Source organism: Lagopus muta, chromosome 2 (assembly GCF_023343835.1).
Source record: "Lagopus muta isolate bLagMut1 chromosome 2, bLagMut1 primary, whole genome shotgun sequence".
Lineage (NCBI taxonomy): Eukaryota > Metazoa > Chordata > Aves > Galliformes > Phasianidae > Lagopus > Lagopus muta.
In genome coordinates this window covers 103,920,887-104,159,971 of record NC_064434.1, presented here as the reverse complement: position 1 = coordinate 104,159,971, position 239,085 = coordinate 103,920,887, and the positions used below count along the sequence as shown (strand labels likewise).

General features: G+C 41.6%; 3 protein-coding genes across 10 annotated transcripts; 2 read left to right on the top strand and 1 right to left on the bottom strand.

Moving 5' to 3' along the window:
• Positions 1 to 49,964: 49,964 nt before the first annotated feature.
• Positions 49,965 to 188,501, bottom strand: KIF16B (kinesin family member 16B). Of its 8 annotated transcripts, none has more exons than XM_048935474.1 (28): positions 188,332 to 188,497; positions 175,478 to 175,547; positions 174,433 to 174,546; positions 170,165 to 170,281; positions 166,529 to 166,626; positions 165,940 to 166,049; positions 165,172 to 165,314; positions 164,144 to 164,312; positions 163,773 to 163,904; positions 160,846 to 161,021; positions 158,051 to 158,116; positions 156,231 to 156,290; positions 130,578 to 130,697; positions 130,037 to 130,088; positions 128,070 to 128,207; positions 123,567 to 123,649; positions 123,302 to 123,390; positions 118,745 to 118,774; positions 115,426 to 115,458; positions 115,045 to 115,098; positions 112,161 to 113,516; positions 108,888 to 109,046; positions 107,976 to 108,081; positions 107,396 to 107,446; positions 100,153 to 100,275; positions 93,002 to 93,091; positions 71,728 to 71,811; positions 49,965 to 49,988 (listed from the first exon to the last, which is right to left on the bottom strand). In XM_048935474.1, exons 1-28 carry the CDS (start codon positions 188,376 to 188,378, stop codon positions 49,980 to 49,982), a joined length of 3,879 nt encoding a protein of 1,292 aa, XP_048791431.1. In that variant the 5' UTR covers positions 188,379 to 188,497; the 3' UTR covers positions 49,965 to 49,979. The 8 variants fall into 8 exon arrangements, with proteins under 8 accessions (XP_048791431.1, XP_048791428.1, XP_048791429.1 ...); XM_048935471.1 differs by lacking the exon at positions 49,965 to 49,988 and adding an exon at positions 54,587 to 55,961; XM_048935472.1 differs by lacking the exons at positions 49,965 to 49,988; positions 115,426 to 115,458; positions 118,745 to 118,774 and adding an exon at positions 54,589 to 55,961 and having other exon boundaries at positions 188,332 to 188,496.
• Positions 188,502 to 216,959: 28,458 nt separating this feature from the next.
• On the top strand, positions 216,960 to 223,083 carry SNRPB2 (small nuclear ribonucleoprotein polypeptide B2). The gene is made up of 6 exons (XM_048935523.1): positions 216,960 to 217,089; positions 217,533 to 217,705; positions 220,324 to 220,464; positions 221,549 to 221,602; positions 222,137 to 222,225; positions 222,739 to 223,083. Exons 1-6 carry the CDS (start codon positions 217,026 to 217,028, stop codon positions 222,896 to 222,898), a joined length of 681 nt encoding a protein of 226 aa, XP_048791480.1. The 5' UTR covers positions 216,960 to 217,025; the 3' UTR covers positions 222,899 to 223,083.
• A 2,393-nt stretch (positions 223,084 to 225,476) lies between these two features.
• On the top strand, positions 225,477 to 230,631 carry OTOR (otoraplin). Its single transcript, XM_048935525.1, has 4 exons — positions 225,477 to 226,078; positions 226,550 to 226,689; positions 227,294 to 227,404; positions 230,308 to 230,631. The coding sequence occupies exons 1-4, from the start codon at positions 225,955 to 225,957 to the stop codon at positions 230,329 to 230,331; spliced, it is 399 nt and encodes a 132-aa protein (XP_048791482.1). The 5' UTR covers positions 225,477 to 225,954; the 3' UTR covers positions 230,332 to 230,631.
• The last annotated feature ends 8,454 nt before the right edge of the window (positions 230,632 to 239,085 follow it).

The following is a 239,085-nucleotide window of genomic DNA, read 5'->3' as shown; positions in this document are numbered from 1 at the left end:
TTTTCTTTATTTAAAAGTTCATCTTGGTCTTATTAAGTCAATTTTAATAGTGGCACGTTTACTCAAGCCTGCCAACGCACTTTTAAGAGACAACTGAAGTACCACAGAGACATACACATGCAAGAAGCCCTGCAGGGATGCAATGCCAGCTCAATATCCCAGGAAGTTAGCAGGTTATTAAGATAAATGATTATCATGAGATTGGTTTTAAAGTTTGTAATACGTACAGAAATTTAGAGGCCTGTTTAAATTATGGCATCAAGACACTACCTTGTAAGAAAAATTCCACTAAGGTCAAGGAACACGAGATGGAGGATATATAGAAAAAAGTCCATAAATGTCCATAACCTAAAGCTGGGTTTTAAAATCAGTTTTAAGGTTTTACAAGATATTTGAATCCTCAGCTTCTGTTGAATCACAGTGTTTACAGCATTATCCTAGTGCTATCCTGGTTGTATAAGGAACAGAACATGGTAAATCCAAGGTGTACTTGATTGGAAATGAACCTTTAAAAAAGGGTAAAGAAACAGCATTGTTTTTATTTTATAAATAAGCAGTGAACAAGCTCTTTGGTAAAAGGAGGGGACACCTTTTCTGTCCCTGTGGTGCTTTGTGCTGCCATTACAATTTCATAGGCAATTAAATATTTTAAGTTCTGAATTATTTTTCAACGGTCTTGGGAGCCTGAAGAGGTCCCAGTTATGCTAAGTAAGTTTGTGGACAGTTTTAAATCTGGAGGAGCTTTTGACTACCCTGGGGTTTGAAAGGCCTTGCAGAGATCTAGACAAATTAGAGAGCTGAGCAAACACCAACCACATGAAATTTAACAACCAGAAGTGCTGGATTCTGCACCTGGCACAGGACAATCCTGGCTATATGTGCAGACTGGAGGATGAGGGGCTGTAGAGCAGCCCTGCTGAAAGGGATCTATTTGCTCATGGCAAGTTGAACATGAGCCAGCAGTGTGCCCAGGCACTCGAAAGGGAACAGTGGAACTGGAACTGTGATAGAAATTAAATAAAAAAAAGCAACCAAGATGGACATTCAGTCTTATCAAAACAGAGTCAGTGGGCAGGCTGCTCTGGATAAATTCCTGCTGTCACCAAAGTCAGAGAGAGAGTTGTCAGTGCACGTACTAGAGGCTGAGGTGAAACCACGTGAGTGTCAGAAAGCTGTCTTGCCCTATCCGTGAAGTAGGGATGGTGACTCTGCTTTTCTTCCTTGCTGAAGCTCTGCTGTCTATTTACACAGTTCCAGAACATCCTTAGTAGAGCAGGACCTTTTGTTCTTTCACATTCATTGCTTATGTGGGATGTGATGTTTGAGGTCAGTCCAAAAGCCCCTGGGTAAAATGGTTTTGCACTGTTTTCTTCTTAAAAATGATCTTTTAAGACTACTTCCTCTCCTTCATTCTTGCTGGCTCTGTACCTTCCAGTATTGCAAACCCCTCCAGATAATTCATTTCTTGTAGCTCACCCACAGAAGTGGCCTCTACCATTTAGCATGTCTGTGTTTGGAGCAGGTTGTAACAGTGGTTTGCTACCAGCACCTTCAGCACCTTTGCAAAGACAGGCACTGAAGGACATCTCTAGAGATCAGCTATGCACAGTGGGGTGTCCTACAACCCCAGAGTCATCTCAGGAATTGCTCGTCTGTTAGGGAATCAGAGTCATAGAATCGCAGAATGGCCTGGGTTGAAAAGGACCACAGTGCTCATCTAGTTTCAACCCCCTGTTGTGTGCAGAGTCACCAACAACCAGACCAGGCTGCCCAGAGCCACATCCAGCCTGGCTTGAATGCCTCCAGAGATGGGGCATCCACAGCCTCCTCTTTTCTCTCTACCAAAAGGAGAGACAGAAGAGAATTTGATAAAAGTCATGGAGCTCAAGTCCTGTCCTGTGTTTTCAGTTGAAAAGAATAGCTTGAATCAGTATCAGGTGTGATAACAATCAATGTTGGAGAGGGCATTTAGGAATAAGAGAGCATCTCAAAGGCATCCCCACTGGGTAACTGAACAGTTCATGGGCTGTACCTTGCAGAAGGAATATGGTTTATAAGAAAATGTTTCCATGGTACACAGAGTTGGTGTTTGCACTGCAATACTGCCAAAGAAGAAACTGAAATTTAAGTGAGGTTGCAGGAAGCAACAGCAGGCTTTTTATGGTGTAAGAGCTGTTGTTCAAGGTCGGTGATAAATAATTCTTGTGTTTAAGATAACACAAGACATGCAGAACTAGAGATAAAATGAAATTCTGCACTGAAAGTGGACAGACTTGTACATCAAGCCGCCCTACGTGTATTACAAACTGATTGTAACAAGGACTACATCTTTGGTCATCTTCCAGAGGAAAAGATTTGGACAGAAAAGAAAAAAAGCCTCAAGATATCCCTTTGTAGTGGAAGAAGCTCTGTTTCAGATCCTCTGCTGTTAAGAAGATGCTCTTCTTTCTTGAAGAAGACTAAGACTCAGCAAGGAAACATAACTCACATCATTCCCACTTGATTCATCTGCCCAGTGGGTCACTTGCTCTGCTATCTGGTGTGTAAGAGACCATCAGGAGGTTCTTCAGGACTTCAGATGAGAGCAAGATTATCTGAAAACAAGGAGAGGGCTGTCAAGGTGAGCATCACCTCGAACATAGTGAAAGGATGTGAGATATTAGCACATGAAAACAAATGGAGAAAGTTGAAATAACTTTGAAAACAAATGTTTGAAAAAGATTGGGAAGATCAAGCAGAGAAGACAGCATGAAAAATGAAACCGTCAAGGAGATAATGAGGCATAAATGGCTGTCAGAGAATAGGAAGCTCCAGTGGGTGGATCAGATGCATGTGACAGAAAAGTGAAAACAGCCAAAACAAGTGATGAAGTGGGAGCTTAGATCTTCAAAGAATGCCAGGCTATTCACTAGAGGACTAATACACTTTGAAGCAAAGGATACAGTCAGGAAGGTAATTGAAAGGAGGTAGGGAATGGCTGGGAAGAAGACAGCTATTAAGTCAAGGGTCAAAGAGAAGTGGTACAAAGCAGGGTGCTGACAGAGACCAAAGGGAGACGGCTTTTCATGTTCTGTGGGAAGTGCCATTAGAGCAAGGGGCACAGACTGGGCTTGTCCAAGTCCATGGGGAAACAGCAGCTAGTTCAGGCTGACCTTTGACAGTAGGCAGGCATGGACAGAGGGAATGTGGGCTTCAGAATAGCAACAAAATAGACCCGCAGGTGATAAATTAAGGGTGTCAGTGTATGGCTGGGAGGGGGTAAGGAGCGACACCAGAAGCCTTGAATTTAGTATTGACATGCTTTCTGTTCATCTGCTTTCCAAAGTGGTCACGGCGAGGTACCAGGAAAAGCCTGGAGTCATTGCAGGCTTTATGGGCGGTGAAGAAGAAACCGCTGGAGCTTTTAGGTAGCTGTCCTACCATCATTCTGTAATGACACATTTTTACAAGTGTTGATTTTCTGTCCGCTAATTTTATCCAAGTTTAATTAAAAGCAACCAGAGAGAGTAAGAGAGACAGAGAAGGGGGGGGAGATATAGTTACTGGACTTCACATTCCACAGACACAAGCACGATTTGGCAACAAAGTGAAGCTCCTGAGGTTTTCTTCCTATTTTTTTCCTGTTTTTAATGATATGTGCTAAGTTTATATTTATGGAGCCGCAGCTCCCTTGTGCTGTCACTTCTGGCTGGCCTCATTACAGCTCTCGCAGCACATGGCCGTTAATACTAATTCCATAATGACAGTGGAGCACTGAAGTAAAATTTAACAGTTCCTCAGTTAATCATTAAAATTAGCCTATCTCAGTGGATGCTGGATCTTCTAATGTTTGAGAGCAACGCAATTTCAGGTAATAAATGAGATGGTGAAAGAGGGTTTTTAATGTGTTATCACCCCGTGGAGGGCAATATGAGTGCCTTCATCCTGGCTCAGAAAAGTTGGAAGGAGCTGCGCGAGCCAAAGGCTTTCTGTAATGGTTCACCAGGCAAAACCTATTTGGACACAGCCATAAGGCATCAAGAGGTCAAAGAGGCTTAAGCAAATCAAAGATAACCGGAGCACAGCGTGTGAATGACCACGTCGTATTTTCTGATGTACTTTCAGAGGTGTTGCTGGGTAGAAGGAAATGAAAAGGGAGGCACAGTGTTGGTCAGGATGATATGCACTGCAATTAACCCTGCCAGGCACAGATGCCTGGGGCTTTTTCAGGGCTTCAGTCAGATTTCTTTTATTATTATTATTCACTATTTTCTATGTTATTATTCCCAAATTGGATGGTGTTGCCTACAAGATGAAACGCCGTGGCATGACCTTGAGATTGATGCAGCCTCAGAAGCTGGGGGGGACATTAGAAATGGCTCAAGAAAGGGGCAGCTATCCTGTCAGGTTAATGAGGAATTCCTGCCAATGAAGGCTTTTCATCAGACAAAAAAACAAACAAACAAACAAAAAGAACGAAACAAAAAGCATTTTATCACTGGAAAGACAAGATTTGCAACAATAAAAGATAAAAATTTTTACAAGCAGATGACTGGTGGGAAATCATTATTACAGACGCTTCAGAAATAGTCACTGTTGTCTCTTCTCAAACGTTTCTGCTTAAAAGTTGCAGACAAGTTTTCTTAAATAATGGTCTCAAAATCTTTGCCTCATTCCAAGAAGAAAACCACTGAGCTAAATAACTGCTGAGCTAATAAACACTTTAACTTGTGGTCTAGTTGCTCCTTTATGAACTACTGTCTTTAACATTATTGCCTTGAGCATTGTGGCCACACAAATCTGTCTGTGCTCTGTAGGTGGAGGATTTAGGATGTAAGTTGGTGCAAGCAGGGCCACTGAATCCATTTCAATGGGTGCAGTCCATCAGTGTGGTACAGCCAGGCTCTGCAGGGGCAAGGAGCAAAGAGTGTCCTGCATGGTGTGAGTGTGGAGCAGTTTGGGGAAGGGCATAGGGCAGGGACTTGCGCTCATGCCGTGCAGTTGCTCTAGGGCAGGCATGTCCAACCCATCCTGTGGCTGCCCCCTGACCCACACCATCATTGCAGCAGCTCTGCCTCACCAAGAGGCCTAGCTTTATGGCAGTATGCACATCTGTGAACAACTGCTCTCAAAGATGGAGCACACAAAGAGTAAAATGTCATCAAAAATCTCTGCTGAACATCTGAGAGCTCACTGTGAACAGCTACCACTGCCATCAAACCAGCCTGATGTGTTAACATCACAAAAACAAGGTCACACACTCCTCTAGCTTTATGGTTTTGTTGCTCTCTTTTATGTTTTAATAATAAAAAATATATTAAAAAAGAAACTTTGTTACTTACATACATTAACTATTTTCTATATTTTATAGGCAGCCTGAAACACTTCCTCTTCACTCAGTGCAGCCCAACCAAGCCAAAAGGCTGGACACTCATGCTCTAGGGACCTTCCCAGCCCCCAGCACCCACTGGGAGCCTGTAGAAGTTTACAGTGACAGGTCCCTAAACCAAACCAGGGATGCACTGACCAGGGCCATCCCACCGTAACGTATCTTTTTCTGAGCATAATCCTGACCCAAGGGAGAAAGGCAGCAGTGCTGCCAGCCAGCTGTGCTGAATTGCCCCAACATCTGAGATGCATGCTTGCTGATGCCTCACATGTCCCTTTCTTTCTCCTCCTTTCTCCTCCCTCTTTGCCGCCTGCCCAACAACATCCACCAAGCCGGGTTTTTCTCCCTAAGCACTTCTGTGAGTCCATGACCAAAAACAAAGCCTAAATATTTTGAACAGGCAGACACTGGTACAAGTTGGGGGAGGGGGAAGGATAGACCAACTGATGATACCACATACAATGCTTCTCTTCCTTCAGCAATGAAGCTAAAAGGAAACACATCAGTAGAGAGGAATGCTGCATTTTCAGGACTCAGCATTCTCATCTTTCCTTTTCAGTGTCCACACATACTATTTTCAGGAAAATAGGAGCTGCTCTTCATAACAGAAGCACCTGCAAGAGCTCACATAACTTTGCCTCTTCTCCCTCCTGCTCTCCCAGGAGATGCTGAGGCCCTCCCTTCATCTCTAAAGACTTCTGAACCCAGGGTTCATTTTTAACACCATTGACTGCCTATGAGAGATCAAGGCCAACCGTAACTCTTCTTCAAGCACAGAGCAGGGACGTTTTGGCTGGCCTGCCTCTGCCCTGTGTTTTGTGCAAGGTCACTGCTCCAGGCTAGTGAGCCTGTGGCTGTGGGGCAGGTCCATGGCATGGGGAGAGAAGTGGAGCTTGGTGCTGCAAAGCTGCCTGCAGCTGGGATCAGTTGTTTGGTGGCTGGTATGGCTGCAGAAAACACACCCAAAATACTTTTTTCAAAGCAAACCAATACTAACTCATCAGGCATGGCACTAAAATGAAAATTGAACAACGTGTTTAACAAGCAGAGAACAAGATCAGAGGGGACTGTTGCGCTGCAAGGCCTTCTTTAGGTGGCAAGAACAAAACAAAAATATATGGAATAAGGTTAGCTAACTTTGTCCGTCCAAATGAATGTTATAAGGACAGATATTCTGTTCACATGTACCCTTTCAGCAGCGTGTTTAATTTGTTAAGCCCAAGTGGATTCATAAAGTGAGGCCCTTTATCTTCATTAAAACTGATGAGAATGAATTGCAAGACGTGCCATTATTATTCTGGCTTGATTCATTCTGTGCACGAGCCTCCAAAGCGTTCAAGAGCACAAATAGGCTGCAGCATGGCCAGCTTAGGCTTTGCCACTGCTGCACTGACAAACCTGAGCCATCCTTTCCTTCACTCCAGGATATGTAAAAGTAATAGCAGTCCAGCAGCAGCAGTAAAAATAATAATAATAATAAGGAGGAGGAGGAGGAGGAGGAGGAGGAGGACGAGGACGAGGAATTAGAGGAATTGGTTTTCTGTTGTCAAAAAGGGACTGTCACAAAAGCAGCAAGCAGACTGCGGAACAGCTCTAGAGCCTTTGCAACACATTGCTTCCTGTCCCTCAGTATATGATAAAACAGTTATTTAATTTTGGAAACATCTCTTTCCGGGCTTACAAAGATTTTAATTAACACTTTGTTCATTATACAGAGGCAGAGCTGTGTCTCTTCTTGCTCTCAGATTCCCTGTGCTATGCACCTTTCTTTTGCTGTCTCCTCCTTGCACTGACATTGCTTCCAGAGCTTTTCAAAGCTTTCTGAAACAGCCTATTACTTGGGCCATCAGTCAAAATTAGGCCAAGAAGGAGATTCAAGAGTAAGAAAATTATGTAGCCCAACTGCTCCAGCTAGCGCCTGCAGGCTACGCAGAGCAGCCTTGGGCAGGGCATAGCCATAAGTCTTTTGCTAAATGATAAAGGTTGCATAGGAAATGGTAACAGCCTGTAAGCAGGGACGGTATGTATCACAGCTTCAGGAAAAGGCATGTATTGGACCATCCAGAAAGTTGCATTATTGGATGGGAAGGCAAAATGCTACAGCTGAACGACAAAACAGCTTCTAGAAAAACTTTGCTGTCCTGGTGGAGCCCTGCATGAACATAGAAGCCCTTAAACTAAAGTCATTTTTTCAGGATCCCCTTAGGTAACTGAACACATAGGACACAAACTGTCAGCCATCAGAGTTGCCATATCCACAGCTCTGATTTGCTCCAGCAGTGATGTCCCAGCACACACCCAGGCACTTTATGAACCACATAGTGCATGGTTTTAGTCAGAGCTCACCAGCAGTGGGACTGTCTTCCCATGCAAGGATGTAACCCTGTAAGTCATTTTTACCTTCTAGAACATGGTTATTGCCTGGTCACCTGAAGCAGCTTGGAAGAATTTGATCTCCTGTCTCTTCAGGACAACAGCCCTGTTGCTGTTAGTTCATTAACAATATTCCCATCCCTGGCTTTCTTGAGGCAAGCAGATGTACCAGAAATGGTAAGCACTGATTGAAATGCACCTGCAGGGTAAATGAGACCTCCTCCATGGTAGCTTCACTATGCCAAATCCGTACCCTCACGCAGGTGTGAGCAGGAGAATTGCCATTAAAAACAAACAAACACCAAACCAACAACAAAAGCCCTCTTGTCCTTACAAAAAAAGTACATCTCATCCCTCACAGTCTGATACATCAGGAGTCAAACCATGAACCTATAAACAGCACCTCTACACACTCCATGGGAAAGAGTGCAACCTGACTATACAGTTCATTCATTCATCAATCACCTCTTTTTGTTACAGTTGGTGCTTTGAGATCCTCTGGCCAAAAATGAGGAGCCTATGTTGAGTTTTGAGCATGGTGTGTGCACCCAGAGTGCATTCACCAGCAGCACTGTTACTGGGGACTCCTTGGTGCAGTTTAATGGGCTCGTGTCATCGCTCCCACCCTGGATTTGGATCTAGGTGTTGACCCAAATCCTTGGATATCGGGTAAGCCAATGTGGCTTGCTTCATGATTAAATTCAAGAGCCTGCACTTGGATAAGCAGTTGCTGACTGTAAAGCCCTTACCCGATAGACTAGCACTGCTCTGAGGCTTCTCACAGACACTGCACAGGAATGGAAATCACAGTGAGCTTTGGGGCAGCAGGCTGAAGGAAGTGCATCTGTAAGGAAAAGGCAGAAGTGGATGGCCTGGGGACACATCCACGCTCACGTTTCCACAAGGGGCACGTAGATCTGATGATGAGTGCTCCTGAGGGCACACAGCTCTCCGTGAGCAGAAATGAGCCCAGAGCCTCTGGGGCTTCAGCTCATTTTGCTGTTTGAGGACGGGCATCCTCACCAGGTCCCAGCAATCAGATTTGGCCTAGCTCCATGGTGTTTCTTTTTCCTTCTCTCTTGGCTTTGTTAAACTCCAGACAGTTGCTCCTGATCTGCATCGTCTCGCCGGCGCATGCTGCGACATCTGTTTAATGTGCTGTTGAGGAAGGATGGGGAGTGAAATGATACCGGCATATCGGTTATTAGTTTTTGAGGAGCTAACGGCTCTTTCTGGCATTTTGATGACAGCACTGTTCTTTAGAGGGTCTTAAAATACAAATACAGACGTGAGCAGAAGTCCAGGCAGAAGAGGCAGGATGAGACGCTCGGGCTGGGTCTGACCTCAGGACAGGCCCTTACTTGCTTTGCTGGCTGACTTAAGTCATGGGAGGGATGCACGTAACCAGGGGGAGGCTTTTTGTTCATGTGTTTTTTCTTTAACACAGCTGCCAGACACCCAAATTGGTGCTTGGGTACCTCAGGAGGAAAACAGTTCTTTCCGGGAAAACTTGCTTGTGGCTTCTCCACTGGCATCTCTGGGCAAAGCTCAGTGCACCAAATGGTGGGTGAGCCTGAGGGTGCCACGGCTGTCTGCAGAGAGCACAGAGACAGCATGAAGAGCACACACCCGCCGTTCCCCGAGGTCAGAGAGGCACGCGGGTTAACAATTAGCAATGAGTATTTAGCTTGCTGAAAGACCTAAACACAGCAGCAGGAAGCTCGTGCTGGGGAGCTTTAACTAAACTAACCAGCTTGCAGAGTAACACACAGGAGATCTCAAGCTGACAGAGGGGAAAGCTGCTCGCCAGAAGGGATCCCAGCTCGGGGCTGGAAACGTGCAGCATGGCCGTGCCGTGGGGCTGCCAGCCACTGCCAGGCTCGGCACAGCCAGCTTTGCTCTAATTACACAGCCTCTGGCTGCTGGCCAGGCTCCTGGTGTTTCCTTGCCCCCGGCTGTGAGAAAGAAGCCAGAATCATTCTGTCTGGGATTCTGTGCTCGCGTTTGGATCTTGCAAAAATGGATGGGGTTTTTTAGACCCTCTCCTTTCCAGTGGCACAGCTCACCCGGCTCAGCTCTCTCAAGATTGAATGCTTTTGTCCCCAGGCTTCTTCAGGCAAGGTTTTGGCATTTGCTTGGCACCAGCATTTTTGTTGCCCTTCATTTGCCTGTTCACTGAATAGGGATGCTCTCAATTTCATTTGGTTTGGAGCCCCAGGTTGAAAAAATCAGGCGCAGGCTTCACTGTCATTTCATTACGTTTTACTGCCACTGCTGAGCAAGGGACATTAATTTGGACGCTGCCTCCTCTGGTTATATAGAGGGGTAGAACAACAAATCTTACAAATAAAAACTCATTGTATAAAATAAACACGCTCATTCACACGTATTTCCCCTCTGGTATATGATTACTAGAGTCCAGCAGTGAACCGTGTGCTTTGCACTACAGCACTCTGCAGCTCCTGAGTGAGCCTGGATTCCATCATTCTTCATGCGTGGGATGGCACATAGACAAGATGATTTTGAGAAAAGCCTAAAAAATCAATGTGTGAAGTAATGCAAATGGATTTGACCTCTGTTACAAGCAAAAGCCCCACCCAGCCCCGACTGCTGCCAGGATGCTACTACCAGGTAAACACAGTGAGCATTTGAGTGAAGAATGGGTGCAAAATTCACTTCTGAGTTGTTTTCGCCAGCCTTGATCATCACAGAAGGTCAAGTTCATACACAGCTGGGTCGATGCCAGCATGTAAATAATACCACTTTCTCTCTCCTGCCCCACTCCAGGCAGCTGGGTTAACACATTTTGGGGTTGTATTGCTCTACTGTGACCAGTGGGTGTTCAGCAGAACTCTGGTGATGGCATTTCCTGGCCCAGGAAAGGACACACACAAGAGATGCCAGGTATCAAAACCATTTCCTCCATTAGGCATTGCTACACTAGGTCCAAAGGCAGAGAGCCTGAATGATGTTGGTCACACTGCCACAACCCCTTGGTGCTAGGTGCTGTAACATGAGGGGTGAGGACTCTTCCACCTGCATGCAGACACATGACGTGAGGGATGTCAGAGGTCCTTTCTCCACACTGGGGCACATTGGATGCACAGGGGCCATGCTCGATGCCTGCTCCGTTTTCTGCACAGTCTGTGCTCTCAGCAGCACCAGACCATGGCAACTTTTAAATGATGTTTTTGAGGGAGGGATAATTACCAGCTTTTAGCTTGCTTACCAACTTCAACACTATCAAACCTAAATGCACCCTCTCCTTTCTGAGGAATTATCACCCTGTAATGCAATACCTTTGGCTCACATTGATCCAGCCGTGGTGGATTATGCACAGCTGTTGGCAGATAAGATGGAAAATATGAACCAGCCCCTTCTAAGCGCTGGTACCATACAAAGCATTTATTGAATAGCAATCTAAACATTCAGGCTGGTCCTCTCAGATAACCTAATCTATTCCTACGTTAACACCTCCACGCTGAAAGGAATCAATTATGTCTATCAGTCCATATAGATTGGGTGCTGCGTTTCTGGAAGCTTAGTCTTGTCCCTTCATTATTGGGCAATCAATAAATCCTTTCAGTAGGAGCATTTTGCTGTTACATAATGAAAAAAAAAATCATATAAGTTTAGCTTCAGCTGATCCTCTCTGTTGTCCTTTTGGGGCTTGGATTCTTTTTTAATGGGGGGAGGGAAGGTAGATTACAATTATAAATTAAGTCCACAAAGCAGACCTGAAACAGAAACCAAACCTGCACTTTCACAAACAGAGCATTCTTTATGCTGCTTATAAGAAAAGATTAGAATAAAACTAGCAATAACCTTGAATTTTCCTTGAATTAATTACCACTCCTCCTTTATTAATAAGCTGCAGAAGAACTGCCATAGCAACAGTGGCAGCTCATTGAGTGAAACACAGCCCTGAATGTGTGGAAGTGGCTGTGCAGGGGGGACTGGAGCATGGTTCCTAGGGCACCCCATGACAAAAAAAATGGGTCAAAAAGATCAGAAGGTTCTTTAAATCACTGTTGAAGGCAGTGGACATTGCTCTTGTTCCCCTGTTCCTCAGAGAGAGATCTGCCTTTGTCACTGCATCTTCTTCTATGCTTCTGTGAACTTTCTCTGGCACTGAGCTGAAAGAAGGGTGCCAAGGAGAACGAATTGAACAGAAATCCTTGAAAAACTCATACCCCCTTTAAAAAAAAAAAAAAAAATCATTTGAGGGGAAGCTTCTAGATTCCCCAGAGAATTTTCCTTATTTCCCCACGGTTCAGCCAAATAACACTGGAGAACGATATAGGTTTGCTTGGTTTTCAGAAGGATGTTCTGAGTTTATGAAAAAGCTTTGCGTGTCAGGTAAAATTGCACCTCAAGACTGAATAAAAACTTAGTATTCCCCACAGGAAATTTTTTGAAAACAAGTAACTGAGTGGATTTATGGCCTGACTTTTCATAAATGTTTTCTGCAGAAGAAAGTTCTGACCAGCTTTTACATTACGCTCAACAAGGGAACTTGGATTTCACATGGCTTCTGACTTTCAAGATATACTTGTGTGATATTTCCAAGCTTTTCTCAGCAAGCTCAGCAAGAGTACAAACCTGAAAAGTGTAGGAGGCGTGGGTGCTCCTTGTTTGGTGTCCAGAATTGGTTAGTAGCCAGGCTTTTGTGGTTTGAGCTAGCCACTGTTTCCTAGGGGAGTGAAGACATTTCTCTGCCGCGCTTCCTCCTTCTTCAGCCCATTGCCTCTCTCAGAAGAACAGATGCAAAATCTGGGATGTTTTCCAGCCTGATTTTTCACATAAGTGAGATGCTTGGTGATGGCACCATCAGATCCGTGCCCTCAGCCGGCACCGAGGCCATTAGTGGCGCTGCAGCAGCTCTGAGTGCTGGCTGGAGAGGGGCCAGCTCAGAGGCTGTGAAGAGGAGCCACTGCTATTTGTAAAGCTTTCCTCCATTTCTGATAAGCCAAGGGAAATTTGCACACCTGCCAAAAGTAGTCTGCAGGAAGCATCCTATCTAGCTTGAGTTTTACTCCAGTGATCTGTATTCCTTGTTCCTGTATTGAGAATGCCGATAGACCAGAGCCAGTGGAGGCAGAATACTGTCAGCTTCCATTTCACCTGGTTTGGCTGCTTTGGGTTTCCATTTGGTGGCAGGTAGAGCGTGCAATTTGTAAACCTGATGCGTGCCAGCATCTTGCTCATCATTTGTTTGCTCCCAGCTTGTTCATAAAGATTTAAAACAGCATTGAAGTGTATCTGAAAATGCTTTCAGGCTTCACCTTCCGAGAAAAGCCAGTGAACGACTCGATGCACAAAGCCATTGTTCCCAGGCCTTTCCTCAGTCATTGTAAGATCACACTGACTGGGTGCAGATGAACATCAAGGTGTATGGCAGCTATGGGAAAGGATGGTCTTCAGATGAACACATGCAGCCATATAATTACTTGGTACTAAATGTGAGAGAGACTCTGTGAAGTGTTAAAGAAAATAGTTTTTCAAGCTCTACTACGGTGCAGCAAAAACAAAAACAAAAAAAAACCTGCATGTGAGGCCCAGGAGTCAGCAGTGAAGTGACAATTTGTAATTCTCCTGGTAAGTCTGAGAGAACAACTCTGGAAAAGACACCCTGTCCCAGAGCTTTTCAATGGGCAGTGGCAGAATGACCTAAATCCTGCAAACAAGGAACCTCAGGCACTTGTCAGACAAGTCACTAACTGATATTAATAATATATATGCAAGCCACTTGGAAACAGCACAATGTAGCTTGAATTGGGAGACTGGGAAAATGCTGGCAAACAGTGCTTTTTCATAACACCTTCCACTGCAGAGTGTGTGCAGTGGCAAACAGGGCTTGGAACAACAAGCCTGCTGCTGCTCCTGCTTCCCAGGGACTGCCAGGCGATGCTCTTTGGGTATCTACTTTACAGCATGCTACATCATACATTTATGCCTACAGCCTCTCTGCCCCCAGGATCTCCCTCTGCAGGTGAAGGGCGCACTCACATACACCCCAGTGTATGCCCAGTGCTGTCTCCTGAAAGCCTTGCAGATGCCAACACGCAGAAGAAAAGCTCTGACAGAAAGATACATCTCAAATGTGGCTACAAGTTCTGAAGAAGTAATAGAATTCCAAAATATAAATGGAAATATAGAGCACACAGAGTTTGTATCTTCAGCATATCACGTGGCTGTAGAAATTGGTATTGTGAATATTTCAGTGCCCCTAGATAACAGAAGCCACAGGAGAAGCCTCAAGTTACTGCTAGTGTGAGTTTACTTAGTGTTGTTTTCCTGGTTTTCTTCTCTACAGGCTTTCCAGTTCTATGCTTCACATCAACAAAATAAAATTAATGGATATTCTATAATTAGATGGACTGCTCGCAGAGTTCTGACAGACCTTTACCTCTCCGGGAGCAGCTTATCTACCCTGACAAAACACCTCTGAAGCACCACCAACCAGAGGTTTCAGCAGGCCCCGACTGGTCACATATCTTCCAGCAAGGCATCATAGAGCCTTGGAATGGTTTGGGTTGGAAGGGACCTTAAAGCAAACCTGGTTCCACCCCCTTAGGCTGGCTGCCCCCCACCAGCTCAGGCTGCCAGGTCCCGTCCCACCCGGCCTTGGGCACCTCCAGGGATGGAGCATCCACAGCTCTCTGGGCAGCAGTGCTGGGGCTTTACCTCCCTCTGAGTAAAACATCTCCTCCCAATATCTAACCTAAATCCTCTTTTAGCTTAAAGATATTCCCCCTTCTCCTATCACTATCAGACCACATAAAAAGTTGGTCTCCCTCCTGTTTGTAAACTCCCTTCAAGTATTATAAGGCCACAGCGTGCTCTCCCTGGAGCCTTCCCTTCTGCAGGCTGAACAAGCCCACCTCCCTCAGCCTCTCTTCATAGAAGTGCTCCCCCATTTGAAAGGTACAGCAGCAAGACAGGGCCAGTAATGAGAGGTGCAGCATCAGCAGAGAAAAATCTCCCTTGGCATAAAGAAGCAATGCCTTGATTTTTAGGCCATCAAGAGAGAGAAACATAGACTTTAGCCACCTTCTTCAGATTGAACACCTAAATTAGGTTATTCCTCTACAAAACTTCAAAGCACCAAGGTGTGTCTCCAGGACTTCTCCTCAAAGTTTAGATGTCTAAATTAGATCTAGCTTATACCATTCTCCCAAATCAATTCCATTGCATCTATCAACCTACATTTTTTCAACTATTCATGACATAATCACTGCTAAATAGTGAAATATGTAGCTATACAATAGACTAAACAGATAACTGTGGTGTTACAAGTAAACATTATACATCCTGGGAAGAAAGCGATAGGACACTTGGGAGCATCTGTGTACTACAAAGGATGTTCTGAATCCCACAGTGATTCATTAACCAGTGTCCTTCAATCCACAGCAATTTGGCGTTTGTTTCCTGTGCTGGATTATCCTTTGCCCAGTTTGCTTGTGACAGCATAAAACACCAACAAAAGATCAGCTTATGGTAAAGAGGTAACAAATGCACACACACAGTAATTTTTGGCCGCATCTTTGGGAAAAAAAAAATTATACATCTACTGGAAGCACTACCACCTGCAGATTTAAAACTCATAAATCTTTGAGTGTTTACATTTTCTCAAACTCAATCACTCTAATATTCATGGTAAGTTTGTTCCCAAAGACTGGAAACACGTTGGTTGTTCCTTTAAGGTAAAGAGACGCTTTCCATCTGTATTCACCTAATACAGTCCCTGGGAAGAGGTCCATTGCCCCCACACCTTGCCTGCAGTTACACGCACTCCCCTGGGTCTCACCTCTGCAACTCACTCTAAGGCTGTGCATATGCATGAAAGCCCAACAAGGAAAATGAAATAATTAATATGGACCTAATGCATGCAGTTGTTTCTTCAGAGCAGCTTACAAGGCGAGTCTTGAACTTACTACAAAAAATTCAGTAGAGGAGCAGGCTGCACTGCTGCAACATTTGTTCGTTCAGAAAGCCTCAGACACAAACAAGCCTGACCTCAGTGTAGTCTGAAGAATTTCTCAGTGCAGGGAAACTGAGTATCAACTGAGTAACTGTTACAGCTCCAAATGTCACTGGTGTAAACTTGTCAAAGAGGAAAGACTAAATCAAATTATTAAACCAGTCAACAAGCTGAAAATTTACCTTTTCCTCTAGTGCTTCTGGCAATGGCTAAATGAACTACTAAATCAAACACATCATAGCAAATTAGCAAAGTGTGTTACAGCAAAAATGAAGTTTAATGGCACACAGCAATTGCCAAGATTTTTAATCAATTCTTTGCAGCCTGGGTCCTTAAATGTTTAACAATGGAGGCATACTGTAAAGAAGATTAGCTCAGAACACAAAAGGAAATTCCCTGGTGAAGTTAGCAACATGGAAGGGATTTTTTTTCTTCCCCTTCAGGACTGTCTCTACAATGCTACTATATTTTCACACTAATTTCAATTTGAGTTTCAGTACTGCTTAAATTAAATTACTAGAACAAAACATAACTGCAAACACAGACATTTACCCACATCCCCCTACGTTTTTGGAGGTATGAAATGTAAGACAGGAAAATTACTCAGAGATAATCAAATTATGAGCTCCCCTTTCACACCAGCACAGGCTCCTGCCTGGGAGAAAAGCAACATATTGTGAGGTTCTTAAAATTGCTACAGCTGTTTGCAGACTTTTTTTTATGCTTTTTTAATGTCTCCATTGAATATGTAATTTGTTTAAGATGTGTTAAGTTTTCTCAGACAAATGTTGACTTTTCCAAAACATTTTGCTACTCCATTAAAACAAAATCATTCTTGAGTGCCAGCTTGGCGCATCCAGAACTGCTTCTGCCTATCAGCCATGCTTCTTGTAAGTCCCAAGACTTTCTACCCCAAGTTACTGCCCCAAACTGGGCTTCAGTTCATTTGGGCAGAAAGAAGTGAAAGTGGATGTCAAAGCAAGGAACCACCAAACACCAAGGCTGGCCACTTTTCAAGCGTGTCATCCTTTAGATGGCATCCCTCTCTTCTAACTATGCTAACTGCACCACCGAGATTAGTGCCATCAGCAAACTTGCTGAGGGTAAACTCAATCCCACTGTGTCATTGATAAAGATGTTGAAGAGCACCAGCCCCAAGACGGAGCCTTGGGGGATGCCACTCATGACCAGCCACCACGTGCACAGAGAGCTGGTGACTACAGCGCTCAGGGTGCAACCATCCAACCAATTCTTTATCCACCACATAGTCAGCCTTCAAATCCCACTCTCTCCAATTCAGAGATAAGCATGTAATATGGGACCACGTCAAGGGCCTTGTATAAGACCATGTAGATGACATCAGTTGCTCTTCCTTTCTCCATCAATGCAGTTACTCCATTTTAGAAGTCCACTAGATTGGTTGGGCATGATCTGCCCTTGGTGAAGCCATGCTGGCTCCTTCAGATCACTTGCTCTTCTTGCATGTACCTTAACACCTCTTCCAGGAGGATCTGCTCCACGATCTTCCTAGGCACAGAGGTGAGGCTCACCAACCCGTAATTTCCAAGGTATTCCTTTCTCTCTTTATTGAATAACGGAGTGACATTTCCCTCTTTTCAAAATTTTCCAAAATCCTTACAGCCAAAATTTTCCAAATATGATGGAGAGTGGCTTGGCAACCACATCAGCCAGTTCCTTTAGAACCCTGAGATGCATGTCATCTGACCACAAGCTACTAGGCAAATATACATATTAGGAAAACAAGAATGTGAAATAAGCACTGGTTGTTCATTTACATCAGGGTAGCTCCGTCAAGGTCAGGATAATATCAGCAGCATTGGTCACTAACATTGGCATGTGCCAATGACACTAACAGGCACATGCCTATTCCCATCAGGATCAATTTTGGCAGGTTTATGTTCATTTCCACACTGATGTGGCCCTGTGCTTTTAACAGAGGCAAATCAAAGACCTGTGCAGTGCCCAGGGAGCAGAGAGTGGGATGTGGCGGGGAGCTGCCGCTCCTGTGCTTCTGATCAGTGCCAGCTGCACTGGTTCCCCTGCAGCCCAGCTTTGCTTATGCAGTGAGTTGTGCATCTCAGCCAACATCCCAGGCCACAGCACTTCTCCAGACAAGACTGCACCAGCTGGGGCATGAATATTGCATTGGGTTCACTGAAGAGTGCTTAAAAACAGCCAACACACTCTGTGTGTTCCTGCAGGCAGACCAGGCGGAACGAGGCGGCCTGACTTCACCCACAGGAGATAGGAGATGGGGGACCTGCATCTAGTGCAGCAGATCCAACACAGGGGTGAGTTTTTTTCACGTACACAGTGTGGGACATGCCAGGCTGTGGAAAAGCCACAGGCTGACTGGCACAGCTTGCAAATCATAGCACCCCCCTGTCAATGATTTATTTCTCATTGCTTTTCCTGATGGAACCATAAAATGGCAGTGGTGTTTCTCACAGGGATTGCTAATTACTCATTATTTGCTTTATTTGTATTATCTCAGAATCTCTAACCCCTGAGGAGCCGGACTTTGTTATGCAACGCTTCCCTGAATACAAACTGAAGTATTACCCCAGCTCCAAGTAGCTGCTAGTCAATGGGATGAGATGCTGCCAAATGCTTCAGCACATTGGATCAGGGTGAGTTTTGGTATCAGGTGCCCTTCAATAACAAGACCCAATGATTTAATCAGCAAACGCATAACTGAAATGCAAAGAGCGTATAATATGAAACAGGGGAGATTTAGTTTAGATGTTAAGCAGAAATTGCTTACTCAGGGGAAAATCTTTACTCATTGGAACAGTTTGCCCAGAGAAGCTGTGGATGCCCTGGGAGGACAGGTCAGATGGGGCCTTGGGCACTCTCCATCATCCTTTGACAGTCCTGGCAGATTGGACACTGGCAAATGTGATGCTGTATGGGAACTGCTGAGTCACGGCCTGAACCTCTGATTGAGCACCTGAGGTGAGCACTGAGCCAGCCAGAGGAGCACAGGTGAAGGCAATTCACCTGTGATGCCAGAAGGGGTGGAGCCTGGCTGCACCCCTCCTAGACCTATTTAAGAGCTGGCTACCAGTGGGGAAGGAGCTCTTCTAGAGATTAGCTCTGCTGGAGTTTTGTGAGTGAGCCCAGGAAAGGGGTAAGTTTTCTGTCCATTCTCTTTTTATTGTCTTTATCTGCTTTGCCTAACTCTCTTGTTTATTTTGGAATTGTAACATCCTACTATTCATTGATTATACACTTGGCGAGCCAGCCAGGCTAAATACACTAAAATTTGCATTATGTCTTTTCTTTGGAATTTTTATAAATGGGTGAAGGGGGAGAACAATACTCCTCTAGAGAAAATGATTCCAGGGCAGATCCCAGGATTTCTGGGATCTCCCTGTTATGAGCTAGTGGTTGTCATTGAAAAATGGGGTCCCTTATGTGTTATGGTCCCCATATTGCATGGCAGATTACTTTCAGGGACTTAGCAAGGATGTACTGATCCCTAAAGAAAGACAATTGGCTGCTTCCACAGTGGCATGGCTGTCATTAAATGCCTTAAATCATGCTGAAATAAGAAATAGTACTTTAGAGAATGAAAAACAACTTTTGAAAGACTGAAAAATTAGAGCAAGAACTTGGCATACTAACAGGGAAGAAACCAATTCCACATCTTCCCATAGGCCAAGTTCGTAACATCTCAATAAACAATGACCAGACTCCTGAATCAACAGACTTGGTCCATCAGGAAAATAAAAAATCCAAATTAGATCTTGAATATCCAATTTTGACAGATCCACTAGAAGTCTGTCCTGTCACAACTCAAAAAACAAAAAAAGTACAGGACAGACCTGCAGGGGTGCCGCCTGATCAGTGGCCCCCTGCTCAGACTCATTTACATGTAACAGCTCGGCCATACACGGCAACAGAATTGATGGACTTAGTACAGCAATTTCGGCAGAAGCCTAGAGAAAGTGTGCCAGCTTGGTTGTGAAGACTGTGGGATTCTGGGGCAGAAAGTGTTTTGGTGAATGGCCCAGAAATAGCCAAGTTGGCCACCATGACTGTCCATCCTGTTCTCAGACAGAGGTTATATGTGAGTAATCAATATCTTGGTGAAAACCTTTCTAGAATAGAATGGTTAATGGCGGCCTGTCGTATGGTATGGCCGAATAAATCGGATATACCTCTACATACAGGGGTGTGGTCCTCCATGGAGTACCTTCACAATTATACCTGTGAGCTGGGTGTAAGGGAAACATCTATGAAGACACATTTGATGGCCCTGATATGGTCAAATTTTCAGCAGGGATGAGAGACTTGATTCTACAGCAAGCTCCCTCTCATCTGTATGGTAGTCTAGTCTCTATATTAAATCCCCTGGTGGCCTCAGAAGCTGTAGTCCAGCAGGCTGCCCAGTTAGTGGCCAACCTAGGAGAAACAGAATGCCTGTGAACTAGGCACAATATTCAGATGTTGGAGGAAGCAGAGGTCCAGCTGGTAAGTAAAACCAAAATGCCAGCTACTCGAGTTCCTCAATCGGGACCCATAAGGGTCTCCCAAAAACAAATGTTTAATGATTTAATTCGGGCTGGAGTCCAATTTGCTAAGATTGACCACCAGCCCAACCATGTCCTTCTCCAGCTCTGGTGACAACTAAAGGACAATCAAAAATTTCAGAACTACCCTAAGAAATCAAGGGTAAGGGTTATAGAAAGAATACCAACAATGACATGGAACCTAGAAGATTTTGTTTTTCCTCATAGGAAAAAAAAAGCTGCCTCAGGTGTCTCGGGCCACAGTGCCTGAGCCACCAGAAGCAAAAGAATTGGCCTTAGCACAATTCATGGTGTGACAAAGGATGTTAGTCCCCCTAATTCTATGTAGAATTAACGACTTATTGGTCCCAAAAAAATATTCAGAGTTATGGCGTTAGCGGACAGCGGAGCAGAGACATCAATTATCTACAGAGATCCAACCAAATTTGATGGGGACAGAGTGTTGACTGGTGGTTTTGGGGGACAGACTATTCCTGTCACCCAAACATGGTTAAAACTGGCGGTTGGGCGTCTCCCACCCTGGGAGTACAAGGTGTCTATTGCCCCAGACCAAGAATACATCCTGGGCATAGATATTCGATGGGGTCTGGCTCTCCAGACAACTGTGGGAGAGTTCAGACTTTGACAGAGATCTATCAGTATCTGGGAGGTGCAGGATGGGCCTACTTGCCTGTCAAAACCATACCGGATTACTAATGTGAGACGGTATAGACTCCTGGGTGGGCAAAATGAAATATCAAGAATGGAGCAGGAATTAGAAAAAGTGGGCATTATGAGACCTGCACGCAGCTCATATAACTCCCCCATATGGTCAGTGTGAAAGTCAGATGGCACATGGAGAACGACAGTAGATGACAGAGAATTAAATAAGGTCACGCCACCTATTCATGCGGCCGTACCCAATATTGCCTCCCTAATGGACACATTGAGTAGGGAGATAAAAACCTATCATTGTGTCCTAGATCTAGCAAATGCATTCTTCAGTATCCCAATTGCTGAGGAATCACAAGATCAGTTTGCTTTTACATGGGGAGGCAGGCAGTGGACCTTTCAGGTCCTGCCACAGGGGTACGTGCATTCACCAACGTATTGTCACAATCTAGTGGCACGTGACATGGCTGATTGGAGAAAACCTGATGATGTTAATGTATATCATGATACTGATGATCTCCTGCTGACATCCGACTCACTGGAAGCAATAGGACAGGCAGCAGATTCATTAACCACCTATTGACAACAGAGGGGATGGGCTATAAATCCCCAAAAGGTGCAAGGTCCGGGCCTGTCCGTAAAATTCCTGGGGGTGGTTTGGTCAGGAAAGACCAAAGTGCTACCCAGTGCTGTCATAGATAAGGTTCAGGCGTTCCCAGTCCCTACAACATCAAAGCAGCTGTAAGAGTTTCTAGGTATATTGGGTTACTGATGCTCCTTCATACCTTACCTAGTGCAGCTGCTAAGGCCACTATATAGACTCACAAAAAAGGGTCAGCTACGGGACTGGGGGAAAACCAAACAGGATGCTTTCCAACAAGCAAAACTTGCAGTTAAACAAGCCCAGGCATTGGGTATATTTGATCCTACCCTCTCAGCTGAGTTGGACGTTCATGTTACTCAAGATGGCTTTGGTTGGGGCCTGTGGCAATGCAGAATTCTGTTTGGACCCCCATTGGTTTCTGGTCTTGGGTTTGGCACGGAACAGAAGATACAGTATGATTGAAAAGCAGTTATTGGCTGCCTATTCGGCATTACAGGCAATAGAGCCAATAACTCAAACAGTTGAAGTTATGGACAAGACCACTCTGCTGATTCAGGGGTGGGTGAAAGATCTGACCCACCTTCCTAAGACAGGGGTGGCCCAAGCACAAACAGTGGCACGATGGGTCGCCTACCTCAGCCAAAGGAGCAGTCTGTATTCATCCCCCTTGAAAGAAGAACTCCAGAAGATCCTAGGCCCAGTGACGTATCACAGTGATGCACCGAAAGAAATACTGGTCGCTCCACCAGAGAAGCGTCCTGTTCAAGAGGGAAAATATCCTATCCCTGAAGATGCCTGGTACACAGATGGGTCCAGCAAAGGCAACCCGAGCAAGTGGAGAGCAATAGCATACCATCCTTCCACCGAGACAATCTGGTTCGATGAGGGAGATGGTCAGAGCAGCCAATGGGCAGAAGTGCAAGCCGTGTGATGGTTATAACCAAGGAACCCGGTGATGGTATCCTGAACATCTGCACAGACAGTTGGGTTGTGTACTGGGGGCTCACTCTTTGGATTGCACAGTGGGCCACCCAGTAATGGACTATCCATGCCCGACTGATCTGGGGCAAAGACATGTGGTTAGATATACGGAATACAGTCAAACACAGGACTGTACGTGTCTACCATCAGCCCCTACAGTCACTGGGAAACAGTGAAGCCAACATGCTGGCCTGAGTGCAATGGATTGAGAATTCACCACCTGAGAACATCGCCCATTGGTTACATCAGAAGCTACGGCATGCTGGACAAAAGACAATGTGGGCAGCTGCTAAAGCATGGGGACTGCCCATACAACTATCTGATATCATCCAGGCATGCCAGGATTGCGACGCTTGCTCCAAGATGAGACCGAGATCGTTGCCCAAAACAACAGCCAATCTTGCTAGGGGACACAATCCTCTCCAGCAATGGCAGGTTGATTACATTGGGCCCCTTCCTTGCTCCGAGGGGGCAAGATATGCCCTGACCTGTGTCGACACTGCAAGTGGGCTACTGCAGGCCTATCCAGTACTGAGAGCAAACCAGGCATATACCTTCAAGGCACTCATTAAACTGATATCTGCCTACGGGACACCTCAAGTCATCGAGAGCGACCAAGGGACTCATTTTACTGGTGCAATGATACAGCAGTGGGCAGAAGAAAATAACATCGAATGGCGATTCCACCTGCCATATAATCCAACGGGGGCAGGCCTCATCAAACGTTATAACGGTATTCTTAAGGCTGCCCTGAAGACAGACTCCCAGACCCTGCAGGGGTGGACAAAAAGACTGTATGAAACCCTGCTGGACCTGAATGAGAGACCCCGAGATGGCAAACCCAGTGCCCTGAGAATGTTGCAGATGACATGGGCCACCCCAGCTAGGATTACAAATTACAAGCACTGATCATCAGGTAAGACCCCAGATTGGTAATGAAAATAATATTCTGCTCCCTGCCTCTGAGAATTTAGATCCGGGTACCCATAAAATAAAATGGCCCTGGAAGGTGCAGGTAGGACCCAAGTGGTGTGGCCTACTTGCACCTTGGGGGAAGATTGTAGGAGGCGGGAGGCTCAGTAGTCCCTCCAGTAATAGGTACATGGCCTACTGATATTGTGGTCAACACTCTGATATTTACTGCTAAAGGGACCCCCATCATGTCCCTGTGGCAGATCAGGACACCTCCTTTGCCTGATCTCATTATGCAGCTGCAGACATCTGTCCAGAAGGTGTGGTACAGGCAGCCAGGACATGCCCCAGTACAATTGGAAGTGTTGACCCAGGATAGAAATATGGCCTGTATCTTGCTCTGGAGAGCAGACCTTCCCATCCTGGAACCTCTGAAACATCTGTATTACTCCCCGTGAGTCTGAGCCTTCAGGATCATCGGAAGGAACAAAATGCCATCAAGTGTTCCAGTGTTGCTGTCACATCATGTACAACACCTGGTGATGGTCTGCATGGGACTGATGGGACACAGAACGGACCTGCACCTCAGGACCTCATGCCTACAGTCACATCATCGAGCACTGGCCCATAGAAGAATATGGACATCCACTGATCATCACTCGAATTGTACCAACACGTGTCGCGATGAAAATTGTATAAGCATCACGACATAGCGGATCTCTGTATTAGGGAAAGCTTACCTTTTAATTAACCTGATCATTGGTTCATGGTGTGAAGGGGTGGAATGTATGAGAACTACTGAGTTATGGCCTGAACCTCTGATTGATCACCTGAGGTGAGCACTGAGCCAGCCAGAGGAGCACAGGTGAAGGCAATTCACCTGTGATGCCAGAAGGGGTGGAGCCTGGCTGCACCCCTCCTAGACCTAAAGAGCTGGCTGCCAGTGGGGAAGGAGCTCTTCTGGAGATGGGCTCTGCTGGAGTTTTGTGAGTGAGCCCAGGATAGGGATAAGCTTTCTGTCCATTCTCTTTTTATTATCATTATCTGCTTTGCCTAACTCTCTTGTTTATTTTGGAATTGTAACATCCTAATATTCATTGATTATACTGACGCCCATCTTCAAAAAGGGCCAGAAAGATGATTCTGGTAGCTACAGATCAGTCTCACCTTGGTGCCAGGAAAGGCAATCTTGGGAGTCATCATGGATCAATTAAAGATAAACCAAGGGATCCTGTTTGACAAACCTGATTTCTTTCTATGACAAGGTGACCCACTTAGTGGATGAAGGTAAGGCTGTCAGTGGTGTCTACGTGGACTTCAGTAAAGCCTTTGACACTGTCACTGGATAGACTGGATTGATGCACCAAGGTAAACTGTATGAGTTTCAATAGAGCCAAATGTCGGGTCTTGCATTTCAGCCACAACAATACCAGGCAACTCTACAGGTTTGGGGAGGAGTGGCTGGAAAGCTGCCTCAAGGAAAGGGACCTTAGTGTACTGATGGACATTTGACTGAATATGAGCCAGCAGTTTGCCCAGGTGGCTAAGAAGGCCAGTGGCATCCTGGCTTGTATCAGGAACGCTGTAGTGAGCAGTACTAGGGAAGTCATCCTGCCTGTACTCGGCACTGGTGAGGCCTCACCTCAAGTACTGTGTTCAGTTTTGAGCACCTCAGTACAGAAGTGCTGCACCTCAGTACATTGAGGTGCTGGAGCAGGTCCAAAGAAGGGCAACAAGGCTTGTGAAAGGCTTAGAGAATATGCCTTACAAGGAGAGACTGAAGGAACTGGGGCTGTTTAGTATGGGGAAAAGGAGGCTGAGGGGAGACGTATTGCTCTCTCCAAGTACCTGAAAGCTGACTGCAGTGAGGGTAGGACTGGTCTCTTCTCACTGGTGACAGGAGGAGGGAAATGGCCTCAAGTTGTGCCAGAAGAGGTTTTTAGACTGGATATCAGGAAAAGCGTCTTTATCAAAAGGGTGATTGAGCACTGGAATAGGTTCCACAGGGAGGTGGTTAAGTCACCATCCCTGAATGCATTTAAAAACCATTTGGATGTGGTGCTCAGGGACATGATTTAGGAGAGGTTGTTAGAGTTATTGGTAGAATGGCTAAGCTGCGGTTGGACTTGATGATCTTTAAGGTCTTTTCCAACCTGAGCAATTTTATGATTCTGTGATTTAATAACAGAAGACTTTTGTTCTGCTCCTTGTGTGTCACATTTTTCTGCATAATGCTGGCCTTCGTTCTTTGCCACTCCCTGGGTGAGTGGTCCCTGGCCAAGACTGTTGCCGCACAGTGACCTTGGAGCCATCAGTGCTCAGTGGAATGGCTCCAGTCCAGGACTCCAAGCTCATTTTTACAACCGCATCATTTACTTCAATAGCACACACACATGCAGAAAACCATTTCAGTGTTTTCCACTACATCAAGATGCAGAAGTGGTAAGCAAAGCTTAAATGGTGAAGATGTGGCTCATAAAAACAGCCACAAATCAAGACAAGACATCTTCAAAGTCAATCTTTAGCTGCTTTCATCTGCCTCGCTTTTACCTTGCTGTAGTATGGAGAGAAATGGTCTAAAACAGATTATTCACAGTATAAAGCATCCCTATTACAACACGTGCAAACATAATTCAAACTGCAGCACAAGTCCCTTCTATCCTCATCCCCTCTGCAAGCCTGTGACTATCACTTACCACAGACTTCCCCCTACTGTGTCCTCCAGTCAATCCTCCCTGCCTCTAACTCCCTCACAACGCATCACGAGCAGTGTTAATGCAGGCACTAACCTCCTTTTGTGGAGGAGTACGGGAGTGCTTGAAGTACACACAGTGCTTGTGCATCTAAGCTTAGACAAGCTGGCCTTGTAAATCTCCAATCTATGCAATGCTAGACAGCGGTTTGCCTGGATAAACAAAGTTAAGGGCACATTCTTCGGCCTTACAAACTTAACCAAGCTAACCACATTAGATGTGTCACCCTTTGATACTGGGGGCAGCCTTCCTAGCCGGGTAGGAAGCCTCCCCAGCAGTGGGGTGCAGGCCCAATCACTTTCCTGCCTCTTAGGGAGCAGCACTGGGACATGCTTTCTCCATTTCTGCACTTCACCATACATGAGACACTCACTGACGCACGAATTACTGACCAAGGCACTGAAAGGGAGGCAGGGAGGAAGAACACTTGATACTACAAGAAATATTGGAACTGACATCTAGGCAAAGCCCTTCTGCCAACGCCTTGCTGCCCTGATCAACCCAATCCCCAGCAATGGCAGCGTTGGCTCTCCCACCCCACTCAAGTATTTGTCCCCTTGCCCCAGAGACATCCCAGCCATGAGCCCCTCCAGAGCAGACACAGCCTAAGAAGCCATGCAGGCCCAAAGCAGCTAACAAGCAGAGAGCAGAACCACAATCCAGCTGTATCTCTCCAGATGTATGTATTTTTTCCATACCTGCCTCCTCCTGAGATATTTGCACATGCCTCAGGCCCTGGAGTGGGCTTTCACAGAAGCCTGTTGCAGCACGTGGGCCATCCTTCCTCCCGGCAGAGCAGAAACCTTCCCTTTCTTTTCATGCAGCCCACCACTAATAGCTTCTTTTTTATTTAAACAAACCCTCAGCTATGCATTCTAGCTACGTGAGATGATTCACGAGCAACAGATGTTGGCGCCAGTGCTAGCAGAGCAGCGTTGCTTGCTGTGTAGTTTCAGGTGCCAAAATACGAACGTTTATTAACCATCTCCACAGAGGCCTTGGGAGCTTAAAGGTAGAACTAACCAAAAGGGGAAAGGTGAAAAAAGCCAGCGAAGGTAATATCAGCAAGGCATTCCTAAAGATGTGTCAAAGCTTAACGTGCCCCCGGTGCAGAAAATAAGAGAGGAAGGTGGCTTTCTCCATTTTTGCTTTGTTTGGATTGAAAGGTGAGTGTTGGGAGATGCTTTTAAATCGATAACAAATGCTTAGGAGCTTCTTATTTATTTTAAGGCAATTCTCGAGGCATAATGAAAGGTTTTAATCTTATTTCAAAGGTGTAATTAAAAAAATCTCAGCTCCTAAGAAGGTCAATATGGCTTGCTAAACAACATTGATTTTTGGAATATTACTGATGCACGCAGTGATTTTTTTTTTTAAAGATAACTTCCATCCCTTCAAGAACTGTGTCAGATATAATTTGATTGGTAAATACCTACTCTAAATTAAACTGGCACAGTAATTACAGGTGCCTCATCAGAAGTTATTGGAAAATTATTCAAGAAGGTGAAGCAAGTCTGAGGACAGCACAGCACACTTCAAAGCAGAAGTTTGTTTGCAGGTGCTACTGAGGATGCTGATCCCCCAAAAGTCTGAAGTAAAAACGTCATTCAACTGAGCACAGATGAAATTTTACTGCCAGTGAGCACAGAAGATGGATTTGAGCTCTGGTTGTTTGTTGTTTTTGTGGATATTTTTTTTAAAATTTTTTGCTGAAATGGGGCTTTCTTTCCTGCAATTTGGGGTTTTCTCCTCCCTGTGAATCAGCCCCGCATTACAGCCAGAAGCAGCCATTTTCTGGTGGAAAGGCAACCTTGCCAACACAGGAGCCTGCAAACTGCCTCTTGCTCTTAGACCTTTCATTTTATGGCTCATTCAAATTATTCCATATAATTAGGCCACAGGAAATGCAATTGGGGCCATGGCCTTGAGAGGTGGGAGGGTTTAATGCATCGCTGCAGCTGCAGAGAGGGGTTTCTGATGCCAGAGAAGCCTTCTCACAGCAGGGACACCTTGTTAGCAGCTGCCATTGAAGACTGAAAATCAGACTTCCCTTCCATAATCCCTGATGGAAGTGGACTGGAAATGGGTTTTGGAAGCAGACTGAAAACAGATGAATGTGTGGCTGTAGCTCCTCAAACAGAGGTGTTAATGAGCACTGAATAAGACTAAAAAGCTCTTCTTCTAGCTAGGTAAAATAACTAAGGCTCCAGTTAGTGCTCCAGCCCAACACAGCCACATTGTTGGCTTTCAGTGATGCTATGCTGACTTTCATTTTTATAAATATTTTTTTTTAATCTTAAGTATGCAAGAAAAAAGGTCCTGAACATAACAACACACCTGCACAACACACCTGGGCTTTGTCTTGCACGTCTTCCCCCATAGCCTATGTTTGGTGCAGAGAACAATTCTTTGCCCAAAAAAGGTCTCACAGGTGAGAAGGGAGCTCGGGTGGGTGCATGTGGGTCTCTGCTAGGCTCCCCTGGGATGTCCTCGTGATGAAGATACCTGGAGGCAGAGATTGGACTGCGGCTTCCCTACATACGAGCACTCTACAGTAGAGTTACTCCCAGGCAGATAGGGGAGTACTTATCTTCTCACTCATTCAGGTTTGCTTTAGGAACCTCTGCATGACCAAAGGCTGCAGGGTATCACACACAGCTCCTGAGGGATCCCAGGCCACATCATGAGCCACAGCAATGACCCAGCTGCACACCCAGGGAGCACCCACACAGTATGGATTTGCTGTTCCTGCAAGGAACCAGTGACAGCCTTTTCTGACAAGAGCAAACTGAAATCATCGCTCAAGGCATGCAGGAGATCAGACTGTGGCAATCACCCCATCAGGCTCCAGGGCTGCCACAGCCAGCCCCTAGGCATGGCCAGGGGTGGAGCACGAGCATCAGCCAAGCATGGCCTTTCAGAGGCAAAAAGCACTCCCTCTCTACAGCCTGATGCCAGCAAATATTAAAGAGGTGACAGAGGTGCTGCTTTGCTGCTGATGGAAACCCCTAATAGCCAGGTACATACTGAGGTTTGTGCAGTGCATCAGCAAAATGAGAAAATCCTAGTCCATGTCGTCTAACTCCCTGCCATTCCAGCAGTAGATCTAAAATAATTCATATTCCACTCATACATGCATAAACATGCAAAATGTAGCTTGTTATTTGGCATTTCAACCTCTTGTACAAGCACCTGTCAATTTGAATTAGAGAATCTCCACACAGTGCCAGGCAGGCATGTAGGACAAAAATCACCAATATGCGGTTTTAGCTCATAGAGAAGAAAAATATTATTGCAGTATCTAAGATACTCCTTTGTGCTTATAAAAGATAAACATTTTAGCCAGCCTATCTACTGAGTCACAACAGTGACAAGATGGCTGCGGAAGCATGGGTGCATGCATGCATCTGCTCCTCGTGCTCATCTCAGGAAATAAAGGTTATTCCACCTCTCACATATCAGACTGGATTCATCCACGTCAATGGAGAAGAGATGAATTAATTTCTCATTGACTTAAAGAATCAAGGCATAACTTGGGATGTGGCTGCAAGAAGCAGCGCTGCATGAGACATGAGGTTTAACGTTGCTCTGAGATACTGCTCGAGCACCAACCATCCCTCACTGCTGCGTATGCTCAGCAGTAGCCTTCAGCTCCAGTTTCTCCTCAGGGCAGCTAGATGCTGTGAAATGATAACTCACATCACCCTGGCTAACAGGAATTATATAATAGAGATGCCTCAGGAAGCAAAGCACTGTGTGATGGGGTCAGAATTGGTGCCTGCAGCATCTGGCCTGCCTGCACATGGTCCCCTTTTCCTCTCTGGGAAGGGAGGAAAAGAGAATAGGAGCAGTCATGAAACTGCTATCTGTGAAAGCAGTACTTCTATAGGGCAGGCCTAGTCCTAGGCTTATCTGGTAATTACGTCAGTCTTTTATTCTTGCTGTTCATCCATTCATTCATACATACAGAGAAAAAAGATTTCCATCGCAGTTTGCAGCTCTTATTTTTTCTTCTTTTGATAAATGAGTTCAAAGAAAACTTAATCTTTTAAAAGACAGTTAATTCCCTAATTAGACATTCGCCTCCCTCTCTCATCAGTAACACAGAAAACATATCAAGACAAATTACCTGTATGCAGATGCTTGGCAATAGCATCTTTTCTTCCTAAATCCCCTGGACAAATCCAGTTAGCTTCACCACGAAGTCTGAGAGATAACACCTGAGCCCCCTCCCGACTTGCAGCAGGGAACAGACATGCCTCTTTTCTTTGCTAAGTTTCCATCTGCTCCCTTTGATCGTGGAGAGAAGACAGAGAAGTACATGGTGGAGATGAACGGTAATTTACATCCTTGCAGAAGGCTCCACTGGCAATTTAGGAGGGGAAAAGGAGATGGAAAGGACTGCACAGCAGCAGTACGGTGAGCAGATGCCCTGGTGAGATGCAAGGATGCAGTCAGCACAGGTACAGGGATGTATGGAGTTGGAGCAAAGAGCTTGGGTGTTTTGGGCTTCCCAGGGTCTGAGTTGTGGCTCACACTACAAACAGGTTCCTATTATCATGTGTGCAGGTCTGGGGGAATAAATCAGAGATGAGTACTGGCATTTTTGTAAATCACAGGCTGAGAAACTCTATGCCTGTTTCATTGCATTGTTATTTCAAGTAAGCCTTCCACATGCACAGAAACAAGAACCAGGTTTTGAGCTTTGACCTGGCACTGGTGAGGCCACACCTCAAGTGCTTTGTTCAGTATTGGCCCCTCGCTGCAAGAAAGACACCGAGGGCCTGCAGCATGTCCAGAGAAGGGCAGCAGAGCAGTGAGAGGTCTGGAGCACAAGTATGATGGGGAGCAGCTGAGGGAACTGAGGGTGGTCAGTCTGGAGAAGCGGAGGCTCAGGGAAAATCTAATTGCTCTTTACAATGACATGAAAGGAGGTTGTGGTGAGCTGGGGTTTGGCCTCCGCTCTCAGGTAACAATGATAGGAGGAGAGAGGATGGCCTCACATTGCACCAGGGGAGGTTCAGGTTGGGTGTTAGGCTGCCCAGGGAGGTGGTGGGGTCACTGTCCCTGACGATGTGGCACTTTCATGTGGTGACTTAGGGGTCATGGTGTGGATGGACGGCCGGTTGGAAGAGATGTACTTAAAGGTCTTTTCCTATCTTAAAAATTCTGAGACTTTGGGAACTTCATGAAAGACAATTGCAGCTGGGAGCATGACTCTAATCAAGGAAGGTGAAGAGAGAGGCCACTGCTCAGCCAAATCTGGGGCTTGGTATTCCTCCAGCAAGGCTGGCATTTGGCCACATGGAGGCTCTTCCTGCATCCCCTAACCCTCCAGGGGTCTGCAACACCCCTGCTTGCTAATAGCATACCCAAAATCTCACACCATATCAGTGTGCATGTCTCACCATGATGATTCTGAGACCAATGGGGAATGGATCCCAGACTGCTGTGGAAACAAGCTACCATCAGTCTGCAAATCCTCCCAGGCAAAGCTGTTAGTCCCAAGCCCCATTTCTACTTAGCACCAAGAAGATTCTCCTGTCTATCTCTCCCTACTGCAGAAGCCCAGGCTCTGTCAAAGGACCATGAAATGCAGCTAGACGCCAGTGGAAAGAACACGAAGGAGCGTTTGAGCAACATGCTCATCGATGAGCAGTCTCTAATTATGCCAGCAACAGAGACAAAAAGCACACACCAGCTGACACTTCGCTGGATCTCCACTGTGCTAACTGACTGCAATTAATGAGACGGCGGCACTGAAGCTAGAAAGAACCCAAGCCAGAATGAAACCTCACTGATTAATTAAAAATTAAGAGATACCCAGAAGAAAATCTTCCCTGCCTCCTTCCAGTCAGCTGCCAACCTTGTGAAAGCTTGCCGGGGGAGGTTCAGGGCAATTCTGAAAGGAAAGCAAGCCCTGAAATTCAAAGTGATGCTTCAAGACTGGCCAGAGAACTTTCAAGTTGTCCATCAACTCCATGCAAATCATAAAATCCAATGGCAGGTGGCCAGTGATGGCCAGAAAATGAATAGCCAATCACGCTGTTAACACTGTAGGGGACAATTTGCATAGATTTATGTTCTGCTAATGCTTGTAAGGTACAGTAAAACAGAGGGGGTAGAAAAAAGTTCTGATCAGCCAAGAGCTGGAGTGGTACCTGTGCTGAGAGCAGGAAGAATACACAGAGGAGAGGCAGCCCACAGCCAGCACAGCTTCCCAGTGTCACTACAACTCTTGTCCTGTGAGAAGCAAGCCTTTGGCCAGGAGCTGGGATGGAGAGGAGATGAGCAGGTTCAGCTCAGCTCTAGTCCTTTCCTGAATCAAATCCAGACAGGACCATAAACCAGAAAGGATTGTAACATAAATGGGATTGAACTGCTGCACAAATGGTCTCCAAGAATATATCAGGGTTCAATCCAAGGCTCAGCAGACAGTGGTCACCTTTTCTCCATTTTCAAATGGCTCTTGGATCTGATCACTGCATAATATTTCTTGCCAGCATAGAGAGCTATAAAAAAGCCAAGAGAAATCCTTTCATTTTTAACAACAGCAGGACAGTAACACTCACTGACTTCACAGCTGCTGTGGAGACCAGCAGTATTTTCAGTGCATTAAGAGACACAAACAATGCTTTAACCACAAAGCATTATTAGTAAAAACACTCTGGCACCAGAAAGCCTTTTGACTTGTATTATGCTAACCTCATTTAGCTCAAACTTATTATGCTCTGAACTGTTCTGTAGGTCAGATTCAGACTGGAGTCATAAACATGTATATGTGAATATATATACTTATGCATAAAGGTATATATTTTAAAAAGATCTGTAAATTTTCACCAACTAGACAAAGCTCTCTTCTATTAAAAGACAAGGGCTTGATTTCTAAAAGCAAACACAGTTCAATTTGCACTACTAAAAACGCAGTCAGTATTCACCCACCCAAGTGAGCCCTGACTGCATGCTGAGAGTTCCTCCTGGCCTGCCCTGGGATGCTCCTATCACAAAGCCAGGTGATTACATGCCTCTGAGGTCAGGAAGGTGTCCATAAATGGAGAAAAAAAGTGAAAAATAGCTTCCTTCTCCTGTCTCTTTTTCCTCTTTTTTTACTGGCACAGAGGCAGCTGCATCCCATATCAAACTTAGCTTCTGCCACGCACAAGTGTCTATGCTGGTGAGGATGTGTGCTGTGTGTGGTGACTGGTGTGCACCTCAGGCAAAACTAAAGGGCCACAGAGGGAAGCACCAATACACCCAGCAGGATGCCCTGCAAACCTGTGATGGTGGAAGAACACCAGCCCTGAAGGGCAGCACATCTGAACGCAGCACTGATTGCCACCAAAACAGCAGCCACACACATACACCTGGACTAGAAAAAAGCAAAGAGTTCTGATGTAGATATTCATGTTTCCACAAATGAGCCCAAATTCCTCCCCTGGACAGTATGGCTATGCAGTCAGCTTTCGGCTGACTTTACCACTTTAGCTCATCCCATCTGTTTTATTAGCAGAATTAGTATCAAGATATTCACAATCTTTAGGGGGACTTTCTGCTATAAACGTAATTTGCCTTCCATGTCACTCATGGGAAATCAAGGACTGAGACAAGCAATGAAGTTCACAGGACTTCTTCTGCCTCTGTGATTCTGAAAAAGTCCAGAGAGAACAGAGTTTCTGTGCCAGGATGAACTTGGGTGTTAATTCAGGCAAATACATTATTTTCTTCAACTGCGCTAACCCACACAGTCGGCGATAATAACCTTCATGTTAGATTGCTTTGACCCATCACCACTGCTCAGTATTTGGAGAACGATAGATCCCAGTTCTGGCTTTCTGCCACATCAAATAAAGTGGAAAAGCAATTTATACAGCCTCTTGGAGGAAAATGACAGCGCTCAAAGGAAAGGTGCTCAAGATATAATTTAATTTAGGTGTGATGAGCTTCACACATCTCTCCTGGGTAAGCCAGTCAATGAAGTCTCCATCTCATCCATTAGAAGGGTTAGATTTTTATTTTTTTTAACCCTCCCAGAGCAGGCTAGGAGATAAGGTCATAGATATTAATAAAGGTGGTTAAAATAACGTAACACCTAAATAACTGAGAGATACCATCAGCTTGGAATACATCTCTGGGGAACCTGTACCAGAGCTGGGAGATGCAGCTGAAGCAGTGAAGCTGGACTCCTTTAGAACCTCCAGGGTCCCATTTCCCTTCTGCTGACTCAAGCGACGCACTGGAACAGATTGCCCAGAGAAGCTGTGGATGCCCCATCCCTGGAGGCATTCAAGGCCAGGCTGGATGTGGCTCTGGGCAGCCTGGTCTGCTGGTCGGCAACCACTAACTCCAGAGATCCTTTACTCCCCCTACAATTTTGTGATTTCTGCTTTCTCCTGCTGGCCCCCATAGCAGTAGGGCCTTTCCTCAGAGTGAAGTTCAGCATAGATTTGCATCCTCACATTAACCATCAAGGAGAAAAAAAAATCAACCCTGAAAAGCCCACTTGTGACTACTGCTGCCAGAGGAGGTGTATGTGAAATGTTTACCTCCAGCTAATAAATCTTTTCCTGCAACAAAATGGGTCAAAAGCACAGAAGCAAAATGGCAACTTGACCCTGTCAAGATCCTCCACAGCGGCAGGAGACCATAAAACATGAGGTGCTACCTCTTCCATCACCTCTCTCCTCTGCCCACAGGACGCTACAGCCTCCCTGCAACCTTAGGGCGTTGAGCTGAAGCTAAGTTCTCGTGGGGCAGGATGAATAATTAATGGGAAGCGCTTAGTGCAGACATTCAACACAGCTCTTGCACTGGGCATTAATCAGTCAGCTGGCTGACTCTCTAATAGCAACTGTGGCTGGGGTTTTCCCTCTCTGTATAAATGCAAGGCTGACATCACTGTGGGCCCAGCTCACCCACTGTGTTTGTACAACTGGAGCAAAACAAAAACATCACACATAGTACAGACACTGAAGAAGATATAGAGGGGCAGTGAGGCTAGCTAATGTCAGCCACTGCACAAAGGAGAGAAATGAGAAAGTTTGGAAGGAAAAAAAAAAAAAAGTGGATGTTATCAGAAAGAGAGGCAGGAAGAGCAGACAAACTGGGGAAGCCCTTGTAAAAGTTGGGGAAAAGCAGTAACACCAGCTACCAGGGATGACTAGGAAAGCTGCCTCCCCTAGCTAAAAAAACAACTGTGAGAAAGAGCCTGGGAGAATTAGAAAAACAGATAGGGATTGTAAAGTCTCTGCTGCAAACGAATTATTTGGGAAATTTGAACATATGCTACCCAGTGATAAACATCCCTCAGCATGCAGCGAATTAACTGAGGAGCTCGCTGCACCCAGATGCTTAATTAACTATACTGTGAACAACCTACTTTGAGTGGAAAGCAGAGGAGAGCAGCCTAAATGTGGCAGTAACCAGCAAAGCACCTTGCTATGGGATGGGTCCTCGGCTGTCACAGGTCACTGCCAGGCTGTGGGACCCCCATGAGCATTGGTTGCTTTCTGCCCAGGGTGCAGCTTGTAGGAGATAAACTTGCACCTGATTTCAGAAGTGAGAAAGTGAAAAGGGCTTTGGTTGTCCTGTGTGATCGGGGCATGAATGAGGGCTTAGTAAGTCTGCAGCTGACAGGCCAGCACCACTTTGGGATGACAGGCAAAGGCATGAAAGCTCCTTCCCCACCCTCCGATGGCACAAGAAATAGGACGTGAAGACCTAGAGCAAGCAAAAATTTGTCACCCCTGTTTGAATGCCAGGGCCATTATCTGGAAAATAAATTGGCAGTGTAGTTCACCTGATTTCTTCATACGTAAAATAAGAAAAAATGAATGCTGTTAGTATCCCTGGGCTTCACAAGACTCGAAGTATCAGCCTGTTTTCTAGCCCACAGGCTGGCACCCAGTGCCCCACAAACACTGCTGTTCTTGCGCTCCACAGAAGTGCTATGTTCCCACAAACACGATTTTCTCCTATTTGGATTCTTAGGCACAACATAAAATTACAAAAAGCTGATTTGCCATATGTCCAGAGAGACAGCAAGCTCCTGCCTAGAGGTTTACAGCATTCCTCAAAGACTCTGCTAATTTCCCAGGAGACAGCGACTAAAATTCGGCCTTTCATCTGCAGCCTCCAGTTAAATCCCCTTCAACATGTTAATTTGGGAAATCAGCTTTTAGTCTTATTTTCCGGGATTTTCCATACCAGACTCATCTATGCAGTGGAGCATAGCTCTACTTCAGAGATACCTGTCCTAATCCAAACACTGGGATTCAAATCCTCCATTTTTCTGCAGTGGAGGGGATTCTGATCAGTGGTTGTTTTTGGGGTTTTTTTGGAGTTGGGTCTTCATCCTGTGAGATGTGTCTTCAGCTTCCTGGCTTTCCTGCACTTAACACTGCAACCTCTTTAAGGTGCACCAGCGGTAAAATTTGGGTCAAACCCTTAAGCTCTTGAATGACTTTGCAGCTCATGACAAACTCCTGGAGCAGATCTCTAATGCTGCAAGAATTACAAAGAGAAACCTCACAGGCTAATTAAGCCTCCCCTTCTGAGCAATCCCACTTCTGATTTTTATCAGCCCCCACGCTGGATTCCTTGCTGTGTGTGTTAATGGCCTTCTTGTCAAAGTGCAGTTAATCCTCTAGATGCTAATTCCAAAGCATTATTTCTAAGTTAAATGTACAGAGAGTAACAATGAGACGATGCCAGAAATTAAAAAGTAAAAAATCCAAGGAAAGTCTAGCGATAAAAGAGGATAGGGAAAAACATAAGCATCTCCTTGGTTTCAGACCTCGGTAGTGTGAACACTGCTGCAGTGATTTACAGTCTCGTTATATGGATCCAGGACACAGTTACATCCCTGGAGGTTAGCACTACCAACAGCAAAACCATGAAAAATCTTGGCTTCTGTTCGCAGGGCAAAGAACTGACTCAGAAGGTCTCAAACTCAAGTCAGGCTTCTCTACCAGCCATTAGGAAATATTAAATGGCATATGTTTGCCTTCCTCCACACATCTCTAGGTTTCAGGGGTGGCACGACAAGCTGGCCGCTGACTGCAGAGGTTTGCAGGACAACAAAGCCTTTTACCACTCTCACAGTTAATAGCACTGATTTGGTGCTCACACTGCCTACAAAGACAGGTCCCTTTCCCCTTGCTCATCTCAAAATAATTTGCATGGGCTTCCCAAGCATCAGCATGGCTTATTTTCCATACCCTTCTAATGTTGCTGTTTAGGTGGCTGCTCTGTCAATCACACTTTCATTCACAGGGTCCCACTGAGGAAAACCTGCTGCACTGTAAGAGGTTTGGGTAAACCTTCCAAATTCTGAGGATTTCATCAACTTCTGTGCTTCGTCTGCTCACTGATCTCATGCTTTCATCTCATCCCATTCACTCTCTAGGAGAATAACACCAGCCTTGAAAACTATCTTGCTCCTGTCTTTTCTGCAGCTGCGCCGCTTCCTGTGCTGTTTAATCTGATCCCCAGTCAGTGATACTGTTCATGTCTGATGCGTGGTCAAATCATGGCTTAATCTAAGCAGATAAAGGAAGGGCTGCCCAGCTCTGCCTCACACTTTTATCCAGGAGGAGATTTGCAGAGCAGCACAGAGCAGTCAGCAGAGCGCTCTCCTGAGTTGATTTTGCAGACAATCTGCTTTAATTACACTCATATATGAATTAAATATCGTCCTTCCCTCACAAACACATTCTGGATGGTTTGCCAGGCGGACATGGGATACAGCCAATTAAAGATAGGACTCTATTTGGTTGCAGAGTGGACTGCTGTGCAGTCCTGGAAAACCTCTGCACACAACTTTTTTGCAGGCATGATTATTAACAGCCATGCTTGCATACAGACACAGATGTAAATCAATTGCTGGCAAGGTAAGTACTCTATTTAAACATATGACCATTATGTTTTGTGTTTTATTATACTTTTTAAGTTAAAGTTCTCAATATTCAGGTTTTTTTTAAGAGTTCTGAAGTGAGTTTTATTCTAAGCATAGTCCAAAACCTGACAAAAGAATTTCATGTTTCTCAAATATATGCTTGGAGCATCACTGTATAAATACCTCAGCATTTGGGACACCTGAGGGACAGCTGGAGGCAACAAGGTTTGCTGAGCAGAGATGGTACCTGAAGAGAAGCAAGATACACACTGCAGATCAGAGACTTCATGAATACAGTGAAGGATCATTGCATTGAATGGGAAAAGCTAGAAAAACTTAAGGAGCTGGGAAAAATTGAAGTGGAATGAAGCTCAGTACTGCAAGAAGCAGGTCATGAATTTGGGGTTTACTGAAACATTTACTTTGCACAGGGGTTGGTAACAGTGCTGGAAAGCAAGAGTTGGTCAATGCCCAACGAACCAGACTTGGCAAGGGGTGCAAAGTAGTATAAGAAAAGCTTCTACACACATCAATCACAAAAGTTAAGTCCAAGGAGGCATTTTCCCCCCTTAGAGAACAACACAGGTAGGCTGGTAACAACAGGCAAGGATAAGGTTGAGGTACTCAGCTCTCATTCTTGATGACATTTGAAAAGTCATGGCAGTCAGGTGAAGTCCCTGGTGACTGGAAAAAAAGGCAGCAATCAGTATCTAAAGGGGGGCTGTAAGAAGGAAGGGGACAGACTCTTCAGCAAGGTGCGTGCAACAGAACAAGGGGAAATGGTTTCAAACTAGAACAGGGGAGATTTAGATTAAACATAAGGTTTTTAGGTTTGGGTTTTTTTTTAAAAAACATAAGGTGATGAGGCAGTGGCACAGGAGTTCCAGGTAGGTGGTGGGGCCCCATTCCCATGACATTTGAGGTCAGGCTGGACAGAGCTCTGAACACTGATGGAACTATAGGTGTCCCCGTTCAGTGCAGGGAAGTTGAACTAGATGGCCTTTAAGGGTCCCTTCCAACTGAAATGATTAGATGATTCTGTAACTCTATGAAAAGATTTCATTTACACAGTGCGAGTGTCTGAACTACCACCACACCATGCCTGTGCAGGGGGGGCATTTCCTTTCAAATTGTAGTAGGAAAAATATTTATAGCAGAGCCAGAGATGTAGATTGCTGCTTGAGCAATTGGTGCTGCATTTACCATAGTACAGTGGGATTTTAGGGGTGTATTGCTTAGCTCTTACTGCTGCTGTGAGCCTGCCTGATAAGTTATCTCCCCGTGGAAAATTATGCATGCTACTTCTGAGCAAGTGGGGAAAGGAGGGTTGTGTGATGGAACACTACAAGAGCCTGGCTGTAGGATTAGCTGCAAGGTTGGGTTTGCTCACTTGTGAGTTCTCCTGGGCCAGCTAGCTTGTGCTTACCAGCCCAGCCTTGAGTAGAGGGTGTTATTAAAGCATAAAGGCACACATGAAGGCCTCTCCAGAGTTTACATAGAAACACATGCTAGCGTGTGCAATTTCATTAAATCCAGACTACTCTTAGCTCTGAGTGTTTTCAATCCTGATGCTGCAGTGCAAGAAAGAAGCTGCAAACTGTTGTTAACAAATCAGCTCAAGAAACGTGGAAGCTTTCATCAAAACTGGTTGGTTTTGCAGGCACTGATCCTTTGATAGTTTTCCAATTGTGGAGCTTGCTGCTTGCCTCCATGCACAAAGAAGGAACACAAGGATGCTGCTGTGCCCTATGTCACCCTCTGCTATCTACCACCAGAATTTCCCAAAGTTTGTCATACATATAATATATTCCTAAATGCTTGCACCTCAGAGCAGCTTGAAATTAGTCAAAAGATTTTTCTCAGGAGCTAGCAGAGGAAAGATGGGTGTTTTGCTTGTAAGCTGGGTATGTTCTCCAAGACTTGTAAGCTAATTCATCCAGGGAATATGTGGAGCTGCTCTGCTTTTCTGCAGCAACACCGCTGCCTATGGGGATTTCCTTCCTCGCTTATCTTAATATCACCTCTCAGTTGTCAGTTCTTCTCTGTATGCACACCCTGCCCCAGATTAACTTCCAGGCAGGTGAATTCCCCAGCCAGATAATTTTGTGGTGAAATCACTGGATTTTGCAGGCTTCTACAGATTCCAGAGAGAGCAACACATACGTACAGCCAATCACTCACAGAACAGTCAGGCAGAATTAAGAAAAATCGCCATAGAAAAATGAGAGCGAATTAGCTGAAATTCACAGTAACAATCTATCACAGGTATATCGCAAGGGACAGAGTTCCACATCTGAAAGGGCTTTTCAATCCACATCTGAAGGGTAGTATATAAACGCTACAGGTTATTTAAGTCGGCCTTTCAAGTAGTATAAATTGGCAAGTCAGCTCCAATATTAATCACGAGACAAATTTCCAGTCAACTTGAGTTCTTTTGGTTGGGTTTCTGAGCCTGCAGGGTCACATTTTGTGACCATTTTTCTACAGTCACGAGGACTAAAGAAAAGCAAATGCTTTTCTGATGAAAGCCAATATTCCCACGAAACTGGAGAATCCCCAGGGCTGAGGGGTTTTGTAACCCCCCCCCCCAAAACCACAAGACACACAGCAGGAGCTCGCACTGCTACAAACCTGCATGGCCGCACCACCATTTACAGGCAACGCCTCTCACTTTGAACTGCTCCTTCCCCAAAAGCTCTCCTGAAAGATATCGCATCTTTCTCTTTGAATGTTCTCTATTCAATCTTCGGCTTGTGTGGCATACCATGATAACCAAATATATCAACTGTCTTTTCCCTCCCCAGTGGGATGAAACTACTTTATTAACAAGAACACAGTGAATTATTTACAAGATATAAGAAATCAAATTCATTCTCAGAGCTGTATTCAAACATACAGAAAAGGAATCCTTTGAGCTCTGTGAGGGTTGGTATGAATCACCCTTCTTTCCAGTCATTTAATTACTCCAGGATTAAGAGTGCATAAGCTATGGTCTGCACTGCTATTAATGAAAACAGCCATCGTTATTCCTTTACGTGGAGCACCTGGAGGCCTTCTGCAGCTGAGCCCCCCCTTGCCTGGCTTAGGAGAAACACTCCCTTGGTCACAACAGGTTCAACTTCTTGTGATCCCAGTCTAATCATAAAGCAGTTTTGAAATACTATATATATAAGGAAAAAAATTAATAATACAAGGCAAGTCCTGCAGGAAACTAGCCTTGGGCATGTTTCAGAGATAAGGGGTGAACATGGCTTGCTGAGAAGCAGCACTTCAAGTTTGCTCCCAATTGGATTACAAAGGATTAAGAGAACAAATGGGTTGAGCCAAGTCAAACACACAGGTGAGCCCACAGCACTCATCATCTCTAGAGCACACTGGCTATGCAAGCCTATAACCAACTGCAGAAAACACCCAAAAAGCTCACACAGGCTTTCTTTGGGTTAGGAGATGCACCAGGTCTGGGCAAGAAGACCATACATGAAGACTCAGGGCAGCCTTATGGGTGCTACACGTACATATCAGGACATCTATCCCCAAGCACTTGCTTAAAGGAAGGAAGGTTAGCACATACCCTTTCCCTCTCCATCAACACCAAAACAAGCTCTTGCAGACTGCCCTCCATAACCATAGCATCCAAATTCCACCTAGACTTCACAGCACATAAAAGCAACTTTTTTCCATATGGGAAATCAGTATCACAGCAAGTAGTACTCTACTAGCACCAGTCATTGCTCACCTTTGCTGTCCCCACACCTCCTCTACACAATAGGACTTGCATCCGTGTGGTTGGCCTGCAGAAGACACAAAGCCTGTATGGGAAACCATCTCAGAGGAGCTCTTGAACTCACTCGAGGCCCACAGAAACTATGGAGGCAAGCTTGCGGGTCCCTCATTTAACTGCTCTGGTTAATTAGCTCCTCCCCTAACACAGCTGTCACCAATGTGATCATCAAAAGTGCCTCCTCTTTCCAGGTGGTTCATTACACACAGCTGCCTTAGGACCTGCAACGATGATGGTGCAAGGCCAGGAATGTTTCTTGGCTTCTCCTTCCACCCTTCACACAAAGGGCAAAGCCATGGCAGATTCCCTTCAGGTTAACCAGGGGACGGATTTCTGCTCAGGAAAACCTCTTTGAGTTACACAGCCCCTGATGAGGCAATTTATGCAGCACCCTAGATAGGTAACTGATTACTCAGAAACACTGCTCAGACGTGTGGGCTTTTCCTTTTTAAAATCAAGGGAACTGCAGTGAAAGGTAAACAGATCAGAACTGTGGAGAGAAACAGAAAATGGTGCCTGTTGACCCCTTCTGAGCTGCATGGATGACAGCCAGGAGCTAAGAGATCCCCAGGTCACCTGTGAGAAAAGCACAGACGAACCAAAAGCAAAGATATTTGAGTCCAAGTGGAATTAGATGTAAACGACAGGCACTCCAATCTGCAAAACATCCCTTAAGAAGGGACACCAGTGGCTAACTCCTCTATTTTCAATTTGACATCCAAACTTCCAGGGGACAACATGTCCAGTAAAACATAACCCTGAGCTTACAGCGACTGAGAGGCAGCAGCCACAGAAGCCCACAGCATCCATTTTTCAGCTCTGGACATTACTGTGAGACTGCGAGCAGCGGCAGGGGAGGTATAAGGAGATGGCATTATGCTTGTTTGCAGAACTTTTATTGCTAATTGACATTTTTGCAGAGCTCCCCAGGCGGCCGCGGGCAGCGCTGGTTGGCCGGGCCATGGAAAGCAGCCCAGCATCACATCCTGCACAGTGCCCAAGTGGGGACTGTATTTCTGACACAGACTCTGGAAAAGGAGTCAGGGATATAAACTTGCCTAAATGCGGTAAATCTGAGCAGGAGCACTTGTAGCCAGTCTTTGTTCAAACAATACGATTGTCTTACAAATTGCATACTACCCTTAATTTCCACATTGATTGTGAGATGAGCTAAACCCCTCAGGGGCCATCAAAGCAGCTCACTGAAGAAATACCGACGTGTACAAAGGAAAGCTTTCCTTTCAACCAGCAAGAACAGCTCTGGCGGCTCGCGAAGGGCTTTCTTAGTTGTGTTTTTTTTCCCCTCTGCGTTTAGCTCATCCATCTATGGAAGTAACAAGGTGTGAAGACAAACTTTGCCATCACAGAGGAATATTGCTAATGATTTCCCTTTCAACTGCTTGCTCAGCTTTACCTTTGCTAGAACGGATTACCCAGTGCTGACAAAAGGTGTCATCTCTGCTCAGATTAATTGTGCTCACATTAATTACAAGTGCAGACCGAGGCTGACTGTGTGTGACATTATTTCAGTGCATTAACACAAGCTGCAAATAGTTTGCTCTAATGGGACTGCACAAGGTTCTTGCAGTCAGATACAGAATGGCCGACCCTGTTGCTCACAACAAAATAAACCTTTTAGGGTGTCTCAAACCATGATGGTGTGGTTTTCAAACCTCTTCTCTCTCATTACTTCTTCTCCCTTTATGTCTGCTTTTCTCCCCTTCCATCACGGTACATCATTGTGGCATCTTGCCCCGAGCTTTATTAGGTGGCTCGTGGCAGCACATTTCCCAGCTAAGAGCCCTGCAGGAGCACTGCTCTTCTCTGCTGAAATTGCATCCCCTAAAATACGCTGCTTTCAGGATTATATTTCCCCACAGTGAGTGCCTCAGACTCTATAAAACACAGCAGCACCGCCAGCTTCAGCTGAACCCAGAAGCATTTGTGGACTGAGGATGTGATCCAGCCCCAGTGGCACTGGTGAAGGCATTCATGATACTAGCAGACAACCAACTGGTCCAGCTCCTGGAGTGAACTGGGCTATGTTGGGCTGGCTGCAGCCTTTGGATGATGTGCTTAAGCTCTAGGGAAGATGAGCTGCAACAAACCGAACAGCAGGTGACCACAGTTTGGTCTCAGTTTCCTAATGGAGTCAGGGCTAGCTGTAACTGTGCATCAGTACGTGTTCACTTGGTCCAGCACCTCCTTAATTAGCTATGTAAAAACATGACAAGCAGGAAAAAGAAATCTCAGAGAACCTGTTCCTTAAGCATTTTGCTCTATTAGTAACCCAACCATCACTGCAACTATGCTATATCCCCAGAGAGAGAGTGTTGAGCTAGAGCCCTGCAGAGACACTCCTTTTCCCAGCCAGCACCAGCCCGGAGATCAGAGGAGCTGAAGAGCACTTCTCCTTCCCCGTCTGCAGCTGCACCCTGCTTTGAGAGGCACAGCAGCAGAGGCTGGCCAAAGCTCTTTAGAGGCTCAAGAGCAGTCCTGAGCATAAAAGCAATGCTCACAAGGGAGTTATAGGACTTAGTGCATTAGAGGCGAGCTTAAGGCTGTGTAGGACAGGGCCGAGAGCTGACTTCAGGGCAAGCAGAACATCTTGCCAACAGAGAGCTGGTAAAATTAAGTAATTTCTCATATAAGACACAGGGCAAGATGTGAGAATTGGACCAAAGAGCTTGGCATTTTCCCATCTTTCCCTATCATAATGATGCATTAGCTCACGGTGCCAGAAGCACAGCCAGCGTCTGCCCAGCACTCTGCAGGGCTGTGGCTCTGCCTGCATGGGGACCAGAGCAGGACGTGCAGCACAGTGCGGCTGCTCTGCACAGCCACCGACTGCTGAGGAGGTGACACTCCAGTAGTGAACAAACCAACCTGCAGGCACTGCTGGGAGCAGCACTGGAACTAGATCTTAGCCAAGCCTGCTGTCCTTACACATCCATGGCCATACGGCCCTGTTGCAAAGGGTTTTGTCAATACACCGGTGAGAAGCAGGGAGGTTAAATCAGTTCAGTTCATGCATATTTAAGCACCATGACCTGCATTATCAAACTCAGGCTCAAAATATTTGTAATGGCTCAATTAGCCTCAGGCACATTATCTCACTGGTATCAGCAACTGTATGTATTTATTTACAAATGGCACAGGGGGGAATTAAATGTTGCTGTTGCTGTTGTCAGGGAAACAATCTACTTCTAAATTTTTAATTTTTTAATTTAAAATGTTGTATTCTAAGCAGGAATGGTCATTAAAATTGCATGAGGAAAAGGGGGAAAAAAAACTGGTGTATCTACCTATGATGGAATTGATGTACACTGTAATTACAGCAGGTTACAGAAAAAAAATGTATCTTTCATGTGAGACCATGGTTATGAATGTTTCTGCACATTACTTGTGATTACTGTTGCTTAAGAATGAGAAATTATTTATTCTCCGTGTGCAAATCCTCAGCCAAAATTGCAGGTTGGAATACATAATTTACTTTGTGCACTGCAATTTTTATGTAAATACTAGGATCATCACCATAAAAGCGGGCACTCAGTAAAGATAGATTTATAATGATATAAATGGTAACTTGCATAGCAGAATTTAATAACTAATATCCTAATTTAGTATTTTCACAGAATTGGTGTTACTGGGCACGCACCTTCCTTGAGCAAACACGGCCTAAAGCTGCTGCAATGGGGACTGCCTATCAGTCTGTCTGGAGGTCTGCTGCAGCATCTCGCCAGGACATTTCTGTAGAAGTAAAACCAGGTTATGCTAAGAGGGAAACAGCACATTTTGAATAAACACAGAATGGAAGTGCTGGTCTCCAGCTCACAGAGCGTACAATTGCTTGCAATCAGAATCATAGAATCATAAATGGCCTGGGTTGAAATGCTCATCCAGTTTCAACCCCCTGCTATGTGCAGGGTCGCCAACCAGCAGACCAGGCTGCCCAGAGCCACATCCAGCCTGGCCTTGAATGCCTCCAGGGATGGGGCACTTCACCAAGAAAGAGCACAACACATGTAAATCCTTCTTGAGTCCAGTCCTCCAAAAACCCAAATGCCCAAAGAGTTGCCAGGCTCTGCAAACCCACATTCCCAAGCACACCCCGTTACTTACACTCCCTTGCTCATCTACCCGCATTCACCAAGCAAAAGCTTTTTAAACTATCTCCTGTGTGCTCAGACAAAGATGCTGCAAGCGCTGTTTGTACCCATGCAGTGCCATGGGGAGCTGGGCAACAGTGCTTGTCCCATACACCTGGGTCCTCCCCACCACCTGCCCACAGCTTCCCTCTCCCACCCCATGTACTGCAGGAAGGAGCATGCAGTGGTGGAGTCATCTGGAAAGATCTTGCTCCCTGGCTATTGGTGCTACATGAGCTGAGAGGTGGAGGAGAAGGGCTCTCTGGGATATCCCACGTGCCTGCAGAAAGCCTGGCTTTAGTTTCTCAAACATGAGAACCATCTGTCTACACCGCCATTGTGGGGAACGGACAGCGGGGTGCCTTCGGGCCTCTTCCAGAGCATCCACACATCCCTGCTGAGAGCAGCAGCTGTGCTGGTCCCAGCAGGCTCACACACACTGTGTGTCAGGGCATGACAGCACCCCAGCACCAGCACAGGGAGAGCACAGACAGATACGCAAAGGGAAAAGCCCCGTAGGTTGCAGCGCTCTGCTCCCCTCCCACCTCACCCACAGGGCCATCACCAAGTGCCTGTTTCCCAGCTGACCCCTCTCTCCCAGCCCCTGAGCATCACAAGATCCTTGTGTCTCCTTGCAGAAATCTGTTTGGTGCCATGGTCCCAGTGGCGAGCATTCCCTTAAAGCAGCACGATGCCATCCCCGGCAATGCTCCGAGAAGGGAAAGGTGGAGGCGGAGGGAACAGCGCAGCAAGCAGCTGAGGATAAACACATCCTGAGGGTATTTTTCCCCTTACATTTCTTGTAATTAAGAGTTGTTCTTACCCTAAGGACCATTAGCATGAGACATATTTTATTTTTTTTCTTTTTTAATTACATCTGCTTTCCACTTTCAGGCCCTTTATTTGTTTTCACTTACAGCTCTTACAGTGACTCTGTTTGGTTTTCTCCCAAGTCCATGCCAAACAGAAGACCTAATAATATGAGTTCTGGGACATGTTTGCAGTGGGGTTAGGAAGTCACAGCACTATTTGTGAGTCTGTAGATTAAAGCTGGGGACATTAAATCGTGGCTAATGGGTTAACCCCTTGGTGTCAATAGGTTGCTGGCTTCACTAACTTCCATTTGATAGAGTTAGAAAGTCCTTGACATTCTGCACCAAAGGGTTAATTTGAAAAGGGATGAGAATTCAGTTTCAGTTACAAGCATAGCTTTAATAATAAAGAAATGAAAAATTTAGGTTTCCTGGAGACCAACTGGAGTGTAAAATTATCCTTGAAGGTGCAATTCTATGTGAAGGTGAATACAGGGGGTTTTGAACAGCATAATGTTGGAACAAGGAGGAAATACGAAAGCAAGTGGGTACTTCCGCTATTTTTCCCCATCATTTGGTAACATGTAACAGGATAGTAAACAAATTACACTGAGGGAGTGAAAAGGGACCAGCACAACACATACATTTAATCTCCAAAACTATTGGAACTAAAACATCATTTACTCTTAAAAAGAGATTGAGCAAAGAAACTAGAATCATCGAATGGCTTAGGTTGGAGGAAACCTTAAAGATTGTATATTTCCAACCCGCCTGCCATGGGCAGGGCTGCCAACCACAGAGTAATAGAATGTACTTGCAAACCCACAGAGAAACACTGGAGCAGCTCCTCTGCCCTGATTTGAGTTCAAGTGGTAGGAAGTGAGCTTCAGCAGGATGAAGCCACAGCAAAGTGAAAGCAGCAGCTCAAGTGAACAGACCCCAGCAGGAGAACCTGGGGAAGCAGCACCAGTCTTAGCTCTTGAGGTGCCCAAGTGGCACCAGCTGAACTCTTTGTCCCTTCTGCCTTGGATCTGCCTCCCTGCTGCTGCTGATTTCCAGCATTTTCAGTGGGCTCCAAGAACAGGAAGGAAAGCTTCCCCCTGAACAGGAAATATCAGCCGAAGCACAGACAAACCACAGGCTCACAGAATAAACTATTCTGAGTTCTGCATATCATCATCACAACCTTTTCAGCAGAGAGCTCTCGGAAGCCTAAACAACCACAGCCCATCCCCTCCTATCTGGATAACTAATCATTCAACACGAGATGCTGCTCTCACTCATCACCAAAGCGCTATGATTTAACAGTTTTGTCAAGTTCTTGCTGGAAAGATATTGCAACAGCCTTCCTAATGGCAAAGTGACAATTGCTACAAGTCCTGCAAAGTGTGGGATGCCAGGCAGGCATTACTGAAGCAGCAAGACTTGTCCTGTAAATCTTACCCCAAATGAAGATAGCAAATTACTCAGAAGGATTTGCAATGCTACTCTTGATTTATCTCACACAGAGTGAAATGCATGCAGCCAGAGTACCCTAACGGAGTTCCAGTTTGGACTGGGAAGCCCTTGGCACTCCTCACTGATACCCTTTGCTTTATTGTATTGCACCATCAAAACAGAATAGAGTTAAGTGAAACTCTTTTGCATATGAAATGCCCTGTGCTGAAGGATGCTCTCACTGGCTGGTGTGCTTGCTACATTGGAGCAATTCTGGCTCCACTCAGTAAAGCAGATAACACTATGCAAATGTTATTGTTACCACAGGTTAAAAATTTCTAATATATATATATAGGCTTAGAACAAGCACATTGGGCTTCTTCTTGTTGTTACATTCCTAATTTTCTTGCAATGTTTTTGCATACGTAAATTCCTCAGTGCTTTTCCTAACAACACCCACTGCTACTAACAACAGCCAAAGTCAAAGTCTGGAACGTAATTAAGATGTTAGGAGATTGCTTCATCTGGACACACAAACCTGAGCACCTGCTTATGGTGGCAGGTGCCAGAATCAATACACTCAGGCAGTCTGAGGGGCTGATTTCACACCCAGCCAAACAACCTTGTCATGTTAGAGCACTGAGGGCATCAGCCGTGCCTCCTGGAAGTGCTTGCTTCCCACAACTGGCCATTTCTTTTATCCACGCTGTGCTGCCAAATGCTACTCAGCTCAAAATAACGGGTCAGATCTGATACCAGACAATTGTAGATAGATAGCTAGTCCCTCCTACAGCAGCATGCCAACTTTCTACACTACAATCAGAGCGGCATTACCTTGGCATTGTCAGGCACTCTTCCCTTGTTGCTCAAAGTAAAAAAGATGAGAAACAGAGAAGGTTATGGGCAGAAATGTGCCATGGCTTATTTTTTCAATAGTTAATTAACTTCTCTCCTGTTAAACTGGATGGGAACAACAGGTGTTTTGATGCTTGGATAGTTTCAGTTTCCACAGAACAATCCTTCAAGCTCTCATTATTATTATAGTCATTTGCACCACAAAAAGGACTTATTTCCAACTCACGCACCACCTAGTTATCTGTGTGCAGGAATAAAAGACAGCTGTGATGCAGAAGTCCTGAAAACACACTGACATTTCCCAAATCACACAATCTTTTCTCCATTTGTTTTTCCCTCCACTTTTTTTGAGATTCTGATTTCAGATATAAACCGAAAATACCAACAAGCATAAACATTGATTATTTGCAGATCACAACTAAAGCCTCATCTCAGTCGGTGATCTCTGATCCTTCCTGAGGAAAACAAATTGCCACAGAGGAAATGCTTGTCTCAAGGCGACATTAAAACAGGTTAACGTGGAGGAAACAACACTGTTTGCAAAGATGGTAACAAAAGACAGAGTCACCGAAAGACCTTCTGACCTAAACAAAGATGTAGCGTTAGGCTAAAAGGTTCCCTCTTCTCAAACAGGTTTTTTGAAGAAAGGCTCATGTCAGAAGTTAATTATAATGGAAAAGAATACAGGAATGATCATAAAAAACTACAATGATGCCCCAAAAGCTGTCGCCGTACCTCCGGAGGCTCAACGGTTCCAAATAGAGAAAAAGATCAAAGAACTCATGTTCCACATCAGAAGATGATGAGATAACTACCTCTTTTCAAAAAATGAAGGGTTTTCTTTTTCTTCGAATCTTCCCCACACATTCTTCTAAACTGTCTGTAAAGCAGGAAAACAGAAAGGAAATAATTGAAAATTTACAAAGAATGAGAACAAGCCATTTGGACAAAATTGTTACGTGAAGAAAGAAGGAGCTATGAAAAGAAACAACCAAGGATTTTGACAACGTCTGCAGAGACTGAAAAATTGAAGAAACAGGACGATTTTGTAACAGCAACAACAAGAACGCCACTGAAACTGCATGAGCACACGAGCAGTGCTCCAGAAAGCTGACACTTCAGCTGTCAGCATGACACTGGAGAAGAACAGCAATTATAAAGCAAATTAAACTACAAAGAAAATGGAAAAGACAACAACAACAAAAGCAATATGGCTTTCCATACTGCCTGCATTTTTTGCTGCTAAAGCTTTTTATGCAGGTGAGATGCAAAGCTAAATGCGCTACTCCAAGCCCTTCTCTCCATTTCATCAAATATTAATGCCATCACTTTACAAGTCCTTCTCCCTCATACAAGCTTTAAAACCACTTTAAAAAGCTCTTTAGAAGCAAAAGACCAATTTCTCTCATGATCTGGTATTTTTGTCCAGTTGTACAAGATCTTTTACTGATTTAATCACAAGTATGCAGGATAGAATGGAAGCTTCTATGTTTACAAAAATCATTTGTAGGCCACAGCTCCATTAGCCTGTTGTTTGTATTCTTCATCAACTTTCATAGACAGGACAAGGGGGAATGGTTTTAAACTAAGTCAGGGGAGGTTTAGGTTAGACATGAGGAGGAAGTTTTTCACTCAGAGGGTGGTGAGGCACTGGCACAGGCTGCCCAAGGAGGCTGTGGATGCCCCATCCCTGCAGGCATTCAAGGCCAGGCTGGATGTGGCTCTGGGCAGCCTGGGCTGCTGGTTGGCGACCTGCACACAGCAGGGGGTTGGAGCTGGATGAGCATTGTGGTCCTTTGCAACCCAGGCTGTTCTGTGATTCTATGATCTGAAGTTGGAAGGGATCCACAAGGATCACTGAGCAGCCCCACACAGCAGCCCCAACCCCAGTGTCTGAGAGAGATGTCCCCAGCATCAGGGACCTCAACAGAGTCAACAGGCACACCCCACGTAGTGTCATCCACGAACTTACTCAGTCTGCATTGAAATAACTTATAATAACTGAAATAACTCATTTACAAAAAAAATGAGTATTTTTTCCCCACAACAATGTCAACAAAACGTGTTCACAGCAGCATTCTGCTCTGCAACCAACCGTTTAAAAAAACAACCACAACATGAAACAAAACATGGCTGCACGCAGTATATAAGAAATTTACTTCATAGGTCTGCCAAGGAAATATTTGAGGCCTGCAGCCCTTCAGCCAGAGCTTAGGGCCTGCTGTGCTCCACAGATGTTAGCTGGTCACAAAGACCGCTCTGTGAACAAGCATCTACATCCTATGAGCTTGGAAGCCAACAAGCTCCTGCTCTTCAACTTAGCAGAAGTTATCTACTTTTTCCCCAGGCTCTACGGAAATAGAGAAAAAAAAAACCAAACCCAGGGTTGGATATAAGAATCTTGCTAAGTTGAAGAAATTTATTTCTTAGGGCTTTAGAGCTCCAGTGGAAAGATAAAGCAGCAAGCTGGCACATTACAAAACTGCAAGCTTTTCTCAGCCCAGTACACGTTTCTCATTTTCGTATACAGGATGCTTCACGTGGGCAACAAATAGGAGGTTTTGCAATAGTTTTTAAAAGCTTACTGATTAAACTGAGGAAATTTTGTCTGGATGTCTGCAGCAACACATCCATCGTCCTAAACAGTTGTTTTTTCGTTTGTTTTTACTTAGTTCAGTTCCTCACCTTATCTGCAACAGCTGCAAAAAGCCTGAAGCAATCAACCAAGTTCTACACAGTTGGGGTTTTTTTTCCTCATACAGCAGCTTTAGGACTTAACTCACGGGCTCTTGCAGAGCCAGGAGAATGCCAGGAGCTATGTAGCAGCAGCAGGGCTTTAGGGCTGCCTTTCCTACACGCAGCAGCACATCCAGAGGAAAAGCATTGCTTTTGAAAGGAACAGGGCAGGTGTACGGCCGACCTGTGGGCAGCAAGCCGCCCGTCCTGCAGCCGCCCCCCTTCCCGCCATCATGGCGGCAGCTGTGCCTCGCTAAACGGCCCTGCCCGGCCCTCAGCAACCGCCCCGCGCTCCCCACAGCCACGCGTCGGTGTGCGATGGGCACCGGCTGGGCTGAAACCAGGGCGCGGGGAGGGCACAGCGCAGTGCTGACTCGAGTTAGGGCAAATATGAAGCGCACAAAGAGTAAAATGGCATCAGAAATTTGTCGAACGCCTGAGAGCTCACTGAGAATTGCAGCCGCCGCCATCGAAGCAGCCTGATGTGGGACACAAAGACAGGGTCACACATCGCACTGGTTGTACGCTTTTGTTACTCCCTTTGTTTTTTTATGTTTAAATAAAAATATTAAACATTAAATGAAGTTTTGTTACGTATATACACAATATTTTTTTGATGCTTGACTACTGATGAAAAATTGTTATGGGGTCAAGCAAGGATAGGAGCCAAATGGGCTGCTGACTCAAACAGAGGCATAGCTTTAGGGAGGAGAGCAAGAACAATGGCCCCAGTTCAGCAAAGTACAAATAACCATTGCCTTTAACATATAAATAGTCCCAAAACAAAAGTTAAGCTTTGGCTTAAGGACTTTGCTGACATGAAGCCCGCAAGCACAAATACACAGGAACGCTGCAAAACGACCAACCCCGGAGATCACTCTTCCACAAGAGTCAATATTTTGAAAGTAAAATTAATGGAAAATTCTATAGCCTGAGGAAAACTTTACAGGGATGCAGTTTGGACATCTTGAAAATGACCAATAATTTCAACATGCTCCTCAGCGTCTACTGAAAGCTTCTGAATAGACATAGCCTGACTTAAAGGTCATAGGTGATATTATTAAAAGATGCCTCTTAGTCTCACCTTCGGTCATGATCATTTATTACACTCCGGATCACACTGAAGAATATATAAGAAGGTGGGAAAAGCTGGTGGGGCCTGGGGCTGCAGTCCTAATTGCATGCTTACACTTGCATTTCTCTATCTTTTAACTTGGTGACATTTTAAATTGAGTGATTAATCAGCCTTTACTTTGTTATTTGCAATCTACACATTAAATGCTACAGGCCAGATAAACTAGCCAACACAAATTAGCCACCTTATTGGCAGATTTATACCACCAGAGCATCTGGTCCTCCCTGAATTAATTTGTACTGTAGACAGGAACCAAGCACAAGTCTTCTTTTAAATCCTTGTGAAAAATAGAAATATTCATACTTTTCACTCTGTCCAACTGTGATTTTCTCCAAATCCAAACTGACACCAGGCACGTGACTTGTCTCTGGGAGTCCTGCACACTCAGCCCTTCTTGTAAATGAGCATTTGCATCGTGGCATGACAGTTTCACTTGTCAGGTGCTGCACTGGCTGCTGAGGGAAAATGCTTGGCAACACCAATGGTTTTTCAGGTAGAAAATCTGCAGAAAGTGCTTTTGCACAGCAGATAAAGCAGCCTGCTATTTCTTGCTCTGCCAAGTTGGTCCCTTCACAGCAGTGGGACTCAGGAAATGATCTACAAACAACTATGGAAAATTCATTTAAAAAACTACTTAGCACTAATTCTTTATCATATGGCAATGCAGTGAGGGAGAAGTAGACCAGGACAGGAGAGACTGAAAAGACTTTCTGGTACTGAAGTGTGATTTAGGGTCAAAGTTCCCCTGCCAGAATGAAATAGCAATGTGACGCCCAATTTCTACCCCTTTGAAGCACTCATACATGCCACCAGGGTAAATACAGACAAGTGAAAATAGCAGTCTTCCATTAATGTTTGCAGCAACATCAAACAACAGTCATTCCACTTGCATAGGAGCCCAGCAAGCTCCCAGACTTGTCCTTCTCCTTCAGGACACGTCAGCAAAGCTGAATGAAAGAAGCAAGCTATGGAGTGGAAATGAAAACATGGCTTCCTATACATACACAGAATTCAATACATACACAGAAAGGTCCTGAGAGAGAAGGGAGGGCAGAAGAAGTAGGGGGCATGGGAAGGATGACAAGGCCACGTCTCTGTTAGTGATGGTGCACAGTTGAAAAGACTGTTCCAGTGTGGACGTGCACAAGGAAGACTGGGAACAGCTGGGATAAGGGATGTAAAAACCAGCTTGGGAATCAACAGGTTTGACTGAATGTTTTGCTTTTAAAAACCTGGCTCCTAATTCAAGGTGCCAAGAGACAGGTATTTTAACAGCATTTGGGTAGAGTTACACGTATCGAAAGACATTCAAGCCTACCATATTATCGCTTTGACAAGAGGCGGCCTTGAGACTTTACCTTCACATCTGTTTTCACTGAAGAAAAACAAAATAATCATAATACTTTCAAATTTTAAGTGGCCCATTTTAGTCAGTTTCTTCCTATTTTCCTTTTTTCCTAAATTTGAAATGCTTACCGTAGCAGGATGGTCTTAGTAGTGGAAAACGGTCTTTATTTATCATCCTAAAGATAAAGCATTACTGTTTTTGTGATTTAGGTCCTGAAATGAAAGTGTTACCGGTGTTGTCGCTTCAGGTTTTAATAATCATTGTCCACAACAAGAAATATTTGATTACCAGGACCTACCAATGCTCAATGATGGCAACTCGCAAATAATGCTTCATACTCCTAAACTTACATTCCAGGATGCATTTTAATAATAAACAAAAGCGATTAATTCTGCTTTTTTACAACCAATTATACATTGACATGTACATATACCCAGTTCCAGTCACAGTGTATACATATTTTTGGATCTGCAGCAATATGAGTTCTAAGTGTATATACATGTGCAAGTTTGAATATGTCCTGAGTAATTTTGAAGTACTATTAGTAAAATCTCGTAAATTTTAACTGATGCAAATAAAGTTCAGGTTTTACAGTGCGATGTTATTATGAAGAAGCTGTTTTCCAAATAAGAAATAAATATAGCACTCTGAGTTAGCTTTATGCATAGCTCTGAGCTCTGTACACTGCACAGTACCCACTTATGGTCTAGGTAATTAGGAAACGTGAAAAGATGCCGACTGCATTCTTCAGTAACTATTGCTTCCTTTACTGCTTAATTAACAGCAAATGATTCGTTCTGCTTCAAAACACCCAAGTGTGGAAGACTTTTAAAGGTTTTAAATTATATTCTTTCTGCTGTATATGTTTTGTAAACATTCAAGTCACTCAGGCTCTTTAAATCTTCTGAGAAAAACTAAATCACGCAGACAAACACTTAAAATATACGTTCTGGGAGAAAAAAAAAGAAACAACAGTGGAGTATAAGCATTACCTTAAATACCACAATATGCTGTAAGAAATCAAAACAGGGAATGTTCCTTGAGGAGCAGCTTGGGCAGAAACTGAAAGGCTGCTCAGAAACTACTCTCTGTCAGTATGACACACCAACACAGCGAACACGAGATGATCTCACAAGACCATAACAAATTGTCTGAGCAAACACGACGAAGTGCTCCCACTGAGGAGTGGATCCAAACCCAGCATGAGTGTCAGAGCTTTCGTACGGTATTAACAGCGCAACTCACGAGCAATGTCTGTGTACTTCATGCCAGGAAAACACAGGCACTAGTATGAGAAGTGGGAAAGAACTAAAGCTAGCATCAGGGCGTAGCAGTCTTTAGCTAGAGTTGGTTTGATGCAGCTTTTTAGGCATGAAAGATGATATGCTTTCTTCCTCTCCTTCATTTCTCTCACACCACAGAAGTGAAGGCACCACTGACTGTGCTCCTCTGACACGAGGGCCCTGGCACAGAAGTTAGCTGGTCCCATGACTGCTATAGTCAAAAACTCCTTTCCTGAAGAACGGTGAGAACTCACAGATGGTGTGTTTTGACAGAGTCGACCCCACTTTATCAATGTGCAGCGGAGATGATGGAGATTGCAGCATTGCAGTGAAAAAGCTCCTGAGGTATGTCTGTGGAACAAAATGCAAGATGTTGTAAGGCTTTCTTCATCCAGTCACACTGATTACAAATGCTTGGAAGAATTAAACAAACAGCAGTACCAAAAAAACCCACACAATAACATCTCCGTGGACTGAGTTCTTTTAGTAACCATTAGCATTTAAATCAATCATAGAACACATCTCCTGAAATGTCCGTGTTAAGATGAGGAAAAGTAGAAAATAAATATTTCCCATTTTCTTTCCCTGCCAAGCTTGTTAACTGCTTGATTCTGCACTAGTGTAATGCTTCTGCTAATCATGACATGCTAATACTGCTGTCTAGCATTACAAAACACTGCAGCAGGTGCAAATGTCAAATCTATTCTGCAGGAATTTCACTACATATGGACACAAAAGGACTTCAGAAATCTTCCTCATCAAGGCTTTTGAACCTCGCGTGGAAAAGGATTTGTTTTGATCACATCCATCTGCAACACTGTATGACTTCCATAGCATCTCAGAACATAAGAGTATCTTTTCATTGAGTTGCCCTCTCACCACTTTTTATTTTTAAAGAAGTCTGACACGTAAGAAGCATTCCCCTTCCCAAAAGTTAATATTCACCAACTGCTGCGTGACTTGCATCCATTTATATCCACAGAAATTGTGACAGATGTATATTAATACAAAGTTAGCTTTCAGAAACCTGATGGGGTTTCCTTCGCATATGGGTTGAATTATTACAATCATTTAGCATAGTTTAATAAGCCATAGTTATAAATTCTGAACGGTCACAGTAGGTAAGATGTTGATCAGGCGGGTGATAAAACATCACCAAATGTCACCCAAATAGCTGCAAGGGAAATCTCTCATCTTGAACACCTTTGCTCTGTACAGACTGACCACAGAAAAAGGTAATTTGAGAAGTTATTTGCTAATCTGGGATGCAGTGGGAAATACATCTACAAGACAGAATGGCACAATAGCCTACAAAAAACACAAAGTTTAGTCGTCTGAATGCAGCAACTTCTGGGTTATGAAAGAGGACCGTTCAGCAAGCACTCCCAGTTATTTACTTCTCAAGGAGAATTTCTCCATAATGTAACAGCCTGTTATATATTTAAAGTACCTTGGAAACCAGCTATATTAATATCACAGAATGCAGGGTAACAACAACAAAAAGTAGCAGCTGGCACGTAAGGTATTCTCTTGGCAGGACTGGTGGATTTTCTTTTTTATTCAGATCTCCCACAGGTTGTATTAGAGCTCATGAAAAATATTCATTACAAAAAATACCTTCAAGATGAATTCCAACAGCCTAAGAGGTAATTTAAAGTGAGCAACAGATGTCATATCAGCATTTGTCATAATTAGTTCCCAAAGTAGGGCCCTTTAAAGCAGTCCCAGTCCAGTAATGCCTGAAGGATGAGTATGGTGGAAAATCAAATGTAAAACATAGCATACCATTAGAGTTTTAGCACTGTGCTGAAAAGTTACTGCAGTAATTTCAGTTTATGGCTACTGAAGGCTCAAAGGTACCAGAATTTCTCGCTGGAGACATTATAAGACCTATTGCCTTCACCTCGGTATGTATGGCCAGATAATTGAGTGTCATGCCTTTGCTGTAGAGCCATTATTCATTGTTTTGGCACAACAGCTCTAACGGAAGAGCCATAAATAAATAAATAACATCCCTCTGCTATAAGCCTAACATTTCTCTGACAGGGAAACACTAGGAACAGCAGGTATACTTATTTCCCCAGATCTGCATGCAGGAGTTGCTCTGTGAATATCACAGATTCTTTGAACATGAAGAAGATACTTGGGAAAATGACAACAAGCAGACTATACCAGATTAGGATGGAATTCATTTTCTGTGAAGGTTTCCAGCCATATGGCTTGGCATTATGTGCTCTTCAACAACCATTTCTGAACAAATTAGCCCTCTTTTAAATCCCATATCTGCATTTGCCCTTGTTTGCAATGCTGATATGTTAGCACAGCACAGAGCTGATGTGCCCTTGACACAAAGAAGCTGTTGCTTCAGTGCAATTAAGGCTGCTCTGCCCAGATACGCTGATTAGGAGTTAATTCCCGTGGATGGAAAACAGAGCTCACACAATTAGTGCGTATGCCCCTAATTAAAGGGCTGTGGAGAGGCAGCGAGGGGGAAGGTTGCTCTGTCCTGTCTGCTGCAGTGTGGACAAAGTTGAAGAATGTGGTAGGAGAAAATAAAGAGAGCTCCTTATCGGTGTATGGAAACAAGCTTCCCTAATTCAGATAGAATAGGCAGAGAATGAAGGTGACAGCAGGCAGGGAGAGCAGCAGGACCACATCAACAAGGAGCAGGGAGAGAAAACATTGCTGGAGGTGTGGAAGGGACACGACGTGGAGTTTGTGGCAGCCCAGGAGGCCACTGGAAGCTGCTGGAGTGGCATCAAGGCTAGATGAGATTACCTCCTCTGCTGGGACCCAGTGAGCAGGGGGAGAGTTGTTTTCAGAGCTTTCATATTAAATTCACTTCCAGCAGCAGGTATGATTTTCATCTGTTTACAGAGCAATGCTGTTGTTTGTGCTGAGTTAGAACTGGGTGAGAAGCACACTGGTATCTTTTGATGTGCTCCCTTCAAAAAATAAGAAGTCTTTGATGCTGGCAAGCTCATGGTGCCAACGTAGGAACACGTACAGATTTTATATAAATTAATGCTGTGACATCCTACCAGCACTTCACGGATAGCATCTAAATCATTTTTGCTTGTATAAAAAGCTCTATTTTATAGCAACTTCACTTTTCTGAGGCTTGCATGATTAACTTTTAAAGAAAAAGCTACATAAATGCTGCAAATACACTAAATGTGGTGTCTCACTCATTTTTGCCTGTTAGCCTTTCAGGCCTACAGTCATTTGTTGACGTTTAGTCTGGTAATCAGTATTCTTCAAAATGTGCTTAGGAGTTTCACTTCACCTGCTATGTTGTTGGATTACCAGAAAACACCCTAATTGCAAATCTGTAAATGTCTCAATGCGGGGTTACAGCACCCCAGCAGTGTAGCAGGAGCATAAAATGGATAACCTGTAAACAGTCCACACTGCTTACTCAGCCTAAACACACATCCAGGAACAGCAGTTTACAGAATGGAAAGACTCTTGGTGAGATTTGTAAAGACAGAAAGCCAGGTTTAAAAAAAAACAAAAAAAAAGTCAAAATAGGAAGAGCAGCATTTTTCCTCTCTTGGCATGCATTATAATCTTAGCAGACTTTATCTTAAAATTTGTGCTACCACACTTGCAAGCTTTCATCTTGGATTCCAAGCATTAGAAAGTGATGCAAGACAGGAGAAAGTCAGGAGAGGCCCAAAGTTTTCTTTTCCTTTACTGGTCTGAGTAGCTTTCCCTCCAGTTTAATTATGCTAAAGGCAAAGTGGTAACCATTTTGAAAGCTTACTAAAAATTATTATTTTAATAAGGTTCACTTCTTTATCAGAAGACCAGCGTTCATCTCAGGCTTGATCCATCAGCACAGCAAAGTCATTCTAATGATTTCTGCACTTCGTTGTGATGTAGGGACCTCATAATTTTATATATTTTAACATAAATCCATAACTTAATTTAAAGTTATTAAAGTTATTATAATCAAAAAGCTTCCTTGCAAGTCAAAGTGTTCTTATCATCCTTTCGGTTGTGTCATATTAAAAGAGAATTCAGTTCAATGACATTGTTCTCATAATCCATTACAAACAGCGACAGCCTCAGAGACCAATAGCAGAGCTTAGGAAGAATTGGATTTTTCATTAAACTTTGGTCTGTTTCAAATCTCATCAACTCCAGCACTTCCAGAAAGTGAAAGGAATTTGGAACACCCTCCCCTGCTGCTGTTTCTAGCAATTTCCTCCCAAAAGAACCCCCCAAAAAAGCAGTTTTAAATTCTTTCAATATAATACTTTGCAATTAGCATACTAAATACCGCCCACTGATATCTGACAGAGCTGAAAGCATCACAAATTTTCATTAGATAAGACTCACCAAGCTTTGGGGATTTCTGAAACAATAGCTCCTTTTTCCCCCCTTTCTTTTGACACCCACACATCCACCTGACAGTGAAAAATCTCTGCCCCAAGGTCACAGGAGGTCATCAGAGGCAGAGGCAGCAATAATTAACTTGCTCATCTAACTTTTAGCATCAGCTCTTCTCTCCCTTTAAAATAGATGCTAGCTTCCCTCGGCATCAATCACATAATTATTCTGTTGACTAGTGTTAAGTGCTGCAAGCTTTAAATCAAATCTTGATTTGAATTATTCATAGAGCAAAGCACATGCAGGTATCAGCAGCTGTTTTCTATAGGAAAGATATCTGATTATTAAAAAAAAAGGAGTCTGAAGCATATCCCTGACTGGAAATCTGCATTATGCTACAATTATCGCACCTATTTCAGAGAGAACGTTCACAAAGTCAGCTATTCCTGAGGAAGAATCTGTCCCAGAACAAGGAACATGCTTAGCTGCCAATCTGCCAGCACAAAAGTAAGGATCCGCTCAGAAGGCAAAGCCTGCTGCAGGAGCCCCTCGTTACTGCAGAAATCAGCCATCTCCTGCCTTTGTCTCCTAGAAAGAAACTGTCAGCCATATGCAAAGGAAAATGAACATTTCCGGGCCCTCTCCCAAATTAAGCAACTTTCTATTTTAGACCATTCACTGGTGTCTGGATGAGGAGAGAAACAAAGACTTCAGGGGAGGTTTTTCAAATACGAAGAGCTAGAGAAATGCCAGCCATCATTGCTAACAACAACCTCTACTGACAGAAAAAAAGCCTGGCTTAAATGCCGCTGACAGGAGATGGTGTCTCGTGGCAACTTCAGGTTGGCAGAGGGCCCCGTCTGGGGTGATGCTATATACAGAATCCAAAGAGATCTTATGTCTGCCCAACAAAAATAGGATTCAAACTCCTAATTGGATCTGCTTCTTCTGTGCCTTGTTGGTTTTTTGTTGGTTTTGTTGTTGTTGTTGTTGTTGTTTTTTCTTGCTGGCAAAAGTCAGAGGGAATCAGCAGGCTGCCAGGAGAGGAAAGCTGTGGTTGCAACCAGCTTATGTGTGGAACAAAAGCCCTTAGCAAGAGTGTGGCAAGCTAAGCTGGCTCTGCCTCCTGCAAGACACAGAGATCACATTTTAAACACCAACAGGACTGGGTTACCTGGGTCAGGAGCAGATGACAGGGACAGGAAGATTTGATGTGAACTAAGTTTCAAGGGACCAGGTTCTCCAAATTCTGCCAAATATCCCAACTTTATACAGCGAGGGGTGTTTGAGCTGCCCAAACGGAGGCATTCCATCCAGCCAGCAGTTCCAGCAGGCTTCTCTGCAAGGATAGCTCAGTCCTTGATGAACAACTCAGTTCATCACAGCAAAGCTTCTGCCCTGTGTTTGCCACTAAAGCAATCTCCCCTTCCCTGAGGGACCTGTTGAGGCTAACCGGCTAATTAGGTGTGAGTAATTGCCAGCATAATGCTCTGATTGCTCTCTAAAAGTACTTTCAGATCCATTTCTGGATTTGTTAAATATGAACGAGCAGGGAAAGAACTGGCAGGCAGCAAGAATATAAAATAAAGGTGGCATTGCTCTGCAGTAAACCAGCATGGAAGTATGGGGTACCGTACACAGACTATGATTAATATCATCACCTCCAGCCATTCTCCACCCGGCAGATAGAACTGCTCATGAGTGTTTGGGCCTTCTGTGATTTTGCTTGCTTTGTTGTTGCTGTTGTTGTTTTTAAAAAGAGGAAAATATGCGGCTTCGCTTCTTTTTCCCAGCAGTTTGACGTATATTATAAGATATCATAAAGCAGATCTCGGTAAAATATGTGAGCAGGACAGCAGGTAATATCAATACCTCAGGTTGTATTTCAAGCCCTTCAGGATATATCTAATGTCACCTCGGTATCTGTACACATTCATCTCCTGCACACACCCCTAGGTCATTATGTGCCGTTGTGATTTCATAACAGAGAGAAAAGACTTAGTGCCTGGGAGACTACCCTGTGCCTAAAGGATCTTAGTCCTGTGAAATATATGGAATGAAAGCTTCTAGAATTACAGCATGATCACCAGGGCCGGTGTCTGTTGCATAAAGACCAGGCAGGCTGGCTGAATTCTCCTAACAAAAACGATAGTGTGAGACACTATCAAAGTTCTGCAGAGCTTCCTTGGGACGTCAGAGGTAATAAATGCCTCCAGAATTTATCTGTCCCATGGGTATCGCAGGCCTTGCTCTGGTCTCACATGGCTTGTGCAAGCACAAGGAGATTTTTCAGGGGAATGAAGACAGATTCAAAATTGTTTAAAAATGACAAATCACAACTGCTAGCCAGAATATTCAGCAGAGGGCTGTCTCCTTCAGACTGGCAGACATTAATTAGGCTCAGGACTGGATTAACTGGCTTCACATTATACAAGCAAAGAATAAAGGACTGACTTGTTTTAATCAAATCCTTCCTGTTCACTTTGATTAGGCCTAATCAGAGGCGAGACTGTTTACAGATAATAATACCTAGCAGTTAGGCAGAAATGAAGGCCTTCCCAAGCAAGTATTGCCTCATCCTACCCCATAATTGTATGCCTCATACCTATACAGACAACTCCACACAGCAAAAATTTGCCCCCAAAATGGAAGCTACCCATGTTAAAACTTCCAGATGCCTCCTCAAGAGTCTTTGCTCTCATGTCCTCTTTCCAATGGCAAAAAGAAAACCTGGAAGCACAGGAGCAAGTGCTGCTGGGGAAGAAGCAGACAGACAGCTGTGTGGGGAGCAGAACGTTTGTTGCAGTGCAGGCAGCAGAAATCAGCTGCTGTGTGGTAGCCTGGCTGTGTTTCCTAAGAAACCCCTATTTAGGAGTTTCCCTTAACAGAAATAATGTATTTTTCTTTAATAAGGTAGCAAATGTCTTGCCAATTAGACTGTGATACACACAGGCAAGCTCTTAGCTTCTTAGAGCAAACTTGTTTGTTAAGGAACTACATAGGAGGAGATATGATTGAAAAACCCCATCAAACAACGTAATGTAGCTCATTTGTTAGGGAGCACATTTACTTATGCTGGATCTACAAAAATAGGGTACTGCTTTCACAGCCAGGAACTTAGCTTTTGCTTTTGTTGGAGCTACCAAATGGACCTATGGAGCCTAGTGCACATGGCTGCTGTAAGGCACTGCATTGCCACCAATGTGGCAGCAATCTGTGCTGCTGGTAGACCTAACCCAGGGCTAAGAGAGAAGCAGCAGGTTCTATCCACACCTTCCCTCTGGGCACATTTAGAGGTACCTAAATGACTTTGGAACCAAGCTAGAAAGAACTGAGATCTTCAAATATCTAAATTCCATTAATAAAAGAAAACAGAACTTGCATTTCAGCCCCTTGGGAAATTCTGCCTCTGTTTTTAAGCCCAGCGCGTTGCAGATTCCTTGAATCAGGATTACAGTTTCCTCCATAGCATCTCCAGAGTGTTTGAGTGCCACTAAAATTTAATTTTACCCAGGGTGGCACTGGAATTTACTTGAATGCATACACCTTTTTGAATTTTTGTAACGTACAAGCATTCTGAGAGATGCCAGTTATGATTCAAGGTGAAATTGCTCTCCTAGGTTTTCAAAATCCAAACTATTCATTATACCTATTTAGAGCATTTTTCTGTGCAAGTCTAATGGCATGAGCACATTATGTTGAATTACTATTATGCTGCATCGAATTAACTGCTGAAATCAGTCTACTTCCCAAATTACAATCTTATTCTACCTGAAATTCATTTAATTCTACAGGACTTAATATTTCTCACAACGTCTGCATGCTAAAAGCTCCTATTCATTGGCTTTAAGTAACTCCAATGAAAAATGGAAGAAAAAAAAAAAAAAAAAAAAAGATGAGGAAAAGATAAAGCCAGTAAGGACTATGATTTACAGGTGGCCCATCAGTGTGATACTGCTTTGGGAAGTAAAAGGCTATAAAAAAAGATCAAAAAGACCCAGCTAGTGAAGGAAACCAATCTTTTCTCTGGAGCACGAGTCAAAACAAGTCCTGTCAAAATCTATTCAGAAAGAATAACAACAGAATTGATTTTATCACACATCTCTGGGTGAGCAGCGACGACGTGTCATCTGCTGGAGTGGCCTTGGCAAACAGCTACCAAAGCACTTGACATGCATCACCCTCTGCTTCCTTTGGTGAAATCGTATGCTGGAAAATGACTGATACTCTTGCTTTGAAAAGGTACAGCAATGAGTTCAAGCCAGTGTCCTTGGTCTAGCACTCCCGTTATTCATCTACCCACACCTGACTGTGGAGTGCCATTATTGGAGACCGATCGAGGTGCACAACTACAGCACTTGATTTGCAGGAAGATACTGAGAGATTTATTCAGAACTGACAGCAAAACTCATTATGATGCAGAGCTAAACTAGACTTCATACCGTTGTCACGTGTTCAGGACTTCCTAAATCACAATAAACGTACCTTATTTTTTGATACTCTAAAAAAAAAAAAAAAAAAAAAATAGGCCCAGAGTTATACGTTCTGTTTAATTCTTTGTTTGAAACAGAGATGAATGTTTTATCACAAAAGATCTTTTTTTTTTTTTTTTGGAGGTAGGACCTGAAATTGTACACCTGAAAAGAGAAAGTTACTGTAAAGGAGAATGCATTCTGTATGGAAGCTACCTCTAGCGAGCTCTGTGAAACAGGGTTTCAGACCTGATCTTGAATGAGCCACTGAGTTGGAGCAAATGAGACCAAGAGGTTGCTTGCATTTACTGTTCTTTCTGCATCTAGCAGCACGTTGCAATGAAGCTTGATCGGATTCATAAAACATTCATAAAACAACCCCAGGCTTTTATTTCACTTCTTCCAAACTATAATCTTCCTCTTCTGCTGCTATTATAAGACTAGCACCATTTGATGTAGGCCTGGCTGAGATTCATGGCTTTTAATCAAAGTAAGATTTTGTTGGTTTGGAATCAACTGTTGATGCACACAACATCCTAAGTTCCACTTATTTGTATCTAGCGGATCTAATCCATCAGTAAAATGAAATGCACTTCCTTTTTGAAGCCAATGTGACCTCACACAAGAAGCAGTGACACCCAAAACCGATGACATGCTTTACTGCTGAGAGCTCCTACAGCTTCCTTGTGAGGGCTGCCACTTCAAAGAAGAGGAGCCAGGTGCCCTGATGATGTGCTGAAGGCCTTAAACCTGACACAGGAAATGATTCTCCAGTGGTTAACTGCAAATGTTTGTTGTCTGTAGGCATGGCAAGACTTCAGTGTTGTTGCCAGAAAGCAGTTAGCTTTCTTTCAGAATATTTTTAAATAGTTATTAGAGGTTATGAAAGGCTCTTGGAGCAGACTGACTACACCTAATCCAGAAACTTGTGCTTGACGTGGATTTCACATTACTGATATTCACCATTTGGTCTCCCTTCCCAAACACAAATGCCGTTTTTCTCTGTGGATGCATCTATACTTTCTTCCTGTGCTTTTATTACATTCCTGTTCCTCTACTGGGAAATTAAAATCATCACTCTAAAATGTAGTTCAGACTATGGATATGAAACAATCTTCTTGAGGATTATCAAACACTGCCATTTGCAGCAGTTTGCTTTGCAGCAGTGGTTGTATGGTATGCAGTCACGTCTATAACAAAAGGAAAGGCTTCCTTTCATCTTTCAATGATTATCAAATACATTCTGTGTGCTTTCTGAAGTCCATCTCACTGAAATGTTTCTAAGAACAGTATTTACAAGTGTGCAAGCATTCAATCTGCAAGTGCCAGGCTGGTGAGCAGTCGGCTTTAAAGCCCTTCTTAAAAAGCTCTGGTATTAGGGATGTTGTTGTAAGCTGATACCAGAGCCTAATAATTTCCTTTGAATGGTCTCTTTGAACTGACACCTATTTAATAGCTTTGAAAGGTCTTTGTGACTGGTGCCTGTGTTAAGAAGAACAGAAATGAGCAACTGGCCACACCTGACAGGGATTTTGCAATACCAACATCAGTTCACCTGTAACTAGCATGAAGCTGGTTGTCTCAGCTAAAAAGATTAAGGATGCACTATGAAAAAAGACTGGTAGGATGTGCTCACATTCTCTGTCTCCTCTCTCATACTGAATATTCAGACGATGAATCACCTAAAATTTCATTACAGTGTTTCTGCCCTCACAACTTCAAGGCAAACCTCAAGAAATCAGGTCTTAAAAGTGGCTTGAACACACTCAGTTTGCTCAATTTTGTGGACACATATTCTGCCATGTTTTCTCAGGTATCTCTTGCTATTATATCTCTTGAGGTGTGAACTCAAACCAGTAATTCATTTAAATAACAATAACAAATTAATATTTGATGAAAGGTGTTCATTCCAGTATTTTGTGCTGTGCTTAAGAACCAGATTCTTGCAGTCACACAAAAAGAGCAGAAACCCATTTCAAAGAGAAAAGTTGGAGGGGCTACAGCTTCAGAGCTGTGTACCAAAGAGTTACCGCCTTCAAAGGAAGGCAAGTCAGAATACAAGTTAAGAACAAAAGAAAACATTTGGCCTCTAAGATAAAGAATCTTACTCTGAAAGCTTAATTCTGACACAGGAACAGCAGTATTTCTGTTTAGTGCCTGCTTTGCTTTCACCAGCCAATTCTCTCTCAGGACTGGACAGAATAATTGAATAATGCAGTTCATACAAGATTTACTTCTAACTCTGCTTTCACACCTATCATTGAAAAACTCCTCATCAGACACCAGGAAGTTAGGAGGTTAAGGACAATTGCATTATTAATTTTAAATAAATTGAGCGTGTCTATCTCTTAAGGAGATTCAGAGTACAAAGGAAAAAAAAAAAGGACAGAGAATGACAGAAAGATGTATGTGCTCCTTCAAAACTCAAAGTGGATTTGCTTTACTCTGCTGGTACAGGTTGACTTACTTTTGTTCCCTGAGCTCTGCAAGGAGCAGCAGAAGGAAATGCATGATTCCTACCAACTGTTGTGCTGTCTGTTGGCGCACCCCCAGTCAGGCCTTTTGTCTGTTGTCCCTTGCTGTCCACAAAGAAACCTGAGGAAATGCAGCAGCGGGGATAGGGAAAGTGAAACAATTAACAGAGAGGAGACAGGCTGAGGTTTGAAGGAAAAGAAACAAAAAAAGCCCCTCAAGTAACAACCCGCTGGGATTTTGTCAGCTTAGCAATTGTGCTTTTCTGAGTACACTGGTGACAGCAGGAGTAGAAGAGAAAGGCAGTGGGTCCATGGCTACAAGGCTTCTGAGCAAGGAGTCAAAAAACACAACTGTCTACTGTGTTGGTGCAGGCATTTACTTGTGCACTTCTCCTGGCTGTGCAATGGTTAAACAGGGCTAATATTGACCTGCCTTACTAGAACAAAGGATGTGTCCATGAGAAGAAGAAAATTAAGCAGGGAAGGATGAAAATCAGTTCCCTGCAAAAATGCAATATCCAGGGCAGCTGGGATTTTGGGAAAACCTTTTACTGTCATCCACAGATCTAGCAGCTCCCCCAGTAATAAAAGGTACTGGGCAGATAAAACCGAAACAGATACACTCACTGAGCAGCATACCTCCTGTGACGTGTGCTTCCTTTAAAAAGTTTTTGCTTATGAACTGAAAAAGGATGTATACATCTTCTGATTTCATCAGGGAAAAAAAGGGATCCTACATCTTTATTTACTGGTTTCTAATTGCATGAAAGGATAGATACACACTAACTTCTACTCATTAACTTTAATCAAAAGAATTCTTGGCTGTTTCATTTAAGGCGGATTTAATCAAGCAAGGTTGGCTCTGAAGTGAAATTACAGCCTTCAGACTGCGGAACAATTAATTTAGAGTTTTGCCCTGCAACAGGTCCCTGATGAAATACTAAATTAATAGATTGCAACAGGGCACTTAGGACAGGTAATTTTAAACACAAGTTAGGTGCTTATTCTCATGATGTACAGGTGAGACCCCTGTGCCAATTTGCAGGTTATTTTTCAAAACCTCCATGGAAATGTATGACATTGGTCAAACGATCACATTGTACCAACAAGCATCACAGTACAAGTGTACCCTGCAAATACGTATCTTGTATATCAAAGACTTCTCTCCAGGTTCATCTCATAGTAAAAGATCACACCTAATGTGCACTTTCTTTCCTACACTGTATTGTGAAGCTTTTGATTATTAAGCACTTGCAATAGATATGAAAAAAAAAAAGAAGAGAGAGAAATAAAGAACCCAATGTTTAAGATAAACTGAATTCATTGTGATTTTAAATCAAAATCCTCATAATTTGGGGGCTCCCTGGAGTCTTTTGCTCCAAGTAACATCACCTAAAATAATATGCCCGCTTCTTAACTGAAGGTGAAACAAGGTAATACTACATGGCAATCTTAAAAACAAAACAGCCCTCCCAAAAGATCCTCGCCAGCATTTCAGCTGCACTGAACACAGCCACAAAAGCCCTCCTGCTATTTTCAGTACTTCTGCTCCTGTTGTGGTTAGAACCTGAAAGGTGCAGTGTAGGAAATAAACAAACTCTTCCTAAACAGCTATGGGTCCCACTAAGGATATTTTGGCCAAATGGTTTTGTAATTAGGCACAAGGAAAAATTTCCCTGACTGCAGCCAAAGGGAGGCAATTAAAACAGATGCTGAGATATATGCAATAGAAGCAGCTCTCTGCTGTACATTTAGCTAATTCTGAAGTTGAGGAGTAGTTTTGCTCCTACAAGAACTCCCAGTCTGCCTAATTTCCCAGATCAGATCGAGTTGCAATTTAGCTTTGACATAAAGAAAAGAGCCTATGAGGCCATTTCAGTAACCCACTGCTAATTCCAGCAAGTACTTTAGAAAGGTGTTTGACTGAAATGAGAGCTTCAGTTGTTTTATCTTTTACACAGGTGTGCACTGGATTTTGAATTTTCTTTTGTGCGCATACTTGGAAAAAAATGTGAATTAAATGAGAAACTGCTTCTCCTCACAGATGCTGCTCAAGAATGCCCTGGGCTAGCCAGAGCTCTACTGTTCCACTCCAAAATTAATCCAAGAAGTCCAGGAAAAACAACACAAAGCCTATTCAAAACATATAAATATCTCGTGTAAAAGCTGAAAGAGAAGAGTTATTCCTTCGTTATCCACCACAGGGATGACAGCTCTGCTAATGACCTTACAACACGGAATATTTGTTCAGAACAGACTGATATTTGTCAGGCTGTCAGACACTATCAGTCGATCAAATCAGCTTGGACTTTGGATAAGAATATACATTTTTGTTGGCCTAGAAGTTGAGCTTTCATGTAAAAATGCTGTATTAACTCATTAGCTCTTGCCTAATCATGTGAAACAATCAAATAAGCTTTCAAATGATATTATTACTGGAATAACATCACCTGTGAGGCTTGCAAGAGATTTTTCAGCAAATCAGGCTATGCTATGAGGTATGAAAGCCAAGTGAATAAACACTAGCCATCTCTCTGCTCGTTACCAAGGTCTGACTTCTCCACCTTCTATTTGACTGCATCCCACATGAGAAACATGCCCCGTTCAAAAGCCAAACTCCCTTACAGAGGCAATCCATCCACTTTCTGCTTTCAGGTTAGCCCACTTACATATGCTCATGGCTCATCGTGAGAAAGTAAAAGCAAGCATTTTAAATAGAAGCAGTTGCCTGTGCCATGATGCATTATCACACACTCTTTGTCTGCCAAATAGTTTCCCAGTATAATTCAAGATGTGCTTTGAGTCTGCAAAGATTCATGTGACTACGGAAACAACGGCAATGTAGGTGGTTTATTCCACTGCTTTGCCAAGGAAGCTGCATTATCTGAAGCTCATCAGCATTTGGTCTAAAGTGCAAAGCCAGAGCAGAGCACTGCAAAAAACCACAGGGGATAAAATTAAATGCTAGGAACAGAGATCCAAAGTTAAGGCATTTTTGCCATCTTCATGAACTGGTGACAAGCTTATGGCATCAAATTCCTCATGGCAAGGATGGTAATGCTTGGTTCCCTGTTCTCTTTCTATACCTTTCTCTTGATCATTGGAGATCTTATGTTTCTCTAATGCAGAAAGACTTGCCAGGATTACTGAATGGCATGGCCTAGTGCATTTCTGCCTAGCATATGGCAAAACGTATTCACGTGAATTAGAATATTTACAGAATATATTGGTAATAAAGTTTTAATGACATAATTTGGCTAAAATAGATACAACTTAAAGCTAAAAACTAGCCATATTGAGAGCTACAATTACTACATGATTATGATCAAAGCATCACTATACACAGGAGTTTTAAGATTCAGAAACACTACAGTAAAGTTGGTTAGCAAATCAATAGAAGGTCGGAAGGATTAAGGGATTAAATTTCTTACTGGTACAAAAATATGCAAATTGAGTACTAGACTGGAATGTGGCCATGCCTTTATGCCCTCTATGGAGGACATGAAACAAAAAAAAGATTACATTTTGTGCTATATGTAAGACAACCTCACATCAAAAGACAGTGGGGGGATGTTTTGTTTGTGGATCAAAGAGAAGGTGAAATACATGGGGAAAAAAAAATCAAGACATGCAAGAAAAGATTCCAGTTGGAAGCAATGTACTTTTATATTAAATTTTCTAAAGCTCTACTTAATACTATTTCTGCTCTACAAAGAAAGTAATTCTTTATGACTTGCATGATTAATTTATAACTTGATCACCTAACCCTAACCCTAATCCTCATGTGGATACAAAATAGTTGTAGACTGTATGCTTTAGTCTTTGTTTCCTCCTCTTCTTTCCCCAGACTCCATCACCTGCTCTCAGGCTGCAACAAAGTGTACATTAGAATCACAGGATCATAGAACGGCCTGGGTTGAAAAGGACCACAGTGCTGGTCCAGTTCCAACCCCCTGCACTGTGCAGGGTCACCAACCAGCAGCCCAGGCTGCCCAGAGCCACATCCAGCCTGGCCTTGAATGCCTGCAGGGATGGGGCATCCACAGCCTCCTTGGGCAACCTGTGCCAGTGCATCACCACCCTCTGTGTGAAACACTTCCTCCTCATATCTAACCTAAACCTGCCATCTCAGTTGAAAACCATCTCCCCTTGTCCTATCACTATCAACCCATGTAACCAGTTGCTCTCCCTCCTGTTTTAAACGCTCCCTCCAAGTACTGGAAGGGAGTATAGAAATATAAAGACCTGAACTTTTACAGGAGTCAAGACTGTGCCGTCTGCACAGCGCTGCAGAACAAACCAATAAAAACCAAACCCCACCCTCTGTCAATCTTGTCCTCCATAAAATTAAGCTTTCAAATGAATTCAAAGAAAAATACGCTCCAAACTGGGTTATAAAATAAAGCTCAGAGATGCCTATATATTGCTTTCCTTCTGTCATGAGCTATTTGGTTATAGTAACCACGATAAAATAGTAAATCTTCAGATAACAAACTGCATTTCAAGTAGCAAGTTGGTTTTTTTTTAATCTCGTCTTGCATAGAGACCATCTGTCTACAGAGAACACTTACCTCATCTCCAACCTTTCCCCCCTAAATAAACACACCTCTAAAGAGATATCCTTTTCTTTTTTTTTCAGACTAGGATTTTTTAAAGGTGTGCTTCGTTACTTTGCAATCTACTGCTGCCATCTCCTGTGTTAAATGAAGCAGCAAGTAACTCCGTACTTACAGGTAGGCTATTTAAGTGTGATCATACGGGAACAGTTTCTGTTGGTCAAGCAGACAGTGCTCCACCTAAATACACTTCAAAAGGCCCTGAGAAAGATGCCATTACCTCTAAGTGACTCCGTCGCTCTGCAATCACTCGTTCATCCTTGTTTCCAAAGAGCTTCTTCGGAGGGAATTCCAAAGTAGCGACCTAGAAGATATTAAAGGATGAATGGGCATTATAAATGACAAGCTAAAATGAGAAAATTCTCTTTAAACTACAAGGCGTCAGGAAAGAGGAAAAAGCCAAATAGTCATGAGCTACAGTATATGCTGTTAGCAAATATCCCATTAAGCATTTCTACTGACATTATGATCTGGTCCACAGCACTGCTAAAATAACGACGTATTTGGTCACACAAGAGAGACGGGAAGCAAATTTAGGAATTAGATGTCACATTTATAACCATTTTTTTTTGCTACAGCAAATTGGATCTAATGTTACAACATCTATTAAGAAGTCAGAAAGATCTCTTCGGGAATGCTGCTTTTGTAAGACTGCACTCAGTCTCTTAAAAACTGTGGTCTCCAACCATGTTGTCATTTAACCTGTTCCTCTTCTCTCTTAGATCATAAACGTAACATTCTTGCACCTAAAAAGTCATCATGACGTTATGCTCTGGAAAACAGCAATACTAGATTGCCAGCTGATTCCTGAGCAGGACCTGAGGTATCTCCATCTAGCCTTAAACTACCACAGTTATCTTCACAACAGCAGGAGAGAAAGAGCATGGAAATGGCAGCCATAATGATGACAAGAGGCACCTCCAGAGCCACAACTCAACTGAGTTTGAAGGCATGCAAATGTATGTCCATAAAGGAAGGCGATAACTTTAATTTCTGAAGAGAGTCCACATAAACATGCAAAATTCTATTTACTACATTAAAAATGGAAACAAAGAAGGAACAGAACACGTAAAAATGGCTGTTCAGATCTGTCCTTCTAGGAGTTCAATACGAAGCTATTCGAAGCTGTGTTTTTTCATTTCTTTTTCATCCTGTAGGAACTGCAGCAAGCCACTCTAGTAAAGGACACAGCGAGAGAAGCGTATTCCTTTCTTGTACGTCAGCAAACATAACACTTCAACAAATTCCAGACAGCTATTATGGGAAAACACACTCACAACTCAAGAGGTGGTAACAAGCACCAATAAAGTTACTCTGCCAAACCATGGGAATGATGCACAAGTCCTCTCCAGTTTGTGTTTGCATTTTAAGGCAGCTCAATACAATTGCTTTCTAGCTCTCACTGCAGATAGAAATATGCAACCTCACATCACTATCACTAGAGTTGTTTTGCAGGCAGAACCCAAGGGTAAAAAATGCCTGGTGCCTGAATTCCCCGGGCTATAGGATAATTCTGGAATAATAAACAAGATGCATCATCTCCGGTATATATGAGGCTGTAAGAATTTATCCGGTTACTGGGAGCTGTAGTACACTGAATTAAATGAGGAACCTCATTATTGACATTGAACGTAGCTATTCTTAAAATGCAGAGGAATTCTGCAATACACATAATTTATCCCTACTCTCTGGTTGAACTTTGACATGGATAATTTTAACAAAGTGTCTTCACATGAGCAGCATCAACTGACGTGGAGCATCTGAGGAGGCAGAAGAGATGTCTGTTTCACATCGGATTTGTCGACTGGACCCAATTATATTCCTCAGGTTTCTCCAACCATGTGTGCCCGCTTCTTCATGTTGCCAGGACAAGCAGCATATGGTCAAATAGAACCCTGTAATTATGTCCTTGGGACTTGTTTTCCCTGCATTGCTCTCACCTTAACCTACACAGAAATGTAAGTGCTAATGTTTTCAAGGGCTTCCCAATCCCCCCCCTGCAGAAATTAAATTAATTATTAAATTGTACTGAATCGTGTAACTGCTAGAAACAGGTAAGATAAAACAGCTTCCACCTGCATCCCCTCCTGGCCCTAGACAGACTGCTTGTCAATTTATTTCCTAATAAATGTTTATTTATAGAATTTCAAGATGGTGTCAGTTAAGTAGAGGCAGATTTGCCCAAGCGAAAAGCATTACTATTAGCACTTCCTTAGACAAACCCTGTATAGTCAAAGCAAAGTATCACATCTTAAATGAAGAATGATTAATGAAGTTTGATTTTAACAGATTTTGAGAGACTCATTCAACAAAACTTTGGGACGAGCAATGATCTCCAAGGTGTTTTCAAAAGCTGTTAGCTTTTTGAATACATCTTAGGAGAAAAACACTCACTTGCATTTTCTAATAACAGCAAACCTTGATAAACTCATTCTAACCAAAGTAGCTGATCTCATACTTTTAATATTCCACAATTCCCACGTCTTTGGGATCCACAAAACTCTGAAACCAAAACAACTGAAGTTCATTATTGCAGTCATTAATTTAATACGCAAAGAAGCATCTCAGCCAACCTTGCTCTGAAGCATTGCAGCTTACAATGTGGACCTAAAAGAAAATCTTAACTTCACTGCTGATCAACACCTGGACCGGAATATTTCAGGCTTGGAGAAAGATATTTAACAAAAACCTACATCCAGACCAGAATGCCACTGTGCCAGACATATTAGGTACACATATTTCTTGTGTTTGCAATACACATGTTTACAGAGCACACCTATCTGTGTACCTGGATCTGGACCTTGCACTCCACAGAGGATACGCTGCAAAAAAACTATCCATAGCAGTCACCACCTGTACGGGGCTGGATGCAGAAGGCGAATAGCCTTGGGTCTTCTGGAATAACTGTGTCCCTGCTTTGCCACTTTCTCAAGGGTCCTCTGGCTCCTCTCAGCCAAACATTTGGCAGGTGTCCATCACAACAAAACAGGAGAGCATCCTGCATTGTTTGTCCATCACAAACGAAATGGAAAGCGTTTCTGTCGCACGACAGATGACCTCCCAGCCACACGGCAGTAGAACCTCCATCTGTGGGCTTCATCATCATTTCAGCAACCCTGGAAGCCCTAAACTATTCCCATACCTCCTACTCCACTTCATCTCAAATATCCCATGAGATACAAAAGCAAACATGTTATCTACAATACACTGCTAACTTAATTTTCCTTGTTTGCCATTACAGCAGAAGCACTGTCAGACTGCAGAGTCGAATACACATCAAAACAAAAAGGAGACATCCAAAACTCTGCAGGCTCGAGTTTCAGGCTGTCCAAATGCTTAAAAAGATACCATAACACCAATTCCCACCCAGTTCACAGCCTGAAAATTACCTTTGCAACACGAGAACCAAAACTATTTATGCGGCAACATGAATTATTTAGTCCTTTATGTGACTGTAATTTTATTGCTGGAGGAAACTGATCCATTGTAGGATATTTATACAAAAATACAATATTAATATATTTACCTGAGGTAAATACATACATAAATACATACACACCATTTCTTTCTGCAACTAACTTACAAATGTAGTATTTCATCGTGGAGGAAAAACACTTTCCTTCATGAGTTCCAGAAATAAGAGAAGTGATTATAAAAATGTTATCATCTTGTCATAATTCCTGTATATAATTCCATAATTCCCTAAAAAATGCAGTAGTATTACAGTTAGTAGTGTTACAAAGACTTTAAGGACCAGCACAGCAGCTCCAGATGAAATTACCATTGCTACAGGTTAATACACACATTGCAGTATGTCACTGAGCCACGTTTGTTCTTATCACTTAAATACGTAAGATATTTGCAGGTGTAGATTTTGCACAGAGCTGTTTGCCTCAGCTCAAACATTAAAAAAAGAATTTCACACTCACCAGATTCAGGAGTATAAATTATTCTTTTACAATTAAATGACTGTGTACCCTCTGCCTCAAAGGTACTCCGGAAGGGTCACATCTTGACTGAGAGATGAAGGGTTTGCAGTAATATAAAGCATAACAGGGGGACACTACAGGTAGCAAGGTACATTATTCTGCTTTCCTGAAATTTCTACAGCATGCCCCTCCTCCTCTTCCAGTCCCCCTCCTCCTACAGCAGTGAAAATGAAAGCGTTTGGCAGTAGGGCTTCTTTTGGTTTGGACATTTTGTCATTTTCTAGGTGATGAGGTGATGTGTTTTCTGTCATGGGAAATTAACAGGCATATTCCCCAGCTTGACAGGAACAGTGAGCTAGAATGATTTCCTGAGAAGCTCCTGCATGCAGTGTACAAGATTTCTAATTTTTATTTTGGCTGCAGAATCATTTTCCTACCGTACTCAAGTATAGCACCATGATAAAGCAAAATCCATCATACAGAAAGTAGTGTGCACGTGCATTTGTACATATACCATGGGCAAGACTGGGACTGCCCTTAGACCCCAAATACAGAAAAAGATAATCCTTTAAAATAGCACAGAGTCATCTCAAGACTGCCTATCAGCACTCCTAATGTCTTTTTAGACACTGAACTTCTTACAGTTAATGATGTTTATCCTATCTAGCAATCGTTGCTAGGCAGTAGCAGGCTCAGGGAGAGGCAAACAGTCATTTGCAATTTATTCCCTAATTTCTTCACAATAAATAAGGGCCGTGCTTTATTTCTGGTCTCACATTACTTGGGGTACATTACTTGCCTGTGTTTCAGCAGCCTCATCTCTAACTAATGATACCTATCTACCTGCCACGACAGAATATGTGTGAGATTAATATGATCCAATCCTCTAGTGAAAGGGGCTCCAGACCAACCATGTATTATCCTAGCAAACTGTAAACAGCTTATAGGATTCCTGTATTCCAATCACAAGATTGGTTTTAGCTAGCTTATCGGCAGGCGTTTAATACTGGAAAGAGCAGCTGGTAGAACAGCAAGAGCCCTTTCTTTATCTTACAGCTCCTTGACCTTCAGATTCACCCAATTCTGGCAAAACTTAGACAAAAGCACACCCTTTTAGCAAAACCATGCATCTTCATAGCCTTCAACTACTGAGCCACAGAAAGAGATGCAAATCTGGGGACTGGCGTTTTGGAAACCAAGAGCATAACCCAAGGGCCCCGATACCTTGATAGAGTTTGCCTGGGACAGGGAGCACTCTCATTTCGTGTTTTTTGGGATACAAGTCTCATTTGAAGGGTATCCTCTAATTTCTATATCCAGCTGGGACACTTCACTCAAACCAATGGAAGTTTTCTAGGGACCTGCCGGATACAATTCGGTTTTGGGTTTTTGCAGTGGAACGTAACATGTTAATATAAGTCTTGCAAAGTACCTTGCAGATGATATTTCAATATGGAGTGGTCCAAGGTAAAACACCACATAATGCAGCCATGTAGGCTTGTCACTTCTGAAGCGTGAAATTGTTCAAAGTGTTATGCTGCCTAAACATTAAAAAAAAAAAAAGTGCCATTTTCCTACATCAAGCAAAAATCTACAGGATTTGAAATATCTCATTATTTCTGGTGGCTAAAATCTATGTTTTAGTGCCTACAATATGGTAAAAGATTTTTTTTAAGAAGAAAAACAGGGCAGACATTGATGGAGGCTGAGTCATCTTTAATCTTTCATCCCAAATTCTCTTTGTACTTCAGTGTTTTGATATATTTAAATGGGGGGGAAAAGGGGAAAAAAGAAAATTAGAGAAATGCTAACTATTAAATTAAAAAGTCAGTCTTCTTTAACTCTCATGTTACTTTCACAACTCTGAATTTTCTCGTTTTTCAAAGGACATGTCTGACTTTTGATCCTTTGTACCAGAATTCTCTGTCATAGATGAGAAAAATCAAAGAGAAGAATGTGGCTTGGGTTTGCAGCCGGTGTGGTGGCTGCACCTGACTTGATTTTGCAGCAAGTAATGAAAGAAAAAACTGTCCTAGTTTCACTTTTTGAAGTTTAAACAAAGTAACTTCAGCCTCAACTTCTCAAGATGTACCAAGATTTCCACAATCTGAAGAAATTGCAGTCCTGACCAGGAGCTTGGGCTAAATATTTAGAGATTTGACAATAAAGTTGATGTCTGGTTTGCTTTTTTAAGTATATCTTCCTTATTTTTATAGTAATTCTGTCTGAAGTAAACCACCTATTCTATACAATTTCATAAGAAAGCCTTAAGCAAAGGGAGAGCTAACGTTTAATGAACGGATTACTTTCTATATGGGTGTACCCATGGGATTATTTTCTGGATATTCAGTTTGTTATTTGTTTTCCTTTTCCATTTCTCGTTTTCTCTCTTCTTTTTAGGTCTCTCTCAGTGTGTCTTTCTCCCCTTTGTAGCACATCTCTATTTTATTGGTATCTTTTTCTCTGTGCCTTGCCTCATTCTTTCTCTTACTCCTGTGTTCATTTGCTACATCCAATTTTCTGTTCCCAAAGCTTGCTCTCTGCTCTCCACTAGAAGGGATGAGAGTTGTGAACACCTCAGAGAAGGATATCAGAGCAACTACAGGTCAGCCACAGCTCTGAGGCTGCTCCAAGTCAGCATTCTGACACATCAAACTCCCCAGGGAAGACTGAGTATCTTTTAAACGGCAACAGACGCTCAAACAAACCAAGTGTAACGGATCTCCTAAACCAAAAAACCCTCAAGTCATCAGGGAACAGAATGGGGAAAAGCTTTTACAGCACTGTCTTTCTACCCAGAGGTCCCTGCAGAGGAGGCCCCACAGGAGGTCCCCAGCACCAGCCAAACACAGTTAGTTCTTCACCAGCTCTGCTCCAACCCCTCTGCTCCCCAGGTCCTTGCAGTGTTTCTGAGACACAAGGAGCTGCTCTAGGCTCATCCCTGCTGTCTCTCAGCAAATCTGTTGGAGCTGCAGGCTTCCAGTTTTCTGTTCTCACCTACCCTTGCTGCTACAGCCTGCAGTGTCTGGATCCCACTCAACCATGCACAGAGGAATGAATTCCTTCCTCCTCCCTTGAGGAAATTCACCCTGAAATAACTCCCTCCTGACGGGCTGTGTTGCAGAGCAGCACACTGGAGATCCTATTTTCCTGTCTTTCCTAAATATGTTTTATGTTCCAACACAGCTTCCCACCCTTTTACAGCACATCCTTGTCACAAAGAGAAAGCTGTTTTGCCCACATGCATGAGAGCACTGCCTTCTCTCTGCTCTACATCCCTTCTGCTCTGTGCCAAAGATTTACTTGCCCACAGAGCTGGCTTATCCAGCATTGTATTTCTGGCTGGCTACAGCAAGACTCCTACTTTCCATGTTGCTTCCATCACTTGCTTTTTGCCTGGCCTCCCGGAGACCCAGGTCTACCTTTTCTCTTCAGAAAATGCCTCACTGAAGCCCAGGCATACAGGAGGCCCTGCTAGAGTTAACCTGCTGAAAGGCAATCCCACATCTGACTTTCCCTGCTGTGCTCAAAAGGGCTACAATTCCTTGCCTTTTTCCTACTTACTTCTCTGGAACATCACCAATAAAGTGAGTAGCTCCTCTACATCACTCCCCTGCAATACTGCCATCTCCTCCACATTCATATGAGTGTCTTCACAGGATGTACAAGCTCCCACAACTCTGGCATCTCTAATTCTGGGTAACCTTCTTGGCAATTTGCACTCTTTGAAGTTCTAAGATCTTCCTGGCATCCTTTCCAGTCACTATCCTCAAAGACAGTCGTCTCCAAAGAGCATTTCAGCTTCATCTGTCATTGAACAGAAATAAGTACACACACACACACAAAATTCAAGTCCCTGTGAACCTCCCTGCAAACTCCATCTGACAATGCAAAATTGCCAAGCAACCCCAGAAGTTCCTTCTTTTTGCATTTTGCTGACTGGGGTTCACTGTTTTTAAATCATACCTGCCTCCCTATCAAACACTCATCTGTAATTATCAAAACTATTAAAAGAGTTTGCTTATCCAAATTCCTGCTTTAAACAAAGCAGGTAGACCTAAATTCAATATGCTTTTTTGGAACTGAGATGTGGAGGCCACTATTTATTTCATTATTTTAACTCTATTTAGTCTGCCACCTGCTATTGAGAAAATCAAATTAAGTGCGGCCAATGAAGTTACCTGGAATTACAGGGCTGCTTTTACTTTCCTTAAAGCAATTTTTAGACTAGTCAGAATAATAACACACCAAAATTGAGCCATAAATGATACAGAATATAATATTTGACAAATTACTTCTTCGTTTTGTTCATTATAAGCAGTACGATAGCATTTAAATACAAAGCACCTATAAAACTATAAAAATGACTGATGGCATATATATCAAAGTTCATGCAAACCTTTCACAGTTCTATAAAACTCTGCAGTTTTCTCAAATTTTAATCTCGTAAGAAAACTGGAAAGCAATATAGCCAGGGCATCTTTGTAAATACAAACTGCTACCTGCATCGCAGAGAATTATTAACCAATGAAAGAGGGACAAAAATTGGCCCAGACGCCAAGGAAAGCACATTAAGTTCTCTACACAGGCTGTAGGGAGGCAGAGTAAGAAGGCGCAGAGATAGAATATACCAACCCAAAGGATACAGTTAAGTCACATGTAAACCAGTCCAAGTCAAATTAGAAATAATTAAATATGCTTCTTAGGTAAAATAGGAAAATATCTCTTAGATTATAAAGTTAAACATACAAAAAATGCAACATGCTCTTGCAACCTTGGTTTTGCACCTATTTCATCTGCTCCTTGCTCCCAGACAGAAACCTTTTGGGGGTAATTTCCTGTTGCCATGTGGCAGACCATGCTCTAACACAACGGTACTCACTGACCTAGAGAGTCCGTGGGCAAGTTTAAAACACACTCTCAACTTTTTTTTTGTCTCTGATCTTGCAAACTAAACATTTATTTGTGTTGTTTCAAGTCACAGTGCCTGTTTTACTTTTTTAAAGAAATGGCAACAACTGCTGGGTTTGCAAGGTCACGTCTTCCAAGCTCAGAGCATCGATCAGTCTTCATAAACCCATAGCACAAGTGTCACTTCTCCAAAAGAAGAAAAAAAAGGAATTTTATAGTGCACTATATAGGGTTTACTTACCTTTCAAAAATAATTTGGGATTTGATTCATTATCTTCCCATTGGGATTTCTAGGAGATTACAGGAGTGCCCTGGCACAGCAGACATCATCTCTGCAGCACCCACGTGCAGCCTTGCCCACCCTGCACCACGTTCCTGCTGCTGTTGCATTGGCTCTTTGGACACTTGGGCTGCACACAGAGAAGTCCCAGTGCTATTATACAGTCCAGGTAGGAGAAGTTGCTGAAGCAGCTTTAACAGCTCTTCCTGAAATGATTCCTTTGGTGCATACAAGCTCATCTCGGTGACATCTGGCAGCGTTTATGAAACATCCCCGTCTCGTGTGACCAGCTGATGCCATAAATTTCAGTTGCCCTTGCCTTTGAGAAATGCTAATAATGAAAACTCATCAAAGAACAGCAATAATTTCTACTGCTGACTAGATGGATGCATTCCTGACTACTCAAAATTAATGGCAGATCTCAGGGTCTTAAAGAACAGCTGTCACAGAGAAATATATCTGCAAACAAATACGTAGTATGCCTCTAAGTTTGATTTGTTATAGGTATAAAGCAGCAACTCTCACAACAAACAGGACTGATTACAAGGAGAAGTTAGCTAGTCTTCTGTGTCATTTAAAATGATAGAAAACACAGAAGGAGTCATCTAAGTAGGCAAATGGGAAGTTTAAAAGAAACTACTGGCTGCCCCTCCAACAGTAAGAGTGGTTTATAGCCACATAGATTATACATACATTTTCACTTATGTCTAGTCTTACAGATACTATAAAACTAGCTTCTTTATCACAGAATTAAAAACTAGCTGCAAGCCTCACACAAATTAAGGATTTTCCCCCACTATCAATGCTGTCACTAGGTACAGCTTAAAATGACAAACTAACATAACTAACTGCAATCAACCTAACAGATACGTCTTTAGGAACTTGTTTGGCAAAGCACTTTGAAAAAGCAGCTATGGGGAACCAAAAAGACCACTGCTGCCATCAGTTTCACAAGCATTACCCTCCCAAGATCCTCGTGTCATGGAACTGGGTGAGAATGTCTGTTTCCAACTGAAAAACAATTTATTCATCATGCACCCGAAAATACACGCTTAGAAAGCAAAACCTTTCTATATTCCACATATGCAAAAGCTCAACAACACACTTGACTAAATGTCATGAAACCGAAGTCAACACCATTACTTGTGGGGGCTGGAAAACAGGGATATGTTTAACTTTTGTGTGCATTTGGTGATACCCAATTACTGCCTGTAAGCTGATTTCTAGGAGAATGTAACAATTCTGCCCCCAAAAGGCACCACATCATTGAGGCAGTACCGATGAGGCAGCTCCACCTACATGAGCTTCAGTAACCCAAGGGAATGGGGGCAAGATTTATGACCAGAGGGATTTTTTTCCATTTTTTTGCATTCCTACAATGAGTTGCAGCACATGAGAGCCCTCAAGCACAATCAGAATGAAAATTGTGCTGCTCCAAAAATGAAAAAGCAGCCCTGAAATACAGCAGTTTGCAATTACCTTAACAATTTTGAAAATAGTTAAAAGCCGGGCTAACCTTAAGGGCATCACAACGGACTCTGATTCAAAAGTAGTTAAAAAAAAAGGAGTTAGAATTTAAAATGCAGTGAGTAATTTAATTATTTAAAATACTGCTACATTGCTACCGTTTTTTTTTCCAACAAACACATCAGAGCAGGACATGGGGTGTGCAGATGAAGTCTGAAATAAATTTAAAGTATTTCACAGAGAATACAGAGTGTGCATTCAAACAACCTCAGTGCTGCATTGCCAGCAGCACTGAACAACCACGCAGTCAATAAAATATCATTAGCACCCAGTAGTTAGAACTAAGTGTGATAGAAAATAATGGATTGCATTCAGAAACAAACAAACAAAAAAAACTGGCCTGAACCTTGGCTTTGGTTGTTTTTATCATTCACGGCTTCATAATCATTTACAAATAATTATAAATTAATTGAACGTTTTAGCAGTGGTTCCCTAAGCGCTGCACCCAAGGAAAGGTGTGCTTTTCCATCTCACTGGCACTTGTATTACGGACATGCCATCATACATTTTGTCTTTTAAAGGAGTTTCCATAGCTTCTCCTCCACACTAATATTTCTGGCTGGTTCTGAAATATGCCCTACAGTAAACCAGACTGCAGCCTCTACATTCAGTTTTCTCCTCCTTGACATTTTCAATTTGTATCGGCAGCTCAGTATTTTTCTTGAGCCACTGCTTCTTTAGGTATATTTTCATATTAAACCACAAGAGATTGTATTTTATTGATTTTTGTCATGCAGAGATGTCTAATAAATTTTACTGCTTGGGTTTTCTTGCTTTGGGCTCTTTAATGGCATAGAAAATACTCTTGTAAGATGGAGCCTTCTGCATGCTCTGTGCTGCAGACACAGATGGTAAAAAGATCCGATTTTTTATTATTATTATTTACTAACTTTACAACAGTCAAGAAATTGTTCCAAGACCCTTAAAGGAAGATCCCATTGTGAACACACAACCAAAGGTGGCTCATTTAGAAACAACGTGCGTTATCGCCTGCACCGGTTCTAGAAATTTGTTTTCTTCCTCGCTTCTAAAGCCAAGTCATTTTTAATTAAGAAACAGAACATTATTTTCACCACAGCAAGTCTGAAACCTCATTACCAGAACAAGATAAACAAATATTTATAACAGACCCTTAGGTAAAAAGTGCCTCTTAATGGTTAGCATCGTTATTATATTCACGTTGTGTTTCGTAGCTTTGTAGGTTTTTTGTTTCATTTTAAAAAGGAGAAATTCACCCTTTAAGCTTCCTAGTGAAAGCATCATATATCAAAAGCTACGGAATATTCACAACACATCATCACCCTGATATTTCATTAGTCATTGATCCACCCTGGCAGGGCCCTGGACTTGGTCTGTTTGCTCGCCTTGCTGGGAGATCACTGACCCTGCCTCAGGTACACTGGGCTGTGCTCCACCACTGAGGTCCCTGCTACCCATGCTGCAGCCACCCCCAGCTCCTAGGATGTCCTTCCTGGTCATCAGCCCTGACCCTGCTGCTCCCCAGCAGGTGTGTAGGATACCCCAGAAGGAAGGTCAGGGCAGAGGACTTGCAGTAGATGCTCTCAAGGGCTGCATGAAGGCCCTTCTCTCTCTGTAGGAAAGGCAAATGGGGTCCATGGAAGTAAGAAACCGTGCTTCATTGTAATCTTTACATACCATAAGTATAAATGACAACGCAATCCTTCATAAAGTAATATAATAAATACTACATAATGCAATAAGTATTATAAACATAATAAAATACACCTCTACTTCAACTCTTTAAGAGTTCCTGGATAAACTGCAAGCCATGTTTATACTGGGACATGCAACATCTGTTGTCAAATACAGAGGGGAAAATGGTTTTTCAAGAGCTTTTCAGTCCTTCAGAATACTTCAGCACTTCCACCAATTAAGTCATACGAATGGCACCTCCATCAATTAAGTCACCTGTATCTCAATCCCAGTTAGGCAATAAGTCATTTCCTCAATACATCAAAATCAAAATAAACATCTAAATACTTGTTGTTCTTCACAAAATTATTAGAAGATAGTGAGACCGTCAATAACAGCTAATGATTAACAGAGCACAAGTCTTAAAAGTCTTCTAAAGCAAGGCAATTATTTAATTAAAAAAAAAAAAGAAAAAGAAAGGAGCAGCAAAAACTGCAGTCCTCCTTTCTGCCTTTCACTAAGCATGAAGAAAAAACAAAGACAGGGTTGCAGCCTAAGGCATTCCCAATGCCTACGGATACTCAGGAGCAGCTAAGAAACGCCTGAATCTCAGTGAGCAAACAACACCCACGTTAAATTGTCTGAGAACTCTTCCTCTCAGAGGCATTCCTCTCTCACAGACAGCTGTTCTCCATCTATTTTACTGATTAAAAGAAAAAAAAAAAAAGAATATTTTGATATCATGCAAATTCACCAGATAATTGAGCAGAACTTTGAAAATCAGATTATAAAATAATCAAAGCAATTATGCTGTCAAATGCTTTGTGAATTATGAAGCGAAGAACTTATCCCTTTCAAGGGCTTCTATTTTTAATTTATGCACTGTAAATCTTATAGATTTGCTATGGCACGATCAGTAAGACCTGGCTTTCTATTTCTGCCTGTAGGTTAACTGTCTCATACTGAATTTATCTATCTGGAGATCTCTAAAACCAATGGTATTTTCATACAGAACTGTTGGATACTCAAAGGTTCCATTATTTGCTGAGGAGGGACATAAAAGTAGGTCTCATCATTGACCAAACCATAGGAAGAGGAAAAGAGAAGGGGGAGAGTCTGCAAAATTGCATCTACCAACCCAAGAAAACGTTGCTGCACAATCCTAGCATACAAAACAACAACAGTCACAAATTAATCCCAAAGCCAGGTTTTCACAAGGCTCTTAAGACGTTCGCATTCAGATATTCAGACATTGAAATCATTTTCACACTAGAAATTGAATAACTGCATACCATGCTGGAAACAAACCAGTGGTTTTGCTATGCCACAGATGCTCCTGTCCTGGTTAGCAAGTATAAATTCAGAGATGCCACATGGAATAAATACACTCCCCCATAATCAGACTTGCACAGACTACATGATGATGCAGTTAGCAGGGATATTTTTTGCAGTTTATTACAGGAAAAGATTCTCCTGTTCGTATGCATTTATAGACTGATGCACTGAGCAAAGTGCTAAAAGTTCTTTTAAAAGCAGCAGCAAAGTTTCGAGCTGCAAAAAGAAAGGCCAGATTAAGCACTTAGGGATCTACTCACATTACCTCTGTAGCTAATAGCAAACCGAGGCTGACATGGAAGCACTATGCATATAAAGCTACAGGCTTCCACAGTTCTCTGAACAAAACATAATTAGGAATGTGAGCTGGAAAAATGTATATGACAAAATATGCTTCCTGTGTTTGTACTTCCTGGCTGATACCAGTGACAAGAACATAAACGTTAAAATCTAAAATTACCCATACCATAATTACTGTAATTTGCACTGAATAAAGGTGAAGGCTATAATCACATGCTTGTATAATAGAATTGTAAGGTTTACACATATTTAAGGATTCTAAAGATTACTACTCTATTTTTCCTTCAATATTTATGGAAAGATGGATTAGTAAGGCTAGCAAAGTGCCCAGCAAGCGAGCAAGAATTAAGAATGCCTTTATGATCTGTACTTCAAGAACTATTTCTATGCCCTTTTCTGTATGCTTATGATCCTACTAGATGTATTCTTTTAATAGACATCTAATATAGAACATGGCATTTGCTATTTACAAGCACACTAGTGTTGTAAACAATCTTCATTTTAATCTGTGGCCAAATGCCCAATACTTTTGGGGGGAGGAGAGTGGTAGAATGCGCAAAGAAACAAAAAACCCACAGTTTTTAGATGATTTATGCATGTTTGCTAATTGTCCTAAGATTTTCTTGGAGATTTGGTACTCCATTACATTTCTCTACTGTCTGAAACAAAACTACAGTATACACTCTTGATTACTTCAAAAATAATTTCAAGCTTGATAGCATTCAGAAGCATCGTTCCAGTCAAGTCAAAAACCATCAAGAAGTTCATTGCTTTCCTGGTTCAGCTTTTCAAATGCAAAATAAAGCTTGAAATGTTGTTATATAATGCTCTCCCTAAGGGACACAGAGTTCCTAGAAGCTGAAAGAACCTGAATTAAGAATACAGACAAAATCAGACTTTCTAAAATAATAAAGTAACACAGCAAGCCCTGTACCACTGTGATCACTGCTATTTGCTACACCTTGCTCTCTCTGGCACTTGTAACCTTTGATTTTCAATTGTCATTTGGTTAGGAGTTTCTCAACATCAGCCTCAGCAATCACTGTAGCTGTGAAAGATTGGATTTCAGACACAGAAGGTTTCAGAATGAACTCATTTTAAACAGCGTCTTAGAAGTTTGCAGTTATTTACAGCTATAGTGCTTTACATTTCCTATGACCAAACACTAGAAACATTCAGATGTCCAGAATTATGCATTCAATGTAAATGTATTATCTAAATCTCATCTCTTAATGAAATTTGCAGTTATGGACACCAGTAAATGACAAATCTGATGGTAAAAGCAGCAGAGCTTCTGACAGACCAGCTCTGCTGCAACAAGCTTTTGCTTCCAAAGCAGCTCTTGTGCTCCAAAGCTCACCAGTTACACGGCAGCTGGCTCAGCAGCCCTGTAAGCCAAGCACCTCAAAGTTATTGCTTCCCCATCCTTTTGCCTCTTGAAGTAATCCCAGGAGATTAACATGAGTTTTACATTTAATGAAATGCTGCAGCTGCACAGTTACAAGTCAGAAAGCCGAAGCAGTCAGAAAGGTACACTCCCAGCTGAGAAGCTGCAGCTGCCCTAAGTGCTCTGCACAAGGAATGCTGACTTACAGCTCCCTCTTTGTTTAACCCATCTGGCTGTATTCTTTCTTGTGAGGGAGACTTAAAAAAAAATAATTACATGAATGCACAAAGGTTGATCAATTACCTTTATAATTATCTGGACAAAATAATGAACAACAACAAAAAAATCACTAGCCACATCTTGAAAGTTAGCAAGAAGTTGCCCTTATCTGCCCGTGACCCTGGAAATAACCTCTCTCCAAATCCAGGGATGCTCTCCTAAAATCAACAGCTTCACCTCATATTCATTCCCTCACCATTAACTGTGCTGGCATTTTGTGCTGAAGATTTCTTCCACTTATTACTTATCAAAAGCAAGACATGTACAGGCCATTTAAAAAGAAAATGTGGATCCCTCCCTTCCCTGGCTGTCACCCAGAAGGGGAGGATGGAGGCGAAAGGAAAGGACCGTGAGATCAAACCCTGATAGCTGAATCAACAATTCATGCCTCTTCTCATTACTGCATGGCAGAATTAATCCTAGGTAATAAGTGGGACGAGAGAAGAGTTTCCAAAGAACTTCAGAAGGGATTAGAACACTGATGTCCTACATTAACAGCAGGCATTTACATAAAGGTGTGTGGTTGCAGGCAGTATGGTTGGATGAAACACAACGTGAACTCACTGTGATACAGGAAGTTTCTTGCAGCTCATCCCTAAAAGAGAAAACATTTTAAAAGAGAAGGGACAAACTACTCTGAATGTTAGAGGGGAGATTTAGATGGGATATAAGGAAGAAGCTTGTTATGATCACAGTGCTGAGGCAGTGGCACAGGCTGCCCAGAGAGGTGGTGGTTCCCCATCCCTGCAGACAGCCAAGGTCAGGATGGACGGGGCTGTGAGCACTGCTGGAGCTGTGGGTGTCTCTGTGCACTGCAGGGTTGGACTGGATGGCCTTTTAAGGTTCCTATGAATTCAAACGAATCTACTTTGAATTTTCAAAGCTCTGAAATACTTAAAATATTTAAAAAATAAGCTTACAACAAATAATTGGAATTCATTCTATTCAAAAACATTCATATATTATTTCCGACAAGCTTGAGAAATATTTTCTGCTCTTTGAGTTTCATGCAATTCTTATGCAAAGCAAGAAAGCAGGAACCTTGAGTTCACTCCAAAAGAACTACATTCTGTCAAATAAATCACTGATTAATAGCGGATGTTGTTTTCAGATGTAAAATGGAGTAATATGACTCCCACTGACACTACCAACAAGAGTCTTTCCTCCTTAGAAATCTAGACTAAAAAATTGAAACCAGACAGACAGCATTTTTTCCTAATTATTATAATTGTTATAAAATACAACCTTTGCTGTCCAATATTTAAGTATATGAAAAACTCTACCATCCAAGCAAACGCTCCCACTGTCTGCAGCATGCAGGCATCCTAACTTCCAAGATACATGACATGAGATGTGTAACTACAATGTATCTCACTCATTTCCCCAGTGTACAGCACACAGGGTAGAAGCAGAGCACATGGGAACTCTGGATCGAAGGCTCAATCTTCTGTATAACATTTCCTGCTGCTTCAGTTATGGATATTACACATCCTTTTGGTCCCATAAGATGACATGAACCAGACCAGTGGAAGGGGAAGCTGGATCAATTTACGAGGCTTGAAATTCTTCAAAAATAATAACCAGTATTCTTGTGCTTTAGACAGCAAAAGATATAAATATTACTTTATACACAGACCACCATACATCATATATGGATACAGAAATTATTAGATTCTGTTAAACAGGCTACAAGCCAATAGCTCTAGCACTTCTTTCAAAATCTTGCCTGCATACACATCCTTATCTTCATGAATTGATCTATAAATGCAAGTATGCATTTTAACTGCTCTCTGACAAGCTCTGCATGGATTTACAAATATTTTAAGACAGCGGTTGACTATTAGGACTAAAAATGCCTTAATGCTACGTGCTTCCCTTTACACCATTTTTTTTGTATACACGAAGGAGGTTTCTAGAGAAGTGACAGTGAATGCTGTAAGCAAAGCTGACAATGAAAGCCTGCAAGACCTGGACAGAAAATGGCAAGTATGGAATCCCAAAATGCATGAAGGTCTTTACAGACCCTGGATTCAGGTAAGGAATGATAAATGGTCAACTGTTCCTCTGTTTTCCCTTGATAGAAGGAAGAGACAAGAAAGCTTTAAGAAGGGGGGAGCAGTGGCCAAATTCACAACACTCAAACTTGCTGAACTAACAGAGATAGGAGACAGCATTCCTCTCAACAAGGCAGGCAGAAAAGTTTTTTGCAGAAACCAGCACTCCAGTACTATTCCAAAACTGTTTATCTATAAGAAAAGAAGGAGGAAAAGTTCTTATGTCTCAATTAAAGAGCCTATTTGTTCCTGTTTCTGTCCAGTGGTGAACAAAAAGTGTATTTCATTACATAGGCCACTGCTGATGAAAGCCAAGGTATGATCTTCAATAAAATCCCAGAAACAAGAGTGTCATTTACAAATACGTAGCATAAGAAAGCTGAAGATAAGCAAACAACAATTGTGTAGATCTGCAAACAACATCATCAGAAAACCCAACCCAACCAGCCAACGAAAAAACCACAACAACAAACCAGCAGGGACTTACAATGCTGGTGTTTGCCTGCCTTTGGCACAGCCTCATCCTGCAGCAACTCCTCCAGTCTTCCTCAGTTTGCAAGTGACACTTCTCTTAGACAAGCAGCCATCACCATCCAGCCATTTACATAACAAGGAACGTGAAGGTGCACAAAATATAACACATACTGAGAATGTAAGACATTAAGAGAGTTCCTGCTCCTGGAAAGACAGACTTTTTAAAAACTCTTCCCAATAAATCAGTTTTCCAATGCATTCCTTTGGGAATTCAGTGGCAGCAACATGAAATGCAAGATCAGCAAGTTATTAAAATACTGATGTAGTAATTCAGAACCGAGCAGCTAATGAGCTGCAAAGTTCACTTCTAAAAAGCAGGACACTCATATGTTAAACACATTCCCAGTATTTTCTCTGTCCATTATAAATGTTAATTTAGAGTTGGAAGGTAAGTGATACAAAATAAAATCCAACTTTGATGGGTTCTGATGACATTTAAGGATGAAATTTCTTTGCAACAAAACGTAGGAACTATGGAGCCAACTTTGCCAAAATTGTTATTAAATGTACTTTAGTGTCATAATGAATGCCAAATTAGGTCACTGGAAAATGTAAGGAGACAGATGACTTTCAGTTTGCCAAACAAACCAAGCTCATTTACTTTGCAAAATTAATCCCAAATTTCCATAAATTAAGGCTATTTAAAAACAAATAGGCTAAAATATAGGAAAGCACTGCTCACTTACATACATCACACTGATAGTGAAACTCCTTCTAAGAAAACAAACTCCAAATCTTTACTGCAGTGAACAATATGAAAAGTTTCACTCATCACAAGGGCACCGTTTGTGGAAATGCCAACAAGCAGAAGAAACCAGCTGCATACTGGCTAGGTTTCTTTAGCCCATAGGCTTGCTATTTATTTCTGGTGCTCTAAGTCTCAAAGTACTGAACACAACACAACAACCTGCACTACACAGAAGAAAGCAGGCAGCATCACTGCTGAAGGGAACAGTGCTTCCAGAGTAGATTCTCACTGACAGGAGAAAACTACCAGAGATGCAGTGGATGACTCGATCAAACACCCACCTTTCTTCTCCTGTGCTTTACAGTGCTTTGTACTTAGAGAAGATGCATACTGAATCTGACCAATAATGCATTTGAGGTTGCTTTGAAGAGGAGTCTAGACAAAAGGTGGAAGAAGATTGTAACAAAGCTATAGATCTGCTGTTTCAGACAGTAACATGGTTAACCATTTCTTCCAAGCACACTGGAAGCCAAAACACATTAACATGCTTCTTCAAAAAGTACCTCACTTTAGGGAAAGGCGTATGACAAACTTGTGCGACTTGGCATTTGCCCTGACTTACACAGAGACTGCTGAGGAAAGAGCAGATGACTCAATAAAACATCCTGTGATGCCTCTCCTACATGGAAATTAGAAATTTAATCACCTGTATAGTTAAGCCAATAATTCTGTTAATGTACTAGACGTCAATCTCAATAAATTGACCTAAGACCAAATATATGGCAGCACGGAAGTGTCAATAAGAAACAAATGAGCACATTAACATATAAAATATATTGAGCTTGTCAGCATGGCTGCAGATAGTGAAGGAGCATAAGGAATGAAAATTGCTTATTTGAAGCATGTATTCTCCTCATTTGAGGAAGATAATTATTGACCTGTAATTGTTCTCAGGAGATGCATGGAGATAACATAACATCAGAACCCTTGCACCTCTTGCTAAAAGCTACGAAGAAAATCTGCAGGAGGTGCTACTGCTTTGCTTTTCTGACCTACTAATATCACTCCTAAGCCCTTCTGATTCTTAAGAAAAAAATCCTCCCCCTGTAACACCAAAAAGCCTGCATTTGTCAGCCTGCGAGTCACATACGCTCACTTCAAAAAGTTGACAATAACATGCTGCAGCACAAGGGACAATTTAATGGAGGCTTTAAGAACATCAGATTCCTTCTGAATTTGATTACTACAAACCACTATGAAGTTGATCTCCTGAAATAATTGTAAATGTCATATTCATTGTTCCTCAATGTACTGTCAGGACTGATAACAGGCTCTGAGCAAGTCTGCTTGAACACGTTTTCCTAAAAGGGGGAGATCAGTGTCTGCAGAGGGATTCAGGCAACCCTTTTCTATTTCAAACAGGTGACAGTCTAGCCATTTTTTCATAGGAGTTAGATGCAATTAGGATATTAATGTCTACATATCGTATCTCCGCAGCAATTTATTTGAATAAAAAATATCACAGTGATGTTCGCTCAAAATAATATTTTTAAAAGCACTTGTGAAAAGAGAATGTTTCAATTTTCTACTCAAAATTCGTTTTGATCTTTTAGAACTTCCTGACAATCAGAAAAGATGACTGTAATTTTCTTCTTAGGCTTACTCTTCTTTAGATAGTGTGTAGTTTCAGTTTCTGGGTTTCATACTCTTTTGGAAGGGGAATGGAATTCAGTTCCAGAATCTCCACAAGACACAGACTCTTGGTATTCTACTCTTTAAAACCTCAATGTCTTCCCATGCTCAATACATTTTCAGCTTAAAGAATAGATAAGAAAAAATAAAGAATAAACCCTTTGCATGCTATTGCATCACACTCTCTCAGACATTAATGCCTTTTAGTATACAGCCCGTGAAAATACACGGTCTGTGCTTCCTTACTTGAGACAACTCTCAAATTAGGATAACTTCAATTGCTTGAATGATTTATTTCTGCTAATATCCACCAGAACAAGGAGAAAGAAAGCAAAACATTAATAGTTAAAAGCTAGATGTGGAAACCAAGAACTGTAATTCTACAAACACTCGCTCCCATGAACTAAAGTGTTGTCAGGCACAGCTCCTCACATCCTGAATGCTCAAAGTCTCAGAGGTGGTCAGAAAGATCAATTTTCCATTTTGCAGAAACCTGGAAACCACTATCACAAAAGGGTATCTGTGGAACAACGCACTCCTTTCAAAAGAGGAGTTGTCAGGATGACGTGGTCTGACTGCAAGTATTTTGCAATGAACAAAGCAGCAACCTCCAGGGAATGACTCCAGCTGGCAGCACAGGGAATTAATGGCTAGAGGCAGCACATTTAGTCATGGTTTCACTGTAGTAACAGCATGCAACAATCCATCCTGGTTCTAGCAGCCTTGGAGCTTCAAACTGCCAAAGGGCTTGCCATTTTTACTAAGAATCAGACTGGTTTAGCGTAAGCTTCTCTTTCCCCCTTCTCCCAAAAAAGGCAAAAGAAACTCAAAAAAAAAAAACCCAAACAAACCAGCAACAACAAACCCACAAAGTTATTTTCAAGGCTCCGCTCTTTCCTTCAAGACAGATTTTCCCAAAACTTACCTCTGGGTACTTCAATTTTAAAGTTCGATGCATTTCCCGAAAACGACTGTATCGCCTGAATACTGTCCATGTCTCATCCAGGACTGTTATCTGTATCAGATGATAGAAAAAGAAGAAACAGAAGTAAAAGCACATAGCACACCACACTAAGAACTATGCAATACAGAGAGTTATGTGATTAACATGGATAACAGTAATTTCCTTAAATTCTTTAATTTTTGGTTACTCAACTTTTCTGTTATCACACAAGCAAGTTTTTTGTGGTTTTTTTTGTGTTTGTTTTTAAATAAGGATCACTGCAAATGAAAAAACTGAACACATGTATTCCATATTCCAGAGTAGACTGACAAGCCTGTAAATACCTGAAAATATCCCAATCACTTGTCAGTGCAGCTATGCAGCTCACAGCAATACAATTAGTGGCTGTTCCACTAATGAACAGCACCCAGCACAAGTGTAGTGTAGCCTCTCTGTATGTTGATGTAAATGCATCTATACTCATATAAAATTATGCATATATGTATATAGAAATACACATGAAAACATTAAACATACTTTTCCTGTAAACAGTTTGTTATCGTATAGAATGTGGTTCCAATCTGTACAGTAAAGAACAACATATATTGCCTTTCAGTGGAAGATATTCCTTTAAAGCACTCTAGGCCTGTGCCATCAGTATGTTGATGAGCATCCCGTTTATACAGGAAGTTTCATTAAAATCAACAGAAGTGCTCCTGTGAAAAAAACAGATAGCAAAGGGAGCCAAGAGGAGGGCAATTCAGCTATCTAACTTTGCCATCAGTTATACTCCAAACCCTCATTGGAACTGAGAAACCGGCATAAAAATTTCAGTGAACGAAAAATTTTTCACCACCTAAAATTAGGTGAGATGAAAGAAATTCCTAAGTGGGTCATAAAAGTGATATGAAGAGCCTTTGATTTCACAGCAAAGCCCTTCTACTGCTCTGATGATCTAATGCTATCGAGTGATGCTGCAGCGAGAGGAGGGCATTCTGCTACGCCAACTAGCACAGCTGAAGAAAACCAACTAGCAATAGCTGAACAGGAAAGCTTGCTGCTTTTTTAACCTAATAGGCCTAATATATGATATAACTTCTGTCCAGCAATGAATTTGTACACAAAAATCAACAATATGCATTTTGCAAAATGCATTTTACAAAGATATGGGTTTGGGTTTTAATCCAAAAGTGACTCTTAAAATGCACAAGCAACTCCCATACTACAAAGCATATGATAGTCACAGGACAATGGAAAATGGGAATGGAGAAGGATAACCGAGTAAGAGAAAAGGAAACTGGGACGAAAAAGCCAGCATCCTGGTTTGACAAGAGCCAGCAGTGTGCTCCTGCAGCCTGGAAGGCCAACTATACCGTGAGCTGCATCAACAGAGGGGCAATGGGTAGCAGAAAGGCAAGAGATGCGATTGTTCCCAACTGCTCTGCCCTTGTGAGGCCCTATCTCCATCACTGTGTCCAGGCCTGGGGCCCCCAACACAAGAAGGATGCAGAGCTGTTGGAGTGAATCCAGAGAAGGACCACAAAAATGTTCAGAGGGCTGGAGCACCTCTCCTGTGAAGAAAGGTTGAGGGATGTGGGTTCGTTCAGCCTGCAGAACAGAAGGCTCTGGTAAGATCTCACTGAAGCCATCCAGTACTTGAAGGGAGATTATAAGCAAGAGGGGGAGTGACTTTTTACATGGTCTGATAGTGGTAAGACAAGAGGGAATGAATGTCTTTAAGAGAGGAGATTTAGGTTAAACATTGAGAGATGTTTCACTCAGAGGTTGGTGAGGCCCTGGCTGCCCAGAGAGCTGTGGGCGCCCCATCCCTGGAGGTGCCCAAGGCCAAGCAGCATTTCTAAGAGTTGCCAACTCAGCCTTTTCCCAAAGCAATCTCTGACCCATGCTTCCCCATCCCATCTGCCTTTACAGGGGTAAACTAAAAACACTGATACTGGCAGAAGTGCTTTGGAAACCAAAAAAATGATAACAGGAATTAGGCTTTCTTTTATTGATTGATTTTTAGTTTAAAGATATACATAAACAAAACTGGACTTCTAAAATCTAACAGTGCTTTTCACAGCTATTTACTTTTCACAAATTGCAGCTGGACTAGATGTTCAGTTGGAAGACACCTCCACAGGTCTATTCTGTTCTAAAACAAACATTTTTCTAACATATCTCCTCAATGCAAAATCATTATTTCTGATATAATTCATCTTTCCTGTCACCAACATGCTTGACTGCTGCTAGGATGTCTGCATGATGGACTGCATTTCCTTACAAATAAATTCACACAGTTGCCCTCCCTCAATGTAATGTTAACAATCTCTCAAGCCCTACAGAGGAGGTGATTGGATACAACCTGCACGGGCAGGTTTAACTACAATAAATGAGGGATTCAGGAATATGCATGCTGCACCAACCTTAATTAACCCATTATCCATTTTGCTCTCAATAATCACCTTAAAGTAAAGCACTCTGTGACTTCAATGTTGTTTCTAGTTTGTTATTGCTTTAATTCTGCATTGTAATATTGCCAATTGAACTGTGGACTTTTACTGTGATCAATTTCATTTGCACATGATATTTATGCAAAAACGACCTCTTTTTTTTTCCCCAGAGCTTTCACACTGGCAATGCCTTTCAGGAAGCAATCTAGCCTGAAGCATCTAGGACTCTCCCAGTTACACAGCCTGGGGAAGAGCAGGTATGTCAGCTTGCCATCGATGCTGTTGTCTGAGCATCTGGCAGCTGTCTAAGTGACAGGGCAGTGCTGAATGTACCCAACTGCCTGCAGCCAATTTTATTACACTTCTTAAAAGGATCTAATGAATACAACTGTGTTAACCACTCCAGAAATACTTGATAGAACTACATTGGAAAGCAAAGCCACGGATCTGTGCTGCTGAGTACCTTATGATGACCTTAGCCTTGACTTACAGTTGTGTTACTTTTTTCACTCCAGTGAAAGTGCCGTATTTCCTACATAAAACCCAGACATTTGGAAGGAAGTAGTGCAGTCCTGTTTCCTTAACTTTCACTCTGCACAATGGCAGACAATCACTTCACCGACATTTTCAACCGATTTCACTCTAAGTCACTCAAAAGATTTGTTCTCCCACCCACTCCCATACAAATAAGTAAACCCACAAAAATAGGTGGATATTACACCTACTTCTGAATCCGTCAGAAAAAAAAGAATTCCCATCTTACATGTCTGATCTGAAACAGACACTGTGAAAATTGACTTTGTTGAAATTACTCCTCCCACTGTCAATGAATACAGCCTATGAAAATTTAGAACCTGCAGGACACTAAGAGACTCATCATGGCCTTTTTATGGATTTTTTTTAATTTATCTTTAAGGGTGTTAATACTGCTGAGGACTATTTTTTAACTGTGTTCCCCATGGGGCATGCAATGCTTCATGTATTAATGAGCACTGCTTGATGAGCACTGCTTTTGCTTTATTCCAATTCTGCATTAACTCTCAGAGCACAGGAGAAAATGCTGATGAAACCCATCAATGTTTTTAGCAAACCCACCACAGCAGTTGGTGAACACAAAAAAACCCAACCAACCAACCAAAAAAAAACCCCAACCCACTGCTTTGGGATGCATCTGCCTTGATCTTCTACAGAGAACCCATCAAAGATGACTGGAAGGCTTTGAAACACAAGAAAAAGCAAGTTTTGATAAAATATCTAAGAGGATGAATAAAATGAAAGAAGTCGTAACAACTGAGGAAAGCTGAACAAAATGAGAAGGCATGTATGTGTACATTTATATATGTGTATATATATGTATATATAAGCACACACCCCCCTTTTGCTCTTGTCAAAGGATCCCAGCAGGGCTATGCCTGATTTCTGGTTTAGTTTCCCACCTCCTGCTCTTGTGAGACCCGCTCGTGTCTTTGAACTGGAGGTTCCCCCTTCCCTGCAACCTCACTGCTCCTCCTGCTTCCCACAGATGCTGTCTAGTAATTTCAGGTACTCTCTGTAACAAATGCCAACAATGCAAAAAATCTTCCCACATGCTGTTTCTACTGTGGCTTTGTCTGAATATTTTGTGTATTACAGCAACACAAAAGGAAGCAGAGAACACACGATAATCTTCAGGTATTCTAATTCAGCTCTAAGGTAACTGAGTTTAGACCTGATTAAGTTACCGCTGCTTCATCGTGTCTTTAAATACTGCATATAAAACTGTCACCCAAAAGGAAATTTATTTGGAAAGTTACCTATTAGTATCAAATATTTAATAGCAGAGCCACAGAAATAACTCCATGATTTTTCTTGCAGCAAAAGAAGGTGCTAACTCTAATAATTAAAGTGTTTCTTGGTTTCTATTTTGCATTCTCCCCAAAAGGATCTTGTGGGCCTTGCTTGACATCAGAAAGCGTGACCTGTATTGAGTGACAGAAGGTGAGCAGGTCAGAACACCTTTCCAGAGATCATGTCCATCTAGATGGACGAGATGCTGAACTTGCACTAGAAGAAAATACTGTTGGATGGTATAGAAGGATTGAAAGACTTACGAACTAACACAAGAAGTGTGGAACTTGTTCTCTTTCTCTGGGCATACAAACAAAGTAGTTTTTACTATTTCATTTTACAAGAAGAAATTTATACAAAATATTTCTCAGATTTGTTCCTCCATGTAGCAATATAATATACAAGGATTTCACTGCAAAAACAATCATTAGAATCATCTGCTGATGAAAAAACTTCTGAGATACTTAGGATTCAAAGGCTTTGAGTCTCTTTTACAGTTCAACTCAATCACCTTGACTGTGACAGATTTTTAAGTGCTGCTGCACACATATAGGTCAGCCACCCATTTTCCCAACAAGAACAACAACCTTGGTGAAGAAAGCCCATTTGGGCAGCAACAAAGGACATGAGACAAGCACAAGGGCCCCCTTCCAAGATTGATGTACTTTCTAATGCACCATCACCTGGAAATTAACTAAAGAAAAGTGGGGCTATAATAAAGAATTATTTCTACAACTGACATTGTATCCTCACCCATCAGGAAAGGATAAAACATGTTCACATTCTCTCCTTCTTGCCTGCAGAAAGACAATTCTACTTTCCTAGCTTTTAGGGGAAAAAAATAAATCACTATATCACATATTCTGATATCTTACAGAATATGAGTAGGAACAGCTGAAGGATACTAAAGATCGAAGCAGAGATGGGAGCTCTGCAGGGAAAAGATTTAAAACAGAAAAGTTTGTGGAAACTCTGCAGACTGTAGCTTGGAGCAAAATCCTGACCATAGCAAAAGCAGTCTGGTGTGGCACAGAGATCTGTAGGCAAAGGGGAAAAAAAAAGTGTACACTGATGATTGATTCGCGTAAGGGAGCAACTAAGATATCTCACAGAGTGTCTAACTAAGGTTCACAGGAGTTATAATAAAAATATTTATTGCTCTAAGGAAGTCGGAAACAATGGAACACAATTACTGAAGTGATAGCCCATTCCCTACTCTGTACCATCATTTACTTGCTTTGAACTTGATCAAAGATATTTAAGCAGCAGTTTCTCTAAGAGGCAGCCTAGAGTTGGTACAGGAGAGAGAAAAAATGATGGTACTGACAAGCACAACAGAAGAGAACAGCCACACCATACACAAAGCTCTTGGTCAGAGGACTGCATCAGGTCATTCCATGCCACTGGAGAGGCCAGACTGTGAGTCTTGCAGAAACAAAATACAAGCAACAGAACTGCTGAAGCCTAATTTCATGTGTTCTTGTATTTTTTGTTTGGATATTATCCTGTTCTTTCCTCATCAAAAACCCCACCTTTCATTCATATCTCTCCCCCCAGAATAACATCACCTTCTGCATCAAGTGTAAACCTTCCTCCTATACTCTTTAACTACCTCTTTATGCCAGGTCCCCCCTCTATGCTTCCATGGGTTTTACGGATGAAGAAAGAGTACCTGGAGAAGAAATCTACTGATTGTGACTAAAAGGACATAACACTTCTTACTTTATCTACCTTTACTATCATTATCCAGTTTAGTAAATCCCACCTGAAGAAAACAGCTGGCAAATAGAGCAGTCCTTGGGGAGGGCTCATGTGCACTTACTCCTTTCTCAGCCTCTCTGATAGGTGCTGGGCTTTCACTGACCCCAGCAAATTCAACATCCAAACAGCAAAAAGGAGCATTCCATTCACAGACAGTACAATATGTTTCAAGATGACAATTTAATTAGCAATAAAAGAGCTAAGACTGACTGTCTCAATGAAAGACTCTGCAAAAGAGACCATGAACATAGCTCAAAAACAGACCTGCACACTGTGAAGGCAGGTCACTCCTCCAGCTATCACCACCTGATGAAGCATCTGGCAATAGATTCAGTGTAGGTGGCTGCCAACTGAGTCTCTGATGCCATGTACATCAGTTATGCTACATGTCCACATGCACTGAAAGCACATTTCCAATTAGATTTCACATCTTGCTTTGAAATAACTGGCTTAGTACCAGAGGAAACATAATGAATATGCATTTTTTCCAGCACTTCTGCAGAGTATTGACTGGGAGAGACACTAGAATGGAGGGGAAATAGCTTGGAAAAGAGAGACCTTGTAAACGCAAGGTGGGAAGAAACAAAACAAAAGAGCCAGAAATGAAACAAGCTTTTGTTGCAGAATACTTAATTAGGTAAACATTTCAAATCCAAACATTTCTGTACCTTACACTTGCATCTTAGTAAGACCTGGAATTGTCTTTCCCAAAGGTCTGACAACCAATCATTTGGAAAATACTATCTTTATAGTGTCCTGTACTGCGCATGCTTCTCAAAACCCCTTGTGTTCAGTAGTACAGAGGGCACTTGCACAGAAGGACAAGAACTGCACTCACTGGAACAAAGACTACGTAGCACTGGAATTAGCAAGGTGATTTCTGTAGTTTGGAGCTTCTCAGGTGTGCTTTCTATTGCTGTGTCCGCTGCTACTAACTATGATGTGGCTACAGTGAACACCTATGATTAGACAGAGATAACTAGGAACTAGATGTTTTTAAAGAAAAGGCATTTTCCTATTGTTATTATTACTACCATGATGCTATTTCTATGCTTGTAAAACATCAAGGAGAAGCAAGAGAAAAGCACTTACCTTTATTTCAAACTCATAGTGTTCATCCTTTCCCTGCCCACACAGGACATAGCGTGGAATACTAATTTTAATTGGGTCCTTTAGGTCATCTGGATTTGCTCCCAAAGAACGACAGACCATCCGCTTTCACGTGCATACCAAATAGGGAGAACAAAGGAAAACCAAAATCACTAAGTAAGGAAAAAGAAAAAAAAAACCTTCACTAAAACTGAGAAAGTATTCTCAGCCAGAAGAGCTGAGAGAGAAAGAGTGGCAGTGGCAGAAATTAATTTGAAAGTGAAGAAATTACTTGCAAACAAAGTAGATATGCTTTTATAAGCAAGTCCTAGCATTTCACTGTGCATAATAAACATGAGGTGAATTTACTGCAGAATACTGTTTCTTCTGTGAAAGGAAATTTTCAGCTTAGATATCAAAAATAAGGGAGAAGACTTATTAACACTGCTTGAAAAAATAAACATATATATGATGAGTTCGTTCTCATACATATTTATATAACAAATCTGTTTACAATAACATGTAAAGCTGTAGGAGGTCCAGGTAATTCAGAAAGCTCTTAAAGCTTGGATTTAAATCCAAGTCATTTTACAGTCAAAGAAGGTATAGGTAACATAGGAATCCATTGTCAAGAGTTTCCTATTATTTTCTTAAAATTCTAACAGAAATCTCAACAATGATAAGCATATAAGGGTGTGGACAAAGCCATAAAGTGTTATTTACAGCGAGAGCACACTGTGCTAACAGTCAGATGGAATTTGTAATTGTTAAGTTATGTCAATAATAAAACAGCTCTGCAGCTGAAAAGATGGATGTTTCATAGAGATCCTGTCCAAAAGGTAGCATAAGCATTTGTAGTGCATGAAAACAGAAACTGCTTTTTAGGAAGTCATCTACTGACTCAACTGAGAGCTTTTGCTCTGAAGATACACTTGAAGAAGCAACTGCAGCACAACAAATATAAGTCAAAAATAACAGAAAAATAAGTTGAGAAACTATCACTTCAAATTTATGGCCACCCCGCATACTTGTAGTTAGAGATGCTATCCATCACTTCATCTGTAGCTGTATTCTCAACATTTACTCTCAGTGCTTCAATAGCCTTCATGAAGCATGATGCATGGTCAAAATCCTTTAGTCTTGACCAACACTACCCAAAAATCTGAATGTGGTTCACATTCCATTCACATGCCCAGTGAATTGGATCCCACTGTAACAACTTTGGTTGTACACCACATATGATGATACTACCAGAAGTGGCAGCAGCAGAAGAGTTTGAAATAGTCACAAATGCCCCTCTGAAGGCTGTTACATATAGCTTTCTCATATTCACATCTGGTTATTGAGAAGACAGGTTGTTATCTCACTATTTCATTAGCAGTCACTTATAAATGCCAATATAACCTTCCTTAATGCTAGCATTAATAGTAAAGGAAAAGAAAACACAAAAAGAAAGATTGTGTTTGAATAGATTAAAAAAAAAATTATCTTCATTTACCAAACAAAAATTTTCTCCCCTCCGTATTGTTCTTCTTTCACTTTCCCCCCCAGTTATCAGCTTTTCAACTATATAACAGCTTTCTGAAGTACAGAAATGTAAGCAGTTCTATCCTTGGAGAAAAGAGGAGTTCACTGCCTTGATGACAGTACGATCCATTTTAAAACAATAAGAAAACCATAAAGTCACTCTTAAAGCCACCTCTGTCAAGACGTAATTTATTGGCAGTCATTTTTGGGAAATTATTACAAACAGCTAATAGCCAGAAGAATAATCTCAAACACAATGTACTGTGAAGAACTTGCCCTAATACATTAAATAACTCTTTGATAGTGACGAACATCCATCATTATGCTTAATTTACAGTGGAATAAAAGATTCCATAGTGAAATCTTTTTTTTTTTTCATAAATGTGAATTATATTCAGCAAGTTAGATTTGAAAACAAAGAAGAAAACCACATTATCTGGAACACAACATGTGCAAACATCTTTAAACTGCAGAGTGTAATCTAAAAAGAGATTTGTTTCAGTAATTGCTGTCATTTAACAGCCTTGACTTAAGACAGTCCTCACAGAAAGCACCACTTCACATTAACTTTCAGCAAGACTAAAGAAATAACTTAATGATGTGAATAAGGGAGTTGCTCTCCAACCAGGCTGATACAATGTCATACTCCAACACAACCATTCTATGCTCCGTGCTCTGTGAAATACTTGTATACACTTTTTTGGTTAAAAACAAAAACTATCCTTCAAATTAAACCAACGCGCTTTGCTCTTGTCTTTGGAATTTGTTAGGGCAGTATAAAGTTGTGTTATGATAGGAGAATCACAACTTACTATCCAAGTTACCCTTCATCCTTTCAGTCACAGCTTCCTCACCCAAAGTAAGTTGCACCTTTTTAAATCTCAAGTGAATTACATTACCGTGTCTTAACGTAAGGTAAGAACCAATGGGAAACATTTGTATAGCAGTAGAGAGACTGAAGTCTAACTGTCTGGTAGAAGATTGCACCTCTCCTGGCAATATGCTTACACAATTTAGAATTTCAGATTAGATACCACCATTTTTCCTGCCAAGGACCATCTTCCACAAACAAGGCAGATGGCACATTCACACTCTGTTCCCGTTGCAGGGGAAGAAACAAAAGATGGCTTAGTTTTAATTTTTGAAGATTGGACAGGAATACAGGTAAAGAGAATCCTTTTACTAAGCTCAAGGCAAGACTTGACTATTGCAAAATGGAAATGGAAATGCTCTGCCTATTCTCAATAGCTCCGTTATTTTTTGGAACGTGGTATTGAAGAGCCTGAAAGCAATGTAATCCCACAGCATAATCAACCCCATTAGTTAACAAGCAGAAAATGAGGAAATTCAGGCCATGCATCTGACACATTACACAAGACAGTTCTAGGGTTAAATTTGCTTCACCCTTCAGGCAGTATCCCCAGCTGCTAACTATCCATTTAACAGTATGAAAAACACGTACACAAATCATAAACCTTAAAGCTTCTGTCTTAACACAGTTGTAGTAGCATTACCAAAGGTCAAATTGCTGAAGCATAACATCTTTTCACACCCTGTAATCTCCTTCATTTTCACATCACATTTTCCGTAAGAACTTGTATCACTGGGAATACAAAGACTTGTGTGGGAGTTCAAGCTGACTGTTTGGACAAAATAGATAGGAATGACTCAAAAAAGCCTTATGCTGTTTCCCTGCAAGAAGAAAGTGGGGCGGTACGGTAGGGGGAATGAAATTGAAAAAGACAGTTGGATGCTCTCTGCATTTCTGTTGTTCTGTTTCACTGCTTCCATGTAGCCCATGCTCTCTTGGGCCTCAGCAAAGGGGGAAGACCCAGAAAAAAAGAGATGGAGTAAATCCATCAATCCCTGGTACCTCAGCCAGCATGACTTAAAATATGTCAAACACAACTCCTTTTGCACCTGTGAGAAACTTTCATCCAAGAGGGTGTTAATCCTTCATGCAAAACTCCAAGGCAACCCAGATTTGCCAATGTTATTCTCTCCAAAATTGTAGCAATAAAAACCATCAACATGCTTAGTATTAACAGCGTACAGTGAACTGTAGGCTTAAACACACTTTGCAGTTCAGACAAAGAATACTGCAAATATTTGGAAGCACTGACATCAGCAGCACAAAATAGATGAGAAGCATCAAAAACAAAGATACTCAGGCAGATTAAGAAAAAGGACAATCAAGGAGATGTGGAGAAAATACATTAAGATGGATAGGAGATGGAGGAAGCCAGAAACAACGCTCAAAAAGGAAATCAGAAGATACAGCTGCAATTGTAGTTTTGATCCATCTACTACTTAAAATAGAACCATTTAATTTCCTCCTCTTCCAAGGAAATTTATGTACAGCACAAAAGTAAGCTATCAAGTAATAGTGATTTTTGCTAAGATGTGTTCACCCATCCTAAGGTATTCTCTTAAGAGCCCAAAGGACTCTTTTTTTCTCTTTTCTTTTAAAATAAAATCAATAGACAACAGAGTATTTTATCAATATTCATTAGCCTTCCTATTTTGAATGTATCTAAATGTATTTCGATTTCAACACCTAGTCAGATGCATAATTAGCCAAATGGCTTCTTCACTTGAACTGAATGTTAATTTCCAGATTTCCGATGGGATATGCAAACTGCTTTGAGGAATTGATGGGACGACTGTCATTTGAGTATTTATTTCTTTTCCACAGTATTTTGAAAAACCAATTCCTGAATCAGATCCAACCTTGCTCCTTCTAGAAAACACAAGCTCAATTTTTGTGAAATTCTCTTTGTCTGGCAAAACTACACATCGGATATCATTCAAACTGTACAACTGAAGGCTGTCAAATTGTGATCGCTTGCATGAAGCATCCAAAAAGCTAGGTGCAGGATAAAAGGCACTGTTCTCCCTTAAGAGACCGATATGAGTAGTAGTCAGAACCAGAGATCTATACACAGTCTGGTTAGCACAGTTTGTTTTCACGGTGGTATACAGCAGCACTTGAATGTCAGCTAATGAAGGTTTAATATCTCCCATATTTTCGTGGAGTAAGTAAACCAGATCAGCTAATACAGTTCTGAATTTACATGACAAACGCACTCCTTGTGAAAGGACTATGTCATCTACTTCTGACGTCCAGTCGAGCGAAATCCGCATCAAATCATCTTTCAAGAGCTGGTAATTTAAATAAGCAGCATCCTCCGTTGCAGAAATCAAAATGCTCATTATGTCATGGCAAATTCTTTGAGTGTAGTGTCTGTTATAGGTAAATATTGTGAGTACATCATCTTCAGCAGAACACAGGAGACTCACACTCTGTCCAGCAAAGCCAACATGAATCTCCTGTATTGTGATGATTGGAACCTCATGAAATACTGCCAAGGAACTCTGACCAATCTCTTGTTTGGCTGACGAAACAATAACATATAAAACAGAGCTGAACAGAAGCAAGCAAGCAGGTTCTGGATCGCATTTTTTGCAATTGCCAACAGCAAACCAATATATGCCTTTCAACTCCTCCATACTAACACAAATTTGAGGTAGGGCACAGGTTAAAAAGTCCAGCGTTTTTTCAAGAGAACAGACCTGAAGCTTCACAAAGACATCAGGAAAATGCAGAAAAGTCTGTCTTAACACAAGACTGTTTTCCAGCTCTTCATTCTTACAACAGCACACAAATCCTTCAGCTGGCTTTCTCACACAGGCATCTGACATTCCTGTGTTTCCACACATCGTGACATCTTCTTTCACAGAGGTGTCAGGCAAAACAACATTTTCAGTATCAGCTTTGGTGTCATCAGTACAGTGGGATACATCTTGATTAATACAGGACTTGAAGAACACATCTACTTCCAAGTTCCTTATAAGTGGTAAATGCTTTATTAACGACACCACCTGTGCACATCTCTCACTTTTGTCACACAAACTTGCCAACTTCTTAATTTGTTTAGGAACCACTGTACTGTTGAGCAATTGACTACTAGCATCTCTGTAAAAGCAGGAAAGCTTACTGAAAAGATATCCCAGACCATAGGCATGTTCTGGTCTGACATCAAAATGAGAAGCTATTGATGTACAGGAGGTTAAATCAGAAGCTTTTTCAATTGGAAGCTGAGAACTACTCGACTGGTTTTCTATTGTCTGCTGCATGGTCTGAAATGATCTGCTTTCTTTAACAGTTATTTCAGAATGTATGTTAGACTGAGGAAAGGCAAGGCACGATATGCTGTTAAAACCAGCCTGCTCATTAGCACACATTAAGGATCCTAAAGGAGACAGCTGTTCCAAGTGGGAACAATCACATTTGGTTCTTGAGCTGTCACAATCCTGAGAAGTAATTATTTTATCGTCAAAATGATTGAAATTTTCAAATTTGCAGAGTGAGTAAGCCACATTATTTAAGTCATGACTTTGTAAAGGAGTAGATAAAACATTCTGATGAGGAACATTCTTACTCTTTGAAGTACTAATATTTTCAGAGTGAGTTAAACTACTTTCAGTGTCATAAAGACTAGCAAAGCTCTCCTGTTCTGCATTTCTCCTTCCATTCTCAAATGCCTTTTCTGATGTAAAGGCGGAGGAGATTCTTCCAGGCCTGGAAAATAAGTCCCACATCTCTGTATACTCCTTCAGTCTTTTATGATCTGTTACTCCTGTGTTTTCTCCACACAACTCAGAAGCACATTTGTCATCTTTAGAAATAAATGGAAAGTCACAATGTGGCTGCCACTGTTGACTTTTCTGTTAAAAACGTCAAAAGAAGAAAACAGAAATGTCTTTAAAAAACCTTCTGATTTTAACATTTCTTAAATTCAGGTTTGATTTTGATTGGGTTTGTGCATTCAAACAAAATTTGTACAATCACTGTGTAATCTTGCCCAAATTAGAGAAGGAAAACCCAAAAAAACCGATTGAGATCTGATTCAGGAATGATTCATCCAAAGCTACCATTGCTTTCACTTTGTACAGTATCCATTTCACTTGGTTTATATTTGCTTTATTTAAAAAATAAGAATAAAAATGCAGGAAAGTCAAAAGGGCAATGAAGAAATTTGTAAGACTTTCATTATTTTTCCACACATGTACAAAAATACGATGCTATACTATCCAAGATTGTGAAAAGGCAAGCACAAGATAATGATAAAGTCCAAGACAGCTTAAAATAAACTATGGGGAAGTCCAAATGAAAGATACTGAAGTCCCCCTTCCTCCATAAAAGTTTAAATACAGTACAATACTCACCATGTCAAGTCATCAGCAATGTTTCAAGCAATTGCAAAGGAACTAAGGGGTCTAAGTCTCAGTATGAGGTTATATGTATTAAACCTTCATGACATTCAGGGAAATTTGCCCAATGCTACTGCAAATACTACAAACAATTATACAGTACTGAGCTCACGAGACACAACAGTGCAGTGGCATTCTGAATTCAAACATCCTGTCCTTTTATAACCTAACAATCAGGAAAGGGATACTGTTCCAAATTAAGAATCATGAGAAAACAAGGAAGAAACATTCACAACAACATACCTTTCAATCAAGGAAAAGGCTATGCCCAATCTGAAAACAATCACTTTCATTCCAAGATAGCAAAATAAATTGCTTTCTCTATTAGCCATTAATCTTGCTGTGAACTCAAATTTCTAATTATGCAGCTAAACATTAAGAAATTTAATTACAGGGCATGCCATAATTTAAGACAACCACTTATTTCTGACAAATTATGACCTACCTCATACTTCAACTTGCGCTGAATGGTGCCATTATTAAGCCTCTCATTATCCTAAGAACAAAAAAAGGTACAGGTGATTATTAAATAAAGCATCTTTCTTGTGTTAGTTCATTTTAAATACTTATAAGAAGACATTTTTTAACAGCCCAAAATAACTGTTTTCTTATTTATATTTATTAAACCACTGTCACAGAAGTCAACCAAATCATTCCTCAGAAGAATCAGATTATCAATTTTTAAATCAGCATATGTTTGCAAGTACAAACAGCTCCTGATCTACCAGAAGAAACTTTATCAATGTATTTCAAAGGCATAACATGAACATTTTGATTCAATTCTATCTGCAATCTTCTTACGGCCATTCACACAACCTTCCTTGCAAAAAACTGAAATAAAACAAAATACAGTCACCAGAAAACAAAACCAGCAAGACCTAAAACGAATAGCCCTGATTTATTTATATATCAATGGTATATTAGAGTTGATGCAGGAAAACATGAAAATTATTGACCAAAAATAATTACTTTGTGTGCGCACATGCTGCACTGAAGGTCAGGATTTCTTACCCTTCTTTGCTCACCTTTAAACTTTCTGTAGACCAGAACAGGCTACCATCATTATCCTCAGCTTTATGATGGATCTTTTGGAGCCTTCTCTGCACTTCTTGTTCAATAAAGGCATTTATCCTGCAAGATACAAGTAAGAAAAGAAAAGTAGCATATCCTTAGACAAAACCTGAGACAGGCGCTCTGAAACACTTACAAAGCCAACTGCACAACTCTAAACTGGCAGGCTTAATGTTAGACAAGCTTCATCTCTCCTTAACCAACATAGACTTTTTGAGCAAGTGTTCATTTAACAGCCAATGGTTCACAGTTTTAACAATTAGTTATCACAACTACACAATTCAATGGACCACAGGTTATGTCACCACTTTGCATCTGTCTCTACACACAACTGGCAATGAGGACAAGGGAGATGAAGCAACAGAGGCTGAGGTTGTATCTGTATCACTCAATGGTTTGCTTTTATAGGTAACTCATGCTACGAAATGCGTGTGGTCTTTGAAGAGAAAGAACATTCCAAGAGGTATTAATGACTGTAAGTATAAGAATAAAAAGAATATAAAAAGGAAGGAATAGATTTAAAAATAGTAACAGAGGGCAACTGTCCTGTTAAGAAGGCTTAATGTAATTTCACTTGTTTTGTTGCTTTTAGTGCATATAAAGCAATATCATACAGGCAATAACTGTATGTGCAAAACCAATTTGAGCTTAGAGTTTCACAAACCTGTATTCAAAAAATAAAATGGCATAAGAGCAACAAATAAGTCTGTTGGTTTTTTTTAAAGCACAGCAAATTTATTTCCAGACTCTTCTTTAAGTACAGTTACAGTATTTAATTACAGTCCAATGCTGGCAGGACAATCTTTCAAAGTATTTATTTTCTACTCCATTTATATCAAAACACTGCAGAAATCCAGGTTACCCACCTGTCATCAACCAGTGGAGAAAGGGGTGGCTGTGGCTTTGTTGGGCTTGTTGGGGAGTTGCTATGGGACACTCTCTCTTCTGATGTTCCATGATTTCCTTTCTGACCAGCATCACCCTCGTATATTTTTTGCTTCAGTTGCTGAATTTCCTGGTCCAGGCTACAAAGAAAATCTAAAATGTAATTTGGGTTGTCTGTTTTAAGGTGTCATTGCTGCTCACAGTTCTTGTAATTACACTGCAATCCATGTATGCAAGATCTTAGTTATAAATATTGGTGAAGATATGAGCACACTAATTGTTCTTTAGGCAAATTTAGATAGGAAAGTAGGGATGGCTCAATAACAGATTACCACAGCAAAGCTAAACTAAATAAAACAACACCAAAGTCTTTCAGTGATATCTACCTCAGTGCATTAAATATTAATTCAGGAAGACTAAATCTATCTTAGGGTAATTTGAATAAGCTTTCCCTCATTACAGAACTTTATTGAAGATCTCAGTTATTCACCTTCTAGTGTAAAGTAAATGAATACATGTGGAAATAAGCTGAGGTATCTCAAAATATAGCAGTAATCCCAAAAACAAAGACAACCTAAAACAGCAATGAGGCAGGACACATTTCCTGAGAAAATCTTAATAACTGTATGTTATATACATAAATCTTCTATTTTTTCAGTTATTCCTCCTGTCTGCAGTTGAAAATTTACAAAATAAAGCCTAGAATTGATTTCAAATTGTTTATAAATCATCTTTTGAAACGGAGAACACCTCACTTTCTCTAACCATAGAATAAATATCGTATCAGCCAGATTTATGCACAGAATAGAATATATAAAATCAGACACAGTAGTTTAGACTGAAACTGCCTGAGGCATCTGGTATAAAATAAGAAGGACTTCTTGCAATATTTATCACTTTGTCAAACTATTTTAACAAAGTAATCTGCAGAACATGATTTTCACTTAAAATGTGGCCAACATTAGATTAATAATACAGTAATAAACTTCCCCATTGCCCTTACAGCTTTTGTCTCTGAAATTAATTGTTTTTCTCAGGTTTACTCAAAAATTACAGAGTAAAACAAAAGTTCTTGCAAAAGGAAGGGGAAAAATCCAAAGCAAGGATTCTAGCACCTCAACTGCAGTTGCGTGTATCCAGATTGAAGCATAATGCTACAACTATTTTATCCCTCCCTGAAGGTTAGCACAGAAAACTGAAGAGAGCACAAATGCTAAGGGGCTTGGGCAGGAGTAAAGCAGGCTGAATTGTTACTTCATTTTTTGAGTACTTTATGCAGCACAGCCAGAAACCATCTGTTTCTTATGATTAGCAGGAAAACAATCTTGCGTCCTGCAGGAAAGTGGATGGGAGATGGCTGATGGATATGGGGGAGTGTTTGTATCTATGGAAAATCAATTTAACCACAAAAATCAGAATTATATTAAGGGAACATATCTTATCCCCCAATTTGTAAACATCCTCCTATCAAAAGATATCATTTCCTATAGCTATATGCTTATCCAGCTGTGTGATGCATCTGCCAATGATCTGCTCCTTGCCCCTTCTGAGCGATGCATCCCACTGCCTCAGAGGTTATATAACGCTCATTCTATTGCTCTAAATCCCTGCTAATGAAGACAAAGCTCGCATGAGATATTCCAGCACAAATTCACTTCAAATTATCATTTGAGGGGTTACCCCTGTAGGTGTGTGAGATTCTGAGCTAATATTATTCAAACTGGAAATTTCATCCAGTTAGGACGGACCTAGGTTAATATAGCATTTCAAATGAACACTGGATTTACACATTTTTAGATAGTTAGCACTATCTCTTCTTCCAGAGCACAGCATCACAAAATGCCTCCTGGATTAAAATAAGAAACGCACGCAATTCAAGTGCCCAGGACATCACAATTTACACTGTGCAGTGTAAACTGAGACATTCGTGCATTAGGTTTATATAAGTAGGTTGAAATATTTAATGATTCTCTTAACATTTTCTTTTGCCACATCATTCACAAGAATCCAGCTCTCCCTGTGAGCAGATAAACGACATTCTGCACTAAGTTATTCAGGGCCCTGGGGCACTCACTGAAAGACTACAAAGTTGTATTTAGTTTGTGCAAAAGGATTTTAAAGTAAACAAGGGAAAAAAATAAATCTTTTTACTTCTGAGGAATGCTTTTCCAGCTTCATTCTTCCAGCTGACGATATGGTTTTTTCCACTTACCACACAACCCAGCAATCTCTTGAGGGCTAACTAAGATGCCACCTATTTTTCTGGAACCTCCAGCTGCTTATAGATGGCTTTATTCAAGTGAGATGCTCAGTGCAGAAAGCTAGATTACATGTTCTTCAAGACAATTACAAAACATAAAGGCAAACATCTATGACAGAATGATAACTCAGTATTGAAAACGTCTAACTAAAAGCCATACAATGCAGCTTTAAATGTTGAAAAAGTGCTCTCTATGCAGGGTGTAGAAAGGAACTATTATCTCCTGATAACAGTTTAAAAGAAATGAGATACAGAAGAGCTCATGGATATGGCTACAGATAGGTATTTTTTTCTGATTTTTCTCATTGAGCATCTGCTTTGAAGTGCTTGCAAAAGAAGAATCCCATAATCACTATAAAATTTAAAAATCAAACCACAAATTCTACCTCATGAAAAACAGAATCATTTTTTTCCACCAGTAATGACAGGTTTTCAAGCTGCAGCATTAGCAAATCAGACAACATGTTTTAAAATGCTCATTTTGCCTTTTTCCAGACTGCATGGACCAATCCCAGGGGATTTTTTCTTTGGCCAAAAATTAAATTAAAAATTCTTCCTTTCCTTCTGCAAAGGAAGAACCCTCTTTACCTGAACCACTTTCCTCTGAGCCTTCTACACTTGGCATGAATGCTACAGTACAGCTCCAAATATCATGTGTACGTAAAAGTGTGCAGAAGGGTGCAGACAATGTTTCTGTACCTAAAAGGGTTTGTCATCACATAGGGCTGGATGCAAGCATCTGAATTTTACACAGATATATGGCAGTCTACTTTACTTAGTCCTAAAGCCAGTAACAAAAAATTAAACATCCCACTGGTTTATACTTGGATAAACTGAAAAGCAATATGCAACCTCAGTCGTGAGCAAACTACTTAAAATTAGAAGCTCAAACAGTGAGACACAAAACAAACTGTCCCCTCAAAATCCAAGGCATAAAATGACTCACTTTCAGTGAATTACAAGCTCTAAATATTGATGCTATCCTAACACTTACCGCTCCCGGTCTTGTTCAAGGGCTTTTTGCTCAGCTTCCAGACTCGCCTGCAGGCCAGCCTGCTCACTGCAGCTGTTGTTCAATGTGGCGAGCTTCTGCTTCTGCTCTTCAATTTCAAAGTCTATTGTAGAACGACGTTGCAAAGCAGAATGCCTTCTTTCTAACTTAGCTACAGCTTGTTCCAATGCCTCTCTCTGCTGTTTTTCCCTTGATTCAAGGATTTCTTTTTCCTTCTTCCGAACTTTTTCTTCCTGCCGAGCTACATTGGCTGTGAATTCAAATGTTTCCTGAAGCTGCTGCAACTGATTTGTGCTAGCTCTATATTGTGCAAGCTGCTCTTCTTTATCTTCTATTTCTTTCTCTATTTGATACAGAGTATTATCTAATCCTAACAAGCCTCTATCAAGGACTTCAGAGGCTCTTTGCTTTTCTTCCAGCAGAGCTGGCAAATGATTACTCTTCAGGTACTCAAACTGGCGTACTTTAGATTGAAGCCTGTATTCCGCTGGCTTTATCATGTCAAATTCTTCAGCCTTGAGCACAGCATCCCCGAAGTTTTCATCATCCTTCTTGAGATTTACATGTTCTTCCTCAACAAGTTTTAAATGCTCCAGAGTTTCTCTTTCACGTGCTATTTCCTCCTCTAGGTGATTCAGTTGTTGAACCAAATCTTTTTCCAGTATAGTCAACTGTTCTAGCTGTTTCTTTTTAAACTCTATAAAGCTATGCTGGGCTTTTTCTAACTCTTCACAGTTTTCCTCACCTTCAGATCGGGCTTCTTTGACTTTCAAAAGAGATTCCCTGATATCTTCAAGATCTCTCTTCTCTTCTTCGACTCTTTGTACGTCGCCTCTCTTGAGGAGCTGTATCATGACCTGTTTCTCTCGAAGCTGCTCCTCTAGATGAGCCACAAGCATCATCTGCTCCCTTTCTTGTTCTTCAATTCTCTTTTTTTCTGATTCCAGCTTGATATACTGTTCATCCTTCTCCTTTTTAAGTTTTTCCAGTTCTCGGAAGATCTGCATTTTCTCTGCTTTTTCTTTATGATTAAGTTCCTGTAGGCGCTGCAATTCCTCTTTGACACGGGCAAAAATTTCCTCCTGCTGCTTCTTCTTTTGAAGTTCTATCTCCTGTTGTTCCCTCAATCTCTCTTCTTCGAATTTCTCTTTTTCAGCCAGCAAATCCTTCAACCTGCTCTCAATGTGAACACTTCTGCGTTTCAGACTCTCCTCCTGTTTTCGAATTTGCAGCTGTACTATTTCTGTTTCCTTGCGCTGTGACTCTACTTCTTGTTGCATTCTTACAAGCTCTGCTTTGTCAGATCTCTGTTTTTCCTCCATCTCTTCTATCTGTTTCCTACAAGAAAACATTTATATGAAACATATCTACCTTTTTTTGTTTTGACGAGGGTGGATAGGGATAGGTCAAGGGGGAATGGTTTAAACTGAGACAAGGGAGGTTTAGGTTGGATATGAGGAGGAAGTTTTTCACACAGAGGGTGGTGAGGCACTGGAACAGGTTGCCCAAGGAGGCTGTGGATGCCCCATCCCTGCAGGCATCCAAGGCCAGGCTGGATGTGGCTCTGGGCAGCCTGGGCTGCTGGTTGGTGAGCCTGCACATAGCAGGGGTTAAAACTAGATGAGCACTGTGGTCCTTCTTAACCCAGGCCATTCTGTGATTCCATGACAACAAAACCCTAGGCAGTTAAAAATGTTTAGATAGGGATTTTAGAGTATATATCACTTTTTTTTTTTCTTCTTTTTAAATAATTTTGTTTTGCTACAGGCTAAAATCTTATGCTCCTTGGAAATGAATGAATACTTGAGACAAATAGTACAGATTTCAACATGCAAAGCCATAGATACATGAAACTATAAGAAAACATATTAGATAGCATTTACATGGAATACTATTAGACTGTTAGCTCTATCCTAGCCAGTAAAAATACTGATGGAATACACTGCACAGTGAAGAGTAAGCATATATATTTACACACTTATTTTCATACAGACAACATTTAACCAAAGGACTTTATTTGCTATTTGCCTCACCAAATTGGATTCAGTAGGTGAACAGAAACCGTGCCTTCTCTTTTAGTGAACCCAACAGGATGACTGATAAACAGGAATATAAGCTAAGGAACAGATGCAGTTGGAATAACTTTAAGATAAATCACGTCCCATGCAATACCCATTTAAAGCTTCTAGTGAGTTCCAAGTGAGATTTGAAGAACTGAGACTTCAGAAATTAAAGCACATGCATAAACTGAACTCAAGGCTACCAACATAACTAAGAGGATAAGTATCAGTGATTCTACGTCTCCTAATTGTTCTGAGATTGGGTTTGAGGCTTTTTGGTGTTGACATTTGTTTTGGTTTTTAGCTTAACTTATTCCAACTATCTAAACAGCTCTTTCAAAACCCAGCAAACAATTTAGAAAGTGCCTTTCAGCTTTTGAGTCTAATCAGTGCTGTGATCTCCAACAAGATGAAATCTATTACTTTTAAAAGCCTAGCAGGTATGATGAATCTGATCAACCAGGTCAGTTCTCCAGTTGACAATACTTCCTTTTCTGTTTTAAATCATGTTCTGGTAAGTATTATTAATATGCACATATCATTACTACAGCTGCTTAGTATTTACTTTGCTACAGTGAAGCTTGTCTATCTGGTTATTATCTGGTTATTAATCAGTGAGAATCTACAGTACTCCAACTAAAGTTTTATAAAGGGGAAAAAACAACTAACAAGACACAAATATTTGTAACAGCATCCTCTACTTACCAACACTGTGATTCAAAACTGATGATTTAAATGAGCCCATGATGTATGTGTGCATACATATATACAAACACATAGACACAAAGACCAGAGAATGATGTTACCTTTTGCTTTCTAATTTTTCAAGTTCCTCTCGTTGTTGTCTTTCAAATTCCAGTCTGATTAAAAAATATACATATATATTAGAAAAAGAAAATACAGTGCACTTCACAGTGTTTGCTTAAAAGATTATAACAGTGATGTGAATGAAAAAAGTTTTATGAACTACTTTCTACAATAAAAGAAAATATTTCCTTCATTAGAGTTACAAATTAGATATCATGCTGTCAGACACTTGAGAACAAACAGAAAAATGAATTCCTAAGAGAAAAGAAAAAAATCTATTTAAAAAGTAAAGCCAAAAAAACATAAATGATTAGGATAGCCTCTGTAAGTTAACTACATGCGGACATGGCAATCAATAGATAGGAATTGAATTTCTCTACCTTAAACAGATCGGTCCTTTCACAGGGAAAAGACTGCCATGGGAGGTAGGGGGAAACAGAGCAATCAATTAAGAGAGGAATTGATAGAAAAAAACCACAATAGCAGTATAGAATATTTTAACATCGCCAACAGTTTGTTTTATTAGAGGTTAAGTAGGTTAGATCCGTGGAACAGTCAATTACATCACAATTCAAAGTAAAATTTACATAGTGATTCATTCTGAACATGTTTTACAAGTGCCAATGGCTGTTAATCGATCTGATAATCCTATGGTTTATTAGCTTGGCCTGCTCTGAGAAGTGAAAGAGCTCTGAAATGGTGCTACTGCATGCTTGTAGTTCTGCCTCTTCCTCCCAATAGAAACAACACATCGCTGTGATGCCAGCAGTGAGGCTGAAAAAGCACAATCCTGCAAAGTGAAACACTCCAGCACAGAACACAACACAAACTTCTTTGCCTCAAATATTTTGAGACTTCAGTGTGCTTAGCTTGATACGGTTCTGAGTAATGATGAGGAGGTATTTTCTGTCACTTTTAATATCGGCTGTTATTACAGTAGTACAGAAGTCTCCCTCTTATTTTAATTTCCTCCAACAGATTTATATTCTTTAAGGCAGTCTTCCAAAATAAATATTTTCTGTGCTTTTTTAAAGCGTAAAGAGCCTAAATGTGGGCTGAAATATTCAACTAAACACACAAATCTCCAGTTATTCCAGACCTCTGACAGCTTTAGCAGTTTGCAGGTGAGATGGTTCATTAACACTGAAAAAAATGCAAGATTGCACCATGAGCTAACTTGAATTATTTGTGGAACTGCAATTTAAGACGTCATGACTGCAATTAAATAGGCAGGTGTTTTAGAACTATGGTATATTTAATATTTCTTTCCAAAGTCATGAAATTACCCGTGGCAAAAAGGAACTGCCCTTGGAAACATGCAAAAAAATACACTGCTAACGTAATGTTTAGAAAACAACTCAAGTAAACCATGATTCCACAATGCTCAAAAAGCATCTTTCTGACCATTGGATTAGTGAAGAAATACCAGTTTTAAAAACACCACTTTTTCCCATCTCTCACAAACTTATATTACAAATGCCTTCTGCAATGCCTAAGAGACTAGCAAATATAGATTTCTATACGCAGCTCCAGACATTCAGAGCTTTCTAATCAATGTTTCACCAAGAGCTCTCTTTCACCTTTACACTAAGAGTACATCTGGGATGGACACTTGTAGGCGCTATCTTAATGACAGAGCACAAGAAGAGATGAGAACTGGAGTATTTTTAAATCCATCACAATTCCTGTAGCAGCAATGCAAAATCCACAAAGTTATGCAAAAAAAAAAAAAAAAAAAAAAAGGCAGGACAAGAAGCAATCTCAACAGACCTTCAGAAGGCAAAAGCCCTATCCATTGGTTAATAACTTTCATTTAATATGACAGTTGAAAATCCCTCTGTTTTGCTCCAGTCTGCCTCCAGAATTCATTGCTGCTAGCTCTCACTTCATAGCCAGGGCATGGCCACATTCATCATTATCTCAGTCCAAAATAATACAGATCCTAGGGATCTGGAGCTCAGAAATACAGATGTCCATTAAGCACTGTCAGATGCAAGCCATATTTGCTAAGATAGTCAGCAAAGATGATTTACAAGTATGCCCGTGATTAGTTATGGCACAGAGAAATAAAACATTTCTGATCTGCTAACATAATGCACAAAACCCAAAGCAAAATCTCTTGATGTTGTGACAGCCTTGTAAAACAGAAGATTTGGCAAACATTTGATATATAGACATAAAAAATGGTAAGTGGCTTTTCATTGAGATCTGATAGAAGGAAAACAATATAAAAACAAGTCTGCAGTGAAAACTCTATGATTTTCCCTTTGATGAAGCGTCTCTACCACCTTTGGCAGTGGCAATCAGTCCTACTTTACACCAAAGCAAAGCTCCAGCTGCTGAAAGGGCTCTTTGGGAAAGACAGGAATGAACTATGCAAAAGCAGTTCATTCTCCCGAGTAAATGGCTGCTTCCCAAAGATAAATACAGATCACCACCAACATCCCGACCAACAGCTTCCAAACACCACATCCACCCGTTCTAAAAACCTACATTTAATGCGTTTTGGTAAAGGTAAGGTACAGTCCTATGAACAGAAGGCCTAATGCAGCCCTGTCTATTGCCAGTGCACAGATGCACTCACATCCAAAGAGGCTGGAGCTCCACTGAAGGTTTTCTGCTGCCATGCGGATATTCAGTGTCTCTGTTCTCCATCCCTGGTGCCCACACTGCAGCCTTTATTTCCACGGGGGTAAAAACAACACGTCTTCCTCATCCGGATGCTCCTTTTCTCCACGCATTTAGGAATTCATTACTTTTGATACCACTACCTCTGCAACATTTGCTTCAAACTGGTTATGAGCTCAGAGTTCTTTCAGGACAGGAGAGGATTTGGGGAAGCAGCACAAGCAGTGATCACAGGAACCTTCCCTCTTAAAGAAGTTGCTAAAATAAAGTCTCAGCATCACCAAAAACAGCCCTGGCTGTAAGAAATCACTGCCAATTTGACAAAGTACAGATGCAAGACTAATGTTCTATGGTTTAGTCTATCCTTAATAAAATAGTTTGTCTCATGATCTCTATTCTCTTTATTAATGTGAGCACTACTGTGAATAGAAAAAGTATAGCTTGAAATTTAAAAAAAAAAATAGAGATATTAAAGACTAGAATCTACTCTTTCTTCTTTTGTAGATCTACCATAAAAGAACTTAATCTGATCAATGTAGAATTAAATAGTCACCATTTTCCTGGAAAACATGCTATATCTAGAGATAAGGACAGTGCAGATAAGCTGCAGAGAAAAGGAAGTCAGTTGGACTGGTTCAATGCCACAATAGCCTAATTTACACAGCACAAAAGTGTGATCTGGTACTACATCTATTAGGAAAGACTGAATACTAGCAAGACTACAGAGATGCTACAATGCTGTTCAGTAGCTCAATGCATGAGATTAATTAAAAAAGAAAACCAACACGCTGAAGACAAATGAAGGTTTCTCATGAGTGGTTTCACAGTTACAGTATAATACAGTTTACAAAAGGCCCATAAATGAAATCTTCAACACAAATCTATGAGAAAAACTGTTTTACTCAGAGCTTATTACCTTAAGCAGTGTTGCATGACACTGGATTAGAGAAAAAGATTGGGAATGAGCAGAACAAAGGATTTTGTACAGTAAGACAACATTAACAGGAAATCAACAACCAACTCAGCAAAAAAAACCCCACACAACAGAAGCCACACACACAGACCACCCACCTGAAAATGCACTGAAGGTAACTGATTTTCCTATGAGGAACACGCAAATAAAATGAGCAAAAATCTACGTGTTATCATCTTTAAAGAAAGCAACATTTCAGTACACAGAAGTTGGGAACAACCATAAGCAGCTGAGAGTGGAATGAAGTCTCAAAGAACTCAAGTGGCACTGAGCAGACGTGCTAAGGCAGTGCAGAGACTTTGTTATGCATGATGTCCCAGTGACCACCAATAAATGTTTAGGGACTGAAAAACAAAATTTAAAAATCAACTGCTAATTTGGACATTGTTCTCAGCCTACAGAGCTAATTTGGTGATATGGGTTTTCTTCACAAAGAAAAAAAAAAGAGTGGTTTTAGTTGCATTTACTTGCAAGAACCTGAAGTCTGTTCAAAAGCTGAATCTTTTTCAAAGGAACATAAGCTGTCCCTATTCTCTCATTTTCTTCATTTTAGAATAACAAGCACAATGTACTCTGAAAACAGGGCCGAGAAACTAGCTAATGCCACGTGCTTTAAGAGGTATTACCAATCATTACAAGTTTCTTTGGTTTTGTTTTCTTTTATTGTTCTTTTCAGTAAGCAGTATTTTAAATCAGGAGCTAACACTTTCTCTCAGGCTCTGAAATAAGTCCAGATTGCATACAGCTTCAAAGGAAACAATCTCTTAATGACACATCCAGAAATCCAAAAACTTCAGCCAGCTACATAAGGAGACCTCATAGCCACACACACACACACACACACACACACACAAAGCAGCTGTCATTTATGTTATTTGTTCTGAACTGAAAGGAGTAACCCACAGGCTCTTCCACCACTGACTGGTATGGATTCTGGACGCTACGTAATGCTTACTGCAACCTCCAGAAATTGCTAATTCAGCTACCAGCCTTTAGTTGATCAGAACTGAAACTGGAGGGAGGAAAGGCTGGAAGTACCAAATTAACAACAGGCACAACGCAGGCCACCTACAGACATCCCACAAACAAAGAAAAGAATACCACAACTGGCTTACCACTGAGCCTATCTCAGCCCATTGTCGTCATGGTCCATGTCCTATATTGCAAGCTGACTCTTTATGGATATTGAACCACTTGTCTTGTATATTACTGAGCCCTAAATGCTTGGGAACTGCTTTATTCAAAGCATGTTTTCTAACTTGTAATTACCTCAGCCACCTGTTTCCCTTACAGTGATACTTTCTGTGGAATTACACCTATTTGGACAAGCTCAACACATCATCAGGAAAAAATACAAAACAAAAAAACAGTACTGTCACAATTGAGGAAAAGGAAAGAAAACAGTTTCAGCATCAACATAAATAAAATTGTCACGAAGCCTAAGCTGAAAAGCTGCTATTGCCAAACTGCTGTTCAGAAAGCTGCACTGATTATGGAACAGGCTTTCTTCTACTAATTTACAAGACCAAGCAGTGCAGTGCAGGCTTCAGAGTCTACCTAGCCTACCTTCTTGCTGTAGCAGTCATAAAAGCAGTAAAACCAGCCAGGTTTGAGATATTTTTTTCTTTAGTCAATGATCTATTAGAATGAGAACCACCTCTGCCACACGCGGGCGAAGTGTATCATTAGGTATGGCATATATTGTTTTAAACATTGTTAAAGCATCTAAATGTAGGGATAAGAGTCTAAATAGTGAACTGACAACTACTACAAGCTTCCTCACTCCAAAAAACAAATGTACTTAGCAGTAGCTGAAACAGACAGGTATTATTAATTAAAATCAAGTGACAGACATGCATTCCTCCTGTAATGCGAGCCTTAAGCAAAATGCTTGCTTGTATTTACAAGTCAAGTAAGACAAAATACTGAAAGGCAGTTCAGAAAGATTCACTGACTGCAGAATAGCAGGACAAGATTATTAACCCTCTGCTCATAGTTTACAGTCCAATGAAGCACAGGCATGAAGGAGTTCAAGAATATGAAGAGGGTTTTCACAGAATCACAGAATCACAGAATCACAGAATTGTAGGGGTTGGAAGGGACCTCCAGAGATCATCGAGTCCAACCCCCCTGCCAAAGCAGGTTCCCTACACCAGGTCGCACAGGTAGGCATCCAGGCAGGTCTTGAACATCTCCAGAGAAGGAGACTCCACCACCTCCCTGGGCAGCCTGTTCCAGTGCTCCGTCACCTCACTGTAAAGAAGTTCTTGCGCACATTTGTGCAGAACTTCCTATGCTGCAGTTTCCAGCCGTTTCCCCTTGTCCTGTCTCCACTCACCACTGAAAAGAGTCCGGCCTCGCCATTCTGCCCCCCACACCTTAGATATTTATAGACTTGGATCAGGTCCCCTCTCAGTCTCCTTTTCTCAAGGCTGAACAGACCCAGTTCACTCAGCCTTTCTTCATAGGAGAGATGCTCCAGGCCCTTCACCATCTTCGTGGCCCTCCGCTGGACTCTCTCCAAGAGATCCCTGTCTTTTTTGTACTGGGGAGCCCAGAACTGGACGCAGTACTCCAGATGAGGTCTTACCAGGGCAGAGTAGAGGGGGAGGATCACCTCCTTTGACCTGCTGGCCACGCTCTTTTTAATGCACCCCAGTAAGCCATTGGCCTTTTTGGCCACAAGGGCACACTGCTGGCTCATGGCCAACCTGTCGTCCACCAGGACACCCAGGTCCCTTTCCGCAGAGCTCCCCTCCAGCAGGTCATCCCCCAACCTGTACTGGTTTTCACCTAATCTTCTATTTCACCAGTAATTGCTCACTGTTATTATGCACCAAAAAAGCCAGGAACATACAAGTTATAGAACATAATAAATGGAGAGGGTTTCTAAAAACTGTTGAATACACTGATAATTATATCAGTCACACTGTATGAGCTCCAGAAAATAAGGCAAGCTAGTGGAAAATATGATGAGGAAAAAAGAAATGATATTCCACAAAATGTTGGAAGAATTTAAAAAGAATTTGTGAGAGCTGCTCCATCTCAGGTCAAGCAACTTTTTTTTTTTTTAATTTACTTTTACAAAAGGATCATGGAAAAATTCCTCTCTGCAAGACAGGATGTAGCAGTATGAACTCACTGGTAAGAGAAATTCATTCTGAACCCAACCTTCAAATAGGCCACATCCACGCTGTTATATTTTGCTGTAAATCTGAAAGGCTAAAAGTGAAGCAATTCTGAAACAATCTGTCCTAATTTATGCTCTCTGCAAAGTTAAGGCCAGCACTGTGCAGTAGAATGCAATTATTCCTAACAATATGTGAGAAATTACACAGAGAAAAGCTCGTGGTACCCCAGTGTAGATCAATACCCTGAGTAACAAAGAAAACAGGAAATGTCCACAGCCCTCAGGAAATACAGTGCTAACAGTTGTCATTAGAAGTTTTGATCTAACCATTTGAAAAGATTAAGGCAATAGGAAAAAAATGATACAAATATACCCACACTCTTTTTTAAAAACCTTCTCTTTCTTCTCTGTCTCAGAAAAAAAAGACAATTTATGAACAACTTGCTGCCTTGCTTGTGTTCTTTGTGGATAGTTTAGCAGCAAAAGAACGATAATTACAGCATTTATGCAATGTTATTACACAGGGTCTCTTGTAGGTAGTTAGCAAAAGAGCAACAGTCACATTTAAAGCAATGTTGTTAGATACACTCAGTATTAAAGAGACTGTTTAACTTCAGTTATTATTATCTGTCTGATCTTCCTAAGTTCTAACAGATACAGAACAGCCCCACAGTAGAATTTAGGAATAAATCTGCTCTACCCAAGCCTGTAATTCAATTTACTGACAATTTTTCAGAAGCACATGGGTGGTTAAAGAGTATCATCTCATTCTCAATGTAAAACACAGGCACTAGCTACTGGAAAAAAAAGAAGGAAATAGAACAAAATGTCATAATTCTGCATAAATCACTTAAAGAACACTGGGAAAGACATTAAAATCAGCTTCTCCACAACAAACATTCTATTTCTTCCTAACTGCATAATAAAATGATTTTCCATATCCTAACCAGGCCACCTACTAAGACGTATATAGTGAGAACTTACAGACATCTATTTCAAAGCTTTTTTTAATGTCTTCATTGGGTTTATACAAACTTTAGAAACCTTAAATTTTCTGTTTACAATGCATTTGTCTTATGAAAAATACTTATCTTGTAATTCTGAAGAAAGGATAAAATTTGGGATATCATTACTGTGCTGAACAGCCCTGGTTATATAATGCCAAATCTTTCCTCTAGAACTCCAATACAACCACTTTCTTTGTGCCAGATTTGTTGCTAAGGCTGTTTGCTGGTGCAGTTGCAATTCTTGCATTTCAATAGTGAGATCCCAGCTAAAAGCAAGTTTTAAGCAGGATGGAAAGCTCCTTGGTGTCCTGTCACTCCATTTTCTAGAATGAATGTGAAGTTCTAGCTCAAATAACATTTTGTGAAAGTTCTCACCTCATTCAGAAGCCCATTATTCAGTATGTATGCACTGTTAAATTGAGAACAAAATGGTTTCTAATACTGCCATTTGGAACATTCAAACAACGAAAATGAAGAACAGTTGCAATTTTTACTACAGCATTTTTGAATATACTCACCCTGGATTATAGAGCATAACAGCTGATAGGTTCTCACAAGATTTTGAAAGATCTGTCATAGACAAACTGAAGGAAGACAGCAGTCCACTCTAACAATAGACCATAAAATGTATGTGTTAGACAAAAAACTGATGTCTTGTTTCACTTCATGAAATATTCTATGTGAAGCAAAACAAAACAAATTCTACAATGATCAATGTGTGTCTGCATTAGCAAGAAAGTTGTGAAGGGATTTAAATTCCCCCAGATGCTGATTTAATCTTACCTTTCTTTTTTCCCTTAGTTTAGCAGCTTCTTTGGGATGGTTAAAGCGAAACATATTGGTTCTTCCAAGTAATATCACAGCACCTGATGAGAAAAACACATACCATTTACTGTCAACAGAATGTACCAGGAAATGCCAAATGATTTTTCAGTCATCCAATATGTAAGCAAAGCTTCCCATTAAATCAGAACAAAATGAAAATGCATTTTGACAATTCAAGTGTATAACAACATTTAGTCACAGCTTTGTTAACAGATGTGCATATTTTATTCCTTCTTCTTCCTACTTAAAAGAACACATGTTCACACACACAAAGGTCAACTATACTCATGCAGTTTAGATTAAGGATAGGAAGAGAAAGCAATCATAGCAACTGACCCAATCTGACCTATACACTCTACAACAGTACTACTTTGGAGGCTACCAGCAGGTACCAAACACCATGGGAACATCCATAAATATGACTAAGAACAAACTAATCATCATTCATCCACTACTGATCGAAGTAAAATTCCATTTCACCTCTACTTTTCCTTCATTTGTAGTCCCATTAACCTTTTTCTTCTTTAGGTAGAAGAATGCTGAAGTTTGTCATCACTCAGAACAAGATTATTAGTCCTTTATACTCAGTAGTTATTTTCTCAGGGAAGAACCTTGAATTATTCATACTGCTCACTTCCTATCCATTATGGTATTTAATCAGTTATGGTACAGATCCACATATAATGTGATCCTGGGCAATTCTTGTAACAGTGTAAGTATGGCATGCCTAGATTAATACCTTCCTACTAAAAAGTAAACTGTCTGTGATGTTTCACTACTCTTGTAAAAATGAAGCCTTCCAACTTAATCACAACAAAATCAAGCATTTATCTGTCAGTGTGAGTTACTTTTAGAAGAAAAAGGATCCTATTACACTTACAACCTGGAAAAAAATGCACTTACAACCTCTTCATACAACTTGTTATTGTGTGAGAATGAAATGCTGTCCTTAATGAGGAGCAGTCCTCATAAATTAGCTCAGTTTGGAACATCGACCCCAATGAGGTCATTCGGTCCTGATAAATCAATGACAAAAGGCTCCACAATCACAGTATCACTTCTTGTTGTCTGCACAACAGAGCAAATCTTGGACCAAACAGTTTACCTTGTCAAATCTTAAAGAGTAACGTTTCACTGATCCGTATGCAGACTGTATCGCAAAGGCATTTTGATACCACCTTTGTGATTTATGTGACACTACCAGTTGACCTTTCCTTCATGAAGTGTGCCAGGCACATTTGTTTTTTAATGTAAGCATATTAGAAGGGGTCCCTGGTAGTCATGGTACTGTAGTGGAAGGGGTGTAACAGTTGCTAGTCTTCACATGCTGGCAAAATAGACAAACACCTCTCTATCCCATTCTTGATATCTGCTGGGAAGGCTGTTTTGATGACTTTAGCAGAGGAGACGGTGAGGATGTCAGTAAAATGACCTTGGTTACTTTCAGATGAAGATTAATATAATTGTAAATATTTTTGATTACACTACTAGATAGCAGGTAGGTACTTAAATAAATGAATACAGATATAGATTCGCGTTCCTAACTTCACACATCTAAAAATATAGGAGAAAGGCTTAAAAGCAGCACATGATATTCAAAACCAGATGGCAGCTCATATGAACAACGACTGTGTTTCTCTTCCAGGGAGGACCTGGCTTCAGTTTGAACAGGGGGAAAGAGATGTGTGCATGTCACTTTCTATACTTATGGAAGTATTTAAATTCACAGAATGCTTTGGGTTGGAAGGGACCTTAAAGATCCTGTAATTCCACCCACTTGTGCCGTGAGCAGGGCTGCCAGCCACTGGACCGCTTTGCTCAATTTAGTACACCACGATGGTGAAAGAGCAGATTACATGGAGAAATACAATTCTTCCACTTCTCCTATTACATTCCTCCTTTTTATCCTAGGATGGCATAGGCATTATTATACCATCGTGCCACTTTTTGCATGATGGGACCTCCACATGCTTCTTATTTTTTAATTAAGGAATAAGTACAGTCTTAACTTCCATTTGACAGAACGGAGATATGCAACATGAAAACCTATTAAAGAAAAAAAAGTTTTGATCAAAGCTACACTGTCAAATAACTCCTAAACATCAGGTTAGATTACCTGTTATTATACAATGCAGTTCCCCATCAGAATGCAAATGCACAGTGTTAATGTTGTCATGGAAACATAACTGGATTTGCTATGCTGTTTGCTTTTTATTTGTTTACTCTAAGCAACAATTCTTATTCTCCTTGAAAGTTAAATGGCAAAGAACAAAAGGTTTCATAAATACACTGACAGTATGAAGAACAGCAACAAGAACCATGCAGAACCAGCCTATCATTTACGGACCTTTGATCTGGTAACTTAATGGGTGAACTCCAACACAAAAATGACCAGAGAGCATAGGAAATAAATATGAAGAATGTATATTCAAATATCATCTACACACAGCAGTATTTTGGAACTGCACAAACAAAAGTATCTGTAATTAAGATCTGCCTAACTTCTAACTGACTTTCATTTTGTTTTTAAAACTACTTCTATTAACTATAAAAAGAAACAAACATTGAGAGATTATGTTAACTACAGAAAGGTTGGCAGCTTAGCTTAAAAATGGAAAATGCAGTTTAAACTGAGGACAAATTTAAGGTAAAGGACAAGCTCCAGTGAATATTTGTTCAATTACTTTTAGAAATTCTACCAGATGCTCTTAATAAGGTAAAAATAGTGTAATGAGTTGCATTTACACAGAGGCCACGTTAGCTAGAATTCACAAATGCAGGAATTAATCTGAAGAAGGAAGTGGTAATTAACTACTATGCCTCTTTTTTATTATTATTATTAATAACTGTTCATTTGAAAATGTGTCGAATTTTTAGATTATCATAAACGGAAACACTTAAATATATCAGCAGATAATCAGCAATACCAAATCAGATCCTTAAAGAGGCTGGCACTTCATGCTGTGAGACTAAATGCTAACACGGCTACGAGACACGCGCTGTGCACAAGTTGTTAAATCAGTTGATTTATCAGCTTTGCTAGCCCGATGTCATAGCTGTAACCCTTCCTTCAAACTCAATCTGGTTACACGGTTCACAGGTCAGCCTAGGCAGCTGTTTTGCACAATTTAGTAATTCAAAGCAACCCTTTCCTCTGCCCCCTTGTTTCTGAGTTGCAAATTTGTTTAGACAGAAAGTCAGAAGGCAAAACAACAACAAACCACAGTTTCACCCTTTACAGTCCAAACTTCAAGTCGATACATCACCTAGAAGAGAGAAATAGCATCCAAACTTCAACTTCCTTCTGAGGCCAATCAAACCTGCACTGCCTTTGAATGGCAGCAGGCTAAAGAAAAGATGAGGCACTGCAACTGCAATTCACATTAAGTGTTTCTTGCCAATGTTTCTAACAAGATATCAATAGCATTTACTCAATTTCAAGACAAAAGGGGTCAGGCTTTCTTTCTGACTGCAGAACTCTCATTCTGCATGAATAGACACTTGACAGAATCAGCAACATCCCCTCCTCACACCAAAACTCCTTGCTTTCTGTAAGCAGAATTTTAAAGCATTTGAGTTCAGAAAGACTGAAGTCTTCTCTCACTCAGTGCTATTCTGTCCACTGCGTTCCTCATTTTTTAGCATAAGTTTATTCTGAAAGCTAATTTCTGGGGATGTCAAATGGCACTGCTTTTCAGCAGCTGGGCTGCAACAAAACCTCCCTGCTCAATGGGTTTGCAGATCTTAGCTAAGTGAGAAGATATTCTTGGTTCTCCTGGAAGATCCTCAGAACCATCAGAACCTCTGCTGCAGTGATTATTATTTGATCCTCAGCTTATTTGATGTCATTTCTTTCCATGCCAACAAAACACATCTTTGGTCCAGTTGTCCGAGGAGCTTTTTCCATTTCCAGATTTTAAAGCTTTAATATTAAACCTGTAATTCCCTGAATGTCACCTGTAAGGGTTACTCTCCCTCTATTTGTTATTTCCCTTCAGCTGCAGCTAAAAGATGCTCCAGCTGAACTTCCTGTTGTGCAAGAGGATTTGGCAGCAGTGTATTAAGTGGGACTGGCCTGGACTTCTGAGGAGCTGGAAAAATATGTCTCTAATGCCACTGGTTTCCACATGACTAAAATATTCTTTTTCTTAATATCACAGCAACCTGCTATGGAGTTTCACTTTCCACATAAGCTTTGAATGAAATCAAATGGTAAGTATCAGTTCACACTGAAGATCAAGAAGTGGCTTAAATTAGTAAAGAGTTCTCTTTACACCACATAGCAGTTCTGTGACAGAACAAGAAGTCCATGGCTCTCCTGATCACCTTGGGCTGCAGAAGAAATGGAATTAAAATTAAATGAATTAAACTGTAATCCCTCTATATACACGTAGATTTTTCAGTGGTCTTCCCAGAGAGAAACAAAGACACTATCACAAACTACACAGTGCTGGGTAATACCTTGGTTTAGGTGCGTGGCCTCAGTGATCTGAATTCCGTTCACAGAACACTGTGCTCCATTCAGTGGTATTAGATTCACAGTACCATTAAGATTTTCAAAGATGCAATGCTCACTTTCCAAATCCAGACCATGAAGAACTAAACATACAAAAATAAAATAATTAGTCTTTTAACAACTAATAAGATTTGCATGCTGATATTGATTCATTAAGGATGCACTGAGTTACATATTTCCAAATGTCTTTTCTCATTTTTTTCTGGGTAATATTTGCTCTTTCCTTCATCGCTTCCCACATTCCTTAAACACTGACCCCATTTTTTTTTTGTTATTTTATTGCAAGAGAAGTGCTTTTTTTCTTGATTTATTCTACATAATGGTCTTTTCTCACGTGTTTTGGCACCAGATTAATATGTTCTTATTTTTTTCTGATAAAGAAAACAGGAAAGGAAAATTTATGAATTTGTAGAGACAGACTTTTTTTGCCTAATTTCACTGAGATGACCTCACTGAAAGCAGCCCTGTAAAGAAGCACCCGGGGGTCCTGATGGACGAAAAGCTGCATGTGAACCAGCAGCGTGCTCTTGCAGTCCAGGTGGCCAACAGTATCCTGGGCTGCACCAACAGAGGGGTGGTAGCAGGGAGAGGATTGTCCCCGTCTACTCTGCCTGTGAGGTCCCATCTGCAGTGCTGTGCCCAGGCCTGGGGCCCCCAGCGTAAGAAGGATGTGGAGCTGTTGGAGCGAGTCCAGAGGAGGATCACAAAGATTCTAGGGAGCTGGAGCACCTCTCCTATGTAGAAAGGTTCAGAGATGTGGGCTTGTCTAGCTTGGAGAAGAGAAGGCTCTGGGGAGTCCTCACTGTGGTCTTCCAATACTTAAAGGGAGCTTACAAGCAGGAGGGGGACTGAATTTTCACTTGGGCTGATAGTGATAGGACAAGGGGGAATGGCTTTAAACTAAAAGAGGGGAGATTGAGGTTAGATGCTAGAAGGAAATTTAAACTCAGATTGTTGCAAGGCACTTGAACTGATTGCCTGGAGAGCTGGGGGTGCTCCATCCCCAGAGCTGCCCAAGGCCAGGTAGGATGGGGCCCTGGGCAGCCTGAGCTGGTGGGGGGCAGCCAGCCTACAGCAACGGGTTGGAACTGAATGAACTTTAAGATCCCTTCCAACTGAAGTCATTCTATGATTCTATAGTAACATGCAATTCTAGACTAAAAGGCTGAAAAAAGAGGTTATATATTCCATTACATTCAGGCACTTATCAATCAGGCTACTTTCTGTGCACTATGTGTGATTATTGCTTAATTGCTTATTAAGCACCCATATTGCTTAACATCACACAGTATTTATATAAAAATTTTAATCCATGCATCTTTTAACCACAGGATATATACAAAATTACATTATCTGACTTCTCAACTTTTCATTTGAGAACTTAAGGATGCAGTTTATTGCATGAAACTGCCTCTAAGCAACATATATGACAGGGCAGTTCAGCAGTGGCAATTAATTGTCTTTTTAAAAAGTTAGAAATACAGTACAAGAAGCCTACCTACTTTTCACTTAACTTCCAGAATTTTCTTCCACCCAAATCTAAAGACCTGAGACTGCTTTATAACAATATAAAAATATTCTCATTATACAAAGGTTAAGAGAATGATTGTGCAGCAGTTGTGACAGGTGCTGTATGAAAAAGGATAATATTTTTTTACAGAAGGCTACTTCAAGAGTAGAAAGAAATAAGAAACAAGTATGTGAATATGAATAGATTTGAATCCCACAAGCTATTTTGTAAGTCATGTTCCTTGAAGCACATCCCACGTAATACAGCCTTAAAAATCTTCTAAAAATTACTATATGCGAGAACATATGAACAACTAACTGAAAAAAAAAGGAAAATTATGAAGCTCTGTTAACAGACTGGGATGTTAAAAAGAATGGAAAAAAACAATGCAAAATTCCATACCAATATCCTGTTCCGTCACAGCGTCTTCTCTGCCAACATATGTTTGGCCCTCCTAATTAAGAGAGAAACATACACACGTTCAGTTGAAATCTCCCTTTCTCTCATACAGAGAAATGGTTTATCTTTCTCAGACTACTATGGCCCAGTATATGTTTCAACATACTACATTCTTTCCTTTCTATTTTAAGAAACACTTTATCAGTTGTTAGTAGAAGATATATTAGCAAATACAACTATCATGCATAGGACCATCACTTTAGTTTTGAGACAGTCTAGCTCTGGATTTCAAGTCAAGCTTCACAATGAAATTAATGGGAAGAAAAACCATACGTAGGTAGATATAGTAAGTACCTATTTCTTGTTAACCAGTTAATCTTCAGGATAGACCTGAACTATAGGAGAGAAATGTAAGGAGCTTCTGCCACCATAGCGGAGACATGTAATGAGCACTGTATTTTGACAGCAAATTAATACTACAATTTGTCTAGTGAAAAAAATCACACAGCATACAAAGGTTATGGAAGCAAAGATATTTATTTACCTTCAAGTGATACAAGATGATGCCAGTACTAAGCAGATCATCATCAATGCCAATTAAATGAGGCAGTTCAGAATCTAACACAACACCTATTCCTTCTTTCCTCAGAGCCAAGGTTTGTTCCTGTGAAGGACAAAAGTATAGTTATTGAGATATGCAGGAAATACTCTTCATTCTCTTCTTAAACTATGTTTAAAGTAACTCATTCTCTGTGATACCACAAAAAATTGGCAGGGATTTTTTTCCCTAACATTTCAAATGCAACTTTTATATTTCCAGTGAGTGTTCCAAGCTTACCGTTCAGGAAATCTGTGAAGGTGTTATTTGAAAGAGGCCAGACAAACAGCTGAATTATACCAGATAAGGGAGATCAATCAAGAGAATAACAAAGCAGGTTCTATAAAAGCAAGCTCTGAATCGCCATACGTGATGGTAAGAAGAATTTAAAACTACATAAAATTCAGCATGGCTAAAGAATAGGAAACTGAAAACTTTTTTGGCAGTCCTTTAAATAAAGTGAATCTTATGCAATTAAAAACCCAGACACCTGAAAGCCCAGTAAGCTTAAGCAGGTGGAACATCATCCAACCTAAACAAAGCACTGGCATAACAAAGAAATGCAGGAAATATTTTAATTGTTTGAATTTCCTTTGGCCACACTCTGCAGCATCTGTGGGAGAAAGCATCATTCAGCAGGAATATAAGTGGAAGGCTTTAACATTAGGAGAAACACAGAATCATTTGGGTTAGAAAAGACCTTGAAGTTTATTAAATCCAACCACCTAACACTACCAAGGTTATCAGTAAACCACGTCCCTAAGTTCCACTCCCACACGTACCAAACACTTCCATGGATGATGAGCCCACCAATTCACTAGGCAGCTATTTGCAATGCTTGACCAACCTCTATGTGAAAAAATTCTTCCTAAGATCCAATCTAAGATCTTGACATAACATATGCCTATCATCCATCATCTGACAAAGGAGACTGACACCCACCTTCCTACCACCTTTTAGGCAGTTGTAGAGTGCAATGAAGCCTCCCCTAAGACTCCTCTTCCCCACACCAAGCAGTCCCAGTTCCCTCAGCCACTTCTTGTAAGTCTAGTTTTCAAGTCCCTTCATGGGCTTTATTGCTCTTCTTCAAATGCATTCAGGCAACTCAATAGCCTTCTTGCAGCAAGGGGCCCAAAAATGAATGCCAGCACCAAGTACAGAGGGATAATCACCTCCTGCTCCTGCTGGCTGGCTGCACGAGAGCTGACACAAGCCAGCATGCTATTGGCCTTCTTGGACACCTGGGCACACTGCTGGCTCATGTTCAGCTGGCTGTGGACTAAGACCCCCACGGCCTTTTCTGCAGGGCAGAATTCCTTCCAAATCCTTCTCTCCAGCACTCTCATAAGATCTCTAGGCAATGATTTCTGTGCCTCCAGCTTTGTTCAGATCCCCATGCAGTTATCCAGGACCTATACCCTGAGGTATCCAAGGCTCAGTGGTACACAGGAGGCACTGGAAACAGAGCTCACATTTTGACAGCAGGCCATTCAACCGTGACACTTTTGGCAGTGTAGAGGGAGTTTTCTTACTCTGAGGAGAATTTCCATCCAGGCCTTATAATGACTTGCTTCAGAAGCCCCAAGCCCATGCAGAGTTGTAAAGGTGCTGCCCTTCGAGCCTTCCTGGCACCATTCAGGCTATGTGAAGACAGACAGTCAGCAGCAGAGCCACCCATTGGCTTATGGGCAGCAAAGGCTCCTACATGCCCTCAGCTCTTTGCCACCATCCCCACAGAGCAGGAGGGGCTGGGTAGGACGCAGCAGGTCCCTGTGGCAAGGCTGCAGCCGCAGCCCCTTTGCTCCTGGCCAGGGTAGGGTGCCTTTCCTTGGCCCACCATGCCCCAGCCACCTCCCACCAGAAGGCCAGCTGCAGCCATGCACCCACAGTGCTGCTGATCTGAACTGCTTTACGGTGAGGGTGACGGAGCACTGGAACAGGCGGCCCAGGTGGTTTGTGAAGTCTCCTTCTCTGGAGATATTCAAGTCTCGCCTGGATGTCTACCTGTGTGACCTGGTTTAGGGAACCTGCTTTGGCAGGGGGTTGGTCTCGATGATCTCTAGAGGCCCCTTCCAACCCCTACAATTCTGTGATTCTGTGAGGCTTGTTGAGGACAGATGAAAGCCTTGGAGAGAACGCAATTAGGACAAGTGGGCCAAACTGGCCAAAGGGATCTTCCACACCACGTCCTGCTCTGCAATAAAAACTGAAGGGAGGAGCGTAGATGGAGTTTGCCAGGGCTGCTCTTGTTCAGGGTCTGGCTGGGCACCAGTTGGCTGGAGGGTACTGAAAACATCATGTGACTAGTTCTATGGGTATACACAATATATAAGAGACTAACTACAGCTATGAAATAGGCTGCAGTATTCCTAAAGTTTACTTTGCAAATTGAACTCAAATCCTATTGGCTTCCTACACCTGGAAGGTAACAGCAGTAGACTATGAATGTGCACATGCTGCTTCTCAAACCAGTTTTTCTACCTCAATAACTAAGCCATTACAAGCCAAGGAAGAGTGACAACTTGGGAAGGGGAGGCAGCATCAGCTTCTGTGTATTGTGCAGCACACACTTTTCTCCTGGTGCCAGCAAATACAGAAAACAAGTTTTCTGACAACAGCATGAATACTTCTCCAGTCTTCACTCTTCAGAGCCAACCGAGACATTACAGCAATCTATCTGCTTCCTCTTACAAATGCTATGCGTATTTTCCCATGTTGAGCAACTTGACAAATCTAAGAGAGAAGATCTACTACTCCATTTTTTTTTCTGCACAGCATAAAACATCGTCAATATCAACGCTGCCTAAAATGTTCTCCAGTGACTGTGCAAAAATGGGCAAAATGAGATGGTGACAGCACAAAAAAGACTCCAAAACAAAACCAGGAAATCCCAGACTGGTCACAGGTGCACTAAAAAGTTCTCCAGCCTTCAGTAAGAAGGGAAAAAAAACTGTGATTAATGTTGCCCTGCAGCTCTCTGACATTCAAACTGCATCCAGCTATTCCTTGATATTATAAAAGTATCACCTCATAAAACCAAAAAATACAGTTTAAATCACTGTTCAAGTGAAAAAGTAATTTCAGTCAAAATATCTATCTCATATTAAATATTTATTGAGTGGCACCTACTGTTACACATAATTCATAACCTTCCTAACATGACAAGACTGAAGACTTAGGACAGTGAATATAGGTGGCTGTTCACACAACTGCTGGCACCCCTGGCCCAATGCAACTGATAAAACATTAAGAGCAGAACATTTTTTCCAGCATAAACAAAGCATTTGCTAACATCCCTTACTGAGGAGAAAAAAGGCATCCCAAGACATACTGAATTTTTTGCTGGGAGAGAAAAATCTGCCACAAATAACAAAGATGAAAGTTTAAAAAAAGCTTCCATTTTCAGTCTTTAACACATTTACTGTATACTAAAAAAAATAAAGTGCATAGAATTGTGATTTAAAATCGACGCGCTATTTATTTATATCTAAAATTAAAGAACACAAATTAAGTTCCTAAAACCTTACTTTGTATAAAATTACTATTCACAAATAGAACACACTCTTTTAAGGGAAGCATTAAAATAAATGCAAGGGACTGTAGTGAGATTAAGTAGAGAGATTAAGATATCGATAGATGTTAGGAAGAAACGCTTCACTCAGAGGGTGGTGAGGCCCTGTCACTGCTGCCCAGAGCTGTGGTGCCCCATCCCTGGAGGAGCCCAAGGCCAGGTTGGATGGGCCCTGGGCAGCCTGAGCTGGTGGGGGGCAGCCAGCCCATGGCAGGGGTTGGGCTGCAGGGCCTTTGAGGTCTCTTCCAACCCAAACCATTCTATTATTCCATCATTAGGTTTTTTTTTTACTAAAAATCCTGATGTTTAACTGGGGCTTCTGCTAAACTTTTAATCATTTGGCTGAAAATCTAATTCCAAATTCAAAAGAAAACTGAACTGTGCACTTTTGTCCTACACTGAAATCCATAAACACTTTCAACAATCTGTGTTACGCTGTTCTCCCACATTGAAAGAAAGATAAGAAAATGGCCAGAAAGAAGCAGCAAGATTGCCCCTCTTTCACCCTTGATGGCAATAGGAAGAAAACTTCTAAAGGAGGAAGGAAGGAAGGACCTTTTTTGAAATCAGTTGAAGGACTGTATGCTATTCTAAGTCAGAGAAATTATTAGGTATGTTCTGCAACTTGATTCGCTTTCATTTGTGCAACACCATTTTAGAAAGCAGTGAATCCAAAAGCCAGAATTCCAAGAGCAGGAAAGGTCATCGTCCCCATTAAAAAAATACTAATGCAGAAAATGAATTAAAGCCTCAAGGCAGAACTTAAAATACTTGCATGCACTGCATGCATCTTATCTTGAATTATCCTTGAACAAAAAAAGTGCACATGTACTCCCTCTGTATTTAAGATGCGCTCATAAACTGTGGAAAATAAAGCAAGTCAAGTATTACACACAAAGGAGCACTCCAGTGAATACAAATGCCTGCACTGTGCAAAGAAAAGTTTTCTTCTTTTGGAACCTCTAGATTAAATAGACTCATTTTGTTGAAATTCATTCATAAAATAATTCTGAGTCAGTACATAAGGAAACACCTTCTCGAGTCACAGCGAAGATAAGAGGATTAAATTGTTTGCATAAATGACAGGCTCTTGGAATTCTGCTGCCAGAAACATCCTGATGGGGTAAACTCATGAGCACTTCTTGGGCGCATACAGGAGCTACCATTGAATCCCTTCTATGCTGCTGTACCACGTGTGCTGAATTAACTGCATTAAGGCATCTTCAGGCTTGCAGATTAGAAACGCATTTGCGTAAAGTAACTGTATGAGCCTGTAAGTTGAAAAATAGTGTTGTGTAGCTGAGAATTTGCTCTATCAAACAGTATTACTGTGCTCTTTGTATCAGTTGTGGTTTCATAGAACAGCCTGAGTTGAAAAAAACCACAGTGATCACCTAATTTCAACCCCCTGCTATGTGCAGGGTTGCCAGCCACCAGACCAGGCTGCCCAGAGCCACATCCAGCCTGGCCTTGGATGCCTGCAGGGATGGGGCATTATTTCCATGGAAATAATAGGAGGCATTGCTTTTAGAGCAATCTTTGCACAGTTGCTCATGCTAAGGAACTTTTATGACGCCCAGCATTTCTTTCAGTGCATTTAATACAGATAAATAATACAGACAAAGGCACACAAAAATATTCAAAAGCATACAGAATTAGCACAGTGCCCTTTTAATGAACAGAATTCCTTGGTGAAGTCCAATTTCTTCTATATTTTCCATCATGAAAATTTGAATTCTTTTATTAAAATATACAGTGGTTAACTGCTGGTACACAGTTCTGAGAAAACACCGTGCAGAGGCTTTCAGTAAAGCATAACATTATGCTAGCTAAGTAAACTGTCCAGATGTCTATATTTAAATTATGCAAAAAGGCATAATACCAGATTAAAGAAGTTATGGGTAAAATTGTGCAATTGCAAAACTCTTTGCATTAATATTTAACCTGATTACATACTACAGCAAATTCTTATGCTAACAGGTATTTTGGGTGCATTCGATCTCATTGCAAATCTGCTATTATGTCCTAGGTTCACAAAAATGTCTGAAGACCTTCAGTGGTAAAGCACTAACATTAAGCTCCCTATAAAATATAGATACGTACTTTGTACACAAAGGCAGTTCTTAATTCTTAATTTGTTTCCCTCCAGATAAGTATTCCCGATATTTTGCATTCCCTTTAAATCAGCAGAAAGAAATGCTTCGTACCTCCAGGAAAAGATACTGTGAATCACTCAGAATTCAGAGGCACCTGAGAATGTTTATTTCAAAATCCAGCAGATACACCAAATCAAAGAGGCTATGCACAGGGAGGCCGTAAGAAGCACAGATCAGCTGGTCATCCCTTGAACAAGGTGGGTAACAAACCTGGGACTTCACAGCAATTTTTATCACCCACACTGGTGAAAGATAGGGGACTTACAATTACAGTTCCACAGCAGATGTTTTGGCAAATGTAAGAAGCAAAGTTGCAACAAAAAAAGATACGCATACCGCAGTCAAAGCTAACTTATGCATGTGTCCTGTGTGAGGTCTGCACTGCTTGCATTTCCAGAACTAACCTGCCAAGAAATAAGAAGTGACACATAACTGCAGAAGAGGCACCCTGATGGAAGCATACAAAACCCAAGCAGAACTCCCCAGTGGTCAATGCTCACTGGCTATTATCAGTACTAGGGAGCAGAAAAGAAAACTATTCAGCAGCAGATCAGAAAGGAAAAGCGTTCCCTTGCTAAACTGAAGGATACTGCTGATACAACTTAAATAGGTGCAAGAAAAACTGGACAAATGGCGAGAAAAGAAAAGCAGAGAATGACTATGCAAGGGTATCTATCACCTCTGGTTCCCTAATGCCAAGAACTGCAGACACAAAAAACATGGAAAGATTTCTGGTAGAAGGATTACTGTCTTCTTGTCCTCTTTTATATTGCAGTAGTGGGCACTGTTGCCTAAATTACTTCATCTACAAGCCCATTTAATCTGATCCAATATAATCTTTAACAGCTGCACAATAGATGAGAATGTTTGGAAGTCTGATTTGAAACCAGGTTTACTAGCCTTTTTATAAAGTATTTTACCAGTAAATGCACTTAGAAACATGTGTTACCAACAAAAAAATCTAACTCTCTTTTGTATCCCACTGATTTTTGCCTTTAAAAAAATTTTAGAGCAATGAATTATTTGGCTATTATGCATAAAAATGAACATAAAAAAAACACTTTACATTTGCTGCTTTAATACAATAAATGTTTTTTCCTTCTGTGTTCTGATCTTAAGATGGATCTTAATCCATCTTACTCCTTGAAACACAAATGTGTGATAAGAAAATCTCATAATGATTCATTATGTAGCATCTTCTGCTTTTAAAGAGTTACCTTTCACGAGATAGCTGCAGTGAAATGGCAAACATGACAGAAGCACTTCTGACTGAAGAGAAATGCCTCCTTCCCTGGCTGCCTCCCTGCCTTTGCAATCTGTGCACTCTCCTATGATTCCTAACATTTTGGATGACTTTCTTTACCTAGACCTTTCTTTTTCTTCTTAATTTCTTCAAGTTCTACTTTAATGACCACAATCATGATGCATTTTCATGTACACATATTCGTCCCTTTTAGTAACACAAAGCCTTCTGAGTTTTCACAGAGTACAACAGCAATACTAGCTCTATCCATACTCATAGCTTTATACTTCAAAGCCAAGGTACACTTCATGTCTTATTAACAGAAAAAAAAACAACACAGGAACATTAACTTGCATTAGACAGTAAAAACCTGCGTCAAGCCTCTCACCGAACTCTGACTTACCAGCACAAGGGGTTTTTCATGTTAACTTCATTAACCTGTAAATCCTTTCTGCACTGAGCTGCAGGTTGCCACCCCATCATAAAACTGAGCAAGCTAAACTGGAGATCACCAAGGTTTTAGAGAATAACCCCAGGAATTGTTTTGCTGAATAAATTACTAGAGCTTCCATCACACAATTACAGTACACAAACTAGATTATTCTCCAATTTTCTATATTAATATATACTGCTTTGACATCCTAACTAAATTATCAAATAATCAGGAACTGAAATTAACCGAACAGTATCTTATTATCATATGATCTATGTGTTCCAGAGAACTCTAATTTATCTTTCAAGTTACAAAATCTTCCAGAGTTGACACTGGGATGTGAGATGCTTTTATTATTCCTACACCACCCTCATGTAGCAGCACATTCACGTGTTTAGCTGTGTTAATCAAATACTCTTGTGAAATATGAGTCCTTTCAATGCAAGTGAAAACAGACTGCTTTCCTATTATGTATGCCCTCCCTCCTCAGTTTTCTTCTTATACAAAGAAATACTTTTACCTACTTAGAGAAGACAAACCATCCTCCAGCATGCAATTACCTTCTGCAAGCTTTGAGGTTTTTTGCAAATATATTAATTCCATTAGGTATTGGTAGACAGTAACTATCCTTCATGAAAACATCTAATGGATTTACCTATGATTTACCTTTCATGCAAGCCTCAGTGTCTCATGCAAAATCCACTAAGCACTTCTACTGTGTGTTCTCAGGTGAGCAATCTAACACTTGCGAAACACCAACCAAGTCAAAGTCTGCATCAGAGCTCTGATAAAAGCCAGTCCTGTAAACTCAAGTATGCCACAAGATCACTAACCCAGTGTAAACCAGCTGTGGAGCACGGCCTAGGTCCATCTACACAATTCATTTCCCTTCCAAACACAAACTTCTGAACTTAATTGCCACTCGAAGATTATTTCCACTATTCCAATCTACAGACCTAGAGTGTGGAGAGGTTTTAAATGGATTAAAAATAGCAGTATTTAAGAGGAATACACTGCAAGTAGTCTGGTGTTTCTATTTACAGAAATTGTCTTGACTGCAGATTTCATTCTTCTGAAAGAAACGTGACACATAAACAGATGGACTACTCTGAATTTTCGACTGCTTTGCATGCTAATTATTGTAAAGAATGCATGGCCCACTATTAAAGTTGCAGTCAATATTACGAGATGAGCATACTAAAAAATTAGTGAAATTGCCAGTTATCTCTAGAAACAAGAGAATTCCTTTAATTCTGGAGTTTCGGGAATTTTGCTTCTGCTTTTGATGCTAGCCGTGTTCCTCCAATCTGAGAAAGGAAGAAACAAATGTGACCTCCTGCGTTGCCAGTGCAGTTCCCAAATAGCTTAATAAATCACTTGATGGATTCCAACTCAGGCTCTCATCCACTGCATAACTGAAATTGTTTTCACATATTTAGCCAGAACTTACTAATAGTCAGTTCATACTCCTGAATTTTGAATCACTATCTGCATTCAGCTGAAATAATTATTTTGCTTCTTGTGTATGTATTTATTGATATAATTACTGTCAGTGTTTGCATCCCCCTCTTCTCACTGCTATTTTAGCAGGCTGACCCTGAGCATCAGCTTTCACCCAACCAGCATGGCCACACCACAGCATTTAACGCTTCCTCTCTCTGCAGCTCTCACCTGGACTCATCCTCTTTGACCTAGATCACAGAACATCCCAAGCTGGAAGGGACCCCCAAGCCCAACCCCCGGCCCCACACAGCACCCCAGCCCCAGTGTCAGTGGTGTCCCAGCACTCAATGAGCTCCAGCATCGGGGCCGTGCCCACTGCCCTGGGCAGCCTGTGCCATGCCCACCGCCCTCTGGGGCACAGCCTTTCCCTCACCCCCACCTGCCCTCCCCTGACGCAGCTCCATGCCGTTCCCTCAGCCCTGTCGCTGTACAGACAGCAGAGCTCAGTGCTGCCCTCCTGGGAGAGCTGCAGCTGCCATCAGGCCTCCCCTCAACTCGTCTGCTCTGTGCTCAGGGCCCTCAGCCACTCTTCATCCACACCCTTTTCCATCTTTGCAGCCCTTCTTTGGATGCTCTTTCTAGTTGTATGCCCTTCCTATGCTGCAGCACCCAGACCGCAGGCAGTGCTGACAGTGAGGCCTCGCAGTGCAGAGCAGTGCCCTCACCCACTAGCACACGGCCTGGTTGCATTCCTGCAGAGCTGCTCTCAACCCTCACATCCCCAGGTCTGAGAGATGACTTACATACACTGTTCCCAATGTACTTAGAATTTTGCTTGTGTCAGACATCCCTATTTTCCTCTCACTACTCAAAACATCTGTGTGATCCTCCCAAGCTCTCATCTGTCTTTCGTGCTGCCATACTACCTTATGACAGTGAAGTCTCAACCATCCTCCTCCCCATTCCATGGGGCTTTAAATTTATCAGTCCCCAGGCTTTTGTACTTCAAACTATCTGCCATCAATCTCCTTTCCATTACTCTAATTCTAAGTCATCCTATTCTCTGTGAGATGCTCTGCTTGAGAAATGATGTCTCTCCACTTTATTATCAGTAAACTTCACCAGTTAATGCACCTAAGGAAAAGATTAAAGATGGTCAGGCCCAACAATGAGCTCCTACTACCAGCTTCCTTCCCTCCCAGTATTTCCTCACATCCTCTCTACAACTACTTTTTATTTAGGATCTAATCACCACTCTAATTGAATAGGGGTCCCAGGGTCAGGTGGCTTTACTGACATCAGTAAACTACAGCTGTTTCTGGCATGGATCACTGACGGACCAGAACACAGACAGACTTCAGCACATATCAAGGGGGCAAAGCACTAACGACAAGCTCTGGAACTGAGGGCCGCAGGAACTGGAACCGCAGGACCATAGACAACGCTGGAAGTATTAACTAAAAAGGAAACAATTCTTTCAAAAATGTTATTTTAGAAACAATAGGTTTACAGTTATGCTTGTTCTATCTTTGAAAGACATGTGGCAGAGTTAAGTATTCACTTTTAAAGTCATTTTCATTAAAAAAGGCATTCCTTGAAATCAGTCTCCTCACTAACCTTGCCAATGTAACCCATTTAGGAAGTAACATTAGTCAAGGATTTGAGTCCCTCCACAATTTACTTCAGCATAATGAATGTAGGTCAGAGCAGCAGCTCTGAATTTAACATCTGATTTAGCTCTGAATGCTTAGCTCCAATAGGTAGCACTTTAACAGACTTTTCCTTTCATTCCATTTTGAGAATAGAATTTACAATGACTTTTCTAGTGGTTGATGAAGGTATTATCACCTTACCTTTTTTTCCAGAAATAATATGCTGGTTTTTAGTAGGTCAGTGACAGCAAATACAATTTGACACTTTATGTGCAGTTTTTAATGCAAATTAAAGGACTATTAAAAAGTCAGAAATTGCAAAAGACATATTCCCTTTGATCTCAAGTCAAATGTTTGAGGATGCTACAAAAAGACAGTAAAGTAACCTTTAAAAATTACCAATTTTATACTGTGTACCTTGAGCATAAAATAATTAGTATTTTAAGCTGACAAATGTCATTAATAATTATTTGCACATTATAAAATGACTATGATTGTTGATACTCTTCTTCTGAAAATCTGGTGAAGTCATTTAGGAGAAATAAACTTTTCTTAGCAACTATACTTATCTTTGCTTAATTCAAATTCCAATGAAATAAACCCTACCTAAACGAGGATACACTGAAAGCATTCTAAGACCTGTATATGAACATATAAATATACATAAACTGTATTCATACATATGCCAATGGAACTGATCACACAACTACTGAACACCAGACACAGGAAATGCCTATGCCCATTAATTACGGTTAAAGAAACTGCAGTTTGTTTCAAGATTTTAACAACAGAAAGTATATGAATTACTTATTCCAGCTTGCAATAACCCAATATATTCATGTAACTGCTTTTAAGGGAACAGCATGAGAGGACACCAAATATTTCAAACGTAAATACAGTATAAGGATCTCCATTACTGTCATCTGCCTTGCAGTCTCAGGAAAGCCTCCGTGGGGCCTACTTTTTGCCAGGTAACATGAAATAATAAAGAAGACAGACATGTTCACCAAAGGAGGCATGACATCAGCTACGTTCACATACTGTAATAAAGAGAGCTAGTCTTCCTTCTGCAGTGGCAGAGCTTTCTGTTATTTTTATACCCGTACTGAGATTTCCAAACATCAGTGCACAAATGCTGCATACCATGGCAGCTTTGCTTCTCACATGAATTATCAGTGAATTCTGGCAGACATCAACTGCACCTCAAAAATCGTACATCTACTGGGAGGTAATTCATGCTATGTAAATGAGCTCAAAATAAAAGCTTATGCACTGGTACAGAATGCAGTGCAGCACTTTTCAGTAACTTTAATGACTGGCAAGTAAATCACAGAATGGCCAGGGTTGGAAGGGACCTCGAGGATCATGAATCTCCAACCGCTGCCACACGCAGGGCCACCAACCTCCCCATTTAATACCAGGCTGCCCAGGGCCCCATCCAACCTGGCCTCAAACACCTCCAGGGATGGGGCATCCACAACCTCTCTGGGCAGCTGTTCCAGCACCTCACCACTCATAGTGAAGAACTTCCCCCTGACATCCAACCTAAATCTTCCTTCCCTCAACTTCAAACCGTTTCCCCTTGTCCTGCAGTTATCTACCCTTTCAAAGAGTTGATTCCCCTCCTGTTTGTAGGCTCCCTTCAGGTACTGAAGGCTGCACTGAGGTCACCCCGCAGCCTTCTTTTCTCCAGGCTGAACGAGCCCAGCTCCCTCAGCCTGTCTTCGTAGGGGAGGTGCTGCAGTCCACAAGAAATAGAGGGTAAGTAAGGAAAGAAATACTGGGAAATTTCTGATGTGATAACGTAAAGACTGTGTAAACAGAGGTAGAGGGTGGGGAGAGGTAACTGCAGATTAAACATACACTTTTGAACAGCTGAAATGTGTAACATTATATTTACCACATTATCAGTTGCATCTGGCAATGAAAAAAGCCAATTAAGTAGGTTTATGTAAACAAAAAGGCATATGGATGTGTGCTTTTCCTATAGGAGCATGCTAACAAATAAAAGGAACACCAGAAAACTGGAACCATACTCTCTTCTTTCTTGCTCTTCTTAGTACAGTTAATTCTTTGTTATACAACGATCACTCTGCCTAAGCATACTTTTTTTCCCCCCCAAATATTCTGAGCATCCCTGCAGCACATAGTCAGTCAATTAATTAACTCTGCAGAAGAATTGCCATATCAGTATTCCAAACCCCAGTTTTCTCAGAGTTCCCATTAAAGAGCTGCCACCACAGCAGCTGCAGAAGCACAAGTGACAGGTAGATCCCACTGGGAAAAAAAAAAGCAACTAAGGACATGTCATCCCTTCATGCAAAACATAATCCACAATTAGATATCCTGATATTTTTTTTTAAAGCTTCAGGACAGCTTACCTTACTCGTTAGAGCAATCAAGCTTCCAATCATGGCTAAGATATGAAAGTTTGAATTGTTACCCTGAATCCATTCATCTTCAAAATAAACATCCCAACATCCAACTGAAAAACAGCAAAGACCAATCACTGCTTTTTCCAAGATGACATCTTCTTGAGCTGTGTCAGCATCCTTCTTTGCCTAACATTACCTTATCAGAACAAAATAACTGTACAAACTTTAATAACTAACAATTTAAAGATCTGCTCATATGGATACATTCTTTTCAGCAAAAATGTGCTGATGGAAAAAGCAAAGCTGGAGTAAAAAATATCAGAATAGATCCTTCAGCAACAGTTTGCCCAGATGCTGCAAACCAGATTTCTCAAGAAGTTAAATATTTACATTTAATAGGAAGCTCTACAGAAGTTGGTATTTTTAAAACAGATTGAGCTCTTAAGTGGCTTGTTGCAGACTGATTACTTTTCTTTATTTCTTTTGAATTTACCTAAGAGTAAAAATTCCAGATGTAGAAGAGCAGTGAGGCACTGGAAATGGCTGCCCAGGGTGGTGGTGGAGCCACTGTCCCTAGAGGTGTTCCAGAAAAGGGTAGGTGTCACCTCGAGTGACAGGGTTTAGTGAGCACTGTGGCAATGGACTGATGGTTGGATTACATGATCTTAGTGGTCTTTTCTAACCCTAATGATTCCATGATCCTACGATGAGAGGAGCAAACAAAAGGAGGGAGAAGAAATGATTTCAAGACACTGTGAAATCTGATTTGGGAGTGCTAGAAGTAATTCCTAAAAGGACAGGAAGAAGCAGACCTGACCATTTCATTTAAGTTTCAGATTGGAACCGTTTACAGACACTCTTCTTGCTCAGCAGTCTGGATCCCTTCCAAAATACTTGCCACAAAGTTCAGCCAATGCAAAACACTATGGGCTAAAAAATAAATAAAAATCTGTTTCAAAAGAACTGAAAGATTTGAGATTCCTAATAAAATGACATCCCACACAATAATTAGGAAAAGATGGGTTTTTTGTATTGTATGAGTGAAATTCATTAGTGGGTGTCTGGTGAGCGACCTTTTTCTTTATTCCACAGAGTTGTATATATAATATCAAATGTCTCTCCTGTGTTTATATTATGTTCAGCATGATGCAGATTCAGCTTCTAGAATAAAAATAAATAAGTACTAGTCCCCTGCCATAAAAGTAGACACTATTTGGAAGGCGAAGGGAAGAGATGAGGAAACACGGACAATACAGTCTTTGATGAGGTATCACTGATGGGGAGGAATCCAAATATGTCTTGCACCATCCTATCACTTCAATAAAATGAAGGAAGGGAAGGGCATATTCCTTCATTTAAAAGCAAGAGATTAGTTATTGATATAATCATGAATTACGAAAGGTAATATTGGCTCCTTCACTCATACCCATAGTAAATAAGGCAGAAATTCTCACCAAACATGGTTGTTCTAGTCAGCATGACAACAAATGTAGCACCATCACACTGGCTACTAGAGTCAGTTACAAACAATTAGTACAATTCAGACACTTCAGTCTTAAAAGAGGAAGAAACTTCTACTACCCGAAACTTCCACTATAAAGAAAACCACAACTAAGAGGAAACTCTCTAATCAGATTTTTGACCATCCTACAGTTTTAGGCCACATCACCCTCGTCAATCAAGAAAAACCTGTAAAAGAGTCTGCAAGAACCGAGATCAGAACATCGGAGTTCTGTTGCAGGCAGCTCACTGTTAAAGCGCAGGTGCTCCAGCAGCAGCCCACACAGGCATCAAGAGCTGTCTAAATAGCAATTAAAAATGCAGATGCAGGATGCAGAACTGCTTAAATGAGCAACTGCTAACACAGGGAAGCTAAAATTAAAGCAATAGCTTCATTAGTTTTCCATAAAGAATAAGAGATTTATAGGGCTGATAACACGAGCAGTTATCGGTCTCCTAAGGCCATCGTACCCTTTCTGCTCTTCATTGATTTTTTCCCCACTCATGTGCTCACCATGGAAATGCAGCTTTCTATTAATACACAGACACCCTATTATTGTAGTAGTGCCCAAAAGCAACACTATGTTTAAATGTGTTGCAAGTATTTCCATTAGAAACCTTGGCAGATTCAACGTAATTTTTCAGGAAACTTGGCCTTCATTCCTGGAACTACAAGGACAAACTTAACAGGTTGAAATCTCTGCTCCCCGACACTTCAAACCTAGTACAGACAGAACTGCTATTGACATGAGAGGAAAAAAGATCTCTGAATAGAATTGCAGGATTTGGCTAATTCTAAGTATAGATGCCTGCTTGGCTGCTTAAGCTTCCTGGACGTTCGTCTGTAAAATCCTGTTTTCCAGTGGCTTATAAAACTTCAACCATCAAAGCTGCCACTTTCTATGCTGGAACATCTGCTGCAGGCTGGTTTGTGCCGTCACCAGCTTGAGTTTAAGGGAAAACTATTCTTCTATTTCATCAAATGAGGCACACGGAGTATTTCGCAGGTGAGCTATGCCTGCAGCGGGGCAGGTTTCACCTCTTCACAACCTTCTATCTGTGACTGCACTAAGCATATATTATTCTCAAAAGAAAAATAAATCTACAACTTTCAACACTGACATTAACAGCAGAGAACAAGGCTTTCTTTTTTGCCATTGGTGATCCTTCCTAGCAGGAGGTATTGTACCTTCCAGCTAAGAGACAGCAACTCTGCCCTCAGTATTCTCTGTGCTGGTATCTGAAAAGGGGAAAGGGCCTGGCTGGAATAGAAAGAAACGGGTGATCTTAATTCATCCTCTTCTCCCATGTGCATTAGGATACAGTCTTTAATTACATGATCATATATTGTCTACAGGATCTGTGAATAATTCATTCTACAGATTGTACTCTGGGAGTGAATCAAGAGAATGCAGGGAACTAGACTTGTATCCACAGGACTCCTAATTCATTTGTTGCTCAAGCTGGATGATGAATGAGTCCTGGAATTGTAAAGGAAAAAAGACTAGTCTCGTAGCAAAATGCACTTATTCCTCTTAAAAACTATTTTATTGTCTGTGTTTCTTGAGAGATGAGAGAATTAATGAAGTGTTACACTTCTCTGGAATTCTGTTTTGTTTATCTACCTACAAGATCATCTTTACTTCCACAGATTACTTTAAATCTGTCAGTACCCTCCCACAGCTGAAACGTCCCACTCTGCTGAAAAAAAACTGCAGAGAAGAGTAGGACTATGCAGAATAATATCCATTAACTACCAAGGATTAAAAACAGACTTCTGGACTAGCAACGCAATGGCAACATCTTTTGCAGAAGCAGCAGCTTGGTTGCCAGAGCATTCTCATCCCACACAACCCAGCCACTGAAGTACAGAATACATGAAACTGAAGAGGTGCGTGGCAGAAAAATGAACCTGTTCCTCCTTTGAGAGGAGGGTCAGACTGCAACAGCAGCAGATTGAGCCACCTTAGTGGATTTCATTAAAATATTGGCTCCATAGTTGTGCAGAACAAAGAATGAACATCACACTAATGGCACTTCAGAACAGTAGGACTGCATGAATCAACACTATGCATGAATCAACACTGTGCTCAGTAGCCAATTAAGACATTAAGCTGGGTGCACAACAGTACAGTGCATTCAAAGCTATCAGAATTGTGTAGTAATAAGCTCCTAAATACAAAAAAATCACTAGCAGAATGAAATGCTTCCTGTATTTCATATCAAACACACATTTCCATACAATTATTTGAAACAGTTCTGTGAAAGTCTCAGACAAACTTGCTTTTTTCTTCTAAGATCATGATGTGAGAATGTTTCTTTAGCCTCCCATAACCAAGCCCAACAAGGACTTCACATTCTATCGTTGCTGCTTGTTAGCTCTTTGCTGATCCTTTAGAAGAAACAGCTTTCAGAGTTTATTTCTTCTTGTCTTTTTTGTACAGGCTAAATCAGGAGCTACCTCTGCTTTCAGTTTAGCTCTCCTTTCAGCCACAGGAAAATTAATAGAAAAGCACCAAATGCCCAGGAGGAATTGTTGAACAAGTGGCATCTGAGCTACAAAAAGAATTTCAAAAGCAACCCTTTCTGTCTGACTCTCTCTATTTGAAAGCTGCCTACAAGCCCTAGGGATGGATTAAAGCTAAATGTGGCCTGGATAATCTACACATGCAGGGCCTCAGTTGTATGGAGAAGGATGGAAGCAAAATACTTGGGAGTATGGTTATTCCTAGAAACCAGAGGGCCTCTATTGGAATGCACAGTCAGGATCAACCAAAGTATTCAATCCTGTCTTAATCCACGGCTGGTGAGCTCAGAATCTACAGCCCCCAGCTGTGCTTCTCTGATGGTCCAGGTGGTTTCAAGTGGGAAGAAATGGCTTAAAACTGAAATAAAAAAAAACCAATCAGTAGTATTAGGCATCCCTTGATTGCATCTTTCTAGTTGAAACTGAAATTTCAAAGTGGTCAGACCACCGCAGAGGCATAGCAAGCAGCTAAAGAGCCTACAAGACAGAAAGGAGGTTTCTCAATAAGATGAACACAGGTGGCAGACACAGACTTGAAATCAGACATCCATTTCTTTTGAAATCTACTTTTGACTGCTGCACTCAGTGTTCCCCAGGTGGCTGGGACATTTTCAATAGTGTTTCTATTAGGAAAAGAGCTACAGTGCATCAGTAGCACCGGTTCCCAATTTAGTATTTTTTCCCCCTTTCTCTTACAACAGCAATTCAATGTTGTTGTGGGCAAAGCACTAAAAACAAAAAAATAAATCACTGGTGAGCAGTATAGCTGTTATCTTAAAGAAAAAGCAATGTTAAAGTTTTTGGTTTTTAGCTTTTATAGGATTTTCTATTTTCTTCTCTCTTTGTTTATACTATGCTGCAATTAAGGAAGGGAGGTGATTAAGTAAAGCAGTAATCATCATTCAATAATGGCATCTGATTAGAAATATAGTATCAAAAACAACGTCTGTTAAAGGCTGGAGCAAAAAAAAAGTTTGGATGATCACTGTCCAAACTGAAATACCAAAGCAGAAATCTGTGTGCTGACTAACAGCATTACGATCCTGGCAGGTAAATATATTCACTTTATCACACTGAGAGAAAATCAGAAGTATGTTTTCTTTCCTGTGTGCTTCTGTGAACCAAGCCCCAGAGAACAAAAAGCTCGGATGACTACAACTACTGCCAGCCACATTTTAGAAATAAGTAAACAAAAACAAAGCACTGGGCTGGGGATCAGGAAACAAACGCTGGTCAAGGTGACAGCTAAACTAGACATCAGATATCATGACTCCAAGAGGAGGAGTTGTGCTTAAATGTCATACAAGGACTGAGAACTATAAGCATTTCCTTGTTATCCAAACAACTTCCTTAAAAAAGCAGAAATTAAATGCCCTGCATCTACGTCTACAGTATATTACCTGGCCAAGTAAGAGACACCATCCCTCCCAGCATCCGCTCTTCAATATCCCTAAAATATCCAAGCTTTCAAGTTGAGAAAATAAATATATTTTTAAGTCTTTAACTGAAGTAATTTGTCAAACATTTTAGATATACAGTAATTTGAAAAAGATACTGACAAATAACTGTGATAATCCTGAATGTGCACAATCACTTTACACATCATCCCACCTGTGAATTGTTGTTCAGAAACGTTTCTGTCAAAACAGTCTCTCAAGTTCTTCAGGACCTGCTCCTAACCCAGTGTTTTGGCATTCTAATAATCTTATTTCAGTATTTCAGCAATGAAAGTCAAGATACTGCAAATCATTTTGCCTTAAAATATCTGAATTAAACCTGAATTAAACGTGAATCACACATCCAGAAGCAGTTGATTTTTGTATCTGTAGTGACATCTAGTGTAAGAAACAGGTACCGCATTTAACAGGCTTCCAGAGGAAAAAATCGATCGTTTACTGCATGATTTCTGACTGAGAAAGACGGATATGAAAAATTAACATCGACTCTTTTGAACCCTTCTTAATATCTTGTCTTCTTCATAGCCCTTCACAGACCAGCTGAAGGGAACCACATCAAGCATAATGGAAGAGGCCATTTAATGCAAATGTGCATTCATACCTTTCCATGCAAAACCAGTTTGAGGTATGTGCATACATTACGTAACTGCTGGGTAGAGAGGATGCTCTGAGCAAACAACCAACCTCAGAATTAGAGCTGGAATCCCACTTGTTCCATCAGCTTATCAAAAACAGAAAGGAAATGCAGGAATAGCATGCCTTAAACTCTTCATAGGCACTCGATCCTGTTTTAATTTTGCAGTGATCCTAAAGCCTCATCTTTAAAATCCACATGCAGGGGACATAGCTTGCAAAAATGAAACAGAAACTGAAAGCACGCTGAGGTGATAAATAGAAGTTATACAGTAACAACTAAAAATTGCTTAACTAAAGTACAGATTTAAGTGTCATTGAAACTATACAGCTATGCTTTAGGCACAGCCAAAATTACACATTCTAACCAAAATGCAACACCAACATGTCTAACTAGCAACAATTTTACAAAAATTATTCACTTACTGCTATGTGAAAAATCCTTAACAAGTGTTATTCCTGCCAAACATACAAATAAACACATATGCCAAAGCTGAAAATGAACAGCTTAAATACTCTATCATGCATACATCGGTTTGTACATAAATACACATCATTCCTGTAACTTTTTTTTTTCATTGGCCTCCAACAGAATCATTTTAGGGCCTGTGTTTGAGAGGCAAACAGCCAAAAAGTCCCAGTCACGTTCACATTCTGAGGGCTGGATTAAATCTTATACTTGTGTCCTTTGTGAAAACTTGTATTATGTGCAATCTCCCAGGACTTACTAGTAAAATAATTGAGGTGATTTGAATGATTACAAATACCTGTTGTTTTTGTCATCATTTTTACATACTCACATGTGTGTGTAATGAATAAATATTCAGTATATATTCAGCTATTCATTAGTTATCTAGGACAACTATATTAAGCATTATGTTCCTAACGTTGGTTTTACTGGTTGCAAAAGTAATTAGTGGGAGAAGTGCTATAACTACTGAAGCACACTATGAGACATGAACTATCATTAACCAATGATGTTAAAAACTTTAGGAAAATAAATAAAAATCTAGAGTTTGTTCTTCAAGAACCCAAAACTTACACATCTCTGCTTTGTAACCATGTGCATTTAGCAGACAGGAGGATGTAATGTGAAAGTTGCAGATATTAATTGAGAGCCCTTTGCACTTGAGAACTGAGCATGTTCAAACAAGGGAGAAGTCCTTCAATCTGTTTTATCCCCGCCTGCTGCCTCTCTCCTTGTAAGAGTCACTGCAGAGAAAGATGGAGCTGAGAAAGATGTCAGTGAGGATAAAGATGAGCAGACGTATTAAGTCAGAACAGACAAGATTTAGGTTAACACGACTAAATTGCTGAAGTGAGTAAAGCACAGAAATAAGCTATGGAGTTATTGGAGGCCAATTCAAGGAAAAAGGAAAGAATGCAGAAAACAAACGCTGAAAGGGCAAAGTGCTGAGGTAGAATACAAAACAAGTGAGAAGAGGAAAAGGACCTCAAACAGTCAAGGTTAATATAAACTAACAAAGTGGCATAAAGCAGGAAATGGTGATGTATGTTTAGCCTTATAGGCAAGAGAATGGAGATAAATGTGCTTAAATATCACCGAGCAGCGTGGGTTAAAAAATATATATTATCTGAATGTGCAAGTAAGTGCCAACTAATGCAGAATTTATATAGAGCACAATGGACTGCTCTTGACAGAGTTTACTTCAGTATGTAAGCCAGCACGGATAGGAAATGATTAAAGTCAAAATCTATTAGCTTCTGCCACCCTAATCCGCACTTTATCCAGAGGAACACAATTTCTTTCAGTTTTGGTTTCCCAGTGTCCTCGCTTGATATAGCTGCAATTCTTAAAAGCCATGTTTAGATGAACATGTCTACCACAGTAAGTGCTTAATGTTAGTCTGTACTCTCTCATCATGGCAATGCAACAGTTCTTCGCCTCCTTCAGAAAGAGGTATGCATAAATATTTTTTCTTTAACTTATATTTTAACTAAGTAAAAACCCACAAACAACAGTAGACGTTAACGCTTGGAAATGGACATTATTAGCAAGTTTCCTTACGTAGGTAGGAAAACCAATTGTTAAAGCCATGAAAATGTACTATTAACTAATACTCAACCAAAGGGTGTGAAAAAGGTCAAATAAGCAGCGTTCAATAACGTACTTACACAATGCAGTCAAGTACTGCAGCAGAATTAGTGCCACTGACAGAAGTGGGGCTGTGCCACTCAGTCCAACTGGACAAAGCCAGAAGTAGCAGCTACTACTTTAAATATTGATCATGAGAATTAGACACACACACACAGAGGAAAGACCTCTGTCCTTTCAGACTCTGGGAAGACAATCTCTGCATTCTCTGACATCAGTTGAGCTCTCCTGTACAGCACTAATGATACCATCAGAACCAAATAACAGCATGATGAACTAAAACACTAAATCCACTGTAACACATACACACAAACATGCAGAAGAGCATTTAAACAACACTAAGTAAGAATAACATGCACCAAAGAAGGAAAAAGCTAACAATACTATACAGTACTACTAAACTACTATAGCAATCTCTCCACAAAAGTAAGAAGAAATTTAAAAGACAGAGGGGAAAGAGCAGGAGAGAGTACATTTAAAAAATTAATACAAAAGCTGCTGAAGGTTACAGAAAGCAATTGGAATATGCACAAATTGGAATGCTAGTAAAACAATGCCAGTAAATGATGGGGTTGGTCTCTTCCCATTGATGACAGGTGATGGGATGAGGGCAAATGGCCTCAAGTTGTGCCTGGGTAAGTTTAGGTTGGATATCAGGAAAAACTTCTTCATAGAAAGGGTTGTTAAGCACTGGAATAGGCTCCTCAGGGAGGTGGTTGGGTCACCACCCTTGGATGTGTTTAAAATCCGTTTGGATGTGGTGCTCAGGGATGTGATTTAGCAGAGGTTGTTACAGTTAGGGTAGTATGGCTAGGTTGTGCTTGGACTTGATGATCTTTAAGGTCTTTTCCAACCTGAGCAATTCTATGATTCTGTGATAACACATATGGTCAGAACAGCCACATCCCTGAAACAGAGGAACAGGAAAGAAAAACACTAACAGAAGGGAAAGAAAAACAAAGAGCAAAGAGATTCAATGAGAGGAAGAAAAGAATCAAAATCGTGGAGTTAAGTGCTGAGGCTGCAAGACACCCGAAGACAGAGAAGTGATGTACAGCAGTGTTGTTTTGTACAGTGCAATTCTTGTGAGAGCTGATGACATTTAGAAAATAGCCCAAAGTTTATGGGCTTTAGATCAACACCATCACTTAGCTTTTCAATGCAGTATTTTAACGAATGCTAAGCATCATTCTCCCTACTTACTACCCACAACAATATCCTCCATTCAATTAAAAAGAGGCATAGAGGACAGAATCTACCAATAGGTTAGAAAGGTTAAAGTGTCATGCTGTACTACAGCGAGGAGGTCAAGAATGAAGATAAACATCACTGTCAAAAACAATGCCTGTCCCTTCAGACACATAACAACTCTGAGCAGCTGCCATGCTACAATGACAGATACTTCATGAGAGTTAGCATAAGTTTAAAACCCCTTTCAAAACCCATTTTAAAAATGCATGCAGCATCTTAATCTTTGCATGATGATAGTGGGAAGATTTTGGCTTTGGATGTGATTTGGCAGTACTTCAGACTCCATATGAACTCAGACAGCCTCCCTACAAAAGAGATCCTTCCAAATGCATGGAAGAAAGAGTACACTATCACCACTACCACCACTGCTCCAGGATGTGTCCAGTCAGGCAGCAGGACATATGGTTCATACACAGCATTCGCAGATGATACAAGCATTTGGCCACACAGATCCAGCACTGTACTCAGAATTGACAACATTTACAGACACAACACTTAAACATCCTCAAACTGGTAATGCACCCTGTGATGGCAACTGTAACTTAGGGTCATGGAGAAAAAATGGCAAAGGGGAATAAGCACGTTAAAAGCTACAAGCAGAAATAAGGAAGAATGCTGGGATGTGCATGTTAGCTGTACCTGTGGCACAGTACTGACTGAAATCATTTAAGCTGCCAAGTATTTTTTAAATCAAAAACTTGCCTTCACACAGTATTCTTTCTTTCTACCTGACAGAATTTTTCATTCTGCTTTATTATTTAGCATTTAGTTGTTGCTGGTAACACATAAAGCAAGGTTCAAAGTAACTCCTAGTGTGAACAAGTTGGAAGAGTTTCAACAATTTCTTCAACTTCTGAACAATAACAAAGAGATTAGAAAAGAATGGATTCAGCATTAGTCTGTCCTACTGTAGTTATGGGGGGGGAGTTAAATACTTGTAAGTTTTAACTGAATGACCACAAACAAGACTCACCTGCTCAAGCTCAGTTCAAAGAATCTTTCAATACATGTATCCCAGATAGAATTACCATTTAACCAAGCTCAAATCACACAGTCAAGGAACAATGCATAGCCAAGAAATTACCAAAATCCTCCATACAGCCAGCACAAATCTCCTGCAAACCACACTTATTTACCCAGGGGGGAGAAGGTAAAGAGAAGCAGCTTTTAAACATGACGTTCTAAGGCCCTTAATGAAGAATGTTCTGAAAGCTACTGGTGAACAACATGGAAAAGTTGCAGCTGTGACTGCAGTGATGCAAGCACAGTATTATTTCTAAAGGGGCACCAAGACCTTCAAGTTTCAGAAGCAATCTGTATGACCTGTACATGCAAGAAGTGGTACCTGCATATATAAAGAAATAAAGCCAGGGAAGGAGTCCTTTACAAGAAATATTGCTTTCTCTGGTTTAAAACCTGCTTTCCCTATGCAGCCTGGCAAGCCTCCATATAGCCCTTTCCCATTCATATGCTGGCAGTGATCTCCAGATTTGTTAAACAAGAAGTGGAATAAAAATACAGATAGCCTCAGTAAAATGTGGCAAACTAAAGCAGTAAAATCAGGAATTCTTTTGCAGGTTTTCAGTTTTTTTCAGGGCCGAGAAAAAACTCCACTGCTTTTAACCCAGAAGTGAAACATGCTAAAATAATATGCTCAAATGGCAACACATACAAGTGCAAAATACAGAAGCTGGATGAATTAAACTAACAAAAGCTCTGTACCAGAAGGGCAGAATTACAGCTTCCCTGTTTTGAAAGCTTTTATGGCTATTTAACAAATAAGGCTCTCCCTTGTTTCTTTGAGTTGTTCAGTCCATAGATCAACACTTCATACAGCCCTGCAATATCTATGGAAGACTCAGTATATTTCCAACATTAAGCTAAGACTTTCCACAGGCCAGCTACATCAAGTTCACTTTGCAGACTAGAATTTACCAATTCTCTACATAGAACTCAACAATCCTCATGTAACTCCCCAGTCCACACCTGAGTAAAAAGAAGAAATACCTGTATATAGAAGTATATCTGTATAGATGCTTCAGAATTACAAAACAGAGGAATAATGTAAAACTGGACCTAAATTATCTGAGGAATATGCAAATGGTAATTCCCAGTTCAGTTTCTGGACAGACATTAAACAGCCCATTCTGTCATGCCATCTGCTAGGCAGTTTCCAGTCCTGCTCTGTTCTCTAAGCTCTTTGTGCTTTATTTTTAAGCACAGAGTCATTTGACTTACTTGCAAGTCAGATAAAAGACACAGAGGTGAACTTAAAATAAAAATTAACACCATTAAAAAGTGATACACAGCAAAAATCAACTGCAAAAACAAGTCTCAGATCAGTGCTAAAGAGAATTTTTTAAAATACTACATGCTTGCTTGAATTCCACTCTGAGTGTCTTCTCAGCATATACTGCAAGTCATGAAAGCTTATGGTTTGTTTCCCAGATTTTTATTTAACAGAATAGTTAAAACATTTGGCAAAAACATCAGTGCATTCCATGTAAACCAAACTGTGGGAATTGCTCTTCTGGGTGCACTCATATGGAATCATGAAGTAGCCCATTAGAACATCACCTAAAAATACCATTTTCAAGAGTTTTCAACCATTTTCAAGAGCCACATGCCAACATAATATCCTACCAGAACAACTGGACAGCAGAGAGGCAAAGATATATGCTGATAAGACAAGTGTATCAGTCTACATCATTCAAAAAACACAGCATGGAAATCACCAAGTTGCTCTCTGGGATCTGCACTCAAACTGCTAAATGCAAGAGAGTACTGTGTGGATTTAACTGCTTCAGTAGTATTCTGGAGTCATATAACAACTGCACTCAAGCCAGCTTACATGAATGAGCTGCAAAAATCCCAGTGCTTGGGGACTCAGCTTAGATCCATCTGTTCTGTTTGATGGAGACCTACTGGAGGATACTCAACTGAAAGCTGTTATTCCAACTTTAAGAACTGCTTCTGACTGAAACAAATCTGAAGGCCAATGCAAAAACCCATGTTCTCTATGCAGCGCATTCACAGAGATATCCAATACAGCATGAAAGGTGGTTATTTGCAGTTATGGATGCAATACAAGCACCAAGGGGATGAGGGAGCCTTTTGCCCTTGCCCCAAGCTCTCTGCCTTTGCAGTAAAATGGAAACATTCAATATGGTAAAGATTTGTAAGAAGGAAAAACTCTAAGATTAATTCAAATGCCACACTGAAAAAAAATGTATTTGTCTTACTTTCAGAATATTTTGGGTTTCATTCCACTTGTTTGTCCATTCTTTGGTCAGTTCTTGTACCTGTAAAAGAGAACAAATGTCTGAAAAATCACATCCCTACCAAAGTCCATAATTAATTCTTAGACAAGTATGAAATACTTGTGCAACTCTTTATGTAAAGTTTAGGACCTGAATGTTTAAAAGAGAGCTACTGCTCCTTCACTAAGAGACTAAACCATCACAGAACACTTCATCTGATCTAGACACATTCTGGTCAAAACAAACTCCAGAAATCACAGAGTAGGGCATGCAGAAGAAGCAGCAGCAGGCAGCCATCATGAGAGAATCAGAGCTAAGTTCGCTGCAACACAGAAATCACTCAGCTGAAATCAGCACTGAAGTCAGGGTCTGCTTGCAAATGCGTTACTAACAGGGGCAGAGCACTGCATATCAATACAGAAGTGTTGTCCTGCCTTTCCTAGTCACTACTCTGCCCATCTCAAAGGGCAACTTATATGCACCAGGCTCTTTTTCATTTCAAATCCCTTCTAGCTTTTTAGAAAGCACTGTATAGAAAGCAATTCAGGCAGACAGACCTAAAAGCTCAGGCTGACTTGGAATCATTGTCACATCACATATAAGTGTGCATGTGCACATACCTATGTACACACACAAGCATACACACACTTCAGTTTTTGATATCAGCAGATTTCTGCACAGGAATTAAATACAGTGACTTAAAAACATACACAATCATTTATTATTTAAACCCACTTCATAGTGCAGAATGGTGAAAATCACTATGGCTACGTCCCTATAAAAATTTGCTGCAAGTGAAAAAAAGGTCTTCACAGTTCCCACAAAGACCTCCTCATTTACAACCAACAGCCTACACCCTAGCTGTCTTTGCATTTGAAATGCAAATGAATCAACAAGAAATAAATGTATTTATCTCATTTCTACCTCTATCTCAAGAATCCAGAGAAAAGTAAATACATTTTTCAGTGCACCATCAGTGTTGGTGGTCAGAATGTTAAAGCAGGAAAATAACCTGAAAAGACTGAAGAGAACTATTAAAAATGCCCATAAGTCTATTCACCACATCACATCTCAAAAGCTGTTCTTACATAAGGACAAAACAACTCATTCATTTACCATGTATGTGTCACACAATTTAAATATGGCAATAAAGTCTTTACATCTGTGTGAGCATTATTATTGCATCCATTCAAGTATTAAAAAAAGCTACAACCTCTGCAATACCTACTTAGATTTTTCAGTAATCATGTCTGCAGGAATTAGGTTAAATAGTAATCAAGTGACCTTCTAATGAGGTTGAGAAAAGATAAAACACTCTCAGTATGCTTTCCATGCAGAGGGCAACACTCTTGAGCAGGACAAGCAGTTATTATTGCCAGAGTACAAATAATGTACTTTAATTAGTGTGTATACAGCAGCTCTTATTGCTCACTACACCTAGATAAAAGCTCTGTTTGTGCACTAAAATCAAATTACATTTCAAATGTTTTAAAAGCCTTGTCTGAATATGAGAAATACATTTACAACTGAAGGTTCGTATCACCGCTTTGCAGGTTCCACTCAAAGTATACAGCACAACACAATAGGGATCCCTGTGTTTACCACAGAGCTGTAAAATGCATTCCTAGCAGAAATGTGGCTGATGGATAAATCCAAAGTGTACCTTGTAGATATGGCTCATACTAATATACCTTGTTTTTTAATGGTTTAATGGTCGTGTTTATAAAAATAAATGGCTCAGTTGCACCAATGCCCCCTTACTTCATTTCTTTGTTTTTAAGTTGATTTATGAAATAACTCACCCTTGCTTCGTTCTGCTGAAGCTTTTCTTCCATACTTAAAGCTGTTGGAGAATCCAGGAGAGCAATCTGTAATTGTAAAAAAATAAATAGCATCAAGTTAGTAAAAGATGAAAAAAAAATACAACTCTGGCAAAATCAGCTGAAAGAAATTACCTGCTCACCTACTTTGATATTTAGTGTGAAATACTTCCCACTCTAACGTATGCCATTTGACCTTAAAATACTGTAAACTCTCCAAGTAATCAAAGTGTTGTCAAAGCAGATACTCTCAATATAAATCATCAGTTTGGGAACATTATTTCATTCCCTCTCAATGCACGTTGTCACAAACATGCCCACACAGAAACTAGACAAAAATATAACACACAATTCCCCAAATTTAACTCCTTATTCCTGGTAAACATGAAAAGTTATTACGCATCAACACTTAACAACTTTGCTGTATGACATATCTGTGTTGCCCATCTGTAATTAAAAACTGTATATAAGATAATAGGCATTAGAAAAGGAAAGTATAGACACAGAAGCAGTACTCATTGTTATATGACCTCCCATACTGAACCCAGCACTGCATTTCAGTAACCAGTATCTTCAGTGATCTACAGAAGCATTTGCAATACACTATTCTAGGAATACAAAGGAAGATCACAGAAGAAATTATGAAGGGATTTATATTCTATTGTGCATACATAACACCACTTGCTGTTTTACCAAGCACCACAAATTCAATTAACTTAAGCAAATTGTCTATTGTCTGCCATACAGCCATCTATCACATCCTACAGCCAAACCACATTTATTTTGTGATACCCACTGTTTTACAAATTGGAATTAGGACAAAGCATTACACCTTCAAAGGGGTCTGTGCTATATCTACCTTGCTAACATATTTAAAAACCAAAAGTGATCAGACAAGCTAGGGAAGAAACATTCATTTTTCTCTGCTTAAGAATACAAAAGAAGTATAAGAATACAAGAATAATTCAGCCCCAAGAGGAGTTTTCTAATTGTTCGTAGCAGAGCAGAGCTCAGCTTCAATCATCCACAATACCTATTACAGCTTCATACTATGGTCCCATTCCCTTTTTCAGCAAATGTTTTATGGCATGAAATCTAGCTGAAGTACTAAACTTACATAAATAAAAGGCCTGTGCTGCACTGACATTTCACACTGCACAGTCTATCTAAAATAAACTTAGGTAGTTCTAGAGATAAATCTAGAGAATCATAGAATCATAGAGTATCCTTTCAGTTGTCTCCCCAAATCATATTTGCTCAGGCATTAAATCCAGCAGCCCCAAGTGGCATTATTTAGAAGAGATGTACAGCTTGAGCAATTGCACATTCCTTATTGTTAGCTCAGTTTTATCATCCTGGAAACAGAGGAGAAATTAAGCTTAACCGAGCCTGTGCAGCAAATGTTTAGAGTAGCCAATACTGAAAAGAGACAGAAAAATAGCACTGAGCAAAAGAGAAATTCTGCAAGTCGATACAGGTGGAGAGGGAGAGGACAACAAAAGGTGTTTGTTTTTTTTTTTAAAGCAACCCAGCATTCTGTATAATTAAAATAAAACACTTCCAAAGAAACTATTCTTCATTCTGTACAGCCCCATAAGTAAATCAAATATACTGAACTATTCTCTCCAGTATGCAGAAGCTTTGCACTGAGCATGGTGCTTCTGGCAATCACTCCTACTGTTATAAAGTCTTCCACTCTCATCAATCCCAGTTCCTTAGTTCTCTGACATTCCAAATCACATAGTTTGGTGACCAGAAGCACAAGCCTAACTAGCACACTTTAGAATGAACCAACAGTTGTTCAGACAATCTAGTTGAGAAACCCTTCTCACAGTAAAAGACACACAAAAGCCATACAGTTTTTAACCACTGGCCTAACTTGGCCATTTTAACCTCCTGTGTCTAACAGCTGTAATTATGGCATATGTGTTCACAATCATCACCACCATAACCATCATCTGTTGCCATAGAAACAGTAAAGTTAAGCAAGCAGTCAGTATCAAACTTTGCAAGTTTTACAAATCCAAATCAGAAAACTGAGAAATATCTAAGATTTGTGCTTTTATTACTTTGGGATTATTGATATATCATTCCCATTTTCTTTGCTTTCTATTATATTTACACATTGGCAGAAGCTGATATTTTCTGGAAGAACAGAATTACCAACTCAAAGAGGCAGGGCCTCTCAGCAGTTCCCCTGCCTGAGACATAAATCTAACTAGGAGAGTTTTCAGGCTGTGCCAGTAAAAAATATGAACCTTTTCTTCCATCACAACTGAAAGTACTTTTGCACGTTCAGCACACAACGTGCTCTCTAACGTACTGTGTAGACCAACACACAAAAAAACCAACAACCATGTTACCCAAACCCACATCAATATAAAAATGCATGGTCATCTTAAGTGCTTCAGGCCTTCTGCTACTTTTCAGAGACCAGCAGGACATCTGCAGTCCGTCGGGCTAGACACAGCAAACATGTTCTGTTCAGTCTCCTTGTGCTGAGTTGAGTACCTGATCCCCAGCAAACTGCAATCAAGGCCTGATTACATTAAGAGAAGGCTAAAAGCTTGAGATTGATAATTTTTCCCCCTCGTGTTAAAAGAAGTAATCTACTGGCCATATGGAAACTGATTCAATCAGTAAAATAATATTCATTCTTAGCCTCGTAGAGCTTGTTTACTCAAATCAATATAATGAAAGATAATTATCTCATTACATTCTAGAAATAGATGTTATAGCTCAAGGAAAATTACACATAAATTTCAAGTAAAGCTAACCTGATTCCCTTGAGCAAGCAGGGCTTTTAATCGGGCTATTTCAGCTCTCAGCTCACGGATCAGTTTGACGTTAGGATCTTCATTAATAGTAGGCTTGTTGATGATGTTTTTGGCTCTATTTGCATAGCGAAGTGTACTTAAAGTTTCTCCATAATTGACATCAGCAGGTGAAATAGCTGAGGAGATGAAATCAGAAACAGTTTATCCAGCACCACGTGTTTTATTTAGTAAAGCTAGTTTATATTTTCAGTCTGATAAAGTTAACGTGGATGAAAAGACAGAAATACATAACCACTACAACAACAATTTGTTGAGTTCTTCACTCTGTTCTACTGCTTTCATGGCACTATAATTGTGTTTAAGTGATTTAAATAATTAGGTCCAGCAATCAAGAGTTGTAAAGCAATCTTTCAGTCAACGTATGTAACATTTACAACTCATTGGTAAGCATAAGTATCCTGTATAAATCCTTCACAGGCTCCTGTGAATTTGCACATGAACAGTGGAAAAAATCACCACCTATTTTACAGAGGATCAATGTAATAATCCAATGGAAAAGTCATTTCAGGTAGAAACACTTTTGCTCCAAGTTTTGAAAGTAACTTAAATATCATTAAAGTAAAAGATAGATATGAAAAACAAACCGAAAGAAGAGCTTCTATCACCCATTTACAAAACTGTCTGCTCTGCTGAGTTGCAGGTGTCTGGCAGCAAGCAGAATATTCCTAATCTGAGGCAGCAAGACAAATAAGTACTGTTTTTTACAGACAATTCAACAAGGAGACGCAATGGATTTTTAATGAAAGTGCTGATGCTATATTTCAGCTAATTTTCCTAACAATTTGCAAGATGTCTAAATTAAAGAGACTATCATTTGGAAACGAGGGACCAGAAGTCTTCTTAATGATGCAAACGAACAAGAAACCCAAAGAACCAGACGATGAAAACTCCTGAAAAAAAATAATTAAGCAACCATAATTTTCTGGCCTTCCTTGTTCTCCCAACAATACTAAATATTCCTTTAATGTTAGAGATTGTCTGAATTAGGGGAGATGCTCTAGGCACCAGTCTATACCTCCTCTAACTCACACTACTTACTTTCCTACTTTATTTACTGCCTCCCTCCCACTACTCAATTATTCTCATTCAGGACAGATGCTACAATATTTTATAGAAACAAGACATATCAGAATCAGATGTATTTTTATAAGAACCTTTCTTAGAGCCTAAGATGATCTTCCTGTTTTTTTTGCATGAGTGTTTAGTTACAGAAAAGGCATGCCAAACACATCTGGACAGCCTGTCAGGCTCTGTTAGGCAATTCAGCCACATTATCAGTAGAGTTACTGCTGGAGAAGAGATCAACCATCAGGGCTGTGCCTAGCAGATGCGTTGTTAATAGATGGAAAAGTAGCTGAAAAAGCAGCTGTGCACTATAACCATTAGTAAAGGCACTGAAAGCTCACTGCGTCTTTAAAGCCTCCTCACCCACCCCACCACAGAATGCATGGAGTTACTCAACCATGTAGCTGTAAGAAAGCATCAAGGAAGATGTTAGCACAGCGCTAGTCGAACAGCCAGAAGAACAAAGCAGCATCTGGCCCATGATCGCCTTTTGATCCCGTGAGCAGTCTTAGGAAAGGAAATGGCACCAATTCCAGAAATATCCCCAAAATCCTGCAGTGTAAGAAGTCAGAAAATCCAACCATAGCAAAGCAACTGAAGAACCAGAATTTGGTTCAATGCATTTTACAATCTCGACTTCCCTGCCCATTTCTCAGAAGAGGAGTCCATCAATTGAACTGCATCACAGTTGAATAGGGGAGAAATAGCTTCACGCTTACACCTCTGACATCCCAAATTCTTCCCTCCTCTCAAATGCTAATTTTTAGTAGTTTAAATAGTTGGTTTTTAATGAGATTCCCATCCCAATCTGTTGAAAAACCCTGCAATAGATGCCATACACAGTTTTTTAAATCAAGTGATCCTTACAGAGCTTCCTATAAGTAAAAAGAAAGCTATAAGAGAAATTGGTTGACTGATCATGAATAATTAAGCCTGTACAAAGTTAAAATGCTGTACTCAAAAAGTAAGTTAACAAAAAATGACATTCTTACCCACTGAATGTCAATGTCAAAAAAGACCAGGCTGTTTCTGCCACTAATTCTAACAACGTTTTGGAAAAGTAAACTGATTCACACCTTAATATTGACTAGATTCACAAAACCCTTCTTTGAAAACAAAACAAAACTGAGGATGAAAGGCTGCAACCTGTGGAGGAAAGGTGTAAATAGAGAGAATTACAAGACTTCATCTAGATCCAGGCTTGTGCATTTATCACAAATATCAGAGCTGTCCTGAACGCAAATGAATCACAAGAACAAACAGGAGATATTATTTGAAGATCAGCTGGTCAGATTAGCTTATCATTACACTGTGTGTGTGTTATAGACTAACACAGCAGCGAGCTCACTGTCAGAGTGAGCTCACTGCACATACATTTGGATGACCCTTACGTATGCATAATGACTGTACATATACAATCTGAAAGCCTTGTTATGTGACCAAACATAATGCATCCAGAAAGAGATCACAGAATCATAGAATCCTTAAAGCCTGAACATAAAAATGAAATTCTCAGGTTCTGGAAACACAACTGCCATTGTTCATGACATTGCTGAACAGATTAGACTGTTCCCATGTACATAATGAGACCACATACAGTTGTACTGCTGCAAGAGATGTTCTGTAAGAGTGCGGGTATAGACAGAGTGTTGCTAGAGAAGTCACAAAGAAAGAAAAAAATTAAAATGTGTAAATAATGCTCTGCCTGAATGAAGCATCTGGAATCTAAATATTTACAGCTAATCCTATTAAGCATGAACAGTTCAGGATGCGAAAAAAAAAAGTCATTTAAAAACACTTACTGGCAATCATTATAGTTTTAGAGTTTCCTCCTAGGCTATCTTTTAACAGCCAAGTCAACACAGAGTCTCTGTAAGGCACAAATACTTGTTTCTTCTTTGAAAGAGGATTTGTTGCATCCTGAGATAAATCAGCTGTGATGTGAGGACAGAAAAAAAATAGCAGTTATACACTTTCATTCATTTTCAAACACAGAATATATTCTAGGTCACCATTTCATAGAATCACAGTCTGGCTTTGGTTGGAAGAGACTTTAAAGATCATCTAGTTCCTAACTCCAGCACTTGTGTAAATAAAAACTGTAAATTACCAAAACGGTATTTAACAATTAACAAACCCACAACAGCATAAAGCACAAAATCTAATAACTTACCTAAGGCAGAGATGACATTTCCCAGAGTAACGAGAGATTTGTTAATATTCCCACCTTCCTTTAATCTAACCCCTGTGGCACCAGTGGCATCTGCTCTCTCACTTCCAGCAAGATCTACCAAGTGAATCTTGCTAACAGTCTCACAAGGCATTTCAGAATCAAATTTAGCCTAAAAATAATTTAAAAAAAAAGGTATTAAGCTACAAAATTCTGAAATCTTACTGAATTCAATTTAATCACCTCATTCGTGCCATTGAATTTTACTCACAGCAGCAGAGCATCGGACGGCAGGTATATTAGGATTGTCAAAGAAAGGCATTTACTGTGACTTTTTTTCTAACTCCCACAGAAGTAGTTACTTTGTGAAATTGTAGCACTTCCAATTCCAAGCCATTTATGCACATGTGCCAACAACTGTGAGTTGGCATTTACCTGCTGTACTGCAAATATGTGCTGCATTCATATCATTAGCCTTCCAACTAACATCTGAACTTACAGCTTCCACACACAGACACCTACACTCACGTTCTCCTCCCATCTCCAAGTTTAAGGAAGTAGCAATTAGGAGTTTATGGCATATTAAAAAAAATAAGAAATTAAAAGATTACTGTGCTCTAAAAAAACAAGTTCAACTTTCCACCAGTATATGAACAAATATAAATAGGTTTCTTAGAGTAAGAAAGGAAAAGTCAGTAACAAAACACTCAGACAACATTTCTACCCCATAATTTGGGCCACAGAGATGTTTTGTTTTGTTTTTAAACTGATTTAGCTCCGATTTCCAGCCTGAATTTCCTCGAAATCTATTAAGAGTCATTTTAAATAATCATATTATACTGTTAATTTTAAGTGATGTGATTACTGATAAAGGTGCTTCCGATTGCCAAAACGCTACTTTTGTACTCCTATCTTTCTTGTCAGAAGACAACATACAGTCACTATTCACCCATACTTGCTGATTTGAGAAGTATGTTTTATTATTACCATATGAGTTATTGAATGCAGATACATTAATATATTATTTTTACCTGAGTGAAATTGATTGTGAAAATGGCATGAGACCTGCTGCTGACATCATTCATTCCAGTTGCAGCCGTAGTTCTGTTTATATTTCCTGCATCCATAAGTTCTTCTACATCACCATAATTTTGCACTAAATGTTTCGACAAATCTAAAGAAAGGTACAGTGATTCAGTATGCCCATACATGCACCTGGTTTATTTTTTTCTCCCAACAAAAGGACTCAAATTACCATCGCTTTGAAGTGATGCTGCAATTACAGTGTTTATTGCTGTGCTTTTTCTATTACTCTTATGGAAAAGAATGAGATCTCCTGTGAATAACTGCAAACTTATATGTTTACAGTAAATCAAGAGAAAATACACATTCTTATTGAAATATTTGGTGCTTAAGCATAATCTCTCAAGAGACAGGAACTTCCAGTGGCAGAAGATGGATTAAGCCAACTGGATTACTTCATTCCATCTGAAACATTATGGATTTATAAATCATATTCAATGAATTCTTAAAACCAATTGCACCTCTTAATATTACTTGAAATTTGTTTCACTTAACAGATAAACTGTATTTAAGTTAGTAATCTTAGAACTGAGAAAGCAAGTAGAACTAGAAAATGAGGCTATTCACATTTAGTGCTTTTATAGCAAATGGAAGTTCTATATCCACCATCATCTTTATTTCAAAGGAAAAAAAAACAACCATGCAATTAGATCTAACACTTTAAAATATACAAAGGTCATAAAATATCCAATGCACAATGTTTGAAGTCTTTCTACCTTCAACATACGGTCCTTCTTTGGGATGTTCTCGGATTCGTAAATTATTCGTTTTTGATGACTTCCTCCTGAGCAGATCTCTCACACGTTCATTATAAATTTCCAAATAGCTGAAAGTAAAGGCCAGAAAAACCACTGACTGAATGAAGATTCAGTAAGAAAATGAAAGGCATGTTCAGACAGTTTGAAAGATGAAATGCCTGGGGAAGCAAAACCAAAGTCGGCTTAAGATAGTAATGACTGCTGCGTCCTTGAGGACAAAAAACAAGAACTCAAAAGGGAGCAGACATTAGCAAGATCAAGAGCACCTAATGTCAGCCTTAAATAAATAGTAAAATAAGAGAGATGCCTTCCAATAGTAAAGGCATTTTCATCATCAGGTAAATAAAGCAAAGTACAGAGTTGTTAGATCAAATTCAGAAGTATTGCACATTTTGACTGTGACTGCCAACAAAAATCAATTATAGGACGGAGGCCAAGCATGGAAAGTTATCTTAAAAACTGGCCTTTCTCAGAGATAAGTGAAACGGGGTTGCAGGAACTGAAACAAGTATGATAAAATAGCAAACTACCAGATGCCAAGACCTACCTGACTTCTGTTCGAAAGGACGCCTCATTCCGTTTTGTTTTTTCACTTATTTTGCTGAACAGCCCTTCACAAATCCGAGGTATTAAGCCAGCATCACCCTGAAACAACAACACTTCTTATTCCCAAGGCTACATATGCATGTGAAATACATTTTGAAAAATAAAATCTTGAATCAATTGTTTCACACCCATAAACAGCAATGGGAGGAATCAAACCTTCTCCTGCCCCTCGTTTTACACTATTCACCTTGCCACTTTAATTCTTATGTATGTAGGAACGTACATCCTAGCTCCAATTCTTTACTGTTGGGCTATGTGTCACCTCTCTCACTAAGTTTCAACGTCCCCAGCTACTTAAGGCAGAACTGCTCCCCAGAGCAACGTAAGAACTGTCTAATTCCTCCATCTACCTCATTACACCATGGACTTGGCAGACATCTGCAGTGAACGTCTTTCCCAGCCAAAGCCAAGGTCTCCCCAGCAGCAGAGGGGTGAATGAGAACCACACAGCCCTGATCCCAGCTGCCATGCTCCCATGGAGAGCTGGTTTTGGCAGGTGCATCAGCACCCACCTATCTGCTGAGCTCCCGACCTCCCTGCCACAAAGGCAGAGGCTAACACTCCTCCAGAGCTGAAATGAGTGAACAAAGGCAGAGGACACGCATACAGATGAGCTTTGGGCTCAGAGCTGCTAAAGCAGAATAGCTTACAAAACAGTCTGTCAGCTACAATTTGCCTCCAGTCCAAAAAAGCACAGACTTGATGCAATGGACTAATTCTAATTCTATGTGCTGCCAAGGCAAGAAATGATGTTCATTAGAGTTAGTAGCCTTGTAATTAGAAAGAAGGCAAATCAGGACAAACTACAACAAACATCCAGCGTGAAAACAGCCCAGGCACTCCAGGCATCCAAGAAAATTTTCCTAGTGGGATTCTAGAGATATCTGACTGCAGAAAACACACCCACAGCAGACTCATCTGCACCAGGCTCTGGCAAGACAGGCACTGCACAGGCAAAGATTTCTCTTCTGTTCTGCTCCCATTCCAAGGTCACTCCAGCCTGCTTCCACACTGCTCCCATCTTTTCTCATTCTTCAGCTTCTCTGTTCTGTCAGCGTTCTCCCAGATGCCATCACAGAGCTCCTCACCTTATTTCCTTGGTGCAGACAGTATTCCTACCTGGTTCTTCACCCACTCTCAATCCTGTTATTTCAGATCACTGCACACCCACATGCTCTCCCCCCCACTTTCCGTTCTTCCTAGCTTCCTTCTCCAAGATTTTAATGACAGCCAGTTTGTCCTTCCTTAGCTGGGCTTCATTCTTCCAAATAATTATCTACTCTCTCCTTCAAGCATATCTAGATCTTCCTCTGACTGCACCTTGGTTTGCAACAACCAAATCAGAATAAAACAGCCTTCAGATAAAGGGAGAAACTTACAAGTGAATAATGCTTACTTTGAGGGCTGCCTTTGTTAACACAAGAGCATCTTTTCCCATTATTTTCCAGAGCCCAGTGTTAGAATTTCCCACCACTTTTTTTTTTTTTTTTTTTAAGAACACAGAGGAAATTAAAAGAACTTTCTTTCATCTCATGCTTGGAAACAACTGAATAGTTTTAATTACAGTTTAAGGAGAAAAAAAAAACCATGAAAGATCCATCATAAGGCTTTAGGCAAGCCATTAGTTACTGACACAATTCAGTAGTTGCAAGGAGAGTCTTAAAATAGAAAATACTACTCTAATTGAATAACGTCAACTCTGGCAGGATAGTGATGAGAAAGTAAGAGCACACACTCCCCAGTACACTTTGTCACTAAAATGTACATCTTACAGAACATAGAATCTTTATTACAAATTAAAATTAAACATTTCCTCCCTTTTCATCCCTTACTGCTCCAAAGTAGGATCAAGTATACCTTATCATCTCTATCTCATTTTTTGGGGGGGGTGGGGGGAGGGCTATAGAATTTCTCACTGTTAAAGTTGATAGAACCAAAATAAACAGTCCACTGCAGAACTTAATTTTCTCATTAAAAGCTTGTTTTCCTTCTGTGTTATCTAACCAGAAACCTCTTCACTGTAATTTAAACATTCTGTTGCTTGTCCATCTACCTAACGGGAAAAAATATAAAAAAATAAATGATTCCCTTCCTTTCTGTAGAAGCCTTTCACATCTTGGAAGACTTTTGTTGCTCCACAGTCTTCCTTTCTCAGCATATGCAGGTCAGACTTTCCTGATAGAACATATTTTTATAGACCTCCAACCACTTCAGTATCCCTGCTCAAGACCGCTCCACAGACTTCTTGAAATAGCTGAGGCACACACTGTTAAGGAAGCAGCCTTCCAAAGCCAAGAACAGCATACATTTAAAGGAAAAGGAGACTAGAATTCATATTTGTTAAGGAGAAGTGGGAAAAAGAAAATTTATTTCCAATTCAAGTTTTCTTACAGCACCGCGGCGTCTCTGACAGGGCCATCAATTTTCAAGCATTTAACTTGGCGGCTGAGTGTATTTTATACACACACTGTACAAAACCAGATTAAAGTATTTATGTATCATGGCAAGAAGATTAGACCTTTATTATCGAATAGTGTCAAACAAACTTCAGCACCTATTCATTTGCAACATGTCTTGATGATTATGGTCATTACATATAGTCAGGCAGTCTCATAAAAATGTCACATATAAATTTCCAAAATAGAAATCCACATCTAGGTCATCAGATCTTTTCTGGTTACAAAAGCCTATTTTGCTTACCATAGTGAAGCCACTTATTCTTTGACAACTGAAAGAAAAAGATTTAAAGCTAATTTACTCTCCTGAACTCAAGGAGGTGCAAGGTGGCATTTCCAAAGAGTGAGCTAATGAAGGACAAGTGGCAATATTCCCTTTTTCAATTCTGCTGGGAGCAAAAGTATTTTTTCCCAAGGATTAAAGGGGAATTAAACTTGTAAAGGCTGCCTTGCAAACAGGGTACGTCAGCTCCTTGTACTGCTCCACTCCCAACAGCTTTGCCAAGGCTTTCTGTCCTTGTCCTTGAGCCATTCTGGAGGTAGCTGCAAGAAACTCCTCTTGCTCCTCACTCACAGATTGCCACGTGCATTTCCTATCACACCTGCCCCCTTTTTCAGGGTCTTCACTGCAGTGCTAAGAAAGCTGCAATCCTTAAACTCAAAGTCAGCATTATCTACCTACTGAAACTTACATTTAGCTACTCTTACCCCGGTTCCTACTCCACACTTGATAGCCTTTTCTGAGCAGGAGTTTCAATCTTCTAACCCTTCAAAAGTAGGCTAATAATGAAACTTCTTCAAAAGAAAATTGATCATTTATGTACTTAAAATGCACCTTCTTTTTTTGCTTCAAGTCTAACATGGAAAATCAGTGGTAACACTTGAAACATTTGGTTCTGTTACACAGTGAAAATGATTGCTTTTTGTTCAGTGTAACAGAGCATCCCTTAAAGACACTTATTGCAGGGGTAAATATTTACCTGGAGATAAGAGCTTCTAAAACCTCTTACTACTACTACAAGTTGTGATGCAAGGGAAAGTTTGTTAGCACTATCAAACACACGCATATCTCCAATGCACTGCTACAGAGCAAAAATGCACATTTGCAAAGTGCTACATACCGCATTTCCCATCATGGTGTAGGACTTCCCAGATCCAGTCTGTCCATATGCAAAAACACAGGCATTATAACCTTCAAAAGCAGATTTAAGCACATCTGTACCAAGATTTTTGAAAACCTAAAAACAAAGAATTTTTTTTGTTGTCAGTCCAGCACAGCAAATATTCAACAATCACAGTAATCACAATCACAGCTACCATGTAATAAGCCGTTGGCATCAACCAACAATATTTACTCCATGACAGAAAAGAAGTACTTCTAATCAAACTGCTACATGTTACTGTTGTGTTTAGTTTACAGCCACGCAGCACTGTATTTCCTACTTCTTTTTCCTCTCAGAGATCTATGTGACTTGCAGAAGTACAAAAAGCTAAACACTCTTCTTTCTGCAGCTCTCTTTGTTTTCAGCTCATCTCAGATGTCTTTCACTTTTCCTTACTGTTAATATCTATTTATTTTTTGCATCTCTGCCAACTCTCTGTGCTCTGCAAATATTGCCTTGGTCTCAAAAAGAGGTGTTTATCAATCCTGTTAGCACTTCTCCACGGTGGGTTTTCTGGCACAATTTAACCAAGTCTATAAAGAAAATGGCCCTGTTATTCTGAAAGTAGCTTTTAAGAATTATTACTTCCTAAGCAAACAGGGCCACGTTTTCTACAATGTTAAGTGATCCTCTTTTCTCTGCTAGCCCCTTCCCTTTTAATACAAACATTTGCCTCAGAAACTGGATGTGGCTCTGGGCAGCCTGGTCTGGTGGTTGGCAGCCCTGCACATAGCAGGGGGTTAAAAATAGATGATCATTGTGGTCCTTTCCAACCCAGGCCGTTCTATGGATTCTATGGTTCTATCACATCACATAATATAGGTGGCCCATTCTCACCTGCTAATTCAGCTCTCACCAAGTGCCTTCAACACCTTTTTCTGTAGCACTGCCTTCAGCTTTCTCCCCCCAGGTACCTGACCACTCATTGACATCACCCTTCACTTCCACCCATACCCTCACTGGCCCAAGTAACACATGGTGCAATTTTTCTCTCAATGAAAACATTAATACAGGTCTCCCAACCCATAAATGAACTTCAGAAAAATCTCACAGATGTTTCCTATGATTTGGCTGTCACTCCTCCATACACATGGTTTGAACTAATCAAAGCGTACAAGTCACTATTAACACTGAATGGCACATGCACATACCTTCACTGTAATCACGCCACTCCTCATGGAGGAGCACTGAGTAATTCCTTAATCATTGATGCTGAGTTGCAAGCCAGCCCATGTAATACTTAACTTGATCTTCCCTTGAGCAAAGAAGCTACAATGTTGTAATCAGTAATGCTTGTCTAATAGGAAGAGTACAAGGATCAGCCAAAGCACAATTTCCCTTTCTCTTGCCATCTGAGAAGCAGCAGCTCAGTACAGTTCTCTCTCCTGTGTACTTGCTACATTGATTTTTCCCTTTCATCCCTTTCTCTATAGCCATTTTTTCCTCACCAGCTGGATTAAGCCTTTACGCATTACTGTTTTGACTACAGCTCTGCTGAAATTCCCACCTGCATTTACATCCTGCAGCCATTTCAGGACTAAGCCATAAGCCCTCCAGGGTGCATAGGCTACCATTAACCATCTTCCTGTGGTCACAAAAGCATAAGATCATTATTCCCACAGAATAGTTCTCCCTATGCATCTTTTACAGCAAAGATTCAAAAGTCTCTTCCTTTCCCCCTTCATGAAGTTTGTGGGCTTTCCTCAACACCAGGCTTCATAAAGAAGTATTGCACTATTCTTATCCATGCCTACCCAGAAAATTAGCACTTGTAAGAAAAAGCTTCCCTTCTGTTTTCTCATCATGCTGAAAGTACAATCATAGAACCACCGTCCATCTACCACCAATGTTCCCCACTAAACCATGTCCCTTAGTGCAACATCTACACATCTCAACTGCTGGTGACTCCACCATCTCACTGGGCAGCCCATTCCAGCACCTGACCATTCTTTCTGAGAAGAATTTATTCCTAACATCTGACCTGAATCTCCCCTGGTCCAGCTTGAGGCCATAACTTGAGTTCTTTCTCCTTTCTCGTCATTCTAGATGGTGTTAAATGGGAGCCACGTGTCTGCTCAGCTTTATGTATTTTCCCTGTTAAGAATCTGTGTATACCTTGCTCAACAATCTGGAGCAGTACACTGGCAGCTAGTTACGGGCAGCATGGTCTGAACACAGACTTAACGCACAGGTTAGAAGGAAATACACTGTTAGGATTTAATTTCTTCAGGACAAATGACTGCAATAGTGTTTTGTCACAAAAGGTCAGTAAGCTCATCAAAGTGCTATTTGTTCCTCCCATGTGAATGTGTGAATACAAACTAAGTGGCTGGATGGCAGATTGCCACTCCTACTCTAATTTTTTAATATGAAAGCATACTTTACATCTACGAGGCATATTAATGGAGCATGTCATATTAGACAGAATTTCTGTATTATTTCTCTGCCGTTCAAATGGAAAAACCCAACAGTCACAAACAAAGCACACTACCAACAGTCAAGATCAATTTTATTCCAGGCAAAACGAACGTGAACGAAAGCGCCCTTCTTCTACACCACTGGTGCAGTAAACTGGAAACTCTGCAGCAACTCGATAAGAGCTTAACTACAGAGCCTTCCAATTAAATGTGGAATGAATCACACAACCAAAATAATAGCTTGTGCAGCTTTTGTTTCAAAAAAACGCACTTCCATTGTTCAAACATCCCTTTTGTTTTCACACATTATAATTACCGTGCTTAATATAGGATGACAACTTCTTTGAGACTGAGTAACAGAAGTTATCCTTGCCAGTACGGACCAAGGAAGCAGAGCCTGGCATCACGGGACACACTGTAACAGCAGAATACTGGACATCTAGGCTGTGTTTAGGATTTATTTTAGCATCCTACTACTATGCACCATAAAGCTCACAGACTGTAAAATAAAATTTTAAGTTGCTCAAGGCTGCTACAATGATCCCTACATAGGTAGATTTTTCCTTAAGTTACTAAATTTCCCACTACAAACTTGAATTCCAGTCATTGCATACAAACGTGTTTCTCAAATGTCCAGCAGCACTAAAGCAATTAAGATACTTTTACATCAATCTCAAGTAAATTCTTCTTGATGTTTCAGAGAATATAGCAAAAACTGTGTTACTTCATAAAGTTTTAAAAAGTGTTCAAATGTCCAGATCATGCACCACTGGGTTTGTAACTTTATGAAATAAAGAGGATTATGGAAATATGATCATCTCCTGCTTATGCTGATGCTTGAAGAGAAATGTCAAGTATAAATTCCTAATCAAGCACTTTAGTCACTGTTCTTTTAAATATTTTAAATTGGCTTCAACTTTTTGTTTCCTCTTCTTAGTTCTATTCTGAGGCTTTTTAGGATTAGCCACACCAATATCCCTGAATTTGGGAATTACAGAATAGATAAGAAACAAATGTAGTCATTTGACTTACAGCATATCCAGCAGCAAACCCTTACATCACCTTATGGGGAAAGAAAGACTCAGATTTTCAGCTCACATTTCCACATTCCACAAATCAAAAGAGAAGATAATAATAACCAAAAACTTGAAATTTACTCAATAAATATATTTGGGAATGTGAAATAGTAAAGATGTCCACTTGAAATGCTAGGTCGGGGTGGGCCAACCTGTTCTAACCTGTGTATCATTCAAAGTTGGATTTTCTATTCTGTATGTGCAGGAAGAAAGGCATTTTTGTACTTTCCTAAGCCGAATACTCAAGGGACGAGAAGGAAGAAACTATGACAAGCAGGTCCTTCAGTGTGTACCAAATATTTTTGTGGAAAAAAAAAAGGGCATTTCAACTAGCGAAGAATGTTTCTGTCTAACTGAATTAAAGATATATGCTTGCTGCTCTACAGTCATTTTTTTCAAAAAGCTTTTCCAAAACAAACCTAATACCTCCTTTCACAAAGCAGCTCAGAGAAGCTGTCCAGCTTGACCTTACAAGACAAACCAGACAAGAGAAGGCATTTAGCCTGCTGTATTAGAAAACACAGCATTTAACCATGTTAAATAAGTTGGAAAAGGAAAAGGACAAGGACAAGGAAAGAGAAAAACATTCAAACTCCCAGGCATTTAGGGAATTTCTAAATTATGAGGGAAGCACTTCCAGTGGAAAGAAGTTTCAATAATGCTTTTACCACAGAGACAGAGTGGGGTGGGGGAGGGAAGAAGAAACCAACTTCTTTTTAACTGGAAATCTTACCGTTTCTTGACAAACAAAGCTGGGACTTTTACTGTCTGCAGAGAAATAGGAAAAATCATAGGTAAAGGTCTTAGTTCTTTCTCTTCCTGTATCGCCAGTACCGCCCTCTGGTATCTATAAAAGAAAAGAAAATGAACTGGTACAATACATGCTGATGACATCATTAAAAACATTTTTTAACAACTGATCTGAATGCAAACGCAACTTGAGGCTACAAAACAAGACATCTGCCATGAAGGCTAGCCTATTATTCTAACAACAGTGAAAGAACGTGCACGGCTCAGAAGTAAGGACTGTCACATTACATGACAGCATAGCAGGAATCCTTTGGATTTTAGCTTACTGCTCACAACAGTATATTCCTGTCACAATTCTTATGCTTAGCCACATTATACTGAGGGATCTTCCTACACTTCTAATTAATAGGAGCCAGAAACCTTTGCACCGTGATCAGCATTTCAGTACAGAGCCCTCATTAAAACAGCACTACATACCTGTTGCTTATGCTATCATTTTCTCAAGACATGACAGTTAGTGAAGCACTTCAGCAATAATCACTGCCACCCAAATCCATCTGCCTGAACAAACTGCACCGAAATTCCTTTTTGCATATTTGTCATTGGAAACTATCTTGCAAAAATCTATTTGGTTTGCATGATTTCTCTTGGCAAGAGAAATGTTAAAATATAAAATCAAAATATTATAGCAAGCAATGGGTACTTTGTGTTTAGTTACATGGGAATTCCAGGAGACTGCTTCTACAGATAAACTGAAGGTTTAATAGCTACTGGGCATGTAATTCTCTTCTACTTTAGGTTCTCATCTTTCAGCTAAGTAACACTCATGGCAATAAACCTAAGAGATACAGCCTGCAGACTGGCTATCAAAAAGCTGCAGTACGTTGTCATACATTGACCCCTAAGGATTACTTCAAAATTCAAAAACTAAGGGCTGTTCTCCATAATGTAGTAAGCACCACTGTTTCATGCAGTCATCTTTTGGCAGTTATTCAGTTAATATTGTCTTCTTTAAATTGTTTACTCACCTTCAAGTTTGTGATTGTCGTTTTATTTTTCTCCATTGAAATAATAAACTTAGCATTGAGATCTTTCTCCCTGAAAATACAAGCAAAGCTTGAGTACATTAAAGAAAACGTATCATGATCATCCACAGTCACATTTTCATTCAATAAGTTACTTGCCACAGTCAATTAATCAAGTGAACTCATTTTTAATTGCTGTGAGAAATGTTTATTTATTGCTGTGGGATATATTTGAAGTACTTGGGCTTGCCTCCAAATCCAGATCCCCTCATCTAGAAGCAGAGAGGCAGCTTGGGGAAAACTGCTTCAGAAGTTTGACTCTGCGAGTCAGCTAAGTGGTGGGATCTTAATTTGAAGATCCAAAGCTCAGTGAAGTCAATTAAGTGGCTCTGAAGAGTTTCAAAATAGAACACTGTACGATGAACCTTAGCTGTAACCACCCCCATATTAGTAGATATCCCATCCATATGGCCTAGGTAACAGGGACTCGGTCTTACACCCACAACACACTCATGGTTTAAGCTCACTTAGCAGTGGGGTACCCAAGGTGTTTTGGGAATGTGATGCTTGGCAGCACAAGTGAGAGACTCTGCTACCAAGTGTTTGCTGCATGAGATTGCTGCCTCTGAGAATACAATGATCCCAGAAAGAAACACAGCCCACTTCCACAGCAGTGTTGTCATGCATGCACACGTGTGTCACAAGTGTTTGTTCTCAAAAGCATCATAAGAAATGTTAGCTCAGCATCTAACACCTGCACATCTACATTTGCTTGCTAGAGATGGGATTTTCTCATACCTAATCAAAGTAGCAGCACAGGCTGCTCTTGAATGATAGTCCTGAGCATATTTCCTGCACACACACACAAAAAGAGCAGGAACAAAAAGTGAAAGACCGCTATGTATCATGTCATGCACAACCTGGCTCTTCAAATGCTAACAGACACTCCAACTCCAGCATCACCTGACAAACCCATAGGGCTGACTGGTACAAAAGGAAGCAAAGGGCTTTAAAGCACTAACGTGAGCTTTACCATACTGCACGGTACCTCAGAAACTACTGCATATACACCTACACCAAATGAAATGGAAATCATAAAATCACAGAATCACAGAACGGCCGGGGTTGCAAAGGAGCACAATGCTCATCCAGTTCAGTCCCCTGCCTTGTGCAGGGTCACCAACCAGCAGCCCAGGCTGCCCAGAGCCACATCCAGCCTGGCCTTGAATGCCTGCAGGGATGGGGCATCCACAGCCTCCTTGGGCAACCTGTGCCAGTGCCTCACCACCCTCTGGGGGAAAAACTTCCTCCTCATGTCTAAACTAAACCTTCTCTGTCTCAGTTTGAAACCATTCCCCCTTGTCCTATCACTGTCCACCCTCATAAACAGCCGTTCCCCCTCCTGTTTATGTGCTCCTTCAAATACTGGAAGGCCATACTGAAGTCTCCCCAGAGCCTTCTCCAAGCTGAACAAGCCCAGTTCCCTCAACCTTTCCTCGCAGGAGAGGTGCTCCAGCCCTCTGATCACCTTAATGGCCCTCTGCACCTGATACAAGAGCTCTGTGCCCTGGACACAGCAGGTCCAGATGAGGCCTCACTAGAGCCAAGTAGAGGAGGACAGTCACCTCCCTGAGCTGAAGCTTTTTGCTGTGACATTTTCCTTGCCACCAGACCACCTGATTCTCCTGCATCCACCAGCTGACTGCAGTCACCCTGTACCCACAAACATCTGTACCCACAAACAGTCTTCCAGCAGAAATTCTTAAGAAAAGCAAAAGCCATTTTCTAAAGCTACATTCATGAATAAATATTAAGTGAATAAAAGTGCTTACTTAAATATCAACACATTAAGTTATTTTCTAAGCTAATAAAATATATAATTGTAATAATTGCAGCTATAATTACACAAGTGAATTTAGATCTACCACAGAAAAACATTAGAGGCATGCCTTTAGTGATGCCTTAGTCATTTCCACGTCAACCTCAGTATCTTTTACTAAGTCTATAGTTAAGAGAATCAGATACCACCATAGGTAATAGGGAAAGGAGCTTCCAATGGTATTTTTAATAGGAAATAGCCGTCTTCATTATGGCAGCAATGCAGCCTGTGCATAGATACTACTCACCCCACTCACTGAACAGCCTCTTCTTGTCACTAATTGCATACAGAAGGTGTAATGAGCAACTTAGCCCAATTAAATGGCCCAGCTTATGAAAATGCTTCAAATAACTTTGTAAGCGTGTTCCTGTAGGAAGTCTGGAAGAACTCCACGTGGGCAGAAGTTTGTGCCTAGAACACTGCTTCCTATCCGAGCTCCTTCATACTTTAGACAAGAGGAAACATTAAATGGGGTTTCTGCTTTCTGTCCTGGACCCAGCCAGCTCTCCACAGTACAAAACCCAATGCTACTCAATAGTGAAAAAGTGGTACCAAGTGTTTAAAGGCTAAAACCCCCCCATGGACAGCCCAACCTTCTGAGAAGCCTCGAATCATCAACACTGATAATACCACTAAATGTTTTTGAAAACTAAGGGTTCCAAAGCAAAGAAAAAAGCATGTCAGAAAGGACCAGACAACAAAAAGAACTTAAAAAGGAAAAACAACATGTTAGGATTTTCATTTTTGTAGGGGAAGGTGAAAAGCAGGAACAATATGAAACAGGAATACTCTGATCAGAATCAATGGGGCAACCTGAAAGACGAAGGAAGAACTGACACAAGAAAGCATTAAAGTCAGATACTAAAGCTTCACTTTCATATCAGATGGATGAGTACAGTTTATTGTACACATAAAGAGCTTGAGAGGATCCCATAAAAAAAACAATTGCTTGCACAAAGGCAGTCACTTCCAGGCAATCATTCTATGCAGTTCACAAGATAACTCTACTCTCTTCAGAAAGTTGTGACTGTTAATTCTACCACCATTAAAGGTTTGCATAGCAAGCAGCTGTATTTCAGTTCTAGAAACCCACCCAAGAGCATCCAGGGCTGGAGGACCCCAACTGCAGCTCAGCTTGGAGATGCCAGCCACAGGAGCAAGAACACAGCCCCAAAAAGTGCATCCTCTCCTTTACCAGGCCACAACAAGGGGCCAGCTGCCAAAATCAGTTCACAATTAATACTTTGACAGTTTAAGAGAATTTGATTCCCCTGAAGCCTGACCTGCTTCAGGGTAGCCTGCAGGCTTTCTTTGCTGTTGTTTCATGCATCACGTGGACTACCAGAATCACAAGGGAATGAAATTTATAACCCATGATCCCTTGGCTCTCAACCAAACCGCAATGTGATCCAGCAGGCAAGCTCCTTGGCATAAATACCAGGAAATTCATCAGCCCAGCGTTACATGAACACTCTGCTACTGCTAACTACCAGTACCAAGATATGCTTAAAAAAACTAGCGTACTTCTCTTATAACAGGATAATCTGACAAACAGTTCATTTGTGTTAAAGAGAAGTTACTAAATGTAGTCCAAGAGGATGCAAATGAGTAAGAACTGCCTCAGCTCAAGGTGATTCTGCAGCAGTTTCATGGAAGAATCACAGAATATCCCAAGTAAGAAGGAACCCACAAAGAACTTAGAGTCCAACTCCTGGCTACAAACAGAACCACCACAAAATATGTCTGAGAGAGATGACCAATTACTTCTTGAAGAGAAAACATAACGTAGGTATCTCCAAGTCAACTTTCTCTCTCCTTCCCTTATATTCCCCACCTACTGTCAGAGCAAAGACATGAGAAGTTTTGCACATGAAGTTTTCCATATGTACCTAATCCAAGTAAAACGTGGGCAGTATCTCCACATTTCAAGGCAACCTCCTTGCTTTACATCATTTATCTCGTCCTCCACAAGGCTTCCTGAAGATCCTCCCATGGAAAGAAAGGAGTGGAATGTGGAAAAGCACTGTTATCTTGTATATAAAAGAAGAATGGAAGTATTACAAAGAAGCAAGACGTGTTTGGTCTTCTTCCAAGTTCATCTCTAAGGTTCTCCAGTTGAAGTTTTTATTAGTCTGGTCTGCACTATTCAGACATCAGAGCATTTATTACAGCTTATCTCATCAGAAAATCATGATACTGATACCACATTAATCTGCTGTGGTTACCATAGCATCTGTCAGAGGTGACTCTGAGGAAAAGAACAGAAAAAAGCAATGCATTTCTGCCATGGGGCAGGAGGGAAAACCAAAAAACATAGAAACAGAAGTGCCAGCAATTTTCGCAAATACAGTGTTTCCAAAGACCACTTCAGCCCACACACAAGTCTGTATGATGCAGGTACTTCCCAAGCTGCTGCTGAGCATCTCTATGACAAAATGAAAAGAGGCCCAAAAGAATACACTCTTGGAAATTCACTGTGGACATCTAATGGACTACCTGTTGGAAAGGGTTTTATTGAAGAGCAGATGTGTGATTTTGTTTTTCAACTACTGAAAAACACAGTCTGAGAACTCGTTAAAGCAACTCAACCACACTCAGTGGCTTTTCTTTCCTTTTTTCCTTCTATTTACACTTTGGGCACAATGCTATGGATTTCCTATTTTATCACTCTGTTCACTATGCAGGTGTATTTCTGGGGTCACAATGTGAAAGCATGAGGGCTGCTTAATGACCAGGAGAATTCAAGGTAGATTTAACTAAAAAAAAAACCAAACACAATGTGTCACAAAAGGAACTTGGCTTCTTGTCACTTGGTAACACTAACTGTACCTCGCTGCCCTCACCTCTCATTGAATCACACAGCCCAAAAGCACTTCCCTTCGTTTGAGTGGCTCCAAAAACAGAAATATTCGATTCAATTCCATGCTTTAAAATGTCAAATCAAAACCCCCACTACATGAGGATGGCTTTGTTACAAATCACAAGAGAAGTAAAGTTGATCATAACAAAAATGCCACAGAATTCCTAATTTTCTTTCTGCTCTCTGGAGTTTTCTGTTATTAACTTCTTCAGTGCTTATTGAAACGTTCCTACAAAGTGCATTTTTTAAAGGCAGTTTATTTTTTTAAACACACACAGGTTCACATTAAAAATAAAGAAAAATATTGCACAGACAAAACACCTTCAGCACTACTTGGGTCAAGGGCACTTTTCCCCAACCATCAATTTAAAAAGTCTCAATGACTTTGTTGAGTATTAAAATCTGAGCAAGTCAGTCAATCGGATTCAATCCCAAGATTTCAGGTAAGAAGAAATAGCCTCCTATGGCATGACTGTGATTGTGACTCAGGAAGAGAACATGGTGCACATACCTGAGGCTTCAAAAGAACAGTTCTATCACAATGCCCATTTGTTGGCTTAAAATGATAGGTTTATTCCCTTCTTTGGTAGCAGTTGATCAGAAGTCAGCAAACTATGCAGATCACTAAATGAGAGTTCTGCCACTCCAAATGTTTCACAAAGCGGGTGAAACCAGAATAATAAACTTAGTGACAGAGAATGTGGAAAGAGGGAAAACACCGTACATCTCCTGAAACAGACCTGGTCCCTTAGTTCACAGACCAGTACACACATTTCACTTGTTATACGAAGGACAATGTAGATTAAATGCTTTTAGTCATAACAATAAATTTCACCAACAATACTGAAATGCAGCAGTTTAATCTCCAGCAGTAAGGCTCTCCTGGAAATGAACACATGGTGTCCTTGTGCTGTCTTATGTCAAATGATAACCAGCTTTTCTTGGAACATTATGCACACTCATGGTAATACAGTCTGGTCACTGCATTAAATCACGTACCTGACCTGCTTTTTAAGTGTGTCTTTTTAACTGTATTACAGGTAGAACTGACCTCCCACCAACTCAGGCCTAGTCAACATCCACACATGCAGACTTTGAATCACTAGTAACAGCTCGTTTAAAAAAGAAAAAAAGCTACCGTTTCCACATATCTGAGGTCAATGATCACATAATAAGCCAAATAATATTAGTAAGCTATCTTGATGGCTATTTGTCTGGTTTGCACAGACAGAGTGCCAGACCAGGCTTGGCAGTGGCCTTACTTTCTTGTGGTCCTCCATAGCTGTGAGCTGTAAGTGCTGCACACAACCTCAGATGCAACCAAGTTCATGTGAATGACATCCTGGAGTTCTGTTGTAATTATTTTGAAAGTTTCTCTAGCACTCTTGGATTTTAGTCTCACTGCATTTTGCTTTCAATATCCTGTTTCTCCTGATTAGTTCTGCTGTTACTCTTGCTATTCCAAGTCAAACAGTATCAACTTAACCTCTTGCATACAGCAAGGCTTGATTCAAAGAAACCAGACTGCTTCCTTTCATTGGCTGCCCTGGGCTTTTGGGGAAAGAGGTCCTCTAAGTAGAAATGTTGCAGTAAAAAATTGTGCCTGACCTCACCCATCTATGAGCCTCTCAGGTAAGCCATAGGGCTGTTCTTTGGTTACTCCTTCCCTTAACTGAGATGCACACAAGCAATCTGGGTTGAACAACAAATGACTTCAGTTATCTAAGCACAAACATCTCTCAAACATAAGCAAACAGAAACATACCGGTACACTCCATGTTTCTATATCTCACTATGCTGCTCCATATTTACTTTTTGGAGAAAAGCATTCATAAATCCAATACTTGAAGTGCCTGAGTGTCCAACAGTAAGACCTTTAGTCCATCAGTAATTAAGACACTATTGCTATGTATGCTCTCCTGTTAGATAACTCTAATAATCCCTCCCTCAACAAATAACCCTGGCTTTGTATCTGCAGCACAAGGAGGACTTTGCTCTTCAATTCAGCCTGCTGTTCACCCCAGCAATACCCACCTTCAACAAAAAGCAGAGCAAGAAAATATTTTATTGTTTGCCATTTTAGTGATATGACACGGATGTAACCTGATAATAATGCATTTGGTAATACTGAAATAAATGAACAAGGAAACGCTATTCTAAAACCAACTTTTGGAGTTGAAAATACCTAAGATCATAAAGATTTGGAGGCTCACGTTGTAAATGAGAGCACTGAACCACATTGCTGCACGTGCCCACGCTGCTGCTGCGCTCCAGCCACATCAGTGCTGGGAGGTTTTTGTCCTTTGGTGCTATGGAAGGCAACAGAAGAAACAGGGAGGTGATTGTGAAAATCCCACATGCTTGGAAAACTTTAAGGCATTTGTATTAAGCATTGAAAAGGTCAGAAAAATGAGCTATCTGTGGGCTTCCAGTTCTCTGGTGGTTCATGCAAGGTAAGGTGCCAGCCCCAGGAATTAACTCTTCACTAACTGGATCACAGCATGGTGCTCAAACATTCAGAGCTCCTTCCGAAGCAGTCAGGTCACCTCCAGTTTTGCCACTCACCAAAGTGAGGATACAGGTCTGCAGGTGGGACTCGTCCTCTCTGAAACATCTTGCTTCAGCCATGAAAATGGCAAGATATCAGAGACCATGTACACAGTTCAGTTTTGGTTCTGCACATAAAGCCATGCAAAAAACTCCACAAAGGAGGCCAGAGGCAGAATGGCAAACACAGGAGCTACTTAAGTCACCTCAGTCTCCTCTCACCTTCCTATTCACATGAGATCACATCCTATAATGACTTTCTTCAAAGGAATTAGCTCTTCCCAGCAGCTTGGGCTTTCATTCCCCATGGGAGACTGGCTCTTCCACCACCTAAACTATCTCATTAGCAGTAATTCCTTAGATACAGTTTAAGCTGATGCATTACTAGCTTAATTCCATTATTCCCAAGACACTAGGAAGGAGCCATAACTAAATATTTAATTCTCCTTTTCAATATTTAAGCCTAGATTTGCATCTCGTAATCTATTCCAGCAGTCATAATGTGAAGTACACATACAGCTCGATATTTTTTGAATTAATGATTCCAATCATTTTGTGGATCTTTCCCAAGCATATTCAGATAATGAGGTTCCAGAAAAAGAGCTTAAGAAGGTACTGACAAGGGGGCTCATCAGGAGAAGCACAGAAGGCAGCTTCTGTTTGTCTGTGTGATGTATTTGCGAGCGGGAGCTGAGCTGTGATCACACCACACTCACAAGCTCAAATTCATCTCCTCTAAGCTGAAAAACTTCAATAATTAACCACAGAGGAAAAAGGTGCAGAAATAAAAGAGAGAAGCAAGGCACAAGCCACTGATGTTCAAAAACTATGTACTTTAATACAGGTGAGAAGTTTTGAAGAAACAACACTGGAGAATGCTGGCAGTCTTTACTGCTTGAACACCAAAGCTTTGGTTTGCTTCTGCACTGCTGACGTTTTCTATTGCAGAAAGGCCTTAAGAGAGCCCAACCAGTTTTTCTAGAATATCTTGACCTGCAGCATCCCAGTTCCCAGCCCAACAATCATCCCTGGTGTTCACTTCTCTCTTTGGCATTCACTTCCTATCTTAGCTAAAGCCATGGACTCATCAGAGCCCACTCCTTCACACAGCCATCCAATACCACACTTTATCACTTCTCTGACACATCACTCAACCATTTGTCATTTAAATCACTGAAAAGAGATCCTCACTTTTAGGCTTGCAAAGTTCTCAGCATACTGTGAAGATAACTTTGGCATTAAAACTTCTCACAATCATGGCCACTGCTTCTTCCATTCCCACCCAGACAGGACTGGACTCCATATTATAGAACCACAGAATGGCTTGGGTTGGCAGGCACCCCAGAGATCATCACGTTCCAACCCTCCCTGCCACAGGCAGGGCCACCAACCTCCAGATCTGGCACTAGACCAAATATCTAATATTTACTTGACTTAAGCAAGAAAACCCTGAAAATACAACCATATCCCATGCTACTACACTGCTCATAAGAATTCTATCCCCTCCTTCTTGTCACTGATAACCTAGACTTCTCTGTCAGCCCATTGTGCTCTACTGTGGTTTCTTCCTCATTTGCTTTAACAGCAAGTCCTCCAGCCCTTCCTCAGTTTTCCCATGGTCTGCTTGCAGCCTTCTGACACATCTTACTGCACCCCTTTCTCAGACCTGACTCCTCTACACGCCATCTGAAAGGGCTCACAAAACGCAGCACCTCTGTTTCCCAGCTCACATGGTTAGCTCAACATTCCAAAACTACAGACCGCAGTAACAGTCCCAAACTACCATCGCTGAGGCCTCTACAATCTTTCATGGCATTCTTACATAATTACAGATGCTTGTGTTCTTCAGCAACTGCTACATAGTGACACCTTCCCACCATGTTAACCTTAGGTAGGAAGCTGGCACACCCACAGGGTATCATCATGTCAACCATAACCATCTGCTAAGTGCATCTTCTCTCTGGTCAGCTAAAGGGTAGTGATTAAGGACAGATGATGTGCACACTGTCATGCTGATGCTCCTTTCCCTCTTTCACTCATTACAATTCAGAAAACTTGAGTGTAACCAAGTTGCAGAATAAAGTTCTTTCTACTGCTCACATCTCTTGATAGAAGAAGGTCGCATCTCTTCTTGAAGAAGAAATAGCAAATAGCAAATAAAAACATCAATTCGCATCCCACACAAGACCAAGACCTGTTATTTTGAAGCTCCATTCCTCTTAGCATGAACTTCACATGATCCAAGAACACAGATCTGAACGCAAATCTTTATGCACTGATCCAATACCAACACTGGAAATAGCACAGTGATGATAACGTACATATACACTGATACATACACACACACATACATCCAGAGCTTATTTTATGGGAGAAAAAGTGCATCTAATGAGACAATATTCCCAAAGGAAAAATCTGCTAAAGGGTCATTAAATGGGTTCAAGGTTTTGGACGTGAAAAATGGCAAAGTTAAAAAGTCACATACAGAACAGTTAGTTCACCTTTCCAAGTCAGCATTCAAGTAGATTTACATTGGATTCAGTCTCTCCCCTTATAAAGAATGAGGTGCGACACAGTACAACCTCCCCGGGCACACCACAGCCTCACCTCCCCTCACAGGTCTTTCAGCTTGTGTCCTTCCTCATTATCACCTCACCTTGTCTCACTCCCCCTATGTTACACTGATAGCATTTATTTTGCAAAAGATGGAACATTTTGACATCTCAACTCAAACAAGCATAGATAGCTAAGAAGTTTCACAGGCCCCATCATGTCCTGTGTGGATCACTTGTAAACATCAAGGAAATGAAGGTTCCAGCTGGCTCTTCACTGTCCCCTTGTTTATTGCGGCTGCAGCTAAAAACACTCCAGTCACAAGTTTCACGTGAAACAAAGCAGCTTATTTTATACCTCTGCCCTTTGCATTGCTAGATTAATTTGAGCTGTTGAAAACTCTGCTACAGATACTAAGGCATGGATTGTGCAAGTAGTTATTTTTAAAAGGCAGCACAATGTTGGTTCTAGATTTCCCAAGGTGCTGATCAAGATTTAAAATATGAAGAGCAATTGATAAGCACATAGGAAGAAGAATTTACTGCAGGGCTAATGCATATTTTGATGCCAGCTGCACCTTCTGCAGGTAAAGACTGCGTATGATCCTCCCCTCGTATATCCAACCAATTACATTCAATAACAAAATGGAATATATTGAATACAAATACAAGAAACAGAAGTAAAAGGTTCAAAATCATAAAGACCTTGTGTTCCTCTATGACTTCCTGAACCAAAACCAAATAGAGTAGAGCTACCAGAGTAGGAAATCAAGGAGGAATAATAATTAGAAGCAAATGGATTCGTGAACTGTGCAGATACAGCACATAACAAGAGCTGGAATTGGGCTCAACTTAACAGGACCCCAAGGCCCAGCCATTAAGCAGGCAGTGAGTAGCCACCAGCTGCCCAGTGAAGGCAGCCTGTATGCCGGCAGCAGCGTGCTTTGAAGACTATCACATCTCTCTGTAATCTCATCATTCTGTCCAGCTACTGGACATTCTGAAAGGATCTTGATGAGAAACTGTGTTCTGAGAGGAAATGTATGGGATCCTCCAGTCAAGCCCTCCAAATTACAAGTCAACAGTTTAACGTTTCTAATGATTGTTTTAGAAAATTAGTGTTTCGATTAACAGTAATCAAAACTAGCGAGAGCCAAAATGCATCAACCACCTAAACTGAGCTCCACGCAAACTTCTACTCTATGAAGAACACCTACTCTTCTGCCAGCTGACAGGCTTTGAGCCATTTTGCAAATATAAGGACAAATGTCATTGCAATTTTGTATTGAATTAGGGAAAGCAAAGAGTAAATAGAGAATTATTACGTAACTGAACCTCCAAGCTCAAGCTCACAACTGATTTCAAAATAGTGACTATAAAGTCATTAGATATCACTTTTATTATGTTATCCAGAGATACAGCCTCTGCACTATAGATTTGGGATGTTAACTTCCAGAAGAATAGTCGAGGGCTTTGACAATAGCACTGAAATGATCAAAATCCTTTCAGATCAAGCCAGTGAAAAAGAACAGCAAAACGAAATCACAGCAGAAGGGAGAGGAAAAAAAGGAACATCAAAATCGAAACCAAAGCCTGTCAACTAAGCAATGGCACAGCATGCAATCTGAAAACAAACCCCTCCCTGTCACACGATTCATTCCAAGGCCCCTGTTCATGACTTATTACACCATTAGCAGTACTATTACACCATACAGTGTAACTGCTCCATAACGCAGGAGTTTCCCAATAACTATTCATTAACACTGTCTTCTCTAATTAAAAATGACTCATGACATAAGTTGCATTGTATGACTAAGCTCAGAACAAACCATAGCACATTTACAGGCACACATGAGATTAAATTTAACTCTCCACAACAGCACGTTAAAAACTTTGGCAACAAGCGCTGCAGAGCGAACACCCAACTGGAAAGTCCCTTTCAGCTCATAAAAAGGCCCTCTGTCTGAAAAATACTGCAGCCCTCACAGCAATGACCCATAAAGATAAGCATGGCTAAGAGAAGACAGACACAAGGGAGACCAGTATAAGGAAAAATAAGACTGCTGGTCCTTACAGTTTGCAATACTTCTGAAGGAAGAACAGGGGGATCCTCAGCTTATAGCAGCACATGATCTAGCTGTAAGTGCCCCACTCACTGCAAGAGAGTTGGTCTAGATGACCTTTAGCTGGGTGACTTCCACCTGTGGCTTATTAGTTGTTTTCACCCCCCTGTCACAGCCACCCTATTTGCTGCCACGCATTCTCCTCTCTTTTTTTTTTTACCTCTGAGCACATCACAGCTTCAGCACAAACCTCTCCACGCTTACCAACACTCTGAAGTCCTACGCTGCCTGTTGTTGGAGGCTGAAATGCATACAGAACCATGGGATCTAGTGAGCATTTAGTGAGTACTACTGGTGACAGGTGGATGATTGGACTAGATGATCTTGAAGGTCTTTTCCAACCTTGGTGATTCTGCGATTCTGTGATCACCAAGGCTGGAAAAGAACTCCAAGCCCATTTAGTCCAAGTGTTCCCCACTAAGCCATGTCCCTCAGCACCACACCTACGTGTTTCTGGAACTGAAACTGTTCATGGACAGTGACCGTGCTCCACGTGCAGCCTGTGCCACTGCCTCACCCGCTCTTCCAGAGAAGGAATTCTTCCTGCTATCCAACCCGAACGTCCCCTGGTGCGACCTGAGCCCAGGGGTAACGTTAGAGATTGATAAGCAGGACGGCGTTAAAGGCAGATCCGAACCACGTTTAACAACGAGGGGTGTCGATGACAAGATCGCACGCGGACCCGCACAGCTCAGCCGCTGGACTCCGGCTGCCCGACACAACGCTCGCCTCTCACGCGATCGGACCCCGCCAAATGGAGCCCCGCGGCGCTCCAGCCCGCCCAGCCGTTTCCCCTCCCGAAGTTGCAGACGTCCGCCGAGAAGCGCCCCAAAGTTCCTCACACCGCCGACCCAGCCCACAGCGCTACCGGCAGCCCCGCGGCGCCCGGCACTCACCGCCGGTTCATGGGCCGCACCCGCACGGCCACCTTCACAGAGGCCATGGCGCGGCGCGGCCCGGCCTCGTCCCGCCGGGGCCGAGCGCAGAGCCCGGCCTAGGCCATGTCGCTATGGAGACCCGCCCCCGCGCCGCCCTGCCCCGGCCGCTATGGGGGCAGCGCAGGGACAAACAACGGCGCGAGGCGCCGCTCCGCCCGGCCCGGCCCAGGCTCTGCCCCGCCTCTGGGTGGCTCCGCTCTGCCGGGTGGCGGCCCCGGGACGGCGGGGCTGTTGGAGGTGGCTGTACACAGCTACGGACATAGGCGCCTGCCTCTCCCTGTCCGCGTACACAGCGGATGCAAACCTGTCCTCTGCGTTATCTATGGCTATCTGTGTTTTATCTAGATAGGTATCTGCAGTATCTGTGTATACAGCATGTTCCGGTGCTGGCGTCGGTGCTGGTATCTGTGGATATCTGTCTCTGTCACACATCCACGGTATCTAGAGGGAGATCTGTATCGATCAGTACTTCATAGAATCATAGAATGGTTTGGTTTGGAAGGGACCTTTAAGACCATTCAGTTCCAACCCCTTGCTGCAGGCAGGGACACCTCCCTGTAGAGCAGGCTGCTCACAGCCCACCCAGCCTGGCACTGAGCACCTCCACGGAGGGGACATCCATGGCCTCGCAACATGTTCCAATGTCTCATCACCCTCAGTGAGGAATTGATTCCTAATATCTAGCCTAATTCCGCCCTCTTCCAGTTTAAAGCCATTTCCCCTCATACTATCACTACTTGCCATTGTAAAAACTTCCCTGCAGGCCCCTTCAGGTACTGGAAGGTTGCTATAAGGTCTCCTCAGAGCCTTCTCTTCTCCAGGCTGAAGAGCACCAGCTCTCTCAGCCTGTCCTTGTAGGGGAGGTGCTCCAGCCCTCTCATCATCTCTGTGGCCCACCTTGGGACCACTCCAACAGCTCCATGTTCTTGTATTGGGGTCCCAGAACTGGACGCAGTACTCAAGATGGGGTCCCACAAGAGCAGAGCAGAGGGGCAGAATCACCTCCCTCGACCTGCTGGACACATTTTTCTTGATGCAGCCCAGGACATTGTTGATTTTCTGGGCTGCAAGCACACATTGCCAATTTATGTTGAATCTTTCATCAACCAACACCCTCCAAATCCTTCTCCTTAGGGCTGCTCTCATGCCATTCTCTGCCCAGCCTGTATTTATGCTTGGGATTGCCCTAACCCAGGTGCAGGACCTTGCACTTGGCCTTGTGGAATTCCATGACGTTGGCATAGGCCCACCTCTCAAGGATGTCCAGGTCTCTCTGGATGGCATCCCTTCCTTCTAGCATGTCAGCTAGATCCACACACCCACACACCTGTATACATTTCTAACTGTACTTTTGCCACTCCTGCTGCCTGCAGAGCTGGACAGGAACAGTCCCTCGTAGGTCACCAGTTCTGTGCTGAGTTACCAAAACCCAGCATGGCTGCACATATCCTTTATCACTTTATCACAGATCCTTCTGTGAAATGGAAATATATTCTGCTTCCTATAAGCAGTTTCCATTACAGATGGAAGTTGGGGAAGCTGATGCACATACATCGTGGCCAGTGTAAAGAAGCAAGATCTATCCAGGCTCTCAGGACTTCTCTGTCCCCCTTTGCTACTTCAGAAATGTATTTCTCCCACCAGGCTGAAGTATGAACACTACCACCAGCCTACTGACAGCAGTGCCAGGTTTGGTTTTGTCAGCAGGACTCATTACACCTTGCATGGGGGCTGTAATTGGCATCAAGAGGCTGGAAGCTACAGAGAAGCATGGAATTGTATTTCAGTATAATACAAATTATAGCCAGCAAAGTAGCAGAAAATGTGGGATAGATTAATCCACTCCATAAAACTAAGCAGAACTCAGTTAAATATTGCTCTGGTTAGAGACGCTCAGCATCTACTTGCCTGGCTTTACCCACCATTCACATGGAGAATAGTTTTGCTCCTTGGACTCATTTCTGTCTGTGGCTTTCTCTCTTCTGATGGCATTGTCCCTTTGTACAGCAATGAGTTAATAATTGACTTGAAGTTAGTATCCTGTCAGTGACACATTCTCACACCGATTTTGTAATGCCTTTTGCAAAGTCACAAAATTAGTTGTATGAGAAGGAACCCAGGAAGAAGCCTGCTTCTTTATGGACATGTCCTGTGATTAAGCAGTTTGGTGGATGTTTGAAGGAGTCTGAGGGCTTAGGAGAGTCAGCCTATTCACAGTCTAGCCAGAATTAAATATTTTTGAGACCTCCATGCATAAGTTACAGTTTGTAGATATCAACAAAGAAAAAGCAAATATAAAGGCACACATGCATATCCACAGAAGTGCATCAACCTCCGTTTCTTAAAAGCCCACTGGAAAAAACAGCTGTCAGTTTCTAAGTACTAAGTATTTTACACTCAGAAACAGGTGGCAAAGTCTGTAAACCAAAGTTGGAACCAAACCCAAAGAACACATTCCAAAATATTTCTCTACTTCCTTAGCAAAAAGTCTTTAGAAGTAAATGCATCACTCAGATCCAGTCAGTGAAACATATTCAATCAGTGCTTTTCCTTGCATTATAACAAAGTCTCTTTGCTACCTTTCACTCTTGGTTTGGAGAACATGTTCCACCTGCTGTAGAAATTAGGCTTGGACACAGAGATGGGATCTTTGGTGTTCCTGTGAGCCTCCAGAGGAGATAAACTGGGCTTCATCTAAGCCTTCATCTATAGCCTTCTGTGCTTCCTTCTTACTCTTGGCCAGTTTAATTAATCAGACAGCCATCTCCAGAAGCCCCACTCAGCTGCGCACTCAGAGCCTGCATGTTTTACTTTGCAGCAGAAAGCTCAGTGCTCACTAGCTAAGTTTCAGGAGTGCCTTCATACTCACTTGGCACAAAACACGTGCCCACACATCTCTGCTTTGAACTCACTCTGATCCCAGTGTAAGCAGAAACAAAACCAAGCAGCACATGTCCTCTGCCAGATTTGCAGTGGGCACATGGTTCCTTCCTGCTTAGGTTTTTCTGCATCTGTGCCCAAGCCAACATCACATTTGGCCACACATGTGGCCAACTTAACAGGCAGTGGCTGCCCCTCTGCTCACACAGAGGATGCAAAAACTTCCTCAGGTCATCCTGATGGAGTATCCAAGTGGAGCCCTCCAATGGCTAAAAAAGAAAGGATTTTGTTATATTAAAAATTAAACCAAGTGTTATACGCATCCACACTAAACAAGTAGAATTATCCAATTTCCAGCAGGACTCAGCAGGCAATTTCAAGTAAATAAGTATCAAGCTGTGAGCTTGAAATTCTTCTTTAGAACTGTGGGTTTTGATGAGTTATTGCCAGTACAGGATTTTGGCATCTTCCTCCTTGCTCCTTCCAGTGGTTGCCTTTGAGTTTTCAATGAAATGCTGGGAGCAAGGACATCAGTCGTTCAGCCAGTCCTTCTGGCATGGTGCTGCTGGTGGCTCAGCTCAGAGCAGTGCATTTGGGACAGCCTGGGATGGTCACACAGAGCTGCAGCAACTCAAGAGAGCAGAGGACAATGGCATCACCTGGTGCCATTGGTGGCTGTGTCCAGGTGGAATCCTGTCCTTGCCACCAACGGGGAACCCTGTACAGCTTTCACTCAGCAGGTCCATTCCTCTCAAGTCTTCATTTACATCCAGCCCTCATGCTGACCTCTGTGTTTGCAATGATAACAGAGCAGAACAGAACTCCTGTCGCACGTAGCAAACCTCCACTAAAAACCTGCTCGTGGCTCACCCAGCAGCTGGATATATGTGGTTAATGCCATCCTCCCTCCCATGTTGTCCCTTCCTGAGAACCCCATGCCCACCACTGGTTTGGGGGCGGCACCAAGATGCATTTGCACTGGGAGTTTGGGTTCTTGGAGCAGAGATCCCTTCCTTTGGTTTCCCACATTGAGCATCAAGAGCAAACCCTCTTCTGGACTGCACAAAAGAAGGAACAATTTGTAGATAACTTTTGAGTTTCGTCATCTGAGGGTATTAATCAAACCTGGATGAAGCACCCATTCAGACTGCTGGATACACAGTGCCATTGTCAAGTGTTGTTAGACTGAGCCAGAGATGAATCCGAAATGCTCCAGCTGAAGCTGAGCTGAACCAAGAAGTTACGGGTCTGCCTCCCTGCTCCTTCGATCTACTGCTAATTGCTTCATTAGTGCTTCTGTGAATTGATTTTCCTGCTGCTGCATTTTCCACCCACCTTTAGTTTCAAAGCCTTCTAAACATACCTCATGTTGGAATAATCAAATAAGGTGAAACAAATGTGCTGCTTATATCCAGATATATTTGATAGGAGACCACTTCAGCCTGCGCAATACAATCATCACCTCAAGTCGTAACCATGAAAACAAAAGCACTTAATTTCTATTTTATAACACAAAGGGGAGATGTTCTAGCACAGCAGGAAAAGTCTGTCCTGCACAGAAACTTTTCTCATTACAAAGAGCACTCATGAGTTTCACAGGGTACATTGCAGCATTTCAAATGCATTGTAGGCTTCTCTGAAATGAGGTTGGTTTTGTCCCCTCTTGTTTCACTTTCAGTTAAGGAGCTTGACAAGAAAAAGTATGGTACATAGAAGCAGAAATGAAGAATAAGTGGTTGTAGTTGACATTTAATTTCTGCACAGTTGGAAAGAGAAATGAGACTGTCTATTGTTCGAACCATTATTTTTCCCAGCCATCCAGCAATTTGTTGTTTCTTTATTAAGTATAATAGGGAGATGTTCTGATAATTTGTCCTTAACAACTTTTTATTATTTACAGCTCATGTACAGTGGCAGCCTCCGAGCTCCTTCCTTTGCTGCATTTTCTGTTATATCACTCAATTAACACAGAGACAATCTGTTATGTCAAAAGGTAACACGACAGCGCTTGATAAGCAAGCAAGCCACAGAAAGCACTAATAACTTCTAATGAATTATCACAATGCTGTGTTCTGAGATGTTCTCTCACTGGCACTCCGGGATTTACACGGCACATTAACACACAAACTGTGTCTGGATGGTGCTGCTGAGATTAGGAGGTGTCACTGCTTGGTGTCAGAAACAGCTGCACACCTCACGGCTTTCCTTATGGAGACCGCAAAAACAACAACTGTGAAATAGCATTTCTTCCATTCTGTGAAATTCTTCCATTTGTCTCCATTTTACCTCGTCAGCAGGAGAGAGATGCTACGAGGGGCACTGTGCTCTGATTGCTGCTCAGTGTCCAGGTTTAGGGCAAGAGAGGGTCCATCATGTCCCAGCCCTGGGGAGCAACAGGCTGCAGATGTGTGGAAGAAACTAAACAGCATGAGAAGCTCTCCTGAAGGCCAGAGGAGGGTTGGCTGATGTCATACAGGAAGTAATAATTAAGCTTTCATTCTATATTTCTGTTGCTATTTCTGTTCCTTCTCATGCAGAAGCTCTCCTTCCCTCTTCCTACAACTGCTTGGGATGTGAATCAGTGAGCAACTTCTACTGTGGGTTGAGGAGAACTGATGATGAATGGCACTCTGCACACAAAGTACAGCTGCATGAATCTCACTCTTCATTGGCTCCCTCATCATTATCAGCTACTGGAATTCCAGTGGAAATTCAAGTTACTATTATTATAGCCAAACAACAACAGCAACAACAGAACCTAGGAAAATATAAATGGATATGAAGCCCGAAGTAAAACTCTAAATCACTGAGCAATCTTGTATTGACTTCAGTACAATTTTAATCAATATCTGCAGGGGCAGACAGACAAATGTATTCTCGGAATAATGTTCCCTGAGAAAACACTTTGAGGATTTGGATAAGCCAACTTTGCTGAGAAACAGATTGCTCTTGTTAGTATAGAGCACATTTATTTCTTAATATGCTATTCTATGTGAAGTCTTGTTGTATTTAGTGTTAAGATTAGGATCAGTGGAAAAATAGACTGAGTCCAGGTCAGCCTTCAGAGGAAGATAAGGCCTTATCTGCAACCCCCAGGGAGAGAGCTGGAGCAGGCCTGAACTGCTGAATATGCTAATATTCATAAGAAAACTATTTCAGGAGGTACTTCAAAGACAACACATACATCTTCAAAGGATCTACAGATTCCGCTCAATTGGAATGAAATATTTAGGCACTCTGGAAAAGCCATTTTCCTGATACTTGCTCATGAAAAATAAACATAACCGGCTTTCTAAGAAGGCTCAGAGCAAGCATTAGCAAGCCAAGTCTGCTGCCCAGCGGGAGAGCAGGAGAGTCACGCTGAGAATTTCAAGGGGCAAAAGGGAAGGCAAAAACATAAATAGCAAACAGAGGCGGGCATGTGATGACAGATTGCTATATGGGGCCGGGAAGGGCAGGCGGTCTCTTTCTGAAGAAAGGAACACATGGGAAGCGCTGGTGCAAGGAGAGCCACGGCCTGATGAATACAAGCTGTGTTCCTGTGAGGGGTGGACAAGGGGGATGGAGCCCACCAGGGGCACATCATAAGCAGCCCATTGCTTGCATCCCGACCTGCAGTTCCTGTCGGGCCCCTGGAGATGTATAGAACTGACTCTGCTTTTTTTTCTCTATAAGATAAAATAAACTTAATCATGCCAATGGCTTCAAAGGCCGGATTTGCCTGAGTAAGAAGGAAGGACTGCAGGACATGGCCTCTTTTGAAGGACAGCCAGATAGGTGGAGTTGCTTCAGCTGCAGACAGATCCCCACAAAGCGCAGGCCTTCATGAAGCTCTGGAGCGTGTCCAGAGAAGGGCAGCAGAGCTGTGAGGGGTCTGGAGCACAAGTGTGATGGGAAGCAGTTGAGGGAACCGGGGCTGTTCAGTCTGGAGAAGAGGAGGCTCAAGGGAGACCTTATGGCTCTCTGCAGCAACCCGAAAGGAGGCTGTGTGAGGTGGGGTCAGCCTCTGCTCCCACGGAATGGCCATAGGATGAGAGGGGATGGCCTCATGTTGTGCCAGGGGAAGTTCAAGCTGGCTGTTAGGAAACACAGGCTGCCCGGGGACTGGTGAGGACACTGTGGAGGTGTTCCAGAGCCATGGGGATGTGACACTGAGGGACGTGGTCAGTGGGCATGGTGGAGTTAGGTTGGGCTTAGGACTACTTAATTCTTAGGGGTCTTTTCCAACCTTAATGATTCTTTGATGTGCCAAGGTGCCAAGCCCGCAATAGCCCTTAGAGATGACTGTCGATGACTCCTCCTCATTCAGCCATGCAAAAGTGATTTCATACACCGTCCATGAGCAGCAATGGAGATCTGCAAACATGTTCATGGAACAGCTCTCCCAGAAAGAACAGATTTAAGAATGGTACATATTTAAAAACACACATACACACACACACACACACACACACACAAAGTGTTTTGAAGAGAATATAGCAAGAAGCTAAATACCAGAACACCAGAAGAAGTTTTTCCTTCCAGGTTGCCGGTGTTATCTGGTCCTAGTTCCCTTTAGAAATAGCCTTTACTAAGAAGGAACTGCTTAGTTATCAAGCAATTCTTCAACTTGCACATGAATTACTTTTTAATAATATCTGCAAAGGACATTAGGTAATGCCTGCCGTAATCTGCACTCAGATCAACTCAAATGAAGTATTCTAATGAAACTGCAGCTTGTAATTTTTACTTCATTGTGTTTCTTCAATGTGATAAAATTAGATTAGGATCACACAAAGCAGAACACGAAAAACAGGCTTTGTGTGTCAGTAATTGCATACAGACGATGTCTTAAACATGAATGAGAAGCACACACATCCAGAACAAATGCATAATCTATTCTCCCTCTAGTGGTCAATGTTTCCCTTCTTAGGGGAAAAAAAAAAAGAAAGCGCAAAGAATGGCTAAAACTGCTCTTAGCGTGCTGATCCTTCTCCTCTGCTTAGTGCCTCACTGACTGATGTACCATCGCTGGTCAATGCCAGTGCACTGACATCCCACATTCTCGTGCATGAGCTCCACCAAGAATCATCCATTTTAAAACCACAGCCAAAATGATGTTGTTGGAGAGAGGCCAGCTGCATTTCAACTCTCTGAACGATGGATCCAGCAAGGAAGCTCAGAAAACATTTCCACTCTGCCATATAATGATTACATTAAAGAGTCACCATTCTTCAATAGAGTTCCAAACAGAAGAAAAGCTTAAAATACAAACTGATTTACTCTAAGTATTTAAATCGCTTTGGTTTCCTATGTTTGATATGAGGGATAAGCAATGCTACCATTATTTAAAGTAATATCACTTTCTTGAGTGACAAAAGTTGTGCATAAACAATAAAACACTACTAGAGTATTTTGGTAATACTTGCCTGTACTAAAAACCACCATGACAGCATTTGTGTTGGCTATGAGAAGTGTCATTGCTGCTACGATGATTAGAAAATTTACATGGGATGTTGCTGTACACATACTTTCAGATGATAAGTATTGCCATCGAGGAATTATGTTTCTCCTGCTCGCCTTGGGATAAATATGGTAATATTATTATGGGCAATAACAATTTTTGCTGCCACATAAAACGTCCGGAGCACCCACTCACACAAGACAGAAAGCCCATTGCGGTAGCGGTGTTGCAGCATAGCTCCTTCTGTGCAAGGAATTCACAGCCCAGGTAGGGGAGGATGGTGAAGGTGCATGGAAAGGAGATACCACAGTAAGAGCAGAGGGCAACAAGCACGTGAGAACAGAAGTTTCACGGACGTGCTTTGTCACGGATTTGACCAGATCAATCTATGTCCGTGACAGGGGCGACAGGCCTCTGCCCTCCCCCCCCCCCCCACCCCAGTCCCACAAAAATGGGAAGGAAGGAAGGGAGGAAAAGAACAGCGGCAACAATCTATGGAGGAAAACTTATTTTACTATAATATTGGAATACAAGATAACACAATAGATACAATTTAATTGCAATTGAGATTAATAAATCAGACAAGATGAGAGAGAGAGTTCCCGGGACCGATTCAAACCTGAAAAGCTTGGAACGGCTAGGAAAGCACCCTCCAGCACCCACTGCAAGGCAGCAAGAGAGCACCCCCCCACACCCGGAAGGGACAGATCCCGTGACTTCTGTAATGTACAGGGATAGGTACTTGGAATTGGGGCAGTGACACTTTAATGCCCCGTATACTACATGATGTTTTGATGTGGAATACTGAAACCCAAAAACAAAAAAATAAAAACAAAAAACATAGAACCATGACATTCCACCCCTTATTCTACATCGTTACATCATGCTTAAAATATATATACATATATACAAACAAACAAAAAATGATTAAAATGCACACATGGCTATATACATATACATAGAATTAGTAACTGCACTCCCCCGGCATCAAGTTTCCTTGTGGTACACACTGGACATCCCCATTCTTCTGCATTACCCACCAAGTGGATCCTGGTCCCTGGGCAAAAACTGTACCACGGAGAGGTTTGCCCTTTCCAGAAGCTGGAAGAACCCAAACTGCCTTTCCTAACATGTTCTTTACATGTACAACAGGGACTTTATCTCCCTCTACAGTATGTAGGGAACTGGATTGATTAGGACCATCACGATTAATAGATCCTCTGGTATTGACTAACCAGGTGGCTTCTGCCAAATGCTTCTCCCAGTGCTTAAATGTTCCGCCACCCAGTGCTTTTAGCATTGTTTTTAACAATCCATTGTATCGTTCAATTTTACCAGAGGCTGGTGCATGATAGGGAATATGGTAAATCCACTCGATGCCATGATCTTTGGCCCAAGTATTTACAAGAGAATTTTTGAAATGAGTCCCATTATCTGATTCAATCCTTTCTGGGGTGCCATGTCGCCACAGGACTTGTTTCTCGAGACCCAGTATGGTGTTTCGGGCGGTAGCATGGGGTACTGCATATGTTTCAAGCCACCCAGTGGTTGCCTCCACCATAGTAAGCACATAATGCTTACCATTGCGAGATCGTGGCAAGGTGATATAATCAACCTGCCATGCCTCCCCATATTTGTACTTTTGCCATCGCCCTTCTTCCCACAGAGGTTTCATCCTCTTGGCTTGTTTGATGATGGCACATGTTTCACAGTTATGAATGACCTGTGCAATGGCATCCATAGTTAAGTCCACCCCTCGGTCTCTAGCCCATTTGTATGTTGCATCTCTCCCTTGATGACCTGAGGTCTCATGGGCCCACCGAGCCAGAAATAATTCACCCTTGTTCTGCCAGTCCAGGTTTATTTGAGCCACCTCAATTCTGGCAGCTCGGTCTACCTGATGGTTATTTTGCTGTTCTTCAGTAGCCCGACTCTTGGGCACATGAGCATCTACATGGCGCACCTTTACAACCATAGTCTTTGTTCGGGCAGCAATGTCTTTCCACAGTTCAGCAGCCCAAATAGGTTTACCCCTTCTTTGCCAGTTATTTTGCTCCCACTGCTGTAACCACCCCCATAAGGCATTTGCTACCATCCACGAGTCAGTGTAAAGATAGAGCATTGGCCACCTCTCCCGTTCAGCGACATCTAAGGCCAGTTGGACAGCCTTTACCTCTGCAAATTGGCTTGATTCGCCTTTCCCTTCAGTGGCCTCTGCAACTTGTCGTGTGGGGCTCCACACAGCAGATTTCCATCTGCGATGTTTTCCCACAATACGACACGATCCATCTGTGAACAGGGCATATTTCTTTTCATTCTCTGGTAGTTCATTGTATGGTGGGGCTTCTTTAGCACGTGATACTTCTTCTGCTGGTGGTGTTCCAAACTTTTTACCTTCAGGCCAGTCCATGATGACTTCTAGGATTCCTGGACGGCTGAGGTTCCCCATCCGTGCTCGTTGTGTAATCAGTGCAATCCACTTACTCCAAGTGGCATCAGTAGCATGATGGGTGGAGGGAACCTTTCCTTTAAACATCCAGTTCAGCACTGGCAGTCGAGGTGCCAGAAGGAGCTGTGTTTCAGTACCGACTACTTCAGAAGCAGCCCGAACCCCTTCATAAGCAGCTAAGATCTCCTTCTCAGTTGGAGTGTAGCGCTCTTCAGACCCTCTGTATGCCCGACTCCAGAATCCCAGGGGTCGGCCTCTGGTCTCTCCTGAGGCTCTTTGCCACAAACTCCAAGTGGGACCGTTCTCTCCAGCAGCAGTGTAGAGGATGTTCTTTATACCCTGCCCCGTTCGTACTGGTCCTAGGGCCACGGCACGGGCTATCTCCTGTTTAATCTGTTCAAAAGCCTGCTGCTGCTCAGGGCCCCATGTAAACTCATTTCTCATTCGCGTCACATAATAAAGGGGGCTTACAATGAGGCTGTAGTTTGGAACATGCATTCTCCAAAAGCCCACTGCACCCAGAAAAGATTGTGTCTCTCTTTTGCTAGTGGGTGGAGACATAGCAGTGATTTTGTCGATCACATCTGTCGGGATGTGACGACGGCCATCTTGCCACTTTATACCTAGGAACTGAATCTCCTGGGCAGGTCCTTTCACTTTGCTTCGCTTAATAGCAAAACCAGCACTCAGAAGAATTTGGATCATTCGCTCTCCTTTTGTAAAGACTTCTTCTGCTGTATCGCCCCACACAATGATGTCATCAATGTACTGCAGGTGCTCAGGAGCGCTGCCCTGTTCCAATACAGTTTGAATCAACCCATGGCAGATGGTCGGGCTGTGTTTCCACCCCTGGGGCAAACGGTTCCAGGTATACTGAATGCCCCTCCATGTGAAAGCAAACTGTGGCTTACATTCTTTGGCCAAAGGGATGGAAAAGAAGGCATTAGCAATGTCAATGGTGGCATACCATTTGGCCGTTTTTGACTCCAGTTCATACTGGAGTTCTAACATGTCCGGCACAGCAGCACTCAGTGGGGGTGTGACTTCATTCAGGCCACGGTAGTCCACCGTCAGCCTCCATTCTCCACTGGCTTTACGCACTGGCCATATGGGGCTGTTAAAAGGCGAGTGAGTTTTGCTGATCACTCCCTGGCTCTCTAGTTGACGAATTAACTTATGAATAGGGAGCAAAGAATCCCTGTTGGTGCGGTACTGACGCCTGTGCACCACTTTTGTAGCAATTGGTACCTGTTGCTCTTTTACTCGCAGCAGCCCCACAACAGATGGATCTTCTGACAGGCCAGGCAAAACAGACAGCTGCTTAATGTTGTCTGTGTCCACAGCAGCTATTCCAAAGGCCCATCGATACCCCTTAGGATCCTTGAAATGCCCCCTTCTGAGATAATCAATACCTAGTATACATGGAGCCCCTGGGCCCGTCACAATAGGATGTTTTTGCCAGTCCTTACCAGTGAGGCTTATCTCGGCCTCCAACACAGTCAATTCTTGAGAGCCCCCGGTCACTCCAGAAATATGGATTGATTCTGTCCCTTCATGACTCGAGGGCATCAGAGTGCACTGTGCACCAGTGTCCACCAGGGCCTTATATTTCAGTGGTTCTGATGTGCCAGGCCATCGAATCCACACAGTCCAATATACTCTATTATCCCTTTCCCCCCCCTGACTGAGGGCAGGGCCCCTCTATTCATTACCTGTGGTAACTGGAGCAACTGCACTGGTGGTAGATCTGCCTTGTAATTCTTTCACCCGGGCTCGTAGTACAGGAGTAGGTTGACCGTGCCACTTCCCCATGTCTTCTCCATGGTCACGTAGGTAATACCATAAGGTAATTCGCGGTGTATTATTCCTTACTTGAGCCGGAGAGCGTCTGCCTCTAACAGCTGAGATTTTTGATCGTGCACGTAAGAAGGAAGGTTCATCGTCTTTAGTTAGGTGGACTCGCCAAAATTTCATCATCTCCTTCACCTCCTTCGCTAGACTCATTTGATTATCCTGATCTTCATCCAGCGTCTCTGATACTGTTACAGGTTTGTCACGGTTAATCAGTTGAGACACTTGCTCCGTCATTCTTGATATTGCAGCAACGGCAGAATGAATTGGGGACAGCAATTGTTCGTAGTTTTGGAGCGTAACAATTAATTCATAAATTAAGGGCGTTCTCTGTTGTTCTTGGTATCTGTCACACGCTGACGTTAGTGTAGCGGCATATTTGTCCGGCGCTGTTGTCACGATTTTCTGCCATATCTCAGGTGTTGTCCTCACTCTTTCAGGGTCGCGGTTTTGTTGTGGGTGGTTAGGAACAAAGTCAGGGTCATACAGCATTTCCACCACGCCTATTTCCCTCAAATACTGGATACCCTTTTCAACTGTATCCCATTTTTTCATTGCAATCTTCAAGCTATTTTTGAAGGGATACTTTTCCTTCACAGCTGTTAACACTCGTTCCCAGAGGGAGGCAGCCTCATCCGAACATCGACTAATTCCTCTATCAATAGCTGGATCTCTGGCAATGGCACCCAGTTGGCGAGCTTCATTACCATCCAGAGACAAGCTATGGGCCCCACTGTCCCAACAGCGAACCAACCAGGAAACAATACTTTCATTCAGGCGCCGTGTGAACTCCTTTCTTGAACCTTGGATTTCAGTCATCTTTAGAGGCCGGCGAGTAGTAATAGAGACTTCCTCTTCATCACTATCTTCTGCATGTCTCTTAGTTTTCGCTTTTGCCTTTCGCGATGGTGGTGGTTCTGAGGAGGGCCCCTCGCCTGGATCTTCCTCCTCCTCCTCCTCTTCTCTTTTTCGTTCAAGACGCGAAGACACTCGTTTCCATTTCTTGCCCTCCACAGGAGCAACCGGTATTGTTACTGGTGTCTCCTTTGATTGATTAGATTTGACTTGGGGATTTTCCCCTTTGGCTTGAACCTCAGCTCGGAAACTCTCTCTCTCCCGAATGGTATTATATAGGGCACGGTAAGCACAAGCCAAACCCCAAATAAGTTGTACCTCCTTAGATTTATGTAAGCCGCATAGTCCCTGATTCAAATACTGGCTTAGTTTCTCAGGATCCCACAGGTGTTCAAGAGTAAAATCCCATGACACTGCGGGTCCCCATGCTTCTAAGACCTTTCCTAAACCTCTCCATATTCCCTGCCAGTCATCATTCTCTGGTTTCGGAAGAGACTCCTTCCTCTTATTATTCACAATTATGAATACAATCAGAGAACTTAATGACATGCACACCAACATGAGTATTAATTCAAGATTCGAAAAACGTTTGACAAACCGAGAAGAAAACCTGGAGACTGGTCTGAACATCGTGTTGTTTGTAAAATTAGCTATTCCATTTGGGATGTAGTTGTTTGTGAAATTAGCCATTCCTTCTGGGATGTAGTTGTTTGAGAAATTAGCCATTCCTTCTGGGATGTAAATGTCAAAATTCAAATCATACCACATTGTAAATAGGTAAAACATAGGTGTCTCCATCAGTGCCCTTAGATAGTTATATACGGATGCAATTCCAAAACACACAAGTGTGAGATGGATTATTGGCCAGTAGGTTGTGACTAACACCATTGCTTTAAATCCTTTACCCAGCACCCCCACGATAACGAGTGGGTTCATCGCTGGTGCTTGCTAAAAAAAAGGGTTAATGAATTGAAGCTAACAAGAGGAGGGGAAAAAAAAAGAAAAAAGGCACTACTCAGACTAAGTAGTGCTCAAAGTTTACAAATATCCCAGAACACTGGCAGTACGCCTAATCTTTCAAGGTCAGGTTTTCCAGCACAGAAACCTGAACTACTGATAATGCTCCCTAACGAAGCTCTCTAAGAGCAGAGAGAAAAAGAGATTCGTTCAAAAAGTTAAAAAGCAGTCGTGCCCCACGTTGGGCGCCAAAAATCTGTCACGGATTTGACCAGATCAATCTATGTCCGTGACAGGGGCGACAGGCCTCTGCCCTCCCCCCCCCCCCCACCCCAGTCCCACAAAAATGGGAAGGAAGGAAGGGAGGAAAAGAACAGCGGCAACAATCTATGGAGGAAAACTTATTTTACTATAATATTGGAATACAAGATAACACAATAGATACAATTTAATTGCAATTGAGATTAATAAATCAGACAAGATGAGAGAGAGAGTTCCCGGGACCGATTCAAACCTGAAAAGCTTGGAACGGCTAGGAAAGCACCCTCCAGCACCCACTGCAAGGCAGCAAGAGAGCACCCCCCCACACCCGGAAGGGACAGATCCCGTGACTTCTGTAATGTACAGGGATAGGTACTTGGAATTGGGGCAGTGACACTTTAATGCCCCGTATACTACATGATGTTTTGATGTGGAATACTGAAACCCAAAAACAAAAAAATAAAAACAAAAAACATAGAACCATGACATGCTTGCAGCTCAACACCCAGGTCACATGGCGTGATCACAAGGAGAAAAACAAGTGGTTGGCATGGTGGAAAGCCAAGGAGCATCCCCTTGCTGTCCCCCCATCTCATCTCATCCCTCCCCTGGCTAAAGAAGAGCACAAGGCTGACAGTATCACAGCACACATGCATCTGGCTCACGTACCTGCCCAGTCTGGCGTACTACAGAGAAACTTGTCCTGCCTCTGAACAAAAAGCTGCCTGCTCGTGTATGAAATTGATTCCAGTAAGCCAGTAAAGTACTGAAATTTAAGTCAGTGCAATTTTAAGGTGTATTTACCATTTAAAGGCTGAAATGAAACACCTTGTAACAACGTGTAGTTGGAAGACACGTCGCTAATCCCACATGGAAAAGCTGCAGTAATCAGGATGTTTCTGCATGCTGGTAGCCAAAGAGAGGCAGAATGCTCCATTCCAGATCCAAGCACCCCTCTGCGGTGATGCTGCACTCCCGGAAGCCATAGCAAAGCAGGGTGATGTAACTGAAGGGCCAGGTTCAAAGTGAGCACTGGGAATGGAGAAAGAAAGATGAAGAAAAGGGTGGCTGGGCAACTCCGTAGCAGGCAGTCTGTGCATGGCCTGTCATACCATGGAATTCAGCACAGCCAGCGGTCTTCCACAAATCAAGGTAAAAGTCCTCCTGGTGCAGGGCCTTCTAACAAGTTTTAATATGGCTGACAGAGCCAATTAAAGAAAGGAGGGATTTGAACATAAAGTCAGGATCCTTAGGAGCCTAGCAGATGTCAGGGAAGCTCTGGACAGTGACAGCTCTTACAACCAAATAAGGATCAAATATTCAGACACTTTGATTCCAATGTAGCCCTAAATTACTTGGCTCTTTGACTAATGGTAGTTGGCTTGGCTTCTCCACCACAGACGTCTTCCACTCGCCACAAAGTCAGTGCAAGATTGGAGTTGTCTCCCTGAGGAACGACATCCGCCCCATAGCATGAAATAGAGAGGCACAGCAAGAAAGCGCTTGCCCTAAGAGAGAAGCAGCAGCTACATCTATAACATGCTCCACAGTGCCAGGGAACCATCTCACTTCTCAGTTTCCCCCTGAATCTGTTTAGATCAGACCTCTAGCACAAGCACAAACGCAACTCTTTGGGTCGGTTTGGTTCCCCTCTAGCAGCTCCCATCTGACAGGCAAGCTCTGCCTCTTTCATCTCCCTGTTTTCATGCCTTGCTGGCTGGAAAGGCCAAAACACTGGGCACATTTGCTGAGGTTCCTTCCCTGGAAGCCAGGCAGTACCTCTCACAAGATTATTTTTGCTTCTCTCAAGAGATATATTTACCAAAGGTTAGCACACTTTTTTCTTTGGAGGTGATTGCTATCAGCTCCAGATGAGCTTCCTAAGATTGCTATAAGGAAATGTCATCTCACTGTATCTAATTTCCAAAGAGCTTGTACAAATAGTCTCTCTGTATGCTACCCCAGAGCTCCTTTTCACTGCAGCGTTCACAAGTTCTGTGCTGCTTTGTCAGGAAAGCCTCAGTATTTTTTTGAACATTGGCTGAAAAGCTGCTATTTGAATAATTAAGACCAAGATGTAGGTTTGCTGCTTTCAAAACGACTGCGACTGAAGGCATACAAATGGCAGTCCAGCCTTTTAGAGAACCAGCAGCTTCCCAGGGCAATGGGCACTGCTCACAGCGTGGGGGCTCACAGCTCCTACTGATACCCACATCCTCAGCTGCAACATCGCTTCAGCCGAACCATGCTTTCCACTGAGGCTTTGTAAAAGACATATAGAGTCATTTTAGAAAAGCCATTCACCAAAACTATTTTTCTTGAAGATTAAAGAAGAGAAAGACTGAGAGCAGGCTTTGGACTTCCATTATAATCGACCCTCTGAACTGGCCCGAAGTCTCCTGTAGGAGATTCCAGCAGAGCTCAAGGACGCTGACATTTTTCTCTCTGTTTCACAGGGCTTTTCCCTACCTTGAAAATCCTGGCCTAATGAAGAAAGATTTGAGTGAAAAATAGCTGTTGCTTGAAAAAAATATCTATATTTCTGACTTCTCTGAAATCTTCACTAATAGTTCAATGTATTCCTGTTACACATTCAAACAAATGACTCTGAATGAGGGGCAAAGGCCAAGAACTGTGCTCACAAAACTGCTAGATTTCATTACTCTTACTGGGAAGTGATGTTAATCCCTTTGAAAGTCAGCAGGACAACACACAGTGCCCTATGTAGGACAAACCATCAACAAAATTTACCATTTTATGAATGCACAAACATGAACCTTAGGTCTTCCCCACTGTGCAAGCAATAGGAAATACAGCACACGAGTCCAACAAACAGCATCCAAATGCAGGCTAAGTCCTAAACACTACATCTCCATCCCTGTGACTCCTTCATTAATTCTGCTCACAGGAAAGCCTATCTAGAAAAGCCCTGTCTTAATTTACCATGTTCCTCTTTTGCCTTTTTGTTGTAAAAGCATGAGCATCGTTTACCCAGAGAGTGGTGAGGTGCTGGAACAGCTGCCCAGAGAGGTTGTGGATGCCCCGTCCCTGGAGGTGTTCAAGGCCAGGTTGGATGGGGCCCTGGGCAGCCTGGTTTAGCATTAAACGTGGAGATTGGTGGCCCTGCATGTGGCAGGAGGGTAGGAGATTCACGATCCTTGATGTCCCTTCCAACCCTGGCCATTCTGTGATTCTGTGATATTAATTATTTAACATCAGAGGGCTGCCAGTCCTTGTCACCTCACTTAGGCTCTCCACGCTGATGAAGCGAACAGCACGTATACTTGTGTGCATGCATCGCATGCCATCCAACTGCATTTGAAGGAAGGGAGGACATGCTTCCAGCGCCATGCTGTTGTTGGCTGGAGGCTTTTTCAAGTTCTACATTTCTACAGAACGGTTAGCAGAATGACCTCCCGGAATTCCTGCCGCCTTGCTCAGGCATTCATGTTTGCAAATGATAGAGATCTTGTGTCTGCAGAAGGTGGGATTAATGCAGCAGCCCTATCCCTATCATCGGGCTGGCACTGCTGTACTTTCATTACCGTCTCCTGGCAACAAAGCACCCAGGCACTTTCATGAATGCTAACAATTCTCATTCATACAGCCTCTAGACATTTCCTGAGAGCTTTGCAGAAATGAATGAGCCTATCAGTGTTATCAGCTCCCGGAATATCAGACTCAAACACAAATCATGTGGGCTTTTTTTCCTGCACAGGGAAAGCATTATTAATGTGATTTTATCGAAAAATCACTTCTATTTCTTTCTGGACATATATTTTTTTTTGAATCATACCATATTATTACACACAAAAATATAACAATACAATTTCTGCACCTATTGTGTAGAATAAGCCTGATTTTATCAGCAGGTTTGACTGTATTCGTAGGGTACTTTGATGTTTGGGTTTTTTTCCTCCAGTTTACAGAACAAATGTGTGGTAATGGAAGAAATATACTACAGGGGATTAAACGAAACCTTTATTTTAGAAAGGAAAATAATACGTATTTCCATTTTTGAGCAGAAAGAGCATTTCATTAATACTAAGACTAAAGAGAAAGAACCAAGCCATTACTTTCACCTGTCTGAATGATGCTACTCTTGAGCCTTCCCAGCATGAAACTAAAGCAAAAAAGTAGACAGAGATACTTCTTGCATTTCATACTGTGGGGAATGCACAATGAGAGATGATTGTGGAGGTGTGGTAGTGAGGGACATGGGCAGCAGGCATTGTGGGGATGGGCTGGGGTCGGACTGGATGATCTTAGTAGTCTTTCCAACCTTAATGAGTCGATGATTCTCTAATTCTGTGCAAAAGAAGGGAACAGAGTATTACTCTCTGTTCTTGTTTATGGAGAACGTCTGCCAGCATTTTGATCACGTTGGTTAAATCAGATTATGGAGAGTATCTGCAGCTCCCTGCCCCAGGAGGACAGCTTTGTCCCCTCTCCTTACAGCCCTTCCTCCCAGCCCTGGTGAAGCTTTAGTTAACACTGCAGTGCTCATTTAGCAAATGAACACGCTCCTAAGCTCTGTGCCTTCCCCAAGGGCTTGCTCATGCCTAAATGCTGCCCATTTTACAGCAGGCAGATACAAAGAACATGCATTGCATGGACTCATTATCAAGAAAAAAAACCACTTTATTGACAAAGAAGAGAAGCAGAGTTCTGTATTGATGCTGCCAATATTGTTAATACTTTAAAGTCCTAAGGCAACATTTGTTTATCTTGGAGAAGAATCTGAGCGTGCCCTTGATCAGATGATTTTCTGTGCTTTTCCCTTTGGCAGCCGGCTCTTGTTTAAAGCCAAGGTAAAGAAACCTTTGGGATCGTTACCGGTGTTCTATGGCTGTCTGCACAGGGAGTTTTTCCCCCAACGATTGTTTTCTCAGATAAAACTGTCCAGGTAGTGAGGAAGCCTGTGAGTAATGTGTTTCAATCACACTTAGCAGATATAAAGGGTTAGCGGCCCCTTACGTAATATATGGCTCTGACTGCGTTAGCCTAAAATGAGTTTAAGATGGATTCCCTGCAGAAACGGTTCATGGCATATAATCTGGCTGCCAGGCGGTATTTCTTCGGGTGACAGCATCCTTAGCTGACTTCTCAAAGGCAGTGGCTGCAAAGCAGGTTTGGTGAGGACTTTTCCTGCATATAAGCAGATGTTCCACAATAAAAGAAAAACTTTCAAAGGACTCCCCAGAGAATGGGAAGCCAAGCCCCGACATGTGAGCCGTGACACACTTCACTGCTGCTGTGCCTTGCTACACAGGGGCAAGAGGTGAACCCATTACAGCCACCATGGACCGGGGAAAGTCACACAGGGCACAGAGATGTGAGCTCTGTGCACGTCAGAGCAATATTCATCCTCTCCTCGTTGATAGACCCACTCCAGCTCAAGGACACACTGCTCCATCCCTGGGGTATGGATTTCTCCATTGTGAGATCATTTGAAATTGAGAGCTCAAAGTCTGATGAAGTCTGAAAGGGCAATGACAGTCCCAAGCCTTGCTTGCTGCTTAGCTTATAAAGTGCAGGCGAGGACGCAGCATGATAAAGTCCAGGTGCAACTGATTACTCTCTCAGATGTGGTCTGGACACCAGTTCCCTTTCACAGCCCTTGTTTCCAAATGCTTAGAGGCAGATCTGCCAGAGCTGAGAAGCTCCGTCCCTCATGGGGCTGTTTGCAACCAGCATCTGCTGCTTGGATAGACAGCAGGTCAGAGGGAAACAGCTCCGGGAGCCCACGTCTGGTATGGGAGGGTGGGAGCAGAGGTGGCTTTGTGCTTTACTTCACAACAGTACACAGGACTGCATTTTCTGTGAAAGAGAGGAAATTGCAGTTTCTGCAGACCAGGTTTGGATTTGTCCTCACTTGCGAATGATTAACGCTGATTTCCAATGCAGTGTTAGGGAAGACAAAGTATTCAGTTACTGATGGACTAGTTAAAATACAGACCAAAAGGAAACCAAAATATTTCACAACTGGCAAATAGAAAAAGACTGCACCTATTCTACAGTTTCAGCCAAGAGATTTTATATGGTGCGGACAAAGGTAGCATTATATTTCTAATACTTGATATCAGGTTTGGGAGAGTGGAGCACAGAAAAAGGCACTATTTAAACTCAATGCCACCACTAAGTGCCCCTTCACTGAGGAGTTCAAATGAATAGCTCAGCTCCAGCTTCTGAGATGCCCACACTGCCCTGGGCTCTGCAGGCCGTGCGGTATCCATCGCAACAAAAAGCCTGTTCACAAACATAGTAGTGATGGAAACTTGAAAAAGTAACCATAGCAGCCTGAAATGTGGTTGGAAGGGCAGAAGGGACACAGCCGCAGTGCTGAAGCGGAACAAAGTGAAAAGCTGTAGCCAGTGAGGAAGAAAATGACCAGGAGGAGATGGCAGCCTGTTCAAACGAGGCTCAGCAAGTGAATCCATTACCTCTGCTCTTGCCTGCTTTCTGGATGCAGTTCTCCAGCATTCCTGAACTGAGCATAGAGGAAGAAAAAGGAGAGAAGTGTTCTCCAAGCATCCAAAATCAACATTGCTTTTGCAAAAGTCATCTTTCTGTGCTTTCATCACCTTGCTACTATTAATTACTACAGGAGCTAGCTGGATTACTGTAAGAACCAAAACATCTCTGCGAGAAGTCACTCCTTTGGTGGCAACACAGTCCACAATTCCACATTTATCTGAAAGGCTGCTAGCCTCAAAGTAATGAAGCAGCATCAGTTGAATGGGATTCTGCAATATACACAGTCACCTCAGAAGAAATTCAGGAGGCAGAAGGAGGACTGCTGAGAGAACTCCTTAGTTCCTGTGTCTTGCAATAAAAGAAGATACTTTTCAATAGAACTTTTCAGTCTTCAAAAATGTTGATCAGTTTTATGAAAAACAAAAACCTTACATGAGAAGTTTAATACAGTTTATAAAATATTCTGAGGTAAAACATGTTCTGTCACTACTACTTTTCTCTTGAAAGACTGTAACAGCTATGTGTGGAATAATTGCTTCTCAATCCAAAAACCAGGAAACTTTCATTGTTGTAGGATGCTGGCTGCTGAATATTGTATAGCCTTACTCTGTAACCAGAAATGCAGTGGAGAGGATTGTCTTAATCCTCCTGCATGCTTATTTTTAAGCCAGCAGACTCATACATCCATATATATATACCCAAGCACCTGTTCTCATTTCACTCTGTGTAGGTGAAAAAATTTATTCCTTCTCAGAGCTAAGATCTCATCTCACGGAGCTGAGATTTATTTTTACATTACTGAAGGCAAAGCAGTGTAAATCATAGCTGGAATGGAGTATTTTAGGAAGCTAACACTCACAGAGCTGCTCCAGGGTGGAATTCTGATGGAGAGAAGATTGAAGTCCCATTTGAAGCTCTTGACCTACAACGTTTTTATTTTTTCTTTAAAGAGGATGTGGCAGACAAGAACCTTAACACTTGAAAGGGGCTATACCACACTAGGACTACATGAGAAATAGGTGCTGAGAGGCTGTCTGCATTCCAGCACGGCTGCAAACAAGGCAGCACATCACGAGCAGTCTTTTCCACAGCCAGCCAAGCTGTAGGAACACAAAAACAATTTACAGCCAGCTTGAGTCCACCAGAGATGGTATGATTTACCATCAGCTCCTCAGCATCTGCTGGGAGCAAGAACTAAACGATTTAGGTTGATGAACGTTTGAAAGAATGAGACCATCAAAATAACCCTCAAGCCTTCTTGGTATCCATACCGAGAACAGGCAGAGCCTCAGCACAGGCCTAGGCAGACTTTGTTAGGGAGGCTTATTGCTGCTTGTCCCAGCTGCAGTAATCATTAAGAACAAGACTTTTAATCACAAGCTTATTTATGGCTTCCTGGCTTGAAGCTAGCATGGGCCTTAGCAATTTCAAGGCTGAGTTGGCTTGAGAAAGAAGCTTTGGAAATCTGAGAGCTTCTTTATGGGATCTTATGCCCCACGGAGCCCCACATTGATACTGAGGGCAAGCTGCCATTAAGTGCCGTGGAAACCCTCCCTGCTTAGGTGGGATCGGTGTGACAAATTCTCAGCTTTCAAGGTCCTCCTGACAGAACTTACCTCAGTTTCCTTGTAAACATGTTCCTTCAGGTGGGAATTTCCCTTTCTGCTCAGTGCAGGTTGTGCTCTCCCTCCCTATCTCTGGGAGTTTCTTCAGCTTCAGAGGGGTGCCACCAACTGCATAGCTGTGCCCACTCCCTGCCCTAGATTTCAGCCCAACAGCACTGCTTAAAGCAGAGTGAAGGTTCATTCACTTCTTTGTCATAGATCAGACAACGATCTCAGCAACCATCAGCATATAAAGCTTTGGGCCCCACCATCAGCAATCTCTCAGGCATTAGCAGTCTACATCACTGCCCTCACCACATCCCTCCCAGCTGTTTGTGCTCAAGAACAGCACAGATGTGGCATTGCTGGGTTTTTTCTCTTTGTGTGGGAGGTGTGTTTAAACCCAGCCTGTTGTCTTTGGTCCCTATTAGAGATCTGGTTGGGTGCTTTGTAGATCCAGACCCGCAGGCTTGATATTAGACCTGTGTTTTTGTCTGGTCAGCACGTAGCAGCCAACCCCAGCTGCCATCGCTGGATCTGCTCTTTTTCAGGTACACTGGGACTGTGTCCTCATTACCACTCTGCTGCAGGTAAAACTTTTCCAGTTTGTACTGACACAGATGAAGACCTTCACGACACAGAACTGTTTGTGAGATTAAGGAGAGAAGAAAAAAAAAGAGGAAACAAGGCAAGTTCATATGACTAAGCAGTTCAGACTTGATTTCATTACTCTATGATGTTTCATATGTACTAGGATTCAAAAGTATTTAATTCAAAACGCCCAAAGTAATGTAAGTCACTTCACTTACACTATACTAGCATGTCAATTCCAGTAGAACTAAAAAAATTAACCTAAACTGAAAGGAATTCACGCCTTCTTCAAGAATAATAAATCAAATCAGTGTGCTGCTGTTTTTCCCAGCAAAAAGTTAGCGAGGACAGATGGTACCACCACCAATCAATACTAATAAAGGGGAAACCCAAGCACCCTGAACTAATTTGGAACCATCTGTACGAAATTAAAAGCACAACCCACATTTCATCTCTTTCAGTATATTAGCATACTCAAACAAATTGGGAATTACTGTAATGCTAAATCTAATAAATGTGAGGAATTCTCTGTTCTGTTGGGGTGGTGTTTAGCATACCTGCAATTTCTGATGATCTTTTGCCTGGAGGAATTGATGTAGCAGCGTAACATAAAAGATGGAAAGCCCTACTGTTGTCAGTAGGAGCAACTGACAGGAGAATAGGAAAAGCTCTCTGATAAAGGAAAGGACAACTCTGAAAAAGAACACGACCACAGAGGAAAAAGAGCTAAGGATCTACTAGGGGTTTCATCGTGTTCTCAGGGGTGCAGGCCCTGCATTTCTGGTTTTCTTTACGTGGAGGGGGTAGGGGAAGTGGGAGGGTCTGTTGCTGGCTTCCAGCAGCCCCAGAGTTAATCGAAACGTTTAGGTATGAATAGCAGTTAGAGTTACTGTCATCTGCTCAGCACTAACATTGAAGAAATCAAGCTGAGATGGGAAACAGTCATTGGTGAGCTCACATGGGCTCTGCTGAAGGACTTCATTGCGTGACTTATTGTTGTCCACCTCGAAGTTCTGTTGATTTTTATTCTTTGCAGCACGGTTGATAAAACACAAAGAGACAAAATGTACTCCTTTCAGCTTTATGCTGGATACAGCTAATTGACAATGAATAGCAAGTATCTAAAATTCAGTTCTGGTTCATTTAACCATGGTAATCAGTTGTTGTTTTTAAAGCAATGCAACTGTTTCATGTTGTCGTAAACCAGAAGTACGCCAAAAGAAATTGCGCTGCAGTTTTCTTTTGTTGGTTTGCTTCTTTTTCTCCTGTGAGCTCGGTAAAGTGAAAGTCTGATTTGGCCAAGAGAAGAATCAAACAGCATATTATAACCATGCCAGAGCAATTTTTCTCTCCAAATAATTGGTTGTGATGGTGTGCTCTTCTCTCAGTTGGTGAAGCTTCCTTGACCGACTTGCACAGACTAACTGAAAGGTCAATCAGGTGGAGTATTTAATCATTAAAAGCATAAACTGCCAACAATAAATGTCAGAGGACTGTGTGGTTTTGTTTGATTTAGAGCAAACAGTAATACAGTCAACCATCTGTTTAGGGATTATGAAACACCTCATGCAGTACATTTGTTTTTCTTTTCCAGTCAGTATGGTGTTTTTGTTTGCAACTTTTCCTACCACTGGGTGTTTTATTGTCCTCCAGACAGGGTCACGTAGGTCTTCTTCCTGAGTGGTTATAGTTAATTCAGAACTCCGCTATGTGTACTTCAAGTGATTCTTTTCTGAGTGCCTTGCCACATACTCATCAATACTAAATTTCTTCTGCCACCACATTGTCCATTCACTTTGCTTTGTTAGTTGACAGACTGTGTAGCCTAAGCCTTTGAACAACAGTCTGTAAATCACTGCAGCCTCCTCAGCTCCTTCTAGCAATTTGCACTCGTGGATGGCAGGCATGATAACTGAAGGGAGGTTGTGGTGCAAAAGGGTCTGGCCTCTTCTCCCAGGCAAATAGTAGGACCCGAGGAAATGGCAAGAAGTTATACCAGAGGAGGTTTAGGTTGGATATTAGGAAGAACTGTTTCTCTCAGAGGGTGGTCAGGCACTGGAATGGCTGCCCAGGGAGGTGGTGGAGTCGCCATCCCTGGCAGTGTTCAAGAGGCGCCTGGATGAGGAGCTATGAGAGATGGTTTAGTGCTTGTGGTACTGATAGGAATGGGAGGGTGGTTGAACTAGATGATCTTGCAGGTCGTTTCCAACCTTGTGATTCTGTGTGTGATTCTGTGTGTGACCAGTGACCACGGATTTATAGGACACTGTACTTTCTGTTTTGCACCTTCCAATTGAATATAGATCTGTAAGTTGCTCAATCTTCAAAAAGCCTTTTCTGACTAAAATGTGAGGTTTTATGCACTTTAGCTCTGCAGCTGCTCACACCACTATCATGTACTTGCTAGGGAATTTCTGTATTTCCTGTCATTTTGCCCATTGTCTCTGTGCGTTTCCCACTGTTTACTGATGTGCTGTATTATCATGCTTGACACAGCAGAACAGATCAGTCAAAGAGTGGAACCAAACTACAGAAGACAAATCCACCCATGTCACACCCATGCTTCTTACTAGCATGTGATTCCTCCCTGCACTGTTGAGATTAAAACACTTCTATACAGATAGAGCTGGGTAAATTTAACAATACCACAATCTTAATACTGCAGGATAATTACTGTGGAAAATCTGAAGCACTGTTATGTGCATGCGGACCCAATCAAAGCTATGAAGATTGCATGATGCTGTGAAACCAGGACCAAAACTTCCCCTATACGCTGCTCTTGACTGTTGTCTTACTTCAATGCAGAGAGCTGCTTTTAGAAGAATAAAAATGAATCTTATCACAGGTTTCATAACAAACAACAGCAACAATAAAGCAATGCCAAACATCCTTGACCTTGAGCAAAGGGCTGGAATAGAGAAGTGGCTACGAAGCAATGTTAAAAAACTGTCTTTTCCAAAACAGCTTAGAGTAACTGGAAATCAGCTGTTAGTTGCAAGCCTGATTCCAGCATATTATATTGGTGATATATTATAACTGCCTACTAAGTTGCCACAGGCATTCTTGCTAAAAAACTTGGAATAGTTTTTACAATTCTTCAAGCTTTCATGGACTTTTAAACAAATAACTGCTTTAGTGAATAGAAGAGTACTGCACCTCTCTGGGGATTAAGAAAACAAAAGTAATCTAAATAAATTGTGGGGGGAGCCTGAGGAATGAATGTTGCTTCTATTGAACCAGCAGTCAGACTGAAATCCCACCTGAGGAGCAGGAAAGGACGGCTTTCTGCTTTATTGCATTCAAATTCTTCAAGAATAAATCATCAGTGCTTAAAGTGACTCTGAGCAAGTACAAGTGTGGCACTGAAGAATTATAGAAGCCATGAATTCTTCCTTACTTTCTGTCAGGTTAAGGTTTTTTGTGTGTATGTTTTCATTAGTTCTTCTCTATGAGCAGCTTAAAGACTTTAAAATAAAGTCATTCATATTATGTCAATATTTTTCACTCCAGAAGACAATCAAATTCCCTCAGCTACCCTGATTTAATAACAAGTAAGTAGTTTCAAACTTTGTAACTAAATTATGTTATGAGTTATGTGGACTGTGTTGCCAATCAACGCATAAAACAACACACACCTTTCTGAAAAACATTTTAATACGTTGTTCACGCCTGGATTTCAAAGACATGCTGTATGTTAGCTACTTATAAGACAATAAGCAAAGAAAAGTGCTTAGAAATGCTGTCTAACACCATTTAGACTTGTGGTGTGTATACTCTGCACACAGCTTTGTACTGGCACACCATTTCCCATATTCCTCATACAAGTGAAGATAACACTTTTCCTCCACCAGTAAGTAACATCAACAGCTCCATCAACAGCTTTTGGGTTTTCTTTCATTTACTTATTTATTTATTTATTTATTGGTTTTGCTTTTATATTCAACTCACTTTAATTCATGTTGTTCTTTATAGAATCATTGAATTGTTTGAGTTGGAAGGGACTTTTAAAAGCCATCCAGTCCAACTACCCTGCGATGAGCTTGAAGTTCTTTACAGAGAGAGCAGTGAGGTGCTAGAACAGGCTGCCCAGAAAGGTTGTGGATGCCCCGTCCCTGGAGGTGTTCAAGGCCAGGTTGGATGGGGCCCTGGGCAGCCTGGTCTGGTATTAAATGGGGAGGTTGGTGGCCCTGCGTGTGGCAGGGGTTGGAGATTTGTGATCCTCGAGATCCCTTCCAACCCTGGCCATTCTGTGATTCTGTGAGCTGGGACACCTACAGCTCTATCATGTGCTCAAAGCCTTGCTAAGTAACAGATTTTCCTTTTGCTCAAGAAAACTCCAGAATCCAGAAGGAAGGTTTTCCCTTTTTTTATGCACTGCAGCTGAGGGAACAGCTCTTTACAAAGAAATGATTTTCAGTGTGAACTTGCCCAAATTAAATTAAATCTAAGCACGAATTTTCTTATGGAGTAAAACTTTTTGCAGCATTTTCTTCATATGCAACCAGATTAAACTTCTGCAACTACAAATTGCTTCTGGAAGGCGGTATAATTGCTCACTCATAGAAATGAAGGTATGTGGCATGTGGAATTATTCCAAAAATTCCAAGGCTGCAGCCCCAGTTCTCCTGTTTATTTACCCTAAGCTGCCACCACTGCAGGGCCCCCAAGAAATCATAGAATAATAGAATCACAGAACGGCCTTGAAAAGGAGCACAATGCTCATCCAGTTCAACCCCCTGCTATGTGCAGGGTCACCAACCACCAGGTGAGGCTGCCCAGAGCCACATCCAGCCTGGCCTTGGATGCCTGCAGGGATGGGACATCCACAGCCTCCTTGGGCAGCCTGTTCCAGTGCCTCACCATCCATCTGTGTGAAAAACTTCCTCCCAATATGAGGTGCTCAGATGCACTGCCTTTCAGATATCAAAACTAAAAACAAATGCGGATAAACGTTTTATAACAGGTGCTGTTTCTCTTCCTTCTTTACAGCACACACGGTAACCGCAGATACACAAACACAGCTTTATTTCACACAGGAGCACGCTGCTTCATCGTGGACGCAGAGCCGACCGGAGCATTCAAGCGAGCCGTTCACACAACGCTTCACGGCAACCCCCCTTCACCCCATTGCACTTCGGGGCCCGGCCAACAGGGAGCCTCTCCGCGCACCGCGCATGCGCCGCCCGCCATCACGATTCCGGCGCATCGATCGCTCTAGGAGCGGCTCTGCGGCGTGGCTGCGCATGCGCTCTGTCTGCAGGCAGCTCTGCGGCCGGCTGAGAGCATGGACATCAGGCCCAACCACACCATTTACATCAACAACATCAACGACAAGATTAAGAAAGAAGGTACGGGGGGTCGCGGAGCGCGCTTTCCTCAGGCGGCCCGCGCGCTGCTGTTCCGTGCCGGGCTGCGGCTCGCGCCTCCGTAGAGAGGCCGCGGCGCGGCGCCTGGTGCTGAGGCGGCCGGTTGGCCCTGCGCCTGACGAGCCTCCATCAATAACCGTTTCTCATCGTAACTTTTAATTACGGAACTTCAAATGGCCTTCGTAGCCCGCAGGCGTTACCGGGCTGGTAGTGCTGGGTGTCAGCAGCTGCGCCTACATAGCTGAGCAGCTCTTGCTCTTAGGAAGCTAATACAAAGTTAATACAGTTTCTTCTCTAGCTGAAGGCTCGTGTTGTGAAGCCGATACACCTACCTGCCTGAAGATCAACCGCGGGACAGCATGCTCTCTGTAGATGCAGACATTTGCATGCAACATGTTACAGCCTTTTTTTTTTTATGTTAACAGAATTGAAGAGGTCCTTATATGCATTATTCTCACAGTTTGGTCATGTGGTTGACATCGTGGCTTTGAAGACTATGAAAATGAGAGGGCAGGCTTTTGTTATATTTAAAGAACTAGGATCGTCTACCAATGCTCTGAGGCAGCTGCAAGGCTTTCCATTTTATGGGAAGCCAATGGTAAGTTATTTTCTTTTCTGTGGAAATAAAATTACTGTGGTCTGTTGCAGTGCTTTGGTACTTGTGCCTTGTGAAATAACTCTCAGACTTGCTTGCAATTGTGCTGTTACTCAGTGATGTTCTGTCTTGACAAATATATTTATGCGAGCTTGAGAGGCTCTGGAGAGACTATAATTGGAACACACAGTGAACCTGAAGTTGGTACTTAGGTTTCCTAAACGTTGGCTTTATGTTCCACTGCAGTAAGTTAAAGGTTTTCAAGATCTGAAACGCTTTCAGCTTAGTTATAGACAGAGGGTTGAGTGTACCCTTAGCAAGTTTGCTGGTGACACCAAGCTGAGTGGTTGGTTGGAGGAGGGAAGATTTAAGTTGGATGTCAGGGGGAAGTTCTTTACTATGAGTGGTGAGGTGCTGGAACAGCTGCTTGGCGAGATTGTGGATGCCCTGACTCTGGAGGTGTTCAAGGCCAGGTTGGATGGGGCCCTGGGCAGCCTGGTGTAGTATTAAATGGGGAGGTTGGTGGCCCTGCTGTGGCAGGGGGGTTGGAGATTCGTGATCCTTGAGGTCCCTTCCAACCCTGGCCATTCTGTGATTCTGTGGTGGTGCAGTAGCTGCAACAGAAGGAAAGGAAGGGATGCCATCCAGAGGGACTGCTTGAGAAACAGGCCCCTGTAGACATAATGAGGTTCAACAAGGCCAAGTGCAGCGTGTTGTGTTTGGGTGGAGGCAATCTCAGATATTTGTACAGTCTGAGAGAAGAACTCACTGAGAGCAGCCCTATGGAGAAGCACTTGGGGATTCTGGTAGATGTAAAACTTAACATAAGTGTAGCCCAGAAGGCCAGCTATCCTTGGCTGCATCAACAGAGGGGTGGCAGCAGTGCGAGGGAGAGAATTGTCCCTCTCTGCTCTTCCCACAAAGATGCTCAGAGGCTGGAGCACTTCTCCTATGAAGAAAGGCTCGAGGAGCTGGGCTTCTTCAGCTTGGGGAAGGCTCTGGAAAAACCTCCTTGTAGCCTACCAGTTCTTAAAGGGAGCATATTAACGGGGAACGAGACCGACTTTTTACTTGGGTAGATAGTGACAGGACAAAGGGGAATGGCTTTAGACTGAAAGAGAGGAGATCTAGTTTAGATATTAGGAGGAGATTCTTTACTTGGAGAGTGGTGAGGCCCTGTCACTGCTGCCCAGAGAGCTGTGGGTGCCCCATCCTGGAGGTGCCCAAAGCCAGGTTGGATGGGTCCTGGGCAGCCTGAGCTGGTGGGGGGCAGCCAGCCCATGGTAGGGTTTGGGAATGGGTGCAATTTAAGGTCCCTTCCAATCTAAGCCATTCTATGATATTCATTGTGTCTTCTGTTGAACGCACAGAATTTCCCATATAGTGTTTGTGGGATTAGGTACTTTCTATTTAATTTATAATAATTGAAGTTACTCCAGATGTTTGTGAGACTTAACTAGAATATGGTACTTCTATTTCAAAGCAACAATGAGTGGGGTGAAGATCTATTCAGTTCTGCTCTCCAGAAATTGGCAGACATAGTCACTGATTTGCTTTGGAAATTGATGAATAGTTTTGCTTGTGCTTCCATCAGATTAGCAACCTGAGTGATTGAATTCTGACACAACTTCAGTGAAGCTGGTACAATATCACTTGACAAAAGCAGATTTAATAACGTACTTAATTACAGGCAGGATGGTACAACAATCGACATGTTTCTGTTGCTGCCTGACTAAACTGGGCATCTCCTAATCTGGGGGGTTGCATGTGCAAATGGTCTGTTTGACTTCGGTGGTGTGTGGGTATGCAAATGCTTTCATCTCACGGCTTTGGGCAATAAGGAGAGCTATACTGTTGTGTTGTTGAGGCACACACTTCTCTCATTAATGCTCTCAGATTATCTAACAAAATCCTTTCCGAGGAACTATGCAAGCTTAGTTCTGTCACTTATCCTTAAAGGCCTTTGTGCTCAGTAAAATGCAGTAGAGAATCAAGGCATTATAAGCTTTCAGGTGTATTTCCCTCTTTGAATATTGACTGCAGTAAACGAACAAAGAATAAAAGACACATTCAGCTGCTTTGTGGTCTTTGGAGTAGTCTTCAGTAAGTGATAGGATTGTAAAATAAATAAATAAATATATGTATAGTTTTACTGAAGTTTTACTGAACTCAATTTTCTGCAGAGATCTGAGATCACTGGAACCTTATCACCTCACCCCAAACCCCAAATGCTCCATCTCCCTAGTTTTATTTTTCAGTAGCAGCTGGTGCCAATTTTGTTAACTGATGTTGTGTAGCTTTGTACATCTGCTACCTTGACAGGCATGGTAAAGATACTATTTGCTGGTTAGAGTTCTGATTCCATTGAGTGTCGTAAAATCAGTAACTTCTTCTCATGAGAGGTCTATCCCAGTCTTTAGAAAGTTCTTTAGTTGTGATCAGAATGAATGATGAACGTTACATACTCTGTAAACATATCTATAATTTAAAACAGTATTTTTAATACAACTTTCTACAGGCGTATTGTGTGAATGAGAGAGAATGCATTCAATGAAGTTGGTGTGAGATTTTCAGTATAATAAACAGTACTCTGTTGGTGTTTGTTTTTTACCTTTTAAAAGCGTATTCAGTACGCCAAGACAGACTCTGATATCATCTCTAAAATGCGTGGTACTTTTGCTGACAAGGAGAAGAGGAAGGAAAAGAAGAAGGCCAAGTCTCTGGAGCAATCTGCTAATGCAGCAAATAAAAAGATAATTCAGGTAAGCAGCTTCTGTATTTAAAGGAAGAAGGGGGAAAAAAAATATTCAAACAATGTGTCCATTTTTTTGTCAATGTAATGTTTTATCTTTTTTTTAGGACTAAGTATTTTGGTACTTTAAGTTCTTTGAATTGTTGTCTGTTGATTTGTACTGCTCTTTAGCACACATTAAAGCTGCAGGAGGGGATATGATTATGTAGTCCTTAGTGCATTTTTTTTATTTTTATTTTTTAACACTTTTTCTTTCTTTCTTTTTTTTTTCCTCATTCCTATTGTAAGATGAAAATTAAGGGATAGAGCAAAGGTACAATAAACCAGTGTAGAAAGTAACATTGTGTATGTATGTGTACATATGTGTAGAATGCGAGATGGGTAGAAGGGAACAATGTGATCCATTTACGATTAGATGAGAAGGAGTTGGCATGGAATATATCTCCTGTAATGCTTGGCCTGACCACAGCTAGCAACATTTAGCAATTTATTTGCAAAGACAGAAAAACAGACCAAGGCACAGGGTTTGAATATTGTCTTACTTGCTGTTTCTGCAAAGGCACAGTTTGTTGTCAAGGGAAGAGATGCGATCATAAAAATAACTTTTTCTGCATAGAAAATTCAGTTTCCTCAGGATTTATTCAAAATCAATTCTTATATAGTGATTTCCTAGAAGTAATTGTTTTTATTTATAATGCTAATGGCTTTAGTTATGCTTGCTAAACTGGAGTCCTCAGTGGAAGCGTGTAATTTTTTCTTACTGTCTATCATGTCTTGTGTAGGTCTTCATTTTCAAAGCTACTTCCTGTCTAGCTAAACTGAATTTAATGATGGATGAGTAGTGATTTGCTGTGTCTGCTGACTCAGCCATTAGTTCAGTTTTTATTCTTTGATTGTCTGGTTTGGGGATTCAATGCAGTCCACATGTTGTTGTTCCCCTCGGGCATAAATAAATGTTCCTTGGGTTGCAGCTTAAAAAAATAAAAAAAGCCAAGCCATCTTTCATACACTACTTGAGCTGTACACAAATATGGTGATGTGTGTTTATCTCTAACTAATTATCTTTTAAAAACTACCTTGCTCTTACTTAATAGGGAGCAACACAAAATTCAACCAGTGCCCCTGGGACTTCACCGCAGAATCAGCAGGTAATGCTTGTTTTTGTGACCAAATCTTATAGAGATTCTGAAGCTTAACATCTAATGGAGTTTGTAACCAATACATTTGAATAGTATGCTGTAGTAGGACAATGTGTTTTCAGTGGGTTTCAGTTGCCCCAAAGATAACACTAGTTCAGTTCTGCTGTAGATGAACAAGGTGTTTATCATGGCCTCCAGCTACTTCACAGAGAAGATGTGGAAGGCTTGGAAAATCCAAGCTGATGTCCTCACACAGGTATCTTGGATGGCCTGTGAAATCTGAAGTGGCACTACAGCTTGTCCTAACTGTGGCAGTGCTGAGATCTAGTATGGTGGAGTACTGCAGTATCAGCTGTTAAGCAGAAAAGCAAAAACCACCAAGATCTATGCCTGCACATTGCATGAAGGTATCCTAAAGCCCAGCTTCTGTGTTACAGCCAGAACGAGGGATTTGTGAGTCTTCATTCAAATAATAATGCGGACAGATTAGAGGGGCAGGCAGCTGTGGATAGTCCACTGAATTTTGCTCTTCTCTTGTTGCAGGTGCCTGATAACCCACCAAACTATATTCTTTTCCTTAATAACCTGCCTGAGGAAACAAATGAGATGATGCTGTCCATGTTATTCAATCAGTAAGTTTTGAATGGAGAAAATTTTCCTTTGATTCCTTTCATTACCTTTATGGTTTTGTTTTTTTACTTTCAGTTGGCTAGCTGATTATTAGAAAAGAGAGTTTTTGAAGGTATTTCAGTGCTCTGTGTTACTGCCAACTTTACAGATGATTGGGTGCAGAATGCAAATCTGACTTCTATTTTTTTTAAACCGATTTTGATTGTAGAAGTTATCAGTTATCAATCTGCGGTGCATTAAGCTGGTGACTAATGTTAAAGACATCAGAAACAGTTTTAAAAACAGCTTTAATTGCTTCTGCAGATGTGCAAGGCTGATTAAATTACTTCAGCAGAATGATTCTTAAGAGAGGCAAAGTTCTAAGGCCTGGAAATAGAAAAATTCTTCAATCGAATCTCTTGTTAGTAGTAACTATTATTCTAGGAGATGCTTATGGGAGGGTTTTCTGGGTGCTGAAGGGGGTAAATTATCAATCTAGAAAGCACTATCTGACTCTCCTTAAATTTATTTCAAAGGTTTCCTGGATTCAAAGAAGTACGTTTAGTGCCTGGGCGTCACGACATTGCTTTTGTGGAGTTTGAAAATGAATGTCAGGCAGGAGCTGCTCGAGATGCTCTCCAAGGATTCAAGATAACTCCATCTCATGCCATGAAAATCACTTATGCTAAGAAATAACCAGACACTCTTTGGAATTCTTTGTATTGATTTTTTTCCCTTTTTTAATATGTGTACAGCATGTTTCTGTTCTGTGCAGGAAAGATAAGACTGTTGTGTGAAATGGCTGCAGCTCTCAGCACAGTTGCAAGACTTCTGTGGATCTACTGGATAGTAACTTTTTGTGCTAGAATACTAATTTTTATAAAATAAATTCAGCTTATGCTGTTCTCAAACTGTGTTTTTTATTGAATCTGTCTTTTTAATCTCTTAAGCTTGTGTGGCAGATGAGAATTGCTAGGCCATGGCCTGAACCAGTGATTGAGCACCAGATGAGATGGCATGGCTAACCCACAGAGGTCAGGTGCAAGCAATGCACTTTGCTTGGGTCCTCCCTCCTCACCCTCATTTAAAGTTTAGCAGCTGAGGGAGCAGCATCTCTTTAGAGATCTTGCTCTCCTCGAGGTGTCATTGGTCTTCGGACAGGGGGAGCTGACTTCTGTACTGCTTTCTAAACTAAATCTTAATGAGTACCTTTATAAGCTTGCTCTTGTCCTAGTAGAAGGCATTATATCATCTTCCACTGCTGCACGGGGGGCTAATTCGTAATATTGGTTTAACTACTTTTAAGGTGACTTTCATTTCTCAGAAGTGAGAGCTGGAAAATTACGTGTCTTCAGAGCGAAAAGCGTGAGTGGGAATGTTTTATGTCAGCGTGTTCAGAATAAATGCAACACTCAGTCTTCAGCCTCACTATCAAGGGGACAGCTGCTTCTGACAGCTGCTTTTCACTTCTTCAGAATAGTTTTGTCACTTAAGGAAAATAGACCTTTGTTTGTTTGTTTGTTTTTAGTTTTTACAGGCTATGGTAGAAATTGGTTAAAATTTGAGAGTTCTGTTCAACATTTTGGTTTTGTTGTACTGTGATGGCTGGTGGTAGAAGTCATTGTACAGAAAGCACAGACAAACTTACGGTTTTGTTTTGGTTGGTTTTGATTTTCCAGTTGTCTGATCTCTAGCAGTGATTTCAATAAATAGTTTAGGAAGAGCTTTCTGGCTCATTCCAAAGACATTGCTGATAAGCTTGACAGACTATTTTTAGGCAGGCTTTACAAAATGCATGTCCTACTATTTCTGTGGTTCTGTTTTTTTTTCCCCCATCTTTGTTTAAACCATTTAAGGGTTTTGTTGGACACGAAATGCACTAAATGCAGTGAAGTAATCCAATTTAGTATTGGGAAAAATCACTTCAAAAGCTGAAATGTTTTGTTCGGATGGTGTAAGATGGAAGAAGATCTAGAAAGATATTTTTAGATATTTAGAGAATAACGAAACCTAAGCTCTATTTTTGGTGAAACTTGCTGGATTTTCCATGGTGTTGTAGGAGAATTGCAATCAGGCTCTGGAAAATTTGTATTTTAGAAATGATATTGTGGTGTTCGTGCTTCTCACGTTGCACCATTCCTCAGTTCTTTATTGCTGTGTCTGAGTCCTCCAACGACCATTTCAAGGAGGAAGTAAGTATGACTTCTTTCAGATGTAGTTCGGACAAACAGCTGGTCTTAAGACTGGGTACTACAAGGAGGAATGTTCAGATGAGCACAGCAGCTGCCTTGTGAGTGTTGAGGCTTCTTTGTTTCCAAAGTAAATCAATTGGAAAATGGGGAAGTAGGTTGAAGTCTGTAGCTTTTCCTCTATTGCTGCAGCTTGGTGTATTCCCTGCCTGTGCTGTGTGAGCTTGTAGCTGCGGAGCATGTGTTTTTCCCAGTTGTGCTGTGAGGTGATTGAGGTCTGATTTAAGATTGTTATTTTGGCCAAATGCTTTGCATCCAGGAAAGCTCGATTGATTTTCATCAAATACTGTGCAGAAAAGCAGTTTTATGGAGCAGTTTCGGATGCAAACAAATTCATCTTCTACACTCACGTTACATTGCAAGATGATGCCCTTCCACAGCTGTGTTAATTCTGTATTTCTATGTATGCATTTTCCATTGTTTTTAGTGAATTCACAAGTTTAGAACACTTGCAAGTGAAAATTTTGTGCACCTGTAAAGAATAAAAGTGAGTGTATTTTGTCATGAGCTTTATCTTATGCAGTTAGCACTGATTAACAGCTGTTTGGGGAGCTGCAGCATTGCTCTTGATCATTTTTAAGGACTGGTTTTAAGATGAGCTTCTTTGAAGCAACTGAAGACAACTGTGGTGTGAACAGCTTACAGTGTGTATAACAGCTTAATTTTTTCCTTTTGGGCACGTGCATCTATTTTAATTAATATTGTACTTTTCCTCATATGCTATGAAAATGTATTGGGAGGTTAGATGAATGCTACGTGTCCTCTCAGACATAACAAGTACCTCTTAAGCCAGCTTATGGTACCATTCAGTGTCATGTCTGTGAACTCTCAGCTGAGTTTGGCTACGTGAATAAACGAGAGCTGGCCGCTGTCTTTGCTTAACCTGTGTATTCTGCTCTGTTTCTGTGTTTGCCTATGTAAAAGAAATCTTACCTCTACAAGTAGCAGCGCTTCCATTCTAGATTTCAAACTTAAATTGCTGAGTTGAAAAGGTTTGTTTTTTGGTTTTTTTTTAACTGAGTTATATTTGCATCCATGTTTACTGTTGTTGTAGGGCATTGCTACAGACTGTCATGAGGAGGTTGCTGCCGTGGAGAGTTTATGGTCCAGGGGGACGATTATGTATGTTAGTGTGTGACTGTGACAATAAGGGACTTGAGGATTTGAAAGAATATCATTTTCTTCCCTGTTTGTTGGGGTCTGCCTTAATTTTTCATTCTCAAACAAATTTTGCTTGAGGTAAGCTTGAGACCGTGTATGAGTAGAGGAAAGCTTAACGTTCTTAAGTAATACAGTTGCTCCAGAACGGGTTTGGGGAAGGATTCTGTTGCATAAGTGCAACCTGAGGTTTCCCTCTTGCCGGCGGCTCCTCTTGTTGCAGTGGAATGTCACCCTGATCCCTTCCCATTGGCCAGGGGTGTTTGTCCAGATGTTAGGCTGTTCCATAAAAGATAGAGATCCCTGGGCACGGTGCGCATTTGGGAAGTGCCGCAGCAAAGAAAAATGACACAACGTGTTTATTTGATTATCTTATTTTCGTGTCTTGGATTAATGAATCCATTTGCAACTGGAATTTTTATGGACAAGCTTGCCAGCAAGAAGCTGTGTGCTGATGACGACTGTCTCTGTGAGTAATTTCGTTTTAATTTTAATTAGAATACATTCCCCGAAACAGTTGTGGGGCTTGGAAGCCGTAGTGTGACAGAAAACGACTCTGCTTATTTAGCTCATCTTTAAACTGGTCTGTCAACTTAAAATAGAGTGGGAAGATGAATGTGGAGCATCAAATCCCGTTTTACTGCAGAAAGACTTTTCTAAGGGACCCTTCTCATGAGTGAAAGGTAAGAGTACAGAAGAGACAGAAGGACTGTAACTTACGTTAGGATTAAATGATGCATTCTGAAGCTGTTATTCTGCTTACTGGAGATGGAAAAACGAGCAGGGCAAATTATTGGCAGACATTAATTTCAGAATAACCTACTTTTGCCTGTAGAAATGGTTTTACACGTGTGCATCCACGCACTTCCATATTTTTCTTTATAAAAGCATGTCTTTAAATTCATCCTTCTCATTCTTGATTTTTATTTCTTTTTCCTAGACACCATTTCCCTTGTCAGAGCAGAAGAGGATTATAAAGCTCCAGACTGCAGATTCATTAATATTAAAAAAGGGCAGTTGATTTATGTTTACTCAAAACTAGTGAAAGAAAAAGAATCTGGAGAATTCTGGGCTGGAAGTGTAAGATGAGATTCCTGTGTATATGAGCAAACCAGAAGTAGAGTAGCATTTATTTCTTGACAAAAATGTGTTGATGTTGAGCTACTGTGGGTTTTGAAGCAGCAACTTGGTTTCCAGATTGGTGTTTAAACTGACTGAGGAGTCTAAAGGGCCTTTTTTTTCTTCTGGTTTTTGTAGCGAAGTTAAAGTTTCTTCATTAACTATTCAGTAATTATGAATTTAACCCAAGTAAAAGGGCTCAGCAATTCTTTTCTGCGACTGCTTGCTGAAACTGCAGGAGAAAAGCTTTCATTACAGTTGCTCATAAAACTTATATATAAAGGAAGCAAACACTAACATTAGCTGAATTCATTAAAAAAAAATAATAATAAAAAAACCACAACAACAACACTGTGCTGTTGTTTTATTCCAGAAAAGAAATACCTATCTGTATTAGAACTTGTGTTAATAGTTCATTTAATGTGCTGGTTAATTGGGGAACTAGGAGATCCAGAATCAGAGTTATGAGCACTGTTAAGTAGCTGCTTTTGGCTAAATTATGAATTAGCTTAAAGCAAACGAGGGCTGTTCTAATGCACCTAATTATACATCTCCTTGCTTGAAGGTTTATGGAGAAGAGTATGAAGACCATATGGGGACAGTTGGCTACTTCCCTCGCAGTTTAGTCTCAGAACAACATGTCTATCAAGAAGCAAATAAGACCGTTCCTACAACGGTAAGGAATTTACAGAACCCCAGCTGTATATAATTATCTTGGCTGTGTAATGCTAATTTCCTGTAAAAACAAATCATAATTGTGGCTCTTGATTGTAGCATATCACAGATGCTTAGGGATGCTATCTCTGATGCAGGCAAACGTTCTCAATAAAATCCTAACATAAGCTCTGATATCGTAGATTTCACAAATGCTGAGTGGAGGCCTTGATCCTATTATTGTTCCTATTGATTGGAATAGCATTGCTTGGAGGCCCCTAAAAGTCTGACCCAAACTTCTTGCAATGTGTTGCAAATGGTTTTCTTTTTTTTGGAGACTGAACATTGTGCTGCATATTTCAGTAAGGTGTACAAACCCCTTCTATTAATGGTCTAAATAGACTGACATTGTCATAGAGTACTTCTGTTTTACACTCCTGAACACCCTTCTCATGCTTCAGTGAAAGCAGGTCCCTGGAAATTGAATGTGAAAACTCACTTTTCCACTGTTCCTCCAGAACACAGAGTATTCTTGAGTTGTTTCCACTGTAGCAGCATCACTTGGGTTAAAATATTGGAGGAATTAAAAATAAAAATAAAAATAAAATCTTAGTTTTCAGAATACTGCGTGAGAAAAGTATTGCTGTCTCATAGTTGTCAGTACATCTATCAAAAGGTACAATTGCAAACATGTTTTTAAATAAGCTGCATTTCTGAAAGGATGGTTCTTCCCAATCCTGTTAGTAGTGTGTCATATATCAGGCAGATCTTAACATCATTAAAGATCTGAAATATGCTTTGCTGAGAAGTGGAAGAGGGTGGTATGGCTTGGCTGTTACTGGTAGCTTATATTTATGCCTAAAACACATTGCTCATAGCCTGGAAATTGTACATGGACACTTCATCCTAGCTCTTGATTATTAGGTAGGTTTCATTAAAAAGAGAAATAATTGAAATGAAGTGTAATAGTTGCTAGGATTTGTGTTTTAATGTCAGACAAATTTTATGTGAAGAAATGCAAATCTTGAAACAAGCGATTGCTGTTCTTGACACTTTGTTAGGTTATTCTGAATCTGGCCAGGAGCACTGTAGCAATTAGTCATTCTTTCATGTTCCGTGACTAAAATACGGTTCTAGGCTCTTTTCTCAACAACGTGACAGCCATTCTGTTGAATGGCAAGCTGAGCTGGAAGCAGAGGTAGGTTAAAGTCATGTCTTAGTCTGCAGGCTGGCTGTGGGTCCAGAATGGGGCATTGCTTTTGCCAGGCTACCCTGCAGAACTTTAATTGGCAAGTAGAAATTCTGCAGCAAACCTTTTTGCAAAACTAATCACCAGGGATTAGTTGTTTCACCCTTAGTTCACGTTCTTGCTTCGCAGCAAAACCTGATGGTGGTACAGATGGATTCTTGTTCCTCTGTTCTCTTTTGTGTTGCAAATGTGGGCTTGAAGGATATGACTTCAAGTTTGCATTTGAAAGTGTTTACAGCAGGTCTTAATGGATCTCTACCTGACCATACTGATTCATCCAGAAGTATCCTTTAAAGGGTACTGCTTTACACAGAGCGATTGTTGCACAGCTCTTGTGTGCTTGTAATGCTACCAGCCTTCCATTTGCAACGCTGTAGCTGGTCTTATGTTTGCACTTCTGCTACCTTCACTTCAGCTGCTGGTGATGCTTGTACCTTGCTTTCCTGGCCTCAAACCTGTTAAGTCTGTTGCTGTTGCTGCCACTGGTGTGAGAACCACCTTCTCCAACTGCCCTCTTCTCTAACCTTTCGTTTATTATTTCATTTATACTGTGGGAACTGGTGATGCCCAAAGCTTAATGATCAAGCAGCCTGCAGTTCCTGTCCACTGAAAGCACTGAGTTGGCAATTTGAGAGGTATCTTGATGGGGGGGACCTGCTGCACTAAAGAGGAGCACAAAAGAGGACATTAGTACAGGGGGTCTCTGTCTCCTTCATTTTTCCCCATAGTAACTGTCAGAACTGCAGTCAGTGTATGTCATCAGCAGCAGACCCTCTTAATAAATTCTAGTGCTTGTGAACTAATCTCAACATCCTTTTTGCAACACCAGGCAATCCATACCTTTTTGCTGCTGTTCCAAGTGACAAATCTTATACAATATTTTCTTCCCAGTGCTGCTACTTTTGAGTCCACTGAATACAGTAGACTCCTGAAAATAGACTGTGTACTACTGAGGTGTTGGATTGCTTGCCATCCTTCAGTGATTTTAAATTGGTCATTTGCTGGCTAAAATGAGAGTACTTTTAATGCCAGTAAGCCTTTGCTCTGAACCACTTTCCAGTGGACAGCTACGTGTGATAGGCTGGTCTAATGTAAATGTTGCTGAGTTTGAGCATACAAGTTGTTAATTCCTTGCAGTATAATCAAGATGAGAGCTATGTAGCCAGATAAAATACTAGCAGAAAGCTAGATGAAAGCATATGCTATGAAAATGTATCCCTTGCTGGAAGTTTTCAAGCAAAATGCAAACTTATTTTTTCTAGTCAGGTTTCTCTGTAGCAAGTGAATCACAGCCTCAGTCAAATTAAGGCATCCTTTTCATGTCTGGTTAGGAGTAGTTTAAGGATAAGGGGTTACATACAACTCAAATCCAAGTGTGGATGTAGGAAAACTAAACAGAAAGATAAAGGAATTGTTTGAAGAAAGAAAGAACATGGCATCACCCAATCCACTTTAAAGATTTCTGTCAGGAACAAATCATCCCAACCACATAAAAGGAGTTGAAAGCAATAAGAGCTTTCTTCTCCAGAATTCTGTGGAGTTAATTTATAGAGAACATACTTTGAATACATTAGCGTATTCAGTGTTTGCATCTACTTATCTACCTTTGGGGGATGATAAAGGAATGCTAATCCTTCAGTAATCTCAAAACATCTTTCCTTTCAACTCTCTTTCAGGACATTGATTTCTTCTGTGAGTAGTGCTGAAGATGGCTGGGTAATCTCCAGGGTGCTATCAAGAAATGCTGACAAAGAAACTTGGAACCCTCCACCGAACACCAGCTTTTTTTTTTTATTTTAAATATCTAATTGTAAAATAAGTCATCTTTCAAGTGCAGAAGTTGATTTAAAGGCAGTAATTTGGGGTGGGGAAAGTAGTCTTATATGGGATTTATTCGTTAGAAATTATTTACCTGCATATACCTGTGAATGCCTCTATAAGCCTTCGCATTACTTTGAGTAGTGCAGATTACATGTAGAATTAAATGTGCCATCTTGATCTGCGTTTTCCTTCCATAACCTTATCTAAATATTAAATAAACATTGAAAAAGCCCTTTCTTTGTTGAACTATATGTGACTTGCTGATTGAAATCATTTTTCTTACAAGAATTATGCTGCAATGGAGAAACTGGCAGACCAGGAGCATTGTTCTGTGCAAGGCGCGATCCCTGCCCTCAATGCCGATAGTTATGGGATGTGCTCGAGCTGAAGCATCTCTGTGCTGCCACAAGAGGGAGTGCACCGAATACCTCATGTTGTTCACATTTCTGCAAATATTGGGTTTATTTTCAGTAGAACAGGCTGCCCAAGGAGGCTGTGGATGCCCCATCCCTGCAGGCATTCAAGGCCAGGCTGGATGTGGCTCTGGGCAGCCTGGTGTGCAGGCTGGTGACCCTGCACAGAGCAAGGGGTTGGAACTGGATGAGCTCTGTGATCGTTTTCAACCCAGGCCGTTCTGTGATTTTATTTTCTAGGTGGGGAAGCGCTGTGTGAAAGGTCAGTGTGCTGCCCTCTGAAGCTACCTCATTCCCTGTGCTGGCAATATGGGGGGAGTTGATGAGCAAGGGGCAAAAAGACGCTCTGGTCACGTTTCCGGTTAGGTGTATCAATTCTACCATTTCGGAACAGGCTGCCCGGGGAGGTGGTGCAACCCCTGTCCCTGGAGGTGCTCAGATGTGGAGATGTGGCGCTGCAGGACGTGGGTAGCGGGCAGATCGTAAGAACGCGCCACGCCTCAGGTGCAATTCGTAAGTGTGGCTCGGAGCGCCCTCTGGCGGTCGGACAGAGCCGCACCTCAGCGCCGCCTCTGCCACGAGAGAACCTTCCAGAAGGTCGCGGGGCGGGCGGGTTGTGTCGCACACCGCTGTTAAACGGCATTTTTGCTGCGTATATCGAATTTTTGAGTTCTACTTAAAGCAGATTTCCAAGACAAGTGTTGGAAATGCATCCCGCCCGTGGGCATGGTTGAAGTTACAAGGTGTGTGAAGATGCACGCAGCAGTCAGTGTTTGCAAACAGCAGACAAAGCGGGTTCAATTGCACTGTGGATATCAGGAATGCAAGTGGTGAGTTCTAGCAATTGTTATTGGAAAATGCAAGCTTTTCCTGCAAGGCTTCATCTCAGTTGCTTGCAGTTAACTAACATACACAGTTCTATGTAAACGGATATGAAGATTTAAGTTTCTCCACAAAAACGCCACAGAAAAGTCCAGGACAGAGTGGACTTCTGTGGTGTAAGATGAGACTGGTGCTTATAGACCTTGATACCGTGCATAATCCTTAATGCGTGTCCCTGCAAACAAAGCTTGCACACGTGGCTGCTTTCAGCTCCCGTTTGCTCTTCAGCCACCTGAGGTGAACTACAGATGCTTTAGGACAGGTGCAATAGGTGGGACACAGAATGCTTCCAGTTCAGGATGCATGCAGCAGGGACTATGCACACACACACGTCTGTACCATTTCAGAACATGCACGAAGGACGACATTTGGCCTATCAGTGAAAAACTTCCTGCTATGACTTCTTCAGCAGTTACACTGAGCCTGGGGCCGTCGTGGCAGCATGTGGACAGCATGTATTTCTTTTTGCTTTTTTCTAGCTCTCTTCAGAGTCTGTGCTCTGGTTGGTCACCTCCTCTGTGCAGAAAATAACTCAGCGGGCTTTCAGGGGGCATCAGAGTCTGCTTGACAACCTAATTTCAAAGAAAGTAAGATAAGGGTTCAGTTTGTGAACCACTGCGTGGTCTTCGTAAAGCACCTGGCTGTGGAAAAGCATTGTACTGGTGAAGCTACTTGTCTGCTGAGTTCAGTCTCTGATGTACAACTGTCAGGTGGCTTCCAATTTAATGAAGCTTTACAGCACTCTCTGTCTGCCTGGTGTCATAGGTACTTGTTTTATATGGTGGCATTGTGTATAACTGTCATCTCACAAGCACTGGTGGCCTATGCTGCAGCCTGAACTCTGGTATGACAGGCTTGATCAGTTTATAGCTTCATCATGTAACATATTGGCAGGATCCTCTTTTAAGTTGTCCGAAGGAGACTTGTGACTTCGTTCAGTAGTCACCAGGGATGTGATATAACAAATGCAGCCATTCCTGATCTTTAGGCTGCTCTCTCAGAAGGCAATCCCTTCACAGTGTGAATGCTGAGCAGAGAAAAGAAAGCATGCTGGATGTGCTCGCTTCGCAAGAGATGGTGTCTCTGCTCAGAAGGGCAGAGGTATTGCAATCTGACACTCTCCCTCTACAAGGGATTTTTTTCCATTTCTGCTCATTCTCTTAATCAGTGCTTGGTTCTATTTTCAGTACGCTGCTTTTCATCATTTTATTCCAAGTGTCGCAAAGTTTGATTAATTTTAAATTCCCATTGTTGAAGCCTGATTATTACTTGAAGGTCTCTCTCCTTTTTAGAGCAAAGTCCAAGTTTCTACCCTTAGAAACGTAAGGAAGTGTGACAACCATAATCTTAACAATTCTAGCACAGAAAGTAAACCAAATGATCCCAGACTTGTCTGAGATCTGGAGCAGGGAGGAAGAAATGGCAAGGGAGCACAAGACGTCTATAGAAAACTTTGGAGTGTTTGCAGTTGGCAGCACTGTTAGTGTAGGCCTGACAGCTAAAAATCAATAGTTTTGACACTGAACATGGATCTGCTTTCTGCATTGCACGTTCTTAGGTGAAGCTTGTTTCAGAACAACACAGCTTGCCATTCAGACCCCTTAGTGTTCATGCTGCAGTGTACCTGGCTGAAATAAACAGGAGCTTACAGGAGGAGAGGAGGATCAATATTATGCTAGCAGGCAGTGGAGGATGCATTTGATTTTCCAGTTTCTTTCTTTTTCCCGTACAATGATGATTGTACTTGCAGTTTCCTCATTGAAATCACAGCAGTTTCACTACTACTGCTTTAGTAATAAGTAAAAAAACATCTGACACGCCAGGTGTGTTATTTGTCTGACAGGACCTTATAGTCTATTTCCCTTCATTGTATCCCACCACAGGGGAAGTAAACTCATAGTTTGTTTTAAGTTTTGTGTTTAAACAATGTTGTTTCCAGCTCTTAAGGTGGCCTCAAACTGCATTCTTAACTTGTAATCTCTCGCTATCCATTTGGGTGGAGATTCAGAAGCCTTGAAACTGAACTGTAGTATATATCTTTCTTCAGCAAAAGATGGTTTTGGAGAAGTGTGACACCGTACGTAACTATCTGAAATAAAAACCTTGTAATTAGGAAAGCCTGGGGATTTGGGCTGGGGATTTGATGCTGCTGCACAGTGAGAGTGGTGCTGTTCCTTGAGCTCGGGCTGACATCTAGCGGTGCTGCTGCCTGGTTATCTCGTTGGCTCTCAATGAGATGCAGAACATGCTCAAATTAAATGGCTGCAGACAAGGTTTCTGATGTGGCTTGTTGGTAATAATAAGGGTGACTCAGTATATGAAGGATTGAAACCTTATTTGTGATGGCACTAACATTCTACACTGGAGATTTTCTAATTATATACGCTGCTGTAAGCATCTTATTATCTATTCTGCTAACGATTAGCTCGCCTCAGGGTTTGTGACAGATGCTAAGTTCATTAAGGGCTTTCCCACAATGTGTTTTCTTTTTTCCCCACAGAAAGTGTGTTCTTGCAACCACAACTTCATCATGTCACTGCACTGTGATGACCCTAGTGCTGTGTGTTCCTGAAGTACAGCTGGCCCTATGGCAGAGGCACTGTGTGAGATGCCCGTGCCCACAGCGTAGTGATGTTACCCTCAAGTCCCTTTCTGCATGTGGGCTACAGCATGAGCAAAGGAAGGCAAAACTACATCCCCACCTTGACAGAGAGAAGGCAGAAGACAGAGGCTATGAAGACAGGTTGGAAGAAGAGGCCAGGCTGGCAGGTGAGGCAGATGCAGGACTAACAGAGGATGAGGAGTGGTGTTTGGTCACTTGAATTATCTGATGACTTGCGCTCTTTGTTGCTAGAGCTGGCTGTTGGAAGAAAATGTCTTTCTGATGAAAATTTGACCCATTTGTGATCCTCAGAGGATAGACTTGTTCTGTGGCCAGGCATCACTGACAATGAAACATATGAGATGTGTTCCTGACATTCAACTTCCAGTTGCGTTGAGTCCTTGAAGAACACAGCACATGTGCAAATAGGTTGTTCTGTATTGCACCTAAGTGGTAGTGGAGGAAAGGTATGGCTAGAAAGTAGGCTTCTGCTTCAAAGCAAAAATGCCAGTGTGGATGTACCCTGAGTGTTTCCCAAAGAATGGTAGAGGAATGGTTTAAAAATACTTTACTATTGGAACTGGTGGAAGTAATGATATCCAACTGGTGAAATCATTTCCTGGTGTGCAGTAAGTCAATCTCACAGAGATGAGATACTGTTCTGTTGTGAAGTTGCACAAGTGTGGGTGCTAGGTGGTCTCCCACAAATCTAACACACCCTGGGATATTTGTGACACTTTTGTATACGTATTCTTATCACTTGGCCACTACCCTGATGCAGCCTTTGGCTTACAATTGGTCAGTTAAAGGTAGGGCTAATCTCCCTTCTTGCCAGCTATGCTAGTCACACCACACAAGTTTATTTTAACTCCCAAGATCCTCCTCTAAATGTTCCTCTTCAATTTGTGGTTTGAACTGTAGCCTCTGCCAGGAAACATACCTGCATTTTATATCTCTTTTGCTTATCCTTTTGTTTTGTCGTATTCTTCTTTCTTTTTTCCCCTTTCTTACTTACTCCCTATTGTTATATAACTTACAAGTGATTTCAGTCAGCTGTGAAATAGACATCCCTGAAATCTTGTCAATCTTCTGCAACTTCTTTTGGATATCAGGGGCTGACTGTCCACTGAGCAACATATTAAACGTAGGGTTTTTTTTTATCTTCCCCTTCCAAATGAGACAATATTCTAGCTGTCTCAAATAACCTCATATGAAATGCTGATGGTCCTCAGTTGGGTTCTGGTATAATTTGGAGGTATTCTTTGTTTTGGGTACTGCATGATGTACCCATATAATATTAACTGCTGGTTCTGTATAAGCATTAGCTGTCATTCCTGTCAGTATTTGGATCTCATTTATGTTCTATTTCAAGTATAAACTCTTCTGGATCTTTCCTTTCATTTATGCTCCTGTTTTCCACATTAGCTTTCTCTAAAACCAGTATTTTTTATTGTTGTTTTTTCGCAGAGAGTAACAGTGTATTCATAAAAACCTTTATATCTTTCCAATCACACTTATACTTCAAAATAACCATTTGAAGGACTCTATGAACTCTCTGTGTTCTCCCCATGTGATCTAGAATTCTTTTCAATTCATCAAATCAGAGGTAGAACAGCAAACCTGCATCCATACAAGCAATCCAGTAGATTTCACAGCTTGTCTCACTAAAGCCTGATGACTGCTGATTGATGATAGCACAAAACTGGGCAAATCATTCTCGCCCCATGGCTCAGCTTTCTCTTAGTTCCTCCCCACTAACCATTGGTGCGTCATGATCAGTTCTCCCATCTATGGAACAGGCACTAGCAATTGCCCATCCTGTTCTTCATCATTTTGCTGAATGCATTTCTTTTCAAGGACAGCATTGTTTAAAGATAGACTTTGGGATTTTTGTGACAGTTCTCTTATACGTGTTCTTATCATTCGGCACTGCTCTGGTGCAGCCTCTGGCCTACAATTGGTCAGTCAATGATAGGACTAATCTCCCTTCCTGCAGGCTACTCTACTCATGCTAATTAACAACATGCTTTTTCAAGATGCTCCTGTCTTCAAAGACAAGTGATATTGTGATCAAGAGTTCTTCTACTTAATCATGTTAGCAGATTCAGGCATGGTCATCCTGACCTAGATAAAAGTGCATATTTTCTGTATCTAAGGATACGCGTGCAAAGACCTGTACAAAGATGAGTTGTTACTTGACTAACAACAGTAGCAATAGCTTCTTCAAGAGGACTTGTTGGCAACTTCACACCCTGTGTAAAATAATAGGTCAGAAGAGCATCTTCTTTAGACACCAGGGTATCTGTCATAGAACCATGTAAGGAAAACAGTAACTTGAGAATATTATTGCTAACCTTGGGCTGATTCTGAGAATTGTGCTTGCTATGAAGTTTTCCTGATTGATGTGTATTTACTGGGAATACCTGATTTAGGCTGGAAGATAACTGCCTTTGTGTCTGTTTTGTTTTTCCTGGCAGAGGAAGAATGATTAATCTTCAGGTGGCTGATGCTGACCTGTTAGCTGGGCTTTCTTCCTTATAGTCTCCCACTCCTGCTTTGTTTTGTAGAACTGCTGTGATACAGCTCTGTCTCCAGCCCTGAGAGGTGACTGATAGGCTTATGCAGCAAAATGGTTTTCAGAATCACAGAATCATCAAGGTTGGGAAAGACCTTCAAGATCATCCAGTCCAACCATCCACCCATCACCAATAGTTCTCACTAAACCATGTCCCTCAACACAAGATCCAAATGTTCCTTGAACACCTCCAGGGTCAGTGACTCCACCACCTCCCTGTGCAGCCCATTCCAGTGCCTGACCACTCTTTCAGAAAAGTGGTATTTCCCGATGTCCAGCCTAAATTTCCCCTGGTGCAGCTTGAGGCCATTTCAGGTTTAGAAATAGCTGTTTTTTTAGGGATTGGTTGAAGGGGGGGAAAAAAAAAAAAGCCTTGGAATGAATAGTGTTATGTCAACACAAATCACAAGGAACCAGTGTGAGGCTGATGGCTTTCCCTGCTCAGATTGAAATTATGCTGTCAGCCAGTGAGAAGCAGGAGCTCCAAATATATGGTATTAGGTAAAACTGTATGAGTGCTTAGCAAATAGCACTGGATTTATATATATAAATGTATGTATAGACACAAAATACTAGGGGTTCTAAGCATCACTTAAAGCTGTGCATGTCTCTGAAGAGCGTAAAATGCGAAAGAACACGTAATCTTGAAGTATCATTGCACAAATGATAAAGCTTGCTGTATGCAGTGGAGAGAAGAGAACACAGGTGAAATGCAGCTCTTCCTTCTGTGCTGCAATGCTCGTTTTGGTATGTGCTTCAGTAAAAGCACTGCCCACAATCAAGTCCTCAAACAGTGCTAATATTTATTAGAGGGTTTTCCCAAGGACGTTTTTATTTTTATTAGATGGGGAAGATTCTACTGTACTTTTAGCACAGGAATGTGTTAAAATGCTTAGAGGATGAACTAATTCTGGGGGTACAGTACTCAGCTCTACTCATATTTTCCTTTTGATACTGCACACCTTTGAACATCGGAATGGAAGAGAAGAGCTGCTAGTCTGTTTGCTAGTGGTTGTAATGGAGTATAGCCCACACTGGGCAGTAGTGTGCTACTGACCTACCAACTTCAGTGATGTTTTGTTGGCTGATGGTTGCTGAAGTTCTAAGCAGAATTTTTGGAAGCCAGACGTGGGCTACTCTTAGCCTGCATGTTAACCTAGGGGGCTAGACACTAGCCATGATCTGGGGAAATTCTATTTCTAATTTTGGATGGTTGAAGCTCTGGCTGGCTGCACTCATTTCTGAACATTAATGGGCAGCCGTTGGTGACAGAATGAACGGATTCCTAGTTCTAGTGCAGAATAGAGAAATTTCTCAGTAAGGAAGTTTCACAGGAGGAAAAAACCTCATACTTTCTTCTGAACTCAGCATATTTTATGTTATCATGTTGAGACAAATGAACGGTAGAACTTTCAATGAATGGTACTTGTAGGTGGTGTAAGCTGCCTCTGCATTCATATTTACTCTTCTTGTATATGGTGACACTGCACTGTGTAAACCGAATACAGCTAGTTTTGTGCCAGGAGACAGTAAATGTTAGAAGCTGGGCTTGGTTTTCAGTAGTTATGGAACACTTGGTTGTGAAGATGCAATAGAAAGCATCTGAAATAATTCACATGCTTGAGGAGTACTCTGTCCATCATGTGGATGGACCAAGAAAGGCTGCTGTAGCATTCAGCAAGAAGAATATAGCAAATGAAGGAGCTTATTAAGTCAGAGAACATCTCCTGATTCAAATGATACCAATGGAGGAGAATGAACTGTGGAATGAAAAAAAGCAGAGAAAGACCAGATATCTGACCAGAGACAATGAGCATAACAGAACTTCCCAAGAGCTGGGGGAAGGTCCAAACTGGGGAAACAAGGCACGGGCACTCCAGCTCGTGCATCCACAAATGCACATCTAACTCATGCTGGGTAACATGACAGATTCATCCCTGCACTCCCTGGACCAGAGACAACATGTTTGTGTCCAGTAGCTCTGGGTGGATTCTTCTTTCACAGGACTGCTTATTTCCTTTTTGAAGCTACTGTAGATTAAGCTACAATATATTTGCACAGTTCCACTTTGTGTGTTGCAAGGATACTCAACATGAACCAGAATTAGTTACACCAACCCAGTATCATATCTTCTTGTTCCAAGCTATGGGCATGGCTTGTA

Excerpts from the sequence above, each read along its gene's own strand:
- SNRPB2 (XM_048935523.1), top strand. The coding sequence starts at position 217,026 with ATGGACATCAGGCCCAACCACACCATTTACATCAACAACATCAACGAC. Across the intron at positions 221,603-222,136 it reads CTTCACCGCAGAATCAGCAG|GTGCCTGATAACCCACCAAA; the intron begins GTAATGCTTGTT and ends CTCTTGTTGCAG. Across the intron at positions 222,226-222,738 it reads CTGTCCATGTTATTCAATCA|GTTTCCTGGATTCAAAGAAG; the intron begins GTAAGTTTTGAA and ends TTTATTTCAAAG.
- OTOR (XM_048935525.1), top strand. The coding sequence starts at position 225,955 with ATGACACAACGTGTTTATTTGATTATCTTATTTTCGTGTCTTGGATTA. Across the intron at positions 226,079-226,549 it reads TGCTGATGACGACTGTCTCT|ACACCATTTCCCTTGTCAGA; the intron begins GTGAGTAATTTC and ends TCTTTTTCCTAG. Across the intron at positions 226,690-227,293 it reads GAGAATTCTGGGCTGGAAGT|GTTTATGGAGAAGAGTATGA; the intron begins GTAAGATGAGAT and ends CCTTGCTTGAAG.
- KIF16B (XM_048935468.1), bottom strand. The coding sequence starts at position 188,378 with ATGGCCTCTGTGAAGGTGGCCGTGCGGGTGCGGCCCATGAACCGGCG. Across the intron at positions 166,627-170,164 it reads ACACCATGATGGGAAATGCG|GGTGATGCTGGCTTAATACC; the intron begins GTATGTAGCACT and ends TTGTTGTTTCAG. Across the intron at positions 115,459-118,744 it reads TACCTTCAGTGCATTTTCAG|TCTTTTCCCTGTGAAAGGAC; the intron begins GTGGGTGGTCTG and ends CTCCCATGGCAG.